Here is a 288,358-nt window from a genome sequence, read left to right on the forward strand (position 1 = left end):
TGTTCCCTGGTGGGTTATTTGCAGCCTATTCTCTACTTCAGTAGGAGTTTATGTTGAATAACTCACAGCTGTGGAAATACCTGCACAATGAAATTTAATACTGCTAATAAAGGGATCCAAATTGGCACAGCTTCACTCAAGACACACTAATGTTAAGATATACAAGTGTCTTGGGTCATGTAAAAGGCTGAGTGGCTTCAGTGCAGAGCTGTGGATGCTCAGGTGGAGGGGTGGCACCCGCTGCTGAAGGATGGGATGGTGCAGTGAATGAACAAGGCAGCCCCGTGCTGTCTTGGAGCCTCATCGAGGCACTGCTGTTTTCCTGTGAGGGACCATGAATGTGCCACGAGGCCAGATCAGCTCTGAAGCCTTTTGTCTTTGTACAGGAAGTGGGGTTGTCAACATAGTCCTTTTGAGGGAATTATAGGAAACTGTGTTTTTTGGAACTGCTGCACTGTATACAGTCTTTTTCAGCATGATGCTCCAAAGGGCCACGGCAGACCTCGATGATCAGGACGGTATCTACATTCGATATCGTACTGATGGAAGCCTATTCAACCTAAGGTGACTGAAGGCCCACACTAAGACCTTAAATCATCTTGTCCGGGAGCTGCTTTACGCTGATGACGCCGCCCTTGTTGCCCAGACAGAAGCAGCCCTGCAGCGTTTAACATCCTGCTTTGCAGAGGCTGCTGAGCTCTTTGGGCTGGAAGTCAGCTTAAAGAAGACAGAAGTTCTCCATCAACCTGCACCTCAGGAAGTCCCCCATCATCTCCATATCACCATTGGCCAATCAGAGCTCAAATCAGTCCAGCAGTTTAATTACTTAGGCAGCCTCATCTCCTTGGATGGTAAGATTGACAGGGAGATAGACAACAGGTTAGCAAAGGCATATAGTGCTTTTGGAAAGCTTCATAACAGAGTTTGGCGAAATAAACACTCCGGTGGATGAGTTGGAGGGGGGAACCTTCAGGAAGTTAGTCCATTACCTGGAAAGGTGCATGCTCTCCCACCCTGCCCCCCGCCACGTGACATGTGACCCCGCAAGGAGCACACACACAGACCACCAGGGAGGGACGGACAAAAGAGAAAGTTTAATGGGGGGATAGGGGTTTATAAAGCTCTTGGGAGGGTCAAAGGGGACCAATTACAGATGAAGGGTCTTATAAAAAAACCAATCAGTAGGGAGTTAACAGCCAATAGGAAAGGGTTAACAAAAGGCCAATGAGAACACCTTAGGACATCTTCCCAGGACACTCCTGCCTGGGAGATAAGGGGTCTTTACAGAGGATGTTGGGAAGAAGGAGCAGTGACTTTGCAGAAATGCAAAAATGCCATCTTAATACATGTTTAAACAACATTAAAAACTCCTGTTTCTATAACATTTGAGCTGTTTTCTTCTTTTTCTTCACCAGTCTATCTTTGGCAGGACTTTTTCCATAAATCCATTGCCACAAACACTTGAAGAAAAGTACCAAGATCAGTGTTTACACAGCCATAGTACTGTCTACTCTCTTATATGGTTCCGAATCATGGGTCATCTACCGCCACCACCTGCATCTCCTAGAACGCTTCCATCAACGCTGCCTCTGTACAATCCTAAACATCCACTGGTCAGATTATGTGACCAATACATCTGTTCTAGAACAAGCAGCAGTCACAAGTATTGAGGCCATGTTACTGAGAACAGAGCTGCGTTGGGCAGGACACGTCTCAAGGATGAAGGACCATCACCTCTCTAAGATCCTGCTTTATGGTGAACTTGCCACTGGCTGCCGCAAGAGAGGAGCCCCGAAGAGGAGATACAAGGACTCCCTGAAACAACATCTCAGCCTCGGCCATATTGATCAACATAACTGGTCTACTCTGGCCTCAAATCGGGAGGTCTGGAGACACACCATCTATAATGCTGCTGTCTCCTTTGAGAACGCAAGCAGGATCACTCTCAAGGAGAAAAGACAACGTGGAAAGAATCGTGTCTTGCAGAATATACCACCTAATGAGTCTTTCTACTGTGCCTTTTGCAATCAGATATGTCTATCTCGTATTGGCCTCATTAGCCACCAGCGTGCTTGTAACAAATGTGGATAGAGCCTTCCTAAATCTTCATTTGCGAAGCCTTGCCATGAACGCACTTTATACACAGAGAGTACCATAAAGCCACACGTGTACACAGTGGCCACATTCCAGTCAGGGTTAATCCATTCTGGTCACATTTAAGGGACCAGCTGCCATAAGAGCATCCCAAGATGAGCCCTTGCAACTGGAAAGCCAGAGCTGGCAACTCTGTATGCCTCTTTTAATTTTTCTTTTTTTTTTTTTTTTTTTACTCTCCTGGATTAGTCTATTTTCAAATATTGAAGGGAATTGGGGAAGGGAGGAGAGGAGAAAGATGGAATAACTGATGTTTTGGATGATCTATATCATTCATATGTCCTTCAACTATCTCTCTGCAACATTTACAAGCATATTTCTGTAGAGAGTTGGGCAGGACACAGCCTGTGTAATTCACTCTGCAGCATCATGGCTTAGTCAAAAGCCTTGAGAAGGGAACCTCATCAGCCCACCCCTGGCTAGATCAGAGCTGCTTGTATTTGATATTTGACTTCCAGCTCCAGAAATTTTTAACTGTTTGTTTTAAACTTAAAACAAATTTGTGGTACTTGTAGTTTCATGCAAATCACATCTGGAAAGAAAATTATCAAAGTACAAGTTAAAATTTCAATAACTAGAAGAAACCAAAAGAATAAAAGGCATTCAAACCAAACAAAAAACTTTTGGTTGAATAAAAAAAAAATTAAAGAATTATGATTTGGAGGAATCATTACTTCTGTACATCTATTCTGGGTGTTTCACAGCAGCCTGCAGTTGTGCAGGCAGATATTTTGCAGTGATAGTCAAATGACCACAAACCTTCCCTCAAGAAAAGCCCTGGTCTGAAGGAGATTGCAGGGTACTCGGATGGAGGGTGAAGTGTTGGTAAGGGTATAACAGCCCCAGAAAAGCTATGACTGCAGCCAGGCTTTTAATGTGACAAAATGACTCTCCTGGTTTCAAGGTAGAGATGTCCCTGTGTTTTCTTTCTTCTACCTCAAAGGATATATCAAATTAATCCACCTGTTAATCAGCTAAAGGAGATTGTTGCAAATAAAAAACAAGAACAGTTTCTGGTACTGACTTGCATGGTCACAGGTGATTAAAAAATAAAACAAATTAATAAAATTAATAAAATACAAAATAAGATCAATTTTCCATTTTCCCTTTTGAGTCTTGACCTTGCAGCTACATGTCTGCCCTGGTACGTGGAAGTGCCTGCATGAGGCCCATCCCTAGAAATTTGCTTTCATTACTGCTTGCAGTTTTCTTACCCAGTACATGGAGTTTTCTTGGAAACTTCTGTCTTGTAGATTGCCACTTTCCAAAGCATCAGACTGTTCGAAGGCAATTAGTATACAGACCATTCTTTCTTTCCCAACAGTTCCCTTCCCTACTTGAGAACTGGCCATGTCGTGGGTCTCACAGCAAAATCATAGGACTTGAGAACTCTCTTTCCATTTTAAAAGCCCATATCCCACTATTACATGGTCTTGAGCTCAAAAATGTTGCCTCCCTGCAGAGTGCCACTGTTCAGTTCCTCATTATAAACTGGCCATTAGTATTTTTTCCTCCCTCTCAGGAATGTAGCTGGCATCTACAGAAAAGCCAAATCCTGCTGCGTGAAATTTGTGAGTTAGGCCCTTCTCAAGGAAATTCCCACTTAAAAAAAGGGGGTATATTTAAAAATAATACATTTTCTGGGAGAAAGAAGGCTGATATAGGCTATATTTTTTTGAGCTCTTAGGCTGAAACAGCAGTAAAACTTGGAAGTTTGCTAAACAAAGTCAACTTGAAAGTCCTTGTCCCTTTTGACACAAAGGCCAACAGCGGAGATAGCTGTGGTATGCAAAAATGAAATTGCATTACTCCTACACAGCTCAGGAACCACAATAAAGGTTCTTCATTGCTGTCCAGAGTCCTTAGCAATACGCCCAGCTCCTGAAGCACTTCCCACCTGATTCACATTGGAGGAGCTGGTGGTCTAAGCACGGATACAGACATAGAGCTGCTGACAAACATGAATGAAAAGATAGCTGTCTCAGTTGTTCACCCTTTGTTATCACCCTTTGGAACGAGTTTAACCTGAAGGGGAGATTTCAAAGAAAACAGCTGAAAATTTCCTTTCAGACTGGAGTTTGTAGTTAAAGACAGGCACAAGCCCCAGTATCGATCACAGTTCCTAAATTTCACACCTTCTGTCTGCTGAATTTGAGCTCTCTTGGCAAGCCGGGAGCAACCCACCTTAGTTTTGATGGGTTTGTGTGTGTGGAGCACACACAGGTCCTGCGTTCTGTATTACACATGACCAGAAGACGGAAAGTTAAAAACTTTGTGCAAAATGACAAACAATTTTTCATAAGATATCAAAGAGTGATGGAAGAAAACAGAATGGAAAAAAACCCCAGCGTCTGAAAGCACCAAACACCAGGTCTTAAAAGCTTTTCCAGTACTCAGACCCCCCAAGAGACCACTCAGGGAGGATAAAACTTCATGTGATGAAATTAGAGTTGCAGTTGAATGTGATAAGATGTGTTAAATGCCTGCTTCATATCAAACATTTGCTAAAATGTCTCCTAATGCACATGCAAAAGAGATGCTAACCTTATATATTATAGCTGTTCAATATGAAATTATACATAGCATCTCCGATGAATTCAGAGTTGTTGAGACAGAGCTATTAATTAAACTGGGCTGATACACAACTGGAGGATCTCCAGAGATCAGGCAGAATTTCTTTTAGCATGGTATAAAGTACACGCTCTGAGAAATGTTCTGCATGTCACCTTCCAACTGGTAAGATATTGGACACCTGAGAAGTGTTTCTGTCACAGGGCACTGTACAAAGTAAAAAAAAAAAAAACAACAAAAAAAAAATTGGACTCCAGCTATGAGCACTGACCTAAAGGATCACGAATTTGTGTGTCCAGCAGGCATGGAGGCACACTGTGTGGGCATTTATCTGCTTCAGCTGAAACACGTTCCCTTGCTAATGTGCGATAACCTGAATTATCAGGAATGGATTTAGTATCTTATCCAAACTGAAGCTTACCAGTCTCATCCTGCTTCCTATAAAATTGATGGAAACACAGTTGGGAATTTCTTGGGGAGCTGGAGTGCTTGTGCTCTGTTGTGGCTGGATGCTTTTTATAACATTTTTGATTCTGTACGCACAAGTGTATTATTTTCTGATGTCATCTTTAGTGCATAATGGTGTTTTAAAATGTGCTTATGAATTAAGACTTCCCATAGACCCCTTAAAATTATTTCTTGATGTGAGGGATAGTTCTTTTATTTTGTAAGTGATTCACAGGGTCATGGAAGAAATGCTTTTACAGTTAAATTGCTCCATCACTGTTCCCAATGAAGGCTCTCCCTTTAAAAGAACCGATACTAGTTGCTGTCAAAATAACATGGTAAATTAGAACAGATTTTAATACTGTGAACATTCAGTGGAAATTCATATTTTCTCATGAAATGTACCAACATGGTCCATAAATTTAGAGACTTCCATAAGTGACTTTCTATCTAAAGGTACCATCTGCCATTCTGAAATGCTGGGGTACCACCAGGCTTCCTAATAGAACATAATGGTATGTTGGAATAACAGCAGTTCTATGGAATGTTAAATATTCAGTAGCTTCTCTTACATAGTAGAAGATTCAGGCCTTAGCCTTGTATAAAAATATGCTGTCAAAAAGCTAGAAAAAACATACAAATCATCCAGTCCTACACAATAAAACCAGCTGCTGGGGTTACGTGTGCCCCAGGGCAGCTTTAATTTGGACATGCAATATATCACCATAGGGCTACTTGATCAGAGTTGCAGTCTCAGGAAATATTTTCAGGACTATTCAATTTCCATTAGCAGTTTCTCCAGGATATATTAGACACAAACTGGGTTTCCTTCAGTATCAATCATTCGTGTTTTCTCTTTCATCCTGTCTTTGCTAAAATGGGATTTTCATGGAGGCCATGAAATTGCAAAATTTAGTTTGTTCTATCATTTAGACTCCGTTAACGGTGTTTTGCAGCAAAGCTGGGTAAGGAACCTCTCTCCACCCTGGTGCTAGAGAACACCCAACGATGTTCAGTATTTTCCTTTCCCTTTGGTAGTTTCCTCCCTCTCTGACCCCTATGTGTTTCTGCACACTTTCAGAAGGATCATCCTTGGTAGCTCTCTGGTACGGGGCACTTCTTGCTTTGACCCCCAAGGATGCAAGTTGGTTACACTTTGCAAATGTGTGAGAGCAGTACCTTCCCCAGGACCAAGGTTAAAAATGAGTCACAACTTTCACAGAGGCCTGTGATGCTGCAAGCATGCAAATGATAGTTATACCTCCCAAGGCCCCTTCCAAACTGAATTATCCTACTACATTATTACATTCATGCATATCAATGCATAGATGATGAAACCTGAGGACACCATCTTTCCGAAAAGACTACAAAGCTGCAAATACTGCTTATTTTTGCTTGTTGGGGAAAGAGAGAAAGAAGGAGATTTAAGAACTGAAATGTTCTCACGAGGGGCAGTCAGTGAGACCAGCTGATGACTCATGTGAGTTGGAAATTCCCTGAGAAGGGAACTTTGCTGAACAAAGATCCACAAAAAATAATAATCCCCAAACAAAGCAATTCAAAGAACAATCAAAACCCACCAGTGCTTATGACTCTTGCAGGGTTCAAGTCCTTTGTAACAGCAACCAGCTTGGTTATCAGTGTTCATATACAGTCACTTTACTAATTATGTGATTCTGCTTTTCCAAGTAAACTGGAATTTCCTCCCTCTGATTTGTGAGGGCACTTCTCAGAGCCAGTATTTCCCTCCATTTAGCTAAAACAAACAAGAGCTTTCTCTTTGAAAGTATTTCAACATCGTGAGATAAGTTTCCTTCCTCCTTTTAATAGCTGCAGGGCTCCCCAGAGGGAAGTATCAACAACATTATTCCCTTCCAAATTCTAAGAGAGATACAATGTTCTGGTAGGTGTTGGGATTAGATTACAGTAAAATTAATTATTGGTTTCAAGCTTTCACTCTTCAGGCTGCAACCTGAGATCTCACAGACCTGTTACCATACCTGTACCAGGTTATACCTGTGGTGTTTATTCACCTTTCCCACTGCTCTGTGCCAGACACTCATGGAGCACACAGAAACCACAGTGTCATTTAATTGTAACCCCCAACCAAAAGCCACAAAATCCATTAGTTCATGTGATCACTGTACTTTAATCCTATACCTGTTGGGGAGTGTTCCTGAGGACAGGACACGAGCACTTGGGATCAGAAATGGGATCACAGGCTCCATCTTGATGAGTTTACCATGTCATTTGAAATATGGTAAGAAAAGCCCATGCAGCAGCCCAGAGGCCAAAGGAAGGAGCAGTGAGGAGACTGCATGTCCAGCTGCTGTACATCTCAACCCGTTTCCTCAAGCTGGCCCATTTTGGACATTTCTTTTATGAATAAATAAGTGAATAAATAAAATCAGCTAGCTCCATCTGTTATCCACCCTAACCACAACAGGGTGGATTGATAGCTTGTAGATGAGGTTTTTGAGGAGATATGGAGAAAGTGTCCTTCCAGATTAATTCAAGGACAGGACTCCAAGGAGTCTGTTGCCCATTTTTCAAGTGATCCTATGTTTATTTACTGAAACAACAGGAGTAATATGACATCATAAATCTTTAAAAAATTGAAATAGTAGTGCCAGTCTTGAAAGATTAATAATAAGGAACGCCTTTTAGAATGTGCTTGTGGAAATGTAATATGAATGATTAGTGTTTTTGAACGTTAGAATTACAGTGTATAATTGTAATGTTATAGCAGTTATATAGGAGCCAGAGATTCCTTAATGGAATACATTGTGAATTTAATTATTTACATGGAAAAATCAGGACTGATATAGTCATTGAATGATAGACCTACAGTTTCCTACATTCTGCAAGTGTCACGAAGGAGCAGCATTGCTATCCACGTTTGTTATTTAGTTAGATTTAAATTCTACCCTACAGCTAATATCCTTTGTGCTCTAGGGCCTGGAGTGTCTTTTAGGCTATCTTCCTGCAAGGCATACCACAGGTGCCAAAATTCATTAAACAAGGATTTTGATTACAGGAGCATGGACCCATGTCAGGGGCTGAGGTTGGTTCCTGGGGCAGAGAGGGAGCTGTCTTGCTAAGAAACAAGTGGTCGCACAGGGTGCTTTGCCCTCTATTTCTTCTGCACCGGTCACTTCAAAACTCTTTGGTGGAATCACATCTAGCAAAAGCATGATTAAAAAATATCTATATATCTTTGGGATATAGATTTCCCTAGACTGACTTCTATGTCAGTATATGTATACTGACAGTATATGTATATGTCAGTATATGTACAGCCACTCAAAAAACCCCCCTAGAAGTTCTTCAGCTGTTTTTATAATGTCAGTAATATTAAAAGAACAGTTTCAGGCAAGAGCAAAACATCGCTCCCATGCAGAAAAGGCAGGATTGTGTAGACTCAGCATCTCTGTGTCAGCAGCTCTCCCTGTCTTTGCCACTCGCAGGGTGCACCTTGCAGGGCTTCCCAGCTGCCCCGGGACGCAGGTGTGTGCCTCTGTGCCTCCCAGCTCAGCCGAGGGGCTTTCCAGCCTGGGCTGTGCTCAGAGCAGCGGCACCACTCCGGGGGTTTTGCTTGCTCGGTGAACAACGGATATGATAGCAAAGGGAAGAAAGACGGAGAATTTTTAAAATCCTCTAAGCCCCAGTTGAGGGACTCATCATACAACTATCAGACAGGATTCAGCAGAGTGGAAATCCCTGTTCTGATAAGCCCCAGCCCTGGAAGGCGAGGGATGCAAAGTTCAGGATGGAGGTGTGCTGGCTGGATGCCCTGCACTCCCTCACACTTGGCTTTCCCAGCTGTAACCCACCCCTGGTGTTGCATATCGTTATTGTTAAAAAAGATTATCTAACCAAATCGATCTGTAAATGATTCACACCCAAGTATAGACTTTCCCTTTTGCTGGAAAAAGACTGAAATTCAGTGAAACACTATTTCCAAAAATTCTTGGTGTGTGATCCTGCACACGGGCATGTATGTTTTGCATGCAAGGAACTGTAAATGCACTATATAAGAGCACATTTGTTAACACAGTTTATTGGCACACTTATTGGCAAAGCATACATAAAATACAGTTGTATTATATAACACACTGACTCACTGTGTCTTTACATAATGAGTTGAACATATTAATATGTAAATGAAAAAAATTAGTTTCTTTTATAAAGTTTCACATAAATACACCGGAATTAAAAAAAAAAGTAAAACAAAAAATGAGGGCTTTACAAAAATATTATACAAGAAATATACTATGAAAAGAAATAACAACAAAGCCAACTCAGGTACAATAATAAAAACACAAAATTTTTAGATTTATTAAGCTGCCCACAAAGTTAATGGATTACATGGCTTTAAAATATCTGGATCGACAGCAATTTTACAAAGCATAAACTCTCATAGGACTGGGTGTCTTTTTCCACATAAAAATATTTCTCATGTCTTCGATGAAAAAAAGACATTTCTTGTTTCAGTATTTTTATTAAATGATGGATAAAGTATCTACTGGCATCAGCTAAATGTAAATTAAAAATGCTGGATCCTTTATATGATTAACTGATGGAAGAAAAGTTAAAGAAAGAACAAAAGTTACTTTAAATTACTTTTCCTTAAAAGCTGATCTTTTTCTGAAACAAGAAATTTCAGGTGCAAGTTGAAAAGCAGAAAATATATTACAATTGTAAAAAGTTTTACATAGTTACGTTAATGAGATCCTGAGCACTGATGACTTTAAAATATGGCCATTGTTTGATGAGGAAAAAAACAACCCCTTCCAATAAAATGCACTGTCAGAAATTTTTCATGAGATGCTGTATCTTTTCCAATTATTTTAATCAAGGTCAGTGCCAGTATCATGTTGTATGAGAATGCTTCCAAGGTATGTATATGGAAGCTAATACAAGAGTTTTCCCTAATGAAAAAAAATTGGATAGCTTTAGTTTAGAAATAGATAGTATATAATTTGAAAGGTGTTTCTTTTAAATTTTATTTTGAAGAATGCTGTGAAACAGTAACTAACAACCCACTGACATACATCGCAGTGGGCACGGCTGCAGGATAACCTATTGGGAAGCTTGTGGTGTGGGGTTTTCAGATTTTGTCTCCTGGTTAGCAGGAGGTTTGCTGTTCCATGGGCTGTTATTTCCCAGTGCAGGTGAATTGTTGAAATCTTCTTCATCATCCATGCCATTTGCTGCATCATACTGTGTATTCTCTAATCTAGTGATAAGCCTTTCGTCTTCATCCCCAAATTCGCCTCCCATCAGAGTTGGTTCTCCTACCACCATCACATCCTGTGAACAGCACCCAATATTTGTTATATGGAAACCTTGAGAGAGAAAAAATCAACTTAAAAAAATTATGTTAGAGAATTTGCATCGCTTAACTTGGTGATATTTGAACAACAGAGTTAAAAGTTCCCGCATATTAGGAAGCAGGAGACAGGCTTACACTTTATTTCTAATTAAATGAAAAGCTATAACACATCTCTCTAGCTGCATGCTCATGGCTCTGGATCTCAGAAACCCCAGAACTGAAAAGCAGGTAGACTGAAAAATGTGCCTGATTTTAAGCAAACAAACAGGCTATGAAACTGCTTTTAAACTCCTCCTTGAAATATTTAGCCTTTATCCAGTAATTCTTTCCTGAGCCATTTTCTTTGGAAAGGCACCAGGGTGCATCTCAGTCGGAACTTTGCGATATGTGTATTTTAGAAGTAGTTTAAAAGTAACTGCATTTCTTATCCTCAGACTTCTCAAACGTGGAGCACAACACTAATAAAGATGGTAACTCTCTAATCCATAGCCAGCCAAGCCCTTTTACGCATCTAATATACTTGACATTCTGCTACTTAATTATGGTAATTAATTTAGGTAAAGTTTTCGATAAAAACAATGTTCACACTGATTTGACAATTTGCATAGCTAATTAAGTCATTAGCAAAAACCTGCTGATTGCCAACAAGCCCTGAATTTACCATCTGTTATTTCATGGTGCCTGTCACCTAACTCCATGTAGGCAACCCTGCCGCCAATCTGTGCAGTAAGAGGACCAATCTGTCCAGCTGGTACCGTAAAAGCAAGATGAAGAGTGCTAATTATAATTACACTGATGAAGCTAGTAGTCATCAGAAACTAAAGCATGCAAGAAAGACAGAATTCATCTAATCACTGCTTTAAGTACAAATTGTCCTTCCATGAAAACAAGTAAACCGCCTACTGTACTCCAGTGCATCACAGATTTGCTGCAAAAAACCTAAGCAGCATGGGATAGAAAGGTGCAAACTTGAGATTGGAAAGCAAAGGTGCAAAGCCAGAGAGCTCTCTTGTTCCCTCTGTTCAATGGAGAATCAGGCTGCTGTGCTAACTGCTAAAGAAATATGTGGGATGCATCTTTTCATGCAGCTCAGGTGTCAGGGCATCAGCTAGTGCTTGGTAAAAGTGCAGTAATTCCAGATGTCTAGCTTCATTCCTGCTGATTTAACAAGCCCTTCCAAGAATCCTAGCGAACAACAGATTCATATTTTAAAGGATCTGTTCCTCCTTTTGAATGTAAAAGCATTTGTAAAAAGCAAACAGAAGACACGTTTGCATTTAATAAGGTTTCTTTTTAATCAGATGTGTACTTCCTTCACCACAAAACAACACAAATTATTGCCTTTAAGTGTTTATATTACTTTTTGATATCCCTCAACAAAGGCTGGCATGATACAGAATTTTTGTATCACATTTTCAGCCTATGCCAAGTAAAATATTTTTGAGTATATGGAAACTGTTACATGATTTCTTCTTCACTTTGTCTATATTTTGTTACTCCATATATCCATAAAATATTTGGTTAAATAAAACTCACACACAACTTTAAGACATAGAAGTTTTAAAGACAAAGGTGTTCATAAGCAAAAGTTTGTTCTAATTTATTCCATCTCTCTAAACAACAGAAAATATATAGTGTGCACTGCTGAACCAGACCTGACCCCACTGTATTGCGAGAGCATTAATGACAAGAGAGACCTGGCAGAGGACAGCAGGTTGGGTTTGAGGTGTGCAGTGTGATATGGCAGGCAAAAAGACCAGAGTGGCTGAAACAGAATCACAGACCGAGGTGGCAACAGTTCCCTTTACTTCAATGTTCTTGAGTATGGGCCTCAAGTTCTCCCTGTTGCCATACCAGCAAGAGGTCAGTGACTTGGATGAGACTTAGAGAAGCGTATCAAAAATCACTATGGGGCTAGAACAGCTGGCTGGGGAGGCCACATGAAAGAATTAAATATGTATTACATCCACCAAATGATTGGGAGGAGTAAATAAGCTTAACAACTGCAAGTGCTGAAAGGAAGATGATCACTTTAGGCCAATCTGAGGAGATGTAAACTAGGGTACTAAGATGACATTAAGTGAACAAAAATGTAATCCCTACTGCTAAGACAAAATTCCTGTTACTGATAATGGCAAACTGAAGATTAACGACCCCACTGGAACAGTGCTAACTTTGCTGCTCAGGTCACCTAACGCTGGGCTGGGAAAAATCTCAATCTGTGGGTAGGAAACATATGTGCATCAGTGGGGAGATGTTCAATCACCTTGTAACTATTTTCACCTCTAATTTCTCAGATTCTTTGCAAATATTTTTCCTTTAGTACAATGACATCCACTGAGAGGATAGTTTGCATTTCTATTTCCCTCCATGCCATTGAGTCTCTCATTGAGAAACTCTCTCTCTGGGAATTAAACTACAATTATGCTGAGGTTAGTGGAGTTTTCCCTCATTCTATTTAAAAGATAGATATCACAGCATTAGTTACAGGACATTTAAAAAAAAAATCTTGACAATCTTGCCACATAGTTATGTCAGGCAAAAGTAGTGTCTCAGGAAGCGCACATGCTGTTTCCTCCCCAGAGAGGATTCTGCTCTTTAGACTGAAAGCTGAAGACCCCACCAAGTGCACCCCATTGAACCTCCACTCACTAGATCCCGTGCAATGACCACCAACCTCTGAGGAGGACTGGAAGTGACTCCTTTTAGAGCCCCTCAATGCTTCTCCTTAAATTGGCCAGTGGGGGTCACTGCTGTTGAATGACACAAGGCTCCATCCCTCCCAGGGTTGAGGCTGCAGCTCTGGAGTGCTCCTAGCTCCTGCTCATGGAGTGAGAAGCAGAATCCAAGAATTAAACCCTAGTCTCTTGCACGGCAGCACATACTGCTATGGCCTAGTTATGGTAGCACATATTTGACTAGATTAGTTTAAAAAAGATTTAGTCTGTAGTCACTCAATCTTATTAATTTACTCTGTGATTAGAAACAATATTTTTGGTCAAGGAATGTCTCATGATAGTAAAATATGGTTGCAGTGAAGCACTATAAATAAAGCAGTGGTTGTTTTACATTATGTGATAGAAATGTATTATTTTATAATATAACCACAAAAGCAGCTTTCATGTATATCATACCTTTCATCCTGAAATTACCCTAGTTGCCATCCAAACTTTAATTGATGCATAACAACTACACACAGAGGTCACTTCGTACACAACTCAAATACAAGCACTTCTATTTAACAGACAGATCACCTCTCAGGCTTCAATTTTTTTATACCAAGACTTAAAATTTAACTCTGCTCTGCCCAGTTATGTAACTAAACTTTTTAACTTGGGATCATCCTATATATAGACAATGTCTTAGTGAAGTCTGGAGGTAAAAAATCTGCTGGGCCATGTAAAATTCCCCATCCCTATGCCTGCCATCTTTGCTGGTGTTAATACGCAGTCCTGCCCAGTGTGTTAAAATGATTAGTTCATAGCTCAGGTGTCTCAGTTCTCAGAAGTAGATGAACAGTGCTCACAGGCCTGAGATAATTAAAAATGCCTAACACTAGCAAATATATTGTTCAAGCACGTCTCATACTCCAAGGAGTGAAAGTTGCACTAGTTCTAGCAGCTAACATACCTCTAGTGCTAAGTCAAAAGAAGAAGGGTATCTCCTCCTGCTTTCCTTCTTATGGAATTGTGTTAGTTGTGATTATTTTAATAATTGACTTCTTAGCTCCTTACCACAAAAAATTATTAATGATTGAGAGACCCACTGCTGCCCATACCCATCATGTTCACTGCTTCCACTACAAAAACATCAGACTGACGTTGGTGTTGAAATGATCTATAGAAACAGAACTGACATTTTAATTAGGCTTCAGAGTAAACACTTTCTAGAGGAAAATCTTTCATATCTCATCATAATCCTCCCTATTAATTTGACATTCTGGTCTTGTTTGGAATATTTTTCCTAAAGCGCAAAAACTGGAAACCAATTTATTCTCTCTCATCTCCTTATGACTAAATCTTGGATTCTGAATTGCACAGTTCTGAGACATGGGATAATTTCTGACACTGATCTCTGGCCTTGGAACTGTAACTGTGGTTCTACAACATCCTTTACAAACCACCTAAACCTACCCCCTGTTTCTGAAACACATAAGAGATTGTATTGCTCCCTTCCATGTTAGCTGGTTTATTTATGGATTTGGTTTCTGAGGAGCTTACAGAGAATTACAAAGAGAAAGAGAGATTATTGAGGTATGTGACTTGCTTAAAGAGTGCAAGGAGGTTCTAATTAAGACTCTGAATGCAACAAAGAACATTTGATTTACTTAGTGGCATGTAGTGATGCTTTATTCTTTCCAATACAAATGATATTTCACTGGATTCCTGGTTACATTACTACACTCAACAGGATCTTCATTAGTAAATGAAAGCAAAATCCACCTATTAATTTCTGTGGTAATGACTGGGAGCAGCCTGCAGCAATGGTTCTTACAGTTTGTGAGAGTTGTGCATTGCTGTCAAATTTCAAATATATGAAAATGGATCAATGTGCCCTGTTTTTATTAAACTTAACAGAAAGTAATATTTATTTGATAATGGCTGTATGGACCCCTTCTGATGATCTTGCATATACCTGTCATCCACAGATCACAGTGAACAAGTCACTATTCTACAGTATAGGGGCCTGGGCTTGCAAGAAAGTTTTATTTGAAACAGAAGAGAATGAGGAATGCTAAGGAATATGATTTTAGCCAGTAAAGAGGGTTGAAAACTGAGCAAAGACTTGGGAAAACATTGCAACTAGTTTCAACTATCAGAGGAAATTATTAGTGCTGTGTGATAAGGCAATGGCACACCCAAATTAGATAAATAATTTCTTTGAATCATAGGAAGTCTGACATTAGAAAGGTTTTCTATGAACCTTGCAGGAGGAGTTTGCCCATCTTTGCTCTTTGTTTAGAGAAAAGAGGAAACTGATAACTCCAGTTTCTGCCCAATGGGCTAATGTTTCTTCCTAAGGTCAGGTGTGATTAAGAACATAAACAAACCCAAACCCAGCTCAAATACTGGCATCTGCTGAAGCTAAGGCAGTTGAGTGGACTACAGCTTCTCAGTCTCCCTGTTCTGTCAGTTTTCTTTATGCACTAAAACCAGCCAATGCAGCACTGAGCCTGCATCTATGAGGGTCTGAGAGAAGAAAACTTCTAGTGAGAAAAATGTTTCTGTATTTGTGCTATTGGAGTGACTTTAGCGGGACTTAGTTCTACTTCCAGCACACTACATTGTGTTGCCTCAGCACCTACAGGATTCAAGTTAAAAGCATCACTGGACAAGCAATGGGCCAACCTAGGCATGAGTTGTGTGGTGCAGTCATGTAGCACACTGGCTAACTACATCTGTTTTAAGAATGTAGGAAATATGGAATATGTAGAAAAGATATTAAACATGGGACTTGGGCCACAAGAGTTATGTTGACAAGAGATACTGAGTCTGCAATCAGTAGGTTAAGAACTAACAAAATCACAGAAATATATGTTTTTCCCACCATCGTAAGGGAAAATGGGTGCAATAGGGTGTGACTGTCAAAAGGGCAAAACTTTGTATTTTATTTACCACAGTTGAGAAAGTATAAACAATAGTTAGAGACAAAAGGATGGACTAAGACTGAACCTTTTCAAATTACTGATGAGAGGGAAGATGCATACCCACCCACTGGCAGAGACCCTTAAGATGCTTTTAAAGACAGTGTTATTAAAGGTGTATCAGAATGTGTCAGCGCTGTGAAAGTGCTAATCAATTTAAAACAACACAAAGAGCACAAATGATACTGATTGATTAGGCTTCACCAACCCAGCTTCAGGGTGCAGTGCCAACCTGACTCATGCATGGAAATACAACCACATCATTTCACTTTCTGGGCTTGGCTCTGTATTGTCAGCACTGTCCCTGACTGAAGAAGTGATCAACAAATAATGCAGGTAGAGGAAATGGCACATCCTCCTCCTCCTCCAACTAGAAGAATGTCTATGTGACAAGTACCATTCCCTCTCATTAATCAAGGTTGGCTCAGCCCAATGTATTTATCTAAAGAGCTGTAAGGGGCTGTGGGGAAAATGACAAAACTCTGTGAAGTTTCAAGCTTTGCCACAGCTGCTGGTACTTCAGCTGTTTTCTGGACACTATCCTGAACATGACATTTGCCTCCCCAGGCATGAAGACCTCATTAAAAAAACAGAAGTTAATGGTGTGAATGAGGTGTGGATGAGCTGAATGGTAAATTCATACATTTGCCAGAATGTACAAAGCATTACTGTAGGAGGAAAACTCAATAATTACTAATGTCCTAAACCAAGATTACATAGAATAGAAGCTAAGAAAACATTGTCTAACCAGGATTATTTTACTATTAGAGAGAAAACAACACAAAAGTGTAAAAGTGACAGGAAATTTGTAATTAGATGTTATTATGGTGGACAGACTGACTTGGCTTGCTGAGAAGAAATCATTGGAGAAAAAGAGAAAGCTGGACTTCAATTAGTCCACATTTGATGTGGATATGAGCCCATTGCCAGGGTTCTCTAGAGTGGAAGATGAGAAAAATTGAACTGAAATTAGGTCTGGTTATGTGAGTCATCTGGATAGAAGATGCAGTGATTCCATTCCTCTTCTCTAATAAGGAAGGGGGAAATGCTTTTAACACTGAAAATGAATCATTTCAGTAGGTTTTTGTTTTTTTAATACTGCGTAGGACAGTCCCATTCACAGAAAGCTCTATGGATAAATGAAGCTTTTAATGAGTTGAAAACTGCCAGATTGTATTCAAGAATCTCTTGTCTTCTATTGCATAAGGGAACCAAACATTAACTACTAAATGATACACTTTAAGGCATAGTTATGTGAAAGAAACAGAAAGCAAGTTACTGCTACCTGCAGCTAACTTCAGAAAGCAGTGGTATGCCTGTAATAAGGTCCACTTCAAGGAATGCGTAATTTTGAAGAAATGTGGTGACTGCTCTCTATTAAACTGAAAAGCATCGAATAGTTTTGCACAAAAATATCCTACTGCTAAAATTATTTCAAGTTCTGTCTACCCTACAGGGTGGCCCAACCATCAATTCCATCTGGTTTGCTATCTTTGCTGTGGGGAAGATAGGAAGAGCTGTTAGTATGTCAAATCAAACAGTTAAGCATTTTCCCCTTTGCAGATGGAAAGGAGAAGCGTCCTAAAAATGGAACCTGATCCTCCATGTGAAAGAGTTTGGACCATTTTGCTACTCTGGTACAGAAAGAAAAGAATATTGAAAAACATTGACTATGCAACATCCTGAAAGTAAATGAAGGCTAAAAATCTATTCCTCATACCATGATAAACTTCACCAATATGTCACAGATGCTCAACTATCATCTCCATCAGGAAGAGCAGCCTTGACTACTTCATGTGTCAGGAGTAGCCTTTCAGTACTTGACATCAGCTTCAATATCAGCGGGAGTGACAGGTAACTATCAGAGGGCTCAATTACACTCAAACATATAAGTACACATGGCTACCACTGAAGCCAACTAAAGTTGTCTCTCCAGGGAGGGGCAGGATGAAGAGTGGCAGGGGGTCAGATTCTGGTCTTACTGAACTGAACTCAGAGCAGAAAGTAGTGAGATAAAGTGGTTTTATTGTCTTTTAAACTTGGGAGACAGCAGGGAACTAAATGGTTGCTCAGTTTTGCACTTAATTGCTGTTTTTTTCTTAAATACGTTTGAATATTGATCCAAGGGGGTTTGTGGCATGCTGTCAGTGAGTTAGAGTGGTCCCTGTCACCAGAGGATCAGGTAGCTGGCTTCTGACTGTTTTGTGCTGCCAGAAAAACACAGAGATGCCTATATTAGGGAAAGAATCTGACTCTGGGGATGTGAGCCATGTGAAAATGTTAATATGACAAGGAGGAAATATGAGTTTAATGTACTGAAGCCCAAAGCTTCTGTAAACTAGTGGGTTGCTGAATCAGTTGCTAAACAAAAAATCTTCATTTCATTTCACCGGTGTTAGTCTACTCCTCTTTTTTTTGTCTGGGTATTTAAGCTTCCTACGAAGTGTCTGCTTTGTGCTAACAAAAGGCCTATATTTTTTGTCAGGTTTCAGAGGAGACCTAGTCCTTTCCTATCTGCTGATCAGAAATCCAATAAAAATCCCTGCATGTTATTCCAAGGGTATGACTTTATGTTTCCTATAATATAAAATTAATTTCACAAGCTTTAAAATGCATAAACTATCTCCTTATTGACTAAGATACACTTTGTCACAATTTGGGGACTGATTAGCCCTATCTTGTGAATAAGGCAGTAAATGTGACATTATTAGTGCTGGTACCGTTACTACTCTGGAAATAACTTGGTGTCTCCCTGTACAATTAGGATGTCAACACTTACAGCTAGCAGGGCGGATAAGCTGAGAGCCATATTCCAAGGGATCTACCCTCTGCAAGTGGAGTGGTTGGAAAAAGAGATAACCCTTACAGGTAAATTAATTCATAACCTGTTCCTGTTCAGCATCTGAATCTGGCACCAATTAGAAGTAAGGTACTAAAGTAGAGAGAGCAGCAGATTCTTCAGGTATGACTGTCCTGCACCACAGGGACACATCCTCACTTAGCACTTGGCAGATGGAAGTCTGCAAGGCTCTTGCTATATCTAAAAACACGAGGCCCAATCTAGTCCCACCACTAGTGGAAGGACTCCCTTTGACAAGAAGGGGAGCTGGCCCAGGCCTTTAGAAAATCACATGTGATCCTCAGGACACCTGAGTTTGAGGGTCCTTTGTTAAAGCTGCACTGCAGAACAGTTCCTTCACATCTCTGCACTAATTCCCCAGCTTCCACAGCACACTGTCCAAGATTGCCTTTTGCTTGTGATAGTTTTGGCTCAAGAATGCACCTTCTTTACAATATAAGGAAAGAATAAAAGCACCGTAAGTGATTCAGGCCTAAAAGGAAAGTGAGACTTACAGGTACCTGACTTGATAGACTCAGGTTTGCAGCAGCTGACTTTTTCTTGCTGTTGGTACTATTTGCATTGTTCCCAGCACTACTGTTGGAAGTGCTGCTGGTTGAGTTTTTCCTTTTTCTCCGTTTGGTTGTCGGTTGTCTTGTGGGTTCTGCTGCAATAAAATGATAAGAAGGAAAGCAAATGGCAGATACTGTAAAGCATGAACTAAAATGATCCATAAGCAGACGTGCTAGAATATTTTTTCATCTAGTTTTAAATTTCTAAGTTTAATAGTAGTAGTAGATTTAACATACAAACCATAGAATGATATTTGTTCCTAAACCAGTTGAAGCTGCTTTCAATTTTGTGTAATGGATTACCAAAACTTATTGTTCCAGCATTATCTATAAAGACATTTCAAAGCATTTTACCAATGGGAGTATCATGAGAACTATCATGGTGCTCAAAGGGACTGTGTAACTTGCTGAAGGTCACACAGCAAGCAACATCCAGGCCTTACTCTGATGTAGGGTACAGCCTCAACTGACCCAGCCAGAGAGAAAGGCTAAGGTAGCTTTCTACCCTACTGCTGTGGCACACAAGCAACTACCATTTGAGCTCCTCGTGCCTCTGATTGTGGCCTTCACCTTTAAATCTGCCACTCCCAAGAGAGCACTGCTGAATGCCATTTCCCTGCAAACCTTCAAAACTCAGACCAAAACAGGACAATTACACAACTTTGCTTAAAATGGCAAAGAACAGAGGGGCAATTGTACTTCTCAAAATTTGACCTGAGCACCCGCGTGAATAGTCTTAGATATACGAACCTTTATAATTTGAAAAAACAGAGAATTATTATTTTGTGGTGTAAGAGGAAGGAGATTAGGTTCAGGCCTGTAAATAACTTTATATTAGTCTCAAAGACAATTAATTATGAATTGTAGCTGTAATTTCAGAGTCACAGCAGGAAGCTGGATTACATAAACGATGAATTCTAATGGAGTCAGTAGGCATTTTGCATTCCATCTACACATTTTTTGTACTAAATTATATCCCAGTCATAGTGAAACCATCTGAATGTGCACATCCATAAATCAGTTGTGTCAGACAAATCATAAACCATCAGAATAATTTTCAGGCTTCCTTTTGGAGCAGCACTAATTGCTTTCCTTTAGAAGTAAATTTTCCTATTGTTTCTCCATTAATTTTACTGTAAAATAAGTGGAATACTGGAAATGAAACATACCTGGTGGGGCCACCATTCTCTGCCATTTTTGAAATAAGCAAGTCTTCAAGCAGTCTCGAGGACTTAGATTGTAAGTTTTATGTCTTGACATCAGTTCCTGCATTGGCTCCAGTATTACACACAACTGGAAGAAAAAATCAGAATAGAACAATTTCATCCAAGCAAAGGCCCAGTTGATCAGTATTTACATTACGGGAAATCTTACTTTTGTTTTTTTTTTTTTTTTACTCTTGCTAACTGAGGATGCCTTGTAAAGTTCAATTTAATCTGCACTGGAATTGCAGGATAAAACTCTGAACTGAGAAAACTTTTGCTCGCTATTTGCTATCTTAGGTATTTTATATATATATATCAGATAAACTTCAACTCCGGTCTTTCAGGCTACAGAGATTTCAGAAGACTAAAAGATGTTCATGCTTGATTGCTTAATCTGCAAAGAATAATTAAAAAATAATAAAATGCCCATAGTGGGTTATCATCCCCATACAGCAAAATGTACACACAGTGTTCTTCTGACCTGCTGCACTCCACAAAGAGGACTTCTCATAAATGATCTTTTATCTTGCAATTGCATGCAAAATAATTCAGATAATTTTGGAGGCTTTTTTGTGTTATGAGGACTATACATTCTCTTCCTACGACATGAATGTCACATCCGAGGACAAAGAAAAACATTTTATTTTCCTTGTCTGCTTGAATGCTGAATGTATAAGGTGGAGATTTCTGAAAAAAAATGGAATTTCAAGCAAGCACCTTTCTTTTTTGAATAGTTTTATATATTTTCTCTGTTCACTTAATAATTAAAATCACTGTTCACTGCTTTTTTCCAACATAAAGAACCCTGAGCTGGTTTCTCTTCTCTCCTGTTTATCACCACAGATCATTTCCAGTCACTTAAACTTCACACAAAGCCATAGAAGACTACAGAATTGCACACATATAATTGAGAGGTTACTCTTGCTTGCAGGATCCTTGGTTTTCGGTCATCCTACATGAGAAAAAAAAATTCCAGGTTGACCTGTAGGTTCCACCTGAAATTTGCAGGGCTGGCACAAGTAAGGAAAAGGTTCCTCACTTACTAACTGAGCACATGTGAGAAGGAAGTAGCTGGCACAGAATAAAAATGGACTCTGCATGCCATTTTTAGTCACTTTTCAAAGCAGAACTGCATTTAGAAGCAGGGGCAGGTTTTTTTTTACCAACAGTAAAAGTAAGACAACAAGTTGATCAAGTTATTAGAAGTTAGAATGGCAACCACAAAAAGGCATAACTTAGGCCAAGCCTTTTTTTGAGTTATTTACTTAATTTTAGCAATTCTTGCTGAAGGAGCATCTAGGACTTAGTTCAGTAGGAGATGTTTTCCCTTCGTGCTTTTAAAATACGTAAGACAGGAAGCAAATTCTTCTCTCTGTGCTGCAGAGCTGATCGATGGTTGCTCCATTCTGCCCATGTGCACCCCACTCTCATCCATACAAATGGAGATGCAAAGTATGCAGGGAAAATAGCTGAAAGGGAGCTGCCATGAGGACTAAGAGACTAATTCAGCATTTAAATATTACTGTGTATTGGCACTGCCGTTTGATGAGCCTTTCATTAACAGCAGTTAAAAGAGAAATAACATAAAGCAGCAGGGAGAATGAAGAGCTTAAGTGCGAGAAATTATTTTTTTCCAGTTGCAGAAATTGAATCTGCAGTTGCCTCATTGACTTTTTTCTTACATAGAATTTTTTACATATTTTTGTAGATAAATACAAGATAATCTAATAGACAGAGAGCTGCTATCAGATCTCTGCTGTCACTTTGCACTCAGATTTTCCTCTAGGTCAATAGTCTAACAAAAATTAAGCGCATCAGGTCCTAAAATAAGTTTATGCTGTGAAAGAGGTGTTGTATTTTGAGTTCTTATTCAATTTATTCTGAAACCAGCAGACACTTGCTCAGGTTTTGTGTTTGTGTGTGTGTGTATGTGAGAGAGAAAGAGAGAGAGATTCATGATAGCATGGACACCATTGTTTTGGTTCTCAAAAGTCTGGGTTTCTGGTATGGCTGCCTAATTTTTCTCATTATGAGCAAATAGTAACAAGTGTGAAAAAGACAGCCGTGATAATTCTGAACAAACTAGTTACCCTGAGCAGAGCACTAGATTCACACAGCTCTACTGCTGCTGGGACTAAAAATATGTAAATATACACATAGGGTCTTCCAAGATTTCCTTAGGGACACTTTATTCATGAAACACTTACGCCTCCCTATATATTTACTGTTGGCAACAAAGATAATGTTTCTTCTTTATTATCTTGGCAAAGATATTTTCTATTGTGCTCTGACTGTAATGTGCACTGAGAACTAGGCCGTCCCTGCCACTTGTAGATACCTTCATTGTTAATCCTGTCTATAATCTCTTTCACTTCACACACAAGATTAAATGGGATATAGACCCAAAATGTAGAAATGCCTGACTGACCTCACGTGCATAGAGTCAAAATATGAGCGCAGAGGGCCCTAGAGTAGGACATGGGACAGTCTCATCTTCTGTATATTTGGAAGCTGTATGGACTTACATGAATTCCTCTTCTGGCTTGGGGGAATTCACAAAACATTTTCTCCCTTTAAAGTCTGCAAATTATAAGGTCAGCTTTGGATGCCTGAGTAACAGGAGAGCCTTGCACTCTATAGTTTTAAATGCACCTAGCTCATGTGAATTTGGCACAAGTGTAAAATTATCTGGATTAACAACGATTGACATTAAATCTCACAGTCTTTTTCAGTGACGTTTGAAACCTACTTGAAATCTAAAATGACTCAAAACCAAATCCTTGAAAGAGGAAAACACGGTGCTTCAATTATCTAAAGTCTGAGGAACTTGCCACTGAGCTTGGTTTTTGCAAAAAGCAAGATTAAAAATGTGGGGACAAGGTGCATTTAAGAGCTTGGTTGGCCAAAACTATCTGCCATCTTCAACCGCTAGTGAGCAGGGTAAATGGCAGGCTGGGTTAACTGCATCATTTTACAGTGTGATATCTTAAAATAAAGCTAACAAAATGTTTTAAACTCCTACATTCATTGGCATATAGAAGAAGCCTGAGGTTTAAACTGCCTATTCTCCACAGATCACCTTGTCCCACTCTGTGAGATTTCTTCAAAACATCTGTTTTAACATTTTTTTAAGCCTTGGATAATATGAAAACAGACAAGTGTTTACTGTAGTACTATATTAATAATATTTGGAACACCAACAAAGCCAATCACTTCTACAAGGAAATTCTTCACATCTTGAAATCAGTCACCCAGGAAAATACCCTAAAGTCTTCAAGAATTTAGTGCAGTGATGATGTTTGATTACAGAAATAATTTCTACATTCCTGGGAATGCAGAACCTTTAATGGCAATGCTTGACAAGACACAATTAGATATTTCCAATCTCCACGCTTAGGCAACACTAAAGGTGGGACTCATTTGCCCACATATAGGTGTTTAGTGCCAGCTGAAATGTCCTAGGTGATGCAGGATCTGATCCACCAGGTCGCTCTTGCTGTCCCAGAAGGCCTGGATGTTTCAGGCACTAGAACGTGTGGGCAATTGAACAAGGCCCGAAGTTCAAAGAAAATTTATGTTTCTTTTAGCTTTTAAAACATATTTGGAACAATGTGCATCATAATAGATGATATATTTCCCCTCTGCAGTACTAAAATCCACTGAGAGAACTCCACATGATGCTTAATATCCCAATATTATTAGAATTAGTTTCTAGCCATCTTTTCTTGCTTGAGTTCATTGCTATGAATGTCTGACCATTACTCAGAACCATTGCTGTTTCACTGCCATAGCTGCAAGTTGGAGACAGCACTAGAGATGGACACAGTGCTTCACAGAGAGAGAAGTCTTTGGCATGAGAAGCCTGTATTTGTGGGTGCCCAGTACATGCAGGGATGCATGCACACATTTTGTTACTATAAAGAGTGACAGTGATTTTCCTAGAGTTCTATATGGATCCTATGGACAATTCATCAGTTACAGGGCTTGGATCCAACTTGACAAAATGGTAATGTTATACCCTTAGGGCTCAGAGAGGTGAAAGCACAGAACATAATAAAATACATGGGGTTTTGGTTGGGGTTTTTTTTGTGTTAGTAAAACACATCTGGAAGGATTTGATTTTTTTAATGACTTTTTATTTTAGAGGAGAAGACTGGCATTTACAGGTTTCAAAACCCAGTGTGTTTTAAGAAGGGAGTTATATGAGGAGATACTGGAGGCACTGCAGACAGGGGTTAGAAGGTTCTGAGAATATGCATCCACACATAATTTCCTGTAATACTTCAGTTATCAAGAGAGCCCAAACCAGCCTTCATCAGTAAGGGGAGCCATATTCATCTCTGAGATCAGTCCAGTCACACCAAGGATAGTTTTAGCCTTATGATTTTTGTTCTAATCCTGGGGTTTTATTCTATTCCGAGAACAGATACTCATTCTGGTAGCAGTGAAGATTAGCAGAAAGACCGATGTGAAAGCTCTCTCTCACTTTACTTTTGCATACCATAAGCTTATGTATTCTATTGCTAATTTAATTAGCAATTACCCTCTTAAGTGAAACCTCTTGTCTCCACGAGATTTTTTCCATTTGCAGTAGGGAAGGTTGTTGGGCGATTGGTGAAGGCGCTGCGGTCCTGCCGGCGCTGAGCTGCAGGTGGCAGAGCTGCCCCAGCTAACAGGCTTCCCTGCCTCCATGCCAGCAGTACAAAAGAACTGCAGCCCTTCAGTTTTTCGATGCTTTTGGCATTTTAAAGAGAAATCACTGAGACTCGAGTCTTGCAATACTTAGGTGCTGAGACTGACATAACCACACAGCTAGTTACTTTAAATCAGGAAACATATCTGGTGAGTAAGCGCTGGATGGCCAACAAGTCCCACAGTCTACCAAAAGAAGCAGGTTTTCAGACTCTTCCCGTGGTTACCCATTTTGTCTGTAAAAACAAAAGTTTCACTAACCACAATTTAAAAATGAAATTAAGTAAAATTTTCATGTAGATGACACTTACAAATGTTAATGCATAATGTAACATCAGTTTTTCTGAATGAGCCAGCAAGGAACCAGGCAGTAACGAGAGTGTTCCCTGAAGTTTTACTGAAATGTACTTTTAACTCTTTAATGCTTGAAACTTCTCCTCGTTGAATGGCTGTATTAATCACTTGAAAATTATAGGAACTGCTGCAAATTCAGAGCTCATGGAGATGTACAACCCTTCCTAAAACTGACAAAAACCCCATTTGAATGGGAGTATTAATCACTGTCTTATGTTCAGGTAGGATGTTGACAGTGAAGGTATACCTGGAATACAATGTGCAGCCTTGAAGGGGTTCAGTGCTTTCTTTAAGAGCTCACTTTTTATCCTTCACAAACATTCTGAGTTATTAACCAACGACTCTGTGACATTTTATTTCTATGCTGAAATGCAGTCTTCCCTCTGTATATCCTGTATGTGCTCTAGAGAAAACAACTCCAGTTGATGGTGCTAGTGAAATTCTGACTTCAGTGCATTTCCCTGGGAAAGGTCCCACTTCTTCAGTGGGGCAGGATTTCTGAAAAGAACTGAAATGTCTCTGCCCACTGTTTTATGCATATCCACAGATATATATTCCCAGAGGTCCATGATATGTTACTAATACACCTGTGATGAGGAAGGAGACACATTATGGGTATTTTTTCAGTCTCTCTGAAAGAGCTATACCTCAAAGTCTGACTTCTTGGATTGGTTTTCAAAGCCTTTCAAAGCCCAGAGTATGAATGCTCTGCACTCCCAGCAGTATGGCACTGAAACAGGAACACATTTCTGCAGTCCTCAGTAAAGTTCATTCTTTGGAGTTAGAAATAGAGAAGGCTTATAGCTGAGTTTAAATTTCTCTGCTTATGCTTGTTTTTCAGAATTAATGTAAGTATCATTTCTCTGCAGAACAGAGGGAGGAATGAAAATTTCCTAGGAACATATTGCTGCTTCTTTCACTGGCCGGCTTGCAATTCACTGCTTAAAATAGCTTGTGTTTTTTAAGGATCACATGTGAATACAGAACATTTTCATCTTTAAAACTGTCTTTGTTTTCCATTAAAAACATGGAGATATAAATGAGAAATGTTTTGGGATTTTTCTGGACTGAAAGAAATGAGGGGGTTTTTTTACATACTTGTTTTTCTGGAGGGGATTGCTTTGGCATTGTTCTAAGTTCTTGCCCAGTATGTCAAGTCAAATACAAGTCTCTTCCATCAGTACATTTCAGTAGATCAACCATATCCATGCTCCTTCCCTTCATGATAAACTTTAAGCCAAAAGAAGGGGTTTTGAGATTCCCATCACTCAGCTTACTACTCTTGCTACCTGCTTTCCCTTTTTGAAGAGACACTGTACACTGCTGCTGAGATATGGATGCAAATAAATGTACATTGTACATCCCATGTAATGGTATACATGGAATAAATATATGTTCAATTTTGGAATTTTGCAGTAGTTAGTGTAGCAAGCAGCAAATTCAGTAGGTGCTTCAATTTAAGTTATAAAAGTCATTTTAACCTGAATATTCAAAATCCAGTCTGCATAGGATCCTTTATTTTAGTGAAACCTTAGATGATCTTTGGGACAGAATGAAAAGGCAGCTCTTAGCCCCAATAGCTTAAGTTAGTCCAATACCACAGAGTAATCCCTGGACTGTTTACTATGACTGCTGTTCTCTCCATACTTCCAATTCCTTCTGCGCCAAAGATTTTTAAATTGGCAGTGTATAAACAGACTGAAGTCCTTGGTTTTGCTGCATAAGTAGGGAAAAATATGAGCTTTTGGTATCTAGAAGGAGGTGGGAAACTTCTTGGAAATACGGTATAGGCACACCTACTGTATTTACTCCTAAATTAAATACATTTGATTTAAACAGAAAGTAATGAAAAGGTTTGAAACTGTTGCTAAAAATACTTTCTTTAGACTTAGACTTAAAATCTCATTGATATGAATGGGATCACGCCTCTCACAGAAATTGTTTTAGACTAGTTCAGGGCTCAGCAAGGCAGCGCTGCATCAGGTTGAACTTGGCTCATATTTTAAGTGCATTTCCAAAACCACGTGGAGTGGATATTTTGTGTTAACTTAAAAAAATACAGGACAAGTTTCTGTAGCACAATACTGTAGCAGATTCTGGGACAAATTCCATAACGGGAGATTTACAGGATCTGGGATATACTTGATAGCCATCACTCCAAAACGGAGAAGGTTCTATGTTTTGTAATGCTTACCACACTGAGTCAAGAAATATTTATACTTGCAATCACCTAAGAAGATAAGAAACAGAATTTCTAGCTTAACACTTGCAATATTAATGATCATTAACATCTACAGCTTATTATTTATTACTTATACAATGCCAGAGATAACATGTATTTTACAAACTACTGAGCCCCTTGTCCTAAAAAGATTCCTATCTCAACTAGATAAGAGGTAAAATACTAAGCCAGGAGTAATTTGGCAATAGAAAGGTACGCATGCAAAACCCACAATTTCATGTAGCTATCTACAAGTCCCTTGAGGACTACTGGTATATATTTAAATGGTTCTCATGTGTTGTCACTTGAAAATATGGCTGTTTTGCCTGCTGCACTCTAAACAAAATGTCATTATTTTCATTGATAATTTGGTTATTTAGAAAAAATTCTGCCACAAGGCTCCTGGCATTCACTATTCCTTTTGTGTGTGTTGCCAACCCTGCAAGACGCAGGGGGATGACATGCAACTGCTGAAGCTCCATGCTGGATTCACTAGTAAATACTCAGCACTCAGTCATGTTTATTCATCCTATGCTCTACCCTGAATGCCAGTCTAGGACTCTCCAGTTTCTCACTAAGACCCAGAGGTAGGGAATGATTTCTCAATAACGCAGTATTCAGCTGCTCAATTGCTCCCAAGCTACAGAGCTCATCATGTTTTTACACTGCTCTATATCTGCAGCCATTTCAATTCCTAGCAATAGTGACAATGGAAAGAAGCAGCATTCATTTCAGGTAAGACTAAGCTTAAAAAACATGGTTTTCCAGGCAAACATTATGAGTAGATAGGAAATGGATCTTAACACAGCACAGCCATCACCAGTGTTGCAGCTAATTCTTGTTGGACTCCAGTTTAATTTCTCCTTCCCTCTTTTTTTTCCTCCTCTTCTTTACATATCAGCTAGCTAACAGCTTCCATCAGTGCCCTCTCCTTCATTGCACTCTGGAGCAATTCAGGTCATTATGGAAACTTTGTTAGCTCTTGTGGCTATTAATTCTGCCCTTTGTGCTGACACCACGGCAGCATCAAAACCCTGCCCCTGGTCACCAGGGAACTCAATTTCCTTTACAGTTTCAGAAGTTTCTTCCTCCTTGCTTGCATCCCAGCCAGGATTGCAGTTCCTCACATCCTGCAGTGTGCCCAGACTAGTAGAAGGGCTCTGGGTTCAACACTTCTGTAACCTGGAAAGCATTCCTGTGAATGTCCCTGTTCCTGCAGAACTGCTGCTGAAATGCTTTGCAGAGAGCTCAGCACACCCATCCCCAAGAAGAACCTGGTTGAAGGGCCTCCTTAGCACCCATATTGTATCAAACTAAAACTAAACCAGGAGAGCTCACTCACCAAATACCATCATGGGCAAAACAGACTCAACTGGGGGATATTAATTGAATTTATTATTAATTACATCAGAGCAGAATAATGAAAAGCTAAATAAATCTTAAAAACACCTTCCCCCACCCCTGCCTCCTTCCCAAGCACTACCTCCTCCACTCCAGTAGTGCAGGGAGATGGGAAATGGGGGTTATGGTCAGTTTATCAGATTGTTTCTGCCACTGCTCAGAGAGAGGAGTCTTTCCCCTGCTCCAGTGTAGGGTCCCTCCCACGGGAGACAGTCCTCCATTAACTGCTCCAACATAAATCCAGCCCATGGGCAAGAGTTCTCCATGAACTGCTGCAGTGTGGGTCAGTCTTCCACAGGGCACAGTCCTTCAAGCCTAGACTGCTCCAGCATGGGTCCCCCACAGGGCCACAAGTCCTACCAGGAAACCAGCTCCAGTGTGGGCTGCTGTCTCCACAGGTTCCTGCAGGAGCCTGCTCCATTATGGGTTTCCCATGGGTTCACAGCCTTCTCTCAGGCATCCCCCTGCTTCAGCATGGGTCTCCTTGCTTGCTTCACCATGGTATGCACCACAGGCTGCAGGGGAATCTCTGCTCCAGTGCCTGGAGCACCTTCTCCCCCTCCTTCTTCACTGACCTCGGTGTCTGCAGAGCTGTTCCTCTTGCATATTCTCACTCCACTCTTCTCTGGCCACAATTACATCTGACCAATAACGTTTTTTTCCTCCTTAACTATGTTATCACAGAGGCATTACCACCATTTCTGACTGGCCTGGCCTTGGCCAGCAGCATGTCCGTCTTGCAGCAACCTGGCATTGGCTCTGCTGGACATGGGGGAAGCTTCTGGCAGCTTCTCACAGAAGCCACCCCTGTAGCACCCCTGCTACCAAAACCTGACCATGCAAACCCAATACAGTGACATGTTCAGTTTGTAAGTAATGAATGGTGTGGAGCACCTTTGAGATGCCATGTAATGCATGTTGAACTGGACAGATGTGCTCTCCTTTCCCCATCCAAGGGGAAGCACTCATGCTGGAGTGCATTTGTGGAGACAACTTTGACGTATATCTTTATTAGCTATCACTTTGTCAGTATACTTATTACAGAATGTGTTGTAAGGAATTCTGTTTCACAATATTCTTAAGCATTAAAAAATGTTTTAGGCCTCTCAGTCATTGCCGTAACTATTTGAAACTCCTTTCCCCTCAAACTCTGAAAAAAGTCTTTCCCTGTGATTTTGCTTAGTCTTTTTATTTAAGATCTATAGTTTATGGGCTTAGAAAGGAGCTCCACTGTTTGTAGTTTTGCTTCTCTCTTTGAAGTTTTAATACCGTTTTTTAAATAGATTTCTAATTTTTGATTCTTTGCAAGAACTTTGCAACTTTAAATTATTCACTCTTCCTCTCATCACCCAGACATTAAAAGAATGTCCTTTCAGCAAATGCTCTTTTTCTTCTTCACCCTCTGTACAATGGGGAGATGTTTTGAAAAACTCTTCCTTCACAGCATCACGCAAACCTTATGAGCTTTTAATATTGTTTGCCCAGGTGGGCTCATGCTTCTTCCTACACCAACATGGACAGTGAAGGTTATCTTCTTACTTTCCCTCAGTGACAAATCATACAAAGTAAGGGCATGTGGTTGCAATAATATAAGCAGATATTCCTGGAATCCTAATGGCACAGGCAAACTTCATTCAGTTGCTGCATGTATTTTCAGCTAATGAAAACAAAAGGACTTACAGGGGAAGCCCCATCTTCCTCCTGATGAGCTTAGTTCTGAAAACCATGAAAACCTTTAATCTGAGTTGTCTAACTCGTTTACAATTGTCTAAATCTTCCTTAAGGATCTCCTGGTGCAATCTGGCCTCACCCAAACTATACAGATTGTTTGGTGTTTTCTTCAATGATGACAACCTGCTTGAGCCTTTTCCTTCAGAAAAGATCCTAACCTAAGGATCAATACATCAAATAACAAGCCTGTATCATAACAAAAAGTCTTGGACAGCCCATCATATTGTGTGATTCTTCTCTCACAGCTATCTGTATAGTCAGTGATCAATAGGAAAGATTTGTGTCTTACACATCTCAGATCAGAATTAAGCTCTTGAATGATTTTAAGAGAGACCATAAAATTTATCTTTGTAATTTAATTTAACATTAGTGTTAAATTACATTGCAAAGTGCATCATGTTGACTGCATGATATGATCTTTTATACTGCATTTGGTATTGCAGTGAATATCAATTTCAGAGAGCTTGTCAGGACAAAATTAAATTTTAATGTAAATCAGAGCAGATTCATTGATTTCAGCCTATACTGGATTTGGGTGGAGTTCCACCATTAGGTAGGGCTTAAGGCTGGTCTGTAATAATTAAGAGAAGGAACTAAGCTCTTTGCACCAAATATTTTTTATTTAAACCTTGTCCTGTGAACTAATATCTCCTTTTTTACATCCAATTGTAGGTTACGAATTGACATAGAAACCCAATACCTATTGTTTTATCTCACTGTGTTTCAGCGGTCTAGTGCAAAGCACATGACATTTGAAAGCTTTCTTAATTTCATTTTCTCTTGATAGTTCAAAAATCATACAGCTTACAATTTGTTCTCATTTCAATATTGCTGCCTCTGCTTCTAACACAATCACCGATTTTATTTCTTACACAGTACCGAGTTAAAAACAAAACAAGGGTGACTTTGGAGACTTGTGTACTTCAAAAGAGGTTCGTTCCTCTCTTATTCTTTGCCAAGCACATATACTTAATAATCAGAATTCCTTAATAATCCACCATCACAGCCGGTCCAAACAGTATCTCTAGGAAACAGCATCGGAAAGGTCTATTTCCTTGTTTGCCGTCTCCCATCACTATCACGTGTGATGTTGCTGCATGACATTTCCTTCCTCTCTATTTCTCCAAAGGCAAACAAGGCAAATTCAGCAGTTCTGAGTTAAATCCTAACACCTGATATGTCTGATATGCAAACTGGTAGCTTTTCTATTTGTGCAACAATGAGACCTTATCAGTTTTGCTGCTTTTCATTTTGACTATGAAATGCATCCACTGTCACTCTTCACCTGTGTCCCTGGCAGCTCCCTTAGGTTCAGATGGAATCGGGTATGTTGTTTGTCTTGTTCAAACTACTGCTGATTCAAAACAAATCACAGCATTATAAAAAAGATCACGAGTGTAGGGACTGCATTTGAATGCTGACCATTTTTAGTGTGCAGCTGTATTGCAACTTGGAAATAAGTTTAGAAATGTTTTCATGGTGAAGTGGTCTGCAGACAGCAAATGCTGATTTAAAGATACTGAAAGTGGAACAATAGGAGATGCTATGCCTGGCCAAAATGCAAGTCTAAAAATTTAGTGGTGAGATTGAAGTTTTGGCCTAGTGTGTAATTTTTGAGGCTGCTTCAAAACAGGTGCCACAGATGAAGATAGTCTTTATATTGAAAACCAAAACATCACCTTCACCTTTGATTTTACAAATTCACTTCCATATACTGTGCTATTTTCATGTTTCCTTGTACAAGAAATCATCTTTCCTTCATACAATAGATACACATGAAGATTCATACAAACTGAGGCAATACAACTGTGATTCATCCTTCAGACTAACATGTACATAGCAACTCTAATTTTATCTACAACCTAGCAAAAAGAAAGCTTTTTCCAGAGTATAAGCAGCTAGCTCTTCTGTGTCATGAATCTCTTCCCCCATCCATATAAAATCCTCTTGTTTCTATACTGCAGCTCAAGCACAAATGCAGTGTTTTTCACATAACCAGTTCTATTTTTAGCCTGAATTGTAGGAAGTCTGCAGCATTAATAAATGGAAGAGAAGTACAGAACTACACCGCATGGTAATGTGCCAATGCAAAAGCTAGCTTGGCCTGTAGCCGATGAACTGTGGTTAGATGTTCGAGCAATGAAAGTAAAAACACCACTTGTAATGGAATGATTAATAAGCTGACAAACTTCCATGCATTTATTTCATAGTTTTTGAATGCCAATCTTATTAATACCAACATATTTTCTTTTTATTAGAGATCTTTCATCCTGAAGCACAGAGGATATGTGTATGGGTATGTATTTTTATATATGTAATTGAGGTTTGCTTAATTCTGTGTTCAAATAGAAAGCATGCTACTTTGCAGTGCAGAGCTTGACATAGGAAAAAAGGAATAAGGAAGAAGCTTTGCTTTATAAACTAATAATGTAACTCCACTAGGCATTAAGCCCATTGTTTCATGATTTTCTCTCCTATTGACTCTGCAATTCCCTTGTTTGGTACCAAAATTCTGAAGGCAAAAATCCTCCAGAGCTGTTACACAGAGGACAAAAGTTCACAGTTCTTACAGGGACACACAGTCTTCTGTAATCTCTTCACTTCTCACCCAATCCACAAAACTTGTCCCAGCACTGTTACGCTGTGGACAGATGGATGTTTATATAAAAGACCTTGTGTCTGAATAACATTCCATTTCGAGGTTATATAAAAACAGCAATTACTGGAAAATGGAACTTTTTAATTAAACATATTCGAAGAAAGTAGGGATTAATGACTTTAAAGTAGGGAGTATTTAATGCTTGCAGTCATAGATCATCCACTAGTGAAGCTTTATTATCACCATCAGGCAATGATGCTTTTAAGTATTGATAGCATGTACATTAATAATGCTTCAATTGTTTTCATGACACTATAGTTAGCAACACAACTAATGTACACTATACCTATTATTAAAATAGTGCTTTCATAAACTTAATTCAGAGTTACATCTTCAAAATATATAAGGATACACTTCAGATCAGGCTAGTTGTCCCTTGGCCCAGTGAAGGGCAGATAAGCTACATTTTGAATCTTCTTGGTAACGTAGATGTAGTAGGGTACGGTTCCTGATAATTACAGCAGAAAAATGTAATAACTGCCCATCTGATCCTCTGATTTGTAGGTAGGAGGGAAAATATTACTTTGCACTTCAATTAAATACAGGCAATAAAACATAGGCAAAATTATTTACTGGCTCTGAAATTGTGCCTGCACAGATCACAGCCTGGGTCATGTACATCTTAAAAATCAAGCTGCAACTCTGTACTTCACATGGATCAAATGCTAGATGGTGAGTAAAGAAGCCCACGCACAAAAGTCAAAAGAGATAAAAACCAAACCACTAACATTAGGTTTGTTTTTCTGTTAAGGATTTTATTCAGGTACAGCAAAATCAATACTTGTCCTCTAACTGTACACAGTGTACTTGAGCTGTTCTGTCAGGATCTATACAAAAAACAGAGATGGAATTTAAGGTGGGTGGATATGATGATCAGGTGGAGGTAAAACACACTGGCACGTGCAGTTCCTGCTTCCCAGAATGACTGGAGCTCTGTGGGGGCATTGTGTACAGCAATGGCACTGCCTTACACCATCCGCTCTCATAAGTGCTTTGGGGTCCGAGTGCCTGTGCTGAGAAAGCAGTCCCCAGGGAAACAAAGCTAATATCCCTCCTGAGAGGGAAAAGTGCCATGACGTGGCAGCCACGTCCAAATGGGGATAGTCCAGCCTCTTCCCACCCACCTCACACTGCAGCATAGCATAAACATAAAGATGGAGAAGTACCAACAGTACCAATGAACTGACAGTTCCCACACATTTAGAAAAATCAGATTGCCCAATCTGCCTGGTTGCTTAATAAATTAGATAGCAACCATTCAACTGTGTTATAACATGATGCTGTACCTCAACTTGGCTTCCCCTGCACTAATCTTCTGAGACATGAACTAAGATCTGTACTCCTTCCTTGTCCGCGTCCAGAGAGACTTATACCAAGAAGTCAGCTAAAAAAACCAGGAAAAAACAACCTTCTTAACCCTTTCCCAGCTTCTGTTTTTTCTTCTCTGGTATATGAGCCCGTTCTGTGATAGTTACTAGCATTATCACACACAACTTGGTGTGGCTGTTGTCTGGTCCCAGTGTGTGTCTTGATATCTCTGTGTTGAATTTCTGGGTTAGTTGTACAGGTGAAATGGAAAAAGGAGAGAGCAATAACACACAATTGTTTCACAAAAAGAAACCTTTCAGAGGTTGTCAAATTACTTATCCACAGACTACTTAGATGAATAACTGAGCTGCCAACTGAAAAGGAAATTTATTTTCTGGGAAGTCTTTCAAATGCATCCATTCATTTGAAGTTCTCAATAACAGCAATATTGAAAAAGGTCTTCTGTGTATGTATCAGTGCTACCAACTGCAGTGCAGCACTGCTCCCAGTGCTGTTAACTGTGTGACTAAGGTTGTGCTTCAGTAGCACAGCAGCCCTGGTGTTAAAGCTCCTGGGTATTGGTAATCCAGAGAGCTGTGCTTGTAGAAACGAATTTGACCAGATCAATATTTTTTGAAAATATTTGACAAATTACTTTTGTATCAGAATGCTTCATGCCATATAAGGATTCATCTGCCAGCTCCAGCATCAGGTCAGGTATTGCTCAGCACAGACAACAAAGTCAGACTAAATTCCACAATGGATGCTCTGCTAATATGACAGAAATGTAATTTTGCTCTTATCTGGTCCATTCTAAGTTTATATGGCTCGATGATCCAATGCACTAATGGGCATGGAACCACAGACTTATGGGTACATTATAAAATACAATATTCCCAACTGAAATAGGTGAGACCCATTCTCCAGCTCTCAGGGCATGTGCCAATGTAGCACTTGTGTGCACACAGCTCAACCCTGCCTGCTGCCAGCAGAGGGTGGCCCCAATCATACTTCTTACTGAAAACCATCCCTTGCCCAGGCTGCTTCAAGAATGGCACCAAGATAGGTCTGGGAGAGAGCAAGGTGGCATGGGATAAATTGCAAAAATGTGCCAACAGCTCACCTGGGTGGATATTTATATGCCAGCTCTCAACAGTGTCATAGATCTGTCCGGTTTACCAGCAGAAATGCAGCCAGAGAAAGTTATGCCAAGAACATTGTCCACCCAATGACAGCTGCAGGTCGGGTGACTGGAATGCCCAGTTTGTTTTCCATAGCTAAGAGAAACTGGACTAATTGGACAGAGCTACATTTCTGGATCAGGAAGTTACAAAATGTGTGATCTCTTGCAAATAGCACTGTCCATACATTACTGATGCATGCATTCAGTGTGCAGTGGTCCCAGTGCTGCTGGTGACAGTACAGCTGTTGTTTCCAGAGTGGTCACAACGTCTTTGGAAGCTCACAAGACACAGTGTCTGTCACTGGAAACTCTGACCACAAAAACAATTATGATTTGGCTTTTTATACTTTATTTATATTAAAAAAATACAATTTACAATTTATTATGTGAGCAAGGCAATGTGAATTTCACTTCTGGCACATGGTTTGTGTAATTTTGCCTATGCTAACCCATCTATTTTCTTCAACCAGCACAGTGCTTTTAGAGAGCAAGGACAGATTTTGAACTTTTTTTTGCTAGTGTGATCACAGTAATGTATGCTCTATGTTCAAACCAGCTTTTTAATGTGTTCCAGCCAGGACTGAAAATATCACACAAGTCACAGAACAATCGTCAAATTCTCATTATCAACCCCAGTGTCAGGAGAAGTCAGTTTTATGGAGAAGGAGTTACTGAGACCTTAAGATTCCTGTGGTGTTTTCCTCTTTTCTTTTTTTTTCCATGAGAAAATAGCCTCTTGGTAGAGCATGCAGAATCCAGAAAGACCGTTCAATGGTTCCCTGAACTACTCTATATCCCATCTATATAATAAGGAAACTAATAATTCCATAATTTGAAATGGGTACTGCAAGGATACTTTCTGCTCTTGCCAAACACCAGTTATGTCTCAGTGAAATGGAAGTCACTAGGCTCAGTTTGGCAGTAATTCAGTAAAATACAACGCCCTAAGATATACACAAAGTCTGACTAGATTCTCTGCTGATGCTTTATGTCCTTTAACACCATCTATTTGTGAATCAATGATGTTTTTATGAGTATTTTTGAGGTGTTCTGACACTATAAGAACTGAAATTTAAACTAAACAATGACTACTTTTTACCTCATTTTAAAGGGACCTTTCTAATTTTTACAATCACATTACAGAATATTGTCCTATTCAACACCAAAACAGGGGACACAGAAAATTCCTTTCATTTTTTTTCTTTTTTCTTTTTTTTTTTCTTGCAACTAAACCAGAATTTTTCAAGTCTTTAAAGATGGGACAGTATTTGCAGCTCTTATGTGTCATCTTACATCGGAAGACATTAATCATCAAGTTAAACTTCTGCGCAAATGTCTTTTGACTTCCAGAGCCATTATCTTCTGTGGCACAGATTGTGAAGTGCAATTATTATCAATTAAATAAGTAACAATTCATTTACATTTCTTATAGCAATTTATATTACAAGGGAAAAACTGTAACTTCCAATATTTAAGCAGTCTTGATGAAGAGAAATAAACGCATGTTTTGAGGGGTTGAAATGGGTTGGTATATGCTAATACATCATATGACACTTCAGAGAGATGCATCAGCACTTCCCAGACTACCGGAATAATGGGATTTTTTCCCCTGTTTTACTGTTCCTATGTTTGGCAATGCACAAATCCAATATCATCTTTTGACTAATACACATATTTTACAATAGTATCTGAACAATAGAATTTCTCAGCTTTTGATCATATTTTCCAGGGAAGCATTCGCAGTAACATTATTGATCCGAAGATCATCTGAAGGGTTCCAAATGCCTCTCACCCACTCTGGTCAACACAACAGATCCTTAGTAAGCCACTACAATGTCTAAACCATCTAAACCACAGTCGGTCTGTGGCCGTATCCTTGTGACTCTGTCCAAGCCCAAACTTTGCATGTACTCACTCACAGCATCTAAGCACATTTTAAAAACCTGTGCTTCTCATTTTCTGTGTAATAATTTCCATGCTTGTTTCCTATAGTTAAATAGCAATTGCTATCTGAACCAGACTCCAGAGTAGACGATATTAAGCTCCACAACCTCCCCCACTCCTAAAAATGGTAAATGAAAAAATCAAATCTCTGAGGTCTATGAAATGACATCATTCTTCCTTCCCTCTCCTGGCTGCAGACTTGTAAGCACCCAGATTTTTGTTTTCATAGCTTTCTGAAACAATTTTCTTTTTCCAACCATATTTCAACACACAGTCCCATGTGTCTACTATCCTTTCCCCTTCTGATATTTGGTTCAGCAGATGGTGCAAATGAACTGGCATATACAGTATTTGCTTAATCCTATGCTCCTTTGAACTGCTGTTTTGAGACTAATGCAGCTACTTTATTATTGTGAATTGTCTGCATTACGTCCTTGCCTATATTATTTGATTTATCTTGTTTTTCTCGAGTGGGTTCATTCTGGGAGATGCTGCTAAAGAATCATACAGTTTGAGGAGCCCTTTGGTTAGCTCCAAGAAAAGGTGGAAACTCTTGCTAAAAAATCTCCTGAAGTCTAAGAGATGACACAAGGTATAAAACACAGTCAGAGCCAGAGATTTCCAATCATTAAAAACATTCTGATACTGGATGGGAGAAGTATGAGATCATCATGGCATGAGTCAATTGATCAGGACATGAGGATTGACTAGTCTGCAGACAGCACTGACCAGCAAAGCTTTAGAAGGAATATACTCTTTCAGAGCCCTTGTTTCTAAGCTTTTAATTAGTTTTGCAGACTGCAAAAGAGCCCTTAGCTGGGTGTTCTGGGAAGCAATATGGTATGTGCACCATGAAGTGAACATTTAGGGTACGGAAAACGTGAAACATTATGGCAATATTTTTACATTCATAAGTATGTCCCAGTTTCCCTAACCCCTCAGCAATCTGCGGCTAAGTAGAGAAATGAGTTAAACTTTTCTTCTAAGAAGAATGCAAGTATTTGCATCCAACCTGGGATTGAATGGTCCATCAAATATTGAATAAACTGCTACTTAGAAAAAATCCTAATTCAGAGATGTTAGTGCCAATTGACTGTTTTCTTCTACTTCTTCCCCTCTCCCAGAAAGCAAGGCCAGAAAAAATCATGTGGAAGGTTTAGGAAGGGACAGGATCCAAAGGACACCATGCTAAGGGTTCTGTTTCTTAGATGGCAATGCCAGCTTAAGCAGCACCATGCTGTCCCCACTGCTGTGCAAATCCAGCTATTTGTGTGGCTGTACAGCAAAACAGCTGGGGGAATAGATCTGTCCAAGAAATAACTAAGGAAATAGGCAGCATGTGGGCAGAAATGTGTGGCTGAAACTGGTGATGTGGGACAAATGCTGCTTAAGAAACTGGTATAGATGAACAACCCATGTGTGGGTTTCTGAAAGCAATTGGAGAAGGTCTTCTGCTTGGTGATAGACAAAGGCATTTTTAGGATTGTGTTCTGAGCCAGATCCTCTCTTGCTTGTTTAAGGAAAGCTATCTTACTTTAGCTCTATCTAATTACTGCTGATTATCTCAGCTCCCCAGAAAGGGTTATTCTGGAGCAGAGACTGATGGTAGTGTAGAGGCTTGTAGATCTCCTGACTTAGAGGAGATCTTGGGGATCACCCTTACTCTGCTGTGGCTGGGCAGCATGATTAAGATGATATAACAGCTGGGGACCAAATCTCTTTGGCCAGAAGCCAGGAGAGATGACAACAGAGAAAACTGCATTTAGTTTTATATTACATTTAATTTTCTTTTTATTTGTGTATGACTCTTCAAGTTTTCCCAGCAGCCAAGTATGATGAAGAAGAGAAAGGGTATTTAGAAGAACCATTTTCCTGATCCAAATCCAAAGAATGGACATTTAACTGGCAGGTTGAGCCAAAGCAGTTTTTTTTTCTTATTGAGAGAAGCTAACCCCAATCCTGGAAAAGTAGCAACACTGGGAACTCACCTTCATCTAGGGCTTGGTATTGCAGTACTATGTAAAGTACAAGGGACATGCAAAAAGACTATGGTTGTTCAGCCATTTAAGATTCAAGAGACTGTATCAGAGTCTACAACCTACACTACAACTTGCATTCTGTACTCAGAATTTAACACCTGGGTTCATTCCAGGATAGAAAGAGGCGGCACTGGGCACAGATAAGGTTAAATCTCTACTTTTCATGGCTTTACTTTCCATACTGATCATTTGTAACCTCAGGTCTCCCCAATACTTGTTAAGTGCCAAGAAGGCAAATTAAAACAGGCTGGCTGTGGGCAGAGTATGGGCATAGCTGAGGATGCACAAGGTTTTCTCCCAGTCCCTGGGTTTTACTGCATGCACAACGCTGCATCCACTCTGAAGAAGATCAATCCCTACTCTAATACCACTGATCAGTGGAGTAACAGGTTTGCATAGCCCCTTACATCTGACAGAGGAAAGCCCATCTTCTGGGCATGACCATGTCAACAGATCATTTTGGGGGGAATTCCTGCAACATTCCCTTAGGCAGAAAGGTCAGCTAGTGCCTGGCTGCCAGGTGGTCAGCACCCAGCTGACTGCCAGGTCCACTGAGTATGAGGGGCAGCAGGCACAGACACACTGTGCTGCTTCACCCCACCAGCACATCAAGTCCCTTAACAAGGAAGACCACTGTGTGCTTGTTACGCGTAACAACGTGTTACGTTGAGACGTGTAAGAGGTCTAAATCAGATATTCAGAGAAGAACCTAAATCATGAATGCTCCCTACCATTTTATGTGGGAAGATCAAGCAACTCTCTCTGCTGGTCACAGAAGAAAAAATATATAGAAACTCTGCACGGTCTCTAGACAAGACTTTGAGCCACCTAACAGTCTAGCAGTAAAAAGAAGCACTATCTTTTTTCTCTATTATTGACTACAAAATAGCACAGGGTTACCAATAAGCAAAATTAAGGTGCAAAATACCAACCCCATGTGCAGGTTTGAAAGAAAAGTTAAAATTATATCAAATCAACAATTACTCATTCCCATGGTGTTCCACCTGCCCTCATTAGGTTATAAAGAACAAATGTCAGCGATAACATACAGGAAAAAGGTGTTCTTCTGATAAGGAAAATAGCTTTGTAGCAGTTCCTTTGGGGGAAAATAAATAGTCTTCCTTCCCTCCTTTTAAAAACAGACCAGCTGATCTATTACTAGTTTTGTGCAAAGTTTCGCACAACAATGTCCTCAAACTGCTGTTATACTTAATTTGTGTCTTGGTAAAATAACGTCATAGGGTCCCAAGATTATTATCTCTGCGATTTTCAGATAAGACTTTCAGTTTATGTGTAAAAATATCTTTTTTCCTAATTGCTAGTACTGCAAACTCTTGCTTAGAGTTTGAAAGTCAAGCTATGTTCCTTCTGTTTCATATATCAACACTGCACTTGGCACTTAACAATTGTGTTGTAAAATGCGACTCAGAAAGGAAGAACCCCTCTAATCTGTGCAAGCTGCCTGACTTTGCAGCACTAACAGAAGACATCAAAGGGTAAATTCTTACTTTACTCAGACAGACATGTAAGGACTAGAGATAACCAAGAAAAGCTGTTTTATTTTTTTTCCCCCAGATTTTAGCCCCATTTTGTGTACCCAGATACACACTTCCAAGTGTTACAGGTTCTTCATAGCATTCAGGAGTTGTCCTCACATAATGGAATGTGTTCTGTTATGTACCAGTTGGGCACTTTGATGCTTGGGTCTACATGCCTGCTTCCAGTCTAGGCTGGCCTCTTCCACAGAGGCAAGTTTCTTTCACTTCTAGAAGTGTATATGGGAGTGGAATAAAAAGAGACTGCCATTTCTCCTGCTAGCTGACAGGGAAAAGTGTTATTACCTACTGTGATCCCAGTACTCAGAACAGTAGTAGCATTTTCCTGTGACAGAAAGGACAGTTACACACAAGCATGTGTTTCTGTTAATATGGGGAAAACAGCCGAATGAAATGGTGATAGTGATATCAGGGAAAAAAATAGGAGGGCTGGTCTTCAAGCTCATTCTAGGTCTGTTACTACGGTTTTACCACTAAAGGGAACATCAGAAAAAAAAAAATGATCCCAAGATTTAAGTATGCAACTCCAAGAGTATGAGCCATAAAATTCCCGTGTTTCACCTACCTTGGTTGAAGTGAGCCTGGCACATACTCAGACAATTGAGAATTCATATACTTAAGCCACCTAAAGCCCAGAAACCCAAGTAAATGAAATGTGCCAGTACAGTTCTGTGGCAGTGAGGCCAACTGGCAAGGAATGTCCCACCTTCATAAAGCTGAGCCTTCTCATGCACCAAGACAGAAGACCACATACAAACTCCCTCCCAGCAATGGACTCTGTATCATGCCAGCTCCTGAACTGTGCTGAGGAACTCCTTGAGAGTCAGCAAAGCAGGCAGGAACAGCTCTAAAAGAGTACAGACATTCCATTCAGATACCCAAGAACACCACTGGATGCTGTTTAGAAGGATGAACCTGAGCTGGGGGTTTGAATAGACAAATGAGCTCTAAAGTCTGACAGACCTGGACGGCTTAAGTACACAGAAGTACAAGTCGAGTACATAGAGGAGCAACCACTAACACCTTCACTCCTGTTGTTCACCTTCACTGAACCTGCTGTTCAGTGATTCTTAAATTAAAAAAAAAGAATCCTGAGAGCAGACTGGAGAAGAAAAGTTCTCATACTTAACCAGCCACGCTCCCTGTCAGCTGAGACAATCAGGCTCCTTTTCTGACCCAGGGAGCCATGCCCTCCTGTTTGCATCATGGCCCAGCCTCAATAGGTTGCTCACAGCACCCACTATTTTTTTAGCATGTTCATGGTGTATCAGCACACAGGGCTTTGAACTCCCTCAGGCTAAGGAGGATATTGACCCATATGTCACGACTTTGGGGCAAGGGTTCTGGAATACCAGATAAAGCTGGGCATCACCTACCACCTCTCATGCTGTGTTGTAAAAATAAACAACATAGTGGCTGGCTGAAACCAGGATGGCACAGGTGCCTGTGGTGTCCTAAGCAATGAAATCTAAAAAGATAAGCCTCTAGCTGAAGGCTGCAGTGAAGCCACAAAGTCTGACTGTGGCTTTATGTCCTTCTAAGCATCCTAAAGCTCCTCAACTGTGCAGTGGATATAAAGGTTTTTATAACAATATTGCTTGAATAAAAAAAAAAGGCAAAACGATCAGATACTGTGATGATGGGAGTGCAGGTAGATCTAGACTTTCAGAGTCCACAGAAAATGAGAAGGCATAACAAAATTCATTATAGGAAATGGCTTTACTATGCTAGAACTTTCAGGCACATTTTCGATGATGACATGGACATATACTATAGCAAATGTACATGGATGAACTTTTTTCCCCTCTCCATAATTATTTCCATTTTATAATAGCCGCAAGAGGCTGCAGGCAATGTATTTTCTCGTACTTTTTGGATGGCTGAAGTCATCTGGTTTTCCTGATGCTATGCAATTTATTCAAGGTGTTTAACACTGATAACCAACCACAGATGCACTCCCTAGACTTTCCCATTGTCACAGTAAGAGACTGCCTAAAATGGCCAAAAAATATAGGGGTGTTTTTTTCCAACTAAACTAAGGAAAACACAAAATTTTATATTCATACAAAATATCTATATGATAAGCAAAAAACAAAAAAATCATCATAGATTAATCCCTTCTGGGTTTTGTTTAATTTTTTAGAGCTCTGCCAAGCAGAAGGTTGATTGTTCATCACCAAAGGTGTTTTCTGCACAATGTCAATTCCTATGATATTCTATAGATTCATACAGCTGTATTTATTAAAACACAAAGAGTTGAGTGTTAGTAAATGGATGCTTCTAACAGCTCCTGCAGATTGTAATAAAGTAGCTAATGAGAAGAACTGCTCATATTGCCTTACTCCTAAGGCACAGACCATCTTTAAGTTAGACTATGATGACAAATGGTTGTTTTCTCCTTTATATACATCATCTTCCATGATTACAGATATAGATGAATAGCTCTTTGGACTGCATCCATAACTAACCTCAGACACTGTCTCAAGAACTTGATTCCAGCCTTACTAGTAGAAAGCTGAGTAAAGACAAACTGTATTAATTGTTTGGGAGAGTATATATTCATGTACCCAAAAAAACAAGTGTGAGCAAAATGTAAGCAGATCAACTTTTAAATGCTTTGTCAAAGCAAGCCCGAAGAATATTAAATGCATGTACGTCTCCTCTTTTCCCCCTGTTTTGACCTGATTATTTTATAACTTGGTATAATTCTACTGAAATCAACAACCCTCTTGCAGCTGATATCCTTTGAAGTTGTTTTTAATCTGATTTTTGTTCAGAAAGAAACTAAGAAAAAAAAGAAAAAAACTTTGAACAATGAAATCAAACACTGGAAGTTAAAAATGTAAGCTCCCTTTAGGTTCATACGAGAATATGAGTTGGGGTAAAAGCTGACATGATTCATCCATCTTGAGAAGTACTAAGTAGCCACAACTTCTGCTTACACAAAGGTATTATCAAGGATTGGTAACAGCCTTCATAGCAGGTATCAAAAACCACTGCTTTCTTTAATTTTACTTCAAGGAAATGGAGAGAAAAAAGCTTAAAATATCACTCCAAACCAATCACTATTGAAAAAGTATTTTGTTTTATATTTAGATCCTTTCAATGATTTCTCTGGTTTTCTTTCCTCTTTAAGGAAGTGGTCTTTAACAGAATTTGATGCAAGAAATGTGGGAGGACAGTGTAAGTAGAGAATTGATAGCATCTTCATAGACGGCATCATTCTCAAGTCCCCTTGGGGGCTACAGTGCTTTGGCTTATGTGGGTAGATTTTCTTTCTGCTGCTTTTCCTCTTCCTTCATGTATTTCTAGTTTCTAATCCCTGCTGCAGTGTCAGTGAAAAAGAAAAAGACAGCTCTTGAAGACTTTGTGGTCTTTTTTTTTTTTCTTTTTGTCTATAAGGGAGGCAACCTTTTCCCTCTAAACTGAGTCTGTACTCAGAAGAGTCTTGAGAACTGCTTGGCAGCTCCCTGTGATCTCAGCAGAACTGGCCTGTCGTGGGGTACCTGTCGTGAGGCCTTGGTCTAGTGGGGGAAGAAAGACGCACAAGACACACAAGACACACAAGGATGGTGAGACAAGAGATGTCTGCCTGCTCAGCGCAGCAGGCAGCCTTTATTGAGCTTGCCAACTTCACACACAACACAAACATATTCCTACAAAAACATCCAGGAATCCAAGCACCTGCACATTATCAAACCGTCTTAACCTTGTACTCCCTGCAACCCAAGGCCGTGTCCATAGAAACCATCTAACCAGCTCCACTGCTCCCATGGAACATGGCCTAACTTTTGCACTACCTCAAACTTTAATTGTGGGGCTACAACTTCACCCCACACTGGCCCGATTAGCAGAGGCTTGGGAGTAAGCCTTGGAAGTCAGACTATGACAGTGTCCACATGCCCTTTGCTGTTGTGATTAGTCTGATAGTGTTCATGCCTTGTATTTCTAAAGGTAACAAAATATATAAATACCATGGGAGAAACTTTGCACCCGCTTATGTCACTCTGGAGGAAGGTCACTACTTTCTGAGATGTTATTCCAGTTTGTATACTTGTGTGATTCAAAACAGAAATTTTCCTTACCATTTATTTTGGCAACAGAAAACTTACTTCAGATAGCAAAGTGGTCCACAGTAGGAATCTAAATATTAAAATAAGACCACAAGAAATAACCTACCCGTACATTAAACTAGAAAGAATTTGAGGAAGCTGAGAAATAAAGAGACCAGATGGTCTTCAAAATACAATTAGACACCAAAAAGGTGCAGGAAAGAAACAAAAAGTACCATGAATATGATTTTGGTGATAACATTGAAAGACTCCAAGAATATACATTTTGTTCTGAATCATTTGTCATTCTCCTTACACTCTTAAATAATAGTGAGCAAGCTGTATTTCATGTCCTGTTTCTTACTGCAATTATTTTAATAAAATTAATTCATTTTTAAAATTACATTGTTCAAGGGCACTTATCAATAGAATATATGACATGGTCTCCTTTGTAAGGCTGAACATCTCATCTCACACACTGTGAAAGAAAATCAGTAAGGCATCCAAGGATACACTAGAAAACCAACACGATGTTGGGAGAGTTATAAAATAGAGACTTGCTATTAAATAGACTATAATATTTCAAATTACACCATAGCTCTAATACAACTTGTCAAAAGCTAATCAGTGAAAAGGTCTCATGTAGTGTTTAGAAGACTGAAATTTACTTCCTTCCTTCCTTCGCATATCAGTATCAAAAGATTACTCCATTTTATATTTCATTACTTTGAATGAAATTGGTAACTCCCTAGAAAGAAACCTCTGCTTTCTTACAGACTTGAGATCTACATTACCTTGTGGTATACAGTGGTAATACTCCCGATGAAGCTGGAGCAGCAAAGCACCAGAATGAGACAAGGTCTACTCCAGAGAGTACTGTGATCTCTGCCTCATCACCAATACCATTCTGTTTAAACAGTGCTTCTGTTTTCTTTGAAGATTTTGATCCAGCATGACTGGGTCCAATCCTTGCTTTATAAACAAGATGCTATAAAATTTCAGCTAGGGAATACTGCTGTGGGTTTTTTTCATGTGGCTTATACTTATTTTATGTAAAATCATCTTATCTTGGCTAGAAATGGTGCACAATCCTTTAATTAAATCAGCTCTAAGTTTTGCCTGAATGATTAATAAAATGAGAAAATTCTCTGTTCTGCTATGAAAGCTCTATTCTTTTGTATTCCTTCATTCTTTTCTATTCTTAAACCCTTTCTTCAAATCAGATTCCCAAGCTGATATTTGTTCATTTGGGCTCACCTAAGAACTATAGTCTGTAGTTAATCAAGTTAATTTTCTTTTGTAACAAAACTCCAAAACAAAATAACAACAAAAAAAGCAATAAAAGTAACCATTTGTTGTTGTTGTTGTTGATGAAGCATGGCATTTTCATGGCTAAAACTGCCCGAAGGAATGGAGAAATTAATTTCAATAAATTGGATTTTATGTGTATAAAAGATCTCTGAATAAATGAAAAACTCTGAGATGACATTTGGATCAAAGGAGATATATCCATTGACTCTAATGGATGTTGAACTGGATCTTTGTTTAACAAACTACCTTATTATGAGTAATGGTGAGGCACCAACACCAAGCAGAAAAGGTAAGACGGCACAAGAAGCAATTCAGAGTAGGAAGGAATATTTAACATAGCACAGTTTTTCTAGCCGTGCAGAACACAGCACTGGAAATGACGAAATTTAGATGAATCCTGTGTTATAATTCTGATAATGTCTTGTCCCTGCTCTCTGCTCACAAGCCTTATCTGTGCACCAGTACAGGTCTGGTCCAGGACCTTTGCTCATTGACACTGCCTAGAGATTCTCCCCATTACATCCTGTGGGTCTGTCTGAGGCAGGGTAAACAGAAAGTCGTGGTCTTCCATTTATGAGTTTGTACACCTGTTGATACTCCCTTTAATATCAAGAGAAGGTATGCTTAGAAATCAAAAGGAATGCACAGATTTGCACATTAACTGATGGACACCAGTATTCATTTATGTGTACATATACAGCAGTGAACAAGTTTACTGAAGCTTTCCAACAGGTTTGTACAAATGGAGAATATTGGCAAATAATTGCAAAGTTACTAAACAGTATGGTTCATAGAATACCTACAAAAGTGGATATTCCATTTATAACCATACATATATATATAAAATTTTGGTTTTCACTCAGAAGCAGTGCAGAAGATCAAACTTTTCTTTCTGCTTATTTTGTTTTGAATTCAAGTTTTGTCAGTTAAGGTAATCTGTTCTGAGCAAGAGTCTCCTCTGAATTCTACCGCTGGAAATCAGTAGTCACTCTAATTAAGTGAACACATTTATAGCAGTATAAAACCATAACAGGTCAGACACAATCAACATTATGTTCCAGATCCAGAAGTAAGAAAGGGAAATTTACAGCTTTACAGAATTCTACTTAATCTGTAGGATTCCCCAGCACTTTCTTGTCTTCTCGTATCGGTGCTGGCAAATTTGGAGATGAGGTTTGACTTCAAGACAGGTGCCAGTTGGAACAAATCCATACTGCTGCACTCTTGTCTGCCCAGCACAAGTAGCACTTGGGGAGCTAATAAGAATGGTCATAATTTAGGTGGAAAGGATTAGATTAATTTTTTTCACCAGATCAGACTCCTGACCCGGCTCCAGCAGTACAAGAGAGGTGACTGCAAGACAAATTTAGCTTTGTATGTGCCAATCTCTAAACCCACACAAACCCAGTCTAATAGTCTTTTAACTATTTTACTTCTTAGAGCCAGGTTTTGGTATTTAGTGTTTCTGTTGTGAATATAAAATGGCAAGATTGCAAATTAAAAAGTGGAAGTATATGGACAAACTGAAGTGACAAAGTGGGGAGGTATCCTCCATAAAGACCAGGTATCACACAAGAAAGATAAGAGATTTTCAGGAATATCTTAGAAATAGGATCAATCTCAAGAGTCCAGAGAAATCCTCCAACATATGTAGATACGGAAAATCAAATTTTATTTTGAGATGTATGAAAGAAGGTCTCTCGAGCAGAGAGAGGTAAGCAATAATGCTGTTTTACATACAGAAAGTGGCAGAGGAAGGGGAAGGGATAAGCAGGCTAACCAGTAAAGTTAACTACATATAGAAAATTATTTAAAAAGGTTATATGAGTTAGTTGCTTGTGATATCACAATAGACCATGAAATTATCTTTATGAAGATTAAAAACATGAGTGAGTGGGCTATAGGATTACCTTTCCAGATGAAGGGCAAACCTTAGGGATGCCATAAGCTTTCCACTATAAATATTTCAGATTCTAAAACAACTCCTTCCAAGAACAAAGACTTGAACCACCAGCTTTGCATTAATGCCTATTTCTTGACCTCTCCTGAGCACCCACTCCTCCCTGCATAATAATTCGCACCAAATACCCTGGATATTCAATATTAAACAACTAATTAAATTTTTTGCTGTTTTCATTGCTTTGAACAAGAAGCTGGTTTTGGCATTTCCAGGTCTTCATACAAATTGTACCTCTGCAGGTCTCATTCCTAAACTTAATTAATAGTTATTATTATTTATGACAGCACTGCATACTAGTCCAAGCTTTAATTTGGTCTTCTAAAAAGAGAGCCTGTGGCTGTGTTCTTGGACTTTTTACTTCATCTTTTTTCTTTTCTGAAATAACATTATTATTTCAAATCTTGTAGCTTGTTTTTGTATGACTAGTGCTTTGTCTTTGTCTCTCTTTTTCTCCCTTTTACCTTTCTGACATTTTTAATTTTAACCTGCTCCAACATAATTTCATTCTGATTTCTTACCCAGGATGCTTCAAGGACTCACATTGCTGATTATCATCCTTCCATTCTCGTTAGTCCAGACCTTAATTTTATTTCAAAGGTCATGTGGGTTTGTCTGTCCAGTGGGCATGGTAGCTGGCTTGTGTTCATAGACACATACATTTTCTACTTAACTGATACCCATGAGCCTCGTAGTGCTCTTTGTGTGAAGAGGAGGCTCAGGGGAGACCTCATCACTCTCTACAACTCCCTGAAAGGAGGTTGGAGCCAGATGGGGGTTGGTCTCTTCTCCCAGGCAGCTATCAGTAAGACAAGAGGGCATGGTCTTAAGCTGTGCCAGGGGAGGTTTAGGTTTGATATTAGGAAGAAATTCTTTACAGAGAGGGTAATCAGGCATTGGAATGGGCTGCCCAGGGAGGCGGTGGATTCACCATCCCTGGAGGTTTTTAAGATGAGACTGGATGTGGCACTTAGTGCCATGGTCTAGTAACCACGGTGGAGTGGACCAAGGGTTGGACTTGATGATATCAGAGGTCCTTTCCAACCTGGTTGATTCTATGATTCTATGACTGGATATTACCATCTCCAGAATACTGGCAAAATATGCCATTTTTGCTAAAATCCCAGTTCATTCTCTTATATCTTTTGTTTCTTGTGCTCTGTTCCCATTCCCCACTTTTCACTGACTTCTGAAATTCCTGATATCCACAGACACTAAAATCTGTTTCCAAGTCAGGAGAAGCAGAAGTGGACACTGCTGCACCAGCTCACCATACTCTCCAAAGTGTGGTTTAAAATTACTGTCTGATTTTTTTAAATGCTCTTGGGTTTCCTCCATCTTTTTTTTTTGCTTCTCATGTGCCATAATTTTCCCATTTGTTTTAGTAAAATGCTAGAAATCAATGGATGAAAAGCACACCACTGTTATTTCTAACAATATGAATGTTATCTTTCCAACCCACGTTCTAACAGAGATTGCTTCAGATTCTATCTTCCCTTCAGAACATTTCTAAGTTGGTGCCTCATTCTCTACCTGTCCTATCTTCTGCAACTCTCTGCTTTCTGTTCCCTTGTCCCACTCAAGCCATCTTGATGATTTCTTTTAAAAAAAAAATTACTATATCATTGTATGTGGTCTTTCATGTTTATGATGCAGTAACTCTCGATATAACTGTTCTGTGTCTTTATTAAAAAAGTGAAAACCTAACAATTGACTATATGAGCTGTTGCAAAGAATACATTTCTTCTCATTTATTATTCTGAAAGTAACATATAACACTGTCCCTAAAGCATTAGATGCATGAGAGGAACAGAAACCACTGTGATCATTACTAAAATAAATGCTTAGAAATTACATTACCAGAAAACCTTGGCAGAATCAACTAATTATAGTTGGCAGAAATAGATTATGGATAGCCAGCTACAGTCATCTGAATCCTTCTGTGTGAATCCTCTGGTTTTGACTGTATTTTCCTGGAGAAAACTGCCCCAAGTTGGATTGGTTTAGATTGAAAAATTCCATCATTTATTAGGAACTAAGTCTAGAAAATGTTGTGTCCGCTTTCAGCATCTACAATTCAGAGGATTCTTTAAAATTTTGACAGCTTTCGTATGAAAATATCTGGAATGATTAAATGATCCAAACCCTCTCCTTTGAGTGCTTGTGAACCCTTAATAGAACTTATTCACATCCATTAGGATATAGCATCTTGCTACATGAACACATACTCTGTTTACCCAGCACACCTCAGTCAGTGCACAGCACAAAGTAAATGATGTTGCCAGGTGTAGGACTTCATTCATAACTACTGAAGATACGGAAACATGGCAGAAGCATGAAGCAGGGGACTGCAGAACAAGAAAGAGTAAGCTCAGAGTAACCCAATGGTGCTTTAACAAACTGCCCCAGCTCCCAAGCCTTACTGTGGTACTCAGTCATGGAAAAAGCATTTTCACCAGTGTGTTCCCAGAAACAACATCTGCTCCTTTTTCAACTATATAGCTATAGCTAGCCTGAGACATCAGACTACAGCCAACAGCAATAGTTCTGTTATTAGTATTTGGGACAAGATGAAATCCTAATTGCTCTGCAAAATCAGTCCCTTGTTTTCTAAGAATGGCCACCTCCCCTTGGCTGACCCCTCAGACTGCCCCAGGGCTCATCCATGTGCCTCAATGCCATATGTGTACACGGGGAATGACAGTGCCTCTTCAGCTGGTAGAAGCCATGCAGCCATTAACATTTGCAGCTGAGATGAAATCATAGGAGTCATTTAGGTTGGTAAAGATCATTGGTTCCAACCGGTAACCTAGCACTGCCAAGGCCCCCACTAAACCATGTCCCTAAGTGCCACCTCCAGAGGTCTTTTAAATACTTCTGGGGATGGTGACTCCACCACTTCCAGAATGACAGAATGGCAGAAAATGAGTAGCACTGGAACACTCACTACTGAGTGAGGGCTGGTCATCCTGTGCATTGTATGTGCTTGGGCCTCTGTGGGAAACACAATGCATGATGATTAACTTAGAAGATGATGGCATACTGTAACTTGCAAAAGGAAATTAATTCATATTGCATGAGTGACCATAAATATAGCATTTCTTATCCCCCAGGTAACTAACTTTGCATCGTTAACATGCTTGTATGTAAACTTTCTCCTTCTTTATTGAAGATACACCAACAGCTGTAAAATACTGACCAGATAGCTGCCAAAAACTGTTACATATTAGGAGCAAAATAGCTCCAAAATGATTTGAGCTCATATCTTTTCTGTGCATGAAACCATATTTAGAAAATCAAATTGCCCTGCACATTAATGGAAACTGTTGCATGTGTGTCTATTTTGCATGTGCAAAAGAAAATTTTGTGTACACAATGGGTATACATACAAATGGCTTTTGTTTACAACGTAAGTAATGACATAAGAAAATTGTGTCCCATTAAATAATTCACATTAATTCTCCTAGCAGAAGAAATCCAAAAGTGTCTAGTGAGGAACTAAATTAGTGAAAGTGAGGACTTGGAAAATATTGTCCTCTGTGTAGCAATAGTAACACCTTATTATTGGTTTATATAGAAAACAAACAAATTGGATAATTTGTAGCTCAGATAAGCCTTGGTTAGCAGAGTCATACAGGATGTAAGGGGAAATGGGAGTGTGCATTCCCCTGCCTACACAGCTCTCCTGACATAAAGCAGGAGTGTTCTGCCACACCAATTCTAACTCTACAAAGGGCAGATGCAGATTGGACTTCATTAACATCAATAAAGTGGCGACCAGAGCAGACCACAGTGTGGGGAGGATGCAATAGATACATCTGGGGTAGAGGTCCAAGAAATCAGAGACAAATTTTGAAAACCAGCTGGGCAAGACACAACTGTATTTCAAAGCTCATGCCAGGTAGTCCTGCCTAATTGACAATAGGGGCTGACTTTTTTATAATGTCAGAAATTTTAGGAGAATAAATGCAAGAAATGTCCAAGCTCCAAATTATGAATACTGTTGCTAGTCTAAAGCTGTTGTTTTTAGAGTACATTCAAATCTATTATGCATTGAAGATCTAAATAAAGTAGTTCAGCAACTAAAAAATTACAGAGAAAAAAATAAGGTAACATGGGGGGACTGAATTATTCTAGCTCGATGGAAACTGTTCTTCTGACTGATATCTCCATCTTCAAACTCCATATAGGATTCCTGTTTGTTCCTGGACTCCTACTGACTGAGACTAGGCTATAGGTCTTGGCCTTATTATCTGATAGTTCTTAATATCTACTACTTGATGACTTGATGAGAAATTACATTTTAAAAAGCTTGATATTAATTTTAAACCTACAATGTTTACCTCATTATTTCTGAGACAGCTTATTCGACTGCTAGTCAGCAGCTACAGAAAAGTACGCTGACCCCATTGATGAGGTAATCAATTATGCTGGAACAAAACAAACTCGTAACTAGAAAGAAAGGAAGCCTATGGTTTTATGCAGAGCCAGAGAAAACAGAGAAAAAGAGCATTTGGCAATTGACATAGGATAAAACATTTCATTTCCAGGTTCCAAGAAGATATATTTTAAATTTGTATTAAATATGATTTACAAATCAATGTTCTTCTGTGCTAGACAGCTTTACTTGGAGTGAATGAAGACAAACCAGGGCTCACATCCAAAGCTGTGGCTCTACAGGCATGTGGCACTCAGGAATGGAGGTTTACATGCCAGCAACTGCAATTATCCCAACTAGCAATGATTTAGCATTCTGTGATGTCTAGAGTCCAGAAAACACAGGCTCTGCCTTTATATCACAACCATCTGAAATCCAGGTTTAAATTCTGCCTTTAAAGAAACTGCAGCACAGCTTGCTGCTGTGTGCACGTTAGAGAATAAAAATGATTAATTCCACCCATCAGTGAAGTCTTGGCTTATGAGTATCACAAGCCTTTGCTGTGTGCAGTAGAAAAAAAAAGAAAATAATTTTTATGCTTAGTTTCTGATCTTTATTCAAAACGATGTAACAGTGCTAATTACTAAACCCTGGGAAGACTGAATAAAATATCATAGAATGCTGACTGAAAAAAACACCAAGCAGAACACCTTAAAGCTAGGTACATTTACCACATTATTTTAGTGCATGATTTTACAGTCCTGAGCTCAGAAAAGATTTTTATGTTAAAACTAACAGAGGAAAGTAATTGGGAAAGAAGCAAATCAAAATGGAAATACACCGTGTAATACAAGCCATGATGAGCTGAACATCTGAAAAAAAGAACAGAATTATCAATTCCTCCTTGGGAAAAAAAAATTTCCTCTTGGAATCACCACAGCAGGAGTCAGACGAAGCTTTGCACCCAGAGACCTAATGTCTGGGTCCGGAAGAAGAAAAAAAGTAAGACTTCATCTTTTCACCCCCTTCCACTTCACTGGTCATCTCCCTAGTGCTTATCTTGATCCCAGTTTTCTTCTTCTGAGGTTTTTTTTTCCTGCCTCCCCTTCTTCCTTTCTTGCTTTTTATTTTTGATGCTGACAGAGGTAGCAGTAATTGGTGCCTGATGCCAGCTGCCTCTTAACAGGAATCCTGCCTTGGTCATTTGCATCGTCACGTTCAGCGATCACAGACTATACCACAAAGCACCCAGAAGAGGTCAGTGATAGAGGTAGTGCTGAGAATCCAGCATGGCCCTCCAAGCCTCATAGAGGACAGCTACAGAGTCCTGCAACTGGTGTGTGTCAGCCCAAGCACTCGACAGTGTGTCCCTTCGTGCCAAGGGGATCAAAGACCTCACAAGAGGGTCAATGCCTTGTGCCACTGGACAATTTGTAAACAAAACACAGAAATAGCGTACCTGAGCCAGCCACTTGCTGCCCAGTTTTCCACTAGGGTGTAAAGCAAACCTTGCCATGACTGAGGAGGAATTCCCAGTGGGATTTTCAGTAGAATATGCTCTAGGATGCCCCACCAGGTGACAATGACAGTGTGGCTGTAGGCTTGTTGCCAAAGCACAGGGGCTGCTCTCTGTACCAAACCACAAACTAAACTAAACACAAGAATCCAATATGCTTTATGTAAACATGTCATTCTTACATTTACACATGGAAAAATTCTAATGCAATGTATTATTTATTCCTCTGAGGTTTTACACAATATTCTTGTTTCAGTTATGCTACAACAGACCTGCTCTGCACAACTTAGGGTATAATTTGAATGGTAACTTCTGCACTAAGACACATAAGCAAAAATCAGCAATGGCTTATCCTATTAGGAGAGTAAGTAAGTACAACTACAGACTTTTTATAAACTGTAGGGATACAGCAAGAGAGATCTCACCACACATCTCAGTTCTGGACACTGTCTCCCCTGCAGTTCAAGACACACTGGGGATAGGACTCCATCCATCCATAGGGAAGGTAGTATAAGGTTCATAGAACTGAATGAAGTACAGCTAAAATATAGACTTAAGTACAGCTTTACAGTAGGCTGAAAATAACTGCATTTTCTAGTGTTATTGTTATCTTAAAAAAGTGTCTTGATTAATGACTCACACAATTAAAAGAAATAAAACCAGATACTCTTGTCCAAATTAGCTTGGTGTATCATCAAGCAATTTGCCTCATTTTATCTACTGATGGCACGCCTAGAAATAGGAAAAATCTGAATTTTAACCTTGAAATATGAACCCTACAAATCTGTATTTCAGCGTATGTATTGTAAACCCACACTGGGGAATACTTTCAAAAATAAAAATAAACATTCAAACTTTGAATGCACTTTAAGGGTCAAAAAGCAATGGGAACAAATGCATTATTTAATCATAAAAACCACACTTGAATCAGCGCAAGGCTGAGGAGGAAGCTCAGGCTCCCAGAGGCATGTGAAGTGAAGACTGCTTTGAGGGACTGCTGCAAACAGGGCTGGGGCTGAGCCTTCCCTCAGCCCTGCTTCTGTCTGGGAAAGGTGGTGAGGTAGAAAAGGCTGGAGAATACAGGTAGCTTTTAATAAGAATTATCTGCCATTTTCTCAGGAACAGTGAAGCAGAAAGGAAAAATGGTGGGAACATTTTGCTTACAGTAAAACGAAGCCATTATTCAAAACTGAGAAGAAAGACTGTTAAAAAACAGGGCTACTCAATATGGCTTGGACTCCACAATAAAATTCTTAGCCTTTTTAATGGCATATTGTTATCAGCTACATCTCTACTATGGTGCCTGTGTTTTTCCTTCACCCTCATTAAGGGTTAGGTCAATTTTGTACCTGACCACCAAAGGCTCTGCTCTCATTACCTTGACTCAAAGCTAACAGTAACTTTTAAAAAATGCTCACAATAATCATCAGCTATGGTATGCTTACCCTGAGGTAGTTGAGGGTGAAGTTTGTCAGACCCATTCGAGTGATGTTTTTGGACAGCTGCTCCAGCACCTGAGGGTCTTGTGCCTAAACAACAAAGGAAAAAAGAATTTTCACTTTGCTTTTTGTCGTTTTGGTTTTTTCTATGTCCTTAGTGGAATCCAGGGAGGGTTCTCTGAAAAGCAGTGCCAATTCTATAGGAAAATTACACATTGATGCTAAATTTATGTAGTAGGCTAGAGCTCTGTATGCATAGGAAAACAAAAACCTTACAAAATAGGAGCAGAATAAAGACTGTTTTCCAATATCTTCCTTTGGTCCCTGCCCATTCAAAAGATAGACCTAGGAGTCTGGTCATGTAAGTGAGCATGGCCCCACCAAAGAGCTTCCTGGGGGATTGCAGTACACTTTGAGCCTTCTATTTGTTGGCTGGGAGTCCCAGAAGACTAAATAGAACAAGGGAGGAACAAAAAAGGTATCACTTTCTTTTTGTGGGTAAGAAATTGCAGCAGAAAATCTCATCAAGGCACCTTCAGCAGAGCTCATCACGTAGGTGACATTAAGCACAGGCTGGAGAACACTTCTGATCCAAGTTATTTTCCCAGAATTAAACAGGCAAAATGCAAGTATCGTCCTTCTCTGACCCTAGCCAGGAGCTTTACCAGTGAGACCAGCCTCCTCTTTAAAATTACATCAATCTCATTATTAAAATTAACACCTGCTGGTTTCTGGCTAACCTGCTTCCACTCTGAGCCTCCTAAATACATAATGTCGCTCATGGCCATCCTCATTGTCCCTTAATGGGATACTGTTGAAGAGTTCAATTGATCAGTCCTTTAAAACAGCAGATAACGCTGGGACAGAAATGATGGGGCAGGTTTTCAAAGATGTTTTCTTCAGACTTGTAGTAGGACTTTGAAATAAGTCCAGACTGCTTAAGCTATTTAAAATTCCTCACCAAGAATATATTTTTATCTATGGTTATCTAAGAAACTTGATGTCAAAATACAGGAACATCTTTGGGTCTGTGTTCTTACCCTCTATAAAAACATACTTCCGCAATTGATTTTGTTTATGGGGGTACTACTAGGAGGAATACTCCTATGGTGCAGAACTGAAAGTGTCAATGACATTATGTTCTTTGTTTCTCCATGATTTACCTTTATATTTTTTAACTTCAACTTGCAGAATATTTAATATTTTAATTTCCATTGTGTATGATCTCATTCAATTACAAAAGAAAGTCGTGAAATGTGGACAAAAAGAAGATCTGGATTAAAATTCTAAAGGTTTCTAAGTAAATATATGGTAATTACTTATCTTCTGTCTATGCAAGGGTAACATCAGTTTGCTTCATTTAAAGACTAAATATAATTTGTACCTACAATGATAAAAATTCACCGACTTTGCTGTAGTTCATATCAATAGGAACAGATTTTGGACCCAAATCATACAGACCACCAAGTGGGATTAAAAGGAAAATTACATGCTAAAACAGAATGAAAACATAGCAACAGTGGCAATATTAAAGCACTGAGGAGCAAGGGAGTGATGAAAGGACTTGTAAATGGCCATAGTTGCAGGCAAACCAAAATATTTATAGTTAATTGCCTTGGGTGTGAAATTTGCTGGAGATTTTCATAAACCCAATCTCATCTCTTTGCATTAGGTCAAATGAATAAAGGATTACTTACATGCATGGCTAGAATGCTGCGTGGGACTAATTCTCTGTATTGTCTAATGGTAAAGTGCCATGTTTTTATTCTCATAAGATCATCAAAAGTAAACTCCAAGATAAGACGTCCTTCTGTGCATACCTAGAATACACAAAATGCATGAAATAAATTCCCAGGAATTTTGTTTTCAATGGTATTGTATCATTGATTAAACAACATTCAAAAATATCAGAGCGGTATTCTGTTGCTCATCTCTGCTGGATTAATTGTTTCTCGCTCTCTTGGGGAGAAAAAACAAATGTGGGAAAATTACTTCATTGGCCCTACTTCAGAGACAGTAACTTATAATGCTATGGATTTTATAGCATTTCACAAACATAGAATATAGTGCGCTAAATCTTATTTATTGCAACAATTCCCTTTCCCTCACAGTTTGCTACTGCTAATTAATGACTGAACCTCGGTGGAGGTGACTGTGGTGCGACTGTGTGCACTTGATGGCAAGTTGCTGAACCAGTCATTCTCAGTCATTCCCACACGTTGCCCTTTCCTTATAACAGCCTGGCATATAAACCTTTCTTTCATGTGCAGTTGTAGTACACAGTGCCCTGAATGCCTGTGGCCAAATCTGATTTTCTTCCTATTTTTTTCCTTGTCTTTACCAAGTGTTCTTGTCTTTTTCAAGAATTTTGTCCCGTTTTGGGGTTTGTTTTTTTGCCTTTTTTTTTTTGTATGGTTTTGTTTGTTTTTTTGGTTTGTGGGTTTATTTTTTTTAAATTTCTTATCTACTTTTATTAATCCCCCCTTCCAAGAAAGCCAGGTGGGGTGAGGGCAGCAGAGGAGAGGTTTCAGCCAGGACAATGGAGCTACTTCCACAGAAAATGGCTCATGCAGCTTTGTGATGGCTCTTGTCTAAGAAGGAACAGAAAATATGGGAGGAATAAATTCAGAAAGTGGCTACTACCCGAAAATGAATAAATTACTGGGGACTTTAAAACAACTGTCCACAATTTTATGTGGAAAATACACTGTGGTTGTGGTCTTCTTTAAGGTGCAAAATACAAGCCCAGTAGGGTATTTTGACTAGGAGTACTGTGGAGTATCGTAAATGATGTCTGATTTGAAAACAAACTACTACTGCTGTTGATTTCTTTTTAAATGGGATATTTAGACTTACAACTCCCGTTTGACGTAAACTTGCAAGTTAAGGGTACATAGATATCGTGGAAACAGGGGGTAATGGCTTTCAAAAGAAAAGGTTTCTGCAACTTTAATTTTAATACAGCTAGCATTTGATTGAAAAATAACCATCCCAAATTCGGTTGAGTCTGTTGAGCCTTTTTACAAGCCCCACCTCAGGCTTGGCTAGCTCTCACTTGGGCAATGTGGGGCTTTTCTGGTTAACAGTTCACTTAACATCATCATAGTTTTTCTTCTTTGCTGTTTCTGCAAAAACATGTAGGTAATTTTAACAGGCATACTATACAGACAAATTCCTGCAGACCTGTGAAGGAGAATCTTGCAACAGGTTCTAGTTTGCCTTTTTGAACACACCTTAGTGATGCCTTCAAATTTTTAATGTGTCTTATTTTGTCATTCGACCCTGATTTTGATATTCACATCACCTGCGCTATGACGAGAAATTACACAGGGGTACACATGCACACACGTAAGGATTCACTGAAGAAAAACATTTTGTATTAATGTAACTGTGTTGAGGTCAAAGATCCTGGTCACTGACTAGTTAACATGAAAATATTTCAGGTTTAAAATAATTTTTTATAATAATACCTGTGGCTTTTCAAATATTTCTTCTCTTAAGCTCAAACCCCCTCAGCTCTTAACAGGTTTTAGGTAGTGGTATTAACAAATTTTAATAGAAAAAGTGAAACACATTCCTCATATCACAGTGGTAAAATTTATACATCTTATAAAGGAATTTAATTTCCTTATGTAGAGCAGAATTTTACACATTGCTTTTAATCAATAGAATTGGCACAGTTCTTATTTTAAAAGGACTTTTTTTTCTTAAAGCTGCCTTTTACATAGAATCCAAAAAATCAAAAGAGTCTCCAATTAAGAAAACATTTTCTGTTGTGCTGAATTCATGTTACCGTACTGTGAGCTCTGACATTTTGTTTCTGTGGTAACCAAAATCAGCTGATTAGTTGGCATGGCAACAGAAAAGATGTAATCCCAGCAGACACACTCTAATCAATGCCCCCAGCACAGATGGTCTCCGGAGGATCAACAAGAAAGAGGCTGGCAGGCATTCAGTGTATCACGTGGTTGCTCTAGACTAGGCCAGGAAAAAACTAAAAAAGAACATTTCTCAAACTAACCAATAGCTTTTTAACCCCTTCACTGCACTTATTAATTGTAGGAATTTCAACTGCTTGTTCCTATGAAAAGCAACTTTGGTCCTGTGCCTTATTGCTCACAGTCTCACTGTCCTATCACTAAATATCTTTAGAAGTCTTCACCCTTTATTAACTACCATTTCTCAAACATGAGTTATTGCTTGAAAAGAAGCCTAAAGCTTATACAAATCTGGGCAGTGCCTGAGATTATTAGTAAGGATTAAAATCACTGGGTTTCAAGGGCTTCACCTATAAAATCCAGCTGATGGCCCCGCTGCTGGGAGCAGAAAGAGAATGGTTCGAACAGGGGGTGCTCACTGCTTTAGTGGTGAAGGCAAAGCTCTCCTCTGCCAAACTATTGGGAAATATAAATATTGCTAACTGCAGAAAAACAGTTTGCCCACACATAAAGTTGGAGAGTCAGTAAACACAGTGAAAAACAGAGACTTAGGAGGACTCTTAAAACTTTCCTCTACCTGGAAAAATAAATGGAGCATCTCCCAGGTAAACAAACATGGTGGTCTTGGCTTCAGTTTTTTACCACATTTTATTTATGCCATTGAACTGTTATAAATTATTTATAGTGTTTATTTATATCTTGATAAAACAATTTTTAAGTGTGTGACACTTTACAAGGACCTCTTACCCTCTAAAGACAAGCTGAACTATTGATATTCTTACTGCTAGGCATGTTCTGGCCATATTTGTTTGAAAAAAAATGGAAATGCCATTTTGCATATTCATCCAATACTGCAGTATGCAGTGAGTTGCTCTAACTAGCAAAATGTTGAAATGAATAAAATACATTGGATTCTAGACTCTGTGGATTCTTGATTCAATACATAATGAGAAGTGTTTCAATCCCTTATATTTGAAGTTGCTTAGAATTTGCAGCTTAGAATTTGTTTGTAAAACTGAAAGAGTTTGTATTTTTGCATTAAAAACTGCCCTCATGGTAGTTTCACTGGGTCAAATTCAGACATGACCTGCGGAGCTATACAGTTCATTGCAGTCATGCTTACTATGGGAGGTCTGCTTTGTTCCACCAGCGATGCTGTGACAGTAGGAGTTTACCTTTGGTAAGATCTGTGCCCTCAGTATCTCTGGTAGAAGTTAAACCCGCACAGCTGAGACAACATTTGGCTCCAACTTATTTCTGAAAGAGTAACATATTCTCTTCTCCCCTTTTCTATCAACTACTGTGTTTTATTTCAAATTTGCTCTTACTAACTGTCATATTTTAAACACACAGCCACTAAAACCTCCTAATTTTTCTCCTAAAATCCAAATCACATCCCCAGGTGAATTTTGCCACTGGGACACAAAAGTTTATATCAGAATCTGCAAGAGAAAGATCAGGGCTGAAGCATTGCCAGGGCTACAGCGAGAGACCCACTGCACACAGCAGGACAGTGCCATGGGAGGCAACTGTGGCCCCCTCACATGAGGTGGGCACCCAGCCCAGATCATGCTGCTAGTCTATCTTTGACTTGCTGGATGTTACCCTCTTTTCCAAGATAACAACACTGTCATGTGCTGCCATGATAAGTATAATAAACTAATGGAATTGAGAAAAGTGTTCTGTATTTATTGAGTAAAAAACCCAAACCAAACCCCTTTTATTTGATATTGCATTAAAGCTAATACAAAGGGAAATGACACAGAAATGGCTTTAGGGTTCTCAGCAGAGAAGCAGCTCCGGTGTACCTTTGCCGTGTCCTCTGCACATGGGGGCGGATACGGCCAGCACTCACAGCTCCTCATGAGCAGTGAGGTGGCAAAGAAGTGCTACTAGGAATATCTGGTCTCTTCTCTATCTGTTTATGCTTCTATATAAGTCACAGGAGTTGGGGTGGGAGAGCTGGAACAATAACACCACTAAATATACACTTCATGGCTCACCAGTGCACCACACACCAGCAGCTTCCTCTCCCTCTTCTTTGAGCCCCACCCCAAGAGCCAGGAAGATGGCAAAGCGATGGGACTCACATACGTGCTAAAACAGCCTGAGCCATGTGGATCCTGGCTGTCAATAGCCAGTGACTTAAAACTAAAACCTCCACAGTCCTGCGGGCCAAAGGCAACACAGATGAGCTATCTTCTCCTGCTACCCCTTCTACTTTTGTTCTTTTCTCCATGGAAAGGTTAAAGATGAACAGGTACAGGATGGAAAATCATTTTTTCCTGTTAATGTATTAAAAGGGACACTTCCATTTTGAAAAACATTTTACTCTTTTTTTAATATAAGAAATTTTTTTGTTTTAATTTTTAATTTTCTTTGTACTGTTCCTTATAAATATATGGCACTTGGTTTAATTACAGGACTAGAAGTGGCCTATGCATGAAGATAAGTCACTATCAATTACAAATATTGAATATTCACTAACTGCTTGATCCAGAGTGTGTTTAAATCAATTGACTCCTTCCATTGACTTCACTGCCTTTTGGACTGGCATCCTACTGTATTAAATCACTATTTTCCTAGAGATTTATAGTCCTCGTACTAGGTAAGTATCAAATGTAATGCATACCGTCCCAAATGGTAGGTAGCAGAAATGTGAAATCTCTCTGTTGTTTTAAAATCAAGCCCAGAGAAAAGGAGATGGGCAGGCTGAATTTAATTCACGTAAAACTGATAGTTCTGGCCAGTTGGCATTATGAGCTTCTTTTGAAATCTTTCTGGGAGAATTGCAGAAGATACCCACAGAAATGTCCAGTCACATAATGAATATAGAAAACAGTAATTAAATGGCTTCAAGGGTTTTCAGTATTAGAAATAATCTCAGTCTACCAGAAAAATTCAACAGCCAGTATTTTTTACCCTTATACACACTAAAAAAGCAAAAGAAAACAAAAAACCAACAACATGCTTTATTGAGTCTTCCCTGTTACCTTGGTAAACATAGGTTTTCCATGCTGAGTGACCATGGTGCATTGATCACAGTCCACTGTGATGGATGAGTTGTGGTATGACTCTTTTGAGTGCTTGAGAATGTAATACAGGTCTGTTACACCTCCTTCAAAGACAGTGCTAAAATAACGAGGAATGAGGGTCCTTCCAATTGCTGTGAGGAAAATACAAAGCAGAATTCAGCAAATGCTCTAGGTTATAAAATCTCAAACCATTTGCTAAACAGCACATGAATAATTTTAAGTTCAATGAAATCAAACTTTCATTTAATGAATATAATACATGTTCTCTCCCTTTTGTAGAGATGAAGTTGCGCCTGCTCCCATTGAAATCAATGAAAATGGCTGATTCCATTCAGAGGGAGTGGGCTCATCATAATCTTTTTTACATTGATGGTAAGTTAGAGTCACTCTTGAAACCATCTGCAAGGTTTTTTGTCCCAAAGTAATTATTATACAAAAAGCCACATGGTGTCAATTACGACTGAAAGTTGGATATTACCCATAAGTGTATAAATACAAGTGGTGAGCATTTACAGAAATATACTTTTACAATCAAAAAAAGCAAAGCAAATTTATATATGGGGGTTGTGTACACATATATGTTTGTTTGTGTTTGGGCACGTATATTTATATATACCCATGCATACGTGCATGCGCACACACACACACACGTGCACAGGCACTCTTGATTGAATAGGAGGGCTACTGCTGAGAAATCAGAGTACTGGGGAATGAAGGAGGACCTGAGAATGCAAAACAATATGTGTTATACAGTATATGACTACCCACAGGTCTATCTGAGATCTCTCTTTAGACCAGCATTTATATCATAGGCTAAAAAGTCTGAGCAGACACCTGAACTCACTTATATGCCCCACTTACACCCCGAACTAGGGACTTAAGGTACCCAGTTCAGCAATACTTAATAGGGTAAAACTCTCACTGAAGTCACAGCTCTCACTTCCACATTAGTATCGGCTAAGTACTACAGGATCTAATTCCAAATATGTAATAGTAATTCTGAGTGTACTTTAGATGCACAAACTAGCAGAAGCGCTGACATCAAAGGCAATCATCCCATATGCAACTCATGCTTTCCATCTCCTTCTTTACAGATAAATTTGGATGTAACCACAAGCCTGGTATGATAGGACACTTCAGTTTGTAATAGACCAATACTTCCACACAAAATGACTCATTGCTTTGCCTTCATTAATCAATCCGCAGTAATTCTGAGTGGTGGATACATAAAAATTGCATCCATTTTAAAGGGAAAACCCAAGCAATCTAAATGGTCTCTTGGAAGAATGAGATAGAAAAGTCACCATCAACAGGCAAGATTAGAGTTTATTAGTTCCTAATTCTTATTTGTCTGTTAGGACTATATGGTGACTCATGCCTCCCGCACTTGCTGCATACTTTTGAGAGTAATTTCTAAAAAACTATTTTCATAGAAATTTTGCCAGCAGATGAACAAAGGCTCCAGAACCTAAAAATGCATTTGCAAATGTGTGTTGCAAATTAAAAAAATATGGAATTTTCACAGTAGTTCTGTGAAAAATGTGTTTGTTCTGTGTGTTACAATGTGGAATGTTGCATGTGCAGTCAGAATGCATATTGTATAATGAAAATATGCAAACATAGAAAATTAGGAGTTGTTAAAGCTTTTGCTGTAATATCAGATATCAATGTAGTTTAATGTACAAAAACATACCACACTCTCTGGAAGTGGTTGAAAATTCAGTGAATACATTGAAAGACTATTCTGTGACTCTAGCTCCTAAAAATCCCCACCCAATCAACATGAACATATTATCTTTTTACAGTCTTTTATTTTAATTTAGAAAAACTGAAGTCCAGTGTATTAGCATAGCATTCAACTCATGCTTTAACTCAAATTTCTCCATGTTGGTATGGTATATAGTAAAAAGTGAAATTTACCCATCAAGTTAATTTCTTGCTCCCCTAAGGCTAATTAGTGCAAATTAAATTTCCGCTAATCATCTTAAGCAGCAAATGTGTGATATGAAAATCCAGCATTCCTACTGATTGTGATAAACCTCTATTCATGTGACTTATGCACTGCACAAATATCTTGAAACTATTTAACTGCAGCTTATAGACTGTTCCCAAAGTAGCATGGTCATATGGTGTTGCTCTTTTCCTTGAATTCACAGCTACAACACATTAAAGGAGGCTAGAAATACATTAAATAACTTATTACTTTTCCTCGTAAGCACTATCTATATTTGCCACCGGAATATGCTACTGTGAACAACAAAGTATGAGACCAAAAGGATGAAAAGGAATAGAGGTGCACACAAGGATATGCTCCATGGAACCTGATTTTCCATGACAGATGCACATGCAGACCCTGTCGGTCTGTAAAACTGAAAATAGCGGATGTAAATAACCAGCATAAATGATTATAGCTTAATATTCAACAAGAAACAGAAATGGAAACCTGTATTGATGAGCAGACCTGTCCTCAGCGCACTATGTTGCTTTGCCACAAAAGACTGAAGCATGTTCAAGGTTTTGGTTCTCTTCCTGAAGCACTCAATGGTTTTAAAAGATCATTTCATTTCTAGGATAAACATGAAACTCTTCAGTGGTAACAAAGTTTATTTGTGCAGGAGATGGTATTTCCAAGAACAACAAAAGGCTGTGGAGTAGCTCTTACAAAGTCTAGAGATCATTGCAAACTTTGTGCATTTTTTAGCACGAAGAGCTCTTCCTTGCTTTTTCTTTTCCAAAACATGATTACATAGATAAGTATTCAAGTACATATGTGTGTGCATGCCCTGCTCTGCCGCATGCATACATACAATCCTTTCTTGGGCAACAGAATGATAACGTTGCAAAGGTGCTTTTCCTTCCCTTCTCGCAGGAGATGAACACGATCATGTGTGAAGGTGCACACTCCACCTCTGTCTGCCACTCTACATCTCAACAAGATTTTAGTAACGCCACGTATCTTATGCTAGAGATAGCTGAAGGATACTTCCTAGGAGAATTCTGGGTAATAATAAGGCAAGATTATGGGATAACTTGATACTTGTGGCCACTTCAGGATGTTGTTTAATCATCCTGGCACCAGTGCAGTGAACTCACCTTGCAGAACCCAGAGCAAACTGTGTGCTAACTTGGTCTTGGGTCTGCTATTTCCCAGAGGCAGCCACAGCAACAACAAAAAGTATATAAATAGCACATCCAACTGCACCAATGGGGTTGAATGAAGCTTTGCATTCCACTGCAGTTGGAATTCCTTCATATTTTAGAGCTTGGCTTTTAGCCCACAGAACACACATTCAGAATGTATGTCTGTGCATAGTTTCATAGGGCTCCTCCCTGCCACACCACATTTCCCTAAAGGAGCATTGCCTGGGGACCCTCAGAGCCAGTGCACAGATCTCAGCCACAGGAGCTCCCAACATGAGTGTTTGCAGTAGCAGTTTGAGTATGGGAAAATTCTTGTAACTTCTTTCCTGATGTCAGGAAATTCTTTCTTTCTCCATTCTTCTTGCTCACCCACCTCCGTGGTCCAGCTGTCTGTTTTCTCACCTTGTAGTTGGTAGCTTACACCAGTTATCTTCCAAGTTCACTGTTCAATTCCCAGTATTTCCTTGTCTTCTCTCCCCCTTCGCACATGCTGCCCCTTTTTTCTTTTGCTCAAGGATGCTAATCAACCCATTCCAAATCTACCTCATTTCCTCATTCTTCTCACTTAAGTAGGCCCAGTTATCTAGTCTCAGTCTCCTTGTTCTCCTCTACTCTGCCCAAAATGCCAGCTCCACATACACTTTTTTGGTGCCCTTCCTACCCAACCAGGCTTCCACAGCTCCTTGACCCAGGCTCCCTGCCTCAGCAGTCTCAGCACTGTTCTGGATTTTGTTTGGGTTTTTGTTTGGTTTGTGGTTTGTCTTTTTTGTTTGGTTGGTTGGTTTTATTTGTTTGGTTATTTGGTGGTTGTTTGTTGTTGTTTGTTGTGGTGGGGGTGGGGGGTTTGTGGGTGGTGGTGGTGGCATTGTTTTTGGTTTGGTTTTGTTTTCGATTTGGTTTTGGTTTTGATTTGTTTTTTTTCCTCCAAAATTATCTCTCTGCATTTTTTCCACTCTGTCTTCTGCTAAGAGCAGATTCTTTCTCTAAACGAACTCCATCTCTCCTTTCTTCCTTCAGCTTCTCATCAGCAAGAGACCATTCAAGAGGACCTCTTCCCATTGTGTCCCTCACCCAGCCAAACATCTCCCTGTTCTCTGTTTTTCTCATTGTCTTCCAACTCTCCCTTACTTAATCATCCTCCATCTTCTTTCATCTCCCATCTACCATTTCTCTCTCCCCTATCTCTTTTTTTTTTCTCCTCATCCCTTTTCTTCTCCCTACATACAGGTCAAGTTCCTTCCTTCATAGGGCTGCCTAGATCCCAGATATATCTGCTGGCAGTGTAGAAGAAAAGGTTTCCTGCTCTTGCATGCAGCACTGGCTGAGCCTTCCCTGTGGGTTTTGCAGTGGAAATGACGACGACTTCACACAGCCCTGAGCTCCAAAATATCTAGTTACTCTATGTAGTTGGCATGTGGTTAGCCCCATTGGACTTCGACGAGGAGACTTACTATATTCTATGGAAAGGGAGACCTTGAGAATTTTAGCTGTTGAACTGTAGCAAAGCCTGCACTGCATACCTTTTTTTGGTGACTTTTTTTCCCCTCAAATATTTAGAAATCTGCTAAATTCAATCAGATTTCCACAAAGAGGACAAAAGGGACACCCCTACCACAAAGGTGAGCAACCATACTCCACAGCATACAGGTTTTCAGACATTTAAAAAATAAACTTGCAAGGCTTTACTAACACGGAAAAAACAATATTTTTCCATTTGGAGGGAAAAAAGAAATCTTTTCTTGGCTTATATAAAAAAGAACTAGATAAAAGCAAAAACAATTTCAGCTTTATTAGATCAAGCTTAGCAAAATTATAAATAAGTAGAAGGAAGGCCTTTTCATTGGACTTATCGAGCAATACTAATAATAGATATCATCTGACTGCAAAAGTACGTTAGAACAGCCCTGACTGCAGGTGCTGAGGCTCTAAGCCCAATAGTCAGGCTTAGAAAAGCAGACATAGCATAAGAAAGCATACCAGCATCTACAAATACTAACAGGTCCCATTTCCCAGAAAAGGCCATTTAATAGTGTGAAATGTGACACCCCACATTGTAAGATACTGTATATACTAGAAGGAAAATTCACCTGGTCCTCAGCATTCGGGCATTAATTCCAGATCACTGGAATGCTGCTTTAAATTATCATTTTGTCCTGGGCAGCAATCTTCCTCCCTAGCTGAGTGTCTGAGGATGTACCATTTCTCATGAGAAGTGGGCACTGACACTTAACATTTGCTTCACTTGTGCTAGCAGTTGCCCAGATAGCAAAGCAAACTGACAAAGATCAGCTGGATTTAGCAACAAGAAATAGTTATTTGTATGAAAATGTCTATAAGAAAGGCATATCTGAAATTACTATTTTGCACAAAACAGAATGTTGTCATCTGCTGGCATGAAACAACTTTAGCCTATTTTGTGGTGTAAAAGCTTGGCTACATGTGATTCCATATACATTTTCCAACCAAAAAACAATTTTAGAATTGAAGTAAGATAGATCTGTGACACTCCTCCAAATATGAGCAGTCCAGAAATCAATTAATTCAATCTGTGAATGTAGGCAAGAAGCTTTATAGGTCAGTAACAGTTATATGATATATAATTTCTTAAGTATCACACCTGGGGAATTCTAAAGAATAGAATTAAACCATCTAACATATTAAATGGCCCAAGGCCTGCCTCTTAGGGAGGGACATACTGAGGTCACGCTCCTGCTTTTTGGCCTGGGCATGCAACGATGATGATTAGGGTGCTCTCCTGTCACTCTTATCCCAGGAATCATTATTTTCATGTTGCCATTTAATTTATTTTCCCTTTTAAATATGTTTGCCTGAGTGTAAAATACTTCATTCTGTCAGGAATAAGTTTAATTCTAGAATTATTTTTCTATCCCAAATTGAGTCAAGATGTCCAATGATCTCTAGATGGGAATATCCATAACTTGTGAAGTTCAGAGTTTTTGCAAGCCTCAGATGACCTATGGGCAGAAAGCCAGTTAAAAATACAGTTTGTAATATAATTGGGGTACCACTACATACTGTGGTGGTGATGGTACTGTTAGGCTGTTTTTTTTTTCCCCAAGGAAGATTTGAGTAAAATAGAAAGCAAACATGTTTTTCTAGTTCACAGGAAACTGGTATTATTTGTGGGCTAGGAATAGAAGAACATTTCCTCCTTTTGTGTGCCAAAGATAGACTGTCAAAATCTCAGTGCCCTCTCTACAGAATGAAGGGTCATGGCCTCTTTGCAGAAGCAGGGCTTGATAGCAAACCCCTCACTGAACTGTTCATGTGTTGCCTTTGCAGCAGAAGCTCTCAGGGACAGAGACTTGGATTTAGCATATACATATACACCATGTAAGATACTGCCAAGTTGGTATAAAAAAGAAACAATGAAAGTGTTAATCAGTTAAATAAAAATATTGGGTTTATTGCTTCCAGGCTGGTTTTTGCAGCTCTGACTCCTGTCAAGTCCTATGTCTTCAATTAAAATTAGGTTATAAAGTAAGTAATAAAACAGAAACAAACAAAACCAAAAAATATAAAATATAAAAAGCCTTTAAAAGTGCGGCAGACTCAGCGGCAGAATGAAAAAAACACTCTCTGCCTCTCTGCCTATAGCTTAAAGGAGCTCTGGAAGCTCTGGTGCAGTCTGCAGCTGATTATCTCATCAATGTGCCATAGCTGGCCTTGAGGAGCTCTGCTGGTTGGGACTGTGGGGTTTTTTTGGCTCCCAATACAAAATGTTGAGCTATCCCATAAAGCTCTAGGCAGACTATGAGAGCCTCTTGCTTGAGAGATTATCACAGTTGGATCTCAGTAATTAAATGGAGATGTAACAAATAACTCTCCTCAGACAAATGCAGGGACTAGGGAAGCCAGAAGACAACATCCCATTGATTGCAAATGAACCTTCCTGAGCACTGCAGAAGAGAGCATGAGCTTTCTGTTAATCGTTAATTGACATCTCTGGTCATGGCTAACTAACATCTGGGTGGCCCAGAGCTTGGCATGTTCATTTACATATGTTTCTATAACTGAAATAAACACATCAGTACTCAAAGAGCAAAACTTAATGCAGTTACATAGTAATATCACTGCTGTTATTCTGCCTATACTTCTATTTGCCCAAAATTGACCCAGTGAAAGAGCACATTAGCCGTGTTTTCTTCCAGACACAGTGCACCTGGCTGGGATGTGAAGGGAGGGATCCCTCGATGAAGCTGGACAACAGTAAAGCTCCAGTTTTCAGTACTGTGACCTGCTATCTGGAAGAAGCTGCAGCTTAGGCTGCTCATGGGACTGTCCCTCCACCTTTATCTGCTGAGTGGATTCAAACCCAAACAACACAAGTCTGTCAATTCTCAGGAAAATCTACTGTCAGATTTGATAGTGTGGCACAGAAGGCAGTGAAAAGACAGTCTAATAAGTCCAAATTCTGTCTCAGAGACATGTGGGCCATGTTGATTAAACCACCCACATGTATCCAAAGAAGAATCCGGCACACACAGACCTGTCCTTTTTTTCTCCCTATCTAGTGGTTAAGATTGGACTTCTATCATGTAGACTACTTATACAATAGAAATTAGAATGTATGATTAATTTCCATTTACAGAAATTTATAGTTATTTATACAAATTAAGCATGAAATAAAAGTAAATTTAAGATATTAAAATCTATACTACATTAACAATAATAATACTATACTAGAGTATACTAGTGTACTTTTAATAGTAGTATACTAGTAATATACTACATATTTTCACATTCAGAAAAACATCTGTATAATCTACAGACATTATAGATTCTAAACTCTATGAAGTTTGGAAGACAGAGGAAGCACTATCTCCATATTGATAATAAAGCACATCTTTTGAGGAGTAAAATTAGCATTATATATATTTTTCCCTTGTACTTACAATTTTGTTTTTATCCTTAATGATCTACTTGACACTTCCTGGAAATTGTGGAAATCTAATGCTTCCAACCAACTTGCCTGCGTTCTCAATTTTGTAACAAAATTACAAAGTGGGATGTGTGATGTGGATTCAGCACTGTTACTGAGTGACTTGGATCCTTCCCACAACCAGAACCCAATGTTTTTGTTTAGATACATGATGCATAATGGTATCTGGAATATCTTATTTATGTCAATAACTTCGCCTGCAGTTAAAGGCTATAACCCCAAACATTAAAGCATATAAAGATGTAGATGTCTAGATTTCCCTCTACAGTTCCTTCTATCCTGTGTAATTCAATCACTGTGTTAGGTTTGACTTTGTCTTTTGTCCAATAAGTATTTTCTAACAATATTTTGCCCTCACGGTTTGGGTGTATAATTTTGATTCAGTTGACAGTGTGTTTCCTTTTCTCGAAAGAGTGTAACCAGCACTTCAATCCTCTAAAACACACTTGAGTCAAGAGCAAGTAAGAAACTTTATGACAATGAGACCTCAGCTTAACTCCCCACACCTTATGACCCTTATTCTCAACAGTCAAATAATCTGCAACTCAGTCATAAATCCATCTCTCTGAAGAGAGATAATATTTCACTATAATTCATTTTTGTAAAAACATTCAGAAAAGAACTATAAAAACCTCTCTATATCTCAGTACAAAGCTGAACTGCATCAGTGTAGTTTTTCATTAAGGCTCAACCAGCCTACCTATTACAATAAAATCTCCTCCCAAACCCTTTCCTTATTACACTGGCAGCAGACCACCAGTCCTTAAAGAATTGCTTACTACAAAATTCAGTCATTAGTTCTTGAGTATTTCAGCCTCAGGCTAAGAGAGTCTGGACCAGAGAATGCAAAGAGAAAGCAGCAGTCCAAGATCCCTTTCACAGGATCTGGGCTTGGAGGGCATCATCCCTCCCTCCACTCAGAGCAAAGTCACCTGCAATGGCTTGTCTAGGGCTGTGTCCAATTGGGTTTTGAATATCTCCAAAGATGGAGCCTTCACAATTTCTCTTCTCACAATGACCGAGTGTTCGACCACCTTCGGAGGAAATCAGTTTTTCTTGTGTTTAAATGGAATTTTCTGTGTTTCACTTTGTGCCCAGTGCCTCTTGCAATACTGAGAAGCCTGGCTCTGCTTTACTCCGTCTCCATCATATATTTAAATACATTATAAGCTTCTCCAGATTGCACAGTCTCAGCTCTCTCAGCCTCTCCTCATATAGCAAATCCTCCAAGCCCTTAATCACATTCATGGCTCTTTTTTGGACTCATTCCAGTATATCCATGTCTGGCTTCTAAATAGTGAGTCCAAACTGAGTATCCTACACAGATGTGTATCACCAGGACTGAGGGAAAGATCATCTCCCTCAAACTCTGCCTCACACAGCCCAGGAGGCTGTTGATTTCTTTGCTGCAGTGGCACATTGCTGGCTCACAGTCAACTTCAACTCAGCTCCTTTCCTGCAGATCTCACAATCAGCGTCTCAAGCTGAAGCACAAATAGCAGAGCATCAGCCCTGCACAGTTCCATACCAGCTTCAAGTTTTAAGTTTTTGCTCCATATCCAGTGACAACACTCTAAGTACTTAGGGAATCTATTAATCGATCATAAAATGAAAACTCACAGACCGTACAATTTATTGTTTAAACAACTGAATTAGGTTTCTAATAGTACAGAGCAGGCCAGACCCTTACTCCACACTGAAAAATTCAGAATTTCTGATGGCAGGCATATTTCTCAGGAAGCATATGGTCTAAGTTGATCTTTTAGGCCGGAGGGGAGAAATGTCTGGGGGGGGTTACCTACAGACAGACATGCCCCAGATGAGGAAGCTCCAGTTTTAATTGTAAAAACTTCTACATCCTATAAATCAAAACCATCACTTCCCACCAAAGATCTACACATGAATATTTAGCAAACATAAGATTTTTATTTGCATAAAAATTCCACACTCTGAATGCAAATAAAACCAGAACAAATGGTTTGCCTGCTTGCCGTATATAGCCACTCACACTTATGTCTGTGCTATCATCGTGTCTGAAGAAAGAGTAGTTCAGTTAATTTTGTTCAACAACTGCAAAGAAGGAAGTTTTAAGAACAAACCAAAGAGGTTATTCACAGCTGTATGACAAACCACTGTCAAAACATAACAAACCACAACCAAACTCAAGCAGAAAATGACAAAATGTAAGACCATAAAAATGATGGAAATTGAGCAGGACAGGCATTTTAGATGAACAAATGCAATCTGTACCAACATAAAGGACCAACACAGCACAGAAAATGATACTCAGAAAAGTCGTCTCAAGAAATAAAGGCAAAAACATAAAATTCAAATGACAGGACACCAAAAGGAACAGACAAAAACCAGGGAAACCATCCAGTTGTATTAAATCAAGCACACTCCTGACCTCTGACTTCATCTGACCTAGTAGAATGTTAAACACGGCATGAAACAAAAAATTATGTAAAAACATAAGCAAAATGACATTAAGATAAAGTGATACTGGCCATACCCTCCCATACTGCCACAATTCATTTAAGCAGGTGACCAAGCTGGTCTGGGGTAGAATCCAGAGCTCAAAACCCAAAGACTAGTTGCTGCAGAAAACACGTCTGCCTTTCTGTGGTGTGTTCATGCTGGTGGTGGGTTAAGTGACCAACCCACACATTTCACAGCCATCAACTTGATTAATCTCTTGTTGATATAAATCAAACAGTTCCATGAAAATCACTGGAACCACACCAATAACCACGTGCTAAGAATTTGGCCATTATGCTGGGGATATCCCTTCCCCACTCCCCACCCCTCAACTGTATAAATATTCCAATTATTGCTGTGAAAGCACATAGGAAGATCTGTTGTGCTATATTTGCTGAAGTGAAGTTGTTCTGAAGAGAGATGTCTGCAAATATAATCAGTTTCTGATTTCCAGCCTCTCCTATGAACCATGTTTAGATGGGAAGCTGAGGCAGAAAAAAACCAATTTATGTTTGCTCTAGAAATACTATTAAACACATACAGCCTATATAAGGGAAGAATAAACAATTGACAAAGTACTGCTCTGAATAATGCATAGGCTTCTTTCACTCTTAGAAACATTGGAAGACAAGAGAAGCTGCGAGTGACTGAGACAGAGTACCACGTGTAGTGCAGAGCTTTTCCACTTCTAAAGTTCCCAATTCTCATCCAGGAAAAATCAGCAACATCACACACCTTTAAATAGATGCAACCCTGATAAATTCTATTTTTGGTTTCAGTCCAGTTTGTATCTGCCAGAATAGCACCTCACGTCATCACCACCATGCCCAATGAGAAGCCTGAGGACACCATTCATGATGAGAAGCCTGAGGACAAGCACAGGCTGCTGGGACCTCAGAGGGCTTAGCTTAGACAGAATTTACCTTTCTTCTCAGATGCTTTCTGCAGCTCTCCACAAGCTCCCTTCCACTGAGAGATAGACAGTAACAGTACTTTATGGCAGCTAGTTTAAGTTAGTCGAAGCTATTCTCTCACTGTGGTTAGTACAGTGTAAACATAGCCATGAATGTTTCTATAAAGCATATTGTAGGCAGACACCAACTTGCTCTGCTAACACTCTGAGTAACCCAAAAGCTACATGTTTGCATAGCGTGGCATCACGTCTGAGCAAGTAAATCCTGTGAAGAGGCAGCAGATATTGTTGGGGCTCCAAGGCAGATGAAAATGGCCACACAGCATCTGGTCAGCTCGGCGTCTGGGAAAAACAGGCTTATACAGGCATTTGCCATACAGGTGTAGCTGACTTCCTTAACACTGGAAGAATTCTTTTCCTGGCAAGACTGAAACACACACGTTGGTCATATGAAGAAGAAAGATAGTCCCTTCCCTGAACACAGAAATTCTCACTCAAGCACTGTCAGTCTAGCATCACAGCATGGTCCACAATCAGGTGAAAAATATCAGAGGTGAAATGGGTTGGTGTGTGCATCAAAGGGGATATAACATAGTGGGGAGTGTGTCTGGAGAACTGGTGGGAGGTGAGGGGTTACGGTGATATGATAAAAGATATACATGGCATTCTCAAAATCCTCAAACTGCATTGAGAACATGTGGATTGATAACCAGCATGATTTTTCTGGTAATTTTATGCTGTAGATGTATGAACAATATCTCACCAGTGGATAATATCAGTTGTCGGTTATATACATGTTTTATAACAACCAGAACACTCTTTTTCAAAAAGCTGTTGGTGGTTGGCTTTGATTTTTTTTTTCTGCAGCAAAGCTTGCTTTCCCACTCTCTTTCTCCTTCTCTTTCAAGCTTATGGAAGCTAACTGCAGAGAAAGCAAAAAGGTATTGAACACACTGGACAAAATAATTAGAAAAATAGTCTACCATTTAAAAATGTTTTGTTGGTTTTAAAAGTGCAGCTTGTTTATTACCCTTAAAATGAAGGCAAATGCCCTGTGTTCAGCTATACAAATCAGATGTCTGACAAAATAACATGAAATAATAAATAAGCACTTTCAGAAAAGGGCAAGCAATGTAACAGGTTTATAAGCTTCAGTCAGAACACACATTATACATAGTTTTTAATAAAATTTTATGCAGCAAGTACTGAAGAATGCCCTTAACTCAAAAAAGGTAACAATCAGTAATAAGTACTATAACAAATCCGTGCTGAAGTTGAAACAGCCTCTTCCTGTTTTCTGTCCTTTTAGCTGTATGATACATTTTTTCATGTTTTACAGAGAGGTATTATGTTTTCTTCTTGATATAGTTTTTCTACAATGACTCACTGTGATTTCTAGAACCACTACAGGTAAGATGCAGTTCTCATGTCAATCTTGAAATGCCACTGTCAGGAAAATTTCAGGGACTCCCAGAACATACAACAACTGGCACACAGGATCAACCCAAATGCCCACTCAGACCAACATCTTTGCCTAACCACAGACAACCGAAAAGAAAGAATAGAAAAACAAAGACAAAAATGGAAAAAAATAATTGGACAAGTGTGGCATGATCCCAGCCCAGGTCCATCACATCTACTTCCAAAAATGAACAGGTAGAAAGATACAGAGTTTGCATACATTCAGACATGGAAGTCATGGGTTTTAATAGCTATTGACATCCAAGTACAATGAGAGCACAGGGAATCCCACACTTCAAATATCACCCTAACAACTCAATTTATTTAAAGAAAAATATACACAGACTTTATGGTCCCAGACTAGAACCATATAAAAAAATTCTCTTGGAACATATTTTCCTACAGAACTGAAGAAATTCAAGGTAGGAAGCTCTTTTCTAAAGGTTTAGTTGTAATTTTTTTTTTATCAGTAGTGCCAGTAGGGTTACAGAGCAACTCTGCCAGTAAGAATCCCTGTTGACATCAGGGAGAATGATCCCAGATACATAACTTGATGTTCTGGTGTCTTAACATGCATATGAGCATGTAATTAAAAATACTTCTTTGACAAATTAAATTTTTTTTTTCAAAATTTACCAACTTTTAAAAATGTACAGAAATCACCTAATGTAGCACAACTAATTTAATTTGGTATACTTCAAATTCATTACGGTCAAATAGGACTCTCAACAAAAAAAATAAGAAACTCCCCCTTGGAGTGTGAACGTGCCAAACTATTGCTGTATACATATGTATTTGAAATATCCCCCTGACTTTTAAATAATTTGTATATATTTCACAACTAAGAACATATTTTTTTTCAACAGCAGCATTGCAAACTCAGCTCAGGATCTGGAAACAAATTTGTGTATTGTTGTAGTGCCAACTACTGCATTGAATAGTAAGCTAACATTTGTTTACAAAACCTAACACCATGTAAGATTAAGCTTGGTAGGAACCTATTTGTACTTTTGTTATAAGACACAAAAAAGATGCTGGGATAAAATGCAGAAAACACCAGTCCAAAATTGTTCTGTTGGGGGCATCCATTACACAGTAGAGTAATAGAAAGTAACACTCCTACCAAGTTATTCTTTTCACCTTAACCATAGAAAAACATCTCTGTCTCAAGTCAGCCTTCCTTCACTACACTAATACATGAATATTTTCAATTTATTTTTCCCCCTGTTAATACTGATCTTACTTCAGACATTATTCAAGAACAAATACTGGTCCCTCATGGATCTCCACTTAAGTAGCAGGCATTTTGATTGCATAGCGATAAGAAGAATTAAAGAAAATAATCTTCATTTTTGTGAAATTAGTCATCTAAGAGGTGAGGGCAGAGGGGGAGTGCTGTACTCTGATGCAGGACAAGTAGGTGCACTGTTTCTGCTCCCTATGTTTCTGGATTATGCCAATCAAGCACACGGAATGCAACCTGAAAATATGGGCTTTGCTCTGCAACTGCTTGCTAACACAAAGTGAAGCCTGTGTATTTTTTTTTCAGCAAAATTGTGGATTAATTCAAAACTAAAATGTCATTTTGCTACAAAAAGTAGAAATGGAGGAAAAATCGCCCACAGTGAGGCATAAAACAATTTAGACTAATAGAAGTTGTTCCCAGAACTCTGCACAAGCCTTGGACTGAACATGACATTTAACATTTTTTTGGATCAGCACTCCTGTATTTCATACAGTACTTTATCCACATCCCTCCTATCCTCCTGTTCATAGAATGATCACAACAAGAAATATAAATTTAAAGGTTGTTCTTGCATACCTCACACCTGGTTAGAATTAGAAAGTGCTAAAAATCATGTGAGTGAGTTTATTCTCACAGGCTCTTTAGTTTGAGATTCTTGTGGTTTCCTGCCTTTGCAAGAACCTCAGAGGAAGCAGTTCTTAAAAAGGGATGGCTCTTTTGCTTGCCATTGTAAAAAACAGAAATTACTTTGATGGTCTGAGCTATGGTTTTGAACTTCAAAAATAACTCATTAAATACCTGAATATATGCAAGATAGCACAGAAAACAATTCACAGCAACCAATGTGATACTAAAATGTCCCCAGGCTTCGTAGCCGGTAGGTGCCCACATTGACTGAACAATGTACTACAATGCCTGTCACATAAATGCAGAAAAGATTCATGGGGCGGTTTGGTTTTGCCACACCACGCAACTGAGTCTCACCTGTTACTGCTGATGAAACTCACGTCAGTATGATAGGGACCCATACTTCTGAAAGAAGAAAATACTGACCCTCTCTTACAGTATGTGCTTTGTGTCTACAGAATGTGCCCACTTCAGGAGCAATACATGTTTAGGAAAGTATGATTCTGAATTTCTTCAGGATAATCATCTATGCCTACACACTCATGCAATATCCTACTAGGGTGGAACAGGAGCTCCTAACTGTACACACATTGTGTCAGCAAAGCAGCATCAGTTTCATTTCCCAGAGCTGTTCCCATGAGGTGGTGTGCAATGTAGTCACAAGTAGTGGCTCTGAATGACTTTTCTCACCTTTAATTTCTCCTAAAAATCCACCACTTCCAAGGCAGATGGCAGGCTACACCCCCAAAGAGGCAACTTCACAGGAAGCCGTTGCTCTGCGTGGGGATGCTGCGTAGGGAAGCTGAACTTTTGCTTCTCCTCTGCTATTTCCACCTGCTTTTTTCCCCCTGAGTTTCATCACTTGTATGTCATCTCATTCACATTTTACTCTCCCATGTTGTGAGCTGTCTGCTCCATTCAATGTCCTTCAGAGGGGTACTCACACGGAATTCACTCACAAGAAGTTCACCCAAAGCATTTCCATTGAAGAATTTGTGTTTCCTGCTTGTTTGTTAGGTTTTTGGTGCTTTGTACGTTCTGCATAAATGCACCCAAAACTTCAGAATCACAAGAAAGGTGATGGGAATAGTTGAATTTCAGAACACAGGTTTTCATGCAACTGTGAGGAGAATTAAGAGCAAATGATAGTACTAACGAAACAACATTTTTGTTTACTGCATCAGAGTTACAAGTTACACTTGAGGAATGACATTCTTAACAGTGTCAAGAAAAAGTGGTGATTACTTTATAAAGGGTAAATTTTAACCCAAATGCGATCAGAAACCAAGAAAAATTCTTTTTTTTTTTCCAGAGAAATGTTTCTGTTTACACTCCAGTATCACAGAAAAAAATGACAATATCTATGTTGTGGGTGTCTTTGTGTCCCCAGTGATTCCAGATATTAAGAATATTTTAGCATATTCTACAGTGATCTATTTGAAATAAAAAAAACTTTATGTAAGCAACCAACTGATATGGAATAATCACCTCCTTTCCATAAACTGTAATGACTATACTGTGTTGGGTTGACATATCCCAGGCAAATCACAGAATATTCTGAGTTGGAAGAGACCTACAAGGATGATCAAATCCAACTCTAAAGTGAATGGCCCATACAGAGATTGAACACACAACATTGGCATTATTAGCACCATGCTCTGACCAGCTGAGCTAAATATAGCAGTGATCCCTGCTGCATTTGCAGACTAGTCCCAAGAGAGTGACTGCCAATGGATGTTTTTTAAGGGACACTGAGATGACAATTATGGGGGATTCTTCCAATTACCTGCCCACCTATGAATCATTCTCCTAAATTTACCAGGAATTATTATGTTGCCTTTATTAAATGTGATTCTAAGCAGAAGTCTTGCTGAAACATTGAATAAAAACTGTACCACTGGTGACATTAGATATGTTGGAGGAAAGAGTCATCAGCCACTTGTATACCTGGAAACCACAGCGAAACAGTATTGCAAGATGGATGATCCATATCATTGATACCACATTGGTGTCACTGTGATGGAGAATTGTACAGGTTTCCTTTTTGTCTTTTTCACTGTTTTTTCTGAATGCATCACTGACAGTAGTAATATGAAACTGCTCTTATTTGAAACATAGTGGCCTAGAAAATACATAAACTGATGCCAGTGTGTCTGCTACAGAGCAGAAGGATCCCAAGGGGCTCCTGTTATAAGATTATTCCAGTATGGGTCAACTGTTGCAATATTCAGCAGCCAAAATATCATTAAAGCAGCTATTCCCTACTAGGTCCTTTCCTATCTAACCTTTTTGAGTAAAAACTTGGATGTTTCCTCCAATATATATATTTTTAATATCCTGATCTTGCTTGTTCTTGCAAAACAGATGGGTGATCTGCAGAAATGAATCTCATGTTTTCAATGGCGTGACAGTCCTTGCTACAGTGGTGTATTCATCTGGCTCACTCTACACCAGTTTTGCTTCCTGACTCCTCTGCATGGTTACAAGAGACATTTACTTCATACATTATTTTGCTGGTAAAATGAAGATCCTCATTCCCTGAAAAGGTTTCAGAAATGTAGGCTCACTTCAAGAGCAATTCTCTATATGATCTGGAACAAAGTTACTGTCATGAAAGGCAATGACAGCAGGGGGATGATTCCCTTCCAATGTTGCAAGATAAATACCCTTGGAAAACAGGAAACATACAATTGTATTTATTCACTTAGGCTCCTGAAGTGTGCAATACAGAGCCCCCCCACTCCCCAGCATCATTGGGAAGAGTCAATGGCAGTTCAGTCTTTGCTGAGATACAGAAGGGAGCCTGCGTGCCTTTGAGCAGACAAACTTTCCAGTAACTCTTACAATTTAGACCGACTACATGCATTAACATTTGTTGCTGCAATGACTGTCAATTAACATATGCAAAATATGATTTAAAATATGCAAACCATATGTAAATCACACTTATTTTTAGAAGGCTTACCTAAAGAGGGGGATGTAGCTGTCACATTTAACAATAGCAAACACCTAATAGCAAACGCCTACATGCAAAACTACTAAAAGACACAGCAGTGGTGCAGTGTCGAAGCACATCTGAACCTACATCCTCTTTCAAGACAAAAAGTAAGTTTTTATAGGATTTTTTTCTGGCACTCATTCCTAATGTATTGCATACATATGCCTACTAGCAAATGCTTTAAAACAGGATAGATGGAAATATTTCAACAGATAAGCTTGCAGAGAACAATCTTTTCTCTGAATATGTTAGTAAGCATGTAATGCTCTGCAAGACAGACAGTAAGTTACAAAAACCCCTTGTACCATGAATAAAACGTAATGACTTGGCCCACATTATTATGTCACTGCTTTTCTCTGAGAAGTTGAGCCCTAAAATGGAATCACAAACTCATGAAGAGCTCCAAAGTCTTCCTTAATTTACCATCATTTTCACTTGAAAATCGTGAGAGCAAATTTCAAAGACCTCCTCATTAATATCATATGGCACACAGTAAACTGGGGGCAATTATTTCACAAAAAGTAATTAATTTTTTTGCTCATGTCAGGAAGATGGGTACTGAACATGTGGGAATTGAAACAGAAAGCTTATAACACTTTCACTGAAAATACTGCTCTTACAGCCTAGTTCCTAATCTATGAACAGTTTGATAGAAGTACAGTTGTAGAACAGTAAATATTATTGAAATACTTAAAACAGCAACATTCCAGGAGCAGTCACAGCAGTATTGGGTAACCAGATACTAGTCAGGTAAAGCTTATCCCTCTGCGTACAGGCACGAAAAATGCAGTTATGCATCATCCTGAAAGGGCTTAAGGACAACCAAAGCCCCATGCTTACAGCCAAAGCCCCGTGGTAGGCAGAGAAGGAGCAATGCAGGACATGACCAGCCTCAGTTGCTTGCTGTCATGTCATCCCACTGGGAGTTAAAGCCCAGGCGGAGACACCTCGCCGGCCTCTGCGAAAGCTCCTACCCTAAACGAGGGCTGGGTGTGGCTGACGCTGACTTGCCGAGGAAGCATTTGACACAAGCCCCTCTCTGATGTCTGTCGCCTACAGAGGAAGAGAAGTAGCAAACAGCAGGGATGGTCACTTTTTAAATAACTACAGCTGTTTCCACATGTGACTGCACTCTAGCTGGGAGTTGCAACCATTATTTAATTGTAATTTCAGCTAACCATTTTGCAGTAATTGATGGCTGAATAAGAAATCCAACAACTGCCTATATGGCTGAACAAATTATACTTTACTTATAATACCTTCTTAACTCAGCCACCCACCATGGTTGAAATATTTGATTGCTAAATTGATTTTTCATTAATTTAATCTTCAAGGATGATTATTATTCTGAAGCTGGACCACACACAATAAAAACAGGCATTTTATTAGTTATATAGTCACAGGGCATATAGAGAAAAAGGCATGAGCCCTGGCTGATACATAATTTGTTGTTCCGATGCCAACTTGCAGAATACCATTACCTCATCACAGTTGGTCAGATAGAAGTGAAAAGAAATTTGGGTCCCATTAGTCTTTTTAAAAATTCTTGACCTTGAAAATATGGAACTACTTGCAAGAGATTATTAAATAGCTGTAATAATAAAAAAATAATTCCAACACTGAAATTTTAAATTAAGAAAAGCTCTTTCTCATTTCAAGACACATTTGTTATCAGCAAGACTGTGTGTCCTGGAAGTACTCTGTAATAGTTTCACAGTAAATAAATGCTTTTACAACCATGGAATGTCACTACCATAAAAGACATCCTTGCAAAAATTACAATCAATTATCAAAAGGTCTTTAATACACTTTAAAAATACATGTCACTGAAACTACTCACAGAAATAAATGTTTGTGGCAGACCAAGAGGGAGACCTTAGTGTTTTTTCCATGAAGACTTGCAAGGAAGAAACCACTTACTCCAGTGAATAAAAGACCCGGTCAGCAACATAAATTAGTGGTCAGTGCAAAACTCCGCTTGGTAATGTTTTCAAATTACCTCCTTTTTAATGGCAGTCACCATTTTGTAGGTCTTAACTATCCCATCAGGGTACCACTGACCTCCTCACAGTCTAGAGAGGCTGATTTTATTTCTAAGGTTAATATTTCCCCCTTTTGGCAAGATTTTCGTTTTGTTTCTGGAAGTAACTCAGGCCCAAAAGGTTTCAACAGGATGTCCATCAACTAATGAATTAATCAGCTACACCAATAATGCCTAAAGCCTTGGACTGACCTGAAACTAGTAACATCTCAACCAGATTAGACCCACCAGGGACCTGTCTTTAACACTAGATCTTTTCAGAAATGCAAATGGAGAAGAAATGAGGAAAAACTAGCTTCTGTGTCATTTTCTCTCCATATTACGGGTACATAAGAATCACAACAGCTTATGTGATGAAGGTGAGAGGAAAGGAAGTGTAGTAATACAAAAGACATAGATGGTTCTTGACATATGTCCTTTTTGCTGCTTAGCAACATGTCAGTGTACTGCATTCTTTTTCTGTTTCAACTTTCTGCAAAAAAGATGTTTATACTGGAAGAATTGATTTTTTGCAGAACCCTATGCACAACCTTCTGCAAAGCAGTGGATACTGTGCTCTGAATAGAGCCCAGAGGATTCTGTAATTGAAAGACTAAAATATTTTTCAAACAAGACAAGTATTCTCTGGTAATGTGAGCCAGGCAAACCCAAGATGCTCCCCCAAGAAGAATTTTCTTCTTCTTTCTTTTAATAACAACTCTTGTAAATTAAAGTGCTCCATTAAGACTTCCCCCCCTCCTTTGTCTCTACTCCACCCCCTCCCCCAATCCATTATTGTAGAGGAGTAAACTGAAGAACCACTTCAAAGTCGAAATTAAGTAGCCTGGACTTGCTTTGTTCACCAGAGTCCCTTTCTTTTCTTGCACATCTTTTAAAATTATTTTTATTTCCTAAAGTCAGAATAGCCCATTAAAAATATTTTTAATAGGAAAACTTTCCCATATAGTTAATTATTACTGACAATCATGTAAAGATAAACATTTTTAGCTACTCAGAACCTTTACATTTATTATCCTGCTAGAAATCATGTGCATTTGAATTTTACTGGTGGAATTCACATCTCAAGGATCGTAACCTCCGAGACATTCTTTTCACATTCTGTGCCAAATTCAACCTTTTATTTCAGTAAAACTTACTGCCACACTGTTCCAGTGAAGTCGTTGTGGAAGTTAGCATACAATGGAGAGAACAGAGACTAGGTTTTTCATATTTTTTAAGGTTTGTGCTTGTGTCAGCAAAGAAGATGCACATTTTACTGGTATTAGAGGTGTTTTATGCCCTCTTAGCAGCCTAGAAGTTTTATTTACACCCATTCTCTTTCATTTGCCAAAATCATGAAATGGAGCCTTAACATAAATGAGAATAATTCCATACTTTTTTTGGAATACAATGTAGCTTTTGTACAATCTATAGTACCTCTAAGAAATACATAAGTCTTCTAAGTACTTTTGAGCACTGCTGTAGGTATGAATGAGGACATCTGAGTACTTTTGAGCAATGTAGGTATGAATAAGGATGCTCCTCAAGTAAAGGTTATGTTTTAGTGTTCAATATCAATTTGAGGATAAATAAGTTAGCATGGCCTAAGCAAGCTGTATGCATCACATATCATGCATTCATAGGTGATTAAGCAACAAAGAACAAGACTTCATCAATCTGACGATTTAGTCCCCAAATGATTCAGCAAATCACATCATAGAAAAATCCCATAATATAGTCTTTTCCACAAGCTTACTGAGCTCTGTTTTAAAATTGGTCCATTTCTTTCTTCACTGCTACTACTGATTCAGACTCCATTGATCTGATGGCTAGAAATGTTCTTTTAATTTCCAGCCTATATTCATATAAGGAACTTGGGGGGACAACCTAAACGTTCCAAAATCTGCCATAGACCTTTTCTGCTTGCAGTATCAAAAGCCTTGGTTCCTTAAAATGATCATCTCACTCCATGAGGATCAGCACGGCCAAGTTAGATATGGTAATGCACTTTCTGAGCCCTTTCTAATAAAGAATGGTGTGAAACAAGGCTGTGTTCTCGCTCCTACCCTATTCACAGTCTTTTTCAGTATGATGCTCCAAAGGGCCACGGCAGACCTCGATGATCAGGACGGTATCTACATTCGATATCGTACTGATGGAAGCCTATTCAACCTAAGGCGTCTGAAAGCCCACATTAAGACCTTAAACAATCTTGTCTGGGAGCTGCTTTATGCTGATGATGCCACCCTTGTGGCCCACACAGAAGCAGCCCTGCAGCATTTAACATCCTGCTTTGCAGACGCCGCTGAGCTCTTCGGGCTGGAAGTCAGTTTAAAGAAGACAGAAGTTCTCCATCAACCTGCACCTCAGGAAGTCCTCCATCATCCCCATATCATCATTGGCCAATCAGAGCTCAAATCAGTCCAGCAATTTAATTACCTAGGCAGCCTCATCTCCTCGGATGGTAAGATTGACGGGGAGATAGACAACAGGTTAGCAAAGGGATATAGTGCTTTTGGAAAGCTTCATAAAAGAGTTTGGCGAAATAAACACTTGAAGAAAAGTACAAAGATCAGTGTTTACAGAGCCATAGTGCTGTCTACTCTCTTATATGGATCTGAATCATGGGTCATTTACCGCCACCACCTGCATCTCCAAGAACGCTTCCATCAACGCTGCCTCTGTACAATCCTAAACATCCACTGGTCAGATTATGTGACCAATACATCTGTTCTAGAACAAGCAGCTGTCACAAATATTGAGGCCATGTTGCTGAGAACACAGCTGCATTGGGCAGGGCATGTCTCAAGGATGAAGGACCATCACCTCTCTAAGATCCTGCTTTATGGTGAACTTGCCACTGGCTGCCGCATGAGAGGAGCCCCAAAGAGGAGATACAAGGACTCCCTGAAACAACATCTCAGCCTTGGCCATATCAATCAACATAATTGGTCTACTCTGGCCTCAAATCGGGAGACCTGGAGACACAGCATTTATAACGCTGCTGATGCTTTTGAGAAAGCTCGCAGGATCACCCTTGAGGAGAAAAGACAATGCAGAAAGAATCGTACCCTGCAGAATATACCACCTAAGGAGTCCCTCTGCTGTGCCTTTTGCAACTGGACATGTCTATCTCGTATTGGCCTTTTTAGCCACCAGCGTACTTGCAACAAACGTGGGTAGAGCCCTTCCCAAATCTTCATTCGCGAAGCCTAGCTATGATATTCATATAAGCACATACCCACTTGCTTTAGTGTCAAGTGCCACTTCTTCCACTCTACTGTTTCCCCCCATGAAGAGCATGTGGACAGCAATCTGGTCTCCTCTCGGCCTTGTATTACTGGACTAAACAAGCCATAACCTTTATTTTGTTTGCACTACATATGCTTCTGTATCATTCTAATTGTCCCTATAAACCTTCCTAATGCTTGCTTCACTTGGATTTAATATTCCTTAAAAGTGGGTGTACAGTTTTTCAAAAGTAAGCTCTCCAGCGCTGCTACGACATTAACATTTTTCCACCTCCACAGGAAATATCTCGTTCAATACTTTCTAGGATCACATCGCTTACAGCTGTATCCCATCAGTGACTCATACTTATTCTATGACTGATTGTTACACACAGGTCTTTTGCCTCCTCTGTCATTTTCAACTGATAAGTCTCTAGCAAAAATTCTTTTCAGCAGCCCTTAAGTGGTATCAGTACTCTTAAATTTCATCTCATTTCTATTACTTTAGTCCTCAAGGTAAGAACATTTTTCCTGTGTAATGTTCTGATCATCCTTTATATTAACGATGCCTCACAATATTTTGCCACCACCAAATTCCATTCTTCTACATTTTGTGCTAACATCATTAATTAAAATGTTAAGTAAGTCAAGTACTCTAGATTGATCCTTGAAAAATTCTGCTGACATGTTCCTTCCAGTGTGACAGTTCTCCATTTAGCATAACCTGTTGTCATGTCTTTTTTTATTCAGTTTCATTCCATTCTGCTGTGCCACTACTAACATCCACCTTGTCCAGCTGGACTAATAATTTCCTATGTGTGATTCTGTACAAAATGCTGAAATCTGAATAATATCAGATCTACCACATTTCTTGTAGCAGTGTAGTCTAGGATAATAACTTTGATAAATCTATGTTGTATTTGTTTGAATGTTTTAATACTGTGGTTGCCTAAAAGTAATTTGAAGGTCAGACAATCTGAGATGGTAGTAAATCACCTCTTAGGAAATTGTCACTAAAGAAACTTTATTTCACAGCAACTTATGAAATAAATAAAACATATATGCAAAAAAATAACTGAAGCACTAGAAAATTAGGTATTAACCAGCAGTGTTCTAAAACAGTGGTAAGAAAAAGCATAATTCATAATGTAGATTTGGCACAGAGCCTTAGAATACAACGCGTTGCAAGAAATAAACATTCTTATATGAACTTTTGTTTTAAGCATAACTATTCTCCTATACCTATTAACAAACTATACGTTCAGGCATTTTCACAATACAGGGAAAGACCTGGCAAAGCACAGATCTGTGAGAATCTAACAGGCTTCTCATAGACGATGGAGCATAGCAAGAACAATAACTGCTACAGAGAAAAAAAAATGACACATACATGAATTTTTGCTCTTCAGACAGATACCACATTTTCCAGGCTGGTTAGAGGTATGGTTAGTGACTGATTAGCATTGTGCTCTGGCAGGGTTATTGAGTTTGCTATTGCTAGAAAGTAAGTCAACATTGCTGAAAGATCTATAGCTGTTGGCTTAAACTCAGTAGTTAATATATGGCTGTAGAAAGAGTTTTGGAAAATGTTCTGGAACACCAGACCCAGTTTGTCCTGAAGCTTTTTAGATCTTTACTGGGGAACTGTACCCACCCTGAAGGCAACTGCTAAGCACTGATAACAAGGATGTTTCTGAGAGCATGCAACTAAATCAACGCGCCCTATCCACAGCTGAAAGCAAGGTCGGACCAGACTGTAACACTGCAGTTTGACTGAGATTTAAACATCATCATTAAAGAAACCACAAATAATGAATGTGGCAGTATGCTTTTCAATTTGAGGGGATGCTCTGAATGAAAGACCGCCCAGGCCCAGAGCAGAGGCCAGCTGTGACTCTTGGGATTGTCTCACTGCCTTCTCCTGCTTTCTGAAACTCCAGTGTCCTGTCTGTCACACGCTGGGATTGCTCCCACTGTTCCTGATATAATGGAGACTGCTTACAATGACCCCTCATGGCTCAGGAAGCATATATGACAGGTGTGGAGCTGCCATATGGCTGACTCCTGGTTTACCTGGATCACAGGACAATCACCTCTGTAGTCAGACAACCACCTCTGTAGTCAGACAACAGGACAGGGGGCCACCAAACACTTCCCAAAGGGTCTCTATAGGCTACTCCAGCCAAAAGTTTGGAAATACTACCAAAAATATATCAAATCAATCACCAGTTCCCTTCAGAATATTACATTAGGGTCATTTCTGCAGCCTTAGCTTTAACTGACTAAAAGATCTGGGTGTGGGATGTTTTAAAAGAGTTTTAAAAGCTCAGGAGTGATGACCCCTTTCCTCTGGTGTAATGTCACTCTCTATCACATGAATAAAGTCAGTTTCTGCAAGAGCTTCCTCCTCTCCTAAGCTAGGACTGTGGCACACAGTTACAGGCTAGAAGAGCAGGTTTTGAATTTATTTCCATCACTCTGGATTTTATTAATATAAACTTGTAATGTAAAATGTTTCTACAATTTAAATATAATCTGTCCATGATAATGAATGGATTCCTGCATCATCATTGCAATAAATTTAATCCTGTTTCTCAGAATCATTACAGAACACTAAGAAATGCTTATGCCACCTCAGAGATTATTCAGTTACTGAAATTAGTCAAGACCTTCTGGTATACAGTGTAACAAGCATGAAGGCAAAGTTAGAGTTAACAGGAGGAATGGAATAGTGGGAAAAAATAATCTACATGTTTTTTCCAAGAAGAAAAAAATCAAACAAGGATTACAGACAGCGAGAGCAGTAAAATGAAAAAAAAGAAAAAAAAGGTCTGGAGAATAGATCAAATGATATTAATTAAAAGATGAAAACTATTATTTTTCTGAAGAAAGCTATCAGCCAGGACTATCAGGCAGATTCGATTTCCCCCTACACTTTCTAAATCAGAAATTAAAGTTGTAAGGTATAATGCCAAGTACATTGGTAAGGAACAGCTGAAAAAATTGAGGAAAATTAGTCGTTTCCTAGATTACTACAGTACCATCTCTTACTTTCTGCTAAAATCTTATATATCAATACCTATATGCAGTATTCACCACAGATGCAGGGAATGTAAGACTAACTAGTGTTTTTCCTATGTGAAGAACTAGACTATGCATCATTTTCTAGAGCAGTAACTTATATAAAGTTATATAACTTATACACACTTTATATACATTTATATAAAGTTATATAACATATAAATGTGGGATTGAACTTCTCCACATGCTTTTGAGCAGTGTTTTTGCACTGAACTACAGTGCTCTGAGCAGGAAAATCAATGAGGATGGGCCCCAATATTTCACTTTATAGAAAACAGCAACAAAAATAATAATAATAAAAAAGAAAACAAATCAGAGTTCATTACTGCACGAGCTTCTTCTATTACTACAGGAACTGCAGGTGCCAGAATAATTCCTCTTTTGCTGTACATCTATCACTGGAACTTGCACTATCTCTAATGCCAAAGTTGCCCTTGCAACCCACGGGTATATGCATTTTAATGATCTCCCTCATGGACAGCAGTACGTTTGGTCACCACTTTTTGAAATTCCTTTCCAAAAGAAAAATCCAGCAACTGAGGGAGAACAATCCTGTACAATCATTTTAAGAAAGGCCCCAAATGAAAAAGGAATCAGTTCTGTGACTTGATGAGAGTCTTCCCCCTGGCCTTTCCACAGCGACTGGGGGGCTTCTGATCATGGCATAGACGTACCCCTACACCAGAGCAAGGCAACGCAGTACAAGAGAGTGCTGGTCTGGCTCCTGATGATGCACCTCAGCCTCAATTCACATGGCTCATGTCTGCCAGACCGGAATCTGTACCTCTACCAATATGCAGCGGGTCCCCTTGGTGGTGTTTGGTCTCCTGGGGCAGCTTCTAAGATGTTGCCCTGTTATGGCAACTACACACAAATGCAATATAATCTACTGGACAAAATCTTACTCTTAGATTAGTTGAAACCCATAGTAACAACTGCTTGCCTGCAGGTATAGTGCAGGAAAAGGTTTGCATGAAGTTCTTTCACACTTCTGCACAGTGGAGTGGATATGAAGTAAACAGAATTTAACTCACCAAGGTGAACTTCTGGTTAACTACTTCTATTTTTTCATTGTTTTAATTATTTTAATACTATAGTCTCAGTTTGCCATGGAGGAAGAATTATTAATGGCTTATTCATACAAATATAATGATGTCAAACATTTAAGCTTAAATAACTCACTATTGTATAAACTGTTATCTCATTATTTTATACATGTCCAAGGGTGTGTGCCTGTGTACACCTACACAAACGCATTCCAAACATAATCACCAACAAATTTTGATTACAAAATAAAGGAAATCCTTTAAAAATCTAACAAGTATTATCACATATATTTTAGAAAAATTACATATAACAGACCAACATGCCAAATAGCTGTCTTAGCAGTTTATATTTGGCACTCAGATGATGAGTACTTTGTACTTAATAGTCAAACATGTCACCTAAACAGAATGCTCCTCAGATATTTTAAACTGTGTAAAATTCAACATATCCTTTCTAACTTACACCTTTTTTCCAAGCTATGTGACAAATGGTTATACAATTTAAATAAAATAAATACCTTGCATCTAATTTGCAGATTCATCATGCACAAAACTCTTTGGAAAATTCTTATACATTGCTTTTACTTTCATACATAAAATGTGAACATACACATTGTAACCACCATCAAAAATATTTTTACAGGATTTTCATCCCTCCCAGAGAAGACTTTAAAACTCAGAATTCAGGATTCGAGTTTTACATCCTTCCTTTGAAATATCTAATGTTCATTGCCATTTATTAGGTTTTAATTTAAATACTCAAAAATATATTGATTAAAAATCATATGTAGAAGAGTAGCAACATATACCTGGACATCACCTATAGGGTGAATTAAAGTAAAAGCTGAAGAACAATCGACAGTCTGCACATTTTGGTAAGTCAGTGTTATATTTTTCTCTGAGTGAGAAGTGGTTCCTACTGGGATATATTTAATATGGCAACAGATTCTAACCAGCTGCTCCTTTTATATTCAGGGAAACAGAAAGAACAGACTGGAGATGTCTTACTATTACTTTTGCAAGCTCTTACTTTGAACAAAGTACTTACAGTACAGAAAACAGCTATTGATTCTTTAATGAGTGGAGTACATAGCACAGTATTTGATCTTCTATGCAAGGCATTTCTTATAATAGAAAGGTTTTCTACAAGAGACTACAAAATTAAATAAACTATTAACAGGAAAAATCAACAGCACACAGGTGCAAAGGCAAATACCAAAAAAGAAATAAATGGATAATACCATTCCTGGTATATTTGTGAAAAACCTTAGGTCTGTTATTACATTAACTGCACTAGTCATGTAAATCATAACTAGGGGAAAGGATTTATTAGAACAAATTTGGGTTTTTCTCACACAGTGATAGTCTCTGTATTAAACAAGCTAAAATCAAACTACTTCAAATGGAACAGTAAACCATATGCTGAACCACAGCAGCAAATCTTGATTTCCAAAGCCAAAAAAGATTTAAATGTATATATTTAAATTGTTCTTGGCTGTCTTAATTTTCCATATGTCATAGATAATGAATTTTATTGCTACATTGTATTTTACAGCCTTAAATTCTTACTTTTATTAATTGAATACAGACTTTGACTCTGATATTTAAAAGATAAATATTGTCATAAGCATCCAGCGTCCCTGCTGACCACTTATTTGACAGTTGACCAAAATTTTTCCAAGGAAACCCAAACTCTTCCAGTCTTAATTAACAGAACATGGCTAGCATTTGTCCTGACCAAATGTGTAAAGAATTTTAAATACATATTGTAATCACATAAAAATGCACATATACCAACACTATTTCCTCTCTTAAAATACCTCGCAACAGCAGAGTTGTCTCTCACCTGGAGGAAAGCTAGAAAACCACTTGCTAGAGTACTAATTCTCAATACTTTTATGCATTTACAAGATATCAAATGGTATTAAAAATGGCCAACTACTACACTAATGTACCTTCTCCTGGAGAGACTGAGGGGTTTATTTCCACTTTTCTATCACAGTGAATCTCACAGAGAGTGCTACATGCTTCTGTGCTGGGTACACATTAGTCCTCTGGCGATTTTCCTGAAATTACACATTAGAGAGGCTCATATAGCCTGGAGATAGATTTGTGATTAACTGATATTTCTTATTAAGATCCCAGGTTGGAGTGCCTGAATGTTGACAGAAAACAGGTTTGTACCTAATGCAATGGAGGAGTTATTATTTAAATATTTAAACTATACTTAGCACTGTGCTTTTCACCTGCAAACCAACCAGTACTACAGGTTTGTTTTATGAGAATATGGGATGTTCATTGGCACACCAGGTACAAAACAGAGGCCAAATTACTGGATGACATCTTTGTTTTATTTCTCAGGGATGGTTCTTACTGTCAGGGGGGTTGCACATTAGGCTAAGTTTAGACCACTTTTCGGGTACACAGCTCCATTTCAGTGAGCTCAAATATATCATCTTCCCTCTTCTTTGGTTCCATAGAGAAGTGACATGGGGATAGGGCGTGTTTACAGATGTTCTCACAGGAAAAGTTGTTTGGAAGAAAATATTCAGTTTTTCAAGGAGGTTACATGTAAGCATGTATTACCTGCTATTAAGTACAAACACCACCACCAGCAGCATACAATTCTTGTTCAATTACATGAGGTATCAGGTGTCATTCAATGGATGAGATCCAGCACATAACACAACAAGCTGAGTGTGTTGGGATATTCCAATGAAAAGCTGGTATATCAATTTGGTTTCAGTTCAGGGATGATGAAGGTACTTTCTAATACTTTTGTATGGGCATAAAAAGTTAGTAAACAATGGCAAGAAACTCTTCTTCAAAAACCAAAATATGATGTTAAGTACTAAGGATCCTGCTCTCTTAGTAATAGGATTATATGACTACTTCAGTGTTTTGTGACTATTTTACCTTTCATAAGACTTTAATATTAAATGTAATTTCAAAAAGTTAAACACTCTACCAAGGGTTTACATTCTATATACATTCAAAACAGCTGTCCTATACATTCCCTCATTAAGCACCTAGGAAACACCAATATTAAATTCAAAAGAGACACGTGCTTTGTTTCTCTTCCAACAGTGGTAAATTCAAAAGAATAAACACTTCCTATTGTTAATTAGACAATATATATACTCACATTATTCAAATCCATTTTCAAAACATGTTGGTTGAGTAGTGAACTGCATAGCTGAGTCACACACCAAGACAGAAGTCAGTAAAAATTACAGCTGTCCACTGCAGCTGTGGTATCCATTATGCTGGGATTTAACAACAGACAATAGAAATCCCACTGCAGACAGAAAGTTAGAGAGAAGAATGGACTATAAATCGACCAAGTGCATCGCTGTTGCACTTTAAATGACATCCATCCATTAGAGACGTCTAGGTAATGGATTGGCGAATTGTGACAATATTATAACAAAATCCTTATAAGACCACTGAATGTCATTGCATTTTTTAAGGATACAGTTAACGTGAACTTCACATTCACGTGACTTTTTATACATGTCTAATTTTAACATAGAAATGCTGGGCTGTTTCATTGTTCTGAAACTTATCTTTATGATGCACAGTGCCAAAAGGTGTCTTAACAACAGTTGGAACTCTGTCTTGTTACATGAAACCAGAGAGGCTGGTGCATGCATCTCTTCCATGTGCCACCCATCAGGCACAGAAGGAAGGAACAAGAATATGACCTTTATGGATATAGTAAGAGAAGGTTTTCAGTTTTGTGTGATTGGATGGACATGCGTGTTCCCAAGGATATAACCTACAAACAGAAGCATACTTAAAAGAAAGGTGATGCATAGATGAAAAAGTTATATGCCTGCAGTTTAATTTAACCTTAGTTAGCTATTTTTGTGAATGGGTATATGCTCAAATTAAAAACATCTAATATGTTGGCACAATTATTCCCATCAGGAAATGAGGCTGTAACCTAAGTGCTGACTTCAATTTTAAGCTTCCTAAGAACAGCAGTTGCTCACTTAGGCCAGCCAGAGAGGTACTTCTAATTTTAGGGGCCTAATCTGACCCTTTGGTTCCCCAAAATCTGTCAGAGATTATTCCATTCTCATCCCACAAACAAAATTGACCTGTAAGTGAAAAAATCCACCAGTCTCCAAAAGTTTCTCCTTGAACCATTTCATTGTGTTATTGTGGATTCTATTCCCACCGGCTTTGGGTCTGCGGGCAACCTTTTGCCCACACCCAAGGAGACTCTTGAAAATCTAGTAAGTATCATTTTTCATGTTAGAAAACACCTTTTGGACTTGAGATGGCACCAGTGATTCCAGAAGGCAGATCAATTTTTGGAATGTGTTAAAATATGCACTGAAACTCACTACAATTAGGTTTTGATGACTTTCCTTGCTCAATAGTTGTAACCTGTTTTTCCTAGAAATCCAGTTCTTGAATTTTGGGGGGATTTGCATCACCATAAAGCCTACAGCGAGAATGCAACTGTGATGAATTTATAGCTGCAGTTACTATGAGGTTGAAAATTTCTAAAAAATGCCAAAGAATATAAAAAGATAAATGCAATATAAAATAAAAGTTTAAGATAATATAAAGGAAAGTAGAACAAAATCAGAATTCAGAATTTTCAAACTTAAATTATTTCTAGAAAACTCTACAGAAGTTATGCATCTGAAATTATCTGTACGTTGAAAAATATTTCAGAGTCATTTGATATCAGCTCTCTTCAGCGTAGACTGAGATTGCAATACCTTTGGTTACAATTTTCATAATATACCTAGGATTCTTGCAGTTTTCAAATTAATTTCTTTAGGAATATTTCAAAATACAACTTGGAGATTGGAGGAATTCAGAAAGAACACTGGATTTCCTGTGGTGTCTTGGTGTTTGGGCTCTGGTTGAACTCCCAACGAAATCCATGGGATTAGCAAGTACTGGTTGTCAGTTGTACATCACAAATCTTCACAACTGGGAATTCACAACAGTTCATGTGGGCTGATCAGCGCACCAAGTATAGTCACCAGGAAAATGAAAACTACAAATTGTTAAGTAGTTGAATGGAAGTCAGTTTTCCCTACCAAATCTTTGAGTCTGTGTCAGGTCCTTAAAATTTCGTTCATGTCACATGGTTGATTCCACAAGGTCTCAGCTTATCCTCTTCCCTGACTAATCATGGCTAGGTTGTGCCTGAAACGTCCAGCGAAAACTTTTCAGCATCATCCCAACACCAGCTCTGCTGATTAATTCTGCCCACCCATTGCAATTTCTTCTCTGTAATTTCTGTTATTTATATCCTGTCCCATCCTAACATTTTTTTGGTGTTATTTTATTGTCAGTAGTGGCTCTGTTTCACATGACTGAGCGCAGCCACACATGACAGGACCTGCCAGCACACCTTCTCACCTTTTTAAGGTGGCCTACTCATTGTAATTGATTCAATCGCTATCTAGGTCATCTAGCAATTGCCTGGCTGAATAGGGTATATGAGTGAGAGACCATAACTATTTTTTAATTTAAAAAAAATCAATAATCATTTTTATTATAAAAATAATTTGAGCTATCCTAGTTGCTTTTTTGTTAATGTTGTCCACTGTCAAAAATATGGTGTTACCATATTTAGGTCTTACCTAAATGCTGAGAAGACCACTTCATTCGAGGAAGAGTATATAAACACTTCCATTTCAAAAAGACTTCACAGCTTAAAGACCTGTTGTTAGTCATTATTTTTGTGTAATTCTTCACCCTCTTGTTTCTGTTTTCAAAAACCATAATATGATTTCAGCATGACAGCAAAACCTCAAAAATTGTATTTTTGTTTTTACAGAACCAAAAATTTTCCCGGTACTCACCCATTTCCATTTTTCTGCAAATGCATTGTACAGAGAATTCAGTCACTAAGAGCTAAGGCATAATAAAACTCTTCTAAGTTTCTTTTGCAAAGTGGATAGAAGTTGTAACTTCCTGAAAATAATTTCACTGTTGTATTCTGTATAACTTCAGCACCAAATCCCAGTCCCAACTGCCCATCCATGCCCATAGTTGGGTTTTTCCTTTAAATTAAGAGCTAAGAGAGTTCAAACAGATCAGACTCTCGGTCACAAAACAGACTTTCAGAGTATCTGCTCATGGAAGGCTCTTTATTCAAGAAGCTCTAAGTCAACACATGTCCCAAAACAGCCTCGTAAATATCTGCACCTCAGCACAACAACAACTGGGGCTTCCACCCCATCCTTGCCTGCTAAGGATTCATTCACCCCGCTGTCAAAATACTCCCTAAACAAGCAACATGAAAACTCTGTTTGCAGAGTTCCTTTCCCTTCCTCTTCCAGGAAGGGAAAAAACCCCAATCAAATAAAAGAAGACTATAAACCATAATAACTTTTTTCTAAAATCCCAGGAGTTACATTTTGTCTTTTTTTTTTCAATATATTGCTACTGTTTTACACAAAAAAAGCATGAAAAGGTAGAGTGCTAGGGTTTGTAATTTAATTGTCAGTATGTGTGTAGCCATATTTTAAAATATTCTGGGTTTTCAGGCAGGTAACTTCATATGTGAATACCACATTAATATTGTAGGATATGATTCTGCAAAAGAGTTATGCATGTATTAAACTTTACGTATACAATGAGACCCATTGAATTCAGGAGTCGGCTTAAAAGAGTACTGCAAATGATACAGTTCCAAAAATAATGAACTGCATTATTCATTACATATATAAGAAAATAGCACAGTATATACATATGTATGCTTCCATACATTTTTATTATAGACAAGAGCTCTGGTTAAGTTGGCTTAATATTTTTTATTATAATACACTGGTTTCAGTTGTTTACATATTTGCCAAGCTGTAATTATTTTGCTGAAATTTTCCAGGCTAGATGTTTGCCTCAGATGAAATTTGTTTTTTAACTTTCAACACAAGCAGTTTCTGTCTTTCTGAAAGAAGAAAGCATATCAGGAAAACATGTTGTTCATTTGTATTAAAAAAAAAAGTCAAAATCTTTTTCTTTACTGGGAAGCTCATATACCTTGATGCATGAAGCAAGAATAGGAAGTGTGGTAGGATTTAAAGGAAGGGTAAAATACAAAACCTTCCCTAATATCTGGAATATGGTTGTACTGTGATTGAAAATTCACTTCTCAAAATTCTGATTACTAATGTAATTCACAGCTATGATATGCCTGTCCTTTTTTTCTATATATCTATATTCCTCTCTGTGTCTTTATATTCCAGCCACATGGCCCCTTCCTCTCCTTTGCACCACTTCTAGTGCACGTGCAGCCAGGTGGCAAGTGAGTTTATGGAGCTGCTACGGCAGGAAAATAACCAGCATTTAAAGTAATTAAGCTTCCATGGACCTGCACTTTGAAAGATGTGATGCAAATGATACTGGGGCAGGGGGAATGCAGGAGAGGTAAAATAACTATTTAATCTAAAAGAGAATGTTGATTTGACCAAAAAAAAAAAGCTATAAGCCATCATGGAGAAATATAAACCGGAAATTACAAAAGAGTTTTTAAGCATTAGCGCCTTGTATTCTAAAATAACTTTCTGGCATTGAGAAAACAATCCTAAATAATGGAGCTTGACCAATTTAATAAAGGGATTATATGACATGGTGGCCTGTGGTACCACACTACTTGACTTCTGCATTTCTTTCCTATAGCCCCTCAGTACTGGCACTCAAAACCAAACCCTCTTCACAAAAGCCGTGTGCACTGATGAGCACCAGCGTGATCTGTCGATGCCCTCTAGAGCATATGAGAACCTGTGTGGGCTCAGAATAATGTGTACCTCAGTCTGCTGCCAGGTGCAGTCAGAGCATTTGTCTGTGGGCAACTTGGAACCCACCACACGAGGCTCTCATGCTGAGAAAGCCACAGGTTACTGAACGTGTGGTATTTCTGCCTCCCTTGCACTTACCACTCAAGTGCCTGCAACTGCTGCTAATGATGCAGGAGGACCCTCTCAGCATCACACTAGAAACTCAAACACTAGAAAACAACTGTATTACTCTTGCTTACCTAAATTGAGGTCTTGTCCTTGGGTGCAACTTTTAATTACATGTGCTCCAGTTATTTTTTCCACTGGCATGGAAAAAGATCATTTAAAAGCGTTCTGCTAATATAGTGTATACATCCTGATTTACATGCGAGGTGGAAGTAGTTACTACCTATGAAACTCATTTCAACGTGTTTCTCAGGCCGCCACGAAGGTAACTCTACTCCAGTTCTTCATTTCACTGCATGCTATAGTTCATGCGTTCCCTTAGGACACAATTTTTATTTTTAGAGAAGCCTCTATTTGCTGACTGTTGTGAAAGGAACACTCAGGAGATGCGATTAGCAGTCACTTGTTTCAGTAAACATTGAATGTAACATATGCCTCTCAAGTAATGTGTATCCAAACATACAATTTACAAATAATTAACATCATGTTAATTAGTCACATTAATTTATGCCACTTTGTGGAATTATTTCCTCAGAGTCTTTAGGAATGCTGCCAGCAGTTTGAGCCAAAGAGTGTGAAAATTTGCTTGAAGTAACTGTTGTGACTGGCTGTGACACACAGCTTGAACAACAAGCAACGAGGGGCCATAAAGACTGATTGAAGATCGGGAAGCCGCCGAGGTGGATTGCTGCTGACAGCGCCAAGCTCAGGCAGCATCCGGGGAGCGCTCCCTGGGCAGGGCTGGAGCACGCACACACGCTTCCTTGCGTCCTGCCTCACACCTCCCTCTACAAACACACGCAGGAGGTGATCGGCAACATCCTGACAAATTCGTGTAATTACTGCGGGTTATTTTAGATGATAAATCTTAGGGAAAAAAAGCTGTTGAAACCAAACATAACTTCAGAACTGATAAATGCCAAAATTAAGCTTTAACTTCTCAAAAACAAAAGAGAAGCCATTTGGAATATTGGCACAATCTCAAAAAAATCAGGCACAGCTATTCTTAAATGTGTGAGAATGGAGCTACTAAACACAGCTGTACATTTCAGTAATACAATATGAAATGTGCCTTGTGCTGAAGAAAAAGAGTTGCTGTCTGAGAATTGAGATGGTGAGGCCAAACACAGTAAGGAACAAAAGAAGCTATCTGCAGTCACTTATGTTTTGAAATTAATAGTTCTGCTTTCATAAGTAACAATATATTAAAACTGTATAACATTTGCATTGGGATTGCAACTGATCATTTTTTAGGAAAAATAAAATTATTCCAGATCAGTAACTGACTGGGCAAAGAACAGCATCACCAAGTCTCCTATTGCATCTGAATTCCAAATCATGGGGATATTAGAAACATCCCAGCTTGCACTATACATTTATCAAATTTCTACAGAAGAAAAACCAGACTGAAAAAGTATCTCAAATGATAAATACATGCAGCATCCTAGGAAGGCCACACTATGACTGATAATTAGATACCCAAAGAGGCAGGCAGAAATGAGGGCCCTGAGAAATGTATTAAGGATCTTTTTTTATTAATCCTTCTTCCTGTGCCAAGGACCATGAGTCATGATGTTAATACAAACTGACTTATGCAGACTCTGAAAAAACTACAGTGTTGTCCTTGACTTGGGGTTTCAGTGCAGGGAAAATCCCCACTGGTGCCTGTCTTGCCTTTGTCTGCATGAGGACATTTGCTCTCCCTCAGACAGATGCAACACTTCAGTGAATGATTGAAACTATTTGCAGAAATAAAGATTTTCTTCTGCTGCAGTTTGTACACCTCTTCAGAAGCAACTGCTGGGACTTAAAACAGATATCATGACAAATGGCATGGGCCTGATCTGTTGCCCACTGAAATCACTGGACAAAATCCACTTTTCAAATGATCCACATTTCAGTTTGCACTGTGTGCTTCTGCACAATACTTGTATATATGAGTGTATTAGCAAACTGCTGCCTCTGCTTCTTAACAAGGAGCTACAGAAAAGAGTACCACATACAGTGCACATTAAATGCCATTGAGATAGAGATGACACATAAGGGTTTGAAACTCCCTATCACCTTTTTATACACTTGTCCCACATACAGCTATAGACAAAGGTATCTACATGGATATCTCTGCATGTACAAAAAGTAAAGAGCTATTTTTCCCAGTCCATCACAGATACTTTCCTAGAAATATGGGAATCATTGCAGGTTATCTAGCACAGCCAGTTGAGCTAGCTATAGAGATAAACAATTAAGTAAACAACAACTCTCTAATACACATTATATATAATTTTATATGTATATGAAACCTGCTATATTCCAACTACAACAAGTTGTTTTGGGAAATGTTTATCTGGCTTATTTTGTTTTTTATTTTCTTTATCCTTAAAAATAGTTAATCAGACTCTTGTAGAACAATGTCTGAACATGTGAAAAGTACCCAGTAAAGCACAGAATGCTACTGAGAATTTGAAAGCAGGGTATGTTTCACAGGGTTTAGATACACTCTGCCCTTCCAAGTGATCAAGAAGAAAGCAATACAACTCTTCTCAATCTAAAAACTCACTTAGTACAAGTATTCTTACTGTACCCCCGTTCTAAACTTATTTTAAATGCTGGGAGAGGTAGCATGTCTTTTCTTTGAGCTGATGATAAAACATCCATTACTGTTCAGATATTTTTGGAAGAATGTGTTACAGAACAAAAGTATGTATTTCAAAGGTTTTCAAGGAGTAACTTTAACGACTCAGTTCAGCTTCTCTAAGGATGCCAACATCCGTAGATTCAACATCATCTAAAATAAGGACATTGAAAATATTTATATTTATGTAGGCCTATTCTGTGTAGTTGCCCTCTGTATCCACAGGGTTGTGATACCTTCTGCTGTTGATTCTGATTTTTTGACAATTCAATAAAATTTTCTCCCTGTCATTTTTAATGCTAATCGTGAGCCTTTTGCTAGAGAAGTCAGTCTTGCTGAAAAGCCCCCACAGTACCTTCAGGTATGTCTGGCCAGATGGCACCTTATTGTGTTCAGTAGAAACTCTTCAGTTCTACCTGGTATTGTGCCATCCCTCAGCCCCTTCAATGTGGCTGTTGTGACCACCTGTTGCCTCTCATGCTTTCTTTTGAGTGTAAGTTCTTCTACAGTCCTTTTTATATATAATTCATTACATGTGTGTATGCATCAGCAACACAAAAGGAATCTAAGTACTAGCTGGCCACAAAACAGATCACATTAGAAACATGTGCCATTAATTAATAAAAAATCAATGGCAGTTATGCTGCAGACATCATAAGAGGGAAGAGTCTAATGCAGGAGCCAGTAAATTAGTTTCTAGTTTGGGTTGAAACATCATTTTCTAAATTAGTTTGAGTTTAATTTATAATTTATGCACTCTGTGGCCAAAAGGAACTGCTCTGATCATCTAGTCTACCTTGTCTATACACAGGATAGAATTTTTCTGAGGTGCAACTCTTTTAAGAGTTATCTCATTTCATTTTAGTCTCCAACTGATGAGTCTGCCACCTTTTCTGGTGATCCGTTCCCATGCTAAATTACCTTAATACAAGGAAAATCCGTCTCCTTCAAGGCTGAATTTGTTCAAGTTCAATGTTTACCCACTGGACCTTTACACGTTTTTTCTTGCAACATCTGAGCTTCCATCAAGCCTGTCTTCCACAGGTAATTATCCATGTCCAGTCCTAAAGTTATGTCTCAATCACAAACTGATTCAGATCTTTCTGCTCCTTGGATAATTCCTTTAAGACTTTTAATTGTACATTCTCTGGGCCTCTTGTTTCTATAGCATTTAATTATTGCAGCTACTGTTCCACATTTTCTTTCACTGCAGATGGTAGACTTCTCATTTCATTCACCAGATCAATTCCTTCCTACTTCTGTTCAAACATTAAACAGAATTATTAACTGAACACTTCTGCATTTTTTCGTTTTCTGTATTATTTGATTTTATATTCTTCATATTGCAATGGAGCTAGTCTTGGATTAAGGTGGTTTTTATACCTAATATGCTTTAAAATCTTTCTTGCTATTTTAATTCTATTTCTACTTATATCTCAATGATTTCTTCAGCTTCTCTTTTCTGCTGCATGCATTTTTAACCTGTAATTTAAATTCAGTGTTTCTCATTTCACTTTTCCCTATTATTTCTATGTTTACTTGTATTACTTTTTCAAGATGATCCTGTATGTCTTCTATCAGGGACTTTTCAGAACTTTTTTCGTGTTTTTACAGCCATGGCTTTTTGATCAACCAGTACAATCTCTTTCAACAATACCAAAGATTTACAATTCCAAATTTAAATATAATATTGCCATCATTTATGTCAGGAAAGATATCAGCTTTAGTTAAAAGGTGGGGTTTTTTAAAAGAGGAAATGTAGATATTATTGGCTGGTGCCAATTTCTATTCATAGATATAATAATCACTATTTTCATATGCAACAAATGCTTTTTAGATATTCAGTTAACACCTGGTTCATCAAAACTCCCTGTACTGAGCAGTATTTCATGTGCTAATGAACTGGCATCTTTGCTTTAGGAATTCAAAGGTATCTCTGATTCTGCTTACATCCAAATTCTACATCATGGTGTAACTTGGGAATCTTTATGTTCACTAGGATTTATGTGTCTAATGGGGAAAGACTTTTCTTGAGACTATATCAGGTTTAAAAATGAGTGCCTTAGTTGGAGAGAAGTAATCTGGGATTTTATTTCTGTTACTATGTACACTGAAAAATGATGAGCCATGTGCCTCTTCAGAGACCCAAAGAGCTTTTGGCTCATATTAAGACAAATCACTGAGATAAAAATGAATGTATTATTTGGTCATTTCCTGAAACCATGTAAAATCATTCCCCGAGGTATACTTCTGTGACTTTTTCCAACCTCTTATTTACCTAATTTTTAATCCAGTTCAACTGATTTATTTAACCACTTCTCAATGGAGAGTACTGTAAGACCCATATAACATTCTCCCATAACATTCAGTCTATATCTCCTCTTTGTCACTTCTGTCCCTTTCAAACAAATGGACTTGAACTTTCAAGCGATGGTGGTTGGTCCATACCCACTCAATTACAACATTCTTGCAAAGTCTCCCAGAAGCCGATTCCGGTTTTGTCAAGGATCCCTTTATGGTTCTGCTGTGGCAAGGAGTTGTGGTAATGAATCTGGGGGCAAAGACACAATGTCTCTCTTTGATGATCTATCATCTAATGATCCCAGCAACTAAGAAGAAAAGATATGATTTTGGAGACAACAACATTGCCTGCTTCCTGGTCTGTACAGCTCAATGTATTTCTCAATGCTTACATATGGATGCAAAGAAGATAGCCTTTAAATTCTTATGTAAGCAGAGGCATAAATAAAGCCAGGCACATGTAATGAATTCTTATGAGAAGGCCAACTCTCAGAGCTGTATGTTGGCATGTTGTATGTGCACTATTTGCTTGATAGTCAATCACAACGAAACTTTCAAGTCCCTATTAAATATATTAAAAATACAATATTTAGAAGCTTCTCCAGTGCCTTGATACAAATGCTCTATAGTTCATACTGATGGATGAATAACTATATTAAAGTCTACACTGAATTGGTTGAGAGTACAGATTTTTTCATAGACATTATTAATTTCCAGGAAAGGTTATAGTCTAGAAATAGAAGATATTTTTAAGTGTTCCTAAGATGCTTATGTGTCATGCAAGTTTGTCTGGAATTTATGTTTTGTTCCATTTCTGAGAGTTTTTTTAAGACTGAAAATTGGATCCCATTTCTTTTTAACACTAACAGACTCTCAAAAAACCTGCATGTCAGGGTGAGACTGGATTCCATGCAGGAGGGGACTAACAAAAAAAATTCACCAGTTTAACGTGGGACCATGTGCCAGTGTGGGCAATGTGCATCTAGAGTTTGAAAGAGCCTAAAATTACTTTAGATCTTAGGCTATCAAGTTATCTTTGGACAAGCCTAGAGGCATGGATAAATTGTAGAAAATAATTTATAATAAAACCATAGGCAGTGGCTTCAAGTATAACCAAAGTGAGCAAGGGTGATCAGCAGCGAACAAGGCAAGCAGAAACCTATAGCCAGACTCTGCCCTACTGATGTGGGACCACACAATCTGGAATCCAAGGTTACTATTTAATAAATGTCAATGCAGAATTTAAAAAGATACTTTAAAAGGCGTTTATGCTGTGTGTTCATCTCTTCATATTGTTTATCTCTATATGAAAAATATATAGTCAATGGAGTGCAGACAACAAGGCTTTAAAGGAAACCTGAGCTTTTTTAGGTTTTTTGGTGTGCTTTGAAATTCCCCTTTAGACATATGTTTTTGCTTAAAACAAACAGAGGTGAATAAATCAGTTGATCAGCCTTACCCTAGAGCTGCCTGCATTAACTTTCTTGGCATGATCTCATCACTTAAGTCAATATGACTTATAAGTTTCTCTAACAGTTTATTCACCTCTAATTCTATACTGTTTCTGAATCTAAATTTCAGACTACTGAACAGAAAAATGGAATTTGTAGAAATGGAGAGCCCAGAGATTTACCATCATAAGAAGCAGAAGTTCCCCTTGCAGACCTGAAATAGTGAGCTGGGTTTTTTTGCAGACACAGAAAGTTCTCCATATGGTCAACTTTGTGTTTGGGAGTACATTAGAAGTATTCCAGATGGAAAGTAAACTTTGTACCTTTACCTTGGTACTCCATATTACTAAATCAAATACACCTATCTCTCTTCTCTCCAGACTTTGCTACACATCATTTGGCTGAAAAAGCCAGACAGTCTATTTGAAAAAGTATATTGTGGGGAAATGCCACGTGGATGTGTTTGGAGACACTAGCTCTTTTTCTCACCACTTGTGAATGCATTCAGGGAACAAGGAGATGCAAATCACCAATTTGTTCACTCAGATGTTTACTTATTGACTTATTTTCCTAAGTGACTACATACTTACAGCCAATAATGAGGCCTTCGTTTTCACCTAACAAAGGCGCATTTGGAAATGAACAGATGTAGGATGTAATTTGGCAGCCACTGCCTGTCCCTGGTAGCGGGTTGTACAACCAGGAAGACAGAAAAGAAGAAGAAATATGCTCATACTCTAATCCTTGCGTCGTCCAAGTGGGGAACTGGGGGCACCCCCATGAGTGCATCCGCTTTTGTGGAGGCATAGGAGTGTGCTGTGGCTGGAAAGCAGCAGGGTTGTGCTGTGCAGCACTGCCAAGGGTGGGTATTGTGGGAGGTGGTGATGCCAGCAGTTCTGGCAGCCACGAGAGTGCTGAGCTCCAGCAAAGCCACATGGGTGGAGGCTGTGTCCCCTGGGTCATGCCCCTATGGGCACGCCGCACTAGGAGCTGCAGACAGGCAACGCTGAGACACACAGCACCTCCCCAGTGGTGCCCCAACCGCTGCAGAAGGAGCCTAGAGTCAGTTTGGGAAACAAGACTGAGTGAGCCGGGGGCACTTCACACAAGAAAAGACTTTCTGCATCAGTGAACAGATTCTTTCCCTCTAGAACCACTCCTGGCAAAGGCTAAGCTCTCTCCCAGGTCTGCCTCAGTCTGCTGCTAACTAAGCATGAGCAGGTAACAGCACAGCCTGGTGTGCAATCTCCAAGGGGCCCTTCCTTCCCACAAAAACTGGCCAGCAGCGAAACAGACAGCAACAAATATTTTTGCTCTAAATCAGCACTCTCTGATGACAGCCTGCTGGAAAGAAACATTTGCACTGAAGCAGCACAGCAGTGGGAGCTCACCGGGGCCCCCTCAGCTGCAGCAGCACGCAGTCCTGCACCCGACCTTCTCTCCTGGGAGTCCCAGCAAGCTTAGCCAAGAGAGATAGCATTGATACATCTGAAAAGTACCTGACACCCTAATAAATCACACATATTAGCATTCTTTCAAAGAAGCTAACTGCTTGATTCTCTCCCTTTGATCAACACTGAATTTTCATGAAACAGCAGAACATTTCTCAGATCTACACACAGAAATCGATTTAGTTTTCTAGGCACACACCATTATTCTCTCCTCATATAAACAGAAGTGCTTCTAGGTTTTTTTATTTTGGGCTCTGTGTTTTTTTTTTTTCTTTTCATGTTTGACTTACTTTCCTCCTGTTCTCTTCTTCTAATTCACATGTGTTACTCTTGAACACTCCAGTCTTCTTACAAGAAATAAATCTAAGGTCCTGACCACTTGGGACATTGGAAATCTTATAAAAAAATTGAGGGTGAAGTGCTAGTTTTGCCCAGTTTGCCAAAATCTAATTTGGGTTGTCACATTATGTCTTTGTAACCTTCCCTTGTAATTTCAGCTGGATAGAGCTGCACACTATTACCATCCTTTGTGTAAAAGTTGCTTCCTGTGCCAACATTTCTGGTGCAAGTAATTTCAACCCTTTATAGGTTGTGTCAGACCTTCAAATTTCCTTTTTGTTCTAGTGAATTATTTCTGAGACAGAATATCCACTGACATCAACAACAGCATTATCAAAATAGTGAAAAAAATCTGAACAAGAACAGTAAGAACACAGGTGAGCAAAGTAAGCATCCAAAGTAAGGCTTAGAGTACCTCTCTGTTGAACTGGCATACTGATCCAGAATTGATAAAATGTGCATACATAGAAGTATATTGTTGTCCTACTTTGTCTCATCAACTTCTCATATATAAGAAATAAATATATTAACATGAACAATAATAATAGAACATACCAGACTATTAGCTAAACAGAATAGAAGCATGGTCTTCTGATATTCTAGCTAGCTCAAAAAGCAACCTGTCTAGAGCAGACTATTTGATCTCCTGGGGAAGAATTAATAAGAGTTTGAGCTTCATACAAGCATTTTTAAAGAAGTATTAAATATAGTTGATTATTTTAACTTTTTATATTTCTGAGAAAATTTCTCATTTCCCACCAAAAAAAAAAAAAGAAAAAAAAAAGCACACACCATTCCTCTACTTCAGTGGTTCTTTACTCCAGTTTTAACAGAACCAAGACACAAATTCAGGACCAATAATCTTTTTGATATTTAATGTACTTGGCTACAAATACAGAACTGTTTGGTAAAAGGCTGTTACAAGTTGCTCTGTGGTGCATTTCTTGGGAGAGCAGCTGTACTTTGGAGGAGGCTTTCATGAGCTACTTGCCCTAATTAGGCTTTAATCTACAAATCTCATTATGTAGATCAGTTTGTATTACTGTAGTTGCATTTAAAACTACCCTTCACATTGTACTGTAATAAGTACAGGACAGGAACAAATATTTTCAGATTGCTTTGCAAACTTTTAAGGCTTGCATCTTCCAGAGTAAATTGCACAGGAGTCACAAAGTTACAAAAAAACCCCCACAGGTTTGCCAACTCTGCTTAGCATCAAGTCGATCTCACATCTTTCAGCAGAAATTTTTTACACTTTTTTTAATGCCTACTTTGTTAGTATTTCATATAGCCAGCAAGACATACTCCTTCAATTATAAATGCTAAGAATACATCACATCTGAAACTTTTTTTTAGGTCAAAATAAACTGCATGGAGTAGATGGGTCGTAAATAAATCAGAAAAACAAAAATAAAAATGGATACTAGTCCCCAACAGCTTGTTGGAGTAAATCTATTGCTGAAACAAAAACCACAAAGCTCCTCTCCCATCTCTTAAGTATCTCCAAACACTTCACACCAACAGTTTACAGTAGGTATTTTATACAATTCCTACAGACTGTTAAGTGCAAGTCTTGTTGAAAGCACTGATGAAAGCAACCTCCATTTAATATTGCGTGGTGATAATTGCACAGGAACGCAGGCACAGGGCAGAAGCATGGTTTGCATGAGGTGTCAGCACACCTCCTCATGATTAGTATGGAATTAGTAGCCAAGGATTAGCAGCCATTTGAACCCCTTTTCACCTATATGTGCTTTCAATCTGTACCAAATGAAGATGTCTGATTTTCAGCTTTACCCATGACACTGACTTTATAGAGAGAAAATGTTAAAGACTCTTTCAGCTCTGTTTATAGTCAGATGAGTAACTACATACACTCATGCTGGAGAGAGTTGTGCTGTAACTTCACCTGTAACTGAGGCACTGGGTGTAACACTTCACATCATGGCAGTCAGACCAAAGAGGTGCAGTATGTACAGGAGTTGCTTCTATCTGCCTTCTTCTAGCTGGGCCAGCACAGAGCACTTCTGCAGTCACAATCAGAGAGGTAATGAGTAACAAAACCAATTATAGCTCCTACAAGTGTCACATCCACCTATGTGGACTTTTCATACAGTATACCCTCAGAGTACTTTCACATAAATCACATTTATACATCACAGGCAGCACCAACATCTGGGCAGGAAACCTGGAAGGGAACCTAAAGATGGCAGAAGTGAGACTGCAAATTCAGCAGAGGCTGCTTCTCCCCAGGAGCCTTGACTGCAGGCCTGTTTTCCTCCTGAAATGCTTTGGGCCATCAAGCTGCTGGACATACTTTTGCAGGAAATTTAAAAGTCAAGGCTTTTTGAACAGCCCGTGCCACTTCATAAAGATGAGGACCCCTTATACATAGATTTTTCCATGGGATGGTAACGCTACTGTTTCACTGAATCATTCCCAAAGTTTCTGTGTCAAGAGAGACCTTGTCCTAGATGTGCTGGTTCCTGCATTGTACTGCTTTTCTAGGCACATTTAAACAGTTGTCACAGCTCATTCATGGGGTGGCCACTGTGATCCCATTTTTATTCTACAGATATAAAAAATCCCACCTATTCTCCAATAACAGCCCAAATCATTTCAGTAGCACTAATGCAATCTGTAGTGTTTCAGACCATTACTCTGAAAACACCAATTGTGTTCTGTTTTAAAAGTGCCATCTATGTAACAGTTTAAGTTTGTAAATCACCTCTGAATCCTTTGTGATGAAAGGTGCTATATAAACTCAAGCTATTATCATTCCTACATTTCACTGCTCCATAAATGAGATACTACAGCAGCTCCACTCCAGCAATATGTTTGTGATCACATAACCCTTCCTCCCCAGTATTTCATTTTTACTGGAATTAGTGATTAACATGAACATCACACTCTTTCCTATATCCCACTCCTCTGTGGGGTTTGGATTTTATGCTTGGCAACAGTGCACAGCCTTTCTGTAAGTGGTTTCATTGGAATCAGAGAAGAGCAATTAAATTGGTTATTAGGATGCAAAGTGTGCAGGTCACTGCAGCCTTTGCCAGGCACACTCGCCTTGAAAACACAGCCCTTAGAGTCCCACCCATTTCTGAAAGATTCAGGAGATGATGGCAAAGCACTTCGTGCACAAATTGCAGCAAAGAGCTCCTTTAGAAACAAGGGGATTATTTCCATTATAATTGCTTTATATGTGAAAAAGTTAAGGAAAACAATTTCTGATTTCTGTAGAAAGTTTAAAATAGGAGGTAGTTGGTGTCCTGGTCTTCATTCTCCCCTGCTTTCCCCACAACTTTTCTATTCTGTTTCCACAGGTTTTCTCTCATCAGGGCCCCACTGAGCAGATCCCATTTGGACAGTTTGCTATTTCTCCTCCTCCTTTTTGACGCGCTGCAGCAACCTGAGGGAGCCAATAGTCGAAAGAGATAATGAGCTACGACAAATAATGTAAGAAAATACGGCAAAGTAAAAGTCATTTAACAGCATCCAGTGATATTTTTTTGCAGTGAGGGGGAATGAGGTGCACCAGGCACACTGCCAAATTTTCTGTCACCAATGTAAATTAAGCAACGTGGCAAAAGCAGTCAGAGGGTTAAAAGAATCTTGTCTTTGCCCTTGTTTGCCTCATTTCTTGTTTTTCTCTTAAACTGCACCACTGGGATGAACCACAAGACTTCCCTTCTCCTTATTAAAAAAGCAAAACTGCTTATGCAGCAACTGCAGCAGGGCTCTGTTGTTAGCAGATAGTAAGGAAGTATGGAGATGAGCTACAAACAGTATCCATATCAGCAGAGACACTTATGGGGAAAAAATTGTTCTGTGAACGTTACAAATTCTGGCACTAATTAAACATTCATCTCTCACTCTTCTGGGGGTGGAGAAGAAAATCATTGTCCTTTTATACTGCATTTAAAAGTCGAAAACATTGCATCCAGAAATACAAAGAAGAAATATTTTTCTATTCTGTGACAGCCATGAACAGTGAGGGTTATGCTGACTGAACGCAATTACTACAGCTCTTTGCTTGTTCTTTAAAAAAAAAAAGGACTGTTCATGCTTTAAAATACTGCCTTTTAGAAAATATCTGTAAATCATTCTGTGCTATAATTTCTTTAAACAGTTGGTACAAGTGCAGATATAATTCTCCCCTTGCTGAGCTTCATGGCCTTAAAAAATATCCTCGAAGATACATATACATGAAGTTGAACAAATAGAGAAGGGGAGGTGTTCCCACCTGAGATCAGGTTCACTGAGGGAATGAAACATTTGCCATCCTAGGCCTCTGGTGAGGTGGATGAAAGGCATTTCAAGTTTCTTAAGTGTGGAAAGAGGCAGAAGAATATTCCAAGCATTAGATAGGGAATGACCAAGGAACCAAAAATGACCAGTCTCACCTGAGTGAGACTTGCTCTCCTTCACATAAACATTGGATGAAGAGTGCCAAAACCTAGAGCTAAGCTGCTTTATGAGAATAACTTAGTGGCATTTTGGAAGGGCTTATACACTGATTTGGGAACATCTCCAGCTTGTTTTTCCTCTTGCCTGTTTGAATTCTTTTCCTGTTATCTGTGCTTTCTTCCTTTTTCAGATGGTGAATCCTCTAGGGATTCACTGAAGCCTGAAGTTCTTTCTTGTGGAGGAAAGAGAGGGGGTTGTATCTATCAATAGTAATAAAACATTCCACATGATTGATATAAATGTTTTTGACTTTTCGCATGCATTTGGGAAAGGCTTCAGCTGCCAAAACCCATCGTCCATATTATGCTCCCATTTGCCTTCAATATACAGTGAAGGGAAAGATTCACTCTAGTGTTTTTGAAGATCTGATGACAATGCACTGGAGCTCACTTCTACAGCAACATGTGGCACTATCCAAGGCAGAAGAGAAGGAGGAGAAGCAGTCAGTGTAGAACAATAGAATCATAGACTATCCTGAGTTGGAAGGGACCCAAAAGGGTCATTGAAGTCCAACTCCTGGCCCTACACAGGACAGCCTCAGGAATCACACTGTGTGCCTGAGAGCATTGTCCAAACACTTCTTGAACTCTGGCAGGCTTGATGCTGTGACTACTTCCCTGGGGAGCCTGTTATTTGGGAATATATTCAGTGCAGGTAGCTCCATGTGCAGCTGCAGTTCGAGCTGTAGATTGAACCCTGGGTGGTGGGAGCTCCTGGCAAGAGGCCGTGAGCTGCCAACCCTTTGCATAACAAAGGGAATGCGGACCTGTGGCCCTGCCAGGGGACAGGACAGAGGCACACGGCAGAAGCCCATGACTGAAGACTTTAACCCACTTAGACTCCAAGAGCATAAAAACTCAGGGTCTACTTTCTTCTCGGAGGCACCCAGCTCAAGCTGTTATTTTGTTATTGCATCATGATTAAACTATTTTAAGGAACAAGATGTCTGAGCCTCTGCTATGGGAAACCTAAGGTTGACTGGGTAAGGAAAGCTTGTCTGGCTCTGTGAGTGTGGGGTGTGTAGCTGAGAAGGGGCTTCACTATTAGCTCAGGTGGTGTGAGTGTGACCGCCAGAGTGGCTCCTGGATGGTCAGATGTGGAAGTTTTCTTAATCCTGTTTCAGTGCCCAACCACCCTCTGGGTGAAGAACCTTTTCCTAATATCTATCTCATACCTCCCCTGAGACAGCTTCATGCCATTCCCTTGGGTCCTGTCACTGGTCACCAGAGAGAAAAGATCCCTTCCTCTTCCCCTCACAAGGAAGTTGTAGACTGCAATGAACACATCAAGTGACCTCAGCTGCTGCTGGTATGGCTTCCCCTCTAGGCTCTTCACCATCCTCACAGCCCTCCTTTGGAGGCTTTCTAGTAGTTTGTATCTTTCTTATATTTTGGCACCCAAAACTGCCACAATATTCAAGGTGAGGCCATCCCAGTGCAGAGCAGAGTGGGACAATTCTCTCCCTTGACCAGCTGGTGATGCTTTGCCTGATGCCCCCCAGGACACGGTTGGCCTTCCTGGCTGCCAGGGCACTGCTGACTCATATTCAACTTGCCATCGACCAGGACCCCCAGGTCTCTTTCTGTGGCACTGCTTTCCAGCCTCTCATTCCCCAGTCTGTAAGAACATCTGGGTTTGCCCCATTCCAGGTGCAGAATCTGGCACTTGCCTTTGTTAAACTTCATACTGTTAGTATGAAGTGTGCAGTAAACAAAACTGGTCTCCAGGGCCTGAAGGCTCTGAGATCCATAATTTCTATGTTTTTAGATCACCATCATGGACTCTTTATCCCCCTTGCTATTTTTGGATGGCTCTGCAAAAGTTAACCAACATAAAACAATACAAAGCAACCACTGAGGCCAAAAGATACAAGTAGCTGTTTTCACAGCTTCCCATCTACAATGCCACTGAGGAGAAACACAGAAATCCAAGTCTGAGAAGTGGTTGAAATCTAAAATACTCTTACTGAATTGTGTGATTTCAGTTGAAAGATTAAGATAAAACTTTACTGCAAAACATTGGTGTTTATTCCAGAAGATTTGTTCCTGCTGTCAAATCAGTAAACTCCATTTGATTTCTTTTTCAGCCCTGTTTTGCCCTGTTGAAAACTTCATCATCTTGTTTCTTACATGCACTCTAAATTTCTGACCGTAGAATTCTAATACCCAAAAAAGTTATGTAGCTTGTGTATGGACTAAGACCTAGACGGAAAAATGACCAATTTTCTGCTATTACAGTTACTAGGCAGTAGTGAAGGAAACAGAAACCTGGGATTTTATTTCTAGCTATGTGAGAAGCATGTATTTTAGCATGTATGGGCAGGACAGCTGAGCAGAAAGAACATGTTTTTTTCCAAACAAGTGGATAGAAGTTGGATCTATCATCTCTATTCCTGTATCTAATCTCCTGCACCTTTTCAGATTATTTACCCGTAAAATGAAAAGGAATGGTTTGTTTTCCTTCTAGGTCTTTTAGCATTTGTAGCAAGCTGAAATATTAATCATACCACTAGTCTAGTGGTATGATTAATTATACGTACAAACTGATGAGATTTCACTGAGCTAAAACTGCAATAGTCCAGACTGTGTGATGTAATACAGAAACCTGTGATTTAAAGACCCACTTTTTAATTTCTGGAAGAGCTGCCACTTATTTTCTTTTATAAAGGAAAATTAAAGTAAATAAAATTTAAAAATAATATTAATAATGAGTAGGTTATTTTGTCACTGACAAATCCTAGATTTACACCTTTAGATTTACACAGATCCTACATTTACACCTTTCAGAATACCTTCTAACTTTTAGTCCTGCTTTGAGACAAAGCATGGAGCGGATGGCCTTCAGACAACTCTAGCAACCTGAATATTTCTATGAACTACTTGACTGATTTTTGATTTAAAAGCGTAGTAAGCCTATGCCTATTTTTCCTTACCTAAATATGACAACCCTCAGTTTGTAAACTGAGCTAGTAAATGAAGCACGGGTATTACAATCCCATCATATCTGAAGGTTCACACCACACTAGGAAGATAAATTAGCCCCCAAGAATGGACAAAAAGTGATTTTTGTATGTTCATGAATCAGACATATACTCAAAATTTATTTCTGTAAATAACCAAATTCCACTTAAACATGAAATCAACTTGAAGATGAACAAAACCTGGCTTTAGTTTAAGCTACAGAATAATTTCTTAAAATAACATGTGCTGAAACATTTATTGGTACTGCTAAATTGCGACAAACCTTCATGTGAGGTAGTGGAGTGCATATAAAGAAACAAAAAGTAAATGTCATTTGTTTTCACCTCACATATACAAAAGAGAATAAGATTTACCAAATAAAATGCACTTCTATAACACAGAATTCTGTGGCTCTTTGTCATATTACTAATTTTCCCTGTTAGATAACTAACATCACTTGAGTATAAAACACCAAGAGACAACTATAACCTTCTTCACTCTTTAACTCAAATCAAATGTTTGTGGAAGGAATGTGTTTTCAAATTATGAAAATACATTTGCATTGTAATTTTCTGTCAGTTTGATAGCAAAAGGAAGAAAATGTTAACTTGATCACTAAAATTATGCTTTTATTCAGAATGTTACCATTTATCTGTCTTTATCTTCTGACATGATAAGCAATTAAATAAAACAATTATAATTTATAATTGGAATTATTATTTAATTTCTGGGCTAAATATTCAGATAAAGCTCTTCATTATGTAACTTCTACTACTATTTCAATCATTTCAATGGAGAGGAATTTGCAAATACCACCATAACTTTGTGAAAATCTTCAAGGAGAACTAACAGCATGAATAAGCAGGCAAATGTGGAGAACCCCACAGAATAAGTGTAGGAACTGCTCATAAACCTGAAAATTAATCACAGCAGAAGAAGATTCTATAAGCATTATCTTTAAAAGTCTTAAAGTTACAAATGCTTAGGTCTGAGCTCAAATCTAAAATTAAGTTTCAATAAAATAAGGTCTTGATCATTGTTTTGATTTTTATTTTTCTCCACCTAACTCTTGTATGTATGCAGCAAGTACAGTTTTGCTCTTTCACATTTCTAGTAGAATTCATGCTCTTCGTGACTGTATCACTCTTCACTTCACGGGAGTCAGAAATGGTGGCCTGTGTGTGAGAGCGTGTCTTTAGCTCATTGATAGTGCCCTGTGGCTCATTCATAGTGCCCCGAAGAATGCAATCTACCATAAAAGATTAGCTGATAATTTTAGTGGAAGTCTCATGATAGTTGATGGCTTTCTTAAGTAGCAGGTTCCAGAATAAGAATCAGCCTTCACATGATAAAAGGAAAATCCTTATAGATGTAGTGATTGCAGAAGAAAACCGAAACTGAATCAACACATATGCAAAACATTTGACATTAAGCAGCCAAATTTAAAAATACTATGTTCTTTACAGTTTATGCTATTTTGAATAGTGATAAATAGTTAGTTTTGGGCATGCTAGTTAAACATTTGAGAATGAACCCATTTTCTGGAAAAGTTCATGAAATCAATGCTTTTCTGGAGTTAAAACCCCCAATGTATTGTATTTTATAGACACTGGCTGAGATCACCCATATTGCTTTCACTCTCAAAAATAATCCCACTCTTACAGATTGCCTTAATCCCATAAAACAATGCAGTAATAAAACCTCTGTTGGTATAATGCTCACATATATTTCCCTCCACCTTTTTCCAACGATAACGCTCAGATTCTTAGATCTTGCGGTTTTGTGTTTCATCATTTTGTTGTTGTTGCTGTTTGAGGGTTTTGTTTGTTTTTTTGTTTGTTTTAATCTGTCCCTGGTAATCTGAAAGCTTTGCACCAATAGCTTTCAGAATCTCATTACAGCTTTCTTGTTTCAGCTGACAGAAATGTCTGATGGACACCAGGGATGCTGCTGCCTTCTCTGCTGACCAGCTCAGGCAGAGAGAGATAAAAATACAGAAATTGCTGCTGGTAGGCTACACAAATACTTCTAAGGTAAAAAAGAACCATGTACCAGGGTGCCCTCTTCTTTCTGCAGGGCATTACACAGAGAGGCTCAGCACTTGCTAACAGTGTAGTTGTGCCTAAGCCATGTCACCTGCCTGAGCTAAATCAGGAACTGTTGGATGCAAGAGCTAAAATTTCTACTTCTTCAGCTAAAGGGCTAACACAGAAACATCAGAAGAGTTCTAATTAAGCTGTGATCTAAACAAGGCACATAACCATAGAGGCAAAGTCATTTGTCCAAAAACACAGCAAAATGATGAGTGAAAAGTGACATGTAGATCTGTTCCAGAAGAAACCTGGATTCCAACACCTGCTCTTTCTGAGGTGACTTTGCAGTAGTCTCACTGGCCTCAAGCTGAGAACAATGGCATGTATACTGATCAGAGAGGGTTGCCACAGTCTGTATTTCAACTAGTAGTCCAGAGACCTGATAATCAAATTGAAGCTTGGTTGAACAACTCAAAAATTTTGCAACACTCATTTCTGTCTCAAATTTATCACATAGGTAGAAATATACAACTCATACCTGGCACTGTATTGTATGTATGAACAATCCATTTCTCTCAACCTCTTTCTCTAATCACTAATTCACTAGGAGTTCTTTGTGAGATAAACATCGTTATTATATATACTGTTATTGTTTCATTGACATATTGTTATTGCTCTATTATTGTTATATTGACAAAATGATTGGTAAACCACATTAGAGCTATATTTATTGCTTAGTATTCCAACCATTTCTTTCTCCTGAAATCTACTGGAAAAATAATGGCAGGGAAGCTACACTGAGGACTCAAATCCCTTTCAGGCCATCAGTATTTTTAGTGGAGGACTGAAAATAAGATTATTATCATGGGTATATTTAGCACATGCGAATTTCTCATCAGATAGTGGTCAGAGGCAAAAATAGCTTTGAAGCAAGTGAATACTTTAAAGAGACAGACATATTGTAGAATGTTTAAGAACTACCACACAAAATACAAAATTTAACATCTTTTCATTGTTGTGCCTACCTGTGAGACAACCAGTAAAGCTATATAAGTTTATCCATAATGGTACATTTTTCTCAAATATCACTAATTCCTTCTGCAGGAAAGAGAGAGCAATGAATTTAAGAGTCGGTATTCATTTCCCCCAAAACAGTCTTAGAATTCTGTACACAGAAAAGATCGACTCCTGAAGCACTAATGCCCAGAACAATAATTATGTTAGAGATGTACTGTCTACGTTAATAACTGACAATCTACTTAATTTGTTTACTTATTTAAATAGGGTAGCATTTCTCTAAATTATGGGAACATCAACCAGCCCAAAGACAGCTAAAGATTATTAAGAAAATGAAACAACATCATTATTACTGGCAATGAGCAGCTTGCAAAATGAAGATTGGAGGCAGGCACAAAGATGCTAGTGTGGCTGGGGTACTATGCTGAAAAGGAAGAACAAAGTTTGATCCAATGAGTAAATTCACTGTAGTCAATGGAGAAGCAGAAGTGGAACAGCTTTAAAAACTTACCCACAAATATGACAAAAAAGCAAGAAATTGAAGAGTATTCTTTTTGACTTTGGTTTAGGATGGAAGTTCTTCTGAAGCATTGTCATCTGGACAGTATGGGCTAAATTACAGATAGGTGTTATATAGGAAGATGTTGCAAATAGATGAAATAAGGAGATACAGAGTCTGTCTACTGCTTATACAAGACCCAGCAGAAAGCCACAAATGTGCTTTAACCATATAGGAAGCGTATCTGGGAACATCTCATCCCCTGCAAGAGCAGTACTCAGCTAAAGTGAAATTCATGACCAAGTGAATTCCAGGCAACATCTACAGCCTGAACACCAGTGCACTGCACAGTGCATGTTCCTTGCCCAGATCAGCAGGAGAGCCTGCTTCCCTGCATGCTCCATTCCTGCTTGTATGGGTCCTTCAGATTTAGGATGTCTCAGCCAACTTCCTTCCATCTTTCATTACTCCTCCCAACGGACCAGTCAAAAGTTGTTTTTAACCATGTCAATGAAACAGGACAGCATATTAGTCTCAGCCTTTGAGAAATTCAGTAAAAGTTCATAATTTCCTGAATCCTGAATCCTTCTGCTGCTGAATATATGTGTATTTAATATGGAACCAACATCTACACTAACTTCTAACATACAGTAAAACTGAAAGAATTGTAAAGCATCACAAAATCTGGACTGAAGACATTGGGTTTCATTTCTTGCTTCATCTCTTATTGTCAGGCAAACTTGCACAAGTCATTATTTCTCTCAGTGCTCTACAGTCCACTGCTACAAAACAGATGTGCAAACAATGTATATAAAAATACCACAAACATTTAAGATAGGATACTCTCTCCTTAATAGTGTAACATTTGACTAAGAATGAATCCTTTCCTCTCAACACCCAGAATCTATAAAAGGGTTAATTCAAAAACACCCTCAGAAACCAGAGAACTACAGGTACTCTTGATACCCTGAACATGTAATATTTATAACAGTCATACAACTTTAATTTTACTTCTTTGCCTTAGAAAAAAAAAAGAGTGCAATTTTTCTAAGCACAGCACTGCAAAAAAAAAAAATGAAGCGCTCGTTAGTTTGGAATTTTCCATTCCTTTTTGCTTCTGCCTGAAAGGCAGAGGACTGTGGGGGTTTCATAGTGGAAAGAATTTAGGCCTGTCTCCCTTTGACTTGCAAATTTTAGAAACAGCGAGCTATCCATCTAACTGGTTGGCAAGGATTTAAGGTTGATTTAATATCCCTTAAGCTAGTCATGAAGCATTGTCTCTCTACCTCCTCCCTCCCTCACCCTTCAGCTTCTGTATAAAAGCTCAGTGCATGTAGAATTTACACCCATAACAGTGGTGGTCACTAATGTCACTATCAAGTGTCAGGGTAACAGCAGTCAGAGGTCTGACAGTGAGACCACCATAAGCTCTGCATTTCCTTAGGCAAAATGATGTCTCACCTGTTAGAACTCATGCTGGTCCAAAATATGGTGCTTATGCATCAAATACGACAATTAAAAAATAGTATTTTCACAATGTGGACTACAAAGTGATAAGACACTTTCCCATCACATTTTCAGCACTATATCAGTATGCACTTATATGTCCTCTTTTCATATTTTAGTTTATTTTTTCAGATCTCTAGAGTAGGTAGTAAAACAAGAGACCTAAAACACTAAATATAAATTATGATCAAAAATGTATCATTATTGAAAAAGCTCTTCAGAAAAAAAATTTCTAAAGTGATTCCATCTGTTGTCCTCAAGCTATACTGGAGTTCTTCTACTGTGCTCATCACAGTGACTATATATAAAAAGACACTTGTCCAGTATATGCTTGCGGGTTTTTCCTTCTTTGACTGACTTGTGCTTTGAAAAGCAGACTTTTCTGGTGAAGGATCTAATTAAAGAGACAAGCACTTCTAAGCTAAAATTGAGTACATTTTTTTAAATTGCTTGATTAGTCATAGGAACAGGTAAGACTGAAGGAAAACCTGAATATTTATTGTGTCACAGACCTCCTGTACTTTCAGGGGCAAAAGGTAATTTGTATCTAAAATCCCATTTGTACATGTTGCTCTCTCAACTGGACATGACCTTTGAATGTAAAAAGGCAGGTTGCTGCAGACATTATCTCCCACAGGGGGAAACGGTGGGCTACTTATCATCGCATCAACCTCAAAGCCTAAGTCACATTTGACATCAAACTAATGTCGCTGAAATGAATGACATTCACCTGTTAGATGGTATTCAGAACCAGATAAACTAGAAAACTAAGGTAGTAAGATGGGGTCATAGAGGAAATAGAGGCACTCTGTTTCATGGCTATTGTGCTCACTTTAGTCCACATAATACGAGGAAAATAATATTAATACTACAGAATTGATATATAATTTCATCAAAATCTGCATAAAGAAAACAGGGGTAGTTAAAGACATAGTCAGTAACCCAGTATTTCATTACCTCTGCTTACACACTACTAGAGCTTTATATACCTCTAATCGTTCCAAAAGAAAACATGATTTTTAGCACAGTTAATGATTAAAAATCATCTGAAATGCATAGCATGTTTTGTGTAAAAACTCATTGCATCTTCACATTAGGTGTTAGAAGTACTCTTGTACAAACTTTCAGACGTGCTACTCATTTTTTTTCAGAGACTGAAATAAAAGTCCTACAGCAGGATCAAACTGAGCTCACAGACCCATTTGTGCAGTCATGTTAATGGCAAGGTATAGCAAATCAGCTACAAATGGAACAGCAAAGCAACCTTATCAGTCAATCACTTGCTACACTCCAAATAGTTGCCTTTCAAAATGTTGCTTGCATTTCTTGAAGAGCTATATTGATTTTATATCTATCCCTGAACTTGTCTGTGTTTAAGTTTAGAGTCTGGAAATAACAGTTAGCTTTTAATAAAATGCTATTTATACAATTAAACTGCAAACAAGGCTGAATTTCACACATACAGGAGTGATAACCTGCCTTCCTCTCTTCCAAAGTATGGAGAGGACTGACCACTATGAAAGGAAATGTCTTTTTTTTGTCATTTTGGTGGTATTGTCTGTGCTTGTATTTCCTGCTATGGATCAAAGAAGGAATAGGTAGTGGCTTTGCTTCTTCTCTCCTATTAGCAGAAAAGAATGATCTTTGCATAGCCAATAATTTATTTACTGACATGTTCAAGCTCTAGGGCTAAAGTGATTTGGGCAATTTAATTATGCATTTTTCTTTGCAGCACATTGCTGGAGATGTTTTACCTTTGGAAATTTTTTCTTTTTTTTTTTTTTTTTTTTTCCAGTGGTCACAGTGGCATCCTGTCCTTTTGACAGAACTGGATTCAAGGCCAGGATCCAGCTGTTGAACTTACCTTTTCAACTGGCACCACTCTATTACTGTTTTCTGCCATTCTGTCGTCTGTACACGAGGCAGCTGGGAGAAGGGTAAGACTAACTAGTTAAGCATAAAAAAGTGAAAAGATACCAAAACTGCCTGCATTCAGTCCTTATGTGTCTATGTTTTAGTTCCAGAGGATGCTGTATTTTCAAATAATATTTTATACAACGTTTGACTGTATATCATCTTCCAATGTTTTACAATGAAAATGTCCCACTGTCATAATCTGTACATCTCCATTGCCCAGCTCTATCCTCTCTTGCCAACAAACACATATTAAGCATTTTTTCCATACAGTCTGCCCTAGGTTAACCAATTAACAGCATAATTAATTTAGTAGTGAATAAGTTGGCTTTGATATTGTTTCGCTCTGTACTGGGGAAGTCTGGCAGCTAAAGGCCTAAGGAAGAAAGGCATCCCTTCTCTGAAATCTCTGTGGGGACCAAGTCCAATGGGGTCAGGAGCATTACTGGCTCTGACAGAGCGGGACACTCCAACCGGCAGCCACAGGCTTGAGCAAGCATGAATGATGTGTCTATTTGGCAGCTTTTCTGGAGAAAACAGCTTTGTAATAAGGAGATGGGAAATAGGAAAATCATGGTATCCTTCTACGACAGGTAGATCTGCCCTTGGTCTGGCACTCCGATCTCCACCCACAACCTTTGGTGAGGAAGCTCTGGTGACGAAAGGTCCTTCAGAGAGGGTTTTTTCACCTTCCTGCACACAAAAGAGAAGCTGCTTTGCTCCCCAAGCACTGGCTTGATTTCAGAACCTGTGTTTGTGGACAGGGAGTCAAGCTGGAGCTGGTGGAGGGATGTTTTGGGGAGACAGGATCAGATCCTGTTGGAGGGGGTAGGTCGATCAGTATGTCTCAGAGGAATTATAATTTGGTAGGGCTTTAGAGTGTAAAATTGCAGGGCTCAGTCAGGGAGAAAGGCAGGGAGGTTCAGGGGAGCTGGAGCCATGGTAGAACCTGCAAGAGCTCAGGAGAGCTGGTGTTTGCCTAGGTAACAAAAGCTTTCTGGAAGGAACATGTGACAGATTTCTTCTTACGTCTTATGCCATCAAATCCTGAGGACCAGTTTGAAAATTAGAGAAGAGAAAACTGTAGAGACCCTATGGGAAGGCTACCAAAAATAAATTAAAAAAAAAAAAAAAGCTTTGATAGAGGACTGGATGGAGTATGTTATCTTTGGAAATATGGCCAGAAAAAATGAATTTGAAGAAAATTAAAAATATGCAAGATACCTGAAGATGGATTTTCAAATATTTAAATGTGGGATTGATGTTAGCTACAAGTGAAGAAACTAAGGCAGCAAGTATGGTAAATGATAGATTAGATACAGACCCTGCTACCTGGATCAGGGTGTATACAGCATGATAGATCTGCTGGGTTTTCTGTAGTGTGACCATAATGTCATTTCAACTCCAGAAGAGGCTAAAAAATCTGTACAAAGTCTTTTCCTTCATATATTTCTCTGGGGCAGAGCAACATGAGTGTGTGTGTAGGAAAGCCTTCTTGCTTGTGTTAGGAGCTTCATTTAGGAGATCTCTAGGAGCTGAGGAGAAGAAACTGCCTTTGGCTTAGCACCTAAAAATTGAAAGTTCTTTTGATGTGCCCCTCATAACTTAAAAAGTCCCAGCCTCAGATGCCTCCACCCATTTTCAGAAACATATTTCACTGTACTCTGCACTTTCACTAAATTAACCATATGCACAGAGTCTTTCCTCCACCGCAAACCCTGTAAGCTCAGAAAATAAAATTTTGTTCTACTTCTCAAAGGCTTACAGCTCAGTCAAATCAAAAGCAATTTTCTCTAGAAAAAGTAATGGCACTTCTCCTTCATGAGAGCTATTTCCATGCCAAATTTCAAGTTACTACCTACAGCTGAACAAGCTGTCAGAGTCCACAAATATTCTCTGAAAAAGTGGAAAAGTATGTTTTAGCTTGGCCCATATCAGAAAGCCATGTCCAGACGGAGGTTTCCAGCTACATATTCAGCAGGAGCATTTTTAGCCCCCAAGTAAACACTCTGGCAAGTTTTAATTGACTGAAAACAAGAAGTTCACATGAAAACTACTATGCAAGTTCAACGTATAATCCGTAAGAGCCTGTAATTGCATCTGAAAATTTGTTAGTGACCCATGCTTCAAATAATAACAGCAGACAAAAGGCATTTGAGAAAATGAGCTCTGTTTTCGTGTTTGTTTTGCGCACATGGTAGAAGTTGCACATCATCAGTTTTACTCTTCCCTGAGCACTTGCTCAGCTCCTGCCATTTGTTCAGGCATTGCAGGCAGTAACCAGGAGGAGAGATCTGTTTTAAGGTTCATGATAAAAAGATATAAAGACACAAAATACAGCAGCAAAAGAAATAGATGGGTTCTAAAAATCCTGCAGTCCTTGTGGGCCTTGGACTGCCACTGTTTGCTCTGCAGTATGGAAAATCAGGCCACCTATTTTTGTTCTAAAAAGAATTAAAACATAATTGAGGCATCTGCTTTGGAAAATCCTTGCCATCACCTTTAAGTCTGTGATTCTACTCCTTAAAAAGCAAATCAAAACAACAACAATCCTAACCCTAACCTAGCAAATAGCAAAATTATCTTGCCTTTTCAGAGACTGCTTGCACTTTTATCCTGTCTGACATTTATCTCATGCAATGTGATCTAAGGTGAAGAAGGGAACATTTTTTTTCCTTCCTTGCGATTTCAATTTTTCATTTTGCATGGAAAAAAATTTACAGCTAAAATTCTGTTTCCATTAAGTGCTTTACAAGGTTTTAAGTGAGAAACCAAAGGAGTTAATTTACATCCAAAACCAAATCAACACATGCAGGAACTAAAGCCTGTGAGAAGTCCTAAGATAGTTGTTTGTTCATGATAATAACTTTATTTATTTATGTGGACTGTATGGTCCCTCTGGCAGACAGAGCCAAGACACAATTTGTAAGAGATGCAACCTGATACAGTCCATCTATCCATCTCTGATAAAATAGCAATAAAGAGACATACAACCTTTTCTGCTTGGTCACTTTGCCTACTTCTTATGTTACTGAAAGCCTAAACTAATATTAACTTCTGTATTATGTACAGTTATTCCTAAAATGGTATATTAGATAACCTAGAAAAAAAACCCATAAGCCAGAAATAATTAAAAGCCTATACAAAATAACCTGAGTTCTCTCCTGGATTAAGTTGTGTTTCCATATTTTCAAATATTTTAACTTCTAACAGGAATATACACACCTTAAGAAAATAGATGTGTGCATATGTGTACATATATAATTAAAAATTACATATGTAGTTAAAAAAATATACACTCCTAAAATTAATAAACGCATTTTATTACTGACAGTTACCAGAATTTGCTGGACTGGTTCTTTTCAATGGCAAAGATGAATGCACTTTCAGAGTGATAATTTCTAGGGTTAATTGTCATAGCTTCCTTGACGCAATCTTCTCCACCAGCTTTATTTTATCTACAAGAGCACCAATATGCCATGATTAGCATAAATTAAACTAAATAAATTTGGTGGGTTACTATATTATTTTATGCTAATCCGTTTATTTATTTATTTTTAAGCATTTCAAGGTTAGGGATCCGTGAGCAGTGCGGTGGCGAATTCCTAACACCAGCTTGTTCAAATTCACCTCAGAAGTGCTTAAAAACTGTGTGGTTTTTTTCAGAAATGTTAAAGAGAAAAAATTCTGTGTGAAAAATGTTGTCAAGTACAAACTGCTATATCATTATATACTGACCTTTTACAAACGTACCCATGGCACGCTACTATGAGGCAAGGAAGTCAATATGTGCAACTCAATAGCACAAGCAAGAGAAAAAAACCCCACCAAGCAAATTTGCCTGCCTGACAAACGAGAGGCTTTCCTGGTGTTAATAAAGATACATCCTGACCCCTTACTGCCCCCTTTCAGACTTTAGAAAGTAGTTTACACATCTCAAACAACTGGTTCATGCCAGCTGCCCTTGACATTACTCACAAGTGCCTTCCTTGTGAATCTGCTGACAAGTAAACTGTAGGCAGCTGGAGGATGGGGCAGTGGTGCACATGAGCAACATATACCCAGAGTCACACCAATGACCATTCAGCCAAGCTGGTGCCTCTCTGATGCCATTCTGCTCTGACTGGAAATTTTCTCAAAAGGGATGTGAAGAACACATGTAGTATGCATATCACTTACTGACTCTCTCTTCAGGAGAAGATCTAACTCAAAACCATAGCCAACTAACATTTGATAAGACTGTAATTGTTTAAGGTAAGTATACATTCTCCATCCTATCTGTCAGCACAGCTTGTGCAAATACACTGTACCACATCATGTAGAAATGAAGCTAGCAGTGAGATTCACAAAACACTTTAATTTGCTTCTTGCACATGACAGCACAGTAAAGACATATGCTGTTCTGATTTGTCAAGTGTGCATCAATGTAAGAAGTGATGGCTACAGAAGCAGACCTTAAAGGAAATAGAAAGACAGGATGAGATTTTCGTCAGAAAGTTTTGATGAAGTGAGAAAGTGGGTAGAGCAGCTGAAGCAGGAAAAAGATGGTGAAATTGTAATTGTTCCAACGGCACTTGCATGAGCAATTCAGCTTTCCATTTATTGATGATGTTAAAATTATCTTTGTTCTCTATTAGCAAATTTTAAAATATTTTCTTGTTTGTCCAGTTATACATAAGACAAACTGTGACTCTTACTTCTGTTCCAAAGAAAATGCAGAAAGAGCATGACAGTACAGTACTGAAGAAGAGACACAGTCCCTGTGTAGGCGAGAGACAGAATTAAACACAAGGGTCCAACCAGTAGGGGAAAAACCAAAGGTCACATCCAAAATGCACAGCTAAGACAAGAAAATGCAGATTCTAAGTGCTTAGTATTGAGAACAGACAAATTCATCACTTAAAAGTAGGTTTGCATAATCTCTGCCAAATTAACTGATAGCCATAGGAATCTTTTATGGTCTTTGCTTAAATTAAGTCCCAAAGTGGCAAATGATCTGTGTATGTTCTATATATTTCACAGAAGCAGAAAACAGATGAAGAAAACATCAAATAAGAACAATGTCCCACTAATAACTTACAAATTTCTACTGACCCTTCAAAAACCAAAGTTGCAGCTTGATTAGTCCTGCCAGTGGACTGGCTGGTCTTATCGTATGTTTTCTTTCTGTATATCATGAGAGCTAATAGGGTAGGAAAGATACACGACAGCACCTTCTGCCATCCAGAAGTGTATGCCAGCAAGAATTTGAACTGAAAGCCACCAGTTTTGAAGTCAGAATGGGCAGCAAGGAAGGGTTAGAGCCCCTACTCAGATCTTATTGTTTTCAGGGCTCATATGGTGTTGATGCCAGATCTCAGACAGGTCTCTTATTTTGCTATCCACTAGGATGCTCCCTCCCCAAATCCAGCAGCCAGATGTGAGCCCTTCCATTAGCACTGCACTAAGCCAGTAGGCAACTGAGATGAGTGCTCTGAGGTAACCCTTGTGAGATCAGCACCACAGCAGTCAACACTTTGTAGGACCCAGACCTTGGTGAAGACTATATGAAAATCGTTGTCAGTAGTAACTGTTTGCTATGAAAACCAGAGCAGAAATACGTATGAGTTTAAAACACTTGAAAAAAGGGCAATTGAAAAAAAAAAGCACGAAAGCAGATACCAGATGCATTGTATCACGTACATCATAGTAGCTCTCTTTCACAATGAATTTCAAGATGGTATCTTTAAGGATCAAAACCTAGAAGCATTAATAAGGGTGTCAGACGCTGAAAGCCATCAGAATCCCTTGTTCTATCACTCTGAATACATTATTGTATCTCACTTTCTAATGCTGAAAATGGATAGATTTTCAGATAAAAATTAGAAGTTGAATTGCACTCACTCTGGATTCTTGTAATAAATGCATTTCCATAATGTTTTGTGAAAAGCATTTGGGGAAAAAATTGCACATATTTATGGTCAAATTACTGGCAGCTTAGCTTTGCCAATGCTGTAATTTAACTGTTTAACAGTAAATTAAATTTACGGTTTGTAATGTAAATAAATTCTTCTTTTTAATTCAAATAATAGAAAATAATATGTGTATAATAGAAATTCTGTTTAACAATGACAAACTATTTTAACAACAGATAAAATTTACTTATTTCAGCTTGTATTTATTACTATACAATCTCACTAGAATAGAAATTATTTCCAACTATAAATATGTGTTAAAACATTTAACTTTAATAGTGGAATCTTGACATATTTATGTACAGTAATAGAACGTCATAAAATATTATTCCAAATTGCAAACTGAAGCATTAAAAATTAAGTTTATACACAAAGAAGGACAGGTTGAAGTTACTGCTATATGGTCAGAAAGTTAATCTAAAGTACTGATTAAAATTTTGATTATGCTTAACACATTTAAAATAAAAAATCCTAAAATTGTTGAATATTTCTAAAGGAATCAGAAAGAATTTAGGTTTCAGTTCTGCCAGGATGATCTCTGCTAACAAATGTTGCTACCCTATCAAGCTGCTCTGACTTTAATCCTCTAGGGTGTGCAGAGGTAGACAAGTTTGCAAGATAAGGGCCCTTACGTTAAAAATTCATAGGAAAGGTCATGTTCCTACCATTTCTGAAGTGCTGAGAGGATCAATGGAACACACAAAACAAGACAGCAAGACAGAAATTATTCCCTGCTGGTTGGCAATCTTGGAAGCAGCACTTGGGAAATACAGAGGACTGCCACCGCTACCCAACTTTGGGGCATTCTTTCCTTCTGGCCTGCAACAAAGCAAGGTCTGGAGAAACAGAGTCCCTACTCCACTGGCAGGAGCAATCACAAGGATACCTTCAAAGGCCCCTAATGAAGTCAATATGCTGAGCTAAGCCGACAAAACCCACTTCTTAAAAAACAGGACATAGTTATGTGGGAACCTTCCGGTGAGCAAGCAAGGCTAAATCTCTGGTAATTAATTCCCTCTGGTGCTAGCCAAAAGACTTTGTGCCACAGGGAGGCTGTCCATGCCTGGAGCAAGGGGTCCCTCCCCATGCAAGGCCAGGGCAGTTTAAAAGCTCACACTGGCCAATACTCATCATAAACATGAAAGGAAACACTGAGTTGTGCAACATGCCTCTGTTCCAGGTCCTATGGTATGAATGTGGCCATACCAATCCCTGCCTAGTCTGGGGCTGCAGCCAGTCCCACTGGAAGCTTTTCCCTTTGGATTAAGTCCTCAATACATACCTTTTTGAATTCAGCACAACCTGACCCTGAATTTCAATAGCCAGCAGTAAGAAAGTCACAGCAACACAGAGTTTCTCTCACACAATCACAATTACTCTTTTGATACTTTTCTTTCATTTATACCAGTCTCTTAGTTTACTTTCTATTTCATCTGCTTCCCAGAGACCAAATATACCTTCCTTAGCAATGTTTTGCCCCATAACTGAACACTTCATAATAGATGCATTACTATACCTTAAACCTGACATTTCCTGTAGAGCAAAAAAGGCTCTTAAAGAGACTTTGTGACTTTACTCGACTGAAGCTGAAGAAGCCCAGATATAATTAAGGATGGCAGTTGGCTGGCAGTCCCTCAACAGCAGCCCCATCACGTCAGTCCTTTCAAAATCAGCAAAATAAAAAGCAGGTCATTCAGGACTGTGTTTTGGGGCCAGAAAATTGCAAGAGAACTGAAAATTATCTAAACTCACAGCCTGGTACCATTCAAAAGCACACCACAAAATAAAAAAAGCTTATTGATGATTTGGAAGTAGAGGTCTTAACAGTTTTATTTCTGAAAGCTCTGAATGTTATTTTCTGAAATTTTCCTCTTCCTGTATAGCCGATAGTTTTGTAAAAGGCATTTGCTCAAACCATATCTATTATATACTGATGTGTATTCTTTTGAGGATTACATCAGCTACCCTAACTCATGTTTAATAATATTATATTCGACACACATCCTCACTGAAGTTGATACTGGATCAGGTACTAGCTAATATGAGGACTAGCATCAGAGTCTGATCCTTAGCACTGGAAAACTCAGCATCTTAACCTCACAAAGAACCCAAAGTGCTTTACAGATTGAATATGCAGTAGTTGATCACTCAGGTTGAGCTGTTCTCAAAAATCTCTCATCAGGGTGTAAGTTGTACATGAGGTATGATAAGACTACAGCAAAGATGGCACATTTGCAAACATAAGCCGAAAATATGTAGCAGTCTTCTAAAATGAGGGACAGTCTAGCTATTAAGAGCAAAATCAGCTCCCATCTTTTAGCTGTTCTAAGTCACTGACAGCTGGTTCAATCTTCCTACAAGTAGCTCTAGTTTATTTAAGAACGCTTCATTTTGCCTGTGCCACCACTTTCAATTTGCTATTTCCTGCTTAAAGAAAAAAAAAAGATGGTTCATTGAAAATGTAAATTATATAAATCATGTATCAGAAAAATTAAAAGACATAAGTCAAAAGCATTGCTTTACTTGTTTTACAAATTACAAGAGCTGAGACCCACGTCTCCTCATGCTACACCAGAGCTGTGCCAGGGCTCTGCCCACTATATCACACTGCCTGCAAGAGCACTGCTGAGTTACTCCTTGCAGCTTTCTCTGCAATGGAAATATTCCTTGCAGATTCTGCTTAATTTAGTCAATTATTAGTCAACATAATTTCCAAGTGGTCAGGTACTGGTGAATGAAAAGGTTGTTTTCCAAGTGCTGTAGGAAAATGTGATTTTGTTCCTACATTTGTTTCCTTTGGAATTTAAAAATAAATGTGACCATCATCCCTATAACAGGTTCTGAAAGAAGCTAAATTCTAGACTAAGTTAAAAAAATTAATGTTAAAAGGATCCATTGTTTTCCAACAATGGACAAAAAAACTTGGTCAGAATAAGAAAGCGAGCAGTACTGCTAAAGTGATGTGTTGTCCTGTCACTCTGCCTTGCACTTGCCTAGCTTTCTTCTATGCATTTTCAAATAATGCAAATACTTTCACACAGAGCATCTCTGTGATGCTTTTTATTTATCTGGTTCTTTGCACTTCCAGCTAATGTCCAAGGCAGGAAGTCCCAGCTCTGTTGTGAAGGCATCTGATTCAGCTTCACAAGAGACCAAACTGTGAACTTGCACAGTCTCTGCAGGAGTTACGCTGCTGGACTTTAACAGCAATTCTCACTTAGATCTCAGCATCCAGAAGCCACTTTGTATTCAAGTGATCCTAACTTAAGCATAAAGTATACAATGTTCACAAGAAATGAAATGAAAAAAGGGAAAATACTACTTGTGCCTGCACTGAGAAATCTGTTGGCAGGGCTATGTTTCCACTCTTGTACAAGGGACAAGGCAGTACAGTTTTCATTAAGCTTTTTAACTGTACCACAGAAAAACTGGAGCCATGCCATTGACTTATATTCACCCTCCAGTAAAGATGGCAGCTTGCTCCACCTCTTGTTTCACTTCAAGGATTTTATCCAGAACAGTGGCATTTTTGCAGTGAGAACTGTGCCTGCTAATGTCATGGTGGTCTAAGTTTAAACCCTGTTTATCACAAAAGCAAGAGTATTTAACTCTGGCACATCCCTGAACACAATGAATCAACCACAGTCAACGAGCAGGATTTGATGAAGTTCTGCCACAAATTCTGTTTTAAAACTGCCTGTTTTCATGTGGAGTCGACACATGAAAATCAGGCTGTGTGCGGGAAAAATTAACAAATCTTTGAAAAAAAACAAAGCTGCATAATCTGTGGTATTTCAGTTGGTCTTTATCCGCAAAATCCCAGATCTTTGTTTAAGCTACAAACAGACTACAAAAATCGGCTCGCTGGCCTCTCTCCTTATTATCCACATCCCTGCACAAATCAAATGAAGCTTTTGCTGTAAAGCTGATAAAAAACACCACACACATGAGCAAGCTGATGTATTTAAAAAGTGGTTATCATTTCTAATCCTTTCCTCTCTCTCCAGGGAATATCATATTTCCAAGGAACACACAAAACTCCACCACTGAGCACACATCAGCACTTATACTTGTTTTGATTAGGGATTTTCTAGAATAACAATGAATGAAGTAGTCTGGCATTATTGTTGATTTTTAGCACCTAGGGAAGCAGTACGACAGTCATCCAATTGTTTAAAATCAGTGAATAGCCAAGACCAGTTCTGACAAATATTTGCATTCACATAATCTATTTCAAACACCTCCCAAAATGAACTACAGTACCTGGTTTGATAGCATGCAGATGCTATCCATATCTTTGTAGACAACCTCCTTTGTAGAACCCCATGTGTAACCCAGAACGAGAAGTGGTCACAGATGCTAAACTTATGCCTGAGCTCTCCTAGCAGGCACTGGGATTTGTTTGAGATTCAGGGTATCGACTGAGATGCTCTCCAGTTCCACTTCCTTGCCAATTGAGACAGGAAAACAGAGCAATTTTTATTATCTAATTTAGACATATCCAAATGATATATCTAAATCCACTCCAGACAACAAATCTTAGATCGAGGCATGAAAAGCCTAATGCACATTTCACACAGGTTAAGTCTAGTCTTGCAACTTGCCACAAGCCAGTGAGTGATAACACTGGGAAACCAACGTGGTGTAAGATTCAGGTCCCAATGCCTAGAATTCAGTTTTTTAAATGGGAAAAATTCCCCCTAGGATAAAATTCCACTCGAAAGATTAATCAATCAGCCACTGCATTCCCTGATTTTAAACCGATTTGTTACAGGCTTGAGCCAAAGACTACAAAGTTTGACTTACAACTTATGCAGTGCTGAGAGGTTTAAATGTCTCTCTTTACATTGTGCACATTAGAACTCTGTCCACTCAAAGACTGCTTTACAAACAAAACTGCAGACATGAGTTATGATTTTTGGACTCTTGAAAATATACACACACACATATGCAAAGAATATGGAACAAAACCAAGCACTTAATTTAATAGACAGATTTCTGATGGGTGCAGAATGGAAAAAGGTGCTTCTTCAAAGTCGGCTTGTCTTACATTCATAGCAGTGGTTTGTGTGTCAAATGCCATTTGCATTTCATGTCCTGTATGATTTTTAACATGTGTAACACACCACATGCATTATGATACTTAGTTTCTATCAATTCGGCCTCCTTCTAAGAGCCTCACCTTTTACATGAATGCGGTAGGCCATTTACATTTACATACATTGTAGGGAACAGGGTGAGGTAACAGCCCCTTCCCAGCCAGGCAGTGGCTGATCTTGAAAACAGAAAAGGACAAGGAACCAGAGATGAATCTACTAATGCAAAAAGTCTTTGCTCTTTGTAAATTTTTAAGTGTCGGTAAACAGCAAGAACAGCACTTTAGAAATAGCACAGAACTTTGGGAATCATGAAATATCAAAATAAAATCTACTCAATTGATTTAAGCCAATAACAACTGTAGAACTTTCTCCTGTAAATAAGGTCCTTCTCTTTCAATTTTCTCTGATATTTTTCTTTTTTTTTTTTTTTTTGGACATTAGAATATATAAAACAAAGACTCAAGCATGACTTCCTTCAGAAGCAGCACAGACAAGTAGCTGTTTGAGAAAACTAAACTTAATTGAACATGGATATGTATTTTAAAGGAATGGAAACAAACGTATTCCAGCGAATTCTCCTCTCTTTAGCTAAAAGAAGTTGTCAGAGTTTTTTTTATTTGGCAATTTCTGTTAAACTAATAATCAGATAAAACAAATAAAACCAGAAGTAACACCTGCGTAGCCTGACATGAGCACAGACTTGAATCAGATTCAACCTTTAACGGCAGCCCTCGGGTGTCTGAGGAATCATAGCAAGGTAATTCAAACACCATTAGGCCAGTTTTCAATGGACTTCTGTCAGTTGAACAGTTGATAAAAGCTGTCTGGATGATCAAATACTGCATAGTTTGAGATACAGAAAGTGGTGAATATATGTAAGCCCAATCACTCTGAATCTGCCTCCTCACTGCCTAGTTTTTTGTTACTGTTTTTGACATCTATATATATTACATTTTCAACAGAGTTCAGAAGTCCAGGCCCTATCTATATGGCATTTTTAATTCACATCTATACAAATGTCATGGTATTTCTCTAGGGGGAAAGAAGTGTAGAAGTTGGTTTTTGTGTCAGCAAATAAAATTATTGTACAATTAATTAAATTATATTTTCTTAGACATGTATTTATATGGTTACCTAACAGTTACAAGACAAATAACAGACATAGACAAAATTATGTAGTCTACACAGGCTGTCACTACTACCCAAACAGATATGACTAAAGAAGTGGTATGGAAAAGGCTTGGTCTTTCACAAGGACTAAATAGGTTACCTCTCCTATCCAAAATGAGACACCTATAAATCATTAACAGTTTGGTCTCACAAATCTGAAGCACAACTGCCATGTGATTGAACAAGTACTGCCCTTTTCTATCAGACATTTAATAACAGGGAGAGACACCAGCATTTATCTTCTGCCTCTAAGAGGCCTTCTCACCTATAGGTGAGAAACTTCGAATTATAATTCAAAAGTATCCTAAATGCTGAAAACTTAATGGGTGAAAATGCTGGCTGTTTGCAAGATAAGCTTTTTTCATGGCACAGATTTGCTCTTTAAATGTGCTTTGATATACAGGTCTGTATTTTCAACTGCACTAGTAATATCAGCCACCTCACACTGGCTTGACACATGCATGCAGCATTTATCTCTTCTGTGTGCCTATGACAATCCTCCCCTCAACCATGTAAGTAACTTTCACTGATTTTGTGGAAAATCAGGTATTTTGGAATTATGAAAACGAGACCAATTTTTAAGGCTTTAGACACACAATTTAGAACACATTCTAGGACCCTGTTGTGGAAACCCATTGTCCATGTCCATAATCTTCACAGTCTAAAGCACTGTCTTGGTAATAAGGAATGGAGATACCAGAATACATGTAACTAGGACTGGTGTTGCAAATAAAGATAAATACTTTAATGCAAACATGGTGACCAAAATTCACACCATCCAATTCCATCTGAGATGTAGATGGACTTCTATTTGCAAGAGGGTCAACTAGAAATTCTTTACAGTTGATTTGCACAGATGATAACTCTCTGATGAGCCTGGAAGCTCACAGTGCTTGCCCATGTGGAAAGACAGTTTGAGCTGTCTGATATTCATCTCCCACATGTGGCAGTGTTTAGGACTGACAATCAAAGAAAGCATCTGAACCTGTCCAACAGAAAAAATCTTATCTGAATTAATTGCCACAATATGAGTAGAAAAGATTTTGATCCTTTGCTAGCTGTGTCTCTTAGACCCTCTCCACTTGTTGAAGTGTAACTTCAGTCGTAAATCATAGCAGAAGGCAGCAGCTTGGTTTAGCACACACAATACATTGTTTGCACAGTTTTATCTACAGATTTTTTTTATGAATTAAAGCAAAATTTCGTAAAAGGACAGATTCTCAGAACAGTTACTGGACAGGAATCACTCTGTATAGAATTTTTTAACCTCAGAATGATGAAAGTGGCAGAGAAAAAATAAATGAGAGCATGGTAATTTTCCTCATGAAAACTAGAGCTTATATAATAAAAAGCTGAAAAAGACTGTGTGATGAAATGGAAACTATCTCTTCTCCATTGATAATATGATGCAGTCAGACATAGAAGATTAGAAGTAACCTGCAAGGTTTTATTACCTTTAAATTTTAGCTCTGTGCTTCATAAAATTAATTTATATTTTTCTGTAGAAAATGCAGGATTAGTGATGGCAATGTGGAAGAGAGGTTTCTTTCCTGTGCAAGATTTGTGAATTCTTCTCAGACCTCAAGCAGTATTTACAGCATGAGAAAAATATCTGCCTTGCATTTTATGGTGCTATACAACTCACAAGAGGTCCAGTTTAGGTCATGCATGCTTTCAAACTTCTGGTTACATAGCTAGACCTCATTGACTCTGATCTTAATATCAGATTTGATCTCTTAGAATGATAAGCAACTTAGCATGGTATTTGACAATTTTCCAGATCCTGAGAAAACAGCAGTTCCCATGCTATTTCAGTGCCTTCCATCCAAAATGAGGCAAAATGTGGCAAGGGTGACAATACCAGAAAAGTTAGAGTAATAAGTAATAGTAAAAGAAGTTAACTAAAGAAATAATTTTCTAACTATGGAGCATCTTGTCCAAAACTTTAGAAATGATGGTCTAAAGAAAAAATCTGACTTTGTAGTGAAGGTTCAGGAATGACAACTCAAGATTTGTGTTCTCTTCCTATAATCAATATATAACTAGAGAGAGACAATTCATATCAGACTCATTATTTCCAGAGTTTTTAGAATACTGCTTATCCAGGTCATATGTTGTCTTTCACAAGAGATAAGACCCTGGAACACTAAAAAATTAGATTTTTTAAAAAAATCCATTTTGATGCTTACTTTAAACAAATCCCACAGCAGTCTTGGGAGGGTCCCTATGTTTTTCAGGTGCTAGTTTCCCTGTATGGCCCTTATTGCTATAAGTCAAATACTGAGGCTCAACTACATCTTAGCAATAAACACACAAAAATAAGTATTTGTGATCTGTTCTTCTCCTGCCTCCTTCTTTCGGGTTTACTCTGCTGGCAGATACTACAAACTCTTACAATCCTTCATTCTACCCTATGACAGGGATCCCTCAAAGTCTCAGGTCCTGTTTCCCTGGCAAGCCCCAGCAGTGACCTTCTATCTCCAGACAGAAGAATTTGCTCGTGTGGTAGGGCCCCTGCTGTCTCTTCTCATGCACTGGAGAGGAAGGGACGAAGTGGCAGGAAACAGGGAGCTTGGAGGAGCTCAAATGTCCAAATACTGCAGAAATGAGAGTAGAAAAACTGTTTCCAACTGTGTTAAATTTGTGGACCGTAACACTTCCTGAGATTCTGAAGTGTGGTGCTCTTTTAATTCCAAAAGACACTTGTCTGCCCACAGACTCGTAGCACTAATGAACACTCGTGTCCCACTAAACTTAAAAGAAACAGCACAATCTGACCAAACTTCAGATGAAAGTCAGGTGGTCTTTAGTAAAATTCTGCATAGCAGTGTATTGTTGTTTGAACAGGGAAAGAAGGTCTGAACTGCATCTTGTGGATTTCTTACTTGGACCAAAATTAAGAAAAAAAGAATCCTAAATCCCCAAACCAGGCAAATCCAGATACCTTCTAACAGATGGCTCAGTTGGGTGGGACGAATCAGTAAAGTTGTAGTTTAAAAACATTTCAAGGATCATAGAATCATATAACGGTTAGGGTTGGAAAAGACCTTAAACATCATGTAGGGATCCTTGGAACTATAGGTATAAAAGTGCGTGGCAGGCTCAACACCTGGAATGTAAACATTCCCAAACAGGAAAAACAGATGGTTCTTTCTAATAAGAGGCAGGGAGCAGTTCCTAGAGCCAAATCAGCTTCCAGCCACATGGGAATTACAGTGATCCCAGAGGCTGCAGAGAGGCACTTCTGGATGTCACATAGCATGGAACTATGTACTGACAGCTTAGGATCTGGGAAGGGTAATGAGTCCTTCACAGAGGGAATCCAACAGGCCAGAGCCCCTTCTTGCCCTCTCCCACTTTCATGTTCTCAGATTATGCACAAGGTCAGGATGTGAAAGCGTATGAGGGAACTGGGCACTCAACTACCATACAGAAAGAACTGTCAAAAAAGAACTGAGTACTTAAGATGTCATCTTAAGTAGAAGCAAAGGAGGACTTTGAAATATCACTACCCACCCTCTTATGCCTTTTTTTTCCTTTACGTAGAAAATTGGACTTTTCTACTCTGCAGCATGTCTAGAGCACTGGGTGGAGGACTCTGATGAGATACACCTTTAGCAAAGCATCTTATGACTTTCAGCCATCTTGAACTAATTTTCATTGCACTTTTGGCAATGGATAAAATTGGGTTGATTTCAAATAGAAGAATGCTCTCATGTGGTCCATGGGAAAACAAATAAGAGCTTGAGTCACTTGTGACACATCTTGAGGAATTCAATGCATCAGATTTAATAGCCTATATTAAATATATTATCCCTGAAATAACTTCTTGCAGTTTTGAAGCACCTGAGAAAATACTGTGGATTGGAAACTTGAGGAAGATCATCTTTAGTGGCACTGCAATTGTAAATTGTAATGATGGCAGACAGATGAAAGCTGCTCTGCTGTTTTGAAAGATAAATACATTACAGAAATCATAAAAGCATCTTCAGTGACAGCAAAGGAGTCTATACAAAAGCTCTGTAAGAATAAACAGGATATTAGCTGAGATTCATTACTGCAGTCTTTGTAGATGTCTATATTTAAGATAGTTCACCAACAGGATAAACCTGATTATTGTTATTCTCAGTGAGCACAAGGCATCTGAGATGTGAAACAGGAAGTTAGATTTTTTTCTGGTAGAAGAAAAAGAAGAAAAATGTAACTTGTAAGAAAGGTTTTTACTGATCTAAATCTGTCAATGGTTCTTAGCAATCCCACTAAAGAAGGCTGAACTATATTTGAAATAGGAAAAAAGAAAGAAAATACCCTTTGAGGATTTGTAGACATTTTCACATCATCCAAGGAAACTTTTACATGTTTTGTTAAATGATTCTTGTGTAATCTGTTATCCCTACAACATGAACCATGTTTACCTTTACTCTGAAAAATAAGTGATGAGTTAAAATGTTGGTATATATTTTTCTATTTTTTAAATTTTAACAACCAGAGTTAGAGGGGAAAGGGACAGGCAAAAAAAAATCACTTACTCTTTGGTTTGTACTGGGACAGGGAATCCCTGTCATTTATTTAGAGCTGGTAGAACTGGGCAGAACTTATCCAAGCACAGGCAACCATGACAGGGTTACAACGTTGGTGATGAGAGAAGAGGGACCGACATCATCTATCTGGACTTTGACATTGACTTTGACACTGTAGCACATCTTTGTCTCTACACTGGATTTGATGGACGGACCATTCAGAGGATAAGGAATTGTCTGGATGGTTGTACTCAAAGAGTTGCGGACAAATGGTGTTCCTCAGGAATCTGTACTGGGACCAGTGCCATTTAATACCTTTACCAATGACACGTGCAGTGGGATTGAGTGCACCCTCAGCAAGTTTGCAGATGACACCAAGCTGTGCGATGTGGTTGATGCACTGGAGGGAAGGAATGCCATCCAGAGGGACTTGGACAAACTCAAGGAAATGATCAGAGGGCTGGAGCACCTCTCCAGGTGGTGAAGAGAAGACTCCAGGGAGTCCTTAAAGCATGTTCCATTACTAAAGGGGGCTGCAAGGGAGCTGGAGAGGGGCTTTTTACAAAGACATGTAGTGATAGGACATGGGATAATGGCTTTAAACTGAAAGAGCGTAGGTTCAGATTAGCTATTAGGAAGAAATCCTTTACCATGAAGGCAGTGAGATGCTGAAACAGGTTGCCCAAAAAAAACTGTGGATGCCCCATCCTTGGATGTGTTCAAGGCCAGGCTGGATGGGGCTTTGAGCAACCTCTAGTGAAAGGTGTTCCTGCCCATTATAGGGGTGTTGGAATTAGATGACCTTTAAGGCGTCTTTCAACCCAAACCATTCTATGATTCTATGATTCTATGAACTAAATATGGTGTAATTTGAAGTATAATAGTAGAAATAAGTAATGGAAAAATAGAGTGGGAAATGATGAAGAGGAAATCTGAAAAAGAGCTTCTTACTTCAGTCCAAAAAATCTAAAACTAAGTTAAAATTTCAGACAAATATTTTGATGAAAAGTGCTGGAGCTCTACCATGAATTACTGAGAAGATTATTTTTCTTTATACAGACCTAGCTGGACACTAGCTTACCAAGGTAATTATCAAATGAAAGAGAACTGCTGTATTGCTGTGAACCTGCATACTTAAAATTACTGATGTTTTGGCATATCTTTGTTTTAGAGGAACCACATATTTTAATATTTTTGCACAAAATATGTTCAGCTACATTGTCTGAAATAGTAGGTTTACTCATAAGTAATCAATCAAATATTATCTTTCTTAGACTGCTTTTCAAATAGGAAGGCTATATATGCATGACATTTTACCAAGTCAGGTGTGCCAGAAACCTGGAAACACTAATTTTATGAAAAAGTAGAAGTATAAATTTAATAAATGATGGTGAAACTCTAAATATATAAACCAGTGTTTATATTAACAAGTTTTCTTTTCTTCAACTGACTGTATATAATGGCAAGCATGGATATATTAATGACAGGTTTACATGAACACTTGTAAAAGTGACTGTAAGCATTCTCTGCCTCTGAAAATTTTGGTCTTTTCCCTTTGATTCATCATTGCATAGGTAAGACACAAGAGTACATACCAAAAGCCCTGTTGACACTGTTGACTTCATTATGGTTAGTATATTAGGATCCTATTTTCTTGTTGCTTCCTTCCTTAATAACTAAAGTAGCTAGACATGTCAAATATCATCTTTCATAAATTAAAACTGACAAAAACAGTATAACTATGATGGTATAAAAAAAGGAGAAGAGAAAGACAAGCATTTGAAAAGTTTGCAAAAAAAATCTATAACATTTTTCAGTGAGAATGAAATCACATAGTAATGGTATTGCAACACATCTGTCTGATGCAGGCTCCCAGCTCTTTTTCTCATATTAGTACTGTTCCAAAATTTCATGGTAAAGGACTCACAGTTGCCCCTTTCAATGCTGCTAACTTTTGCTTGCAAATTCAAAGCACACAGAAGAAGTACAGTTTAGATCCTATCAACAGGTCTAGAGAAATGTGTCATGGTCTGAATAAATGTATCAGTTTCATAAAGACAAATTATATAAGCTGTGCAATTGCAATAACCCTTACTTTAAAAAAGAAGTGACAGAAGTGGAATACTCAATTGGCAAGACATGCAAACCAAAAAATTCTCACATGCCAATATTATCTCATTAAAGCCTTGCTTTAAAATGGTTTTAACATGCTCTCTGTAAACAACATTTTTTGTTTACTGTCTCCGCATATTAACTAGCACTTTTAGTAGATACTAAAATGCCTTGAAACAATCATTCAACTTAAACAGAATTGAATTACTATCTCATGGTGCACTATACAAACAAACAAAGTACTGACATTCTCCTCCTTTCTAGAAGGACTTCTACATGCTGGGTAATGATGAATGCTGGTCCTTGCTAACTCTCTTACATATCACTTCACTTTTTTTCTTGTAGCAAGATGCCTTAGTGGTGGCGGGTCCAGAGGAGGCTCTGCTCTGTGTACTGTGCCATAGCTCTCACTGACCACTTCTGCTGAGAAGCTACACTGCCAGTTTAGGTACTACCTAATGTTCCCCAGTTTAGGTACTACCTAATGTTCCCCATGGACACTGCATTCATTTCCTTTACTCCTTTTGTGTGCTGCAGGTGACCAACGCACTCAGAATGATCAGGTCCACATACCTTTGTTTAGGATAGCAGTGACTTGCCAAAGAGAAGCAGGTATTGATCTTAGTTCTAGAAGCGGCAGCAAAAGCCTCACCAAAAGCTAATGTTGCATTGCAGTGTGCTCAGACATCAGGGGATATTCAAATTGAAGCTGACTGCACAATCTTAATCCTGCTTCCCTGAGCATCTGTATTGCAATAATGCAGACTGTAATTACATGATCACATATATTTGCACAAATGAACTCAATAGCATATAAATTTACTACTATCTAGATATATGTGTGCACCTTCCTCCAATCAAGAGACATATCAAGGTATATTAATATTAATCTGAAGTCATGGCAGTCGACAGTTTATCTACTGACATACTGGTTACATTCTGTTAAAAAAGTTATTGCTAGGAGCAGCCAAAGTTATATTTATTATATGCTCTTCACCGTAAAATCACACCATTGTATTCTAAAAGGTCTTTTGTCTTTGTTATTACTAAAGAGAATTGATGGGGGGAAAAGAAACTTCAGAAGAAAGCATTTTGGGATTTATGACCAGTTTTCAAAGTATGTCAAGAACACACATGATGACCCCATTCCCTGAGGAATGGGGTTTCCATACAGCACTCTAGGACTGTAAGCTGGGGCTAATTGCTTGACCCAACATGGGGGAAGTGGGTCCAGAGCAGAAAAACAAGCTACCACTGAGCCTGGCAACTGGCTTACTCTGAGGGAGGTCAGCAGCACTGGAGGGACTGAGACACAGCTGCAGAGAAAGGCTGCAGACCCCACAATAATTAAAATAAGTAAAAAGGTTGAGAGACTGTGTGCTGAATAGTCTATCTTCTCCACATCTCCAGGAAAAAAAAAAAGTCAAGCTGGTGTTTGAGGAAAAGGAATTGTCATATGACCAGAGAAGAGTATTATCATAGGAACTGTTGCTGAATATAAATGATATCAAAACTAAAATTAAATGAACTTTTCTACCCAGGATGCCAAACATTATCACAAAGGAGTTCCTTCTCCATACCTAAACTCACACTTACTGTTTAGCTCAATTAAGGGATACTTGTTTGAAGTCAGTGGCTGAATCACCCTGCTTTGGTCTGCGTTGTGGAGAGGTCTCCAATCTCAAAAACTGTATGCCCTTCACAAGAAAGGAATCAAATGGACTCCAGGAATGGACCTAATGCATGCCAGCCATTAACATGCAGTTAGCTCACTAGACTGGACTGGAGTTAGTCTGAAATTAACCTCTGCAAAACATGTGCTGTGTGGATGTCATGTCCTCAACACCGCAACTCCTACTGCATTGCACTGCTTGCTAATGTCAGTGTAGCATCCAGCTACTAGCACAGCAGATTATAAATTAAACCAACAAGTTGCCCCTGAGACTACTAACAGTACAAACTCTACCTTTCTGAAGGTGGTTGGAATGTATTGTCCAGACTTTTTCTTTCTATTTAGTCAAGAACACCATCACAATACAATCCCAAAGTTGTATACAATTTCACATTACAGGTTGTGCACATTTTACTAAGTTAAGTTTAACCCTTGTCAGCATGATACCCTCTGTTTCATTTGTATTTTAAACCTATTAACTAGTGCTATTAGTTGTGCATACATAATGAAGAAAGCAGAATACTGAATAGAAACAGTCTGGAAAGGACAGATATTCCTTTGTTCTCCAACTTGATATACCTTTTCTCAGTGCAAGGCCATATTCTGGTTCAAAATCTCTTTGCCTTTTCCCTCCTTCTATTCTTCTTTCTTTTCTTTTTTTTTTTTTTGACCATGACCTGGAGCATCCCTTTGGATTACAAAATTTGATGCACAGCCAGCCATGCATGTGCAACTGTCCCTAAGAGCCAAGCCTCAGCAGAAAAGCTGGTGAGCATACAATCTTGAAACAAAAATAGCTGTCAAATCAAAGCCAATTTGCCACAAAAGAAAACACAGATCCACAGTTAGGGAATACCAAACTATTTTGAGTTCAAATTGCTTAAAAAAAATCAGGAACTTGATTTTATAAAAGCAAAGTGCATTTTTAATCTAATATCATTTAATAATGAATGAACTGATTTTTCTTAAGGCCAAAGGTGGGGATGGGGGAGGAACAAATAGGGGTAATATTGAGGTATACTGAGAATGGAAAAAGTTTTAAAATCTCTTAGCAACTAAAAGACGGGAGGGAAACACAAAAAGTTATACAGTAGACTGCTGCTATCGCATGTGCTACCAAAAATATGTTAGTTCAATGTTCCCTGGACCGGGGTTTCATTTTACCTCATTTTAGTGAATTAAATCATATACTACAAAGGAATCTAGATCTGAATGAAAGGAACAAGATTGATATCAGGACGAAAAGTAATGCTGTATTAATTCAGGTTCAGACATTAAAGACAAAAATAAAATTGAATTACACAGTGTTCTAATATTTCTGGACTACAAAAATTGTGTATAAAAGCCTTTTTCATAGCCAAATAGAGATGGGAGTAATGGATTTTTAATAGATACAACAGAATGGTCAACATCTACTTTCAGGTACTCAGTGAACTGCATCGATGGTGTTGACTCAAAAGCTGCCATTGAACAGAGCTGTCCACTGGTGCTTCTCTGCACACATTCCTGCACTATATCCAAAATGGTAAAATTCTAAGATTAGCTTGAGTCATAGATAAAAAGCACATGTTTGAAGTTGAATGGTGTCAAAAAGGTAACACTATTGAAGGAACAGTACTTTCAAGACACTGTAGCTAAGGTGCCTTTGGTTGAAGGAACACTTACATTATTCTGGAGTAGAGGTATGGAAGAGACATTACCTAGACTCTGCATGTGATAGTGCCCTTGAGCAATAAACTTTTCTCAAAAATTGACTGATGATCCACGTCTTGGCTGGGTGACAGCAGTGAAACCAACCTACACAGTGAAACGACAAGGCTGCAGGTAACGCCATGTGCTGGGGCATCGTCTCCTCAGCAGCCCAGGCCGTCTCTAGTGTATCAGAGCTACCTTGTAATCCTTTTCTTGGCTTTCTCATACAATAGAAAATCAAGATACCAACACTCCTAATGACTTGAAGTAAGCTTCTTCAAAGAAGAGCATATCTCGAAACACTGGACCTGGATTAGTACGTTTTCCTGTGTAGGCAGAACTGGGCACTGTCCTTCAGGAGTCAGGACAATCCCAGCAGTTCAGTAGAAGACTAGTTTAAACTCCACAAAAGCAAAGTAATATCACAAATCTGAATCATTCTGTTCCAAATCCAATGCATATACCTATAAACTGTCCTCTCTGTTGTAAACTTTTAATAGCATCTATATATTGAGTGCATTTCTCTTGAAAAATCCTAAACAAATACATCACAGAACCCACTTCTCTTAGAAAATAAGGAGAGAAGAAACAAGAAATGCAAGGTACTGCTTACACTGCTATATGCACCAGAATAAACTTAAAATATTATGGTATAAAACTTATATGGATCAGAATAGTGGAACAGCAAAATGTCAGCAACATTTTAAAGGTAATATAATTTGGAGTGCTGAATTCAATATGATAAAGAACGATAGCCACTGTATAATATCTCAGCCTTCTCATATACAGCAGACTTTTAAAAAAAAAATCATGACTACATTAATTCAAGGAAACTTTCAATATGGAATTGGGAACAGTATCTCAGTGTCCAGAATCAGCTTTGGGGTCTATTTCTACTAATCATGGTGCTGCAGCTGACCCAGTTTAAATGTATTTCTATAAAGATTCTATAATTTTTGGTGATGTTGCATATTGTGTCCTCCTAAGCCATTTAAAAATATTGCACTACAGTAAATACCTAGAGCCTAAAAATAAGGTGCATCATGTGAAATAGCATTACTGCATCATAGAAATACAATGTAACAGTTTTGTTAAAATTTTATTTCTATGCTAAACAAAAGTATGCACATTTTGTGTAATAGAACCAACACTATTTTAAGATGCATGTTTATATATTTGACCATTTTCTCTTTGTGTTTGCATACAAGTCTGCAATCTAAAATTTGCGGGTAGAGGAACAAATATTTTATTGTCTGAGCTTAAAAAAGATCATCTGCACATACAAGCCTTGTCCTGACAGTGTGCTAGAGCCATGAAGTATGCAACACGACTACCTGCACTGTTTAGAGTAAGTGCAAAATATAGAACTTATAAATTATTATAACATTATCATAATATACATAAAGTTCCCAGAACCAATATGAATGATGTTCTGATTCACCTACATTTGTGGATTGAAAAGAGGAAGAAAAAAATCTGATGGCCTACTCTTTAGTTATTCAGTGCTCTATAAAAGGAAATCTGTTTGTAATACCTCTGGGCAATCCACGTGCTCTGAAGTATTCTATACTAGTTGTGAATAAAACTACTACAATTAGTTAAATGCCTTTCTTTGGTCTAGAAACAAGATGACAATATGAAAATATCCTCTGCCACAAAGCTTTCATTTTTATTAAACAGAAGTTTATAAAATAGTATTGCTTAAGTAATTCATAAAGTGGGGGTGTTTCACTTCTGAAAATGAAACAAGTGTAAGAAAACAAAAGAAACAAAATGAAAAATGCAGAAAAAAAATTCCTGACTACTAATTGAAACATGAATATTCTAACTGAGTCTTGTTTCTTACGGGAACTCCGTATCTATGTTAGAAAATTTTTCTGCTAAAACTTAACATATATTAACTGATCATATTAAAAGTCACCTGATAATTTTAAAAGCTGAAGTAATAACCACCAAATATTTTCAATTTCATAGAAAAAAAAAATCAAATACCTCTAGTATAGAAACATTTTTATTTCTCAATTAAAAAAAATAAATTTAAGGTACTGACACCATTTGAAGACAGACACAGTTATTCAGCAAAACAGAAAAAGTACTGACCAATTCCTCACAATTGCCATTACACTGTGCACACACAAAAAAGAAATTATTTAACCTGAGTTTGTAATAGTGAAAAGTTGTTTAATATTTTGATGTAAAAAGATATTGAATTCCATTATTTTGCATGGGCTTCCAGCATTTTACTAACATCACCTGCAGTAAAGAGAAAGAACTGAACGGTACATAATTTGTACCAAATGAGTGAACAAAAGCTTACCACAACAAAGGGATTATTTGATTGGGCAGGGGAAAAGCCTGTGATTCTCTCATGTTAGTTTTGCCTGTGTTCTTTCTGCTCTCTGAATGGACCCTAGACTCCTAAAATGTATCATGTCCTGTTATATTATGATTTCTCCCAAAGAGGGCTTATTACTTAATCTGTTTAAACAGCAGCAGAACCAACCTGGTTGACTTGGATTTCAGTGTGCCATTACAATTAGAGGCTCTATAAAATTGTGCAATATTCACATTTGGAGTTAGTAGTCCTTAGTACATTAGTACTCCTTTCTAGGTGCCACTTTAAAGACATAGGGTCTCCGGTAGTGATTTGTATAACAAGCGTAGTTACAAACAGAAGATATCTGTCATTACATTATTTGTAAGGTATTTAAAAAGAGATTGAGAGAACAGATTTCATGATAAACCTTTCCACAGAGTACCTAACTGAGGTTGTGTTTGAACACACACGCAATGAACAAACATGTTGCACATGGATGGCACTTTACAGTAAAGCAGCCTGTGTTTGTATTTGAAAGGTATCGATAACTGAGAGGTGCAGGAACATTATGCTAGCTAACAAGACTGCAGCTGGCAGAGGTGAAGGTCTAATTCATATCTGCTAATCACAAATCAGAAGCTAGAAGGAATTATTTCTTCAACACCTGTCAGTAACGTGGAAAAAAAGGGCTTTTTCTGAAGGAAATTGGTGGAGATTCAAGTGAAAAGTCCTGCACAGCCAGCAGTATCAGAAAAACATGATTTCTATTGCTAAAAAATCAGAAATAGCAGGGTGTTTTTAATCACAAAAAAGTATTGCATCCAAGAGGAGAAAATTGTTCCAGAACAAGTTACAATTGCTGAGACTGAACTGAACGGGAGCCTGAAAGCTGGCACTTGCTTTGGGACCAGCAACTTCATGGAATTAGAGGTGAAGGTCAGACGGCCCCTTTACTGGGGATGCTCCACAGCCTCCCCAAGGAATCTGTTCATGTACCTCATTTTTCTCATTGGTAGGAACTAACGCCTCAATGTAATTTTTTTTTAAGGCAATTTAAGGCCAGCATCTCTTCCCCTGCTCATCATGGATATGGAAAAAGATATCCTTGATATGTCTTTTTATTATGTATCCTTTTCCCCTCTCCTTTTTACCATGTCTCTTCTTCTGTAGACTAACCAACTCAAATTCTTTCATTTTTCTTAGTAAGTCTTATTTCAAGACTTTTGTTTTCCCCTGGACACCCTCCAATCAGACCACATATTTCTGTATAAATGCCATCCAAAACGTGCATTCAGTATGGACAAAGAAAAGGCAATCCCAGTCAGTAGGAGAGATACAGCTGGTGCTTCAGAATACTGGATTCACCAAAACTCAACTGACTGGAGAAAATATGGATAGCAACTATAATGTGAGAAAGAAAACAACTTGGCAAAAAAAGTTTGTAGAAAAATGAAGGCAATAGCTAGAAGGAAAAAAAAAATCCTGATAATGGTGATGACTATAGAAAAAAAAAGCAAAGATAAAGAAGAGGAAAATGTTCTGTAAAAATACATTATGAAATATAAAATATTAGCATGAGATGCTGAAGTTGGCAGTGAAAAATCCATATCTGTATAAGATAGTGAAAAAAAGACCTTGAATTTTATTCAAAACTTAAATTAATTTGGAAGGAGAAAAACTGTCAACATCGATATATAAAAAGCTTTTTTGTTCTACTTTTGGAAAGAATGTTGATCTTGAGTGAAAAGTACTTTCTAGTCTGTCAGCTGCTAAGATGGATCTTAAATAGTAAATGTTTTGAAATTAGCAGTTCTAAGGTTTTTTTGCACATTTCTATCTGTTGTTACAAAATAATAATTAAAAAAAAAAGACCTTCTGAGGGAACCTAAAAAAAACCACCACTGTTGTGCTGATATTTAAGAAGGGACACTATACAGTCAGGGAACTACATAACTTGATGATAACAATACAGATCAAATAGTGAAAAAAATTATACAGGATTTAACTGACAAAGATTGAAGTGAAAGGGATGTAATTAATGCCAGTCAACATGGGTTTATGTAAAATAAGCTTTGTCAAACAAATCTCATTTTATTCTTTGATGAGCTTACAAAAGTTTGGGTGATAAAGATAAGTGCATGGGTGTAATACACTTAGACACCTGTAAACCATTTGACTTACTAGTGCATTGTTTATATTCTTAATAAAATTTATTAATATACAGTTTTAATAGAGCATATGTAAAATGGATTGAGAAGACTTGAAACATCAATTTTAGGAAGTAATTGTTAATAAGCTGGAGAGTGGAGGGGCTAGTGGTGATCCAGGCACTTGTGGACCTGTTAGACCTGATTTTAATGACATTTTCATCTATGTTCTGAAATTAAGCTCAAAAGTATTGCCAAGAAACTTTGAAAAAAAACAAAACTAGAAGAGGGGTATATAAAGATGAAGACCAGGGAGTCACACAAAATAATCTGTCACATTTACTAAGCTAGGCCAATTTACTGTGTTGCACCTGAGAATGTTCAAGTCATGTTTAACGACTGAGATTTCTTGGGGGGAAAAAATAAAGGGAAAAAGAAAGAACATGATCCTGGAAATACTACAATCTGTTTCTCTTGGCAAATTTAATTTTCTCTCTCAGAGTTATATGAGAGAAGCCAGACAACAGTTTTATAGAAACCTGGGGTGATAATGTAGCATGCTGGCCTCTCAAAACCCTCTCTTTGACAATAGTTATGCAGTAATATGTGTGGTGAATTTTCTCTGTTTATTCCCAAGCTATGTTCCCTGCTTGTAAGAAATACCCACTAGATGTAGCTTCCCACCATTAACCCCTGTAAAAGTTTTTCAACAAAGGGCTATAAAGTTACCTGTATTGCACAGGGACAAAGGCAGAATGAATCTGTGGCAGCTCACTCACTGTGTATTAATTAAATAATTTGTAGTAAAATATAAGATACACCTATCTAATATATTCTAAAGGCACACAGAATAACTTAGATAAGCACTTTAAAGCTGATGATTTTACCACTTGGCCCAAAGTTCTCTGTACTCTGAAACTACTGCCCAGAAAACTCTATCTTTCTTTCTTTTTCTTTCTATCTATCTATCAATCAAAAAAACTAAAAAAAGAAGATCAAGCAGGGTTCATGAACCAAGTAGAGAAAAGGACATAAAATGCAAAACATGGTACAGTTATATTGTACATTCCAAACACAAACTGCAGTAGAAATTATAACACAAAATACATATTCAATTATCAGCTACATATTCAGAGCAACAATAAAACTGAAATCACTATATTTTCCTAGGGATAGGGAGAGCAAAAGAGCTCAAATCACTCCTTCTGAAATTTCTACAGTGTAACATTATACAATGCTATATAAAATTGGGTGATGGAAGCCTATAAAAAGTGCCTGAAACTCTCAATACATTCTACATCTATAGGCTTAAATAAATCCATTTTGAGGACTCCATCATACCTACCACACATGAAATTTTTTTACAGCTACAAATGTGATAGTTCATGCTTTTGCTTGCTCACAGTATATAGCTCCTCCATGGACAGAAAGCATTTAGTGAATAGAAGAGAAATGCAGACAAGCCCTAATTTTCTGTACAGTGGCAACTGCATCCGTTCTGCGTTACAGTGGCACTTTGCCCTGAAAGAGTTAACTTTCTAGCTCCTATTCTCTGCAGTGCTGCATAAACACTGCACATTATTCTTACTGAGCATGCTTCATCTTTCCTGTCTCCACAGTCTTGGGCTGTCAATCACCTGTCAGTCCCTACCACATCAGCACAGTGCGCATCACCAGCCTGTCAGCACAGCAGCTGATGAGACTCTGCTAAGAGCTGTCAATCAAACTTGTTTCTCTTATCTGTTCGGGAAATATTTTGTCTCTAAGAAACAAAGAACCTGGGCAACAATGGATCAGAGTCTAGTATTTACCCTTTTACAGGGATAGAAGCCTCTTAACAGGAAATGAATGCTTTAACCATAACAAGGAAGCAAAAAATCTGCTCCACTGGGCCTATTTTCTTATTTTAGTTTTGTTGAAATCCTATTTACTTCTTGATCAAACTATTCAGGGCATAAGACATTAGAGCAAATTTCTTTTTCCTCTCACTGTAGAATGAACTTTATGGGTTTACTTCTTAGTTTCTGATGACTATAATTCAATGCAGTATAAAACAAGTAGCATCTCTGGTTTTGGGAATCTTTTCCTGCCCTTAGGCATTGGAATGTGTGAGGTTTCTCTCCATCTCATGGTAGCCAAAACACCAGACTAGAGAAACCTATAATTTACACCTTTGTTACACTGAAATACATCTACATTTTCTGTAGCATTTCTCATTAAAATTTCAACATAGAATGTGAGTAAAGTTCATAGATAATAGCAGACCAAAAGAATAGCTGAGGAGTATAAGCAAGTAGGAGAAAAACATACATTTTCAGTGGCTCTTTGGAAGAAGACTGTATATTCTTTTTTGGAATGTTGTGCCAAGGATAAAGAATTGAGGAAGGTAAAGTCCTTGCATCTACAAAAATCAAATGCTGAAGAAAGACAAAAAGAGCTGCAAAGATGGGCACAGGAGCTATTTCAGGTCTGACACAGAATCTCTGCATGAAAAAGTTAAGCTGGTCTTTCAACTGAACATCTATCCAAGGCAAAATACTGTTCTGCAAAGATAACTGGTCTAGGTCTAACAAACTTGGCAATCAAATTAATTAGCACTGGTGGATCACTGAACTAACAAACCTCTGCTCTTTCCAGGGTATAATAAGTATCTTTACATGCTGTGCCATTCAGATATACAGGTACATTTAAAGCTAGGTCAAGTACCAGTATATAGTGCTGTGTTATGCAAATCAAAGTAAATATAACCCAGTGACATAAAATCCCCATTTTGACCCATATCTGTTTTTCCCCACAAATTAAAGAATCTCAGAGCTGACAAGTGATGAGAAACAGTGAAAGTGGCAAAGGGAAGAAAACTGCTTTTCTCAGTATAGAGTGCTGTAAACCATGGTAATATCATTGGTAGACCTAAAAATATTTGGTGTTTTTCATAAAGCTTCAGTTTTGGGCCATGAAATTAAATAAGCAACATAGTTTTCTGAGATAAAAAAAAGTGAGTTTACAACCCTTACAGTTCCTTGGACAGAACTGTATATTAAAAGTTAAAAAGAAATTGGAGACAAATAAAAGTAATATTTTTTTTACATCTTCTAACACTTACATGAACAATGATTTACAGGCCTTATTCACGTGCTCTGAACATTTACATTGGCTGTGGGATTGGACTGTTCAGGTAAGAGCAGAGGGCAGAGAAAGCCAGTTGGGAAACAGGCTATGATAGGAAACTCATAGAAAAGAAAAGTTTAAAGCAAGTATGGGAAAGAAGCCCCTAAAGGGGTTTGGGAACTGCAGGCAAGATTAGAGAAGAACAGAAGAGACCATGCAAGTTCCCAGCAGCCTCACGCAATTTTCTTGAGGTGCTTTGAAGAAAGAACCTGGGACAAAACACTTTGTTCCTCCACGTCTCTGGTGGCTTAAGGCAAGATCTGGGTAGCCCCTGAGAAGAAGGAAGGAAAAGAACTGGGAATTGCCATAACCCAGAGAAAAACCATGGCCACTGACAGAGAAAAACTATTTGTTCTCTCCACATATGCACCCACACTTAAGATTATTTAATTTGTTTGCTCCAAGTATGTTTTAGTTCCCAAAAGAGGGAAACTTTTGCCTAAAGGAAAGAAAATGAGGTGGTGGCCACAACCAATGTCAGAGATGTAAGCAAATCTCTCAGAGGCTGAAGTAAGACAAAGGTGGGCAATTTTGAATTCTGGAAGAAAACGCAAGAGGTTAGCATCTTTCATCACTTTCAACTTTATAAACAACTTCTCAAAGGATGGCTATTTCTCTCTTCCTGGGCCTTATCTTTGTTCCCTCCATTACTGTCTGTGCCTGCAAGAGTAATAATAATTTATCTTTTCTCTTCCCCCTCTGCAAGCTCCAATATTTTTAATGCCCACTACATACTAAAGAGCATGCACACTGGGCAAGGAGGTAGTTGTCTTGCTGTGGACAGCAAGTATGAAGATTTTTGTTTCATCTCTGTCAAAGCTCCATGCTTGGTGCTGCAACCACTCAGAATACTCCGGCTCACCTAACAGAAGCCACAGCCCTTGGCCAACAATTTCACAAGTTACTTGGTGATATTATGGTCTTTGGGAGATGCCAAGAGCATCCATAAAAGCATGACGGAGCATGAGCGTGGCTGGGGCAGGCAATCAGGTCTCTGGGCTCATTGAGTACCTGCTACAGGTGAAGTGATTTTCTGCTATTTGTACTCAAAAAGGGAGCAAGCTGCTCTGTTTTCAACTCCTGAACATGGTTTTGGACACAAACTTCCCTCCTAGGAAGAGAAAGCTACTCTTAACATGCAACCTCCTCTCTGCAGCCTCCCCTGGCAATGCTGAATGTGTCCCCAGGCAGGGACTTGGACAGCACGGCACCCCCAAGGCTGCTCTCAAGCCTTCTCAGAGGGCAGTGGAAGTCCCAGACTGGAACAGCACAAGCATGCTCTTTAGAGTATCACTGAACAGTCATACTGCTCATGTCAAAAAGAATCACTAATACTATAGTTCAGAGTTACATAAATATTTACTAATGAAGGAAAGGAAATAGGAATGAACAGCAAAGAGCCCCAAATGAGGACCCTCAATTTCAAATGCTGAGAATAACAACACCAAAAGCAACAACAGTTTGTGCAGAGGTCAGAAATTAAAACCAGAGGGAAAATCCTGTGTACTAGTTCTTTTAAAAACATACCTACAGTAATTTGATCTTTCAATCATGCTTATCAGCAACAATGGCAAGAATTACAGTATTACTCTGTACCAAACACTCCCAGTTACAGACAGTACAACCATTATCAAGCATTTGTGACAACAGGAATATTTTACACTTTGACAAATTCTTTCATATGCAGCACTGTTTTCCAGAATCACAACTCCCTCTGAATCTAACTGGACATTAATTGCTTTTTTGCTGATGTATCTGTGCCTTCTGGACTGATAACACAACTAGCAAATCTGATATCTGACAAGTTGACTCAACCTAATCAGGACAGATCAGCTGTTACTAACGTTGCTATAGGCTGTAATTTAGGGACCTTTACGAAGTTATCACTTGCTTTGAAAGGCAAGAAACTGTAATTCTGTCAACACTAATCCCAGAACGTGCTTTCAAAGTGGCTGTTATTTTTTCTCCAGGAGAAGGTAACACTTGTCAAATAAATACCTGAGATAATTGATAAAAGGAATTAGAAGTATGTGAGTGATAGGCTGACAATCAGTCACTCTCATGAAAAAGAAGAATCTCACAAGATTCGGAGCATTAAGTAGAGAGTACAAGCTGTCACCATAAAGCATGGGTCACTCTGAATCGAGTGAACAACTGGCAATGCAGTTTTTCAATGTTTACTTCTCTCTCTGTTGCTTAGTGCTAAAGCTGAGTGAATTATTCACTTCAAACAATTTGTTCGATGAATTTTATCCCTTTTTGCTGCTCAGTGTGTGCAGGCAATGGATACCAATGCCATCAGATTTATTCACTGTTGCACTTCTATTCAAGCTTTCATTTAGTGCTTGATTGAGAGTGTTCTAGACTTCCGCTGCTGTTCAGACAATATCCAAGGCAGGTCCTTAATGTGTACATGCAGCACAGATCCACACAGTTGATGGAATAATACTTATCTACATTAGCAAGGATATAGCTTTTGATTTGTTTTTCTGATCCCTATTTAAATTTGGAAGTCCTTCCAGCAACAACACTGAAACTTGCTCCGAAGTTCCCTTTCTGTGAACAATTTTGCCCACGAGACTCAACACTTGAATGTTTGCAGAAAACAAATTAACATAGAGTGCAAGCATAGCCACAAAGCATATTTATTAAAAAAAAAAATATCCAAAGATTATATTTTATTATTTGCTTCGCTCCACTAGGAAATAATTCAGAGAATTCCACAAAACGAATGGATTCCCAACTCATGCAATTCTTTAATGGAACCTAATAGTCACTGAATACACACAAGTGACTTTGTCATTGCCAGAGTTGCATCTGTCTCGTACAGACAAACTGTAGATAAAAAAATATACATTTCTTACTGTATCGCTTTGGTCCATCTTCCAAACAAAATGAAAGGGTTAAAGTTGCATCATCTTCAAAAAATTCAGTTGCAAAGGCATCCCACCAGAGGTTGTCACTATCCTAGGAAGCAACAGATCATTCACTTAACAGGAGGCAAAATAAATATATATTCATATGTTGTAAAAGATAGTCAACAGAATCACACCTAGTTTATCTTCTTCACCCATGGTTTGGGGGTACATATGTCTGTATGATATTTCAAACTAATTTTCCTAGATAAAGTTCCATTTCTAACTTAAGAAAAAAAATAAAGTGCTTAGTTTATTATACAATAGACTGTCTTCCATTTTATCAAGCACACTAAATATGTAAAAACTTCCATTTCCATGAAGAATTTTTTGTTCAAATGTTAAATATAGCTTTATAAATCAGTAGCAAATTAAGCAACTATGATTTTTCCCTCCTTTTCTGGGCTATGAGTCTCAAATGCTTGATCCTAGTAATGAAAAAACCTCAGGACTTAATTCTGTAATGCTACATAACCGATCATCAGCATGAGCTGACAATAAAGTTATTTAGAAACTCCATATAATGGCCATTCCACTCCAATGCATTTAATATAAATATGATGCTACTGCAGGTTAAATACCACTTAGTTACTTAAATGTAATTGTTGTCAGACAACTTTACTTTTAAGTGTGATACATGAAGTGAAAACAATATGTTAAGGTGACCGGTGTATACTTAGACTTAAAGTAATACACATAGCTGGAACATGGCAATTATTAATATAGTGTACAATGTAAAGCATATACCAGTACACCACTACAGGTGGTTTCTTGGCTTTGACAACTGAACCAGGCATTTTCAGACCTGAATGATCAACAACAGCCACCCAAACTTCAACATCTAGCACCTGACCAAGTGGTCCAGATTGCAAAGTTTTTCACAGAAGTCAGAAAACACAAAACACACCAAAGGTTTAATTCAAAAGCTATGGATATATTTAATAGCTGGATTAGAAATTTTTGGTACAGTCTCTTCTGCTCTTTTGAGGCCCCTGAGACTTAAATCACTTGCAGCACACAGGAAATACACTTGTGAAGATGCCCAAGTTGCACTCAGAGCCACTCTGTCCCGCTCATGGCAGCTGCCTAACCAGTGTGCAACGCCAGGTGCACTCAGCACAATGAGCACTGAGCACCTCTTAATGCCTGAGCATTATAGATCTAATCCAGAAAAATATTTGTTCCCTTCACAGGAAAAAAAACCCTGAGATAAAATACCAGTTTAAGAGAAAATACGCATCTATCATAGTCATTATACGTACGCATGCAGAGAAATAACTATCTGGCATTTTTAGTTCTGCTGCTGTATTTCCTGATGATGTTACTGTTGGATTTCACTCCAAAATGCTGAGCAAGGTATCTTTTCTGCCTCTCAACTTCGTTTTGATTTTTGTCAAGCACACAATGGAGAAATGGTAAGGAGAGGTTTTAGCAATCTGGGTCATACCAGAGACTCCAGAGAGACTTCTTGGCTGCGTCAGAGCCTGTAACACACCTTCCTTGCCAAGGCCCATCCCACCTGGCAGTGACAGGACCTTATGGCTCTGCAGTTTAGTCACACAAAGAGGTATCAAAGTTGTCCCCACATCTGCAACATTTGTTGTCACAGAGTTGCTGCTCTTTCCTGGTGTAAACCTGATGAGTGTTACATGTGCAAACACCGCTGTGTTGAGGAGCTGAGTAGCCATGGTAAGTATGAAACATATACACAGGTGTTCAACACACCTCTGCACATGTACCCTTCACTCAGCACAGCCTGGTGGGTTACATTATAAGCCCATACAAGAGTGTATTGTCCAACAAGTAGTGGCAAAAGAGAGGCTACAGAACTGTTCAGCTGCAATCATTTGGACATACTTGTCATAGGGAAGGAAGAGGGGAGGGAAGGTTTTAAGCAATGTCACATACCACATTTGCAGTTCTTTTTAACTGAATAGCTGAGTATCACTGGAGCTACTCATGCAGCATCCAGAGACATGGGAACAAAAACAGGAGCATCACATAGCCAGGATGTAAATGCACATGGGAAAAAGACAGAGAAGAGCAAGGAAAGTGCAGGGCCTCACCTCAAAACCACACATACTTGCACTCATTCTGGCTTCCAAGAAGTCTTGAAAGCAAGAAAAATGTGGACATGGAATTACTGTGGATTCCCTCCCTGGATAGATGAAATATCCAGACTCGGTCACAGTTTGAATACTGTCCAAGGTCTTTATCTTAAGCTTTTCCATATTTAATGTCAGGAAGAAGGAAAAACATAAAATGCAACACACCACCTCCAGAAAGAAAACCAAAACCTAGAAGAATATATAAATTCTGTCAAGCTTGGATACACTCTGTTGATTAATTCTCTGCTCCACCCTTGTCACAGGTGGGCCCAACTACTCTCATAGCCAAATGTGAACAAAATCAAATGAGGTGTCCCCAGCCAAGCTGAAAAAGGATCCAGTTATTAAAAAAAAAAACAACAACCCCTTTTTTAAATTTTTTTTTGCAAAAAGGGGATAGTGAAGGCAAGGCTGCCCTCAGGCATCTTTAACTTATGCTTTGACAGGTTACGGGGGATTTTGCCAGAGTAATTATTTTTCTATTCAACAATAATGAGAAATTACCATGGCAACCTCCCTTTCACATACTGCACTCACATGCTCAAACATTGAAATAATGGCCTAAACATAAAAAAAAAATATTAATACTTAAAAAATATTTTGTATTAAAATATACATATGGAATGGGTCACAGGAGAGAAGAGGGCAGAGACAGCCTGCAAGTTGGGTTAGAAGAAAAGATGCCATGCTGCTGTGGCCAGGCTACCAAGCAGCGAAACATCTTCTGCCACAACTGTCATTATTCCCTCTGATCCCTTCCACCCCCGGTATTATTTGTAATTTGAAGCATGGCTCAACTCTGAATAGGGTCTCCAAGTAAATGGAATCCTAGGGTTTCCATATTTTTTCCTGACTCTGATTTCTTTGGCAAATGTAATCAGTTTTAAGTACAATGATGTTCTTTTTGCCCCCTCCATCTAACAGTCCTGTACGTTCACTGTGTGATCTGAGAGTCAAGCTGGGTTCTTCTTTACACCTTACACACTTACATGATTAAGAGTCTGCAAGCTAAATGAGGCTTTTCTTCTTGTCTGTGATAGTGATTGCTGAACCAAAATAGATCTTGCAACTGGAATATGAGGCCAACTGAGACTATGGCATTTTCTCCAAATTCCTTTATTTTTGTTTAATGACTTGGAAGGCAGAATGCAGTTCATGTAAAAAGTCAGTACATGAAACCACACTTGAGAGACTGAAGACACCTTGCAGGACAGAACTGGAATTCAAAATGATTTTGATAGATTGGAGAAATTGGATTTGAAATGAAGACGAAATTCAATAAAATGCAGTGACAAAAGCACAAATAAAAATGGGGAATAACTGGCTAAGTAGTACTGTAGAAAATGGTTCAGCTTATAAAGCAAATGTCTTGCAAATAAGGGAAATGTCTTAGATACAACAGCCGTCCACTCCAGCAAACACATCTCTTGAAAGACTTCAACTGGAATAGTCTGTCCACTTCTGGAGTACTGTGGCCAGGACTGGGCTACCCACTCTAAAAAAATTTTGCTGAGATTCACAGGAATCAATGAGTTTAAGGACAAATGCAAACAAATAAACCAATCCCAAAAGATCTACAAGAAGCAAGGCACAATGATCTACCTCTATTTTGTATAAGACAGAAGAAGCTCACAGGGAATGTGATGACAGGCTTTAACCATATGAAAAGATTGCTATAAAGAAGCGTAAACACTTGTCCTTGGTGCCTAACAAGGATGGAAAAAGTAATAATTGTCTCAGTTTGCTGCCATCACAGGTTAAGTGAATTAATCCCCTGTTATAATTTTCTAGGCTAGTGTTTTGCAGAGGCAAAGAGCTACAGAGCATGGCTGCTGTGTTCCCAAAAAGAGTGGATACAGAGATCCTGCTGCCAATGAGCCTTCAGTAGAGCTGCCCTTTACAGCAGTTCCACGGCTCATCCCAGTGAGAAGCTGATTTTTGGTTTCTCCCTCACATTGCTTTTGGCTGCACATGTGTAACAAGTGTAAACAGTATATTAAAATAAAGGTATGGGAACAAATAAATGTGATTCTGAATACACACAGGAAACACATCTGTTCTGAAACAAGACCTTTTTTTTTTTGTATAATCACTTTTCAGGGAAAAATCTGAATTTTAAACATCAACCTTGGCATTGGACAAGGCAAAAATAAAAAGAGATAGTGCCCTTGGGAGCTTACATTTTTTTTCTGGCACCTGCAACTCTTACCTATTGACACTTACTATTTTCAGAACTCTATACATCCACACTCCTGTTGGCAACATACACGTGTCTCATATTCTTTCAAGTTAATGCGGCATGAGGAAACTGCTGTCTCCCCAAGGAAAGAATGGCATTCCTCCCCTCCTCCTGTTCCCAGCAAATTAAACTATACTTGAGCTTTTAAAATGCAACTCAAGATAAGATTTTGCCATTAAATACACCTCTAAAAACTCTGCAGCCATTAAAAATTAAAAAACTCACAAGATAAGTATATCAAAAAATCTGACCGAAAGTTTATACTCAGAGCAAATAGTCCAAATACCAATAATTTTCCCCATTAGTGTTAAATTAGATCCATCTTGTTTCTACCTAACATATTTAGGATTCTGATACAAATTTCACAGGAATAACAAATTAATAGGGATCTATATATCTTAACTTCATATATTTGGACATTTGAGTACTGATCTGCAGATCTGGTCCTGCAAAGCACAATGGTTTTATAATCTGGCATAGGAGTCTTTTGCTATTTATAAAAATTCTATATGGAATACAGATATTATGAGTCTTAAATTGATTTTCTTGGAAACAGAGTGAAACAGTGGAATGCTCATATGCATGTGGGTGAGAAACCCACGTAGTCAAATATCTGTTACACAGGTACAAGAAGATGAACACCTATCATCTTATATTGCCAGTATCTTTTGTTCAGGGCTGGTTTGTAAGGACCACTCCCATTGCTTTTGCAATTTGTTATTCTATCTGATTTATTTTATCTCAAACATAAAGCATGCTTTACATAGAATTAAATATACTTTAATCTTGAAGCTAGTGGTGTCTTACAGAACCTCCATTTCCCGTCCCACTACCAGGAATGGCCTACTCTAGTCCTTCCATTTGTTATTTCACACATACTCCCAGTTTTAATGGTGTTGCTTGCTTTTATTTCACTCACTAGTGTGGCTGGATTCCATCTCTTAAACAATGTGTAGGAAAACTGGCTGAAAGATTTTAAGCCTTGGCTTTGGTCATATGTAGTTTTCTGTTCCATTATATACTTGCAACTTCTTGCCAAAACTCTGCTCAATGCCCAAAACATATCAGTTTCTTCAGCTCGCTTAATAATTAATTAAATTATTGTTTACATTCCACTTAGGAACTTATCTTCATTTGTACAGTAAAGAAACAACATCAAGTTTCTCTTTTATTGAAAAGGCAGATTATAGCCATGCAATAGATCCCCACAGCAATACCTCCTCAGAGAGACTGACTGGGGTGCAAAATGGGGACAACGTTTCTGCTTCCCATGTAAATCTGCAGTAACTTTAAGAATCTAGTGGAATTTCAGGGAATAGCTCATAACAGGGAGTTATTCTTACACATTCACTTGAAATTTCTAATATATCAAAGATCCTGTTTTTACTGCCTATAAACCATTACACTCTAAGGCAACAAAATACCGAGGGGTAACAGCCCATTTTCTGAATGGGGAACTGTGAAAATCAAACATTAATTATTCAACTTTAGATAAAAATGGAAGAGAAAAAAAAATAAAAAGAGAGAGGCTTTGCAAAATATGCAGATTGATTTAAGTGATTTATGCCATTTCTTGATGAACTCTCAACCCAGGCATGTAGGAATCAGCATCACTACAGGAAAACCATTATGCTGTAATGACACTGGCCATACAACAGCTTTGTAGATATACTGCTTCAAGATAATGTCACTTAGATTCTCAATAACAAGTCCACACTGGGAAATTCTACCAGGAGTTCAGGTTAACTGAAACATACTGACACTGAAATAAGGACAACAAATTTTTTTTTTCTTATGTTCTGATGGATGGTTGACCTCTTCCTTGTTATTTGACCACTAACATATACCCAAATTAGACAACTTTTGTTAGTTGTGGCAACTACTCACTAGGCTGGCAAATAGCTTGACTGGTCTACAAACAACCATGAAAGTACAGTTATTCCACTACATCTAAGCCACCCAATTTTTCCATCTACACAGATGCTATATGTATAACAATTTGGATAACCTTTTAAAACTGTAGTCCTTAAAATTACAGAGCATTATAACTTAAGGTGTCAGGAAAGGATAAGACAGAGAGATACCTCGTTCAGTCTAATAACAGAATCAAAGAAGAATGCCTGGTCTCAAACCTATTATTTGTCCGTCTTTAAATTTTACTGCAGCTTGTGGACAAAAGAGAAAAGAATTCTTCAATATCCACTCTGTGCCTGTTTCACTATTCACCTACAGCAGACAGGGGATTGCAGAGTTTAATACTGCATTGTAAGCAGTACAGAGCAGAAAGAGTTAACTTATGAAATGTGTCATTTCACCTGCTTTTTTAATTTGAATTCATTATTCCACTCCTGGAACTTGTGCACAAGAATGGAAAGGAGAAAGAAAGGGGAAAAAAGAGCAATGAAGCTGGGCTCAAGACACACTCCACTGCCAATTCCTTATCACCAACGTGGCATCCTCCTTGATATTTCACAGCAGTATTGTCAATGACCAGCAGAAGATGCTCTTTTGTTCTTTTTAAATACATGGGATAAGATTTCACTTGGTCTCTATGGATAAGACCTATATTTTAGCTGTGTGAACAAAAAGACTGGGCATTAATAACTAAATCGTGCAATTTTTAACAGAAATAGACACCCATAACACCCATAGTTAGGACTTGCTATATATACAGTGCATACTAAATCCATATTCAAAATTGTTTTAAATTTAAGCCCTCTTTTCAACAGGCATGAGGATGTCTCTAGCTGGCTGGGAACAGTAATAGATTTTCTTAGTAGTATTCTCAATCCATGATCATTGCAGACAAATCACAGACCTGAGTTTTGTGTTTATCAAAAATGAACCACAGTTACACTTCTCTATTCTGCCACAGAATACCCCACAGCCTCTGCCTTTGAGAATGTTTTATAGAGATGGAATATTAAGTGTGTCTATTATCTACTGTACTGCTGTCAGCCATACAAATGTTCTTATTTTATTCTGACATTTTGACCTGGTTTCTTTTTTACCTTGTTTACTTCCATCTATATGAGTAAATGGAAGCTACTATGCCATCTATCCGAATGAAAAGGCAATAACTAGTATTGCCATGAGTGAATATAGAGCATCAAACATTATGTGTCACTAGGGCACAGAAAAAAAGTCATATTCCCAGCAATATTAGTAAATTAGCCTCTCTAGATCTATCTACCCAACTGCACCAACTCCCAAAGCTCTAAAAAAAAATTAAGTGAACACAAATCCCTTTATCAGTTATTACAGTGAAAGTAAAATTATTACTGACAGCATTTAAATACTACATTGGAACATGATGAAATTAAGACAGTCCTTGACACCTCCATTTCACACTGGACTCTCACCACTTCTTTGATCACTGAAGTCTCATGAAAGCACCACATGTATTAGAGACAAGTACAAAGCTGGGACCTTCAGAGGTCCCTGTTTCTGAACAACTATAATCTAAACCATGATCTAACAGACTGTACTTAGAGAGGTAAGAAACAGCTCTTCAGCTGTGCTGAAAAACATACTTATCTCTTGTGCCTTATTCTTGTGCAAGCCTAGTGATCCAGGTAGGAAAGGGAAATACAGATAAGACAAACCACACTTCTACCTACATTCCAGCTTCTTGGAGAAGTATCAAATGGGGACAGGGCTAAGTAATGCAGCAATGAAGAGTTGATCTTATCATAAAAAAGATTATATGATTGAAAAGACACACAGGTGAAGAGATATATATCTCTATATACACAAAGAAAGCTTTAGAGGATTTATTTACAAGGACATGTAGTGATAGGACAAGGGGTAATGGCTGTAAACTGAAAGAGGGCAGGTTTAGATTAGCTATTAGGAAGAAATTCTTTACTATGAGAGTGGTGAGATGCTGGAACAGGTGTCCCAGAGAAGCTGTAGATACCTCATCCTTGGGAGCGTTCAAGGCCTGGTTGGATGGGGCTTTGAACAAGCAAACTGGTCTAGTGGAAGGTGTCCCTGCCCATTACAGGGGGATTGGAATTAGATGATCTTTAAGGGTCCTTCCAACGCAGACCATTCTACACAACTTTACCTTACAGGACTTTGAGAAAACTCTTGCTAAGACTCAGCAAGAGACTTTTAAAATTAAGGATATGCTTAAATGCTTTGCTGAACTGGGATGCAACTATGGATTTGTCAGTCTGCAAGTCTAATTAACTAAAGATTATGACTTCCTATTATGCTTTGCAAACCAGGTAAGGGAATATTAAAATTATGGACAGCTCTGTCTAACAATGAGCTGCTATTTCTTGCAAAGGTACATGAAGTGGAAAAGATCAAGTATACCATATGACCCATCTCCTTTCAAGGACAGGTAACCTCAGGCACAAAAGTTTAATTTAGCAGTAACTAGTCAGAAAAAGAGAAAACAATTAAGAGAGAAGTATGTAAAAAATCACTCCCTTTTTTTACAATTTTCAAGCATATATACACTTTAAATTATATATTGTTTAAACTATATATTGTTTAAATTATATTGCTGCATTTATGTGTTTTATATTAATATTATAGTTCTGGGTGTTCAGGTATCACCCAAAGAAATTGTAACCACAGTATATAGTTCCACAGTACAGAGAAGCAAACACTACAGCACCTTACAGAAAAATTTTGGCAAAAAGCAACGGTAAAGCACAAATATGAGTTCTTGTTATGTGTTGCTAATAAAAAAAACCCTATATCTTTGCTACAAAAACAGTGCATATTCTTTAAGCAAAAAAACACTGTGGGAATTTACAAATAATTTCATAAAAGAGATAGAGTCACCTGCAAATTATGTCCCTTAAAATTTCATTCACACTTTTTATTCAACTCATCTCAGAAGCCCCACTCTTGTGATCATTTTAAAGGATTACTTTTTTAGTATAGCAAAACTACACTTCAAGTGAATTCCTTTATGCCTTCTGTACTTATTAGGACTAGTAATCACAGCCATTTTTGTCAACTGGCAATGTCACTGTATCCACAATTATTTGTGCAAAATGTGTTTTGGAATCTAAACTCTACTTAAGAGAGAGACAAGAAAAAAGGTAGTGCTGAGGTATTCTTATTAAGTCCATATTTTAGTCTCTACTTACTTTTTCCAGTTGTCAACACTATATCATAGTTAGTATCGTCCACTAATCAGCTGCAGTTGTCAGATGCTCAGGTTTTTGAAAATAATGCAGCTACATTTATTGCTTGTAATTTTTAATATACAAACACGTGCATTCAGACTTAATCAAACATTAAGGCAGAGATTTTCAGAGCTAATTAAAAGACTTATGCATTCATTTTCCATTAAATTAAGTGGAAATCAGATGTGGAATATTCTGTGCAAGGCTCCAAATCCCAGCATGGAAATGGAGCTTGTTACATTTGCTGAATCAAAGCTGGAGGGTGACAACAGGGCTGGGATTCATTTCACCCCAAGACAGTTGTCTAAATTCATGTGAGATAAAAAGCTTCCTAGAGATATCTGTCTCTTCACTGTCTGTAGAGGGAGCCTAGAGAATGGTTCAGTCTAGACATGTAACTGTTACAGGGATAAAGGTAGGTAAGATAAATCCTATTCTATGTACCTACCAAGAATTTAAAAGTCAAGAAGAAAACTTGTTGAGGTTTTGAGAGCTTACATAGTGAAGGACAAAAATAAGTGAATAGCTGGGTGAAACAACTGTATCTACTTTGTCTAGATTTTAACAGTCTTGGCAGGAAAACTTATAAATGATGTTCAAGTTTTTTGCTCGCAATGCTCAAAGATCTCCAGGCTGCCAGGTTCCTGCTGTTTCATATAAAAAGCTCCAAGTGGCAGACAGAAGTTGGAGCAGTGGTTAAAGATTTCTGCCAGTATGAAATGCTTTAAATGAAGAAGATGTGATTTTTTGCCTGGCTTCCTAACTTCACTCCCCGGCTAGCCATGGTTGCAAATAAAGGTGCTAAGATCCTGTGTTTTATCTCGTACTGTATTTGGATAAAAAATCCTGTACAAAATACAATTAAACTAGAGACAGAATTGTTCATATGTATCTTCCTACATCCTCAGTAATCTGAAATATAAGGAAATCCTGGGACAAGGCAACATATCAAATACTGACATTGCTCACATGTTATTATTCTGTGGCTGTCAGATCACTCGGTTGCTCCTTGTTTCCGTGGTGTAGCACTATCCTTCTCAAGTACATAATGCTCACTACTGGGCATGTGATAGCCAAGACTGATCAATGAAGGAACAATAATCAGGAGTCCAGATTGCTTTGACAAAGTGAGGATGGGTTGTGCTTGAGACACTCACATATTCTCAGTATATACAATGGTTTACAAGTCTTGATGGTGAGAAGCACAGGGTAGTGAACTTTTTAAACTGACATTTGCATTTACAAATTAAAATTCTGATTCAAATGGAGATGTCTGAATCACCTGCTTGCCAAGAAAAAGCTACTTAGAACCAAAACTTTTACTGTTATTGCCGCTATAATATTGTAGAACAGTGTAACAGATCACTGACAAGGGTGTTACGGTTGCTAAATCAAAGGATATACCGTACTGAAAGGCACCAAAAGAAATATAGAGAGAATGAAGCACGAAGGTTGTGATAACAGGGTTTATGTGTTTGTTTTAATTATTAACTTTAAATTTTCACTTCAAAAGAGGTGGGAGAATTTATGCATACCAAGAAGTGCTCCCTTTCAAAACTCAGTCTTCACTGAGAAAAGTAAGTACAGCTTTTTTTCTAAATGGCATCTCTTATCTTGTCAACCTCATTTAAAGTAAAAAGGCATCAGTAGTAATAATAAGAATGCAGCTTAGTGAACAATTCTTTTACAGAAGCCAGCTATTACATACTGTAACAAATTAAAAACTCCAAAAGTCTATGCAGGTCCCCAGAGAAATGCTATTTAATAAAGCAAACAGTGATATTGAATGTGACAGGATTCCATTTGCTTCAGAATCCCATCCAACTGAGTCTGGCTGCAGCTGAAGCAATTAGGGAAAGCTGTGATTTAATGATTATGCTAAAACCCTAGACAAACAAAGCTCTCACCTACCAAGTGGCCACTTAGCTGTATCACTACCACCAGAATATATAAAAATCCTTGTAGGATTTCATTTGCTGTCAGTCAACTAGTAGCAACATGAGCAATTCTTTACTAAAAATGTCTATTTACTAGCTACCCTGCTGCTTAAACATGAAAAATGTATAAATCTAAATTTAAACAAAGTAAGCAAGGCCAAGTGTGAACTACATATGTCAGGGAAATCACCCACTAAGGTCATCCTTGTAGCTGAGACCTGATATGATTGAGTCAAAAGCTCATAGCAGGTCAGCATTTAATCCTTTTAAAAAAAAAATCAAATCTTTATGTTGTATATGATAATCCACTGGGGCCTTACCTCTAGGTCTGTAAATATCTAATGCAATTTTAAACATCTTTTCATCACAGCAGTAGCCTCCTATGAACTACAACCCATCACTTCAGACTCTGTGGACCTGTTAAATCAGCAGTGAAACTGATTCACTTGAGATGTCTTAGCCTTCAATAGCTGGCATTTGGCCTTCCCTATTTTCTAATGTCTTCCAAATTTCTCTGCGTAAAGTTGCAGAACATAAAGTAGTATAAAAAAGCTCTGTATGCATGTGACAATTTGAAAAACTTCGATATGGAAAACTTGTGAACTTGCTTGAAAACTCCGGACTTTGTTGGTGTGTTCCTGCTAGCCAATAAGCTCTATTGTGAAAAAATGCCTAATGATATTTCTGCTTTTTAATTTTCCCATTAGTCCAAGAGCCAAGTAAGTGACACTTTGGACTGCTGATGTAGATTTTTACCCTCATTGCCTCCCAGGTGAGCAAGAAAAACCTTTGAAAAAGAGTTCTCTTCCTCTCCAACTGTTGTAAGGAACAGTATTTAGAGACATGATGCGTATCTATAGCCTAATAAAAAATACCAGTGTTGATATACAGATTTTTAAAACCATAAAGCATATGAAATCCAGAAGAAAGCTCAAACACACAGAAAACTATTTTAAGAAAGAAAACATTTTTGCATAACATGGAGTAAAATTCACAGAATTTCTGCAGAGGAGATTGAAATAACTTAAAGAGCTATATGTAGAAACGCACCTATTGAGCAGCTCAGACCTATTTTCAAAGATCTAAATCCTCATTTCTTAACGATAGTATATACTGTGGGCATGGTGTTGTCTGTTGTGTTACAGTTGTGCATTTCTAACTAAAATATACAACAATGATGTTCAGAACCCTAAATTTTTTAAGTACCATGTGTTCCTCAAGAGTGCCATAAACCTAGAGCATCTACAGTTTCAGAGCTTTTCTAAAAGATTTGTGTTCAGAGTACTAAAGAGCCTGAGAAGGCAGCAGTAGCCTTGACAAAGCCAAGGAACTACATGGTCACATTTCTGGGAATGCGTTAACTGCCAGAGGACCTGTCATCTGAAAGTGAGACAGAAAATCAGAAAAGGTTCAGTGCTAATGTCTTTTTATACTAGGGGAACCTTATATCAAGCTCAGCCCAGAATATATGGATCTACACCAAGCAGCTTGTTTTCTACCAATGCAGTGACAAACACTGTGAGATGTTATCATATTTTTTGCACTATATTTAGTCAGAACCTATAAAATTGGTTGTAGCTGGATCTCTCTCTTGGTTCTCAAAGTAATACTATATCAAAATATCACAGATCCTCTTTGGAGGGTGCTGGTTTCAAGTGCTGACTGTTTTTAGTATTCTCCTTCTCCAAATGAGTTCTTCCAAAATCACTTGACTTCTAGACCTGATTTTTGTATGGCATACTGAAGGATCACCTCTCTGTTCTATAATAAAATGACTTCTTTTTTTCCCTCTTGCTTTCTTAGTTCTACTTCCTAATTCATAGTTTTCTTCTAGAAGCAGATGCACTGATACAGACATGCATAGACACATTTTTTTGTTGGTATTCTCAGCTTCTGTAGTAGTGTCTCCTGGATTAGGTCATCTGCTTCTTAAAATCATATATTAAGTTATCTGTGGTCTGAGGCATTCTAGAACAAATGTGAACTTTTTATAACCTCCACAACATATGAGGAGGTCTGAAAGCTGCAAGAACACCAACAGAAACTGCTAGGTCAGCACAGGGCCCACCACGTATCTTGTGGTATATCAGCAAGGACAAAGGAGTGTATTGAAGACCAAATATGCTTTTTATTAAGCAAGCAGCTCCTTGTTCAGACTCCTGTGACTCCTACTCTAGTTCAGTAAGGCTCAACATCTGGCAGTGGGACTCGATTCCTTCTGACTTGATTCAACCCTCTCCAGTACAGTTGACAAGAACAGGCCTTCACGTCCTAATATCTCAATGGACTTGCAGAACAAGTACAGAATCAAAGCAGCTTCCTCCCTCTCTCCCTGCAAATTTTCATGCACCTTGATCTGAAGGGACCACAAGGAGAATTATACTGTCAGTATACTCCTCATCCCTCTGCCAATAATCCAGGCACTCATTAGTCACAGTCAAAGAGGTGACACCAAACTGCCCAGGGGACATGGCCTAGAAACTGCAGAGATAGTGAATATTTTCAACAATATTACACAGTATGCTGCAGACATGCGATCCTATGGGTTGTGAGCTGATATGTATCAACTGAATCCAGTGGTCAGGGTGGGATGTGAAAACAGAAGGATACTTTATGTTGTATATGATGAACCTCACAATAAACAATGTCGTAGGGAAATATCTGACTTATCGGACGATCAGCAGCAGTACCTCTCAAGCATAAAAGGAAACACGATGTTCCACAATATTCCTGTGATAGTAAGCACAGCATTCAAGGATAATAAATGTCTCCTAAGAAATATAAGGTGAAAAGGTAGTAACCTTAGCGCTAAGAATTGATGTTTCCTATTTGAAAGGATCTTTTTTTCACTCCTAGAAAAGGTCCACTTGCCAGGTGTACTTCTTAGATTTAATCAAGTAATCCCTTTTGTACTTCCAAAGTGGCCATTTGTCAGATTTTAAAGGAGAAAACCCCAAAAATAACTTATCTCCCGGTAAAAGAAACCAAAGTAGTTTTAGAGTTTTTCCACTTTGACTACTGTTATCATAACTAGCTCTAAGGAAACCACTATACATCATGTTCCATTATAAAAAAATTAATATTTTCCATCCAGATAATGATCAAAGTACTTCTGGATATTTTCCTGATCTCCAGGGTCTACCTGAGGTGAAATGCAGCAGCGTCTGTTCTGTGCATGGAGTGCTTGGAGCAAACAGACAGAATTGTAGCTCAACATTTGAAATTGTCAGTCTGTAGTATCTAATTTCTTGATATAAGCTTAGAATAACTCGGTCCTCTATTCTTCTGCTGTAGACTGTGCACTTTGTAGCTTGTCTTATCAAAAAATTAACTTGAAATCAAAGCTCTCAGGCACTCTAGATAGATACTAAAGTGTGGGATTTTTAAGAACAGGAGCTTATTCCGATGGTAGCCATGATTGCAGAGAGATGCTTGAGTGTGATGACATGCATTTAAACATAAGCACAGGAATAAAGAGAGTTTCAAACTCTTTTCTTCTTCAGTGGGATGACATTTAAGCCAATGGCATGACCCTTCAGATCCTGGCTCTGCTTTGGGTAGAAGCATGGAGTGGCTTACCTATTGTAATTGCACATGTTCGTTCTCATGGCCACAAATATCAGATAGCTGGAAGCTCATGCAGAGGCAATGTTAAACAGAGTGAAAATTTCTCATGTGGAAAAGAAGCCTTGATCATCCTTGATATTCTCTTTTCTCATTTGGTTTCTTTGGGTGTTGGTATCAAAATGAAGTGACCTGAACATATTAAAGATGATGCAAGTTTCACTATTCTCTTTTGCATATAACTTGAAAATTAACAGTTCATGAATATCCAAACAGATATGCTTTGGGGAGACCTGATCAGAATTCAACACTAGATATCACAAGCATCTGCGAGCACTGCCTATGTGTTTTTAAAAAGCTCCAGAAACATCATTATTTCCACTGCCTTCACCTACAAAGGTAGTATCTCTCCTTCAGTAACTGAATAAATAGATAGAAATTTAATGTTTTTTTCTCCAGTTCTCAAAGGGACTGTATTTTGCACCAATATAAGAAAAAATCAGCTTATTTTATCTAATACATGACATACTACCCACTGGTAGGAAGAGAAAGATGGCAGCTCCCATTTCCTTCATGCTTTGATAGAGAGTCAACAGAGAAGTAATACAAACTGACAGGTTTTTATGACTGACCTCCTGATACCTACTGGTGCATAAACATGTAGTTGTTAAAACTTATCACTAGGGCCAGGGTTATCCTCTCTTGACTAGGAATCTGCCAAGTCATAAATAAATAAGCTAAATACAGAGTTCCAAAATAATATGTTCTATTTAGTGGATTCTGCCCCTAAAATGCCATGTCCCAGAAAACCTTCAAACAGAAAAGTTGAGATTTCACCATTTCATGTCTTTACTTTCCAGATGTTGCACAAAACCTGGTAGATAGGAAGGTCGTCTATATGTCTCTTCAGTGCTGAGTAGTGTCCCTCAGGGGTCCATATTGGGCCCAGTACTGTTTAACAACTCAGTGACACAGACAGTGGGATGAAGTGCACGCCCAGCAAGTCTGCAGAAAAGAGAAAGCAGAATAGTGTGGTTGACATACCTGAGGTTTGAGATGCAATTCAGAGGGACCTGGAAAAATTCAAGAATTGGGCCATGTGAATCTCATAAGGTTCAACAAGGCCAAGTGTAAGGTCCTGCACCTGGGTCAGGGCAACCCTTGGTATCAACAGAGGCTGGGGACTGAAAAGATTGAGTAGCCCTGCAGAGAATGGTCTGGGGTACTGATGGATGATAGATTGGACATGACTCAGCAATGTGTGCTTGCAGCCCAGAGAGCAACTCGACTGCAATCAAAAGAAACGTGGTCAGCAGATGGAAAGAGGTGATTCTGCACCCTGCTCTGCTCTGGTGAGACCCCACCTGAAATATGGCATCCAGCTCTAGGATCCCCAGCACAAGAAAGACCATAGAATCATAGAATCAACTGGGTTGGAAAAGACTTCCGAGATCATCAAGTCCAACCCATGATCCAACACTGCCGTGATTTCTAGACCATGGCACTAAGTGCCACATCCAGTCTCACCTTAAAAACCTCCAGGGACAGTGAATCCACCACCTCCGTGGGCAGCCCATTCCAATGCCTGATTACTCTCTCTGTAAAATTTTTTTTCCTAATATTCAACCTAAACCTCCCCTGGCACAGCTTAAGACCATGCCCTCTTGTCCTACTGTTGGTAGCCCGGGAGAAGAGACCGACGCCCATCTGCCTACAACCTCTTTTCAGGTAGTTGTAGAAATGTGGACTTGTTGGACCAGGTTGAGAGGAGGTCCACAAAAATGATTGGATGGCTGGAGCACCTCTCCTATGAGGACAAGCTGGGAGAATTCGGGTTGTCCGGCCTGGAAAAGAGAAGGCTATTGTAGCCTTCAAATACTTAAAGAGGGGGCTTACAGGAAAGATGGGGACAGAATTTTTAGCAGTCATGTTGCAATAAGACAAGGGGTAATGTTTTTAAACTAAAAGACTGTAGATTTAAATTAGACATAAGGAAGAAATTTTTTTTATAATGAGGATGGTGAAACAGTGGAACAGGTTGCTCAGATACGTGGTTGATGCCCCGTCCCTGGAAACATTCAAGGTCAGACTGGATGGGGCTCTGAGGAACCTGACCTAGATGAAGATGTCCCTGCCCACTGCATGGGAGTTGGAATTAGATGACCTTTGAAGGTCCCTTCCAAACCAAACCATTCTATGATTACATGACAGACACTTTGAAGGTGGTAGGCTTCTGGTAAGCACTGATCACAGTATCTGGATGCTGAGCAAGACATAACAACTCCCTTTCTCAGTGAGCATTTCTGCTCTACTCTGGGGCCCAGTTTCTTTTAACAGGGCAGCCTTTTTTATTTCACCCAGCCCTTTCAATTATCTTTAAATCATTGTGACAAACATCACCTGAACCCCACCCTCAAAAATTTATGTCACTCTTTTTGTATAGTTATCCCTATATACAATTTAGAAATAAAAGTGGCTTTTGAATAATATATATTTTGAGAATATTTTATCATGGCAAGACCTGTAAAATTCAGCCAGAGAAAGTACATCCCATTCTCTGTTATTCGATTTTGTGCCTTGTCCTACCACAGCATTGCTGAATAATCTGCAGGCAGTTGTTTGTAGTGTAAGATTCAATATAAGTCACTGAATAATGTAAACATTTTTGTGGGGAATTTTTCAAATTACAAATCTAATCTCAATTTGATTTCTTTATGTGGTTTTCTGCAACCAAATTTTAGCTCATACAAATGTTTGTGAAGAATAAATTTAGAGGCAGGTTGACAAGATGAATGTAATCATCAAAAAAGAAATAATTTTGTGATTAAATTAAATTCATTTCCAGCAGAGACAGAGGTAGCTTATACCAAATTAGTTGCAGAATTAGAGAATATAAGACCCAGCATGAAAACCTACTATTGCTACTAGTTAGTCTGCCACATGATGGGATTTCTGTATCCTTTAAAAAAAATACTAGGAAATGTTGAGTAAAGGTAACCAACCATAAAGCAAGAGAAGCAAATCTGAATAGAGATAGGAAATTTGTTACAAACTGATAATGAACAATGAATAGGGAGACATAGCACTTGCTTGAATAATTTCCAAAAGTTGTAAAAAAATTTATGATCTTCTTTTGAACATTTCATGAATGAAAAACTTACAGATGTGCCATCTAGAAAGAATAGGAAGGCAGAACCAAAGAATGCCTTTATCACCTGAAACAGACTTGATCAATTGAAGTCCAACCCCATCCATGTTTTTAATAAAAAAGCCCCCACAATGCAATCTCTCCCTCTCTGCCAGCACCATCATGTCCACACCAAGAGATCTAAGTCAGTTGGATTTCAGCTTCATTCTACCCAAGACCTCTCTTCTCCAAGCAGCCACAAGATGGTTTCGTAAGCACTAGACAGCACCTAAGCCTCTGAGACAGCACCTAAGCCTCTGAGAAGCTGGGCCAGCATGGGTAAGAAGGAGAAAATTCCTACATGACAACCTCATTGGTAAAGTATTTATCAAGAAGATCCAAATTCAAGGATCTTCAGCTTGCAGAGATTCAAAGCTGCCTACATTAACACCTAGACAATGCTCTAATTCCAAAAAGAGTCCAAAAGAGGCACTGTTTATGCCTTCTTAGACACTCTTTTGAGGCCCTGCCACTGTTTTTAGAAACTTTCAGGGCCAAGAAGAGACTAAGCAAGAAGAAATTCTACTCTGGAGTGATGGGAGCTGAGCACCTCTGGGAGACAAATACAGAAGGTTTCTTGCATTGGCAAGCTGCAACAAGAGCTCAATAACTGGTACCAACGATCTAATGCCCAAAATATGGGGATTTTGGAGGGCAAGGTAGGAGGAAGGAAGGGTTCAATTTCAATAAGCTTGAGACTAATCTCATGGGCCCAATGCTGAGGAGCAGAGACCTTAAGGTCCAGTTCACACATGCCGAGACTGCTTTGTAACATGACCTGACATGCAGTAAATTGAGACATCCATGTAATTTACTTCAAAAGCGACAATCCAAGTACAAACTAAAACATTAGCAGAGGTGAAGATGCAGCCCCTATTACCTTATCCAGACAAAATTAAGAGGAAAAATAGGACTCATTTCTGTGCCCATTTTTTGAGAAGAAAATTTTAGGTTCCTATCCTCAGGGATTTGGGTGGGCAGCTGAGTCTAGGTGAATCCTAGCTCTGGAATGATGCTGGGCTTTCACAATAAAATAGAAAATAATCCTACCTTCTAAAGACCACCCCATCAATAGCTTAGAGCTGAGCTTAATAAATGGCTTGTTTGAAACTCTGCTCTGTGGTGCCTGGCTTTCACCCTACACTTTACATGGAACCAGCCTGTGGGTTTATTTCATTCTGAGGGCCCGTGAGATTACTAAATCATACTTTTCTCCCACTTGACTGGTTTTAGCTAACTGTGTCATCTAGGCCACTCTGCACTTGAGAAATCCTCACCAAAATAAGAAACCCAAGAGCTTTTAATGATGAGTTTAATTATGAGAGAGTAATACTCCAACTGTACTACACATCCAGCTCCTAAGAGAGATCTGGGGCTATATTCTGAGGTCAATTACACTAAAACAAACCCCACTGACTTCGGAGAGTCCCTTCCCTTTCTGTGACAGAATCTGTGTGACAGAAATCAGAATTTGGCACTTAGGGCAAATTTGAAACTGACATGGCTCAGAAATGCCTGACAGGTGCTGCTATGAGAGTGTCTTCCTCTGTTCCTTCCAGGGGAGAATAAAACCTCTCTGACGGCTTTAGGAGTCTCCTTGCCAGGTACCTGCCATATGCCTCAAGGCATTAGACAAACATGATTACATTTATTATCATGAGACTAGTTGGCTTTGTAAGAATATCTGCAATAAACCCCACATTTTTTAATGGCCTGATTTGTTTTTGCAGAAAGCTGAATCTTGGTACATGAGCTGTCATATCAGATTCTATTTTATTCTTTTATGTTTACAAAGTATTACATAAACAGGAACAGCTGGTGTTGATTTATAAACACCAGAGTTGTCTTGAGAGTTTGGATATTATTTTGCCAAGATTTAAGCTTAATCATTTGCAAGCAATTGTTCTGTACCATAGTGGACAGTGGTTCTTCTGCTGCCTAGAGACAAAGATATTTTCTAATAATACTAATAATGTAATTTTGAATTACACTTAGAAGAATCTTATGTCCATATCTGTTCATGTATCTGTGTGTGAGTGTCTTCTCTCATCCAGAATTTCTTGGAGAATGCCACAACATTTACTCTTCCAATCTTTTGTAAAATTACTGTAGCCTGGTAAATAGCCAGGTAAAGGCATTGGCCTCTATGAGAACCTGCACATTATTTGCATGTGCGCGTACCTTGAAGTAAGATGTGAAAATGCAACCAGTTGTTGAGCTTAATGTTTACCCACCTTAACCAGGGGACATTTCCACCTCTGATTCATTCACAGTACAGTTGCCAAATTCTGAAACAAATATTCTCCAGACAACAGTCTCCTCCCTTATGTTATCCTGATTTGCTCCCACTACAGAGCCATGCTGTGCACTGAAGAAAGTAGGAATCACATGATCAGATACTGTGAGATCAGTTAATTAAAGAATTTATTATAAGCTAAAAGATGCCCATTAAAGTTTCATAGGCAAATTAAATTCCTGCATCTCCAAGTGCAGGCATTGAAGTTTTTTTGTGAAACTCAGAGAGTTTTTATCTTATTCTAAGTTTTAATAAAGGAAAACCCAAGACTTGGTCAATAAATCATTAAAAGATAGCAAACAAAGGTTAGAAATAACTGGTGAGCTTTCACAAAAGAGGAAACCTACCAGCCCAACTCCCAAGGACCTGAGATGTTAGGTATAGTCTTGTAGGACTCTGAAAGAAGGTGGACAAAAACATGAAAAAGTTTACCAGGCATGGAGAGTCTCTCTGGCTAGCTGATCTGAATGCAGAGAGTTGTGGGAAGCTTAAAATACTAAACAACAATAAAACAGCAGAGGGTATTGATGAATGCAAAGTAATGCATATGGGGGAAAACAATCCTAATTAGATCTAAACCACAATGGACTTTAGCTATTATCACTCAGCACAAAAATCTCTGAACCATTATGGATAATTCCATGAAAATGTTGGTTTAATGATATGTAGTGATAAAAAAAGGCCAACCACATGCTTTCAAATTGGAAAACAGGTAGCTGGGGATGGGTACAACAGAGGTTTGCAAGTCATAAAAGTTCTGGAATTTCTTGTCTGTGATTAGGGAATGATTATTCAGTCTAAAAATCATCACTGTAATAAATAAATTACAAAAAAATAATCTGAGGACATCTAATAAAGTCAACTTACAGTTTTAAATCCAATAAGAGGAACTAATTTTTCATACAATGTACAAGCTATTGAACTCATTGCTGCCAGGCTTCAAAGAAGTCACAAGCATTAACAAATTTTAAAACATATTAGGTGTATTAGCGGAGGCAGAATACATTGGCAATTCCTGAACACAGTGCTCCAGGCACAACCGTCCATTGATATATCAGTAAAAAGTGTTTGGTCATTTCCCAGTTTTGCTCACTTGTACTTTCCCAAACCATCTGCTGCTGGTGGCAGGATAGTTGACATCTGACCCCTCTTCCCCACAAACCTTTCCTTCTGCAAAGACTGATTCCAAGGCCTGATCTTTCGTGTAGGAAATACTAAATCCTATAACTCCCTTTGGTTTTCAGTTTCTTATCAGTGTGTCATCCCCAACTGTTTCTCTTTTCATGTCCCTCTCCCCCTCGCTTTCCCCCCATTACTTCCTATTGGCACCAACCAGAGATAGCACTGTTTCTTTTCTCAGATAATTCCAGTCTCCTACCTGCCTTCATTACCCTTTCTCAAAGATTTTTAACTTCATGCAATGTGATGCCTTTCATAACCATTTTATAAGACAAAGAGCACCCTCTGCCAAATTACAGATCCTTATTCCCAAACAATAGGATGGGGGGCAGAGGAAGGGAGGGGAAGCTACAGCTATTCAGAGCAAGGTTTGCCAGGACTTTTCAGCGTGGTCAAAACAAATATATTTTCCCCTTGCCTAATGCCTGGAAGTGTTTGAATAATTTTTGCTGAAATTTTCCACAACAGATTCAACTAAGAAGAAAACCATTGTGGAAAACTTCATCTCACAGAGATGCCAAATGGTTAAAGTCTGACAAAGTTATCAGCAACTGCCAACAGGGAGCTATCATGGAGCATTTTAGGCAATCTTAGTAAAACCTCATCTATTACAGCATCAAAGAGCACAATATGTAGTAAAAAACGTGATTACTGATGCTTCTGATACAATGAAAGCATAGATTTCAATGATAGATTTTGGCAATCATTTCATTGCACATTATTTTAAGAGTGCATTATTTTATTTTGCAAGATGTCATCAAACTAAAAAAATCCTTTTTGTCATGGGCCAAGAGGACTTTTAAAACCAGAAGTAAGGAGAGCATCAGCCCTGGCAATGACTGCAACAAATAATGCCCTACAATTCTCTTTGTTTGCAAGTAGCCACAATTTTTTTAAAATGACTGTATTATGACTGACTCTCAAAAATGGTAATCCAGCCATATTTAAAATGTGCCTGAATAACTGAAGAAAAGCCAGTTTTAAATGCAGATAAATATACACAGATCTGAGGGGTCATCAGCTGCAAGGACATGTACAAAATTCCTCCCTTTTCTCTGGACTATCAAGAGATGGTGTATAGATATAAGCAAAATAATAAAAGATAGATTTGCATATATGACTTCTGAGTTTTCTGGCTTTTGTGTACTTTAAAAAAAAATAGTGGTCCATTAAGATTGATCTTCTCTATTAATTATATTTAAGGAGATAATTACACTCCCGAACTGACTAATAAAGGCCAAGTTCTTAGTTCCCTGGAGAGCGGTTCCAAGTGTCTACTTTATGGCTTTGTAGACGAGAAGAACTTTATTTTTCACAGATCAAGAAGACATGATTGAGCTCCCTTGTTTGATTTCTGAATGTAAACAGTTTCCACAAAAGAGTAAGGCTACTCACCAGTTTACAAGATCTGATCATTAATGAATCTATTGTTTTCAATCCAGAATTCTTGCAGGTCTTCTTCACATCAGGGCCCGTGATGTGCCTCCCTGTATTTATGCCACAGGGACCCTCTCAGAACTTCTCTGCCATTAGCCTAAAGGTAAAGGCAAGCTACGTACCATGTGCTTCTCCTCCCAATAAAAGCATCCAAAGGAAAGTCTACGATAAACTTCACTGAATTTTATAGAGATAAAACGTTTAAATCTCCAGGGGTTCGCTCCAATTGAATGAATACAGGGGTGAATTGGGCTGTTGTAAGAGGGCTCAGCAGAGAACTGGCCCATGACTCACATTTGAAACATGCAAAGTTACTCTGCAGGCTGAATAAATTACACTGGAATACAGGTGATAAGAATATTGCTCAGAGGAAACCTCAACTTCTGCCCCACGATTTACAGTCCTGTCTTCCCTATGAACCAGTCAATACACTAACCTTTAAAAATAGCCATGCACTGTGTAACTTCAGTTTTTTCAGCTGAAAAGAATTTTAAGCTCAAACACAGCAGAGCCATTTTCAGCTGGGTTTGATTCCTTTCACCAGAAGATATTCTGATTCACAGACTGAGGAGAGAGAATTCAGGTTGGCTGCTCACAAGGGGAGTCTGCTGAGCAGGTAATCAGGGATTTAATCTTTTTTTTTTTTCTTTTTTGGTCCCCTTTTTAAATGGATCAAATTTCATACAGAGAATCATGGAAAAACAATAAACATGGAAGCCTAGAATAGCATTTTTGCAGAGAAAAGTTTCAGGATAGAATAACGCTTTAATTTTTTCCAGGCTTCCCACAGTATTGCTGGCAAGCCTTGAAAGCTGTAGAAGAGCAAGCAAACGGATTCCAAATCTCTACCATGGGCCAGATTGTATTTAGCCCTGCATGGGACTGTAAGAAGTGAGTGCAAGGGGAGAGAAAACAAAGAACCTCCTCCTGTGCTGAGGCACAAATCAGCAGGGAAACATGAACACTGTCTCATGAGAAGATGAATCATGACATCAGTTTCTTCCAAAAAGGGCTGGGAAGAGTTCAGGAGTGATTGGTAGTTGTCCCTCTTTGGCAGTGGCCATCAGAGCTGTTCAAACATGAGAGAACATCTTTGCAAAGGACTGCTGCATTTCACATTCCAAATTTCTTTATAAGTCTTGAGAGGACCTCAGACAAAATGCACACTGAGACAAGCCCTTCCTCTTCCAACCTGTCTCCATCACAGGCCCCGGTCTCAGTCAGAGATGGAAGGGATGTCTGAATCCCAGGAAATCAGAAATTCCCAGGAACAAACATATAATGTGTGGAGTGACTACACAGACCAGGCTTCTGCAAGATTTTTGATGGTGGTTTTTTTTGTTTTAGTTAGGTCTGTCTTCTTTTTTTTTTTCAGTCTTTTCCCTTTATGATCCTAGAAGCTGAGGAAATATTATTTCTAAGAGAAAAAAGCTTAGAGTATTTTAGAATACTACCATTATATGCTTGGAAAGAAGTAAAATATTCTGTCATCCCCACTATGCAAGGGCACAAAATGAAGATTGGGTGGTTTGGTTTTGTCACACAACAGCTGAAGGTGAAACCAAAATGAGCTTGTTGCTTCCACATCTAACAGACTCTGGTATGCTTTTATACCTTATCATTAATTCAGTTAAACATCTATGCAGTGTTGTCAAGACTTCAGATTTCAGTGTCTCTACTAGTGGATTTACAAACTAACTGAAGGAATTGATACAGTCTTTCTATGAAAATATAACCTCTTCTTGACAAAACTCTGCTACTTACTTAGCACACATGCTATATCACTGTTCGTGTGAAAACAACTAAACAACTAAAGGAAAGAAAGTGGGTCAGATTGGAGGGCAGGAATAAAACCATCTTCCTGACTTCCTTCCTACCAAACAAATCCCTGCCTCTAAAATCTCTTTTGATTCTTCCCATTTGTTTGTTTGTTCAAACTTCTAACTTTACTCCTAACTCAAATTGTCAGCTATAGGGGATAGTTGATAGGATAAGGATAATAAAGAATAATAAGGGATAATAATTTTCTGAAGAGACCTCATGCTCATGCAGCTATACCCTTTTTTAATTTTTTTTGCACAGAATTCGGCCACTACACCTCCTCCGCAAGAAAATCTGATCAAGATGGGTATAATCAATAGAAGACTGACAAAATTTCTTCCTGCTTTTGAAAACAGCAAACCAAATTCCATGTAATTATTTATCAGTCCACTCATATGACAACAGTCTCCTTTTTAACTATATAAGCACAAGACCCCTTTATTTTCAGCAGCATTAAAAATTAACAGTAGTTTTACTATTGTGCTTTTAAACTATAAGACTCATTCCTTTAAAAATAAACACATTGGAAATTAGTTCGTCAGTGTCAAATGGAGATATACACAAAATGCTCTGAACAGTAGAAATGATCCTTTTGCAATCATCAATTAAAACTTGCACTTCACTCTCTTAAATGTTATTAACATTTAAAACTGCTAAAACATCAAAACACCACAGTAACACATTTTTATCCTGCACAGTTTAGTTCACAAGCTTTTGACTCTTGTTGATATATTGTGACTTTAAAAAGGTTCTTCACATGCAACAACACATGTGCATAGGGTACATGGTAGCCTTTAACAAAAACTTCACCAAGCAATCTTCCTCTCTCAGTTTCATCCATATATACCAACTGTGGATGCAGCAGCATGATCATTTGTTATAGCAAAAGAAATGCCGAAACGCTTATACAATTAAAAAACCATGCAGCCTTTACAATTTTAAAGTAGGATGCATTGATGTATCCTTCACAAACAAACAGTCAAACAAGTATTCTTGGCAAGACAGAGCTGCTGACAGGTTTTAACTTAGGTTTCTAAATGAATACTCCTTTCTTTCCCTTACACTGGCCCCTGGCGTGTTTTATGCGAGGATATTTAATAGACCCCATCAGGTCATAGTACACAGGGCTCAGAATTGGTTGTCTTTACTGAATAGGCTGGGAAAGCTGCCTCAACAAATCTGTTCATGCTTAAGGTCTGGTTGCTGCCAAGTGACGTGCTGGAGACGGCTGCCTTTCCATCCTCTGCTGTTAGTTTAACTGCACATTCACAGCAGAAAGGACAAAAGATATACACCACGACTATGCCAAAACGAGAAGCAAGACCGCTCTTAGACCCAAAATTCAACCCTGGTGGTGCAGAGCTAGTGTTTACTTTTTCTCTGGCTCAAGTTTTGAAATAAAAAAAACCCAGTCCTGAGTTTCATCAGTCCTCTGGAGTCTGAGAGACTTGAGAAAGCTCAATTGTACTTAGAGATCTTCCTTTTATTAATCATAATAAATACATTTGAACAATAAATACATGTGATCAGAGGGAAAAAAAAAGGAAAGACACAAAATAACAATAGATGCAAGGTTGACAGTGGGGCAAAACTGATGAAATTGCTGGAGGATTCTGTCCTTATATAAAGACCCTGTCATGTTGCCAAGGTCAGCTGGAGCTTGGGTTATATGTTGCCTGAGGCTACTCTACCTTGTTTTTCATTCAGGGATCATTGTTCTTTGGTTGTTTATGTGGATTTTATTCCACCCTTTTCTTCATACTGTCTTCCCTTTTCAGCTTGAGATCCCTGAGGCACACACCAGAAGCCCATCCTGGTTGTGCCCTGAGAAATCCAGACTACTCTATTGGGAAAGAGCAGTATTAAGTGCAACAGTTTTCCTCTTTAAAAGGGAGAGACACAGAGAGAAGGTATTTAACAAATTCTTTGCAAAAAAGTGAAAAATTCACTAATTACATTTAAGGACAGTTCATGTATCTAACCAGTGAGGGGATGCCATCTAAATATCTTTATCACCAATAACAAAGTAGTTAAACAATACACAGTTTTCCCTGTATTTTAATGACATTTAATGCATTACATGTATCAATACCACTTATCAGTACTTAAGAGATCCATCAGATGGAAAAACACCTAGGAGAGGAAAAGGAAGGGGAGAAAGAAAGGCAGATAACACAGTGTACAGTACTATATCATGCACATAGAAGAATAATTGAGATTCTAGAATGGAGGTTTTAGGTAAGATTTTTACGGTGAAATGTTGTTTAACGTGGGGCAGGGAAAGACTGAGAGACCAGATTCTCCTGTCATGGGTGCTACAGTTATCTTTTGCATCAGTTCATTTAAAACCATTGAAAGGTATGCCAAAGCTTTCTTATTCCTTCCTTTAGGGTCAGTATCTGTAGAGAAAACTTTATAGGAAACACATTCAGCTTTCACAGGAAAAATTTTATCAAGGGGCAGAATCAAACCCTACCATTAGGAATGCCAGCTCTGCTGACCGAAGTGGGAGTTGGATTTGCTTATATCAAAGCTGACTTTGGCAAAGGTAGTCCCAAAGAGCCATATAATAGGCTTCCTTATCCTTTCCTCTCTGTGGAATTTGAGATGATTTTAACATCTCTTACATGCCCCTGAACACCAGATACAGAACTAATTAATATTTTGCATACTTTAGGATTCAAACTGTTAATCTATTGCACAAGAAAGGGGTAAAAGAGTTTAATCTAAAAAGAATAACAATTAGTGCCATTAACATAGCCATTATTTTTTGTGTAAGGTTTGTTTCAGATATATTTCTGTATTTTAGGGACATTTCTTTTTTTTCTTGGTTCCCAAGGTTTTTCCACCCTCTAGGACAATGAGAATTTGCTGATGAAATAAGCAATGTATACATCTTTAGGATAAAACTACTGCATACATTTGGAGGACAGTATGCATAGAAGGAATCACTGTAAAAATCTAAATAATCTGTTATTTAGACATGAAAGATAACCACCACTGTAAGCTTAAGGAGCCTAGATTTTTAAAAGATTGCTTGACAATTGAAATCAGATGGGATCAGCTCAAAGTTCCTTAAGTACTTAATAAGAAACAACTAAAAAATGGTCTACTCTGCCTAAATTGTACACTTTCCACTGTACATATACATTTTAAACCTATTTTTATATTGCAATAAAGTTTTTATAGCAGAATAACTACACAGCACAGCCCTTGGTGATGGCTCTTGTGTTGTATAACACAGCTTAGTGAAAAGGAAACACCTGGCAATTTTTTATCAGCAGAAGGAACTTTTTTCTTTCAGGAAAAAAAAAAAAGCCTAACTCATTCTGTGTCCACATGGAAAGTTCATTTACTTTCACACAAAAAAACTCCCAAAAACAAACAGTAAAGCTTTCAAAAGCACTTTCCAAATAGTGAACCTCATCAGAAAGGGTTTTATGTCCGTTGTATGGGATTTACAAAATTCTTTGAGTGAACAGCATTAATCAAGGTCACAATTTGATTCAAGATCTGTCCCTACACCATGTCAGTTATACAGCTTTGGGAAAAGATCTTTAAACCTCTGTAGAAAAGACTACATGGAAATAGCTGATAAACTGGTATTGATTTTCACATATCACCCTTGTCAAAAGGATTTATTGATGTGTCAATGCATGTTGTGGCAAGGATCATAGCAGGATAGCTTTAAAGGATTTATGGTGAATCTATAGGCTTTAATACACTCTGTGGTAAATAACTAACAAGTACTGTGTATATTGATTCTTGTGATGTGGTCAATGGAATCTTTAGCCCACTAATTGTTAGTATTGACAAAAGGTTCATGATCTAAATGAGCAACAGAACATCACTCCTAACCAGCATTGCTCCAAACATGATTTCTTCACCATTTACCCCCTCAGGAACAATGCTTAAACACAGAGGTATTCATCAGGACTCTGCCTTACTAACTTTAGCCAGATCCTGCTTAGTTTTTAGATTCCTGTTCTCCACCCTGCAGTTGTTCCATGTACATTTAAGCATCTTTAACTCATTTTACAAGTCAAAGGACAGTTAACTGTAGCTACGACTTTCACCTGAATTATTCCTCATTAGGACTTCTAAGTGGGCATCTTACTCCAAATTCAGACACTTGCTTGTACTACTAGTGGTTTATTATTTTCAACATTTAAAAAATTTGGTATTTAAATATATGTGGCTACTTAGATGAGACTCCGATTTGATGTCTGCAAAGAATTTTGTGAGAAAATAATTATTTTGGATTTTGTATAGGTGTGTGCTCATTCTTGGCAGCTTAATGTCTCAGCCCAGACCTTTAATTTTATTATCTACAAACAAAGACATAAACAATTAAATACTTGTAAAAAGATTTATCAGATTTACTGCTAGTGTAAAATCAATATCCAGAACTAATATAACTGGTTAACTAATTATCAGTTAAACAATAAATAAAATTTCCATTTATACTTATGCAGAACCAGGTAAACACAGCATGTGTATGTAGAGCATTATCGACTCATTCCATTAGCCTTGTGTCTTACCCTGAGTAATAAATACAGTTTACAGTGTTTTTGAATGTCTATCAGATACCTCAGAGACCCACTAGCCTGTGTCTCAGTATCTCAAACATATGAAAAAAAAAATACAGTCACAAAAACCCCAACACCCCAAGACAAAACAAAGAAAAACAAGCAAGTAAGCCCTGAAGCTTGCTTTCTAAAGACCAGAAAACTGGTCTTCAGTACCTTTTTCTCCTCAACAGCTTGAAAAAATATAACATCTATTTTATCAGTTGGATTAATTTATGCCTAAAACAGAAGAATAAATTAAAAACTGAAGTTCCCTAAGAGCAAAAGCAGGGGTTTTTGCTTTATGTATTTATCCGAACCAATCTGTAGGAAGGCATCTAGGGATAGGTTTTCAACCTTAAGTTTAAATAGTGATAGATCATATAGAAATTTAACATTACCTTCTTTGTTTGGCTTTTTTTTTTATTTTTTTACTGTTTATTTGAAGCTTTAATTGCCTTTGTGTCTTTCTACACCAATGTTTGCAAGCACGTTTAAAAAGTGTTTTTGCCTGGGCACTGCAGATTATTATTGCCTTAAGTTTGCTTTGCTTTCCTAAAAGGGCAATTTGTGGCTTGTGGTGAACAAGCTTGTGGTGGGGACAGTAGTAAAACAGACGGTCTTGGTGTCTAGCCTATTTTAAAGAGGGTTGGCTTGAGATGACACTTCCCTTCACATCAGTTCTATACAAGCCAGTCATCAGCTTAATAACTACAGAAAAACCCAACAACTTCCTAAGTAAATATTCACCAGTTCAAAGCATGGAGCCTACCTGATACTTGTACATACATCAAATATGTGGTCAGAGAAACTGTTTCTAGCACATAGCAACAAATGCTAAATAAAGTAACTTTTAGCTAAATTCTCTAAAATTAAATCTATAAATGTATTTAGTGCTTGTGCTCTCTTGAGAACTTGAGCCAGTCTGTGTTACTGAACTCCCTCTGAGCTTTTATTCCCAATAACTTTTAGGTAAAATGATGTGTTAGCAAACACAATTTACTGAAGCCACAACAAGTCAAGGAAAATGTACTCAAACAATTTGTCTTGATTCAATTACAAACCTTAATAAACTTTCTGATCCTGATTAATAACACTGAGGTATGTGTTTAACTTTGCATATATGCCTAAATCCCATTTACTTTGGCAGTTCTTAACAGCTCTGCTGTACTGGGATCCTTTCCTCAAAAAGAACCTTCATTATAGGCTAGCTACTGGCCTCATTTCTTATCCTTCTAAATTCTTACCATTATATTATAAAATTATCTGTCTGCCACATTCAGGTCATGTGTCTTAGAAGCAGTGGATATGAATATAACATACAGCCTGAATATCTTATATCTAGGGTAACAACATCAGCAGAAGGGCAGCAAAGGAAGTTCTTAAATCTTTTCAGCATCCATTAAACCAGGGTCTTATTTCAGAAACAAAAAGCTGCCTTTTCAATCACACACACACTAACCTACCAATCACTGATTTACATCTGAATAAATAAATTTTAACCTGTTCAGTCCAATTGTATTATTTAATTCATATAATGGATGAGATCTTCATTAAGATCCAGAAATCCTTCTTACATCATAATACATGAATAAAATAGGAAGTTATTAATAAAGTATACTGTGAAGGGTAATATAACTAATGGGTTCTGCTTTGCGGGGTTAGAAGGCTGACTAATTATTGGTATTGTTCTTTACAGTCTCGTGATGAGATTGATAATAAAATACCACATGGGACCTCACCATCTACTGCTCAATTCCATATTTAGCTGGCAATTCAGCTTCATCTGAATATCATTTTCAGCCTCTCCTTAGACAGCCAAATGTTACAACTACACAATATAGGCACCCACTGCAGACAGTGTTGTGTATCCTATGCAAGAAGCAGTAAAGGTAATATGAGCAAGGAGATAAGCATCCTGCATCTAAGGTGTGGCATTCAGGCATGTAAAATGCAGTAAAAAACCCACCAGTTCTTATAAGCTACTTGACAGGCAGAAGTGTACTTGGAGAAGTCAGAATGATATATGATCTCTTGCTGAGACTTCTGCAATTATATCATAGTTATGTACAGTACCCCACAAAAACACCACATTTTTTAAAAAGCATAAACTAAATAAAAAGTTGCAATAAATTATACTTAAAAACAATGCAAAAGAAAATGTTCTAATTAAGAAAGATTGGGAGGCTCTTTGACACCTGGATTCTCAGTTAATTGTGATATTTTACTCTTCAAAGAAGTAATTTTCTTCTTTGTTCCATTCCGCCAGAGCGACATTCAGTCCTATTGCACAATACCAACGGGGTGGCTAAAAGGTTAGTAATATAATGCTGATCAAGGGCAGCAAGGTTTGGAAAATAGGTTTAAACCTCACAGGTAACTAATATGCCTGCTTCACTCCAGGCCAGAGCCACCACAGCCAAAGGCAACCTCAGAAGGATGGGTTTATCCATCCCTATCTTACAATTCTCCAATTTCATTAATCTTCAGTAAATTTTAATATGCGCAGTTGTAGAATATTTTTAAGAATGGTGTTTGCTGGGGACATTGCCCTGGCTGATGAGAGAAGGCAATGAAGCTCCACCATGAGATATTTTATGTTTTCAGTAACTATCAGCACTGTCACTAAAGGCTGATCTGCAAGTGTCTCCTGTGTCCAATTATCACTACCCATTTTGGTAAATGACAAGTTATCAGGACAAATCTGTCTTCCAGACTCCTTCTGGGTATTTAAACATAGCACATTTCCCTGTTTCAAGCTAAATCTGTGGGCATAAGTACTAAAAATGAAGTTTACCAAATTTATGGCAAGACTGCCTTTCTTCTTTTGAAGAAACCAAACACCTTTTTATGGTTTGAGCACACTTTCTCTCTTTTCTTTTTATATAGAGATGATTTGATCCTTTTTACACCACATCAGGTCACAGAATGAAAACAGGACTTCAAAAGAAACAGGTGAATCCACCCACTTTCAAAGTGATTGTAATTTGCAGCAATAAATAGGATTCTACCTAAATATGATTTGTTTCTCCTGCAAATCAGCCCAATATTATAAACTGGTCTCTTCAAACTACACTGTGTGATGAAGTGTAAGCACTCTTAGCTGGCACAACTTGGGCTCACCTTCAGGTTAGTTTCTTTAGGCAGGACTGTGAGCTATTTCTTAGGTCTCATAGATGACAAATAGCAAATTTCCCAAAGAATCCCAAAACCTGAATGTTTTTCCTTGGGAATGCTGTCTCCACTGGACAGAAAGGCTTTTCCTCTACATAACCAGAGACCTTCACTCTTCATCCACTCCTATTCTTACCTGGGAGAAAATGGATAATGTAAGATTTACCTCCTCCTCCTTTACCATCCCTGCTGATGACAAAATGCCTGTTTTTAAACATTCCCAAGTTACCATTTCAAGCGTCAATTTCTTTTTTCACATTTTTAACAATTTTTAACTGTAATCTGTAATGCGTTGATAACTAGAGGTGCCCTTAAAGATATGTGTGAAATTCAACCTTGCAATTAATCTCACTCTAGCCACTGGAACACACTGCCCTGAGGTGGCTGGCAAGAGCTGTAAGGCTGGTCCCAGCAGCACTCTCACACTTGCTTTCTGTAGTGGCCATGCCGGGGGAGAGATGAGCCAAAGGAAGGAATTTCTATTCAAATCTGACTGTTCTCAGTGTCTTGGTTACGTTCTTCTATGTCATCCTCCTACGTTCCAGCTAACAGCACATAGAAGACAAGCTGCATTGTGGAAAGAGACCCCATTTGTTTCACTGCCAGCCATGCAAAAAGCTCCTCAGGCAAGCCCTCTGTGTAAACACCAAGGTGGACACCTCAGTTACCTGCTCAGGCTCCTCAAAACCTCCTGAAACTGATCATTTCACACTCGGAGTTTGGTCACGTGTTTGCTGTGTAAGTACAGTAGAGAGACTCCAGACAAAGGCACAGCTCTAGGCAGCATTACAACACAAAAAAGCTGCAAACTAAGCTACCAAAGGTAGTAGGAGGCCACAGAAAACCCCCAGAAGGGCTTAAAAGTAGCAGAAAGCCGTTAATCCCCATAACCTCTGGGATGCCAAGTTCTGTGCCATTCTTCCTTAGCTACCCAAGCAGATTGCAATGTTTATTTTTCTTGAAGTACGTTTCCAACTGTTTTCAACTTGAAAATATTTTCCAAAACCCTCTGGCCCTGCCAGGAGCAAACGTTTTGGTGCCTGTCAGGATTGGGGCTCAGTGTTCAGCTCCTCTCACTTTCTGGTGCTTCCCCCGTGAAGTGGGGAGTTACTGCTTCTTCTCAGCCCTGTTAACCTTGTTTATTTAGATAGGAAACTTGTTGGGAGAGGAACTGTCTCTCACCATATGTATGTAGACTACTCCGAACAATAAGGCCTTTGCCTTTCCAGGCACTATCAGCATTTAAGTAAGAAAGCCAAGTGATGATAATTCTTAGAAAAAAAATTCAGGGAAAATAACCTAAAAATCACCAGAATTGACATAAAACTCTCCAGCAGATGGGGGCCTAGCACTCCCTGAGGGCCCTGCTTATGTGAAGACCAGTTACTTGTAAACATTTATAAATTCTGGCAAATATGTACAGACTTCCTCAGAAGTAATTACATTCCCCTCCTCTTGCATCAGAGGCAGCTGGTGGTGTCTGAAATATACCCCATCTTTACGTCATATCTACACACATATATATGTCTGTAAAATGAGTTCTTGTCTCTGCTGATGTGTTGAGGGAAAGGAAAAACTCCCATGAAAAGGTGGTTCTAAGAATCATTATTTTTGACGGAAGTATTGCCTGTGCAAGACACGTAAAGCAAGCATTGCCGTTGGCTCACTCAAATTACTTTAGATCTTCCAGCCAAGGTAAGTCACACTGTTCATTTACTGGTAGGGGCATTTTAGCCTGAAGTTTGCCTGACAAAATAATGAAAATCTGTTTTCCAAAATACAAAATGACAAGTTATAATGTCCCACTCAAGTGTTTCAAGTCATAAGTCATTTATATTTATAAAATATAGTGGTTACTGAGTATTGTAATAAAGTAACAAAAGTCAGATTCAAATTAACAAACTGCAATAAAATCAAAAAGCAAATATAACCCTGTCATGGCAAAAAACCAAAAATATTTTAGGAAGAGAATGATTAAAACTATCTTTATTGATAGCAATAATCACTAAATAAAATCAGTCCTCTAAGCCTCACATGACAACTATAGTAGCAAAAAAGGACGCCCAACAGGATCACAGTTACAATACACAAAAGCCAAAGAAATCTAACTGGAATGAGACACCCGGTTCCTATCTGCTGCTCTGAATGGCTCCTGCTCTGACAGAAACCTGTGGCAATGAGGTTTTCATTAGGGAACAGGCACTGGATAACTACCTGAATAAATATGGCTTACCTGTAATGGTATATTTCTAGAGAATACAGATACAGAGAACACACTGAATACAGATTGTGCACAAAAGTCACCACATGGTTTGAGACGAAACCTCTGTCTTCATGTAGTTGGGAAAATACATAATAAGGGCAGTGGATAAAAGCAGCTAAGTAATTACCTTCCACTGCCTAGTGGGGTCTGTCTGTCTGCAGCCCTTGAATCCCTGTCCCATGGCACCCAGTAAAGCCCTCTGCAGTTTGCACGGCTGCGTCATTGAAGCTGGACTGGCTGGACTGCAGAGCTGCTGCCAGGGATGGAGCATCTCCTCATCAAACACATCAAAGGTTCAGCCCTTTCTGGCACTGCTAAAAACAAACTTTCCAGCACCCTTCTCCAATTTGGTACGTTCACCAGCCCCACTCCTGTAGGCGTGCTGTCAGCGCAGCACAAAACAATCCACCGGAACAGCAGGTTGTTATTTCCATGTTTGAATTCCCAGTCCTCCAGTGCACTGGAGGCTGATGAAGGTTTCCCAAAGCATCAACTGAGATCTGAAGAGAAGCACCTTGATTAGAGAGGCACTGAAGAGCAGCTACAGGAGTCGTACAGAGGCTGTTTCCTCTTTTCCCACCAAGATGAAGAGGAAACTCACTTGGTGCTTCTAAACTAGAGTTTTCTTAATTATGTTGCCTGATCACTTTAAAGCACTATTTGCACACAAACAATGTGCAAGTTAACTGCATGAGAACAAATTAGCTGATAAGGGTGGCTATGTAGGTGGTTTGAATCCCTTTCAAGACAGAAGTTATTTACACCTGTTTTGAAACATTACATCTGAGGCCGTGCTGTATATTCATCTCATGTTTGCATCTAACATGGATAGTCCAGATTTCAGGCTTTGCATGAAACTTGGCTGCACTGCAGACTGCTCAGAGAACAGCCACTCTGTCCCAGAGTGAGAACAGCTCCCTCAAAGCCAGGGAGAAGACCTAGTGCTGTCCTGGTTTGGGTCCAGATCAGTCTGGTGAGACCTCCTTAGCGAAAAGTAGCCAATGAAGATTAATAAATAAACTGTGTTAAATTTGAATGCAACTCTTGGGTGTTACTTAACCTGCCAAGGCAATGAGCTGACAGAGAAGAAAGGTAGCAGGGAGGAGTGAGGAAAGGGAGGTGAACAACCAGTATCCCGAGGTACTGTTGGTACTGGGGGCTGTTGCTTTCCTGGAAAAGATGAAGCACATGAAAAATTGAGGTAAGAGTGGCAAGAAAAGGTCTAAGGGGGAGCACAGGTAGGAAGGATGGTATAAGAAGCAAGGGAAGAGTGATGACGGCAGGAGTAGCCAGAGAAGGGAAGATTGCCAGGAATCACGCTGATTACTTATTTTTAAGCAGTCTATAGTTCACAGTTAACAGGCCGAGTTTGTACAGACAGGTAGCTATTGTACAGATGGCTATTGGAAAGTTCGTACTCCAGCTTTTCAGAAAACAGAATCCTTGCATGGATTCATGTATAACTTATATAATTTGTTTTCTGTGTAACAGTTCTCTCCAGCATGCTATCATACTAAATCTATTTCTTCCAAGTGCAGGTGATTCTTGGAGGTTTTTTTCTAGGCTACACATACAGGGTCCAGAGAATCACTCTCTCTTCCTTCACCCCACCTTTGCTCTTATTCCAAAACAAGCCAGTGTAAGGGATTTTACAAAATGAGGCAGTTATAAAGAGGTCAATATCACACTACATTTACATTTTAAGGAATTTCAGGAGAGGTATACAAGAGTATTGTTCACCTTAGCTTGTTCTATTTAGGAAGGATTAGAATAGCATTTCAAATGACATGTCTACTCCAATAAAACACTAGAGGGCTTGGATGCCATCTCGTACTTCAGCAGAACAGTAAATACAAAGAGCCCTACTATAGGAATATGAATATTCACTAGTAACGGAGGGAGGTGAATTGTTGTGCAAGTGGCAATATCCACCGCATACACTGAAATTCCTCTTGCTTCACTCTAATGCACAATGTTCCTCTCCTTTTAAATAGGTATATCTGAATATACTTTGTGTTGTTAGCATTTTTATAAAATCTGACATGAACTGATTTATTTTAAAAAAAACCAAAACAACTGAATACCACATTATTTATAACATTATTACATTAATCAGTTTGTTATAAATAGCTAAGAGAAGACACAGTTTTTTATACAAACTGAAATACTTTCTCTGCAGAAAGTAATAGATGAGTTAAATACAAATAGGAAAGCTTAGTGAGGTGTAAAGTCTCATATTTGAACTTCAAAAGTGATGTAATTTTAAACTGACTTAACACTGTCTTAAGTCTGATTGTTTGAAAGCCTCAATCATAATATTTATTAAAGTATCTTATAGTATTAAAGATCAGAACATGGTGTTGGAAAGTCTCTGAAACACATCTAAAGGAGGTCCAAGGTCCATATCCATCTTCAGCTTTGATACTCAGCACTGCTATTACCAAGTCTCCAGGAAGAATTTCAATAAAATAGCAGTAAAACCCTCCACTAGTAGATCTGCTGGAAAAGTGTCCACAAAAAGACATTACTTCATCACTTGGACATAGTAGGAAAGCCAAGTTTGAATTCAGCCTACAATCAGTGGATGGACTTCACAAACAAATAAACCACGGAGAATAGGCTAATGGAAGAGAATAATCTGGCCAGAGGAAGTAGTAGAGGAAAAAAACCCCAACCCATTACTAAAATGCATTATATTATTAACTGTTACCACATAGTATGACAAGGCAAATAAGGAATAATTTAACTGAAGCATTTAGCCATTTCTCCTGCTTGCAACTGTCTGCAAATAGGTTCCTATTATTATTATTACTATTACTCTTCAGAGTTGCTCAATGAACAGTGTATTGAACACATCTTAGCATATAATGTTTGCAAATGTTCACAGAGCATATTCCTTAGATAATTCGTTAGAAGCAGTTCAACATTTGCACTGTAGAATCATCTGGGGAAAGCACAGAATAAAGTTTATGTTCCCTGACTAGCTAATATAAACTTATAAACAATTTTTACCTGCAACACATTGCAAAAATATTTTGTTTAATTTAATCTTGGCTCTATCTTCAACAATACAGTTTTACAAACCTTCACAATGTCTACAGTTGAAAAAAAAGCCTATAGGCATTGTGGTGGACTTTCTTTACATTTAAATTGGCAATAAAAATAAGCCCCAAGAATAGGTTTCAAGTGTCTTTTTGTTGTGTTAGGAAGCAGCAAGGAAAAACACTTGCATAAGTGCATCGAGCCCCGAAAGCCACTTATGTGCCATGTTCTGCACATGGTAGCAAAGCATTCAGAAGTGAGGCAGATAATATTCTACAGAGATGCATTAGAATACTTCTCAATTTAAATTTCTCAAGACCTCCATTACAGCAATAAAGCTCACACCAGTAATTTTACCCTTCTGAATAGGCTGAACATTAACTAAATCAGAATCAAACCACTGTGTGAAGCTTAGAATATAAAAAAATAGTGAAATCAGAGCTACTATGAAGAAACAACTTTCAATAACAAATATAAATTTTCTGTTATTCTTTCCCGAAACTAAGACTCAAATACAGGGAAAATCAATGGTTGAGGTTTAATTAATTACTGCGTTTTTCACCTGTTTCTTCCACAATCCCTGACATCAACCCTTTTGGATCACAACCATACCTGTTATATGGATATGTATATGCTTTTAAGACTTTTGGATGAAAGTCATTATACTCTGGGAAACAAAGGTCCTGTCCTATAAGGTATCATGACCCAGATCTACTAAATGACTTAGATGCTTATAGGAAAATTCAGGCAACAGAATTTTAAAGTGTTGTTCTCAAAATACTCCTGAACTGCTCATTTACCTTTTGTAATATTTATGTCAACCAAGCTTTCTGATGTAGTCATCTACTTTTCTAAATTCCTTGTAGTTTGAGAGGAAGAGATGCTCTGAAGCTGCAATTCATCGGGTCTATTTTAAGTGTCCACATTGGAAGGAGACAAGTTGTTTTCTATGCAAATATGTTTCTCTCCACTGATCACACATGGAGTCTAGAAACGTGACTCAGAGGTGACCATCCACATTTGGTTGGGTGAATCCCACCTCTCATGTTTGCAGAAGTCTTCTCTTCTGCACATAATCAGAACTGTGGCCAGTGTGTTGGGAGCAGGGTTAGATCCCAGATTTCCCTACTTCCAGGTGAGTGACCTATTCTCTAACCTGTGGTCTAGAGTCTCTTCTCCAACCCCATCCTTCCTAGGAAGCATAGATGTAGCTCTCTGGGCCCATTTGCTCACTGTAAGAAAAAGAGCTGAGGAATATCTTCATCACCAGCACCTCAAGCAAGGAAGTAATTTTGAGCCAGAAAGGGATAAATGGCTGCTCCACGAAGCATTTGAGCCAAGAGCCCCAGTGAAATAAATGTTTGCCTGCAGACCAAAAGAATACTCCTGGCCTTCCTCCTGTCTTAATAAAGTGATTAGGGTTGGAGGTTCCCCACACAGTGTCCTGACTGCTGTAAATCCTGTTGTGACAGTGTGGTTAAGCAGCACAGCTGAGCCTGTCCAACAGCACCTTGTGTCAAAATGAGCAGCCTTTCAGCCTCCTTCCCTTTCTCTCGTGGCTCTGCAGGCCTTCCACCTCCTAAGTTTGGGTTCATCTGACTCCTCTGTTGGCCAGGTCAGATCATTCAACTGACAAAACACTGCAGGGATTTGTTGGTTTGCTGTGGCAGCTTTCTGTTTCTTTAATAAGGCAAATCAATTCATGTAGGGATCCAACACACGCTATTGCAACTACAAGAGCAGGCACGGCTGGAGGGAGACAACCTTGACTAGAACCAGAAGCTTATGAGGCCATTGACGAACCAGGCCAGCCAGCAGCAGACCTCAGTCAGCACTGTCGTTCAGCCCTCCCTCATTCCTCCACAGTGTCCCTCCAGTCTGCATTCAGATCCCTCTCTTCCCACTTGTGCTGCAGAGACACTGCCCAATCATTGCAGCCAGCTGAGCTGTTTGTTCACTTTCTAACCCATTTCCGTGAATTGATTCCAGTTAAAACCAAAAGTTGTCCTTTTTATAAGAGGCAATGGTTTCTCAGAGAGGAGTTAGAGAGCAAACACAGAGTTAAACAGGCATAACCTCCAGCTGGGGCTAAGGAGTGATCCATTTGCTCTGGATCCGCAACTGCAGCCTCAAGTGGGACACAAGAAAAATGGGCATCACTGTACTTCCCTGCTGGCTGTCTTCCTTCCACAAGGAAGAAGAAGGAGTGATGGAGATATTCAGTGCTATGTAGGACTGAGCTCAAAATAATATTACCTAGCCTGACCAATTTTGGCATATTTTTCCATCTTTAACACTAGAAACCACAAGATATCCTCCAACAATTAAATACAGTCAGAATGGGAAATTACATATTTCTTGGCAGAGCAAGTACCCTGGAAAGTTACACTGAATTTTATTTCACAGACACATGGCATCCATACACTTGTTAAAATTCAACTAAACTATAACTAGCTCTTGCATTAGCATGTAGGAGCAGACTTAAATTCATAGGAAAGCGTCCCTAAACAGAAAAGAATATTATGTGCTGTTTCAAATGTTTTAAAATTTGGTTGAATTAAAAAAACTGTGCTGACAGCTATAAATATCTATTATGTCATAATTCTGAAATGGGCAGAATTATGCAGCTTTGAATGAAACATGGTCACCTCAGCTTTCTTGGATGATCTATTTTAGATTATTACAGACTACTAACACCCTGCTCTACTGGGTGTTTTTTTAGCAGAAAAACATATTGTTAGCTATATTTATTAAAGAGTGTATACATATACAAATATATACATACATGCATATGTATATATATATATTGCTTAATCAAAATCTGAAAATTTAACTCTCTGGACTGAAATATTTTAAGTTGTACCAACTGTAAAGTATCTATTTTCTGGATGACAAACATTTGATGCATGAAATAACATCAGATACACAATTATTAGGAAACAGTTTTGAAAGTTTACTCAAATAGAGACTAATTTGGATTTAGATATAAACAACCATAGTAACTTTTATCCTGTGCTTTGAAATTTTTTTAAAATTACATTGTTAGCTACAATTGCTGATACAATGCTCTGAGTACACCAAGTTTCTCATCTTCCACTTAAGACTGAAATAGTTTCCAACTGGAAAACCTTCTGTGTGATACTAACTTTTGTTTCTTAACTGGTGTGGTAATACCAACAAAACTTTTTTTTTCCTTTTTTTATAAATTTGTAGCTGATGTGAGATTTCTTTAGAGACCTGGGAATTTCCAGGGAATCTATAGTTTTGGCAGGTCTCTGGCTACCACAGGAAAACCTGAACAGATTTATAATGTAAAATTTAGCGCATTTTCTCTGGCAGTGAACAGAGTGTTTAAGCAGTCTCTATCACCACAGAATCCATGAAAATAAAAATGAAAAACAATTAATGGAAGCTCCTTAAAAAAAAGGAAAAATATAAATCCAAAACATCTTCGCATTGACACAAAAAATATCAAATTAGCCTTCTGTTTTCCCCAGTTGCCTTATCTGAAATATTTCCCTGATCTGGGAAAGTTACACAAATGCTTCTTCTAGCATAAGGAAAGAAAGGCATGGTGGGCAACAGGGATAAGCCCAAAGAAGAAAAAGTCACCATCTTCAGTGACAGAAGTAGCTTAAGCCTGCTAACAGTGTTTCTTGGGAACTGCAGCTTCTCCCTGCTCCTTGAGCTTCACAGGCACTAATTTTGCACTCTGTGACTCACAGAGATGAAAAGTGTGGGCACTGCTCTGTAGCAAAGAGCATACAGTGGAGCCAGGATTTTATTCCTGCTAGGAATTAAACAGGGAGGGGGGAGGAGGAGTCTCCCAAAATTGGAATTTGGAAGGACACAGGCTGTTCATACAGAGAGAAAGAAAGGTGAGAACTAGCAGACAAATTATAGTCAGAAACTTGCAGATTTAAATCTCTGTGTCAGTGTAGGTGCAAACTATTGCAGTTTTTCTGGCTTGGCTTAGAAAAGTGAGTTGATGGATGAAAAATCATAACTGAAAAGACAACAAAAAGATATAAACATGCAAAAACAACAACAAAAAAAATCACAGAAAACCAGAGTGGGAGCAGTCAAGAGGAGGAAAAGCAGGGAGAGGAGGTGACTTGGGGGTGGTGCTAGAAATAAGTTAGATGAAGCTAATATAATAGCAACAATTGCTCTCACAGATCCTTTCTCAGAAATCATTTGCCAAAATAAACAACTGAAGATCATTTCTGGGGATTAAACAAAAAAAAAAAAAAAGGAAATGGGGATTTTAGTTCTCCATCTCACACATTTGAAGAAGAAATAGAATGACCAGCAGAGGAGGCCACTTCCTTTAAGAAAGAAATACATGTAGAAAGGAAGAACACCATCCCTAGGTCAAGGAAAGTAACCTTCCCAAATCAGCTGAAAGGAGCTCCTCCCTAGAAATACTTGTTGGTGAGCTCAAACACTTATGGTCATGAAAAGAAATCAGCCAATATAAACCAGGACACAACTATCACAAAGATACAAGCTATTTTTGCAGAACCTTGCCTACAGTCAAAATAGTTTGTAGTATTTCTTGAAATATCCTTATTTCCAGTGATTCTCTACTGCCTTCCTAAAGGTAGAAATAGCCTCCTTCAAACTTGCTTAGTCCAATGTTCAGGCTGTAGCCAATGCTAGTTGTGTCCAGTAGGCATCTGTGGGATACCTGTGATTCCCTGAACAGCCATCCTTAAACAAGGGAATTGTATGGGTAATTGCCTGTATCACAAACAGTTGCTCTGAAATAGCATAGTATTTTAGAAGTGAACTGAAGGTAAATAATGAAATAATCCAGCCTCTTCATTTTGTAGATAAAGTTGGCCAAACATTCTGAAACTCTGCAGCAAACAAAAACTTAAAAATAGGGTGTTTCCTTAGCAGGACTGCTTTATAATACCGATGAATTGATATTTGTTGGACAAAAATAGCCTTTGTGTGTGAAAGAGCAAGAGAGCAACTGATTTCTCCCCCAACACCCACCCCCCGCCCCTTTGTTATCCGTTTCTAGATCTACAGCCACTGCAAGCACAGCATCTCCTGTCCCTCCTATACCTTCCTGACTCCATACAGGATATCCATTCCAAGGCAGCCTGCTTTCCTAAAACAATCTGTTTTAAGATTCTTGTAATTCTTTTATCTACCTATAAAATGCCTTTCTGCAAACAATGTGCTTTCCCAAGGCCGGCACACTGATATACACCATGACATCTCTTTGGCACCAAAAAAAGACAGGTACAGAAACCTAAATTTAAGCAAATACCAGACTGTGGAAGTGCGGCTGATAAGAAGAGTCTAGAGATGCCTATATAAACCTTAAAATTTAGTTTTTCTCATGATCTGATTCACGTATATGAGAAGTCTCCATTCCCTATTGACAAAACAGGAAACTATAGTCCTAAATTTGGTGCCTAAAATTAGGCAGTATGAGCGCCCTTGTAGCCATCAAGCCACTACACTGTTATTCTTCCAACCAGTTTAAAATGTTCATCTCTTGCAGACTTTTCTGTTTACCCAGGACCACCTTGCCAGCCCTCTTATTAACCTAGAGAAGTTTTGCCGGCTGCATCGAGTTGCCGTCTCCAGCAGGGCCTTGCTGGGCAGGCTTATGCAAGTACCAAGATCAGCATCCACATTGAGATAAACTGCAACTAATCACTTAGTGCTTGCAGATGGATTATGAGAATTAAATAGTTAAGGCTTTCACAGCATTTTCAACATATCTATGGCACTACAGCACTGCACAGAATGTCACAGAAATGCCTTTTCCAATAAAAAGCAATCATGCCGCATGTTTACAAGAAGTCCCCACAAGGCATTCCTCTCATCTTCCTACTTTAATGTATTCAGCATCTTCAGTAACACTGCAAGGCAACACCTCCTTTCTGGATTAAAAGAAAGAAAGCCAAGAGGAAAAAGCTGTTTTAGACATCTGCAATCCTACCTACTGCCTTGAACAGTTCTTTCTATGTAAGGTGATGTATGCTGCATATGGCTGATGAGAAGCCATTTGTCGAAAACCTAAAATATGTAACAGAATCAGATGCTTTTTGCCTTGTTCCTATATATTTCAGTAGAATAAATGCAAGAAAACAATATCACTCAAGGTACAGAATCACAGCATCACAGAATGGTTAAGGTTGGAAAGGACCATGATGGGTCATCTGGTCCAACCTCCCTGCTCAAGCAGTGTCATCCCAGAGCACATTGCACAGGATTGCATCCAGACAGTTCTTGAATATCTCCAGTGAGGGAAACTCCACAACCTCTCTAAGCAACCTGTTCCAGTGCTTGATCACCCGCATAGTAAAGAAGTTCTTCCTCATATTCAGGTGGAAATTTCTGTGCATCAGTTTTTGCCTATTGCCTCTTGCCCTATTGCTTGGCATACTGAGAAGTGCCTGGGTCCCTCCTCTTGACACCCTCTCTTCAGATACTTAGTTGATTATTCTCTCCATCTGCTTGAAAAGAGGTTTAGATAGATTACCTAAGCAAGCTCTGTGAGTTTATCAAAAATGCAGTCTTAAAATTGCTATCCATTAACCTGGGGGACAGAACAATTAAGAGTGTTGGAAGGAGGAAGAATAGAGATTCTGCTTTTCTAGTTTGCATAACTTGTGAAAATACTTCTTAATGTCACATCATTCTGCACAAGTAGATACAAAAACATTTGTAAAAATAATCCTTTGTATTAAGATACTAAAAACATATCAACCAGACAATATAAATCATGCCTAGGAAACATCTTTCTGTCAAAAAAAAATATACAGTTTATTCTGACAGTTTCTGAGGATCTTTGATATCAAAGTCTCTTTATAAGACACTGACAGTCATCAAGTGGATGTTTGTCAAAGTACATTTTCCAGATGTCTAAATAAAACTGGTTTACTTTGATGAGTTTTATAGTGATAGCTGAAGGTAGAATACAGGCATTGCTTCTATTTGCAGCTCTTTACTTCAATGGCTTGTAAATTTGCTTTAATGCTCCATCTATTTTTGTTGTGTTTTTTGACAATTAATTATTAAAAACATCATGAAATGCTGAAATCTCTCACTGTATATTTTAGGAAAAAAACCTATACACACTCCTCTGGCTTGCACACTTACGACAACAGAAGTAGTAATTGTGAGGATGGGATGGCACAAGGTGGTCACACCAGAAGACAACCTCCAGGGCACGCAATAGAGACTTTAACCTTGTTCCTTTAAAATACAGGAAAGCCCTGACATTGATTTCAATGGGAGAAAGATCAACCCCTCTGAAAAAGGCTTTGACTGAGACAATCAGCTGCCTCATTTCCCAGAACCCTACATGCTGAGAGGCAGGGGCAGACTGGCACATCTGCACTGACACTTATTTGCTTCCTGCACGTGATTTGGGCGCACAGAAGACCTCCACACATTCCATGGAAGTCCCTCCTGTCTGTCCCCTTTAATTTGATTTGGTCTGGGGCCAAGTTTTGGCCTGCAAGTATGGCATTTTCTTTTTTTTAAATCACAATATATACTATGAAAATAAACCTTCTTCTGACAACTTCTATTTTTTTTTCCATGTTCACAAGTTCTTTTCTTATACAGCTCAAATAAAACACAACATTTATTTTAAAACTTAGTGGAAGACATAGTTGAACAAAGTAAATCTACTTACAAAAGTACCAAACCGTGTTATCAATAGTTACATCTCGCAAGCTAATCCAAATAGTTTTAAAAAGAGGGTTACTGTGCCCAGCATTTTTTATAAATATTTATCTCAGTTTACGTAAACCAGGATTTAGGGAATGGAAAAAAGCAAAGCCATCTCCATGTGGTGACATTTTTACTCTGTTTTCTCTGTATTTATACTTTAACTGATGAGGATAAATTGACTTATTCTTCATTAGTAGCCAGTCAGAAAAAAATTAACTTGGCTGCTAAGTACAAGCTGAAGCATAAATAACGCTGCAAAATGCCTGAGGAAATTAACTGAGTGAACTGAGCTAAAAACAAGGGACTTTAAAGAGCTCCCTATCTGTAAGGAAGGCATGAAATAACTGTGTGTGCTGACTGGAGCCACAACGAGTCCCCATGGACCTCAACATCACTCACCACACCACAGAGGCTCCTTCTGCCCAGCAAGCAGGAGGTAAAGAGTTTCTTTGCACCCCTGATGCTACAGCCAGTTCCTAATCCACACTGCACTCCTCGGAAATGTGCTTGCAGAGTGCTGCACTGATGGGGTATTTCACCTAAATACCATTCCTGAACAGATAAAAGTGGCCTTATGCTAGGTGAGACACCAAGGATCTCTAAAGCTAAAATTCATGTGCTGTGCAGCCTTGCTGGAGAACTGCCCCAGTTCCACTGTACCCAGACAAGAGACTGTGAAACACATCCATGGATGCGCAGAAAATAGGGGAGTGCCCATAAAGACATCCGTACAGCCCAAAATGTTTACATGTAGGGAACTACATCTGCATTTCGAACAGTGTGAGAGGAGATGGTTTCCCTAGGTCATGTGTACTTTGAAAAGCATTATTAGCAAATCAAACTGTTTCATGAATACTCGAGTCCCAGAGAATCACAAAGCTAACTTTAAGGATTTTTTTTTCTTCAGTAGAAACAGAGATGAGAAACTTTCTTATTCAATCACAGTTAGTTTATGAGATATAAATTTACAAAACAAAGTAATTTTTTGTCCTTGTCCTGCTGAAGCAACACATACAATGGGAAACTATGCAGTTTTAGTTACACAAAAGTATTTTAACTAGAAGACCTGTAAAACTGAGTGTCAAAAAGGGTATTGTTAAGATCCATTTTTAATCAGATATAAATTTAACAAAAAAATTACTTTATTTTCATTTGGCACAGGATCCAGTCTGCAGCATTGTCAGTTATCTGTGTCGCCTGGAAGGAACTCCGGGTAAGTCACAGGAAAAAGGTGGGAGCATTGTCGTGGTTTCCTGATGGTCAGAACACTACGGTATTGTTTTGCTTTGCTTTTTTCCTTTATTTTTTTAATTTTTTTTTTTTTGTAAGAAGAGGTTATCGCATCATGTCATAATTATTTCTGCAACATCCTCTTTCCATACTGGAGCCGATGCACTATTTATTGACTTTGAAAACTGCATCAATACACACGTGCAATTCAGTACTGTTAACTCTAAAAAACAAAGCGTAATTACCCAGTAATGTTGCTTTTTAAAGATACTTCTGGTACAGCTTTGTCTGCTATTTCACTAAAAATTCTATTTTAGTTTTATTTTTTATAAGTAGTACCTTAAATTTCCAACTATTTCACTTTTTGTCAAGATACATGTTATTACCTCAGCTTTACTGAAGCACAGAATTCAATGATTTAACTATAAAACCGCTGAGGTATTTATCAGTAAATTAAATGCCTCCTGAAGAGGTCCAGGAGACTTTATAAACAGAATTTACAGAAAGTTAATATGCATATTGGTTTTAAACAAGCTCTGAGCAGAGACACAGACGGTCTCCACATACTAAACCTGAAAAGATACAGGGAAGGAATAGGCAGTGCATGTTATATATAATTATTATGGATCATGTTGGGTTTTTCTCCCCCCAATTATTTGTAGAGGACGTGCAAAATAAAAAAATAACATAGTACTTTAAGGCACATTCTCTTTTAACAACATCAGTGAGATAGGCTCAAGGGGTCACTTGAACTTTGTTTTCTGGGCTGTTTTTTTAAGGACTGAAGCATTGGAAGAAACCATGTGAGTCAATAGAATTTCAATATTTTACTGTTGAATTGCAATCTATGATGAGGACTGCTGCTCTGAGTAGGGGAGAGATTCAACACTTCAAGAATATAACAGATCCAACATTCGACATATTCCTTTAATGTGTGAAAAACTGCCTTGTTAGCGAGAACAGATTCAATATTTCAGTGCAAGTATGAACATTATGGCCAAGATATTTAAATCTGACTGCTGAAACTTACAGCTAGGTCTGAATTAGACACTTCAAATGAAAGTAGCCTGACTCAAGGAGGAAAAAAAACCAAACAAAAAAATCAACCAACCAAACCAAAATAAAAACACAACAGAACACTAAAATAAAAACCAATTAGCATGATCCAGAGGTGGCCTAGGGAAGGAGGGTAAAAGCCAAGAGGCATGTACAGTAACAGATCTCAAGCCCTGATCAAAAGGCTGAAGGTTTAAGCAGGGATTCCTGAGAGTGACCATTGGGGTAAAATTCCATAAAACAGTTTCCTCCTGCTTTTACTTTGTCACTCTGGACTGCTTAATGAAGGGTTATAGCAGAATTACATGGGTAATGCTATGTCATCTCCTCCATGTTCTCTCATTTAAAGGGAGAGTAAAAACAAAATCTGACAGTTATAATAAAATATGCTTTTACTAAACATACTTATATATAACATATGTAATATGCATTTGGGGGGATATCAGACTTGGAAAAATCAATTACTGACTGAAATCTCAGAACAAATTTTAAGAGGGAAAAATAAGGTCATGAGAACAACAAGGGTTATTAGGTGTATTTATTCTTTTTCCAGGTTCCAAAGCAGTGCTTTTTAGCTAATGGACTGTTAACGATTCACAGAGATGTTTCCTTATTTTTTGTCAACTTACCTCTGTTCATCATAGTGCTAAGGAACCTCTGTCTTAGAGAGCTCTTATAGCAGTAGTGCCTGTAAGTAATGTCTTTAAGGAACCTTGTTTTCAAAACCAGTCCTCTAAACTTCGGCCATTCCTTCTACATTACCTGGGCTTCAGACCCAGACAACGAGTTACTACCATCTAGCAAGTGTCTACATCAGTCAGACAGTAACTGACTGGGTACATCCTCAGCCTATCACAAATTCAAGGTAAGGCACCAAGTTTCCAAGTTATGGAAACTACTAATATAAAGCATTTATTCAAATGTATTTTATTCCATGTTGTGCGGGCTAGGAGTACGCAACGTCAGTCATGAGCTTGTTTAAGCTCTCTATCTGCTAAAAATGCCATCTAGTCCTAAAGGAGGAAGCTGAATTTGAAATGCTCCAGTATGGCAGGTCCCTTTCTTGTTTCCATTGGTCAGCTATGTACTCCCTATTCAATAGCACAGGTATAGCATCAGCATTTATCAACTCTGTTGACACAGGCTAAGACAAGCTTGTTCAAAAGACACAGAATTTTTCTCAATTCTTTGTAGAAGTTTTAGGAGACTAATTTAAAAACTAACAAAACACTATTTATTGTCACAGGTTACCAGGAATGGCTTTACTGCATATTCCCTGTATCCAAATGAATTGCTCCACCTGGGAAATGCTGAGTGCTGATTAGTGATCAGGTCAGTTTACCCTGATATTTATGGGTTTACTCTAATATTTATGGGATTACAACAGCTCTCAGGAGAGGAAAAAGTCCTGTGGGAATGGAGTGTGGGAACAGCCCACTATGGGGAGATGGGTTAAGCTGAATCATGTCCAAGAAAAAAAGCTTGGACTAGCATTTCTATGTAGTGTTATTTTAAACACACATGCTAATAAGTACAATAGACTGTAGAAAACATGTGGGCATTTGTGAGGGAATTGTATTTATTATTTGAATGCATGCAATCCTGTGAACATAAATAAATGTTTGCTGAAATAACTAATGCATGAGAGCTATTTTCTGGATCATCCTCCTGAACTATTAAGCCAAAGCTAATATGTAGATAGGATGAAAATGTCTAGATTGTGTTATTCAGTTTAGCAACTGCCTGTAACTGAGTCATGTTAAGCTTTTGTTACTTTTATTCTTGGTCTCCAAGGCCAAAAAGATCAAGGCAGCACCTCAATCAACAAGTAATGGCCAACGTTATTTTCCACCATATGAAAATAGAGTGGTCAGGAGACACTTCTTTTTCCTGTCATCAGCATTTTTGCCTCAAATACTGCACAGGTTAGTTGACACTCCTGTAAGAATTCTCTGTTATCACAGCACATACATATTTCTGTACAAAGATAAATCGTTCTTGAGCTGTATAAATCAGCTTTCCATTTCTTTTATGCTACGACTTAAAATTATGGAGGTGGAGAAGGGCTGAATTAAAACTGTCCATTCCTAGGGGTGTTTCATCGGCACCAGGGAGTATCAAGTTCGAACAGTGCAGAGCTCAACAGAAAAAGCTGACAAGATAACCAAATTCAAATAATATACCCAAATGCAGACAATATAACCAAGGTTTGGGTGTGTGGAAACTGTTTAGAGAGTTGCAATAACATAAATTAAACAATTACAAATTATTTTAAACAAAACCAAATGATTTTCAGATGAGGGATTTTGCCAGCCAACCTGGCTGTTACAGTCTGGGAGGGGAGACTATCACAAGGAGTGATGTGGAAAGAATTGCCTCTGATGCTCTGGCTACAATTTATGGAAGAATAAATATGTGAAAGAAATCTAAAGTCAATAGGAAAATGGGAGAGTAGAGTCAAGTCTAGCTTGCGAAACTGAAACAGAAGATACCTACAGAAAAATATCTCTAACATATGCTGGGTACAGCTTTCCAGAAGAGTGCAAACCTCAGCAAAGGCAAGGGATGACATCACTGAAAAAAACAAAAAGGAAGGCTTTTCATTCTCTGGCAGCTTTAAAAGCCCAGTAAGAGGTGGACACCTGTATTTCCTCTCTCTTGTTTTGCTTTGTTTGTTTGTTTGAGGTTTGTTGTTTTGTTTGTTTGTTTTCTCTAAATTGGACTAACATTTTGCAGTCTGAATCAAAAGACCAGAATTGCAAGATGAAGATTATAGATGTTCTGACTGTTGCTTTCACAGTACAGGTAAATAATTGTGCAAATTCTCAGGATCTAACTCCCAGACAGCCCGGCAAAGCTGGTCCTTGTGAAAGTTGTTCTCTTTCCCATGGGAAATTCCCGTGGGAAATCAAGGAAATTCAAACTCTAACAGAAAATAAGAAGAAAACAAAAGCCCTAGACTGTTCTTTCTTCCATTCCAGAAATCCCAAAATATCTAAATTTGAAGTATTTTTAAAGCCAGAGCAGAGCCAAAGACATTCATTTCGGAAACCACTGTGTAGTCAAGGGAAAAAGGAAATGAAGCACAGTAAAGGAAGGGGATGCAGAAAGACAACAAGGTACAGTAAAGAACCTATCAATCACCAGATAGCACTGGGGCATTCTGTGCCTTTACAGCTACTAAAGACATCAGGTTTTCTGAACCAAAGGTGAGAGAAATCAAGCAAGGGTTAAAAACTAAATAGAGAAAAAAAATTAAACAGAGAAATGAGAAGGAAAGAAAGAGTTCTCAAATGCCAGGAACTTTCCTTCCAAAAATGAAATTAGATATGGAGGAATCTTATACCACAAAAATTGAGAAAGCAAAGGGTTTTTATGGCCAGATATCAAGCAACATATGTAGCAAATTGGTTACACATGAGGGAATCCCTCAAAAACTAACTCAGTTCTCAGATTTAACCCAATAGTAAATTTTGACCCCGGTATTTTTAGCTGCCTGCTGTTTGCTGTTCTAGCAATGATGTGCCCATAGTTCTGGCAGCAGTTCTTACTGCAAATACTCCCTGCATTAAGAAAGCTGTCAGAATTACTGACCATAGTGGAAACGTCATGCCTAATGCTGTAGTATTGCACTTGTGCCACCCTTGCTTTTTGTAGGGAGGGTTGAGGTGGACACATAGTACACAGACATTATCTTCTCAAAGAAGAAATGCAAACCCCCTGCCCTTCATACACTCTGAAAAGCCTAGCAAAACATAATGCATGAGGATACGGCACTCCTTTGATCTGACCATGCAACCAGCAGGTCTGTTTGAGCCAGTGTTGTCTCCTGCCTTAACCAGGCAGATTAGTCCTGAGCCCTGCAGTCCTCTGGCTCTGAGCTTCACAGTACTATCCTGCCTTTGCTGCCATCCAGCCCATCTCAGGGGAGTAAAGGATGAAATCTCTCAGAGCTGTCATGCAACGGGTACATGGACACTGCTAAAATGTTTTTGAGAAAAATAAATAATAAAACCCTTGGCCAGCAGCATATTGTGAGCAGCAGATTTTTAGTGGTTTTCCCCTCCCCCCCGACAAATATTTTCAGAGTCACTTTCTGGCACAAGAGCAGTCTACTAGAAGAATCCTGCTAAAGTCACTGCCTTTGGGAGAAGTTACTAAACAGCACCCAACTGCAGCAAAAGCTGAGGCCTGCCATCAGCTACATGACCTCCACCATGCATATTTGCCCACACAGTTCAGTGTATGACTGAACACTGGTTTGTGACAGCAAACTAACTCCTCTTCTTTGTTATTGGGCCTTTCACATAGTTCTCTGCACTCTAGTCCATTCCTATGGGGCTTCATAAGAGAAAAATACATGACCTCTTGCTACTGCAATAAATCCTTCTCAGCAGGTCTGACTTTAGCCTTTTAAAGCTCCTCTATCTGATTGTGTCATCAAGCCTCTTCCTTATCAGTCTGTTTCATTCAACTTCTTACCTCTTCCCAGCCTCACTTCTGCACCCAGCCACTTACAGCCTTCCCTTCCTCTTTTGAGCTGTGCCAATGACCAGGAAGGAAAGCTGGCAAGCGAGCGTGCAACCACCACGAAGCAGGAAGAAAGCAACAATGGAGATGAAATCCACCCATCCAGCTAAGTTACAAAACCATATTGTTAACCATCCTGGCTCCCTGACCCTGTTTAAGTTCCCTTACGGGGAAAGAACAAACTAACTGTTTCCACCCCTGGTGAGGAAGGAAGAGAGAGATATGATTGTTGTTCTGACACTTGGGAAGTGCTCAGATACATTGGCAATGAGTGTTAACACAAAATCCTAGGCAGGCAGATCAGGACATTCTCCAAAAGTTGTTTCATTCTAAGAGAGAGATATGCCAGCCCATCAATGAGCTCTGGTCGGGGGCACAAGAGTATGTTAAAGTTTCACTGCTAGCTTTGAGAGCTTCGCTCCTTCCATTCATCCAGTCATCCAACTTATTTCTTAAAATTCCATGCAATGTAGAAGGGTTGAATGCTTGTGCTAGCTTGTGACACCCTAAAAAACAAAACTGCAAAGCCTTTTCTGACATGCCAGCCTGTGAGAGCACTGACATGTGAGAAAGTGTTCAGTCTATAGATGCTCTTTCTGAGTTTCTATGCAGATTTCACTCACTGTCTTTGAGAATTTAAACAGATAATGTCTGGCAGTTCAACTCGGGTATCCAGGTCTTTTTTGGTTTTTTTTTGTTTTGGTTTGGTTTTTTTTGTTTTGTTTTGTTGGGGGTTTTGTTTGTTTGTTGGTTGGTTGGTTGGTTGGGTTTTTGTTTGTTTGGTTTTGGGGTTTTTGTTGTTGTTGTTGTTGGGGGGGTTTTTTGGTGCAAGTCACAATTGTCATTTTAAGGCTTTTTTTAGTATTTTTTTCAATTAACAAACAAACTTGGAAGCTCCAGTCAGAGTTAATGAACTTCAATGGATCTCTGATGAGGTCTCTAAGCCTGCATATTAGGACAGAGGTAGAAGACAATTAACCAGTTTATTTGTAATCCGGCTACTGCACAATGGAGTTAGTGTTTGATATATGACAATGAAAAAAACAATGCACCATTTTGCATTTTTATATATGCTGATATCTACAAATTTTAAACAGAAGATATGCCAGCCTCTGTAAGGCAAATAGAAGGCTGCCAACAGGGACTTCTTCTTAGTTACCTTTTATGAAACTCTTATAAGTAGTCCTGCAGGTCACAAAATCACAGTCACAGAATATGCTGGGTTAGAAGGGACCCACAAGGATCATCGAGTCCAGCTCTTGGCCCTGCACAGGACCATCCCCAAGAGTCACACCACGTGCCTGAAAGCATTGTCCAAACACTTCTTGAGCTCCGTCAGGCTTGGTGCTGTGACCACTTCCCTGGGGATCCTGTTCCAGCACCCAAACACCCTCTGGGTAAAGAACTGTTTCTAACATCCAACCTAAACCTCCCCTGACACAACTTCAGGCCATTCCCTTGGGTCCTGTCACAGGTAAACCAGTACTAGAAAATCCCTCCAAGAAATCCACCACAAACAGATTAAAAAAAAAAAAAAAAAGGATTAATATATTTTCACTACCAGGTAGAAAACAGTGTGCAAATTTGAATACAGAATAAACAGTGCTAGGTATAAGAGACCTTTTAAAAAAAAAAATCTTCTATTTATAGTGCTACTTGCAAGAGATTCTGGTGTCTTAGGGTTTTTTTTAATAAAGCTGGCAGTATTATTTTTAACTAAAATTTCAGATCAAATTCGAAAATCAGACAAAATCAGATGCAGCGTGTGGACAAAAAAGTGACAACAGAATTTTCTAGTATTTAGTTTCATGTATTTTTAAGTACTCTACACTCACTAAGCGATACTGGATTCAACTATGAGAAATTCACAGGACCTGAACCCATACTTTTTATAGAATATATATTCAGTTGCTCCTTTTGGCAATATTCTCCTGTTGAGAGAGACTATTTCAGAAAGTAGAACTGCCACCTTTCTGCTGCAGATCATCCCAGAAGTTTTAAATGTTTTCCTTTCTTTCATCTATACATTCTTTTCTTACATACTGAGGGGCAGAGGAGGATGCTGCAGTATCATTTCCTTTTACAGCTACTTAGTTCTATAAGTATCAGATATATTTGTAGAGTTTGTCTTTAACCTTCTCCTCTCTCTATGAGACCTCATAGAAAGTGGTCAAATAACATATTTCAAGTTATGTGTCAGTTTTGGCCTTTGTATAAACCCAGTGGTCAGAGGCCAATTATGCACACACTCGTGCCAAATTACTGTGATGAAAAAACAAAAGTTACTGTATTGATCATCATTGGTGACCCTTCTTAACCCTTCTGTTAAGTTCAGAGGAAGATTCTTCTATGAAGAAAAAAAAAAAGATATTTACTTAAAGCAATCCTCGGTATTAGAAAGAGAGCATCAAAGCTGACTAACCTAAATAGCATCAATCAACTATCTTTACTCTTACAGACTAACAAAAATAAGAGCCTCCAGGCTGTTCTAAAACCAAAGCTGTTACTTTGCCAATATTTTCCTTTCTCTGCTAGACAGCCCACAGTATTATTGAGTTTGAATCTGTTTTTTCATGGTGTTCCCAGGAACTGAGCATGAGGGCTTATGCCAATCTGTCTTTTCCTGATCTCTCTTTCCAGACAGGCTGGCCAAGCAACACAGAAGAGATGGCACCATATCTCCATGTTTGTGCCCAGACAGCCAGGACAATTAGAGCTAGCTTTAGAGTCCACTTTAGTTCTCTGAGCTTTGCTGGCATTCCTATAAGTGAAATTACTCTGGCTAGTTTATACACCTATCATGTATGATGCCTAAAGTTTAAAAATGTGCTCATTTACTAAACCAACAGGTGTGTAAAGGGCTTCCAAAAAGACAAAAAAAAAAAAAGAAAGGAAACTGCACAGCTATTCTGGTGTTTCATCTTTGTACACAGTTTGCAAATAAAAGCCTAGACTGGTTGCTACTACAAAAGCAAACAGATTGTTGAGTAAATATTTTGTGTTTTCCATCCTGGAATACATAACTTCCTTTTTCCCTTTTAGTGCATATTATTGATTGCTAAGTAGTATCAGTTGTGCAGACACATATTACCTATTGGTAATATCATTTAATCTTGATGGCACTGTCTTTTTTCCCCTTTTTTTCTATTCTTTTTTCTCTTCACTTAAGCAGCTTTTCTCCTCTGAAGATCACTAGATCACCAGATAACAATCCACTCCTAAGCATAGTCAAAAGATGCCCTAGATAAAAGATTTGTGTTATGATTCACAGTGTGTGCAATGAATATACTATTCAGGACATTCTTCACTGATACTATTGTATCACATATTCATTTGCAACACAGACATGTGATGAATGTGATGATTTTCAAAATAGTACTGAAAGAAGTCTCTTATTTAGCTATCATTAAAAAAAAATCTACAACAAAATTAACATCAAGGTTGGAAAATTCAGAATTGTGAATATATTGGTCTGTTGGGTGCTGCTCCAGAAAGGGTAAGAAATGATCCAGAGAAGTACAGTATTCATTACTGAACTTCACTAGCAAAACCATAGCACTGTGTTATTAACAATCTTTCCAGGCCAGAGAAGAAGAGGAGTTAGACCAGAGCATTGCACTGAGGAGGTCTAGGTCTGGGTCTGAAAGCAAATTGAGAAAGAAAGAGTGCTGCTCAACAAGGGAAAGACAACCAGCATGGCTCATACAAAAAGGGCAGCAACCAAGAGGGACACAGACAAGCCACACATTTTTAACAGCTGAATCATAAAACAGGTGAGATGTGAAAAAATTAATCTTGTGGTCATGGCCAGATTGGCTCCAATGGTCCCACCCATTCAACTTTAATATGGTCTGTGGTAGAGCACAGTAAGTTACAGGTACTGATTCTGTCTCCCTGGCACTGAGCCAAAGCACCCACAGGAAGGGCAGTAAGCAGGTAACTATTTATTATTTCATTCACATGTACAAATGGTTTGCCAGTTCAATGCAGTGGCATAAATGTAATGGTGACACATCAGCCAGGCATTTTGAGTAATGATTAATCTAAGTTTGCATTCAGTCACATAATTTATTAAAACATAGTACAAGATACATCATTATTAAAGTGTTTATTGAGTCTGCATTAGAACTGCAAGGATTATTTGTGTAATAAGAGATAGAAGTCTTTTAGATCTAGACTGTAAAATACCAATTGGGTAAGATAGTATATATATTAAAGATTGTAACTATAATTCTGGACATTCTTTTCCATTACAAAAGCAAAATAACATCTTTGCTCTGCAAATGAATTCTTATAAATCTAGAATCATTCCAAGTGATTCCACAAATCACCTTGGGATGACATGCTGTAGCAATAACCAGAAACAAAGGGAATGTCACAGAGACAGAAAAGTCACTACAGTCTTTTCCTTAACTCACGAGCAGAATTTTAACAAGGAGATTTTACAATTCATCGGTACCTCTTTCTAGACTACAGACAGCTGATCAGGTCTGTGGTCCTGTTTTTCAGGGCTTTTTTTTATTTTTGTTTTTAAACAATTACATTGTGATATGAAACTATAATGTTTTCAAAACATAATAACAAGGACCTAAACCATATTTTGATGAAGAGGTACTAATGTGCCTTCAACATTTAATAACTGACACTTCATTAAAAAATGTCAACAGTCCAAAGACAGGTTAGTCTTTGGCATAGATTGATGGTTGCAAGTACCACCTCAAAACCAAGAATTTTTAAACCAGACTAGTCATGGAAGGTAATGATTTTTGAATCACATTTCAAGAATACAAAGCTTCCCTTTTAAAAGCATCCAGATGCTTTTAGCACCTGACACTTTAGCCATGGCTCCTACACGTACAAGAAGTAAGTAGAAACTCAAAAAGTAAGCAAGAAGTAGTATTCAAAAACTTTAAGGGCAGTTTAGACAGCAAAAGTATGGTACAAACAGAAATATATAGGTCTTAGTTTTAACAGAAGTTATGTTTTATTACACATCATACAGTAGGCTGAGGAACAGCACAACAAATATGAAACTATTATGTGAAATATTAATACTTTTTTTTTACAGTGTTAGTAGAAATTATTAAGCCATGATTGAAAGAAACATAACAAATAAAGATATTTCATAGAACCATAAAATGGTTTGGGTAGGAAGTGACCTTAAAGATCATCTAGTTCCAACCCCCAAGCCATGGGCAGGGACACCTTCCTCTAGACCAGGTTGCTCAAGGCCCCATCCAACCTGGCCTCGAACACTTCCAGGGATGGGGCATCCACAACCTCTCTGAACAACCTGTTCCAGTGCTTCATCACCCTCACAGTAATGAATTTCTTCCTAATATCTAATCTAAATCTGCCCTCTTTCAGTTTAAAGCCACTGCCCCTTGTCTTATCACTACATACCCTTGTATAAACTCCCTCTCCAGCTCTCCTGCAGCCCCCCTTTAGGTAATGAAAGTCTGCAGTGAGGTCACATCAGAGCCTTTTCTTCTCCAGGCTGAACAACCTCAACTCCCTCAGCCTTTCCTGGGCCTTTCTTTTCCCATTTAAAAACTTTTCTCAGCCTTTCCTTTCCTCTTTAAATGAGATCAAGTTGCAAAGTTGTGGGAATTGCATTTGAGAGAGAAATTATGCCAAAAAGAAACCCTAGATACCCTACCAAACTAAATATTACCAATTATTACACACAAAGTTATGGATAGTGACAATAGTAACAGAAATACTTAAGAAGAGTGATTCTAAAATGTGAACTTTGAAAGGAAGTATGACAGGTATAAAAATTTACATGAAATTTGATACTTGATTTCAGAAAAAAAAAATCTCATCCAAACTCAGATCAATCTAGGCCAACTAATGAAAAGTGAAAATATTAAGCTATGAAAATACACAATTGTCTAGATGTGTAACTGTATTTTTTATGCTTTTATATTGTATCCATTTCATTAGCTGTGTTCCAGTAAATTAAGGTTTGCATAAAAAGCTTTGCAGTGTTATTTTGATTATGTGAGTTCCTTCAGATCCCCTGCAGCAGCATTAAAATTTAACCATTTCTTGTTATTAATCAAAAGAGAAGTTGGCCTAATTAATATTGGTAATTGATTATAATTAACATGATATAGCATAATTAACAAGACACTGGCACGGATGTTGGCTTCAAAGATTTATTCAAAAACTGAACACAACATATGAATGATAGATAGGATTTTCTAAGACATTTGTTCTGTTTTATTGTTTTCCTGTTGTGAACCACTTCACTTAAAATATGCAAGATGCCTAATGGAAGAACAACTTTACAGGTAAAAATATGACAGGACTGGGGAGAGAATTGTCATGTACTTTGTAAGATGTGGTGCATGTTGCTAGTATGAGAAACAACTTGGGGACATAACATAATGGAGAAGAGGGCACCAAAGGAGAGATGAAGCAAGAGACATGAACTTGCAAAAACCGAACAATAACTGAAAGCATCATTTGGAGGGACTTCAAAGCAAGTCATGAGACTCTGCAGACACCACCATCTGCCACATACTTCTAAAGATTTCAACTCTCAAGGGGCTACTTCCTGCAAGACATGAACATCTTCACAGAAGAGATTAGAGATACATCATGAACTGTCTCATCCTGACTATTTATCATGATAAACCTGCCAAGTGCATTAAATTTGCATAAAAGGATGTGGTCGCCTTTAATAAGCCACCTATTTCTCGATTTCTCAGTGACAAAAACTGAATTGAAACACATTTAGTAGGAGTGCTGCAACTAATCATTGAGTGAACAATCCTTCATAGAATTGCCACACTATGATCTAGCTCTCAGATTTTTTAAATGTACTGTTTCATTCATAGTATAAGTTTAGGTTGCCAGCTATTACAACATAGTGCATCTCTCTAAATGAACAAGAAACATCAATCTAAACTTGTAAAACAATAAATCTCTCTTTCAACATCACTTAAAAGGAAAGCCCCACAGCATTGACATTTGGAATGATAATCAGTGGTGGAATCATCAGTATTCACTGCAGTTCCCGGCATAAGCAATGGAGGTTCTGGGTGAAACTTTAACAAATTTCCTTTTTCTTTAAGTTTTTATTCTGACATAGCTAAAATTTTCATGTGTACATTGTGAAAAGGCCTAAAGCTAAATCCTGAAGGGTATGCAAATCTGTGCAATATAGTTAACATCTGTTGATATATAATATATTAGCTTTTCACTGAGTAACTACTTCAGTATAGTTTTTTAGATACATCCTAGGCAAGCTTTAAATGTAGCTCATCAAGGTAATACAAGTTCAATAAGTATATCATCTTCACTACAGGATATTATCCAACCTTGCACGTCAAGTCACAACAAATTTCAAAATGTCCTTTTAAGACACTGTATGCTGCACCAGGAAACCCTTCTGCTTTTACTGTTCCCTTTGGGTTAGTAATGTCTATAAAAATGGTATTTAAACATTTGCCTGTTCATGGTCAGTCAGACTGGTATATTTGCTGGAAAGTCATTTCTGAAAACCTTTCCCTTTCTAAAGCTAACTTTCACTATTTACTGTATCATTCTCCTATTTCCCTGAATCGAAAAGTAAAGAATGGAAAATTCTGGTAAGACTCACTAAGAGAAGCATACCTTGAATGCACCTGTTCTCTGAAAGTATGCATCCTTTTTCCTTCCTCTTCCCCACACTACTGTGGTTTCCCATTAATTATTTCCAGATATTGTGTTGAGAGTCTTCAGTGAAATCAGCAAGCCTCAGACAAAATCCCAAATATATTGTAAAAGAGGGTTTCTGTGGGATGGAAGAGGCTCAGCCTCACCTGAGGGACCACTACCTGGTACTGAGCACCTCTTTCCACCAATCATTGTAAGTAGGATTTACAATCTTCCTCCAAAATGCTTGTAATACTCCAGTTTAATGTGCGAGATCTCCCTCTCTGTAGTGACCGGTCCCAGTCAGAATAAGCTTCAGTTACTTACTGATGGCTAACTGGAGCCCTTCCTTCAGCTCCTGCTGTTGGTGCTGAGGAGTCCAGACACTGTGCGTGCAGTACTGCCATACTGCAGGCTGCCTTCTGCCAGCACTTGATTAACGAGAACAGGCTCCACAATCCTTTTCCTTAGGAATTAAATGTATTGGCTGAAGGAGGAGGAAGGCAGAAAGGTGTGTTTACAAAGCATCAACAAGAGCCTGCAGCTCCAAACATTTCAGCCCCAACACAAGAGTTGCCTCGTTTCAGGCATGGGTACTGCCTTCAAGGTGCAGTTCTGTGGAAAACCTGACTGCATTCCCGCTCAGGCCTTTCCTTATTTGACCTCTGAAAAAGCCTGGTAGCCACAGTGCCTGTTGCACTTATGTCAGTCTTTAGCAATATGTTTACAATCTGCCAGGTACTGTGATGACAGAGCACCCCAGAGGCTGTAACCCCCCCATCCCATGCCCCTCTATCTCCACAGGCTCCAGAGGAACACAGGGGAGCAGAACAGATTTAGCAGAGTTTGTGGCCTTCTGATGAGGCCTGGGCCCCTGGTCTAACAGTCTTCTTCCTCCTTCAAAAATATGACATGATTACAAAGGCAAGCTAACAACAAAAAACAGTTTCCTTTGATGAGGGTGCAGGCAGGGGAGTATTTGACAGTGTGGTAGTGAGAAAACTTCAGGCCATCACCTAACACTGAAGACTGCAACAAGGTCACATCTCAAATGCACAGCGTATAGAAAGGAGATAAATGCAACAGTGAAGCATTTTCTGTGAGAAGCCATGAGAGAATTGAAGAGTCTTATCTTTAAGAAGAACTTGGTAAAGTCTTTCTGTCACCACAATAAATAGATAAACCCATGTTCACCATAGTCATCACCTTCCTTGCAATTCCCCTGCAATCACATGGTAGGGTCCTAGTTTTCCAGCCCAAATCACTTTACCATGCAACTGTTTGTGTTATGAGAGCTTTCTTTAATGGATTCATGCTCAAAGCGTAAAAGCCAAGCAGCCATACACATTTCAATATTTAAGAGCATAAATAAAAATCTTAATAGATCCCAGATGTTTCATTTCCTCCAGTCCTTGTCAATGATTTGAGTTGGTGCTGATATAGATGATTTCTTAAGATCAGTGGTCAGTTTCATGCTGAAAAAGGTTTAGATGTCTGGGAATTTCAAATGCAATTCCTAGAAATAAATAAATCATTAAGTAGATGGCAGGGAGACAACTATAAATGCAAGCAGCTGTTATTTTGTAAACTTATTTTATGGCCTGAAATGCACTCACAGGTTTTAAATGCAACTGAGTGTGAAACAGACAGTAACATTTTGTCAAGATATATAAAACCTTGTAGACATAATTATTTCAATCTCATTTTCTTAGCAAAAGAACTCAAAGGTTCATACAAATAACAAACTGAAGGAATCCATACTTTATATGGTGCTGGTGAAGCTAATGAAGAACTTGCTATTTATTTCAGCAGAATTCAAGATTTGCTAGCTGCATTCATTTTTCACTTATTAAAGCAGCAAGTTATCATTTGCCATACCAAGCAAATAGAGCACTATAAGAAAGCATGTCTACAAAAACAAGCTGCTGGGCCCAGTAACTCAGATCATGCTGCCAAGCACATAAGTTTGCAAGTGTAATGAGCGGCTCAATTCTCTCACTCTCATTTTTACTGGGAGAAGTTCTTAGTCTCCTAAATGAAAACAAACAGGGAGGGGGGGTCTGAAGCTCATATTTAGCTTGCACAGACCCATGATGTGTGCACTTGATGTCATAAAAATGCCGTAAGTCTGCCAGGTCACAGCCACAAACCCCACACGCTGCCATTTGCAGGCTGAGCAGACACTGAAAGGCTATGAATTTAATTTAATCATCTTCTTTCTCCTTCCTAGTAAAGCAGTAGAAGCTAGCAGCTGCTTCAGAAAAATGTTGAAAAATATTAACTATGAATGTCCAGGATTTGATTTTTGATCAGTATTAGAATCTAATAACAAATCTTGCAAAATTTGTTATTTATTAATATAGCTAACAATGTAGGCTTTGGAATCCACTTTCGAGGAGTATGGATAAGCTCAGCTAAAGGATGTACTCCATGCAGCCTGCCAGATCTACCTACTACTCTGCCAATTTATGGGCTATACATTTCTCTCCAGCTAAATTTCTGATTGAGAAAAACTTCATACACTTTCTGTTATTTGTTTTGCTACACAATACTCCTTAATATGAGAGCTGCTTGTTCTTAATCATGCTTTCTATTATACCTTTGCCATTGTGTGAAATGGTGAGTGCGAAAATAATATAAGTCCCTGAACATGCAGTTTTATCACAAAGCCAACTATGGACAACACTGAACAGCTGAATATGCTGTTCTAGTCCTTTTAAGGTGCCTCAAATTCACTTCTAAGAACTAAATTACCTAAAATTGGTAAACCCAGAAGAATGGGTAGGTCCCACAAAAGAAATGCTTTTGCTATACAAGCTTCTGCACCTTCATCGAGTATCTTCCTATGCAGGGCCAAATGCTCATCTCATTGCTGTAAACAGGAAATCTTTGCATGGGATGGAGCTGCCGTTACAAGATCAGGCTGGAAAAAACCTAGGAAGCGCTTGTGACAAAGAATTTTCAAGAACTTTTTTTTTTAATCACCACAGCATCACTAGCCCACAAACTATGTTATTTGCAATTGTGCATCTGTGTGCCATCAATCTCTAAGGAAGGGAAAGACTGCTGGGCTGAGCTCTCAATTTATGTTTCTCAGTTGAGTCTTATAATCCCACTCAGCGTTCTCAAGCTTAGTGCATCTATTCTGATAACAAAATTTGCACACCAGGTGGGTTTATCCAAGTTCCCATGGTCCTAATGGTTTCATATACTTCCTAATAATCTTGAAAATTATATAGGTAATTGTGTTTCCAAAAAACCACCTTCAGCAAAATTGGGAGAGTTCTTTCCTCTCAACAGGAAAAATATTTTAATAAAGTAGCTACTATATGCCTATAAAAATGGTGAGAAAAAAAGCTATTGAAAAAATCCACCTTTTTTTGATACTATCTTTACATGTGACATTAAACAATGCTAAGGAATTCTGGGGTCCACAGGTGATGAAAGGTGCCAACATAGCATTAACACAAAACAGGATCCACTGACAAGGATCCCTTGGTCCTGCAACACTGCGATCCAGACAAGGCATTAATATTCATATTCTAGAGTGCGATTAGAAGGTTGTAGCTCTGTGCAAGGGTGGGCCTAACCCAGCAGAGGTGCAGTGAACTGCTTCACTGCCTTATTGAAATTCAGTCCATCTAATTGATACTGCGGAAGGCAGTAGCATAATGAAACAGAGCAGAGATCATTTCAGTAGTTTTATCAATCTGTGCTCTCCTGCTCCCGACCAATGTATAACCCCAGACAGGACTCTTTCCAACTTCAAGCAGACCTAGGAACAATTTAAGTTTCTGTAATGTGGTAACCATTGAGATATTGCTATTAGATCACCATTCAGAAATGTATCAAGGCTGTGACTACCTCTGTTTTTATAACACCAAAAATGTATTGGTTTTGCTTAAGGTAGCCCAGTTTCTTTCAAAATGACAATTTAAGCAGTGCCTTTTCCTCGTAACCAGAATAAAATATTTATAACTACCTCATTTATTTGCAAGCACATACAGGTAACGCCTGTTAAAAAGCAAAATCACTTAGACTCTGGGTAGTTTTGGTACTGTAAGTAGTCTCCAAAAGGCAACAGATGTGGGGACGGGGGAGGGGGAAGTTGATTTTGTCTTTTTAATATTCAAAGTGGGTCTGTTCTCACTGGCTAATTAAATCAGTAGAGTGCAAACAATAAAAGAAAAAAATAAGTGTTGCCTTTCTTCCCTAGAACAACCTCTCTGATTCATCTGTACTTATTACAAGTATTAATTTATCACCAGACTTTACAATATTCCCTTCCCAAACTGTCATGAAATAAGATACATATTCCACAGCATCAGTTCCCATCAGAAAGAATATGCTTTTCCTGTGGAAAGATAAGATGCTTTTTCCACTATTAAGAAAAAACAGACTTGGAATGAGCTTCTTTGATTGACATGAAATTATTGAAGAATCACACTAAAAAAGCAATACATTTAATAACAATATCAGATGTACAAATCAACCAGCAGAACGCTTCCCTAAAATATATTTGTACTTGCTTGGCAAAGCCAGTAGGTTTGCACGGGTGTGCTGAATTACTTGAGAAGTAATGAAATGTGTTAATAACATTAAACAGTCATCTTCCAGGAACTTAGAGTATTATGGTATTTTCTAGTCAGATAATTCTTTGTAGTGCATAAATACATGTAATATCAATTAAAACATTTTGATTTATGAAATCAAAATGACAGCGGTATATTTATATTTGGTTTTGAAAGTATTTTAAACACTTCTATCTACTTTTAACCTTTAGTTAATTACAATACATAGGACAATAATCACAAAATGCTACAATACAGACCAGAACTCCACTGTACAACAAGAGAGAAGGCAGTCCCAGCCCTAAAAATCTTATAATAAATAGAAAGGTGCACATCATGAAGACAGGGTAGTGTATGATTGTCAGTAACCACCTAACTTTAAGAGCATAAAGCTCAGCAAAGGATCAAAATACCTTTACGTGAAATAAGGCAGATTGCATGACCTGAGCCCTGTGCTGCTACCGCTTCCCATACCACCGAATTAAATGCAGGTTTGGGCATGTATGTCTATGTATTATGTTTAAGTGACAGCATTATGGCCACACCTGAAGATAAGGGACACAGATCCTAAGTACGCAGAATAGAGGGATGCAGACCCCTTGTATTGTAAGGCAGTGTATTCAGCAGTAAGTTGGTATTTAGCAACAGAAGACAACTATTTGAGCCCAATTGTTCCTAAGTTTTTGAAAGCATCAGAGCCAAAGAAAATGTTAGGGAACATAACACGTGAGTTTACAAGCAACTCCTCTCAAATGCTCAGGATCATAATGGAAGAAAACATGGAAATGCTTGTTTGAAGACGCAACAAGTGATAATCAAGAGACTAGTGTCTGGTAATGTGAGGTTCTGAGCATTTATAGATCCAGGGTTTCTTCTCAGCTCCATGCATTATTTGCCTAATTTTAAGTTTATCAGTAACTCTCAGAAAAATACAGCTTTATTTTAATTAATGAATAATCCACAGCTCAAACACTGATCTATTTAACCCCAGATTCAGGAATGTACTGAGTTGCATGCCCAATGCTAACTATATCTTAGTTAAAGCTACTGTAAAGCTACCATTTAGACATAGCACCAAAAAGTACATTGCACCCTTCACGCACTTTTTTGGTTAGCCAAATTAATGGTTGCCAACAAATAAAATATTTACTCTGTACTGCAGGCAAAACCAGTGTTTCTTTATGTAATCTGAATGATGAGCAAACACCCAAGCACTGCAGATAATAGCAGCAGGTCAGACTGAGCAAAATGATGTCCCAACTTATTACACTTTGCAGTAAAATACACACTGTAAAGACCCCAAACAGAAATTAACCCATTAATGCTTAATTTAACTGTAGCTTGAAAACACAGTAAAATAACCTAGCAAAGACATTTCTGTTCATAGTTGTATGAAGAGACATTTGTCAATACCCATTAACCTCTGGCTTTTACCTGTTAGTTTTCTAAAAGATGCTTGTGTTGCTTCATAAGCCACAAGGTGTCACAGTGGCTCAACTGGTAGGATTCTTGTCAGTCTAGACACGCAGGTTGTGGCTTCAGGTTACATACCAGTGCTAAACACCGCTCTGTCTGTGCTACACTGCGTATTTAGAAGTGCAGCCCTTTGGATGCAACAATCAGTCAAGGTGTAACTTGATTGCTTCAGGATGTTCTTGATGTGGGTGTTAAACAATCTTACAGCACTGTCAAGGAAGAGAGGTACTTGGTGCACTGGCACCTTGACCAATCTTTTTACTTTGCTTTATTAACCCTGCCAATGTTAAGAGGTACTGAAAGGAGTTGAGCTAATCATTCACATCAAATAATAAATTTTATGAATTCCACTGTGTTCTGCCCAGAGTTGCTAGGAATTAATACCAATTTCTCCGAATGCATTAATTATTCAAATTTAAGACATATTTTTGCTTGTCTTTCATAGCAAGCAGTATGATGTAAGCATGCAATATTCTGATAAGACTATATGCTGTAATTGGTCATATATTGTGCGTTATTGTTTTGCATCCTTGACTGGATGAGCACAGATGGAGCTAGAGCTTAAAATGCCAGGAAGCTTAGAAAATTTTTACCATTTTTCTAATATAACTGCATGCTAAGCAGCGTTCCATCCCATGAAAAAATTATGCACGTGAATCATATTTACTGACTTGTAATTTTCCCATTGCAACCAGTCATTGTTATTAATTTGCTTTACATTCATACACCAGTCAGTCCTCACCGCAAAGCAATCAGAGATTCTTCTCTGGTGTATTTAATTTCTAAGTATCATGGTTCTATCTGGGAGATTTTGGAAGCACAAAACAGGAAACACTGTCTCTCAGCTTAGCCCATATAAAATAAGCAAATTCTTTCAAGAATGCTTAGCACATTGAAATTTGCATTCTGCAATGTAAGAATAAAACTCCATTGATCAAACATTCACAGAAACACATAAAACCCATAAACAAAGCCACAACAAATTCACTGTTAAACTCAAGTGAAGTGTCACGGAAATTTTGCATGTAGTATTTGTTGCACTCAGGTAATGAACGTTTATCCAGTGTGTTGGCTTTTCATGTCCCATTATTCATGACAACAGATTCATTAAAATGGGCCTATGCTTTTTAGCATAATCAGCAGCGTGTATAGGTGTGGCCTTCAAAGAGTTATTGCCACAGTTTACAGGCACACTGTTCATAAATGCAAGCAGAACTCCAGTCGGTGCAAAACGCCAAGCTTCCCACAAAACATATGGTAATTTTTCCTGTGTAAAATGGATAGATGCACTATATAATGCATAATTTCAGCACATTATATCTGAACTTCTAATTGCTTAAAATGATACTTCAAATCACATCAACAACATTATTACCTAATTACCCTAAGGGTTAACTGATACTCCAGTGATTAAGTCTAGGTAGAAGTGACAGAGCTATGGTATTGCTTTCATCCACTACAGCAAAAGGTATGGTTGCAGACACACATCTAGAATCTTGAATCTGTCAATGTTTTTAACATCTTGGTATGGTGAAGAAGAAAGCTGGAGAAATGCTGGCCAAGTACGAAAAGGAAGGAAGGTCCCTCTTGCAAGACGCTGAACAACAAAAATTATTTTCATTTGCTCTAAAGGAACTATTTTATAGCAGTTCTTTTCCTTTCACATTATTGTGATGTGAAATAGAGCAACATGAAAACATTTTTGGTATTTAAAATGGGTACAAGAATCATGGAAGATGGTGACACTGATCTGAAAAGGCAAGTTACTATCAGGATATGGGGGACAGAGTAAAACAGACAGTTGCAGGCCTTTCTCCACTGCCAAGTGATCCATCATGAGACTTTTGTAAACTGCATGAAAAAAACATAGCATTCTAGGTGCGAGGCGCTTCATATTCCCTTTTTCCATCTGTAAAATACTATCCCAGTTGCAAACCTAGAGGCAAAGCACATATCATGCCTGCCTTGCCCATCACAGCTTGGAGGATGTCTAGTTCATAGATGATGGTTAGGAATTTTGGTGCTGCTGATTGCTTTCCTAAGGGATGAAGTATGCTGAGGGTGCTTCTGTTTAAACAGGAATAAGATTTAACAGTTTCACTCTATTTACTTTCCTGTTTTCTGAGCATTTTTGTCTCTCCATGTAACTACTGTATTTAAAGATTTAGAATATTTCCTTTTGTATAATGTGGCTGTTAATATCTCAGAAATCTCTTTGTAACCTACTCTAGTACAGATGGCAGCTCTTTGTGTGATAAAATCTCCAGCTAATGGCTGAGGCAAAACTACACAACTGGAACAAAAATCACAGTAAGATACATTAAATACTTCAAATGCACAATGTGCTGTAAGTCATAATTTTCTAAATTTACTACTTTAGAAAATAACGTCATCATGGCTAGGCTTCGCGAACGAAGATTTGGGAAGGGCTCTACCCATTTTTCATGCAAGCGCGTTGGTGGCTAAAAAGGCCAATACGAGAAAGGCAAGTCCGGTTGCAAAAGGCACAGCAGAAAGACTCCTTAGATGGTATATTCTGCAAGGTTCGATTCTTTCTGCGTTGTCTTTTCTCCTCAAGAGTGATCCTGCGTGCCTTCTCAAAAGCATCAGCAGCGTTATAAATGGTCTGTCTCCAGGCCTCCCGATTAGAGGCCAGAGTGGACCAGTTATGGTGATCAATATGCCCGAGGCTGAGTTGTTGCTTCAGGGAGTCCTTGTATCTTTTCTTTGGAGCTCCTCTCTTGCGGCAGCCAGTGGCAAGTTCACCATAGAGCAGGATCTTAGGGAGGCGGTGGTCCTTCATCCTAGAGATGTGCCCTGCCCAACGCAGTTGCGTTCTCAGGAGCATGGCCTCAATACTTGTGATTGCTGCCTGTTCGAGAACAGATGTATTGGTCACATAGTCTGACCAATGGATGTTAAGGATTGTACGGAGGCAGCGTTGATGGAAGCGTTCTAGGAGACGCAGGTGGTGGCGGTAGATGACCCATGATTCGGAACCATATAAAAGAGTAGACAGCACTATGGCTCTGTAAACACTGATCTTGGTGCTTTTCTTCAAGTGTTTATTACGCCAAACTCGTTTATGGAGTTTTCCAAAAGCACTGTATGCCTTCGCTAACCTATTGTCTATCTCCCCATCAATCTTACCATCTGAGGAGATGAGGCTGCCTAGGTAATTAAACTGTTGGACTGAATTGAGTTCTGACTGGCCGATGGTGATGTGGGGACGGTGGGGGACTTCCTGAGGTGCAGGCTGATGGAGAACTTCTGTCTTCTTTAAGCTGACTTCCAGCCCAAAGAGCTCAGCAGCCTCTGCAAAGCAGGATGTTAAACGCTGCAGAGCTGCTTCTGTGTGGGCAACAGAAAATAACGTAATAAAACGTGAAAAAACAAATGTTTGAAAGTCCAAAAGAAAAGTAAAAGTAGTCCACTACTCACATGATGTGAGACTGTACCTAATACTCAAACAGGGACAGTTGTTTTTTTCCCAGGTATTTTTGAAGAATAAGCAGAGCGGATCTATGATTCAGTCTGTTCTTGAATCTGCCTTAACAGAGGTTTCCAAATGTGATCACTTTTATATACACATAATGTTTCCTTTGCCCTCTGAATGCAACAGATAAGGTCATCCAACTAGACTGCAATTCTTTTGGATGCTCTAGTCTACAGCTAACAGTTGCAGTAAATGGAACTGCATTAAATGGATGGGATCTGGACAGATACTGAATCTACTCTATGTTAGTAATCTGATGTCAAAATTATACCCAGAGGTTAGATTTCCCCCTTTCCTTTTTAAACACAGGTACAAACAATGTTTCTGCTCAGCTAACCAGGCTCTGCAAACTTAGAATCAGGGAAGACAAATATCAACAGGTATTGCAGATCACGTGTGACACATATTACAGCAATGTTCGAAGTTATTAGTTGCTCCAAAGGATGAAAAGACCTAAGCATTTAGTTTGCAGGTGACCAGACACTAGATTTCAAGTACATTTAGAAACCTACATAAAATCATGGCTTTACTGCATCAGTTTGGAGTTTGCGGCTCTCCTCTGGCCACGTATCTGAATGTGAATATTGACAACAGAAGGACCTGAGGGAAAAGTTGTACTTTGATACTTATATTTTGACTGTATTTATAAGAGTTATTCATAAAGAAGTACACTGCTACACGCAAGTCTCGTGCTTCAACCCAAAAAATCTATGAGTCAATGATTCAAGTCTATATGATGAGGATGGGAACATTCCTTGGCCAGGAGCTTCCACATGGTATGCCTTCTTGACCATAGTGTAGAAACAGCAAGGGAGTACCAAGGCAACCTAAGTCTCATGCAGAGAACAACCTGTTCTTGAAAAATGTATGGCCTTTGCGAAGACTCTACACTACTAACACTCTTGAATCCTGAAGAGGTGATAGGCTTAGAAACACACCAAGCCCTACTTCATGTTTAGTTCTGCAAAGGTCTCATTTTTCCAGAGCAGTTGGTTTTTCATTAACCTCTTAAGGCATGAAAGTGCCAGAGTTGTTTCCAGAAGCGTCAGTTGTTCCCATACTGAGGTTTAAGGTCTGCAGGTGGTTCTAGTTGATCCCCTGTTACCTCAGGAGTACCAAGTGGACTATTGAGCTTAGATCAGTAACTTACAGGCTTTAGTTTAGTAGGGCACGACTGTCCACCACAATGTGATAGAAATGGAAACAGTATTCTGACCATAAAATTATTTCCTTCTGAAATTTTCACAGTTACCAAACACAGGGGTTCGGGGATATTTCTTTCATTTCTATTTCTGTCTAACAAATAAGACCATTAAGACCTGACCCTGCCCTACCACAGTCTTTTTTTGGAGACCAATCATCAGTCACTTTGGGGCAATCTTGTTCCTGCCAGGATCACCCCTCTGAGGCACCAAGTAGCCCAGAAACAACTTTTGGGAAGGAGCACCCAGCAAAACTGAGGATCTACCCTGGCCTGTTTACACAGTACAGTGCAGGAAAGAAGGCTCTTCTTGGGGAGGAAACAACCGAACAAAGTATCAGCATGATTGGAACGTCTGTTTACAGTAGATATGCAACTTCTGGCAAAAAGATACAAAAAAAATACCATTTGAAGTAAGGAGTCCAGCTAAAAAATATTGCAAGGAGTTTAGCAATCTACCCATACCCTTTCTTTTTAAACAAAGAAAGAGTATATATCAAAATCAAATTATTTTTCCTTTTATCTGACCTTGCAATCCTACTGCAGGCAAAACTCCAGCTTAAATAAGAGCCCAGGACTGGGTCCTTGTTATGATCTCTGTTTTGTTCCTTCTCACTAACCAACAGCTTCTATTTTTGACACTGGATCTGCATAGTGAATCTGTTTACATCAGGGAAAGACTAGGTTTAAGATTTTTTTAAGTGGATTAATGGTTTAAAGAGTAAAGAATGAAAAAGAGAAAAGGAAGGGTTGAAAAGGTTTCTTTATAGAAAATCATCTAGTAAGTATCAGAGTGATTGCAAACAAGACCCATTCTTACGCTTTTGCACTGACTCTTTCTCTGTCCTCACCAGTCCCTACCCCCAATAGCTCCCCGCTCCTTATGTGTGCAGTTTCCCTTCTATATTATAAGTTCAGCGGGGGAGGGGGAAGCAAAAGCAGCAAGACATCCCTGATTGTAAACTAAGGATCAGCATGTAAAGGAAGTAGAGTCTTTTTTTTCTCCCTGGCCTCATAAGAATTGTTAGTTTGTAACAATTTTAATTGAAAACAGCTGCAACTGAAATTTTTTAAGGGATGAAAAAAGTATATCAAATAAAAAACAATCAGTAAAAAGAGCCTTGAATCCATTCTGAAATCAGTGTCTGCCTAAAGGCATTCAAGGGTTTTTTTTTAAACTGACCTATGAGTTTCAGCAAAGCATGGTTCATAAGTATTCTCAAAATACTTTACTCATGTTCCTAGAATCGCTAAGTATTAGTAAATTTGTGGGTCAAAGAGTATTTCCTCAAAAATACTTTGAGACAGAAGTTTATGTGTTTTCCCCTCAACAAAACAAACTCATTGGATAAACTCAGACTTATGTACACAATATGAGAGATCTGTTTGCCATACTAAGTTGCTATGTGAACAAATGTGATGTCATAACATAGATTTTTATGACTAATCTATTAAAAATGTATCAGGAAGAAGAAGATTATTTCATCAGATAGCAATCTGAAGAAGTAAAATAAGCGAATTTCATCAAACTGCAGAAAATTTGTTTTGCTTTGATTTCCTTTAAATATTTGGTTGCATATGAATGTCTGTGTAAGCTTCCAGTCCATTTAGTAGCTTTTAAATAATCATAACATCCTCCTTTATTTTCCTTTTCATTTTTTTTACATTTTCTTCCATTATGAAATCTCTACTTTGTTAAATTCACTACATAGTTTCATAGGAGTTTAATATCATTTGATTAAGCTGGTTGTCTTTAAAACAAATATGCTACTAATCAAGCTCTCCAGTCACCCTTAAAACATTTTTCTATTAGCCAGAGGGAAAGCTGTGTTTTGCATATAATGGTGATGTAAGGCATAATCTCTTGTAGTTACAGAGGAAGATACAGGTGAATTTAATATATTGTGATACACAAAAGTTCTAACAATACAGGGGACTAAATAAACAAGTGAAAGGCTTGATACATTTCTTTGATTACTGACAATAAAGCAACGCCTCAAACTTTAAACTGTCAGCGGCTCTAAGTGATCTCTCCATGGCACACTGTAATGTTACTGAATAATTATATACAAGATATAATCACCTTTTGTTTTCTTTTAAGTGTGAGCATTTTCAAATGATTAAAAATTGGAACAGAAAAGGATTTACAACATCAAAGAGGAAAAGAGATGCCTTTTTAAACATCAAGCTTTATGAAAAACGGAGAAAACATTTAAGCTAATTTACCTATGTTGTGTATTGCTACCTAGAACTTCAGAAACTGCTGATCATGCCACAACAGGATTGCTTTCTTGAAATGGTAAACCAAAACAGATATAAAAATATTAAGATAAACTGAGTTTGAGTGAATGGTGATGAAATCCTTAAAACCACACACAGAGCAAGGAAACAGCTGCATTTTGGTTAACCAGAAAGTTAATCAACTATGAGAGAAGTAAGCAAGATTTATCTTTATATCTGCCAGAGATTATTAAGCATTTAAATATTCGTTTTTCTTCTTTAAATCAGGATTGTTGATGCATTACAAAATGGCACTAGATTCTCCCAAAGTATTATTAAGAAAGCATGTATTGATTTACAAAAAAGGATTACCACATTAGATTTCTTTGAACAACCTTTAAGGAAGGTAAGGTGTTCCTGTACACTATTTAGTAACTCAGACTCCCTAATTTACTTTAGATCACATAAGAATTAGCTAGATGGTGGACTTTTGCCAGTACTTACATCATAAAACCACCCCCTGCCTGGGTGTGATTGGAATTCTTCGCCTAAGACTGACCCTGAATTTAAAAAGGCAGTTGTAGGTTCTGTCTGAGGAGCTCATAAAGTTATAAGAAGTTTGGAGAGCAGAAGTTTGCACATCTAGCACAGGTTAAAGCTGCTAATTCTTTACTTTCATGACTTCCATTTCTTCCTAAAGAAAACAAGAACAACAAAGATAGTTATGCTGCATCTAAATGACCTTTATCACTCTGTACTTTGTCTGCTTAATACACTGAGCACATCCTTCACACTGACTCTTATTCCCTTCCACCCAATGCTGGCAGAAACCAGAGTGGAAGCAGTGGATTTCTCAGGAAGGGTCCCCAAGCACAGAGTTGTTTTGAGGACACTTCTACAACATCCAACATACAATCGACCCCCCTGCTGGGAGAGCAGGAGAAGAAATGACATTTACTGGTGTATTCCCCAATGGTGCTTCTACGAGCCCACTGCTTTTTTGGAATCATTTCTCACCTACTTCCAAGTTCTGGAGAGTTGCTACAGGAATTCACTACAAAGGCTAGCAGATGGAGGGGAGAAAACAGATAGACACGACATACAGATACTCCTTCCACAGCCTCTCCATCCATCCTCTGTACAACATTATTAAATGATGTATGTTTTGCTCTGCCTTGGAACTTCCACCACTGCAAGGGACAGTAGAGAATCTGACTCTAAAGGATTATTAAGAACATTTTTATTTTGTAGGAAACCAGGAAAATCCCAAAGGCTTTCCACTGATATATTTGGGATAACAGCTGTAGTTTCCCATTTTTTAATGCATCTCCACTTGGCACTGGCTCTCTGCACAAGTTGGGTCCACGTGGAATCTGCCGGCTTGCTACCCCCAGTCTTCTGGAGAGTTTCTTTGTTATTCCGTTCCCCTTAAGCTGCTTTGCCTGTGCTCACCTACCCCCTGGGGCTCACAGAGCACAAGCAGCCTCCTTCAGAGACCAGTGCCTACATTATTCCAAAGACTTCCTGAAGAGAAACGTTCATGCAGCAAGCCTGTATCACCCACAGCACAAGCACATTCCTTCCATGACATACAGGGCTCTGGATTCAAAAAATTTAGAGCTTGTTATACATGCTCCAGAAGCCTTCAGTTACCAATCCCAAAAATGATTGGAACTGCATAAAATTAACATGAAACTTCCACTCCAGACCTGCCCCAGAAGCCAGCATGAGTCGTTACAGACTGTCCACACCTAGTCACTCTGTGTCCCAGGAAACTAGTTCAATAATTTTTTTTTTTATTAAGGAGATGTTTTAATTGGAGGATGAATGAGATGAACCGAAGTTAGCTAGAAAACATATTTCAATGAATAACAATGCTTACAGCACAGAGCTCAGAAACTAAAAAAAAAAAAAAAAAGATAACCGGAATGTAAACACTGAACAATCACACAGCAAAAAAATTTTTACTCTGAGCAACTAAAAGAAATGCTGGAGCATAAGGCCTTCATTAGCTAAACATCGTCTGACAAAGTAAAATGCTGCTGAAACCTATGGCAGTCCTAGCAAGGAAGAGTAAGTTTCTGCTTTTTGCCCACAACAGTCCATCTGAACGTGCACAGCAAAAACTGCAATTAAATGCCCTGAAGCCTAACTCAGCACACCTCAGCAACGAAGGAGGGGGAAGTTGTTTCACAAGTCCCTCAAAAACTTTTTCTAGCGTAATATTTGTAAAAGAGCTGCAATCAGAGACCGGTCAATTATTAAAAGTACCACTAAAATAATATGTAAAAAGGCTAAATTAGCACTGACAGCTTTTAGAGCAGCTTGTATATAAAACTCTGAAGAAATCACTCAATGATACATATTTGCTCTTTTCCCTTGAAAAAGTCTAGAAATTATTACATGAATATGTACAAGAATGCAAGGAACAGAATTGCAAGACAGTGACAAATGAACAGTACAAACAAACCCCCACAAACCCCCTCTTTCTATTTAAATGGCAGTGACCCTCCACAACCAACAACTTGGGGCAAAATTGACAAACAGTTGCCGTGATTTTGGGAGCAAGGAGCTGCTAGGAGTTTTTAGCCAGCACGAAGTGTATTACCAATTACTCCCCAGAAATGTTTTAAGTCTGGCAGTGGTAACTGCTGGAAAAGCAGTTACCCCGTGGTGGTACCCAATCAGAAAGCAGGTCACATCTCGTTAGCTGTTTCATATACATTAAACGTCACAGATTCTTCATGGCTAAGCTGACAATTCAGGCATGTGTGTTTTATTTTATTATAACCTCATGTTATCTTAAAGAATCACAATACAACAAACAGATCAACACGAGCTCCTTTACCATGCTTCATGGCACGAATCTGGCAGATATTTGCTGTTATATAAAGCTGTTCACTATAACAGATTAATACTTTTTAAAAGTCTTTTAAGGGCACCACTAATCACTACTATGAAAAATTGCAGCAGCAAGAATGTTTGCTGCACAAACACAGACACATGGACAGAAATCCAGCCTGATTCAGCCACACACTTTTTACTTCAGCAGAATTTAAAAGTGTGCTTTATTTAACCATGTAAATAACAAGACACAGCCTCCACTATTTTTTTTCTTTAAGTGACAGAAGTATTTCCCCCTCCCATTCAGTATATTTTTCGTGGTGGCTGATCTGGATTTTGAAGCCTGGGTGTATAAACCACTAGCACATTATACAAAGCATAACCAACAGTGAATGTAGTTTACATTATTGGGTACTTTTGACAGCTATGTGATAAAGTAGCGAACCGATCATCTCTCTTGCTAAAAGCAACAGCATTCTGAATGTAAACACAAATTTCTCTTGCCGGTTGTCCCGAACATGTGTTCTTTAAGAGTAGCCTAGGAATAAGTTTTTAAAACTCTGCTCCTGTTTTCAGTTATCATTCATTTTTAATTTTAATGAGTTTACAAAACAAAACCAGAGAAATGTTTGCCTCTCCCCCTAAACCTGCAACATTTCAGAAATAATTTTGTGCAAAATCTGAAGCAATACCTTGCAATATTATAGCTGCAAATGCCAGCAGGACAGATCCTGATCAAACAACACACTAAGGCAAAGAAATTTCCTGAGACCACCGTTACAATCAACCCTGAAGTGCTGTACTGTAATTTCACGATTTCAGCCTAAGCTGGTATCTCCTCAAAGAGTTGCTCTGCGTGGAAACATAATGAGGGATTACCCAATTAAACTACTAAATTAATTAGGGTTCATGCCTGCATATACTGTACTGTCTAGTGGGACGCTTCAGCTGGAATTCGGGCTGAAACCTACCACGGTCCATGCACAGAAAAACAAGGCTGGGGGACTTACCTCCGTCCGCGACTGCAGCCTCTTGTTCATTTCATATATTCGGTACTCTGGTTGCACCATGTATGGTGTGTGTCTCCTATAAAATGGGCCAAAAGGAGAAGAATAGAAAGGGTCATGTGGTGTGCTGGACATCTTGCCTGCTTGCAGAGATTCAAGCTACACAGAGTATCATCAACATCCATACAGAGCACATGGGCTGTGTGTTCTTCACAGTACAAAGTAGCGGCGCGCACACACACACACACACATCCAGGCTGCACGCACTGGCTGGGGACTGCTGTGGGAGCCCGCTCCGGCGGAGACGGGCGGGGGGGGGGGCGGGGGGGGGAGCGGGAGCGGGAGCGCACAGGCTCCAGACAGGGAGAGGGAGGCTAGATAGCTTCAGGCACCGCCGCTCGGTTTTAAAGCAGCAGTTTCTGGAGGGGTCATTTCCTGTCCGCGCCACCGACTAGTTCAGAAACACCATTCCCCCCGCGGCGGGCAGAGGTGCGGGGCTGGGGCTCGCCGTGCCCCCGCAGCTCTCCCCCCACCGGAGCCGGCAGCGGGCTCCTTAGCATATAGGTGGTTTAAAAGCTGCCTGAGCCAATCACCCCGCGCCGGGAGCACGCTCGGGTAATGTCAGAAATGTGATTACTACAAAATACATAAACACAGGCCACGGCCATCCCGCCGGGGGCAGCCGGCGCTCCACCCGCGCCCACGGCTCCCGCAGAGCCTGCTCTGCCCGCCCGGGGCGGCCGTGCCGCGATACGGGGGCTGCGGAGCGGGGGGGCCGCACCTCGGGGGCACGGCGGGATGGCCGGGGAGCCCGCACAAAGACATAACCCCCGCACGCCACACTTCACACAATGGAGAGCACTCGGATGTCAGCCGCAGAAACCTCCCGGAAAATGGGAAAGCACAAAGGGGTGGATGGGAGAGCGGGACCCCCGGAGAACTGCCGGCAGTCCCCTTCTGCGGGGGTCAGGAGTGCACAAATGGGTCATCTTAGAAGCGGCTGTCCGGCTTAAAGGCGGTGACAGCTAGGTGGGAGACTGGTCCCTGTTTTCAGGATCATTGTTGGGCATAAATCCAGCAGTGGTTAGAGAGCGTTGCCAATGAAGGATATCTAACATTGGGGAGGGGGGGTCCCGAGGGAGGAGGGGAGGGCAAGGGGAGTGGATCCCCCTTTGGAGGTGAGGGATGAACTTTATCTGTTGAATCATACTTGCAGGAAAGTGCTGGGAGCAGATACCACGTGAACAAAAAGTCCTCAAAATATAGAGTAAACAAAAGGGTCTCGTCTGCTCCATGGGAAAGTGCAAGGTTTAGGAGGGGAGCCTTCGAATTACCTGTACGAAAAAGCCCTTGAAGCACAGACTGTGTCCTCATACACAGCTGTAAAGTATCAGGCATTATTTACAGTATTGAATAAATGTAAAAACAACAATAAACAGTGCTGAATTAATCTCTCATGTAAATTCATTCAAGCAAATGGAACCACTCTAGGAACAGATTTAGTTAACTAATATGATTAAGAGAATAACAATCAGCTGCAACCACAACGGTTCTCAGTCAGGGTGCTCCGCATGAACGCTGCGGGATCACCCATTTCACAGATGGGGAAATCAAGGCATGCGCCATTACTTTTTCTAAATTTTTCTAATAATCCCAAAAAATATTTGATCATGATATGGCTTCACCCACTTTACCCACTGCCAAAATGTAATTCAAATCTGACTGAATGTAGGAATGTTGTAAGACATATTTGAAAAATCCCAGTTTTTGCTGGCATTTGGCTGTCTGGAAAATCTGACCTCTCTTTTCAGAATAAAATACAGAAGTTCACACGTTATATTCTACTGACCACTGATCTGGATCACAATTTATCTTTACTGTACCAGTAGCTGTTTAGCAAAACTATTTCTGTACGCTCTTATGGAATAACAGTTTCCATAAGAAGTGACGTATTGAGCTGCTTTTACAGACTTCTCACAGCTTCTGTCACTAAACACAGAGACAACAGATAATACATGGGGAATTTCACTTCTCTCTTTAAGTGCATCCCAGCTAGGTAGCAATACTACACTGCCACTCGGGTACCATTACTGGAGGTGCTGAGTTTAATAAATAACTTGTGCAATGTTTGGGTCAATACTTCTGCGGTGACTGTGACAGTGCTCTGCCGGGGTTCACTGGCCCCATAAGAAGCCTGTATCATGGCTATGCACCTAGGAGAAGACTTCCCTGTGTGTACGTTGTACTATAACAGATCCCAGCAGATACCTTAAAGCCTAAGGCCAGAATGACCAGAAAAATTAGAGTTACAGCATTAACATATGCAAGTTTTATAACCAAAGTACCATCTTCTTAAATAAATGTCAAAAAAACCCCAACCAAGAATCCACCAAGTTATGGATTTTACTTTCTTTGCAAAGCAAATCCAAAATAAAACATACTTGCCCAAGAAGGGACACACTGCTTTTTGAACTAAAATGGTAGAATTTTGCATAGCTTGAGAAGTGTTTCTGTTTTAAGGACTTTCAGATTAAGCTAAAATTTACTGCTTCGAGAAGTTAAACATGGCCATTATATTAATATTTTTTATTTTGGCTGCTGGTGAGGGGAAAGGAAGAGGTTCCTTTAAATTAAAAAAAAAAGGGACAAACTTGGAGTAGTGAAAGTGAATGAGGAGGAATGAGCAGTAGGATTTGCTTTCATGATTGAGAACTGCAGATATTCCCCTCAACCCCCATATAAGAGCTTCTGTGTACGGGTCTAGCACAAAGCAAAAATATGCAGTGATATTTTAATAATTCCCATTGATTAACTGGCAAATTATCCAACACCTACAGCCCACCAGCAAGAACCAGCTCCCAGGGTAGGAGCCTGCTAATTACAGGCTCTGGCAGCTCTTCCAGTTGCCTGTTGTCATCTAGACTGGTGTGATGCTCAGAACAGTAAAACACAAGGCAGAATCAAAGGAACATAAAGTTACAGGGATCCTGACAGTGTCAGCTCGATTCCCACTTGGATCTGCCACCTTTAAAGTTTTGTGCGTGCTGTGGGGGTTTGGGTTAGGGGACGTGTAGCCATCCCCATTACCTGGGCTGCTCCAAACCACCATACCACTGTCATCAAGCTGCTACCCAAAGTGACTCAGGTGTCAAAAACAAATATCTGGCCCAAGGTTTAGTACAGTCAATAAATTCCTTAATCTGGAAAATGAGTTTAATGTGAGCAGAGGAAAAAAGAAGAGATTACTCTTCCCAAATCAATGAGTCTATTCCTGTGCTTGCACATATGCATGGCTACCAAGAGATGAGGAAACAGTATGTGCAGAGTTGCATTTACATGGGTGTGTGCACATGCAAATACTGCTGCACCTCAAAGCAGTGAGCCTTACCCCAGCACTCAGTGGCCAGAAGGGAAGGATCGTGATGCCTCCTCACTTAACTCAGTCCCCAAACCTGCAAACTGCATTGGCTCCCCCCAGTCCCGCCTGGGTGCTGCACACAGACATGAAAGGAGACATCAGAACAGAGAAGGACCGGGACACAAGCTCGTGATTCCCAACTAAGGAAAATGAGCTAGGCAGAAGTGTGCCACCAGAGCTTACCAGCAGAGACAGAGCTATGTTTCATGTCTCTCTGGCCGGGCATTAACCACCACATAAGCCCTCGCACCCCAAAGAAGGGATGGGATGATCTGGCCGCTATCTGGGTGCCGGATTGCCCTCTCCTGGGCAGAAACAGAAGATCACACTCAAGTCAAGGACTCTTACTCTGCCAGTTCTGGAGGACAATTTCCCTTCATCTCAGAGAGAAGCATGGGCTTGGAACAGAAGGGTGCAGTTCTTTTTCTCTGCGCCCCCCTGTGTGACACCTGTAAATGCCCCTTGAGTAGCCGAGTTACACTACAATAGAAGGACCAAAACCAACAGCAGAAACTTCTTCCAGGACAAAAGCAGGGAGCTAGAAGGGATGAACCCAAGTGGTTTGTTCATCTGTCCATGCTGGAGCCCCTGGCTCATGGGGTCCTGTACAGCTTGGGCCGTGAGGGCACCCAGGTTGCCATGCCATGCCCCTGAGCAGCACAGACAGCCCTGTAACACAGCACTGCCAAAAGCACCACATGCAACCAAGGCACAGTCCTCGCTTTGCCAAGCTGACAATCAAAGCAGCTCTGAAGGTTGCACTATTTTTAATAACCACTTAGTAATAATAATAGTGCAGAAAAGGGATACAGCTGTAAATATGTGTAATTTCTATATTTATCCCTAGTATGCGTTGACTGTTCAGTCTCTGTCAATAATCAGGTTTACAAGGATACATTTAAGGTGGTTTGTAGCTGTTGAAAGGCAGAAAAGGAGAGACTGATCATAGTTAAAGACACGTCACATATGAAGAGCTAAAAACTAGAAATACCTGAAATTAGATTTCTGGAGAATACTCAAGTAAACATGATTTTTAATTTTTTTTAAATAACAAAACTACCTTTTCAAACTGTCCTTTGTTTATACAAAAGCCAGATAGTATTGAAGTCTTTTGATGAAGTGACCTTAGATAAAGGAACAAAACTCTTTTCCTGTAGATACTCATGAGTGACTAAATGAAATGTGCTTATCAAAATCTGGGGTGCACAATGAAGAACCACCAGCAATACCCCACCATCTGTAATATATACTCAGTTGGAGAGCTCAAGCACAAGATTTTGACAGGTTTCAGGTTGCTTCCATTAATTTCTACAGCTATAGAATAGAGTGTACCAGATGCTTGCAATTTATAAGAAATCTAGAAGCTGTAATTTGTTTGCATTAAATATTAATATATTGAAATAAAAAACATATTCCGGAAAACACTGTCCTTTCATAGATAATTTGTGGACAGGAAACCAAATAAATCTGTTCAGTTCATTGTTAAAGTATTTACTTAGCTCGGTGTACACTTCCAGGCTTTTTCCATGTAGATTACTTTTTTTTTTTTTGGCTGTGATAATTGTCCTTTTCTGTAGTAATAAATGATGTGATTATTTTTATCAGAAGGATTTATAAAATTCATAAGTGGGGCCCACCAAAACTACTGTGTTTCAGAGTTTATAGTGCAGCAAGAAGTGTTCGCATCTTTTAAATGCTTCAGGCTTTTTGCGAACACAAACCTACCTTGCATAAATTACATATAATGATAATTCAATACATATGAAAATTCTAAGAATTTTCTTCCCCTATTTAATCCTAGTAAATTAGAGTTACAGCTCCAGCACTCACCGATGATGCTAGAAGTACCTCTGAATTGATGAAAACACAAAAGGGATTTTAAATATTTTTTGTTCTGCAGGTATGCAACATCTTTATCCTCAGATAAAATGGATATTAAATTTTGTCTGAAAACTTTATGAATGCTTAGTCGAGTGCAGTCTTTGAGGAACCTGCCCATGTCTGACCAAGCAGTGTGCCTGCTTTACCCATCCAGTACCTACACAGCACCCGCAGGAGACAGAGCAGGTTACATTGGTTGGCCTTCTAAACTCACCAAGATATAACAGACAAACTGACTTATCTCTCTTTGATTATGCAGTGGTAAGCCAGGGCTCAGTGTGTTTCAGTATCCCCCCTTTGTGTCAATGCAGAGGGGATACTGGTCTGTAGGAGTTCTCAGCTGCAGTGTGGCTCCTCAGCTCACAAGAGACTTTCACTTAAAGCACTAGAGGCTTCATTTTGCTCCTCACCATGCTGTCAGAGTGGCACCCTGAGTGGACAGTACACTTGGGCAACCTCTACCTACGCTGCATCACACCTGGGTACCATAACTACAAAGTAAGTACATCGTGACTGTTGTCGGGGGAAAATAGCTCCATGAGGTGCTGGGAGGAAGAGGATCAGGTCTCAAGTGTGACATATTCAGCCCTTGACCTCCAGGGGAGCTTCCCTGGGCTGCAATAACTTCAGGATACCAAGGGACATCTGCCCTTTGACAGAATTGGATCATCTTCCAGACTAGTAATACACCAAAGGGATTTTATATACCTTGGTTTAGCCGAGTCTCCAAGGACACCATGAAGGCTGCTTTCCAGAATCCAGCAGCTTCAAGAACACTTCCGTCTTGTTTTGTTACCTCTCCCACTTCTTTCTGTGTTCATTTCTCCCGTTTTCCTTCATATTAAGCATAACTGCCTATAGTCCCTTTTGGAGTGAAGTTCCTTTTCCAGGAATTGTTTCTAGGTATCTGCCTTGGCAGCTTCTCACCCTGCATATTGTGTTTCCCCACCCCCACCCCCTGCATGGGGATACATGCTGCTGAAGTTTGGGGTGGATTATCACTGGAGGCTGATGCTGGGAAGTGCTATTTGAAGCACCTGATTCTTCATTCAAAGTGCTCAACAGGTTTTGCTGAGTGTGTTTTCCCTGAAGAAAGTATGAAGAGGTGATGCTGAGGATGGTGAATCCAGAGCAGTGAAGCAGGAGAATGAAAGTGATGAAATTCCTGTAATTTGCCTTTTGCAGACATCTCACATTGGCTGAGGAAGAAAACAGCCTTCAGCAGCAGAGGAGACAGTGCTGTGGTTTATAGCATTGGCAGACAGCCAAAAAAAAATCTCTAAAGAAGTGGTGGGAGAGGCTATAGGAGCAGACTACGGTCTGGGAGACTGACCCTCTAGCAAAAAATCAGACAGGCTAGCAGAGAGGTAACGACCTGAAGAGTTTGAGCCCCTTTCTGATATGCTAGTTTCCCTTACAGACAAGCTAAATATGATTTAAATGTAGGTGAAAGAGTCATTCAGCTTTCATGTATTATGCAATGTGTTATTCCAAATTTCTTTAGTCTGTCTCAGTCCAAAGCAAGAATTATTATAACTACCCCTCAATACAGTAAGAAGTAAGAAACACCAGACTTCAACACAGTCTTTAAGCAACCCTACCTTCCTAATCTGCCCTAACAAATATATGGCAGCATATCCTGCCTGTCACAGATCACAAACTGGGCCTTAAAAGGGAACAGATATGTGAATATGAAAGAGACACTCATTTTGGCTAGCAATTCACACAAAATATTTATTTTGGCTAGCTTTTCCATATAGGAAAACTTAGTATTCCTTCTACATAACCAACCCCACCATACTGATTTACCTGTTACACACCTCACCCACTGCTCAACTTTCAGCATATTTCAATTAGTTGAAAGATTACTTTTTAAAGGACTCAACTGGGAGCACTCAGCTTTGGAGGCATTTCGGTTGAGTGCTAATTAGCAACTAGCTGACTGTCAACTTTTCTTCTTCGAAGAGAGGGAAGGGTTGGTGATTCCCTTCTGAATTACCTGGCAATCAAATACATGTAGAAATTTATTCATTAACTTATAATAATCATCCCTAGCACTTCTTTGGCAATTTTCATCTTCAAAGCACTTTATAAACATTCATACAGACACAGTGGTGATTAGCACTATGACAAAACTGTGTAACTTCCTGCATACGGGTCTCTCTCCCTATTTTACAGGTGGGGAAGGTAAGGGAAGAATGAATGACTGAGAAAGTCAATGGCGGAAATGTAGTTTTACCTCAGGAAATTATGACTTATGGATCTGTATTTGGATCTTGCACAGCACAGATGTACATACTAAGCAGAACAAGTCATGGACAGCCAGGAAAACCGGTGTGAAAGGGAATGATGCGTGGAGAAATTCTGTGCCTGGTACCAAGGTGGGATTAATTTGAGGGCAATTTAGATTGTAATTGTGCCATTACCATATAACTGGATGAAGGTTGCACCAAAGCCTAGACTGCATTCACCTTGTTATTTTGAACCAAGAGTTATACCTTACTACAAAACATGCAGTGCCACTCTGTTTTATTTATTCATTTATTTTAACACAAAGTCCCACCAAATTGTGTAAAGAAATGTATTTTGGAAAATGTTATTTCCTACATAGATTTTTATTTTTAGTCTTTTGTTTCATGTTTCTAATTCATTCTCCATTTTTTATAAAGATTTGATCTTAAGTGTTTTAATTATAACTTGATCTTAAACCTTTGCACTTGCAAAACACAAGCCAGAACTTGCCAGGAAATGAAAGCATTCAGAATATGATCCACTGTGATTCTGGATATCACTATTGTAGACTGTACACTCAATACATGAAAAATGCAATCAGTTACCTGTATGCATATTTTCTAGACACAATATGTTTTTTAATTTGGCCTTTAAAATTTATGTACATGTTATCGTTCTAAATTTTGTAATTTGAAATGTTACCATGCTCTGCAGTGCTTGAATTTTGTCAAGGCCTTGTATGGCTGCATAAATGTGACTGAAATAACCAGGAGTTTTGCTTGGAAAATCTGATTATGCTGCAAGAGCAAAATGTTCCAGCTCACGAGGGCAAAAGACTGGCTATGCCTCTCTTTTTAGTGAATAATGACTTTGCACTGAAAAATAAAGACTAAGCAAAATATATACTGAATAAATCTTTCTCTCTTCTGTGTCATAGATTCTGTTCCTTCTACATCTTATATCTTCCAGGTATGCTACTCAGTAACCTACATCCAAACAGTGACCAAAAAAGTGACCATGAATCTAATTCAGTATTTAAAACGCATTAGGCTCATCTTAAACAAGTCTGACATGCCCATATTGCAGAGAGCATGGAAAGATTCTGGCATCTCTGGAGAAGCAAGCAGATCTGAGCTCCCTCTGACTCAAAACTTGGCCCACATCAGGATCTGCTCTCTCTCATGGAGACAGGACACCACCAACCAGCTGCTCAATGGCAGCAGCTGCATCTCCCAGCTTCCACTTTCATAGCTAGCTTTGATTTCTGATTCTAAGAGTGCATTCTGCTCCCTGCTGTCTGCTGTCTTTCCAGCACCATCCCATTGCATGGATTCTGCAGCCACGCCTGCCCATTTTTACTGGTGCATTAACAACCCGCAGTTTTAACAATAGTGCAAAGTTTTGTGCATGAAGAACGACAGCTTGTGGAATTCTAGTACATTTGTCCATATCTCTTCGCTTGTGAAGTTTGAAGTTTGAAGTTTATTGATTAGTAAGCTTTGTTTCTAATTAGACAAACAGCAAACACCTCCAGCATACTTTATTTCTTCCTGACACTGTACCCAGAGAACTGGCACAACACTATGTCCGTAGCAAGCCTTCTGTGCAATTGTCACAATAAATATTGCCTTGATTTCAACATCTGGTTCACATTAAATAAAACTACAGATGTGAATCCAATAAAGATAGAAATTTTGGAGGGAAGTTAAAAGGCTTTAAATTAACCAGCAAGATATTTATGTTAATTTGCAAAAGAAAAAAAGCAAGTACAGTTTCCACAGGACCTGTGTGTCTTAGCTAGAAAAGGTGGCAAAACAATGCCCATTATTTTAAAACCATCTCATCCTCAGCGTGATATGAATTCTGGGCTGCATTCAGGCATTACAATTCTAAGTGACAATATTCTAGGTTTTTGCATTTTTAAAATTGACATCTTAAGATTTGAGAGGAAGTATAAGCGTAAGTGTGTGAGAAGGGACATTTAGTCAGCTAAAGAATCATGAACGTAATAAGAACTATTACAGGGCCATTTTACATTAACAGCATGAGCACTGAAAATTTTCTTAAGTCTTCATACAATATTTGTATTTCATGTATATACATACATTATAATTGCCCCCTAGTTCGTAATATGCGTTACGTAGAGATCAAAACAAAGGGTGAGTTTACATGCCTGCAGTTGTCTGCTCTGAAATTTGCCATTAAAAAAAAAAAACAACCAAACATTTAAATCATTTCACATATTTATGTACTGAGTTTAGATTTTCAGAACTTCTTTGCATTATGGGCCTGACCAAAGTGTTGACAGACATATCTAAGCTCACTTAGGGTTTTCTAGTGAAGTAACAAAAAAAGCACAATGGAAGGGGAGTGTCAGGATAAGTACATGACCAGTATGAGTACATGCCCAGTATGTGTAGTCAAGTTCTCCCAACACAGGATTAGAACCTCAATGTAAGGCTCACCCAAGGGATCCTGAAAGACACCTATCCTGAAGTGTAGACATCATACATTGGTTAATACTCATAAAGTGATGGACTGCAGTTAGTGACAGGCTATTTCACAAAGGCTGGAAAGTATAGTTCACTTCAGCCAAAAGCATAGACACAAAAATCCTAATGAAGCTTCCTCTTCACTATCATCCTGCCCTTCAGTTACCATTTTCCCAATTCAAACTCACCTTTTCATTTTCCATCTATTCTGTTTGATCCCCAATTTTCATTTCCCCCTAATAGCCCATTACTTACATCTTATCCTGAACCAGAATACTTCTATCTTCCCTTCAATTTCAGATATTTCTGAAACACCTACTAACTCTTCCCCTGCCACTGTTTTTAGACCTCTCCTCCTACCCAACATCTATTCTGTTTCAACACTATTCCTCCATCCCTCACCAACATTTACTCATCTTTCTTCATCCCCTTGACAGGTCTCAGCACTTCTGGCAAAATGCTGGGGGAAGCTGCAGCACACAAACCTTGTTTGGTCACAGCAGCCCAGTGATGTATTGTGCGTCATCAGTCCCACAGAAACCCTGAAGGACATAAATATGGTAATGGCAGCCAGCCCAGAAGAAGCTATCAGATCTGCTGATATTGTGCCAGGGTTTTGTGGGAGATCAGGAAAAGTAAGGGGAGTACCTAGGAAATCAAAGAGATAAGAAACTTGGAATTATATGGAAATCAGTAGAAATGGAAAAAGAGTTGGTTTTTTTTGTTTTGTTTATGTTTTTGAAAAGGCGGTGATTTAGGACAGAATATTATTACTTTATAGGAAAGCAAAGTGGTGCAGGTTAAAGTTTGATATCAGGTTCACTGTCAATGTGAAGACATACTGAAAGTTTACTCTACTGCTATTGAGATCAATCATCTGCATTCAGGTCACAGTTCCTTGATATATGTATTCCAGACTTGGATATTGTCAGAGGAAAGAGAGGAAGCAATGGTGTTCCTGACATGATCTATGTGGCTTGTAGTCATACTCATTTAACCCAGAGTTATGTCCATCTGGGGGTTCGACCAACTCCCGCTTTACTGTTAAGCCAAGTAGTAGGTTACAGACTTCTATTTCTCATGAATACAAAAGCCTGGTGATTTTTAGGGGAAAATAAAAGGCTGATATGCCCTCTCTTGTATATCGTTCCTACATGAGAGTTGATCTTAGTTTAGGTCCCTTTAATAATGCTTGGTGGATGTCCTGGATTTTTATTTTGTTTTTACTCTTACCATGACTTCATCTTAAATCAAGGATTGAAGATCTTACATTCAAAAAGTTCATTTAACTAACCTAGAGACACACATGGAGGCAGCTTAGATGAGTTTCAGACAAACATCTGAAATTTTGAATAATGATTTGAGTTTAAAATCCTGCCTTTACAGATTTCCTATTCTTGATGAAAACTGGACAAAGAAAAACCAAAATAAAATAGGAACACTTATGTCAAGTAATTAAAACCACATGAGATCGCATAGTTAAGAAAAATATGTGGCATCAGAAAGTTTTCTGTTGACTGTTGCAAGTCATCAGTTACTTCTGATTCCAGGTACACGTCTGAGCTGTCCTAAAACCACTTCAAGGTGCAGGTTTCTAAAGGATGTTTTTTATGGCGAGGCTGCAAGGTGCCGCTTCAGCTGCAGAAGATCAAATGTTGGGTATTTGCAAAGTGGGAGAAGACAGGCTGCAATGCAGTTTTACTTTACTCTGATCCAGGCTATCTGCTGCACAGAACAAGATGTGTTCTGCTGATCAGCTTGGACACACTGTATTTACAATTGTCACTTTTTTACAGGTAGTAACTAATTTTACACCAACAATCACCCCTTTTCACAATTCTGGGTCCAAAGAAGCACTTTTATTTTCCCTTCTTCTGCAGCAAACAAGTTGTGTATCTGACAGGCAGTAGTCGGTATTTTAACTACTCATAATTCAGTTTTGAGGGTTATGAACCTTTAATAAATTACATCTTCTGGATCAATGTTCAGATTCAGACATTTAAACCCATGTTATTGAAAGTTACTGAAGTTACTCTCCATTACACTGTGCAGTATATTCCAGGTAAGTGCACTATGTATTGCCTGATTGACTTTAGCAGGTCTTTGTAAGAGCAGGTTTAAAACTCAGATCAGCAATACCTTAGCCTGCATCTGTCTTTTTATCTTTTTATCTTACTTAGTTGGTGGGGGTTTTGTGGTTTTTGGGGGTTTTTGGGTTTGGTTTTGGTTTTTTTTCGTCTAACCACAAGAAACCTGTTGTCCCTACCTCAGGCTGTCGTCATTATCATTTGGACATTGAATCCTGCTGCTTCTTGTATGTTCTATATTTGACTCCAGGACTTTTCCTGAGGGAAGGGCAGAATGATATCTTCTTAAATACTAAGATATAACCTAGTGTGTACGGCATGCTCCCAAGAACTGTGAACCCCCTAAGCAGGAGAACACAAAAAAGTTAGCTTTCCCACTTTGTAACCCCAGAGCAATTGAATAAACAACGGGTGGAGGCAGCACCACTCCATATTTGTGTGGAGACTGTTGGACAGTGAAACACATACCAAAGGAGTGTTGAACGTAATAATCAAAAACAACAGTGGTATACAATAGACCACCCAAAACACAGCTGTTACAGTTTTTCAGTTCTGCCATGGAAACAATGAATAGAAAAAACAAGTAGAATAGTTTTGAAAATAGCACTTCTACGTTTCAAAGTAGAATCTTAAACTTTGAACCGACCAGGATAGTATTTAGAATCTTTTTGCAGACATAATTTTTGCTGTATGAGGTCAACTGTGCTAACAGCACTGGAGAGGCGTAGACCCTAACAAAGTGATAGGTTAGCATGCTGTGTAGGAGTTAGGCATGTCACAGAACTGCTTTAACTGGATATTTCCTGGTATTTAAAGAATTGCATTTAGAGGTAATGGCTGTCAATACTTAATCAGAACAACCATTATTTTATATCATACAGACATGAACACACTAAAAAAATATTTAAATAGGTTTGAAGTATTTTCCATTTTCATTCTGCTCTAGAAATTATGAGCTTTCTAGTAGCAAAAACACTTTTTTCCAAATGAAATCTGTGAAATTATGACCAGAGTAACTTTGCAGACTTTCCCTAGCAGGCCTTGAAAGGTGTGGCAGATATGCACTAACAGAAGGTCAAGTTGATATGCATCCTGGGGTGATCATAATTTAGATTTCCAGAGAACCTCTGCAAGACTGACCATGATTCTGTTGAGTGGCCTGTGGAGCCACCTCCTTTCTACTGATGATGAGTGTCAGTACTCAGGGTTTTCTTATCATAGAGCAAGGTTCTCAATAGACCATATTCATAAGTGGGTATCTTTCAGCCCATGGGGGGACTTTGCCAGCCCTGTCATACAATATTCACTACACTTTATCCCAAAGCTGCTTGAATAAGAAATTACCAATTTTCTCATGAGCTCTTCTAGAAATTTCATCAGTATAATATACCTCACAAATAGAGGCACCTCTTTCTATACTGATGAATTCCTCTGCTATAGAATAGGCATAAGTGCTTCTGTTTTTGCCCATGAGCTACAAAACATAGCAAGATTAAGGCTAAAATCTGTGAATTCCTCAGGTTTGGAGTGTCTCAGTGATTGGTTGCCAAGATTTAAATACCCAGACTTTGATTTCCCTGAGCTGTTGATCATCTGCTGCTCCTTTAGATTTCATCTACAAAGAATACTATCAGTGCTTCAGGTACCCTTACCCTGACTGTCAGAAGTAAAGCCAAGAAATTATTTTCCTATCCATTAAAGCTTCAATAAATAATGTCTTTCCATAGTCCAGGTTGGAGGAAATATTTGGAAATATTAGGCAGAAAGACCATGGGAAATGATTGGGTGATCAAATCCTTTGCCTGAAAGTGTAAGCACCTGAGGTGCAAGTTCCTACTCTGAAACAAATGGTTCAAAACCAGATCTACTCCCAATGTTCCCTGCAACACAATATTGGTTGCATAGGGTGGTAGCACCTCTTTCTCTCATTTAGAAAAGAAATTCCCTATTACACTGAGACTTTCCATCAGAAGCAAGGGTGAATCCAATCCTATTTATAAAAGTTTTAATAAGACAGCACTTTCCTGTAACCCCTTTCTTCTCTCCTACATTCCCCAAAATGTTTGACAAAAATAATCAAAATCTAAACTAGTTCTTATCTTAAGCTTGACAGATAAAAAATCACTTTCAGAAGCTAGTTATCACACTAGCCAGTTCAAGCCAGTTCACTTAAGTTTCACTTAAGTTTCACATAAAACCACAGAAGACCATCTGCCATCTTCCTGCTGTCCTTTTGCTCTGCAAGTGCAGAGCACTGTATACCTACTAGTGTTGGGTGGAGGATTCCTAATGCCAACTTCATTCATTAAAAATCCACATTCCTTCTTTGAAAATCTTCCAGCCTGAGCCCCACATGAGATTCAAGGAAAAACTAGGCTGCAGAGGATCCTGAATACCATCCTTAGTGGAGCTGCAGTGAGAACAGGCAGTGTTTAACAACTGGAGGGTGTTCAAGCTGTTTTCAGTATTTGAAGACATTTAATGGTGTTCTAGGGGAAAAAAAAGTGAAATGCTAGTATGTAGTGTGATTTGTATGGCCTACATGTGGCACTAAAACATTTAGGGACAACAGTGCTAAAGAAAAGAAAAAATATATGATAAATTAGACATATTTCTGTAGTAATAGAAATCTATAGTAACATAGATTCAAGGTAGCACAACATTTATTAACAAATTCAATGTTTAATAAAAATGTAAGGGCTTTTTTTCCACTCTAAGTAAAGGGGAAAAAAAAAAATAATGCTATCTCTCTCCTATACTTCTGTTCTCTCTTATTGCAACATCTCAATCTCCACTGGGCACACATAGATCATGTCTACCCAGAACATAAATACACAGCAGTACAACAGAAGTATTAAAATTAACAGATTCATCCAAGGAACAAAACCAGCTAACAAATGTATCTTGTTAGACTTCTGTAAAAGAACAAGATTTTTATCAGAAATGCTGTTTTTCAGAGGACACCAGGATAATTTCCTCCTAATAAATTTCCATATTATTGAGAACAGCTAAAGTTCTGCCAGTCAGAGGGAATCTCCCAAGGGTATGTCTTACGCAGCTCTCCTACCACTGGATTAGATGTATGCACACGTTTTCAAATACAGTGAGCCCAGAGTACCTCTGAAAGTGTGTTTGGGTATTAAAAACACACAACAGTGGTAGAAGTTTGCCTTGTTTTAAAAAAGATTCACTACTTTGTTTATTGCAGTCTTTTTCCCTGAATTCAGAGGAAATGAGCATGCACAATTCCATATTCCCTGGAAGACAAAAGGCAAACATTGGTCAAAATAGTTTGTGGTGTTGTTTTGCAATTTTCATGAATCAAGGCTTATTTTTTTACTGCATCACCTATAATATCTTATAAATCTCTCTCCTTTCCCTTTAAAAATATTTAGAAGGGAAAAAAGAACTGTGTGTCATAGGGTATTAGCTGATTAGTTCATTCAAACAGTGCTAATTATAGGTTTAATTGCTTAAATGTGAAAGTCATTTATTTAAATTAGCTGCATCAAACATACAGTATGCTCAAAACCTGAAACATTTTGGTACTGAGAACCAGGGTTATATTCTGTAAACAGAACATGCAAAATATAAGATGAGAAACAATGTGCCTCTATGTACTGATTGGCAAACTCATTCAAACCCCAAACTCCCTCCTCCCCTGCCTCTGGGGTCGGAGAACAGCCTCATTTGAACAATGACTAATGGAATGCACTGAAATGTGCGGAGGGTTGAAAGGAGAAATACTATTCAAGCCAACAAACTCATTTCATTTGTGATTTAGAGGGGCACTGCACCTTTCCCCTGAACTCCTCCTGAGAAAGAATGGATAGGCATCTCAAGGTTATGTAAAAATGGGTATTTCGGGTGGAAAACTATATTGGTTTTTAAAATAATGAATGAAGAAATAAATAAAGGTTTGTTATGTCATAAAAATACTGCAGGGAAAAGATGTTTGCACCACAACAAAAAGGTAGTCAGGGCTGTAGTGGCTGTAGCAATGACAGAAAGAGCATGTTCGTGAATTAAAAAATATGCTGTATTAAATATGCAATGTGAGAACTATGATCAGAGTGCCAGAGATGGGCTTATTTTTTAAATTTGAGGGGAAAAAAAGGAAGAAAAATAAGAGAATTTTAAAGAAGAGAAAACATTAGGTAATTAACATAATGAAACATGCATGGCTGCCAATCCCTCCATCTTCCTGTGTTGACAAAGAATGCATCTAGATATATAGATAGATGTTTAGTTTTTAAGAAAGATTTTTTTTTTTGTAAGAAACAAAGAGATTCAGAAGAGCTAGATTCCCCAGACATATCAGTTTTTGTGTTCTGTATCTCTGCTTGGTCTGTAATCAAGTTGTATCTGAATGTTATTGCATTTTTCTAAACCTTCAAGTTGCTATTAAGCCCCAGTATTCTGAACAACATTATGGAAGTACACACAGCAGCAGTGGCAAAGGCTGGTGGATGCAGAAAGCTCCTCTTAATTTAATAAGCGTTTTTAAACCGAACGCTATGCACCATTGACTATGCAGGAAAGCTATTTTTTGCTGCAAAATTTCCCAGCTCATGAATATCCTTGTATGCTTCTCTGTGCACAGCCTCTCTCCGTGCCCCCTTTTCCTGCTGAGAGGGTCATATGGCCACAGGAGAGCCTGACCCCCTGTTTACATTTCACTGTGCAGATTACACAGTGAAGAATAATACTACAGCTGGTTACTGCTTACAATTATTTAATTTTAAAAAAACCAATCAACCACCACTTTAAAAGCTGAATTTATATAAATCCATCTGTCTCTGTGTCTCTTTCACTTTCTCCACATGCAACTTGCTATTTATTTTTCACTTGCGAATTTGCTATACTCATTCATTACAAGCTCAGAGCTTCCCTTTTGGGTGGAGATGATGGTCGTACTTTTGCTCCATGCAATGCAGAGCCTTAACTTAGAAAGATTAGAAAGTTAAAATTGTTTGGAAAACATTACGGTCCTATTTTTATAAGCAAAGTAAGGCAGGGAGAAGGTACAATCCTAACATCATGCAGCAGTCAGTGACAGGGGAAGCGATATGTTCCCATGCTTGAGGCTGAGCCAACAGTTTCATCTCAAATTTTTTAGACCCTTACCCTCCTGGCACACAGTGGTGCCCCCCACAGAGAAGCAGATTTGAGAATGGCTAAGCAAAACTGCAGTTAAACATAATAACTCAAATTAAAAAAGCACCAAAAAGATAGTATGGCAAATTTAGAAAGTCTTGGGTAGACTTTGCCGAGATTAAATCTAAATTGAGTGGATTTCCAATGTGATCAGGGAACAGCATGTTAAGGAAGAGAGCTGGAGACATATCCTCAGGGGATTTATGTGGTTATACCTCCAGATGATCCCAGGGCAGTTGGAAAATGAGATACAAAGGGCTCTATTCTGCCCTCATTTGCACAGCATTTAACTCTGATTTTCATGCCATTTAAACAAGAATGTCATGTAAAGTGTCTTGATCATTGAAAATGTTGCCAAATACATATTCTCCCCTCAAGATTACTGCATGCAATTCAGATCATGGGACATTTACATTAGTAGAGCTGGCCTTTAGAAAAGAGGTACAGACATTAAAATAGGGGTTGTAATCTGAATTGGCCTGTTTCTCAGTTACTTAGCCAATATAACCATCTAAATTACAGTTTCTTTAGCAGTTTTGCATTTGCATTTGCCAGAGCAAACTGGTATTTATATACTAGACATACTTCATATAGATGTCCGAGATCCACAAGAAGTGCTCAGAATGCCATCATTTAAGACTAATTTGCTAATATATGTAAATCTAAAGTATTGCCAGTAAGATGCAGGAACAGGGTGCATCACATCTTCCATTCGTTATATGATATCGTGGTAATATGTCTCCTCATTCTTAGGTGTTTTAAAAGCTTAGCATTTCCCAGTTTCAGAGAGTTATGTTGCCCTCTGGATAAAAAATGGAGAAATACATGGCAATGCTGACTTTTTGAAGGAAAACTTTTACACAATATAGTAAATACATGGTATGTTAGCCCCCACTTAGCTCTGTTGTTACATGTTATGAACAGGCCTGTTTTATCTTATTCCCATTGTTATAATCCTCAGCCACTTAAATGATCATGAGACAGTCAGCTCAAAGGTGTTAGGGTATGTTATTATACACATGGTTGCATTTCAGTCATTGACTTTCTCATCTCCTTATTAAACACAATACTTAAATTAAGGTGTGATACCAGCAGGTGTGGTCCTATTCTGGATAGGGCTGTGCTTTAAAAACACTCATCAGATTCTGTGAAGGCTCATGCTACAGTTATTCTGGAAAATCATAGACAACTATGAATGCAAAAGGCAAGATAAGTTCAGAAGTTTCTTTTCCACATTTTAGTGACACTTCCTCAGACCTACTTGGTATGGAATTTAAGATGCCAGGTAAAAGAGTCCAGTGAAAGAATCCAGCAAGTTCCCTTGCCCAGCTTTATGTCTTCACTTTACTACAGTATCTTTTAGATACTGCATCTTTTTACTACAGAATCTTTTAGATACTGGAGACTGACGTAAAGGATGGGCATTTCTCTGAAGTTGGCTCAGGCTCAGCTTGAAACTTGAAACTTGAAACTAAGCAGAACCCCTCATTTATGAAGTAGAAATAAGAGGCAAAGTGGGTTTCAAGGCTCAGACTCCTGCTCAGAACTTGAGGAGGAGCCTTTAATTAATCAAGAACCTCTTCAATACACACTTTGGTGTATTTCAGTTCATGACTAGTTTTTTTAAGTAGTTTGTTGCATATTTGGCCACTGAATCATGTTATGTTTGGGAAATAGACAAAGATAATGCAACAGAACTCAGTGTGTTACAGCAACAGTGAAGCATTTTTGTGCCCCTCTGTTTTCAATCTCTGAGTAATGCAGCAAATAGATTGTATGATGCATTATAAATTACATGCTACATAATAGTAATCATTATCACTAACCAAATGATATAGAACATAAAAAGAAATACTAGCAAATATTCAGTGAAAGCCAACTTTGAAATTATGTGTCAATTTATTCTAGGAGTTAGTCCTAAAATAAAAGAACAGAGAAAAAGATCATGCAGTCTACCTATAATCAAAACAAAACACATAAATTCTGTTACATAAGGTCTAAAACTGAACAGCCAAAGATCTATTTTGTTGCCAGATTTTGAGCAGTGTGTATACTTAGGACACTAAATGCATATTTGAAACAATTAATGGACAGGTGTAAAAAAGGCAAAATTCCTACACTGTTATTTCTTCACTAGCCTATAGGCTGAACTTTGTAAGAATGTTCAGTGAACATCCTCTTTTCTTAAGAATTCTCCTTGTGCTCTTCAGACTGAAAAAATGCAGATATATGTCAAAGTAAAAATAATGCCCGCTGAGAAAAGAGGAGGTATTAGCTTTTCTTCCCCAATCTCAATTAATTTTCAATTTGAATTTGCCATGAGTACTGTGGGAGAGATTAGAGGGACTCCAGCTGCAGTGCTTTTCCTTGCAAGACACCTTTCTGCATGCTATAAAATGACCAAATGATGGTGTAAGTTTGGAGTGACCATACGGTCTTTTCCACATTTTGTCTAAGAATTTGTAAAGAGAACTCATGTCTGAATTTCTAAAAGCTTTTTCATTTATAGAAATAGAAAAGTTGGTAAAAACCAAGGCTAGCAAGGGAGTCTAGTAGTACTTTCTTAGTCAGTGAGTACTGACTTGATTTTTATATCTCTAAACGTTATTAACTTTACTGACATCAAAGAAGGCTCATACCCTTAACACAATATGAAGAGAAAAGGTATCTGGCTGCACTGGCCTCATGTTTCATTGTACTATCACATCACAAGCTGGTGAACTGATAGAAGAAATCAGGTATCCTCTACAAAAGAGAGAAGAGAAATGTATATATAACAGTCTTTGAAAGTTCTGTAAATGCACATTAGGCACTGACTGCATTTTGCTGGCACAATACACGGCACTCTGACAGCAAAGGCACAAAGTCATGTGTCTGTAGCAAAGACAATAGAGAATACAGGATTTAAAGTTGCCATTAGGGAGCACAAGTGAATAAGGAGTAGTGCTTCTGATGGGATCTGCCTTTGAATTTTTAAAGCATGATAATGTAACCAGAGCAGAAGCTGTTCTCTTCAGCCATATTGAGCACAGGTAGTGTGGTCATTCCTAAAAATATAGAATCATAGAATCATTAATAGCTTGCCTCACTCAATTCTTACCTCAAATACTTGCAAAAGGAAAAAAAACCCAAACAAACAACCCAATATTAGCATGATTATTGCCACTTAAAAGAATTGCAGCATGCTAGGAATGTAGCTGTCACAAGAAAAACAGGTTTTTTCTTCTGTAGTAGCACTATAGAAGAGTATTTCTGCACCTCTATAATCCATTGGGGCTAGAGAAGGGCTAACACTTCTGCTTTCTGCCTACAGCCAGGGATTCTGGGGCTGAGGGTGGGTTTCAAACAGCCAGCTTCAGACAGACAAAGTCTGCTCCATTTAACTTTTTATCAAACTGACTGAGACCTAGATATATGTATTTTCCCTCTCAAGTAGGGACACAAATCATGGATGGAAGGAGATAATTACTGGCATCCAAAATTCTCCTGTAATGATAGGAAATGGAGAACAGAAGAGATAGGACAAAGAGGGACACACACACACACATGACAACGAGGGGAATGGGGCTTTTTTTCCCACCTGAAATATCTACCACAAATGTGGAACACAAGCCAAACATTAATTAGATAAACTCTTAGGTATTGAGATTGTCTTGGTTATGTGTGTGTATATATATATGATCTCTAGAGGTTTCTTCCAACTCTAACAATTCTGTGATTCTCTGATATACTTAATTTAGCAGAGGCCATTAGGAAGCATATCACTAGTAAAGGCCTCTGTGTTCCTGTAAATACAACTAGAAGTATGATCCCAGGGTTATGGCATATATCTCAAGAACTGCATGTGCATACGTGCCATTGCAAAAGTTCCAGGAGTTTTATTTCCAGGTATAACCTTTCCAGGTATAACCTTTATGACAAATAAATAACCTGGGTTTATTATAAGCAAATTAATTTAGTGGAAAAACAGAAGGGGGTGGGGTTTTCTTTTTCATTTAGTTCCAAGGGGGTTTTTTAGGCGTATTGTGAAAGTTGTAAGGTGGAGGGTCCTGTCTGGGCCTGACGCCAGGGAACCTTTGCGGCTGGGAATAGGGAAAAGTATAAAAATAAAAATGTATCCTTGGCCACGTGACCATTCATTGTGTATGGAGAGACCCCTCTGTACCGTACAGAGGGGTACGTCACAAATCAGTCAAGAGGGAAGGTAACACCCCCTCCTGAGTCTGAGAAATTACCTTTTAAGTTAAAAAAACAGTAGTCTCTGAATATTTAACAGCTTATGTAACCAAGAGAATACAAAAGGCGCGATTTTCAAACGGTTGGGGTGCCTTCAGGTCCACGTGGCTTGGAGTGCACCCAGCGTGCTGAAATAAAGAACTTCCAACCACGCTTTCCTTGTCCTACAGGTATATTTCTTCCGTTTTTAAATTTAAAGGAAGGATTTTTCCTACACCTTTCACAAACACCAGACAAACGTGTGTATGTAGGTGGTAGCACTTCAGTGGAATTGTCAGATTTCAGATAATCTAGTGGTGTAACATGATATGTCTTTTCTATTTAATGCATTGTGAAAAATCTAAACACAGTTAAGATTTTTATTTTATGACTTTCATTTTCCCTTTTTTCCAATGTTCAGTGCATGAACACTGAAAGCTCAACAAAACCCATAATGCGATGTTTAAAACAGTTACCGTTTTTCAGGAGTATTTTTTTAGGAGGTGGTAGAGATTGAGAGATTGTTTTCTAAATTAAGAGTCCAAGATTTATGGGCAATTTGAGTGGTACCTGGAAAATTGAAGGAGTGGGAAGGAGAGAAAGAAGTAATGGTGTTGTATTCCAAGGCAGAAATAAAAAGCTTTTGTTGTCAAATTCTTATTACCAGGATTTAGTACTTTTTCGTATTTATTTGAGCAAATACTTAAACCTGTTCATCTCAGTCTTGAAATACAGGTGGAAAAAGCCTAGGTCAGGCTATCAGCTTGACCACTAGTCCCTGATGAGGTAGTAAGAGTAAAAAATGTCAGATCCCATGAGTACTGCACTCAGATACCTGAAATTTTGCCACGAGCATGGAGTGGCATGGCGTACTAGTTAAAGCACAAGTCTTACAACCTCACATATAAAGGTGAAGTAAATATGTTGCAAAATCCAAGGAAATATGAATATAAGGTTCAGGTTGCCTGTATCTCCGTTCTCCCTGTACCTGCTCATTCAAATTGAAAGGAGTCTGGGCTGGAAGCTGACTTCAGGGCTGGACCTTCTTCTCCCAAAAGTATTCTAGAGATGCTCTATTTGTTCTACAGAGGTTCCTGTGGCACACTGAGTATGTACAGGGAAGCATAGTCATAAGGAAGCACCATCACTAATATTGTATGTCCTCTCATTTGCTCCCAACAGAAAAAGCTTGTGCTTTGCTTGGTAGAGTTTTAGAGTTGTGATCACTGTTGCTTTTGACATATGTATATTGTTAAGTATTTACATTAGAGCGAATGGGGTCAAAAAAGAGTGCTTCACAACTGGAGCAGAAGGCAGTGAGATCTGTGGGGATTTTTTTAAATTTCCAGAATTCAGTCCAGTGTGAGGTCAGCCCTGAAGAAAGTTATCCTCTCCGTAGGGATGAGGTTCCCTCCAAATACAAAGCCCTCCATTTTTCATAGAAGTGTAGCAAGCAACAAATCCCTTCCAGAACTTTTTGTATATCCTGGGCAAGGCAATGACGTATACCTTCTTTGGCATACAAGGCAATGCAGTGTACAGCGGAATATAAGCAACAGCTCCCTGAATCTTATTTAAAATCTAAGGGGAAGCATCAGAGGACAGATCTGATGTGCTCACAGTAGGTTACCTTGTTGAAAATACATGTTTTTTAAGAAGTCTCTATTCTCCAAGGCTGTTGTTGAAGACAACATGATGGGTTTCCTACATGTTCAAAGTTCATACAAGAGTAACAAATGTATGAGTATCTAAGTGTAGATCCTTAGCTGGAAATGACAGCAAGTATTTAATGCATAAACTGCATTCTGGGAATTTAGCAACTGCAAGGGATTCAATTGTAATGTCAACCTGCCACCCAAGTTAACCATGTCCATGATATACACAGAAAGGTAGAGAGGGCACAGGTTTAGATGATGGGAGGCCAGTTGGCATGACAGAAGTCCAACACCCTACCTAGTCCATCCTGGGGATCTGGGCTGTTTTCTGCCTTTCTGAAAGGCAGATGAAGCAGAGCACCTTGGGACCATATCACAAAATCAAACCTATATTTACGTTTCTTTAAAAAATGCATGCATGACATTTTCTTTCAAAATTACAAGTTTAGTACTGTGGAATAGATGCCTTCAGGATGCTATTATTCCTTGGCAAAAGTTACCGATAATTTAGAATAATCCCCCACCCAGCAGGCCCCCAGTGTTGCTAACTTCCAACATTCTGCTTTTTGTCCTTCAAGTAAGGAAAACCTGGTTAGGGCCACTCAAATTCCATGAAAATGAATATAGCATTTTCTGAAATTAACTATTTCCTCATTTTTTTCATGCTTCAATTTTCAGCTTTCCTTCAAATTCACATTCCATGCCTGGTGCATTTTAAATCAAAGACTTTATATTTAATAGATTATTATCTCTAGCAGTCTTGTTATTTGTTCAAAAGTTGTCCAAAAAATTACATAGATATTTCTTGACGAAAAAGAACCAAAGTTTATTTCTTTTAAGATATCAAAACTTCAGCCATTTTTAGACATCCATCCTATTTCATACTCATGCCGCACAATGTAAATCTCTTTTTGTAGTGTTTTAAGTGTAAAAATCTAATTTTAACCAAGTTTAAATAATTTATTTTACTTTATATACATATATTTTAGAATTTAAATATTAAATATTTAATTTTCATTTTCTCAGTGTCCAGCGGGAATAAACAGTGTATGAACTGTCTGTCATTGCATCTTAGTAAAAATCTCATCAAAAACCATTATTTTCAGATTTTTAAGAGAACATTTCTTTTGAACAGTTGAAGCTGATAATTTACCTGGATGCTGGAAACTAACCCAGAGGAAAGAGTTCATCTGTAATATGTAAAATAGTGCTAAAAGTCAGTTACACGCAACCTATTTATTACTTATCCCCATATTTGGGCAAATAAACTCAACTGCATTTCACTCATAAAGTACAGAGTATAATTTGTATTAAACATAGTTTCACGGCTACCCTTGTAGGTAGAGCAAATGCCTTGCAATGGTGCAATTTGACAATGCTGCAGCATGAATAGTCACAAACAACCCAGACAAACAAGCTACCAGCAGTTGCCTTCTTTTCCTATTGGTTTTAGAAGTGCATTTTATGGCAGTAGCAACAACTGTCTATTTCTTTTAGCTGATCCAAATAATGTATTACTGACTAATTAGGGAAGAGATCCTTATAATCTCATAGATGAAGTTACTAAACAGTTTCATTTACTGTTCAGTATGGTTAAAATTTTAATACTCCTGATTTGGTACCAAATAAGCTTAAAGAACTGGACAGCTGGAAAGAGGCAGACTTTTTTTGGTTGATTTTGCAAGCTTCAGTTAAATATCCAAAGTTGAGGCACTCTCGTAAAAAATCATAACATCCTTCTACAGTAGAAAATAGAGCCAAAATAATGTTCCTTTTTTTAAAAAGAAGTTGCAGGAAAGTTTATACTAATTACGAACAATCCAAAATATCCACTTTTTTGTAGGTATGGGGATTGTGGGAAGAGGAACAGAGACTGGAAGACAGGAAATACCATCTTACATGCACACAGTTGTTACGCACACCACAAACCCAGTACTACGACTCCTCGCTAGGGAGCAGCATACATACTACCGTTAGTGCCACAGGCATACATGGTATATATGCCCCTACTGAGCAGTCCACTGTGTTGGAACAAACAAGAAGATGGGTGCCAATTCATGTGGGGAAGCGGATTAAGCTGGAACTGTTACAGAAATTCTTGCTCTGTACTCTGTGTCCCACCTCTCTCAGTAGCTGGTGTCCCCAGAGCAAGGGCACACAGAAGTTTCATAATCTTCAACCAACTTCTTGATCTGAACCATAATAGGAGAATTTTTTAAACAAGATCTTGCTGTACAATTAGAAAAAAGCAGCAAACATAAAGGCTAATACCAGAACTAAAATAGGTTTAAACCTATAAAAGATAGTCAGTCATCTTTGCTCATCCCAAAAGGATTTTACCATTCTTGTGTTCTAGTTTCAAAAGAGCCTCTGTGCTTACACAGCTAGTGAAAACTGTTTTGGAACATTTGGATTAAGAAGCCTGGATATCAGAAAAGACTGATAAATTATCTTAAGCCCAAGTTCTTGGCCCTGGTTTGTATTTGACAAGCCCAGAGAGCAAGAACTATTACAAGGGGGAAACTGTTTTTCTTCCTGTACCTAAACAGGTGAAGTTTACTTACTTTGTATAACTCATGAGGAGTTTAATTGCAGATGAAGCTTTTTAAATTCTAGCTCCATGTCTTTGCTATCACTTGTCTTTGCTGAGATTGTTCCTGGCCAGGTGAAATGGTGGAAAAAATGTTCTCAGTGAATAGTAAATGTGCTGTAGAATACGGTAGGGAAACATATAGGTTTTCTCACAAAGAGCAGAAAGAAATATTTCTGTCTAAAACTGTTGATTATTCATTTTCAAAATAACTCTTTTGCTTTGACATGTCTTTTGAAAGGAGTTACATAAGTCAAAATGAAATTAAATATTTTATCTCAGGATCATCTAGCAGTTTTAGTTATTTGTTTCCCTCAAAAGCAGACAAATTTTTGTTTGAATTCTGGAACAGACCTCAGTTATTTTCCTAGCCCAGTTATAATCTTACAGTCATTTCCAGTGCAAAGAGTGCAAAGAACTTCCAACTAAGAGTGCAAAGAAAATCTATAACCAGACTGCAAAACAGGATGTAGACAAATAATTATATGTATTCCCAATGCTCTGTATTGCCACTAGAATATCAAACACAGCACAAGAAATCAAAGAACAGGGAATATGGATCACAGCACCATACTGAGGAAAGATGTCCCCCCACTCCTCTCTGGCATAAAAGACCATCCAAAACTGAACATTCAGAGATATGAATGGGAAGATTTCTAGAAAGACAGCAAACTATATTCTGTTGTAAAAGAAGTGACACTCATTCTCTACCAAATTGCCAACATGTCGTTCTTAATTTGCTGTCTAGTTTTATTCTATATGTATATCAGGCCTCTTTCACTGATATGTATAGAGCCTAGGTCAAAAATAATATTAAATGCAGAAGGTGTGAACTTGAAATTCTGTTTCTATTGCTGTAGTTTACCTGCCCAATTGTGTTTGGGGAACTTTATGACTAAATTATCATTGTCAAGCTATAACAGCTCAAGATTGCTGTAACATTTCCAAAATCTTAGATTTTGTCAAAAACTTCATTGTGTATCTTTTGAGGATTCTCACTGTCAAGCATCAACACAAAGGTAACTTAATTTCAAATTTGTACACACATCTTCTGTAGGACAAAGTCAAACCTGCAGTGACCAAAGGCTGTGAGTAACTTGAGTGAATCTGCTCTAAAATATGTGACGGAAATGAAAATGAAAGTAGTAAAACTATATAAGGAAAGGACATTGTTAAACGTCCATTAGATTTAGGAGTGTTTACTTTTCTTGTGTCTCTGACACTGGTTTAAAGTGGGCCAAATCCAAATGTAGAAGCATGTGCCTTCTAGAGAATTGTCTGTCTTCAGGGAATTTGCTAATGGGAAAGCTTTAAGAGCTGTTGAGTTAGTCCTTGAATTTGGAATTGATGTATCTGCCCTTTGCATCTTTAAGATGTTGCACAAACTACCTTAATTACTAAATAAAACAGTTCAGATCTCAGAGGAGAAGTACTATGTATTTGGCGAAAGGAAAGGGAATCTCATGAAGCAATATAAATGCCTTCAGGTAATGCAAGTACAATTGCCAGTGAGGTACATGCATGCAATTTAGAGCAAATTTTGGGCTCATTTGATGCAATTAAGTATTAATTATTTCATTCCCCCCCAGTAGATCAGTATATTAAAGAAAAAAAAGCTGCACAATGATGTAGAACCTACCCATCTGGCCCAAAATGAATGAGACTGTAGTTAGTCAAGTATAGACTATTCTGCTTCCCCTAAATAATGTGATGCTAGAAAATTATCATGACCAGACTATTTCTCAACAAACTTCCACAAAATACTGCAAAACACAGTGGCATGAACCAGAACACTTCATATACACTCTTAAAACTGTCAGTGGGGCAGGAAGCCCATAACTACCTTCTGAAAAAGTCCTGTAAAGAAGGATGACATGGTGGTTTCTTTGGAAGCAAGCAGTTTCAGGCCTCCCATGTGAAGACTAATGCCTGAAAAGAAGCTGACTACAGAGCCCCGCTGCTCTGGAGTTCTGTAGAACATGAGAAATGCTTTGGTATTGGTGATAGAAGCAGCAAATGTACCTAATAATAACAGACTCCACTTCAGCCAAGTGGCAATACTGTTCTGTGTTTATGGGAAAACAATCAGAAACTCAAGCTTTACCAGCTCTTACTGGGGATTATTTACCCCATTGTGAAGAATGTAACAGGGCACAAAATGCCTCTACTCAACAGATTGGAAATCCACAATGCTTCCTTTCCACCTGCCTTTTCTAGAGAAAGTGAATGGGAGACAAGTGCTTGTTTAATCGTAAAATTAGCTTCAGCAAAACAAATAAACTTACTCAGGTATTTAAAAAGCAAGAGAAGTTTTAAATTCTCTCCTAAACTCCTTAAACTTCCTGGACAGTTGCATGCATTTCTTTCTTCCAACAGAGCTCTTTTTAATTCTTTATTGCTGTCAGTTCCCTTTTATTTCAGAAGTGAAGCTGTGACAGGACGTGGGAGCCCTATAACAGGAGGTTTTGCAGGCAAATCGATCACTACAGACACGCCAAAGTACCTGCTGCCGACTCTGGAGCAGCCTCGAGGGCCCGCGGTCATTTGGCCGCTGCAGGCAGGGAGGCATTCATGTACTTCCCTTTGGATGCTGAGCAGCAAACACACTAAAGCAGCCAAATCTCACTTCCCTCCTCCCCCTAGTATTGGTAAAGAATGTGCAATATCTGTTTTTAAAATGCAAATTTGCCTGGTTTTGTTTTGGGTTGGGGTTTTGTTTGGGTTTGGGGTTTTTTTGTAGCCATGGGGGTTTCTTAAAAAGATTAAAAAAATCATAAATTACTACACAGACCATTTAATACCTGCAGTAATTTTTTTCCTCTATTCTTGTTATGCTCGTTTGTGTGTTGGCCTGAAAAGTTGCAAAGCTGCGTATGTGACAAAGGAAGATGAGGCAGGGCCGGTCTGCAGGGACAGGCAGCACTTGACAGCAGAGTACCATGGAAGAAAGGAAGCATGCAGGGGCAAGATTTTCTTTTTATAGGTTGGTATCTGGAACCTCATTTATCCTAAGGTAGGTTGGTTTGCTTGCGTGTACATTTACTGGATGTATCTTAGTCTAGTGAAAAACCACCGTGATGTTCCCAAAGCTGCCCCTCTGAGTTCTGCAGGAATCCATCCTGGCAGACAGATCTGCAGACTTGGAGGAAGTTCAAGTATTTTCCAGTATATCAACAAATATGACAAGAAATCCCACTATATTCTGAGTGATGCCATAATAAGTGAGGAAGAAAGTAGTAGCATTAGATAATCCCCATAGAAGACTAACTCTTTGATCTCCAGCATTTACATGCATGCCTTTACACTTTGTACATTGTAAGCATTTGATTTCTTACCAACAAAATATAGCTACAAACTCCTCTTGAATGTTCCAGAAATAAAATTCTCCTTGATCCAGTTATATGCTTTCTAAGCAGTAAGGGAGAAAACTGAGGCCTCAGATGACCACGATGAGTAAATGAACAAGTTATCATACAAATGCCAAGAACTAATAATGTCTATTTAGTTTCACTGCTTCTAAATATTAAGTCAATTACAATTCTGCTTTTTCTGTGAGTCAGTGCATTATCACAATTTTAATACTTTATCTCCAAACACATAGGCAAGCCTGACACTGGTGCCTGTGTAGATGGGAGCATTAATAAAAATATTTTCATTGCCCCATTTCTGTCTCTGATGGTAACTAAACATAATTTTAACCAAAATAAATTTTGCATCAATTCATGTGAATAAAATCTGTTCTCCCTTGTGCCCTTGACCTCCCTAGGCCTAGAACCTTTTGATTTTATTCTGTCCAGGAAACATTCACATACTTGAGCAAATGTGAAATAATGAGCTATGACCTCTCGCGATACTGCTTGTCTGGTTACATCAGTGAATTTTCAGCAAGGGAGCTGTTTCAATGGGTGTCAGTGTAAAGGAAATGACTCACTAGGCTGGCTTATAGCTGCTTGTAACTACAGAGACTGTTAACTAAATCCTAAATAAATAGTAATAAATAATAGAGAATAAATCAGGTTTCATTGCTAGCACTAAAATCTAGTACATGCATTATTAAAATTAAAGGGATGCAAATAGTCAAAAGTCTCCGAGCAACAGAGTTTTTTTAAATAAAAGAACTGAAATTTTTGATAATCATCAAGAAGAGAGAGGAAGAAACAAAGAGAGAGAAAAAGCCAAAAGGAAGACATTTTACAGGCTGTAATGCCAGAGTCATTCCTTCACAGGCTTTCCATCACAGAAAGCTCAGATTCAGATGTTGAAAATGTATGTCTCCAGTATACACCCATCACATTTCAAGATTTCAAGCAGGGTTTATTCATGGTTGTTGGGAGCAGCAGTGCTAAAAGGAAGCAGTTAGAACCAGGACACATTCCTGGGACATTATAATGCATATTATGCATTGTCTCAGCTTGACTGTGAACAATGCACTTGAAAATGAACATCAGCTAATTAGTTGCATACCATAGAGGAGGTTTGAGCCTATTTCATTTACTGCACAAACGATTTCAGACTTTTCAGCTCAGAAGAGCTCAGAAAAGGCATACCCCTCCACTCCTTTCTTGGATGCAGAATTTTACATGTGACATGGTGATGCAATCTGGAAGAAAACAGAAACCCTGGAAAGCCATAGACATAAAAATAGAGATAAGAGAATTTTAGCTTCCTTTCTGCTTAAGCAAGTGTTTGAGAAACTGAAGTCTGGATCTTGCTAAAGAAGTTTGCATCCACACCACAAATGGCACTGCAATGTAGATGCACACTAAGCAGCTGAAAAAAAAAAGGCAGCTCGCTCTGGTGGCACATAGTCTTTAATTATAACATCATGCAGCTTAGCTGCTCATCCATATGGATACTCCACGCTGAATCGTGTGCTGCTGTGGGTCCTCAAACTCATCTCTCTAAGCAAACTCTCCTAAAACCAATTTAATAGCTTTATATCGCAGTGAAGTCTGAAATAGATGTACCCCAAGCCTGTGCTTTTCTATGCTAGACTCCTGTCAACCCCATTCAAAAGTTGCTACTACTTTTGAAATATAAGTACTCCAGTTTCCCCTCTGACAGACCACAAAAAGGACAACAGCAGCCTTTTGCCAGCTCTGTGCAATAGCTCGCCTAAGAGGCAGCTGGCTACTGGGAAGCTCTGTGAGCACCACAATATAAATGTAATGAAATAACAAGGTTCTGCCATTTCTCATCCTTGTCACTAATTGCATACTGTCACAACTGTCTCTGAGCCCTAAAATTCTGTGAACACCAGAAATGTGAAAGTTTTAGAAGATGACAAACAGCCTGGGAAAAGTTGGAGGTACAGACTGAGAAAGCATTAAATAGAAATAAATTGTGACTGCAAAAGAGGTATTTTTCAGTTATTCCTACACCACCATATGACTTCAGTGCAGCAAAGTAATGCTCAGTGGACACAAGTTAAGTAGTTGTTAGCAAGGCCAAGGCAAAGCCTCCACACTCGATGGTCACCCCGAAGTGACCGCCTAGACCACTTACCTCACGCCTAATAAAGAAACAAAAATGTCTCTTCACATCCTGGTGTGTACCAAGGGAACTTGGCTACTAAAGCATGCCTCTGGTTCTCACACACACACACGGAGCTTTTGAATAAATGGTGCTGAGCGTCACAGTAATTGTATCAAATGACCCAGCATTTGATTCCATTAATGATTTCAGAAGTTCAGAAAGTGATACAGCTAACAACAGCAGTTCAACAAGGCCAGTGTGTGATTGGATGTGATACTGGCACTTCAAGCACATAACAATGTCAGCTTCATGGAGGATCTTCTGACTCTGCACTTGAACTTTCTTTTTTTTTTCCCATTTCATTTATTGGGTAATGAATGAAACACAAGAATTAAATTCAGAAAAAAAATTAACTATTGCTGAAATATGGCTACATGGACCAAATATGAGCACAACATTTATGTCACTGATCATCAGCTATGAAGGGGTTGATCTAAGTCATAGATGTTACTGACAGCTGTGGAGGTGTAGCTAGGGATGAGGGTCTCCAAGTAAAAGGAAACGCCTTCTTTGCTGAAGTGAGATCCTATACAATTCTTGGGTAAATTCCTAGGACAATTACATTCCTTTTGCCTCAAAAGGAGCTTTCTGTCAATCAGGATAGTGTTTCTTCAAGAGTAGTTGCACAACATATAAAATGTAAGCTCTTTCTAGCTTTATTTGTAATTTATATATTTGAAGGGCAAAAAATATTTCTTTTTAATGAATTTCAAAATTCTCTTCCTACTCCTAACACTAAGGTACAGTCTGACATCAGAGCTATGTCACTATTTGTTTTCTCAGGAATGACAGTAAATTGTAGTTCTCTAAAACAAAATCTTTCAAAGATAGAAAATAACATCTGAATTTCTTGTCCTTTCTTTTCTCTCCCTTTGCTAATGTTCTCATTTTTGTTGTCATGAGACCATAAACATTAAATCCCCTAGAGTGAACCATCCTGGCACCTTTTTTGATACGTAGATTGGACATTTCTTACTCTCTATAATTTAATCTCTGAAACAGTTTGTTAAGTTTTCCTCCAAAGGAATGTTTTTATTGATTGTTTCTATGGCTGTGAAACATATTTTCTATATTAACAGAAATGTTTGCATTTTGTCTTTGTAAGTTCAGAGTTAGAACTCTATTAGCAGAATTTTATTTTTTTCTTCCACCTAATGTCTATATTAAGGATCTCCTAACCTTTAAGGCAAGCAGTTTCAAATCAATTGTGTTGTTTTTCAGAAGGGAGGCTAGGGAAGAATTAAGAATCCAAGTTAGATTCTATTTACTCTTTCACTGTCACTAACACATTTACAAGTGCTTGGCTAGGAAAAGTCCAGAGAGAATGAACAGAAGATTGTAATTGAGGAGTCTAAATCAGAAAAAATCAAGACAGACACTGTATAAGAGTAATAAAAACAACTTCTAACCAACCATGATTTAGCTGTTGTAGTAGTGTTGTAATGTACATGACGAATAACCCATAAATATCTAATAGAGTTCAAAAGAAGTGATAGAAATAGAACACCAACAATATTATCTGTTGCATACTGATGGAATGAGAGAACTGGAAAGTAAAATATTGAGTATATTTTTCTTTATTGTTTATGTTGGATAGGAAGTTAGGAAAGGTCTCAAGAAGAATTTTTCCCATATAAAGAAGTCTCAAGGATTTCAGAGTATTATGCTTGCCTGTGACATTCTAATCACTAGAGATTAACAGTACTGATATTCATTAAAGAGAATTCAAATAAGTTTCCTTGAAGTAAGGAAAGAAGGACTGGACTCATGATCTATCTGTTTGAAAAAATCCTGACAAAAGGCAGTTTAGGTTTACCAGCTGTGATCTTTGCATCCTCTGTAATTATGTCAAGCAGAACACACCTTATTTGAGAGTTGTGCATGTAAATATTATCAGAACATGGCTTAATGCTATCATTAGCTCTTCCCTAAGGAGAAGACAATGGAAAAATGAAGAAAGGAATACTTTTGCAATGTTTCTTCGTCAATTATACAGCAACTTAGATTAAATCAGTTATTTTCAGAGCAAGAGACAAAGTTAAGGACTTGGTGTGTGAGGTCCAAAGTGACAACGCTTACTCCACTGCAACCGGCTGGGGAATAAGTCAGGCTGACCAGAGCAGTGACAAACATTCCTTAGCTGTCCCCCAAGATGAAAACCAAAAGACAAACCACCTCAAATCTATGTACACCAGTTCATGAAGCCTGGGGAACAAACATGAGGAATTGGAACTCCATACCCAGTCAGAAATTTATGGTATAATAGGAATAACTTAAACATGGGACAACTCACATGACTCTGGGATCATGGTGGATGCCTATAGGCTGTTTCATAAAGACAGGCAGGGAAGAAGAGGAGGAGGAGTCTTGCCTTATGTTGAATACAGCCTTGAATATAATGTGCAGAAGTCAACTGTGGTGATTGTGGAAGCCCTATTGAATGTCCCTGAATCAAAATGAGGTGGGTTGTTGCCAAGGGGGTTCTTACAGTAGACATTTGCTACTGACCTCCAAACCAAGAGGAGCAGGCTAACAAAGCAATATTTGGATCACTCAAGCAATCTTTGGGTCAGCAGAACTTCATTCTTATGGGTGACTTCAACTACTCAGAATTTTGTTGGAAGAACAGTGCAGCAGGTCACATGTGCTCAAAACCAAAACCATGGATGGAAAAGCAGACATTTTTTAATACTTGCTGAGAACCACAAGGGCATTGCCAGGGTGTTCAGAGATGCAGTTAGAAAAGCAAAAGCTCAGCTTGAATTTAAATTGGTCAGAGATGTCAAAAACCACAAGAAAGGGTTCTTCAGGTACGTAAACAACAAGCAGACACAGAAGGAAACTACTGGCTTGCTGTTGAACGGGAAAGATGAATTAGTCACCAACCATGCTCAAATGGCAGAGGTTCTCAACACTTTCTTCACCTCTGTCTTTGCCAGCACTGTTGAGCCTCAGATCTTGGGAACGAAAATCCAGGTTGATACACAGACCCACAGTCAGTGAAGGAAAGCTCGGCATGTGAGCTATTACAGGGGCCTGACCCCTAGAATTTGATGGTCCCTGACAATATTCACCTGAGGGTGTTATAGAGCTGGATGTTGTTGCGAGGCCAGTCCCAGTCAGTGGTGACCACTTGAAAAGTGTTACAAGATCAATATGCATAATTCTATGTATTCTGCTTGTGAATGGAAGGGAAGATTGATCCAGACCTGGGTGTTAGAAAACAGTTCCAGGTAATCTTAGATAAGCACAGTCCTAGGTACAGAAGTCTGTGGTATCCTTACCGGATAGAGATGTTTTCAGAAGAATTCCTTACTTCAAGCTTAGGCTTTGATAGCACAGTATTCTATAAGCACAAAAATCTATAGCATGTATATCTGACACACATAAAGTCAGAAAAAAAACTAACCACAAAACCCAGAAGAAAGCAGGAATAGGGCAAGAATTTTTAATTTATTTTCTGTCACCAAGCAAACTCAGAAAAACACTGGGGAAATGAAGTGCATTTTAGCCCCCTCCAAGTACCAGTTACCTTTATAATAATTTCCAAAAAATAAAAACTTATTTTCTGGTAAGAATGAGGGCTCCCCAGTGAGAGTTTTAAAGACATGAAGACATTAGTAACATTTGCAGCCACTTCATTGATTTTTAAAAGAAACCTAAACAGTGCAATTCTGTCAGCTAATTAAAATGGTTCTCTCCAGTTGCACTGAATTTCTTTTGGAGGATCGTTAATTTCCTTGCAGCAAATTTTGGTACTTTGTTTTAAGGTTTCAGATTAAGGGAAGGAAGGTTGAGGGGAGACAATAAAGCCATACAGCAATACCAGGTACATAGGAGTACAGACTTTTTGGTACAGCCATTTAAAGCAAATGCCATTGATTGAGTCAGGACTTGAATGCTTTCTAATGAAAAAGTCCTATAGACTAGTATTTCCAGAAAGAATAATATCATAAACTATACAAATAAAGGAAGTGATATTTATCTTTCCTCTTATGTCACATATTAAAAAGAAATAGTTATGAAGGATAATGTTTACAGTTCCTCTTACCCACTCAACAGGGGACAGCTTCTGACCCTGTCATCATGCAGTATTGTTAGCATTATTTCTTACTGGTATTCCCTAGGCACAAATGTGATTAAAAAGACTTCTCAAAGGTCACTGGGCAGAATGTCTATTATCTGTCCTAAGACATGAATTACAAAAAAATAAAGCAGTGAAAAAGATGACTGACCCACTGACTAAGCAGAGGTACAGGACTTTGTAGACCTGAACTCCAGACCCTGCTCTGCTCTGGCAAGACATGCAGATGGAGATAAATGTCTTCAGTAAGTCTTCAACATGCCTAAGCATTTCAGCTTTTTTTTTAATCCCATTTGATATTCCTCTGCTTTCTCAAGTGTCTAGACATCTCTGAAAACCTCTTACCTAGTCTCCTAGAGGGATAGTGATACTACCTAATTTAGGTGTTGAGACTCCTAGCAGTCATTTCAGAAACTAAAGTACAAGCCAGCATGGCTAAGTTAACAGCTTGACCTTTTTTATAGCCCATACTGGGATCGAAGGCAACAAAATGAGGCTTAACTTAGACAATTAAAACTGGACGGTATTAATTACATTCAGTTTTCAAAATGTAGCTAATACACTCACTTATTCAGAGAGGCCTGGGGCAGATTCACACATTAAAGGATATGAAATTCATATATTATGGTAATGGGAACCATGAAAATAGATGAAGATAAATAACCACATTTGAAGAGCGCACTCCATGAATCTCCTGAACATAAAATTATGGTATTACAGTATTTTAAAAATATATTAAAAAGTAAACCTTATAGAATAGCACCAAAAATTCTGGTATTTTAGGTTATTGAGATGATAACCCTAGATTGGAACTGAATCAATTAATGCAATAACAATCAGAAGAATCAAATTTATTTTATTCCAAGCATTGGGGCTGAACAAATAAACCCATTCATAGTTGCAACATTCCCTGGTGCTCCTCATTTGTGCAGAACTATTTAGGAGTCTCTACCTCGTACTCCTGGGTTAAACTCTGGTAAGGTATATGTAGAGGCAAGGAATCTGTGTCCACACCTCTGCCAAAGCTCATCCACAAACCAGATAATCTTCCTGCTGGTAATGGACAGTTGACTATAATTGCTTTTTTTTTTCATAAGTATATAAATGAGAGACAGATAAAATGAGACAAAGGGAATGTCTCAGATGAAATCTGAGATGTGACCTTTTCAAAATAGGGAGCATTTCAGTGATTTTAATTAGAAGGCTAGGAACAAGAGTTAAATAAGCTTGAAGATACCTGCTTTTTCGACTGAGCCTGGTAGGCTGGTAGGAAACTTTGTCTGCCTGCTTTACAGCACATAGGTTTTATAGCCTCTCACTCCATTAAAAAAAATAAATAAATTAGAAGCCCCAAGGCAGCCACATATTTAGAAGCAATGAAAACCCAACCTGTCTACCTCTAAAGCATTTAAAGGCAAATGTATTTGGGCTTACAACCCAGGAATGAAAGCAGAGCAGAATGAATTAAAACATTGTGACTTTTCTGTAACCTACATTGCTGCTCATGGCACAAGTCTGAAGATCCAGAACACATTCTGTGTTTCTTAATATTTCATAGAAATAAAGAATCTCAGTGTTAACAAAATTAACATAGTGAACAAACATATCTCTTTACAATGTCAAACCATGTAAAACCACAATGGACCATTCCAGGGGAGTCAAAACCAATTAGTTGTATCAGAAAATCTACCAGACTACAAAACAGAGAGACCTCTGAACTTCTGCAACTGGTTCAGAGATTAAAGAAACTGCAGCACAGCATGGGGACAAGAGATAAAATGAGTGGGTATAGAAAAACTCCAAGGTAACTGAGAAGTTCATGCCCAGTTTCAAAATGTAACAAAGTTTAGAACTGACTTTCTAGGTGATTTTAGACAGCTTCTCTTTTTATAACTAAAATCGTGGTCCCAACCCGTAACATACAGCTCATTTCACTAAACTGACCATCAGTACAGCGCTCTGCCATGAGAATGATTTCTTCTTTCACCCCTTTGTGTCCTGGCGTATACTTTTATTCCCAATGTGAATCCTGAAATGGGAAGAGGATAATCTAATCTGAAAGCATAGTCATTTCTGAGGCTTAATTGTACCTTGAATCACTCATTAAAAAATTACAAAACAAAACAAAAAAACCTAAAACACAACCAGCAAAAAAACCCACAAACAAACAAACAAAAAACACACCCACTCACCAAAAGAAAACAAACCAGAAAAACCCAAAAAACATTTCTCTACTTCTTTGTTTCCATGACCATTACCAGATATGCAGATAGATCTCATGCTTCAGGTCAGACAAGGAAACTGTTCTATTTATTAGTATGCTCATAACATAGAGCACAAGACATGGATGATCACAAACTCAGCTATAGACACTTTTAATAAACCCATACTAATTGGAGAACTGTGTCAACCCAAGACTGTATGCAGCTTATACAGTGCAGACTTGAATCACTTTCATCATGGAAATACGAGGTGAATGAAAGATTAATCTAAAACAAGGTAGATCACTAATAAACTCAAAATACAGAAGCTTTATGTACCTGTCTCCACAAGTTCACTTTTAAACTACATTTATGTATGTATTAGTTGTTGCCTTTCCCTTTTGGCAAGTATCCAACATTGGCTGGCTGTAGGAAATGTTCAGCAACCCCCACCCCTGAATAACTACTTGGCATAGAAGGATTGCTTGTAACTTGTGCAACATGCTTCATATTAAGGACTCCTCAACTTCAAAGATACTCTTGAAACTGGGAATTAAGCACTTACATTGCATGCTTTGCAAATTTAGCTCTGTGTCTCTTGATCATCATCAAAGTTACCCTACAGAAATATTTCTCCCTCAATTTGATACCAGTATTTGAATAAAAAAAGGTTCTGTACAGTATTTTAAACACATTAAAGGGAGCATTTCCTAGCATAAAATCTGGCTTGCTATCATACTGGTTTTGTGGTCTGCAATTTTAATAGTAATCATAAGTCTGTTTATTGAGGATGAGGAAAGAAAACATTGTGGAGCAATGTAGCTTACAATGTAAGACAACCCATTATGGGCACTCCTTTGGATTCTCATTGTTAACTTTTTTGGGCTAAGCATCCCGTTAATCAAAATATGAAATCTGCTTCACTGCTTCACAAAGGAAATATGGTTTCTTGTGTCTCATGCTTGTCGTTTTCACCCTTGTCCAATTGGTTATCACATGAAACTTTCATATCAAAGAGAAAACTTTGTAGGGGTTCAGTTTTGAATGTCTTCCTTCCTCTTCTTTCTACTGTATATGAGAAGGGAGTGGGAGGAGGGAGGGAAGGCTGTCTAAAATACATTAGAAACACTGAAGAATTAAAATATTATAATACCAATTAAAATATGAATGAACTCTAAGTTTCCTAAGGCAACCACTTCCCACAAGACTTGTGTTCTAAATGCATTTCCTATAGCTTAGTGGGGAAATGAATGTTTCTACAAAATTTGGGAAAAAAAATTCCTGCTTTTTGGGGTCTTGACAGAAGGAAGTATTCACTTGGATCAGGTATGCCAGACATAATTGAAAGATACTTATTGGTGTGTAAAGAATAGATTTGCAAAGATGGTTAAATAACAGAAAATAAAAAAATGCATTTTGTGGGATTGGCCAGAAGAGATTGCGTCCAGTAACCAGCGGAGTCAAAGAGTTCAGCATCAAGCCTAGTTTTACTAAGCTTATCCTAAACCCTCCTTGCTAGGTTTTATCAAAACATACATCACCCTACATTTTTGAAAGAAAATCCTTGGGGATTTTCCAAATTCAGGGCGAATTTTGCCTCAATAGTTCGTAGGATTATGACCACCTATTAAATGGCATTGTCGCTCTTTTCAGCAGTGAAATTCAATAAAATCTATATGCTGCATTAGCTGCAAATTTATGCAAAGGAATATAGAAGAAAGCCAGCAATGTCACGTTAAAACTCTTTTAAGTGAATATTTAATCTGTGTAACTTTCAAAAAAATGCATCTTAAAAAAAATGTCAGTGTTATTTAGCTTGAGATGGGAAGCTGAACAGAAATTTAAATGACAGGGGTCTTTCTACAAAGAGATAGTGCAATTTTTTAGCAGAGACATTTCTCTTCACAAGTTTTTCAAATTATATGTTCTTGTGAAGGATGTTAAATGTCTGGGTTGTAAATTTCAAATTGTCACTTCATGATGAACTCCAAGATGAGAAAGAGAGGAAAAAATTTCTTGTTTTTAATTCAAGCTGAACATAAGCTATTGAAAATTCATATTTCATTTGTGGATTTTTAACATTCACAGAAGCTTGAAGTGCTACTTCAAAGGTAGGTAGCAGAAACGAATTAAAAAAAATCTGAGTTATGTTGCTATTATTTCACCATTCTGAGACAAAAATTAGAGCTAGATGAAACTGAGAATTTCCATTTTTAAGAAATTTTTAATAAACAGTTTTTTACATCTGCTTGTAGTTAAAAAAATATTCTTTACTGTTAAACTCCAACTATTTAGTTCAGTTTGACTTGTGCATGATGCTTAGCATCCAAGCAAATTACAGTATTCTAAACCAAGAAGTTATAAACATTCTGCTGTGATTCCATCAAAAACTTTTAAAATGAAAATTCATCAGAAACAACTGATTTCCCATGCAAAGTTGTGTTCTGAGAAAACATTAGTTTCCAAGAGAAACACTCTTGGCCATCTCTAGAAAGGATGCCATGCAGCTATGCTGACAAAACACACTAAGGTTCTACATAAAATTTTATGTCTGTAAGGAACATGAAGAATATGTAACATCAGTATCAAGGATTTTCTGAAAAAGCTGGAGCCTCATTTGGTTTTCAATACAGTAAGTTGGAGATATTCGACAGGGAAATGAGAAGGACAGATTTTTCCCTAAGGATCATGAAGACATACTTGCTTAAGTCAGGGGCCTGCATCAACAGTCTAAGGATTGAGATTAATTGTTCAGAGAACTGTGATCCCCTGTACCAATACATTGACTCATACAGCTTTGGGCAGGCACAATCTTTCTCTACCTCAAGCTACCCACAGCTGTTCCTTCTAGGGCTGCTGTAAGGCTCATTTAGCTCTTCTAAAGGACTCTGAATCTCCTGGAAAAAAAAGAGGATGTAAGCTATTTCATGCTGTCCAAATCGGTCTTGGCTCAAGGGCTGTTTGTCTTGGAAACAGTAAAGTGTCCAGGCATGTTACTGCAAAAGCCCCATTTTTCGCAAGAGATTCAAAACAAAGTGCTGCAGTAATATGGGGAAAGCAGCTAGTTTAGTCCCTCGATTGTCTTGATAAGAGGATTAGTAATTATTGTGCCAATAACAGGGGTGGATAGAATAGAGGAAAAAATGTTTACCATCAACAAGAGAAATAAATCCCAATTTACCACTATAAGAGAGAGTAATGGAAAGACTACTGATGGATTAACCAATGCCTCTTTCCTCTCACTCTTTTTAGACACAACATGCAATGATGTGGGTTTATATATTTTTAAACAGAATTGTTATGGAACTTTTACGTAGTGGAAGTGTTGCGCACTCTAATTCAAAAGGGATTTAAGGAAACCAAGTAAAACTGAGGAATTGAAGTAGGAAGGGAGGGGAAATAAGCTTGAACACGTATTTTTTCCCTGTACATCAGATTCAGAAAAGCATAGCAAGTAGTTTTGTGCAGATATGAAATACAAGCATGTTTTATTTATAGATGTGTTCCCCATGTGTTCACCTGTGGAATTCATTCCAGTGTACCAAGAAGATTACCGTAGTGGCCTCATAGCCACCATTTGCTGCACACTCCTGGCAGTTTCCAAAATGTCTCAAAAGAGAATACGTTCCAGCTGTCTTCTGCATTCATCCTCTGCCTGAGATGCAAGCGTAACAATGCAAGGAGAAAAAGCTACTCCCTTAACAAAGGCAGCATTAAATACTGGCAAGGAAATAAGAAACAAAATATTCCCTTTAACCATGGGGAAGGCACACAAGTTCACATTTTTCTTCTGCTTGTTTTCTTAGTAAGGGTTTGTGTATCTCAGAGATTAAAAATGTAACACATACTTGCCTCAGTTGCTATGGTAATTCTGTGGGGTTTGGTTTTTTTTTTATTATTATTATTTAACTGAATAGCACTGTAAATAGCTATATAAATGTCCAGAACACAAAACACAGCTTTGCCCCAGGCATCTTCTATTTACACTCCCCTCTTTTTCGGCAAAACTTCATTATTGTTGCTTTTAATGAATATGCACAGTCTATGCATTGAAGCAAAACTGAAGCAGAGAGGTACAGGAAATTGAATCCCCACTAATGAACAGCCTGGTATTTGAGACTGTTTCAGAATCCAAATGTCACAGATGTTCAGGTGGAAATTATTTGTCATCTTATGAATTCAGAAATGGAAGGTTACCAACAGTACTTTCAGTGATCATCTTTACAGTATCACCAACTCACCACCAGTGAAAAGGGATCCCTATGGTGGATGTCCTGGTAAAAGAGTTAGGATAGACTTGATTTCTTGAAATTAGGATTTGCTGCAATGCCTGTCTAAGGGGAAGAAAGGGATATTCCCATGCATCAGAAAACTTTCCAAATCAAAAGTACCAAAAATATTGAGCATGTTTACCGTCATTTGAGCCAAATTACCTAATTTAATAGGACACTGACAATACCTGTCAAACATCATTAATAGCAGAAGATATGCTTTTCTGAAGGATTGGAGAAATGCAATTCAAAAAAAAAAAGAAGAGAGAGTCGGACAGGACATCTGTCTGATGAGGAAGGATTATCTCTCCAAAACTGGTTTCAATAGCAGAGGGTGTTAAAGCACAACCATAGAAATGCAGAAGCATCACTGTAGGTCTAGTGAGATCCATGTTCAGTGTTGTACCTAAGTGTGGAAGCATCTGTGCTGTGTGCCTGCGTGCACGCAGCGCTTTTCAGAGAGCAGGGAGCGGCAACATATAAACAGCAATCCATCAAAGTGTGGGTGGAGCAATGCTCTGGAGAACAATTTTAGCATGCAGAAAGATGCAGAATACTAACGCCGCAGGTTATGGAAGAAGAGCTGATTAAAACGAATAGCTGGGGCAATACAAGGAGAAAGGTAAAATATGAGACAGAAAAAGGTAGACAAAAGGGAAAAGGAAAGTAAAGAGGCAACAAAGAGATTTAGCATCTCTCTTACAGGACATGTGTCATGGTTAGAGGGATATTGCAGCTTTCTATTCTTTTCTGATAAGTGTTGTCCTAGGCCTTGTACATCTGCCATTTCTGAAGAAGCTTCAAATAAATTTGGTTTTCTCTGAACCATTCTTAGACCACAGCACTTTGACTATGTTCTGAGTCTCTCCTATGCAGACTGGTTCCCTCTGTGCCATCCCCCACAACTGTGCACCAAGTGGGATAAATAACAGTCTCCTTAGCAAAAAAAAAACTTACATTGAACAGAAAGAATGATTCCCTTAAGGAAAATGTGGAGTTTTTTTAATATCAGTCTATCTGTAGATATATTTATGTGCCTTATCTAAAGGTATACTATTTCCTGAAAAAATCAGTAGGTCAATTTTATCCAGCCACCTAATGGGACCTCCAAAAACTAATCTGCCTCTCTCCTCAAAAAGTCAAATTGCCAGTTTATTCTTCTACCTTCTTGAATTGTTCTGCTAAAGCAGTTTCTGAGGCTGAGTGAAAAAAAAGTTAAAATTGACCAACCTGTATAACTAGAACTGTCCCTGAAAGCAAAGGGTTTAGGAAGGGGCTAAGATGTGACATGGCTTTTTCCTTTCTCTCTCTTTTCGCTCTCGCTGTACTATACTAAACATATAAATCTGTATTACAAATAACCTATAGCTAGTATACCATTTAACATAAATACATTAATTCAGATTAGCAACATAGTGTGCTTTTTGAGTAAAAGCAACAGTGCAGGTGTTTTCAGAGCAGTTAAAAGATATAAACAAAAAGCAGTTTACTTTCTCCCTTCTCATCAAGTTAACACATGGTTTCTCCGTCTCTCAAGCTTTATCAAACTGTAAAAGAATTAAAACACACTTCTTTATTGCTTCCTCTTCAAGTGTTAGTTATTCAGTTGCTAAGGTAACATGAAAAGCAACTACATAGCTCCAATGTACCAAGGTTCATACTGCCTGATAAGAGTGATAGAGGAAACCAACATGCTGAACAATAGAAATACATTTCCAGGCAAATAAAAAGAAAAAACTAACTATTCTGTATATAAGAGAAATTCAAGACATGGCTTTAAATGTTATTACAGACCCTTTTGAGCAGTGCTGCTATCTCTCTTTATTATTCACTGTCTGTATCCTTCCTTTGGCATCTCTTCTTTCTCTCTGCTCAGGACCATTTTGAAGACCTTTGCTGATTTTGCAAAGGTGCAAAGAACTGACCCAACTGCAGTCAGAACTGCACACTCTCATCCCAGCTTCCTGTGATTACAGCTTGATTGATTACAGGCTACACCCTCAAGCGTCAGCTCCTGATCTGATCTTTGAGATACCTTCTCTCAACCTGACTTCACTCATACCAATAACTCCAGTCAGAGCTCCCCTAGTCTGGTGCAACTTTACCCCTGACCAACCCTGTGGAAAGCAAAACACACAGAGCGGATGCAACTTACAATTTCTGGCCAGGATCTAAAAATGAACAAGTGTTCGGTTTTGAAAATTAAATTTACTGTACTTCAAATATCAGTCAGTCTACAGGCCAAGAATACTGCTGCTTGAAAGGCAGCAGTCTCAGCAAGGATGAGTTTTTAGAAGCAGAACGAAAGACAAATTGGAGCTGTGTGCTCCAAACTTGATTTTAGTATTGTTATTTGGCAATGTGGTCAGCTAAGTGAAAGGTACAAACAGATTGAAGTTAATAAGGTCTCAAAGAAATGAGATCCAGGAAGCCCACACTTGCTCCTGCCTCTGCAAAAAAACGATCCAGACTTATGAGTACATGCACATATGCTCAGAGGAGGGATGTTGATGGCTTTGTATTGATGTTTATTGCTTTGGGTCTCTTAAAAGCAGCTAGATTTCAGGAGAGATTTGAATCCGTGTTGCTAGCCAGTATCCCAAGAGCTAATAATGCCAATGGCAAGGGCAGGCTAGCTGAAGAACAACTATTATCTTCAACATATTTATTGCTAGTTGAGATTAAATGAAAGGAACTTATTATATACCTATGTCTCTTCTTTCTTAATCAGGAACTGGGCAAACAAACAAGTAGAGACACCTGTATAAATCTTACTAATCCTTCACTGAATTTATGGCATTTTACATTTTTTGCACAAATTGTTTTTAAATTTTATCTGGTATTGAGAAGTCCTTCCTGATAATTATGAATATTTTTTTAATGTACAAGAATGCAAATACTTGTTAAAAATGTTGAAAATACATCAGTTAGAGCTACAAGGCACTACCAGCCTCACTTGCTCTTTCAGGATTTTTGGGCTTTTTTAGAAGCATTACTATTCCTAAATATAAGCATATTGAGGAGGTACTTTAAAAATCAAACACAAAATTTCTGATTGTATGCTTAGCAAGAATTTTTCTTTGGTTTGTTCTCCATAAGAAAGTTCATGTCCTCTCAATCAGAAAAAAAAAAACAAGAGAAATATTCATGCCTATACATTAGGTTAGCAGTAGTTTAACAGTCAATTAATCCATCCATGGTATTTAGAGAGGGTTAAACATATTAAGTGATGTTGAGGAAATACATAATTCATAAAAATACTGTTCTGACATAATTTTTATAATTCTGTTCTACAATGTTTATGCTCTTATGGCATTAACTTCTAAATTAGTTCTGGCAGGCAAAATTTTACATTGTTCATATGCCTGTAAAGGTATTTTTCAATTTTTCATTTATAAAAAAAAGCTTATGTCGACTCACAGCCCTCCTAGTAGGTTTGTTTGGGGTGGTTTTTTGTTGAGGTTTCTTGGAGTTTATGTTGGTGTTTTTTTAGACTTTGCAATCATTACAAAGATAAAGTTTCCAGTACAATAATCCTAGTTAATGTCTGATGCTTTCACTTTTATTTTACATCTATGTTGTTCAAATGTCAGTGATTTTAGCACTAAATTTAACCTTTACATGTTTTTCTCCTCTTGCTCCTGAAACCTTTCTAGTCTCTGCTGGATTTGGCTGACAGTAGACTAGAATGCATCATGCACATATACACATTCCTGTTCAAATTCCTCCAGGCATTTCATGGTAAAGCTACTAAATGATATTGTTCCTTCAGTGCTGACACACAGAACCTCAGCTCTGAAAGCCTATTAGATCCCTCAGAGGAATGTTACAAACAAGGCAAAAGCCCACCTTTGTGTGGACTGTGGCGACCTGGGAGGCCTTCAAACACTTTGTTGTTTCTTCACATGAGTTTCTAAGAGTGAAATGAAGAACTTGTAACCCTTATGGTGCAAAAAGCTACCTTAGCTAACAAACTAATACTAAAACCTAGAAGAACAGTTAGGAGCCATTTCTTGTGAATCATTCCTCCACTGGATAACCTCAAGCAAAATCTAAGATATAAACCAATATTCCCTGTACTAAAAAAGAAAGTCATCTTTCCTGCAGTCTAGTATGTCATTTATAATGTCCATCTTATCTCAGGTGAAGCTTACCCTTTTTTACGCTCTCAAAGTCGGAACCAAATGTAGACTGAAGTATTTAAACAATTTCATGTTCTCAATAAACATTAAGTAGAGATAACATGAAGACATTTGTAATTCATTTCTGGTTAGCTACAGAACAACTGTACATTTTTAACACCATTCTTATCCTCATGGCTTAATGAATTGCACATGAATGTTCATCTTGTTTTCTAATAGGGAAAATGAGACAAAGAGAAGAAAATCATGTCACTTAGAAAATTAGAGATGTACTGCAGACCCGTGCAGTAATGCAATGCAACAGTTCTTATCTGTTGTTTTACCCATCAAGTCATGTTGCTTCCTTCAAGAATTTAAATATTAATTATTGACTATGCACAGCAGGGTGAATGCACTGTTCATCGTATCTACCTATATGGTGGAATTTACTTTTCTTGAATACTATTACATGTTGCTGCCTCTCTGTAATACAGAGCATACAGCTGGTTTCTGAGTTTCTCTGTTCTTTCTGCTAGAGAATTCTGATTAAAACTTAATAAAAATAACAGTTTATCAGCTGATGGTTAGAGCATGCATTCCATGGGGCTAGCAAACATCATAATGCTTGGTGGTAAATGGTTACCGTGGATGTTTATTTAAACCTGGCCAAGCTTCTCTGGTTCTGGAAGCTGTAAAACTCCTAAGGCTAGGCTTATGGAAAAATTGTGTGCTAAGAGGATGAGCATAAATTCCAGACAATGGAAATGAACTTTCCTTAATGTAAAAGACACGGACAAGTTACAAGACTGGTTCTACTCTAGCATTAAAATAGTTTGGAAGGGGATTTTCTTGCTGTGCTGCCATCTATGAGTTTGGCTAGGTCCCAAAAAAAGCTGAAAAGAGTCTTTTGCACATTTTGATTATTTCTACTGCTAGTTTTCTTCCAGTTCCAGAAAGCAAGATCACAAAATCCCACTTTTATCATTCGTAGAATGCAGTATAAGCCTCTAAAATGAAAAAGAAAAATGCAGATGACCAAGAGGATACTGTGAGTGGAACCCAAGTATCCCTTTTTGCCTGGCATCTTCATTCCCTCATTATAGCCATATGTTTAAATGCTTTGGTATCTCATCCAACCAGGTGCTATCAACAAGTCTATGAGGATTTCTTGGAATGTACATCATTGGGGAACTCTTTGGAGCTAAACTCTAAACAAAGACACTGTAGGTAAAGTTTTATCTTTCTCACACTTGCTCAAACAGCAATTTTTCAGTGATATTGCTTAACTGACAGAACTGTATTATCTATTTATATATACTTATGTATTTATATACATATATATATATATCTAAATGTATACATGGCATACATTTAGAATTCATCTAAACCTCCATCAAAAGAGATCAAGTCTCTCCTGAATTTAATGGAAGGGGGGCTCAGGCCTTTAATATACCTATTCTGCAGTTGACATTTATATCCCTTCACCCTGTTCCTGCTCCAAGCCTAGTGAAGTCAACAGAAAATGACATCGCTTGACTTCAGCATAAGAACAGTTGGTCATTTAGTCAAAACTGGTAGCTTGAGATCATTTCAACAAATCATCAAAAACCAGGGTGGGAGAAGTGACAAGTCATCTAGTCTATTCTCTGCTTCAGCAGAGTATCAAATATAACTACCACATTCCTGACAGATGTTTACCCAATCTGCTCTTGAAATCCCCCAGTGATAGTAATTCCACAATACTGTCAGGCAATTTCTTCCCAAACTAAAATATTCCTATAAGAACCCCTAATATCTAATCTGAATCCTTCTCACTGCAGTTTATGACCAGTATTTTCTCTACCCAGAGAAGGAAAAGAGTTTCTTCAGTTTATCCACATCTTTCTTGGAGTGTTATGCTTGTAAATGGGCACAGTTCTCCAGCTGAGGCAACATCCGAGCTGAGTAGATGAAAAGATGGACCAGACAATAGCAATCTCTCCATCCCAGTAAAACAGCTGACCTTTCCCCACCAGTGTGCCATTGCTGATCTGTGCTACGCACTGATAAATGTTCAGCTTGAAATGTACTGTGCCTCCCACACCTCCAAGACCCTATTTAAGCCCCTTGTTCCTGTTTGTGCAGTTGTTCTTACCTAACCCTTCCTTTCTATTCCTTGAACTCTTTTTTCAGTTTCTCAAGATTTTTGAATTGTATCTCCTCCTTCCCAGAAATTTTTGTTTTCTCCCAGCTAGGCACTGTGAATTTATGTGTAAGTATGCTCTTTTTTCTGCTATCCACTTCATTATTGTCAACATGCAATTCACCACACGTGGGAGAGATTCTTGCAGAGCCCTACTCAGTATCTGCTCCTGGCTTAACACGTAACCTGACAGAGTTCAAGAAGCGTTCGGACAATGTTCTCAGGCACATGCTGTGACTCAGGATGACCTGTGCAGGACCAGGAGTTGGACTTGATAATTCTTGTGGGTCCCTTCCAATTCAGGATATTCTATGATTCCATGTTTCTACTATACACACTGCTTTCCAATCAGTATATTATTCAGTTTATGGTGATTTAATCCAGACTGTGCCATAAGACAGTGACAAAAGCCTGAATACAATCAAGATGTCTAACATTTATTTCCTTCATATTTATGCTGTTTGTTACCTTATTAAGCAAAGAAATTAGACTTGTTTGACACATTCAGTTTATAAATCCATGTTAGTTCTTATGCTTTTCCTTGTTATATGGTTGTTAACAAATCTTCATTATTTGTTCCAGTGATTTTCCAGGAACTGTTGCTAAGCTGTGTGGTGTGTAAGTCCTCAGCATCACTGTAGCTGTGTTTTACAGGTAGGTACTACCTTTTTCTTCTTCCTATCACCACATCCGTGAATGAACTGATTGCTCACGGCTGTGGCACTGCTGACACCTATTCTTGAAGGACTCTGTGGCAAACTTCATTAGGTCCACCCCAATTAAAGTGGACATACATTCCTTTCAAATTCATTCATTAATTACTGTAATTTCTTCCCAGTGTGTGTGTGTGTATGTGTGTGTAGCACTGGTTTCATTGCCTTTTTTTTTTAATTCTAAACTAATCTTCAAAACATTTTATCTTGTCTTACCAGGATACCAAATACAATATGAATTGCCTAATGCATGCTCTGATTATTCCCTGCAGCACTGTGAACATTACACTGACTGACACTTCAGCAATAAAATGCTACACAGCAAAATAAGTCACTAAAAATCTAACATGTTAATTACATAGGCACTTCTTTGCAATAACCCTGAATAAAAGACAGATTGTGAAAGAAGCCAGTAAAACAAACATAAAATTTATTTTCCTTTCTTAATTTTTTTAATTGAAAAGGGTTTTTTTCAGTATCTGTGATTAGTTAAATATTCTAAGTCTACTTATTTCTGCATGTTTCACTTTTCCTAATAGTCATCCCATTCTCAAAGGAATTAATTTTAAAAACATAGGAGTAATAAAGAAATTTAAAAATATTTTTGTGCCATGATATTAATTGTTTTGAGTAGTTACTTGATTCAAACCAACTTTAGTATATCTTTAGTCCTCACATTCCATAGACTGTTCTTTACTACAGATTTGAGTTTCCTTTAATTATTCATGAGATATGCCGTGATGATGTAAAATATATTCCAAAACCTACATTTTATTTAATACCAAGGACTGCAAGTAAATTGGTAGCCCACAGTAACAACATATGTTTGTAATTATGATTACCATCAGGGAATTCAACCTTACTGAAGGATAGAAAAGAGGCCCAAGCAAGGAAACCTCAAAAAGTCTATGGAAAAAAAAAGAAGAAAGGAAGGAGAAAGTTGAAATGGGAAAACCACTGCTGGATAATGGAAAAGACTCAGTTACAAAAACAAGCACAACTTTCAGCCTAGTCTGCTACAGAAATTTCAATATTTTAGTGACCAAAAAATATTTAGTAACTAATTATTTTCACCTCTCAACTGATTTTGTGCAGTGTTCCTCTTCTAAGCCCTAAGTATAAACTGTCTGAATTTGTCACAAAAAAACCCTAACAGATCAGCTACCTGAAAGCAGGAATAAAATGCTGCAAATAGTGCTTTATGTTATTAATATAGTATGCATACATTTAAAAGTGTCACGGTTAATGCTGAATTGTTTCCATTACAAAACTCATTTTGAGTGCTCAATAACTCAGCTGTTTGAAACCACACTGAGCTGAAGTTGGCAAGCTTTACTTTTGTGTGCACAGAAGATATGACTTCTACAGCACGTAAGTAAAAATCTCTCATTTCTGGGTGAATCCTGAAAGATTCACATTTAAAGTTTAGCTTGACTGAGGAAAGACACAAACCTCTTGGATCTAATGAAACAAAGGGAAAATAGACCAGAATTGTCACCATTCGTTTTATTAAACTCAGCAGGTTCAAAAACTAGAAGTTCCTCAGGGTTACAGGTATGCATTTATCAACATTTTTTAATATAAAAAAATATTTCTACTTAAATTCAGTAGTGGATAAAATGTACTTATATTACTTTTACTAGGAGGTGACAAATAATGAAGACTGAATTAAAATACTTTCAAATAAATCCCATGTGCGCTGAGATTTTTCTCTACTTTTTTCCTTACACGAATTACTTTCTAAAGAAATTTTAGGCTAGGTCAGTTTCGCAATTCTAAAATTAGATAAAATTTAAATAACAGCTGTCTTACATGACCAAACCTTTTGAGGTAACTTCAAAATGGTTATAGACACAATTCACAGTGACTTGTTTTATGTACCCGTAACTGAAGAAAATCTCTTTCATGTTGAAAAATGACTGAAGCTGTAGTATTTCTGCACCTTTTTACACTGTTATGGTGATATAGAACATGAAGTTCACGTAACACTGTGGGAAGCACCTCTCTTACCTGGCTCCGACCTCATTCAAAATGTGATTCAGCTCTGTAGAGGCCACACCAGTCTGATTCAAAGCTGATTACAGCTAAGAAAAGGAGGACCATGTGACAATTGTATTGCAAAACCAAAATAAGATGAAACTCATTATGCTTTCAGACAGTGCCAACTCGCAGGATTTTAAGGGTGTGTATCTTCTAGCCCCAGCTTTAGGATTCACATGGTTGTGTCTGAATCTCAAATTTCTTTCTTTTATTTTTCATTTTCATCATTTGTAAGAACCGCATTTCCACACTTCATGATTGTAGGAAAATATGTCTAATAAGGAAATTGTTCAAAAGCCAGTGAACAGTAAAAACTCAGTTCAGAAACTAGAAAAAGTTGAAAAGAGGTGGGTCTTCAATAGCATATTGCACATATCCTCTGGAGTGTTAGGTAACAGAAGCTTTAAATTAAGTTAACTTCTAGTTGAGCTAATGGTGATTTCTGATGCTTAATTGGAATGCAAAAAGATTAAACAATAGTAAATAACAAACCTCATTGGAAACAGTGTCATGCCCTATTGGTCAAACATTCATTAATTCTCATACCCTAGGGATGCTATATTGCACAGGAAAAGCTATGGACTGAAGTTTTAGTTTTTCATTTAGTGTTCAGTTTCTGCTATGAAGTGTTTCTGAAACATAGTAACCTATCTTCAAATTTATAAACTCATCTAGAAATACAATTGCTACATTCAGCTGAAATAGTCATTGGCCTTTTGAATCATCCAAAGCTCGGGAAGGCCTTGGACATTGGCTCTCTGGCAGGCGGTGATTTAACAGAAAGATCCCTACAGGAAGAAGTCACATTGATTCAAAGACTGACCGCACTTAGGTGGAGGTGTAAGACACAACTTTGTGACAGAGCCAATAACAGCACCTGTAAATAATTTTGTGTTAAAAGAAACCTTTGACCACATGAATTTCCTGGAACAGAGGAAACTGGGAAGGAAAAAAAATTCCGTCTTTGAATTCTTATGTCTTGATTTTGCTTGGGACCTGAGTCCTCAGACTTATCACTGTGGTAATTACTGGCTACTTCTGGCAAGTATGAAGCTTACTTTAGACTTTATAACCCAGCTTTCAACTTTTTCCTTTAGTCTCACAACAAAGGTAACATTACATTACTACATAATAAATAGTAAAGCCAGTCTTAGGTCCTAAAAATCTATTCCCAGTAGAAATGACTGACTAGAGGGCCCCATGTTTCTTTGAAATGTCTTTGCATAGTAGTTACGTGGGAAAATCTTATGAAGATCTTTCATTCTTGCCTATATAATGCAGACTTTATCCCTGCACTTTGGATCCGAACTAGCATTACATGATCACTAACAAGATGAAAGCAAATAACCCTTCAGGCTTTGAGAAGTGGGAACTGATTACAGTTCCAGTTGACTTCAATATTTCTTTGTGTGCCTCACAGCCCTGTGAATCACATCCCGAAATGCTGAGCAGGTGTGTCTTACTGAAGATTTATAATCTTAGTAACAAATTTTTATTTCTGAAATCAACTCTCAGAAGCTAAAATGCTCAAAGTTATTCTTAGATGAAAAAAATTATGTACATATCTGAGGAATGTATAGTTTACAGCCTTTATATCTAAGAATTGACTGGCTTGTTTCCAAAATATATGATGGATTGATTGATTTGAAAATAAATCTGAAAGATATTTTTACAAAATGTTTAATAAACTGTATGTATTTTATAATCATGCCAATAGTAATTGGCATGATTATAAAATTAGTATATTGTTATATACATTAAAAAATCTTTAAATTTTCAGCTTCACAAACTTTTGGTAATTTAGCAATTGGAAATTGTGACCAAAATCATAAACACTGTTTAAGCATTTAAATAAATAGTATTTGAAAGTCATTTTAGCCAGATCCTTTATATTGATGCTGATCGATAAAACAATCAGTCTTGAAAACTGTAATAATCACTAAATAAGGAAACCATTTGGAATGAGAAGACTACAGGGAATATTATCTCGGGGTAGAAATCATTATGCAAACTGTAGGAAGATGTAGCAAGGGTCCCAAGACTTTAAAAGTCCTCTAGATCCTAACATTATTTCAGTGTTGAAGGGGTGAATGCACTCGAAGAACTGACAGAACAAACTGCTTGATGTTTGATCCGTGTGATTTATAAGTAACTGAAACTTTTTGCATTCTTTAGGTTGGTTCAAACTCTTTATGACTCACTGTGCCATAGAGTTGGGACAAGATTTTATTCTATGCCATCAGCCCATGAACCCCTAGCTACAGAGGGCTTGGTTCTGCTTCTTGACTTAGGGGAACACCTTTTCCCTGATATGAGGAGAAAGATATTTTGTGTTTCACTTTCTTCTGACACATACACAATAAATGCATGTTAGAAATATGCATTATAGATGTCAAAGACAAAAAAGAAGTATTTAGAAGAGCTTTTACCAAGGAATTTAAGTTCTTTATATACAAATACTTTCTTCAAAATTATATTGCTCCCACTTGCATATTGAGAAAATGGTGGACAGTCATTGAAACTTGGGATAGTCTGATTACTAATAATGATTACAGTATTGAAGTATGATTATACACTAGGTGCACGGATGTCTGTGGAGGGACACTTATCCCACTGCAACTAAAACCACAGAATGACACTCTGCTGAAGACAATACTAATTTTAGAGCTCTTGCTCAGAGGCAAAGGATCTTGAATGGAAGCGAACCAATCTGCTGTGTGACAAAGCCCATGGCAAGGTTCTGATTTTAAAAAAATAAACACACACACAAAATACAAAACAATAAACTAAACCAAAATCAGGAAAAAGTATTCCTTAACTTTGAAATGTGTGGCGGAAAAATATATTATGGGGTACTTCCATTTGGAAGGCAGATGTGGAAACTCTCACCTAACAAATAATAACAAACTTGTTTCTTGCAGTTCAACCAGTAAAACAGTAAAACAACTTAAAAGAAGTTGAACTCAACATGAGATAACTATTTTAGATGGTTCTTTATATTAATTAAGGTCGAGCTATAAACTATAGATAGGATGTATAAGTATGACCTGTTGACGTTTAATATAGGCAGAGTTTGAAACCACCAATAACATATACGCATTAAAGATTTCCAAATAGCTGATTTCCCAAAGCTGCAGAAAGTTCTAAGCAAGACTGACTGGGCAGAAAAGTTAAAGACAACAAATAAACTGAAATAAGAGATTTTTAAGGAAGAGCTTATTAGCTGGCAGGAAAAAAAAAAAAAGGGCATGGCTGGCATGGCTCTGCAATAAAAACCCAAGGAAGCACTGGGGAGAAAGTTAAAGGCATTTGGAAAAATCCAGGGCTTTCAGGACTCCTGGTAATTTTTTTTTTGGTGAGGATATTACTAACAAAAGGGATTTTTAGCAATGTCTTGACTATTTCAAGGGGATGAATTGCTAAGACATATAGAATAAACTGACAAGTTCTTTAGCTATGACAAAAAGTAAGGTACAGTGACACTGGGATGATATTTTTTAATGCATTAGTGACATAGTTGGGTATTACAAAAAAAGTGAGTTGGAATAAATATTCTGAAGTCAATGGATCTCAGTAATCTGCACCCAATATTATATTGTACATTAGAGGAATGGCTGAGAAAATGTTTGTCTTACTGATATTAATCCATAATAAATCTTGTTGCATTAAGGAAATTTTAGATGATTTGCAGAGTGCCACTGTGCAAATACTCAAAAAGTACCAAGTGATAAAATCAGATAACTATTGGCCTAGGTTTAATCCAGTGATTAAACCAATGGGATATCACATATGCCACTAACCTGAATAAAAATTAACACAAAGAAGTCTCAATAATGCCAGTTAATCAGTTCTACTGATAATAAATTTAATCAAATCTGACTTATTTTTAATAGATTACAAGTCTGGCAAAAAATGAAAAATTGATAAATATAATTGAATTGAATGCAATATACTCAACCTTTTCATAAGGCACTAACTTATAATGTGTAACAATCCAATTGAAACAGGAGCACTCTACAATATCAAAATAGCCCATATTACATGAAGGAAGTCCTGACCAACTGTCCAGTTGCTAGCACAAGGAGGTTGCAGGGAATCCCTAATTGGGGATATTTATAGTGGCAGTCCCACCCACTTCTCTTTGGCTTTGAACTACTCAACTTTTTTTTCTTTCATTGCTGATTTGGAAATAATAATAAGATCACTGTTTGTCAGATTTCAAGTTAAAACTAAAACTGAAGGCGAAGATACAGAATAAAGAAGAATGATGACCATCCTGGGAGGCCAACACTAAGATCTTTTAGGTAGCAGATATCTCACATTTAATTACGTGCACCCTGTAACTAGTGTCTGCACTCCAGTGTCTATTGACAGGTTCCAGGTATTCCAGTGTACAATCCTCTTTTCCATTCTTTTTTAGTATAAGAGAGCTGTAGAGATTCGTGCAGTGTGTCCACGCAGGGTGGTGAAGATCAGAGATGAATGAGCACATGTTGGGCTCAAAACAGCTGACGCTGTTTACGACCTGTAAGCAAGGCTGAACTGGCACGTGTATGCCACGACTGCACTAGTACAGTGCTGGGTAACTGATCATCTTACTCATTAGGGAAATTCTCTGTTGTACTCCCCTGTGTATCAGAGGCACACCTGTAGAGTCTCAGTGCTTGGTGCCACAAGCTGATTGAGTACAACCTCACGTGTATTGAAGAACATGGACTGTCATAGTTTTTCTTCGACAGAATGCAAACAGTCCTTATTTACACTGAGAGAGAAAATGAGACAAAGGATTTGCATAATTGCAATGGAAGTCATAAAAATTCATCTGGTAGTAACTACTACTTTTGCCCAAAATAAGCTACGTTGTGCACTGAATAAGCTGTCTGTTAAAAGGACCTCACCTTTTTTGCTACGTAATTCACCACTCTTTCCAATATATCGGCTTCCTTTCTCAATTCTTCTGTTCGCCTGTGTTCCCCCCAGCTTCTTTCAAATGAAGGACTTAATATCTGTAATTCTAATATTTTAGGGTTTATTTTTGCAGGACTTTTAAATGGATGAATCATGAACAGAAGACAATACAATTTGCAAAGGAATAGTAGATTGAGAGAGACTATAGTTTACCAATGAATATATAAGAATCATTCAGAAATGTCTGTAGTTGTGACACTGACTGGTTAGTGTATTTGGATCTTGGTAATTTCTTTAAGAAGAGAAAGTAAGTAGACGGCAGAGACAAAATTACTAAATTATCGTATTACACTTTTATTTAGAAATGTAAAATTCATGCAGACAGACTTTGAATAGGCTGAATTTTAACAGCAAAGTAATGCAATTCAAGCTCAGGCACCAACTAGCAGGAAAGATATTTTTCACCATCTGCTTTTGGAAAATCCAGATTCTCATTCCCAGTAAAGCTCCCACACATTTTCTCTTAGAGGTTTCATCTTCCATCCTAAAAGATTTCTATCCTGGTAACACTTCTGAACTCAAAATCCTGTGTAAATTCATGTCCCTTCCTGAAATCAATGGCAAGGCTCACTTAGATTTCAATAAGCCCAATAAATTGCCCTTTAAATTTTAGAAGTCTGAAGTTGGCCATCTGGCTCCAGATGGTCTGAAACTACTCTTTCAGGACTGATTCTCCAGAGCTATCTCAGAGAGCAGATTCCATTCCTGCTGGGACTGGAGCCATCAAGTCTAGGGGCACTTCGCCAACACAAATGGGAAGACACTTCTACCAGTGAACAGCCCACCTGCTATTCAGTCAGTACTCCTTAACCTTCCTTTCACCAAATTGCTGACATTTTTCTTACCAACAATTGCACATACACTCCCCACTCAAAACAGTGTTACCTTAATCTATATGCAAATAACATTACTGGGGATCACCTAGAAAATTAGTCATTCTAGTTTTATGTATCTCTACATTATTATCAGTATATATTCTGAATTATATCAGTATATATTCTTTATATATTATATATGTATATATGTATTGGACAAGGAAGGCAGGAGACCAGCATGGCTGAGTAGGAACCTGCTGGTCAGATTAAAGAGAAAGAAGCAAATCCACAGACAGCTGAAGCTAGGACAGGTGACCCAGGAAGATCATAGAGACAAAGTTCACTTGTGTAGGTATGGGGAGAGGAAGACCGAAGTGAAGCTGGAATAGAATCTGCCAAAGGACACAAAGAATAACAAGAAGGGCTTCTACAGGTATGTTAACTGAAACAGAAAAGTCATAAAAGGTGTACCCCCTCCCGAAAAACAGTGCTGGAAAACTGGGAGCAATGGCTGGGATATTCAACAACTTTTTTGCTTCAGTCTACAATGGCAACCTCTCTTATCCACACCACTCAAGTGAATGGGCAGCAGGATGGGGACTGGGGGAGCAGAGTCTCTCCCACTGTAAAAGAAGACCACCTGAGGAAGATGAATGTACATAAGTCTATGGGACCCGATGAGGTTCATTCCAGAGTCCTGAGAGAACTGGCTGATGTAGTTGCCAAGCCACTCTCCATGATAATTTGAAAAGTCGTGGCAGTCAGGGAAAGTCCCAGGTGACTGAAAACA

General features: G+C 38.4%; 1 protein-coding gene and 1 long non-coding RNA gene across 11 annotated transcripts; one reads left to right on the forward strand and one right to left on the reverse strand.

Annotated features, from left to right (window-relative positions):
* Positions 1 to 9,212: 9,212 nt before the first annotated feature.
* Positions 9,213 to 231,191, reverse strand: LDB2 (LIM domain binding 2). Of its 10 annotated transcripts, none has more exons than XM_027686529.1 (9): positions 231,099 to 231,191; positions 230,915 to 230,990; positions 153,914 to 154,016; positions 63,440 to 63,612; positions 58,206 to 58,328; positions 56,515 to 56,598; positions 20,732 to 20,855; positions 19,506 to 19,657; positions 9,213 to 10,485 (listed from the first exon to the last, which is right to left on the reverse strand). In XM_027686529.1, exons 2-9 carry the CDS (start codon positions 230,972 to 230,974, stop codon positions 10,255 to 10,257), a joined length of 1,050 nt encoding a protein of 349 aa, XP_027542330.1. In that variant the 5' UTR covers positions 230,975 to 230,990; positions 231,099 to 231,191; the 3' UTR covers positions 9,213 to 10,254. The 10 variants fall into 10 exon arrangements, with proteins under 10 accessions (XP_027542330.1, XP_027542333.1, XP_027542335.1 ...); XM_027686532.1 differs by adding an exon at positions 13,185 to 13,327 and having other exon boundaries at positions 19,506 to 19,654; positions 230,915 to 231,172; XM_027686534.1 differs by adding an exon at positions 13,185 to 13,327 and having other exon boundaries at positions 19,512 to 19,657; positions 230,915 to 231,172.
* LOC113969180 lies at positions 63,821 to 80,708 on the forward strand. Its single transcript, XR_003534781.1, has 3 exons — positions 63,821 to 63,853; positions 76,345 to 76,386; positions 80,675 to 80,708. It is a non-coding gene; the product is annotated as an uncharacterized LOC113969180 (long non-coding RNA).
* Positions 231,192 to 288,358: the final 57,167 nt, after the last annotated feature.

This window comes from Neopelma chrysocephalum, unplaced genomic scaffold (genome assembly GCF_003984885.1).
Source record: "Neopelma chrysocephalum unplaced genomic scaffold, ASM398488v2 Primary Assembly neopelma1_71, whole genome shotgun sequence".
NCBI classification, from domain to species: domain Eukaryota; kingdom Metazoa; phylum Chordata; class Aves; order Passeriformes; family Pipridae; genus Neopelma; species Neopelma chrysocephalum.

Bases quoted from the DNA above. Each gene is read 5' to 3' on its own strand.
- LDB2 (XM_027686525.1), bottom strand. From the start codon at position 231,046: ATGTCCAGCACACCACATGACCCTTTCTATTCTTCTCCTTTTGGCCCA. The intron at 56,599-58,205 runs GTAAGTAATCCT...TTTGTTGTTTAG, and splicing joins GCAGCATTCTAGCCATGCAT to GCACAAGACCCTCAGGTGCT. The intron at 10,486-19,505 runs GTAAGTCTCACT...TGCTGTTCACAG, and splicing joins GTCTATCAAGTCAGGTACCT to GATGTGATGGTGGTAGGAGA.